General features: G+C 35.4%; 4 protein-coding genes and 1 long non-coding RNA gene across 5 annotated transcripts; 3 read left to right on the top strand and 2 right to left on the bottom strand.

Moving 5' to 3' along the window:
* Window positions 1-15,778: 15,778 nt before the first annotated feature.
* LOC126056697 (GTP-binding protein REM 1) lies at window positions 15,779-176,511 on the bottom strand. The gene is given in 6 exon segments (XM_064036926.1): window positions 15,779-18,392; window positions 18,394-18,532; window positions 23,942-24,131; window positions 24,786-24,871; window positions 47,138-47,353; window positions 176,055-176,511. Coding segments are annotated over 6 exon segments (1,194 nt in total). The 5' UTR covers window positions 176,482-176,511; the 3' UTR covers window positions 15,779-18,256.
* LOC135117509 (uncharacterized) lies at window positions 59,610-61,846 on the top strand. Its single transcript, XM_064036892.1, has 9 exons — window positions 59,610-60,180; window positions 60,297-60,501; window positions 60,599-60,784; window positions 60,875-60,941; window positions 61,020-61,055; window positions 61,165-61,257; window positions 61,335-61,409; window positions 61,503-61,594; window positions 61,687-61,846. Exons 1-9 carry the CDS (start codon window positions 60,119-60,121, stop codon window positions 61,837-61,839), a joined length of 969 nt encoding a protein of 322 aa, XP_063892962.1. The 5' UTR covers window positions 59,610-60,118; the 3' UTR covers window positions 61,840-61,846.
* LOC135117510 (putative nuclease HARBI1) lies at window positions 61,837-62,764 on the bottom strand. Its single transcript, XM_064036893.1, has 4 exons — window positions 62,660-62,764; window positions 62,438-62,582; window positions 62,028-62,354; window positions 61,837-61,952 (listed from the first exon to the last, which is right to left on the bottom strand). The coding sequence occupies exons 2-4, from the start codon at window positions 62,481-62,483 to the stop codon at window positions 61,891-61,893; spliced, it is 435 nt and encodes a 144-aa protein (XP_063892963.1). The 5' UTR covers window positions 62,484-62,582; window positions 62,660-62,764; the 3' UTR covers window positions 61,837-61,890.
* On the top strand, window positions 74,916-78,407 carry LOC126056405 (uncharacterized). The gene is made up of 2 exons (XR_010276965.1): window positions 74,916-75,888; window positions 76,498-78,407. It is a non-coding gene; the product is annotated as an uncharacterized LOC126056405 (long non-coding RNA).
* Window positions 176,512-191,916: 15,405 nt separating the features above from the next.
* On the top strand, window positions 191,917-203,581 carry LOC126056717 (beta-1,3-glucan-binding protein). The gene is made up of 8 exons (XM_049850484.2): window positions 191,917-192,109; window positions 198,545-198,769; window positions 199,287-199,552; window positions 199,950-200,083; window positions 201,221-201,387; window positions 201,912-202,136; window positions 202,742-202,884; window positions 203,325-203,581. Exons 1-8 carry the CDS (start codon window positions 191,983-191,985, stop codon window positions 203,508-203,510), a joined length of 1,473 nt encoding a protein of 490 aa, XP_049706441.2. The 5' UTR covers window positions 191,917-191,982; the 3' UTR covers window positions 203,511-203,581.
* The last annotated feature ends 408 nt before the right edge of the window (window positions 203,582-203,989 follow it).

The following is a 203,989-nucleotide window of genomic DNA, read 5'->3' as shown; positions in this document are numbered from 1 at the left end:
AGGAGTGGGTCTCATGGAGAAGAACCAACGGTGGGTTTTGGTCAGTTAAGGGTGGTAAGTGTGGCACTCCGTTCCACTGTAACCTCAATGAAAGGGCTATTTTACTGGTTTATCGCTTAAAAAAAAAAATAGGTAAATACAAAGACTGTATGCCAAGAAGAAAAGTTTTACGCTGCTGATGCGCTGAAGCAAGATAAGCTTCTTAAACTTTTATTAACTCTTAATATCTTTTGCGACGCGGAGATCCGAACGAAAGAGTAAGTACTACGTTTTTTATCTGGCAACACATACAGTCTTTTGTACAGGCCAAAGATATGATTATACTTATTGTTGACACCAAACTTATAAATCGATTAAAATAATGGAAAGGCAGGTTTATTTATTTATTGTTTGGTGATAAAGATACACATAGCTCATAGTTTCATTTTTATTCTTAATATATTGAAGCAAAAAAAGTACTAAAGTTACTATAAAAGGTACTCAGTTATTCTTCCATCTTAACTTTTCCCGTTTCATCTTTTTATAACAACAATATTACGACGAAGAATACTATACACTTATTTCTCGATTTAACAATAAAGGAGTTAAGCCTAGCCAATTCGCAATAATCCGGCTCAATAACATGCCTTTTCCTTTTAAAACTTCTGAAGGAAAATCTTACTATGAATTTCTTTTGTAACTTTTGTGTTTCAGTATTTTTCCGCACCTTTGCTTTTTAAAAGTCAATTTTAATTTTCACAGAATCGTTCTTAATTGATTTTGCATGGGATTTGTGAAAGCGAATTATTTTTTATTTTAACTCACTGTTCCCGCGGTTCCACCACCCGCGTCCTGAGTTAACTGATCCCATACCTTACCATGGGTTAAAAGTAGCCCATGTCCTTTCGCAGACTCCAGAATATCTGTGAACTAAATTTCATTATAATTTGTTTGTAGGACATTTTGTGCTCCTTAGATGGCAAGCGAAACCGAATTTTGGTTTGGAGATCCGCCTTCACGAGTAATCACGAGGCACAAAATAGCTGGCCAGCAGAATTAACTGTGCAGTTGTAGGACGTAACTTAGCCACGAGCTCCTCAATTACTTACTGGAAACTAGCTACATATAAACATATGTATAAATAAAATTAGTGGCTATTCAGTCTGAAGCTGAAGTCAACTCGGTATAAAGGCACAATTCTGAATGAAACAAGCTCGGCATGCGGGTTTACTTTAGAGCTCTCATGACGTTTGTACTATTATTCGTGTCGACTTCAATGTGAAATAACTATGGTGAGAAGGTTTACAGAGGGTGAAGTCTGTAATGCTTTCTAAAATAGTTTTTTGTTTTGTAGAAATTGCGGCAAAATTCGTGATACTCATGAGAACTCTTGGCACGATTCAAAAATATATTTCAGTGTTAAATAGGTAGCCATTTATCGGGCAAGGCTTCTTTATAGGAAGTAGTTTCCCCGTGGACGCTGGTTGAACCAGTAAGAACAGCTTTTTTCTATTTAATCCTAAAACTACTGCAGGCATTTTAATGCGGGTTTCAGTAATAGAGTGAATTCATTAGGAATGATAAGTTTTACACTTAAGTTATACTTACCACGAGCGCAGATAGCTAGTCTTAAATAAAAATAATAAATCTGTTACCAAACTATATACTTGTAGTTGACTTTCTGCATAAATATTTTGTACTGCGTTAATCGCAGAAGTTTTAAAAGTTGGTAAGCGATGCAAAGAGGGGTATTTGCGCATGGCCGGTCTCTTGAAATGGCTTTACTTAATACCAACGCCAAGCAGTGTAAAGTATCTTAGCTTTATAAATATAGTTACTTATTTAATCTTTGATACTAAGAAAAACAAGAACTATACAGCTCTCGGAAAATGCACAGAATTTGAGAATTCTGTTGCTAAAGTCAATTTATTTATGGAGAAAATTTCCGACGTCATTATATGTATTATCCTTTTTCTGAAAGATCGAAAGAGATCTTGAATAAGCTCTGGAATACTGTTACAGCCTTTTTATAGTCCCACTGCTGGGCACAGGCCTCCTCTCACATGGAGAAGAATTGAGCGTTAATCATTATGTGGATTATGGAATAATAATAACTTGAAGTTAGAATCACATTACAATGTCAGGCACAATAATCGAAAAGTTTTCCTGCGTACCGGTCTTGATATTTCACCTCTGACCCACTTTTTCACATTTTTCCTACCTATATCTAAAAAATGCGGATGATATGTGGGCGCGAGCAAAGGTGCACATAGAGCGAGTAATCTATGTAGAGGTATAATTATACTACTCAATAAATAATATGAGGTATCAATTTTGTTTGTTTGCACCCTAATCTACTGAAACTATTTGAAAAATTCACTGTAGGAAAGCTACATTATCCCGGAGCAACATAGACAATTTTTTTTCCTGCAATAATTCCCCCGGGATGCGGATGAAACCGCTGAAAAGCACCTAGTATTATTATATAAAACCCATATCTATACATAATATTCACGGTTGAGTGTTTTTGTCCGAACTTGTAACAATGGCTATTGACTGAAGCCTCCGATAAGAGAATGGCTCTTGAACAATTGACTACCTATCGACGCACGCCGCGACACATCGTGTTCGAAAATCATTTTTGGTTGAAATTATTTACAGTTCGCTGCGTCAATGTGGGAAAATTAACGTGCTTATATTGTTTAACATTTTTTTGTACTTTTATTGATGAAGTTTACTTTTGAAATGACCTCGTTAATAGCTTCCAAAAATACAAGAACCGTAGAGCTCTTAGAAAATGCACGGAAATAAGATTTTAAAGTTTTAGGAGAAAATGTCTGAATTTGATTTATTTATTTAGCTTTAGAGACGCCAGCACATCAGGCTACTACAATCGGTATTTCTAATATATTTAACTTTGTGTCCAAATAAGGTTTACCGTTTAATATTGATTGCAAAAAAATTACAAATTATAGCAGCTTGTTGTGCTAGCCAACATATTTGAGAATTTTTGTCATCTCCATACCACATTAGATCAAAATCACCCATTTATCATGAAAGCATACGAGTATAACTACATAATTCACATTCTCATTTAGATATAATAAGTATATTGGAATAGGTTATGTAAACAGCTGTTATGTGACAGATATGAACGCTAATGTTTACTTGTGTACATAACATTAAATAAATATTACTTAAAATAATAAACGGAGGCATATTTATGTTTGTAATGTTACGTAAATATTTTATGATTACACTTATATGTACAACTTCGCCGAGTGTGTGCCTATTAATTATTCTCATATAAGTAGGTACTTACATTATGTGCGAGTGTACAGTTAGGTTCAAAAGTAGCTGAATGAAGGGTCATAATTTCTTAACAATATTACAAAAATCTACTTAATTAACATCCTAAACTTAAAAAAACTGAAATAAATTTTCAAAAACAGCTTAACACCGTGTCGTCTATAACTTACCAGAGTACCTTTTCATCAACTTTTTTGAAGTTTAGGATGTTTAGTTGTCATTTGTATTGTCAAGAAATTACGACCCTTTACGTTGTCATTCACTTTTGAAAGTGTTGATTTGTTCAGCTACTTTTGACGCTAACTGTACGTAAGTAGGTACAGTATACGTGAAACCTTTGAATATTCAATGAATTGTATCGTTTTAAATGCTTACAGAATTTTAAATTACATTTTATATTGCCACTTACCGTTTTCTGCGGTTTTGCTCGCGTCCTGGTGGGATTGCTTTCTGTATACGGATAAAAAGTAGTCTATCTCCGTTTACGGAGTATCATAAACCTCTGTGACAAGTTTCATCTCACCTCAATCGGTTGAGCCGTTTTTGTGTAAAAGCGAAACAAAGAAAATCCCTCTTTGCTTGCATATTTATAGAAACTTACTTAACTAAAGTTTCACCTCATTTGGTCTAGCAGTTTTAGCTTGAAAGCACAACAACGAGAATCCCACCTTGCATTTGGATATTTATAGAAACTACCTCTACTAACTAAAAGTAAAGTTAAATATAACATTTCACATAAAAATATCTACCCATACTTACCCAACATAAGTTCGTTTCCTCAGCAATAAATCTTTGGAAGCACTTTCCAGTACAAATGTAATTTAGGGAGTCGTGACTCTTCAGATTGACCTTATCACTTCGCCGAGTGTTCTCGATCAATTTATTAGATCGTTTTCACACTATGAGCCAAGTTATAGAATAGAATAGAAGGTTAATTTCGAACGTTATCAATAATATTGCAAAGAAAGATTGTGCACCTATTACCTCAATCACGCATGCTGCTTGCATAAACACGTAAATCAGATTGTTCTTCTTTTACCCGATTGTGGGAAGTGTTTTGGACGGACGCATGTCTTTCCACAAAAATTTGCCCACGTTTTCTTCCCGATGCCATTCCGTTTATTGGATAACTGATAACTTTTATTTTTATCGACAGAGGACACGATTTTGGAAGCTAAATAATGATGGCGTTAGGAGATTCACATACAACAGAGGTGTCGTTCAGACAGCAATTTTGTAGTTACAGTACCATATCGGAGCTTTTAGTCTTACTAACCCCACAAAATTACTATCAAAACTGCGACATTTAACTCAAAAAGGTTCATATAAACCTTCTGAAAAACATTTATATAGCCCCATTCTTGTTAGAGTTCCCTTGGGAGAGCACTATACAAGCGTACAAGGGCAGGCGCGTATCGGAACTTAGAACTACGTCACAAGTTTCTTGAACTACTTTCATTACTAGTTTAGTTTTATCTCTTAGGATCTGTAGTTACTTTGAATGGTTAGGTGTGAGTTCGATTCGGTATTTAGGTACTTAATAATGTGTCCAAGTAGCTATTTCGGGTACCTGAGTATAATATCTACCTACAGTGTGACAATGTTTAGTTATTGGTCCAGTAGTTCTTGAATTTATTTGTTACATGCGGGCAATTTTTTCTTCTTTAGAAAACAAGATCTTTTGACTAAAGGCCGATTTTTCAGTCGTAAATTAATATATCTATCTGAGGAATAAATATAGCGGTTTAACATATTTTTATACAAAAGCTGTCAAAAGTCCAACATATTCGCCAGATATAAGTTATCTACTAAGGCGACTCAAAATCGTCCTTAAATAAAACATACAACATATGATACGAACATAATTATTTTTATATTTTTATAAAGTACCTACTTAAAAGCTGCTATTTCTCTGCAAAAGGATTACATATAAGTAATGCTTTTCCTAGAATGTTTTGAAACATGAAAAATACACGGATTCACAAGCAACAACATACTGATTTCAGTTGCAGGATAAGAAGATTTAATTTTCACGAAAAAAGATAAAAATGCCGTATAAACGGTTCTGAAGTAATTTACATAAAATGTAAGGGGCTTCGTAAATTATTGCGGGTTTTCTTGTTAGAGGTTTCTACCCTCCTTTTTACCGCATTGCTGTGCGTGGCAGTATACAAATTAGTGTCTTTGCTTCTTTATGTTGCTTAGAAACCAATATTATAAAGGAGGATGTAAGTTTTCTCTAAAACTGCAATTGAAAAATCCATTTGTTGCATTGTAAGAATGAAAATGAAATGAATGAATTAGGTAGGTACTAGGGAAAAACGCTTGTAGTGATTGGCGCTTTATAAAGATTGATAGCAGTTTCGTTATTTACTATAGGTCTCATTCTAACTGATAGTTAGGTTAAACACAGAGGACACAAGTGTTAAGTAAAATCGAAGGAAATTTTATCATCTTCATCATTATTTTTCCAACAATTTCATATGTAGGTGTATCACTATCATCCAGACATAAGTTTCCACCAACGCGCAACATACCAACCAAAACTTATGAGACGAATACAACTCCTACCCAAATTCTACTGAACTTACCAAAGGCGATGACACATCATACCCAGAAAACCCTAAATCAAAATATAAATGGCTAATCCAACGACAAAACAGCAAACTGAACATGAATTTGGCACACAAACGACAATATCAAAGCAATGAGTCTCATTAAGTGTGCCGTTGGCAACCCTGATCCGCCATGTTTGTGCCAACACCGTTTCCGCTTCCGTTCCAATTTTAAAAAGGCTCAGCATTTTTCTGAGTGTTTGAAATTGGAAGGCGGTTATGGCCGTTGAGATGCTTACTTGATATTTCAATGTTATTTAATTTTGTTTTGTTATAAAGTTACTTATTTAGAATAATGACAGTAGAACTGAAAAGAGCCTTTTGATATATTATGTGATTTAGGTCTAAAATACAAATAAAACATGCATATCCAGTATGAAAATATTTCTTAATATTTTGCTGTAGGTATCACAATTTTCTTTTTTCTCATTAAAATTTCAAAAGTAAAACGTGAAACATTTTAGATTTTTTAAGCTCTGAGTATTAAAGTTGTAGTTTATTCTTGATTAAAAGTTGACAAACTTTTCTAACCATTTTCACAGGTTCTTTTCAAGGATTGGGATGTCACACTTTTATTAATTTTATACCATCAAATCACCATGATCATTATAGAACTGGATAATTCCCACATCGCGAAACAGCCAAAGAATTGAAACCAGAAAAGCTCTCAAGATTATCTTAGATTAAACAAGAGAGACAAAAATAGCGTTATCTCGTGAGTGCGAGAGGGACGCAATCAATTGTCCATTAACCACAGTTCAGTTAAGGGTGTTGTACCATCAAACATTATAACAGCCTTTAACTGAATCATTCATGCAAAAATAAACCTTGTATATAGGACATACAGATCAGATTCATTTGACAGTCTTGACTGATTTCACAGGCTTCTATAGGTCCAAAATGTTAATCATTCGAAATTGAACATTATGTACTTGTAATGGAGTTGTAATTACAATGATTGGGCATTGGTGAATGAGGTGTGTAGAGTAGATTCTGCTTGCAAAATTGTCGATGAGTGACCCAAAGATACGAGAGTAATCAGTATGGTTATATTTTTACGGTTGATCGATTATTTAATTGTTTGTTGTTAATCCTCTATATATCTATGGATAGATTATAGAAATAAGTATGGATAGTTTTACAAACTTGATAAGTCTTCTTAGTTTGGGTATGTGAGTGAATGATACAATATAATTATGTAGTGATCATGAAAAAGAACGAAACTTCAGAGTACCATGTAATGATGCACTAGCAACTGGCAGCGGTTTCCCTTGCTTCCATACCATAGAAACTACGTGGATCCGAATAAAAAGTAGCCTAATAAATAAGCTTCCTCGATAAATGGGCTATCTAGCACTGAAAGGGTTTTTCAAATTCGACTAGTTATATCTGTGATTAGAGCGCACAAGCAAAAAATTCTGCAGCTTTATAAGATGAACGAAAAATTAAGCAATCAAAAATAACTTGAATTTAAAAGATATGTTAATCTGGAAGAAAATAATGGATTTAATACGCGTCTTAATTGGGCATACAAAAAAGGAAGCAAATTGGCCAGCGAAATTCTTTCAAGACAATGGCCTGACCAGCCTCTGTAAGTGGATTAAAAATATTAGAGGTTGTTACAAATTTAATGGGCCAAATAAATTTTGGGAGCTTTTTTATGACTGGCTTGTGTTAAAAAAATGTTGCACTGATGCAAGAGACAAAATCTGACTTGCCTTAAATTATTAAGTTTACGTTAATCGCAAGTTAAATCATATCTATTTATAGAAAAGTATTTTTTATCTATACTAAAAGCTTCATTTGTTTATTGGCTCTAACGCGCTAATCTCAAAGACTATTGGGCTAATAAAAAAAAGTATTTTAGTGTTAGTTACATAATCTATTTACTGATTAGGTAGTCATCGGCTAATGTGTGTATCTTGCATACAGTAGGTAAATATACCTACAGATAGTATATAGATATACTGAAGTCTTAATAATAGAAAAAAAAACCTGTTTATGGATCAATCAAAATTGTCAATGACGAGACAAAATTGTAATTCTCTTTGAACTTTCGTATAAATTAAATGAGCCAATATCCGAAGCCATAAAAATGAAATAAATTATTTATCACAAACGCAGTACAGTCGTGATTCTGCTACGATGATGATTAATTATTTTCAGTGTACTGTGACCAGGCTTTTGGGAAAATACGGATGCCGTTTTTAGAAGATATTTTTTATAATTTAATATGTTTGCACTGTCAAAGGTTTCATGAAATAAATGTCCAGAAAAGGTTGACTACAAAGAGATATCGAACCAAAAAGGCATCTGTATGTACTTGATACATTGTACGTAGTACATATTATATCGATGACTTCATATAATTTGACACAGTTCCAAGTTGAAAAATACAAAAATTGTGTGAAGACTCTGTTACTTATGAAAGGATGTCAAAATGTCTGAATTTTGGTTACTTTGAAGGTTAACATGATTTTGGATAAAAGCTATTTACACTGGTTTTACCGTACCAGAACAGCCAGTAATAAGAGGTATGTTTCCAGGCACTCTTAGATTTTATTGGCTTTTTACATGTACAGTTTCCTCAAAGGGAATACATTAACCCGATACAAATGTGGAATTACCTCTATGTTTATATCTTTTGTAACATTCAGACAATTTGGTTGTTGACGCCGTATATATTTTGAATCTAATTGGAACTTATGATCAGTCGCTTCTTGTAAAACATTGGTACTCAGCTGCATACGATTAGACTGGAAGCCGACCCCAAATAGTTGGCTAGGCAGATGTTATACAAAAAAAACTAGCCGTTTTCCCATGGTTTCACCCGCGTCCCGTGGGAGCTACTACCCGCACCGGGATAAAATATAGCCTATGTTTCTCGCAGATAATATAGCTTTCTAATGGTGAAAGAATGTTTAAAATCGGTATAGTAGATATTGAGTTTATCCATTACAACCCAACAAACAAAGTTTTCCTCTTTATAATATTAGTATAGATAGTCAAAAGTAAAGGATTGTTTCTCTATAACAGAAAGTATGGCTAACAAAGAAAATCAAGGGTGAACAGTATTCGGCAATCAATCTCTGCCCTAAAGGGCTTCACATTTGTTCGCACCGAGTTAATATCGCTGGGCAATTTCCGTTGCGACAATGATTATGTGTGTGCCGACCTTAATTAGTTTGGGGTCTATTGTTTTGTAATGGCGGACGGATCACTCTATCATGAAGTTAGGTGATTATTTTCACTTGTCTATGGGCAATGGAATTTGACATTAGGTAGATATATAGGTGATATATCTACCTAATTTTTGCTCGGATCTTAAGGGCCACAAGTTTTATATATATTCTTTCAATATTTCAAATGTCTTCCTATTGCTATTATCAATATCGGGCCAAATTGAGAAAAAAACGTTTGTTGTAAGGGATCTAGAATTTTCTGAAAATATTGCAGTGTTTACGAAAAATCCAAGTATAGACAGCGAATAAAGCCACCTTGCCCCTCTCTAATACGGAACTCTTAAAAGTACATTGAATCGTTGAATGTCAAATTAAAAATGAAATTGAATCTATTCATTAGTCTAAGTAATATTAAAATCTAACCAAATAAAACCTAATTAAAAAGATGAAAAGAAATAATTTGTGTTTCAATTCGACGTAATTTGTTCAAGATATATTAATATTTGGATTAGGATCGGAGAGATAAATTAATAGCAATATGTTGGCTGGAATTACACTGGCTAGCAATTAATTTGGGTCATTCACATAATAACCTTCTCACTATTGCCAGACAGTTATTTAGTTGTTAATACAAATAGAGTTTGAGATAATATGTTGCTTTTTGTTTTGGTCACATAAAGTGAGTATTTAGAAGCATTGCATTGTTATTTTTGTACATATACCTACATAGGTATTTCATTTAAAATGTGTCTACATTTTAAAGCCTGCTGCAGATTAAGGCTATTAGGGACACAGAATAAACCACAGATTATGAAATAGTTACTATAAACTGTCAGCCGATAAATGGTTCAATGGTTGGTTAAAAGTTTTTTGGGAGGCTAATATGAATATTTTTAGTTGATCTAGTCTTGATATGATACTTGGTCGTTTTAAGTGTTACTCTGATTGCCCTGAACAATGGCAAAAACTAAACTGACTAAGATCTCCATCCTCGAAATTCTCTACGCTGACGATGTGTGTCTTATGTCTGACAACCTGACATATTTGCAAAAATACGTCGATGCATTACATCAGTCCTGCATAAGATTTGGCTTAGTCATAAGCATCGCTAAGACACAGATCCTCAAACAACCGTCACGTGGACACGAACTAGACAAGGAGACTGTAAAAGTGGATGGCAAGCCACTAGAGGAAGTAACTCATTTTAAATACCTTGGAAGCAATATCAGAAATGATAACACCCTAGCTTCAGAGATACCTCTACGCATCGCAAACGCGGCTGCAACATTTGGACGACTCAATGACCGTGTCTGGAGATCCCATGACATAAAGCTGCAAACTAAAATCAACGTTTACAAAGCACTAGTGTTGCCTCTGCTTATGTATGGCGCGGAGACGTGGTGCCTATATAAGTCAGATGTAAAAAAACTCGACACATTCCATCTTAGGTGTCTGAGGTCGATCTTAAGAATAAAGTGGCAAGATCGCGTTTCCAACACGGAGGTTCTCCGACGGTCTAATATGTATGGAATGGAGGCGTTGTTAATGCAACGACAACTCAGGTGGTGTGGACACGTCATTCGCATGGACAACCACCGTCTACCTAAAGCGATCTTCTATACCGAGATGGCAGAAGGTAAACGCAAGCAAGGAGGACAATATCTTCGCTACAAGGACGTTTTCAAAAGACATCTGAAAGCGTGCGGTATCCACCCTACAGATTGGGAGAAGCTTGCCTTAAATAGGTCATCTTGGCGCAAAACGATCTATGAAAACGTCAAGTTATTCGAAGAAAAAAGACTCGAGGCTTTAGACGAAAAGCGCCAGTTACGAAAAGAGAGACCTAAGCCTTCATACAACTATACTCTCAATAGTGCGGGTCAGTTATTCTGCAGCACTTGCGACCGGGTCTTTAAATGCAAACTCGGTTTCGCCAGTCACATCAGGGCTCATGCTAGGAGGTGAACTTGCCATAGGTCGCCGTTATCGAAAACGATAAGGAGGACTATATATACTATACTCTGATTCATCTCATACAGATTTATGAAACCGTACAAAGTATTAGTCGACTTAAAGTTTGCAGTTGAACTTAGAATTTGCTCACGTCTGGTCTTTCATCTATACTTACTAATATTACAAAGCTGAAGTGTTCGTTTATTTTCTGAATGTTGAGAAATCCATGTGTTTAGGTATTCCATACCAGCTAGGTATTACCTAGAATAGACGGTAGAATAATCAAGTTTAGACTAGACACATATAATATAGCGCAAGCACGTCGGTTAGCCTAAATACGGGCGGTTACCAATTCTGGTACGATCTAACTAGGTTCTGATGTAACCGCAGTTAGCTATTAAGGTTTGGTAAGATAACTGTATGTAATGTTCTAATAAGTCGGCATGGCTTTGCAGTGGTCAATTATTTGGTAAGACATATTTTTAATGTACCTCATCATTTGCCTAGCCTTTTCCCAACTGTGTAGGGTCGGCTTCCAGTCTAACGAGATGCAGCTGAGTATCAGTGTTTTAAAAGGATTTAAAAGGACTAGCTATCACACCTCCTCAACTCAGTTACCCGGGTAACCCAAAACTCCTAGGTAAAACTAGTTGTCAGACTTACTGGCTTCTGAATACCCGTAACTGCTGACTGCCAAAGATGTTCAATGATAGCCGGGACCTATAGTTTTAATGTATTTATCTATTTAAATATTTTATGTGTTCATCAGCCATTTTGTTTGTTGATCTTCTTCTTATTGTGGAAATTGCAGATTTAGTCACCTCACAAGTTTGGAGTTTTCTTAAATCTGCCTGACGGGCTCTGATGTGGAATTGTAACAAAGACTGCTAAGAGTATTGGGTAGCATTTGGGGACGCCGGTTTTACGTGCCCTTCCAGGTATGGGTGTACTTTTTAATTTACTATTATTACTAATATGTATGTTAGTCTTTAAGGTATACAGTCATCTATAAGGCCAATGTAGCCTGAAAATAAAGGTACATATTTAGACTTGATTAGATCACACCCCTATCCAGAAATTGAACCTAGGACCATCAGTAGTACTTGCGACCAACGGGAGTTTTTAATTATTTTCACTTCCCCTTTACTTTTGCAGACTTAAAATATATTAGCAAAACCTTCCAAAAGTTTAATTCTTAATCCAGGATTAGCAATTTCACGGCGCTGTCTAATTATATTAACGTTTTACAAAATGCTCGTGTTTTCTAATTGTTTGCTACTTTCATTGTTTCAGCTAATTTCATTGTTCTGCCTTTATTTGATAACTTAATTTTATATTCGGATAGACAACCTAATATTGTAATTGGTTTTATTTTCGATGGTAAGATAATATTGTATTGTATATGTATTTTAATATTAAAAAACAAAAAATCTTGGTAAGTATGTCTATTCGCCATGAACTCAAAAACCGGCCAAGTGCGAGTTGGACTCGCGTACGTAGGGTTCCGTAACATCCAAACTAATATCCTATATATTTATGGATGTCGAGCAAAAATGAACGAAAAAATCACGTTTGTTGTATGGAAGCCCTCCGAAATATTTATTCTATTCTAGTTTTCAGTATTTGTTGTTATAGCGGCAACAGAAATACATCATCTGTGAAAATTTCAACTCTCTAACTATCACGGTTCATGAGATACAGCCTGGTGACAGACGGACGGACGGACGGTCGGACAGAAAGAATAGGGTCCCGTTTTACCCTTTGGGTACGGAACCCTAAAACGGAAGCACAGATTTTCAGAAGCAGGTAGAATAATTCAAGAAGAAGATAAATTAATAAGTTAATCTGTTCTAATGTAACGTCAAATCAAATCTATGTGGAGATTTAAACATAAAGACTAATTGAAATATTTCTCCTGTAACATTTTCCAAACTATATCCACGACATCTAAGCATTAGATTTGTAACTCTATGCAGTACACAACAAGACTGAACTTCCAATAACAAGCTGCGTTGCAAGCGTTGTCCGAATATAAGCTGGTTCATTACTCACGTGAACGCCATTAAGCCTGCTCTAACAATGCTGGATTAGTAACGTAACCAGTTTGTTTTAACCTATCCGGCTATTCCATGCATGTTTCTAGTTTATTCCATCTGTGTTCCGATTATAAGAAGAGTTCGTGGCTAAGTCAAAGCCAGATCGATCATAAGATTGAGCAACGCTTGGCACGGTCGGTCTGTGGATAGTTGGCTATTTTGTCATAGCGAGTTGTTCCGTGTTTTGGATGGCACGATAAGCTGTAGGTCCCAGCTATCTGGGACGAGCTAGCAGCTAGAAGTAGGTATCAGCTAGCTGGGACCTACATAGACCTTAATCTATTCTATACTAATAAGTTTAATGAATAGTTTTTTTTTTGTAACCTAAAGGCTCCAAAACTGCTTAATCGATTTGAAAAAATCTTTCAGTGTTGAAAAGCTTCACTCTTCCCGAGTAATTTATCCCGGTACGGGCAGTAGTTCCTACAAATGCGGGAAAACGGCTAGTGTAATATACTGGTACTCAACTATATGCTTTAAGTGTAACTGTAGGTAGGTTTCAGTCCAGTTTGGCTTTCAGTCTATATTATTGGAAAAAGATAGAGAGACATTTTAGCATGAGATGAAGAAGTGATCAACACTTATTTACCACAGACAAACAAACATTAGATTTAAGTCTTTGTTTCCCAATAAAGATGTTAATCTAAAGGAATTATGGTAATGCGTGGTTAAGTATGTAAATTGCCGATTATAAAGTCAGGGGTGCCGATTATGGTAAGGAAGTTATATTCCCGCCTTACAACTGAGGAATTGGAACAATTATATTTGACTGACGTCTTTATTATATCCGTGAATGAAGTTATGAGAAACAGTGGGTTTAGATTTAGAAAAAAGCTAATTTATTTAATGAGTTACACACTTTCTTATACATATATTTTTTATGTGTGTAATTTTAGCCTGTTATATTCATGATATGGTCGAAAGAAAAATAAATTATTTAACTTACAGGGCCCATTTAGCTACTCTACTTTATAAATCCTATCCCCATATAACATTTAGCTAGAATGCTAATAAATAATTGAGTACCTGTTATGAAAAGATTAGCCTTTATTTTTGGAAAATTTCAGAGGATTGTCAAGAATCATATAGATTGGCAGAAATGATATTTTCAATGTCTTTTTTTAAATTGACCTACCTATCTACTATAATTTCTTCATAAACATTATATTTTTCTTAATGATTTTAATTTTATCCAACGGTTGCAAGTGGTCTCAGCAGTAAACAGACCCACCACTAAAGGACAGTACAATTCTACGTAACTTATGTATAACTTACCAACTTTATACTTGCCCTTTCTTAATTTCGTGCGTCACAGTACTGCCACGTTCACAGGATGCGGTGGAAAGTCAGTATTTCATGCGAAACAATAGTCATCTGACCACGGAGCGAAGAAACATCCTTAATTAAGTTTACCAACTGTTCTTGTTCTAAATAAGCACATTTTGTTCTAATTTTAGCTTGTTTTGTAGGTATTTTTTAACTTAGCTTCCAAAAAGTGCCATCAGAAGATGTATTTTGTAAAAAGTAACAATAAAAATGCAATTTAAATTTAATGTCTAATATTCGCGTAAGTGTCAGAAATCAACATGCTAATTTAAGTATTTTTTAACTACTAGCTCTCGCCCGCGGTAGCACCCGCGTCCCGAGATACCTGCTTCCCGTATCCGGATTGCGACAAAAGGATGAAACCAAAGGATATAGGGATTCATTTTTATAAATATAGATTATCATTAACTTAGCTATTCCTCTTCATTTCCTGCCAATATAAAAATGCCTACCAATATTACGTCATTTCCAAATGCGTTCAGAAATCGAATCCGCAACGCAGTCAAGCGTTCGACCAATCGTGATCTCTAAAAATACCATCGTTAGTACACGTCATGTGTATCGAGACCACAGAGGAAGGAAGGATAGCGGAGATGCCATAGGTAGGTCAGGCGCCTTCTTGTAGGTCAAGGAACGTACGTAGGAGGCGGGACCAAACGATCAGTTGTGACACATGTGACTTACGAGGTATTAGGGTTCCTTGGGACACCTGTTTAAAAATGGTCTTGATTAATTAGTAATTTTATTTTGAAAAAAAAGTCGTGTTCCAAAGATGAGTTGATGAGTCTGTCAATCTGTCAAAGGTTAATCTTGATTGATTTTTGATATGGTTTAAATAAAATGGGCGGGTGCCAAAGAAAGTGTAAAAGGATGGAGACAGTAACGTTTCTCGTCCCCCGAACACCCACATTTTAGCGCGCTACTTTCTTAGGAGATTTTGCGTTATGACATCTCCGCTAGTCATTTTGTTCTCTATGATGGAAACCCATCGAGTTTGATTGGAGTAGTGACGTCATCGCGGTGACGTTACACCTGAGTGATATAGATTTCGGCTTGACCCAATATTTTTTAATGATCATAGGATGTTGTTTTTTTATATCAAGGTTTTTGAAAGAGTCTTTCATGTTGTACGATATTTTTTTTGTGTAAATTAATCTGGAGCTAAATAGAATGATATTTATGCTTTTGTCGTTATAATATACTAATTTCGTTTTGGGTAATACAGAGGACATCTAGGCTTAGTTTATTTCAATGTTGGAGTTTGAGTAAAATACCATCAAATACATTTAAGAACGAGACAAAGAAAGGAATTTACCACTTAAAGTAATCAAATTTATTGTCAATCAGTTTATTTACAATAAACACTAGCTACGTATGTTACAATAATGATAATTCTTAAAGGCCTACACACATTACCGCTGGTTTATTTCGTAGATTACCCGGACAAAGTAGATAGGGGAAAAAATACGTTACAAGTTATATAGACATGTAATTATAGGTATGTTTCAAACGTAAATTAATTGCTACATATTTTTATTTAGTCTTCATTTATTAATTTAGCTCTTTTTTTTCAATTATGTCTCAAATAATATACCAAATAAACAACGTCTGTCTAGGCCCACTAAATACAATTGAAAGCTCATACATTTTGCAAAATGCACATAATAATACTAGTAACATGTATTTACAAAATTAACACCACTATTTTTATTTTTTAACCAGCCACGTAAAGGGCAAAGTTAATCATACATACATTGTTGATAGTAACTGGTTATTTCTGAAAATAGCCAGTTAATACCAGCTATGTCTATGACGTATTAAGCAACATTTTATACGAATCAGTGTATTTTAATACAATCTGACAATAGGAAAGTATAACAACTACTAGGGTAAGTAATTTTATATATTTTTTTTCACAAATTATCAGTAAAAATAGCACATAAGGTATTATAATACGTTTTTTTTAACAATAAAAAGGCACTGTTTTGAATCGTAATCCAAAAGACGTAAGATATTAAATAGGAGTAATAAAATGGTTTTGGTGTTCAGTCATGGCGTTTTAGGATTTTAGTTATCATTTTTAACTATAGTAAATTGGGCGTTTTCTACTACTGTGGACAATGTTGATAATTTTAATGAGGTGATTATAAAGAATGACGAAATTCTGACAGGACATTTTTTTTTCTGAAAATTACTGTGATTGAGTAAAATTTACAATCACCTCATAAAATTAATATAGATTACAAACAGTTAATATGAGTATAAGGATAACTATAGTACATGAACATGTATAAATGTTTCACTAAAGTTATTTATAATATTAAATACAACATCAAATCCTTAAGTGCATTCGCATTGATTATATACATTTATATAATATCTAAATATTACATTTATATAAACAAAAAGTTTGAAAAATTACTGAAACAATTTTTTAATGAACTTTCAGATAGCTGCCTTTGGGCTATTTTTTCAATTTTACAACTTTAACCGCATTGGAATACGGACAAAGTGAATAATTACCTATTTGTTTAATAAATGCATAGTGAATGGCATTTAGTGCCAATGATGAACAGTTTTTTAAAAACTTTAACCAAATAGTTGTAATGTTTAATTGAATTTCTACCTTAATCAAAGGTCGATAGAAGTTATTTTGATAATTTTGCTACGATAAATGAGTTGGTTTTTGGCATGAATGGAAGGAATAACATGGACCCTGGATCATTCGAATTTGAACATAAAATTGTACAAATACCAGAACGCAAGTTAATGTTATACTTCTTGTGAAAAAGTGTTGAAATCCTAATGTAAATATAATTGTCAGTTTTATTATAATTCTTTGTGTATTTAGGGGAAAATTGTGATTTTACTCACCCCTGAGGTGACTTAGAACTTTTCATAATGGTAATTTCGTGAAATTACCAAACATTATGTGAAATTGCAACACCGTTTTTGATACTCAAAAATATTTTTGTTACCATTCCAATTACATTAGGAATTCATGAAATGTGGGTACACACAGACAAAATTATAACTAAGTATGCCATAGTTCCATAATATAGTAACACATACTGATTAACTACACAAATAGGTATATTGGTGTATTATTATATAGGTACTATATATTCTATAAAATTACGACAATATTGTTATGAGTTATTAATAATTATGTAAGTACGCATGGTCCAATAACATTAGCATTTATTATACAATATATAATTATATATATCTACATGATATAATATATCACTTATAGTTATATATTGCTGATACGTCATTTTAATGATATATTAAAAGTATTCGGGAAAATACTGCACGTCTCACTTGTACCTTACTTAAATATTTAAATATAAACTTATCTAGATTTATTAAATTCTCTCAAAATTGGCACATAACGACTAGTAATACCAATTTTATATTTTGGCATTTTATTTTTTTGGTTGGCAACACGGCTGGTTACGTCATCTGATCGGAACTTATATGAGAATTAATATTAAAAAGCACTTTATTTACATCGACTCCCAACTTGTACAGGAAATTGAAATGTCTGAACAGTAATTAATTTTTCAGGGAACATTTTTTGTCTCTGCATACTTTAATAACTTTTAAGCCGGATACACATGTTACAACACCAAAAGTATTACAAACAAAATATTCTAAAAAATACACGACACAGAATCTAGCTGCCACAACCAGCCGCATCATTTTAACATTTAAATATAAACAAACAATACAAACTAGCTTACACTTGAACAGAAGTCCCACTTTAGACGAACACCGGTCCGTCACTCTCCACTCACAGGACGTGGAGATTCTCACAGTTTTTGAACTTAGAGTCTTCTTTCCCGAAGATCCAGGTGAACATTTGTCTGGCCTTCATACTTGCTCGGACAACTCCTCGGGATTTGTACCAGTGGGCTGGTGAGGATTCCCCCTCCTTCGGCGGTGTACTGCTGTCGTTTTAGCCGGATCTGGTTGAGAATGCCAACTAGAAGTTCGTCTACGTTGTGGTTTATCCCGACTGAGACTTCTATGAATTTCGCTTTGTAGGTGCAGGCTAGGCATTTGCCGTCTGTGGGAGAAAAGGTGGTATTAGTTTTATGTTATGTAAAAAAGTAGCACGGTATTTTCAAAGTTCATTAGACAGTTAAATATCTGTATTTGTTAGTTAGTGAATTTTTTAGTTCTGAAACACTTGAAGGTAATGGGAGCTTTTGTTACTAAAATCAGCGGAAACAATAATCTTTCTATCTGTATGAAGTATCTAATCGACAATTTTAAGCATCGTCTCTTAAAACAAAAAATACAATTTTAAAGCGTATTTCGACATTTATTTATTCATTGAAAAATAAACGTATTCAGTTTTTCATTACAAACTTTCCGGACGAAAATAAACTCGGACACCCAGAAGGCGCAATAAAAAAATATACAAAAAAAGCCAAATAAACTTCGTAACGTCAATGTTTAGTTAATAAGATAATAGGAATAAGGGAATCATAAGCCCTGGAGCCTATCCCTGAGGAAATCAGCTCGCCTATAAAACATAATTATGTGGAAACTGTCCTTAATAAAAATATATATTGGATACACAATATTCCGTGTTTGGTCGTACTAAGTTTGGTAATCTTATTATAGGGCAGAGACACAAATCCAAACTAATATTATAAATGCGAAAGTAACTCTGTCTGTCTGTCTTTTCTTCGCACCTAAACTACTGAACCGATTTGTCTGAAATTTGGCACAGACATTTTAGTTTGGAACTTGAAAAAGGCCATAGGATAGTTTTTATTCCAAAAAAATTAATTTATTCTGGACATACAGCATCATCTATCGGTCAAACCAAAAATCTGCCGGAAGTCACTATTCCACGCGAACGAATTCGCGGGCAAAAGCTAGTCTTCTATACAGGGTGTTTGGCGCATGGACCGACACAATTTTTTGGGGGATTCGTGAGGCCATGTACTAGTTTTCACTCATAGACCCAATGTCCTATATGTCACTGTATTCGAGATACGATTTTTTTTGTTTGTTTTTAAAAATTACCGGAACTATCACCTTTAAAACGCTATAACTTTTCAGTCTGTTGTCGAATTTACACCAAATCACTTTCATTGCGTTCTCTGATGTATTATTATTCCAAATAAAACATAAATTCATAGCACTAGATGGAAAAAAATACTTGTTGAGCTTCCAAAGTCTTAAAATGAAAAACGTATGAAAAATGTCAAATTCAAAATTAATTATAAAAAAGTAAAAGCTTTTATGAACTTCATTTAATAAAAAAATGCCTACTTAATACCCTTTCCAACGATATGCCACATGGGTGTGAAATCATTAATAATGTCGTCACAAACCTAAAGGTACACATTAACCAGTGCCAGGGTAATGAAAACACAAAATGTTTTAAAATGTTTTAATTAAATTTAAGTTATAAATTATGTTCAAAATGACTGCCTCTGTTGCGAATGCATGCACGGCATCTTTTCTAATTTCTACAGTCGTCGTCCTCAGTCGCATTTCTGCTTTCATAATTTCAAAGGCGCAATTTATTCTTTCGATTAAAATTTCTCTTGTGGGTACTTCAGTCGCATACACAATTTCTTTTGCACGGCCCCAGACATAAAAATCCAAGGGCGTCAGGTCTGGTGAACGTGCAGGCCAAGGAATTGGGCCGCCTCTTCCGATCCATGAATTTGGAAAACAGTTGTCCAAATGTTCTCGCACGTCTCGCTGGTAATGTGCTGGACAGCCATCATTTTGGAAAATAATTGGTTCTCCATCTAATACTGGTAATACCAATTCAGGTAAATCTTCGAGTAAAAATTCAAATAATTTTCTCCGGTCAGGCGCTCTGGTAAGAAATGTGGACCGATCAGGTGTCTTCCAATAACCCCGCCCAAACGTTTACACTAAACTTAGTTTGAAAGGAACTTTGTCTTTTCTTGCGGGGATTTTGTCTTTTTTGCGCCCAATGGTGAAGGTTGTGGAGATTCACAATTCCCTCGTGATTAAAATTGGATTCATCAGTCCACAAAATTCTTTTAAAAATTTGTATCATCTACGTCCGTATGCATCATAAATCGGCAAAATCGAGCCGTCTCCTGTGATCATCATCTATGAGACCTAGAACAATCCATTAAAGACTGGTAAAAATTCACTTTTGAATGGCAAAACTAACATAAATTTAAAAGATAAAATTAGAAAAATAAAAGTTACTAGGTATTTATTTGAAAAACGAACCAGTAAAGCTACAAGGATATTTGTAAACGTTTAAAATAAGTGTATGGTTAAAACCATTTTAAAATACAAGTTTTTTGGGTGCAAAATTTCAGCACAATAAGGTCGAAGATAACTGGTTCAAAATTTAGTTTTACGATTTCGCCTGATAAAATAAATAAAGTACTTAACGTACCTTGAACAGAAGTGTAGTGATACGCATGCTTTCCATTTTCCCGAAGAACTGACCAAACTTTCCAAACCGACAAGTGAAGTCTTTCAGCTACAACTCGAATACTTGTCGTTGGATCCTCATCAAAAGCTTGCAAAATGCTTTCATCAATTACAACATTATGTTGCCTCACATTAACGCGAGGCTCTTGGAAATTTATGTTTCCAGTCTCCCTCAGACGTCGATAGGTTGTAGCAAACGTCTCGTGGTGTGGTATACGCCGGTTAGGATAACGCTGCTGGTAAATTCTACGCGCTTCACGAGCGTTACAATTAGCGCTGCCATATGCCAACAACATGTCAGCATACTCTTCGTTGCTGAAGTTAGGCATTGTAACAAGCACGGTGAATACACCAACAGTTTAACAGAAAAGTTCAACAAACAAAACTTAACAAAAACAAACTTTAACAAAAAACAACGAAATAGGAAAACGTGAAATACACGGACACTTCCGATAGCAGAGATAGTCAAATCTCGACTAAACAAGGATCACATAACAAACTCCAACCCAATGATAGACAAAGACAAGAGATATTTTTCATGCGTAAGAAAGAGACAGGCAGTTTACCTGCCAATTACCTGCTTACCATTGTTCTATCAAACGGGTTCGTTGTTAGAGACGTTAGAGTGCGTGTTCGTTCCTGCTCTGATTTTGACGACATTATTAATGATTTCACACCCATGTGGCATATCGTTGGAAAGGGTATTAAGTAGGCAATTTTTTTATTAAACGAAGTTCATAAAAGCTTTTACTTTTTTATAATTAATTTTGAATTTGACATTTTTCATACGTTTTTCATTTTAAGAGTTTGGAAGCTCAACAAGTATTTTTTTCCATCTAGTGCTATGAATTTATGTTTTATTTGGAATAATAATACATCAGAGAACGCAATGAAAGTGATTTGGTGTAAATTCGACAACAGACTGAAAAGTTATAGCGTTTTAAAGGTGATAGTTCCGGTAATTTTTAAAAACAAACAAAAAAAATCGTATCTCGAATACAGTGACATATAGGACATTGGGTCTATGAGTGAAAACTAGTACATGGCCTCACGAATCCCCCAAAAATTTTTGTCGGTCCATGCGCCAAACACCCTGTATATTGGGTTCCAGCAAAAACATGGTGGGTTTTAGTCAGTAGGAGTCTGTCACTCCCTTCCACTGCACCCAAAGTACGTCATTTGATTATTTACTCACTCTTAAATAAAGCATTTCTAAACTTGTAGTAGGTACCGTTAGAAGGGGCGTAATTATGAAAATCACCCATCTATCTATAACCAAGATCATTACAAAAGACTGTTACTTAGCTTACTTAAACAATACTAGAAATTCAGAACATATACAGGAATTTCTAGCTAGTAAATCATGTAGGTATAAAGTTAGTAAAATGTACAAGTAAATGTAATAACGTTGGTGAAATTGTACTCTCGTAACAGCGTGGTACCGTACGTGTAATACGTGGTTATAAGGCTGTGTCTACATTGCTTATAATAGTTGCTAGTCTGACTAGTAGGAGGCCGCCTTATAAGTGGTGTACTTTGTGAAATAAGCACATATTCTGATAGAGTTTCTAGGCATTCCCGATCATCGATATTTAATACACTTTTGCAAGTTTTCAACCCAGTTTTTAAAATATGAGTTGAGTAACTCTAAGAGCACTGTAGGTACATTATATTTGCCAAAACTGCTACACGTTCGACCTATATGGCCAGTATCGTATTAAAGTTTCCAGAAAAGATGCAATGATTTATTTTTTCTATGTTTTAATTTTACTGAAAGGACTAACCAGAAAATGATGACCTTAATCATGACAGTTATTTAATCATTAAACGTCTTCATAAATTACGTTGTCACGTTCTCCGTTATTGTGTAACAGCCCTTATAGTATCTTTTTCTAATCTAGTTATCAGAAAGTCATTTGCGAAGATATGCGACATTATTATCTTTTAGATTAACCGTCTTTTCAAGCTATTGTAAGAATAAATCTGTCATAGGAAAATATAGGTACAAGTACCTACATATATTGTGTCTACGAGATAGAATATTATAAGTAGACCATAGTCATAAGTAGAGTGATGGCTTTTTTTTTTGGATCAGCAAAATTAGTTTGATTTTCAGAATACTAGGAAAACTAAAGTATTATTAAAAAGTATATGGTATAGTTCATTTTCAGATGTGAACCTTAATCATTTATTCGATTATAATTAGATCTCTTGCTACTCCTTCGGCAACGAAGATTCGAAAAATCTAGAATTGGTGCCCGTGTCACGCCACACAAAAATAACGTCAACTTTGACATTGAAGAAGAATCAATAAGAATTGAATTTGTACTTAACAATTGGCGTTTCGTTCAAGACACCTTCAAAAGGTATTCCATTCACCTTTTATTTTTAGGACGAGAAAAAATAATCGAATGATACCTTCTGTGGGGAAACGATAGACCCGTATTGACAAAATCTCACCAGTGTTCCTAAAATTAGGGATAAGAATAAGAATTGACCTTTCAAAGGTCACATTTATCGAATAAGCCCGCAATCCTGGACCAAGAATGTCTTTGTTTCTTTTATTTTCTTAAAAGTTAGTTAGTTGTGTGGGATGTTCGTAAGTAGTCAATTTAGCCCTTTCAAGTGGTCTCTTCTCAAATAGGCTTGTGTCTGGAGTGAAATCATGACAATAATGCAATGGGTGAGGATCGAACTTATGGTGGATCTACACGTTATCAAATTCACAGACTTTCATAGAATTTCGTCTGCACAACTAATCGGTGCATACAAAAGTCTGTATGATGGAAAGTCAAGTCTGAGCCAATGACAAGTCTGCACAAATACCTTTTCATCATATTTTCACTCAGACTTCAGATCTTTACACATATTTTACAGACTTTTTCTCAGACTTTAATTTCGTACAGATATTTGTAAAAACTAGTCTGTATCGTGTGGATTCACCATCATTACTATTCGGCCACCAAACAGTTGGTAATGTTAAAATTTTTTTTTGAACACTAACAGAGAAGAATTGCCTTTATGTCCTCACCTTGTGTAGAAACAGCTCGACTCCTAGCCAGGTCGATTTTGTTGGCCACCAAGATAGCCGGCCGTGCCCTCAGCATGTCACAGTCCAGTAGCCTGGCCAGTTCCTGTTCAGCCTTCTGGAACGAGGCCTTGTCCACCACGGAGTAGATCACCACGAAGGCATCAGGGGGCTCCGAGCGTTCTATCTCCTCCTGCAACATTGGCTGAATTATTTTACACACTTTTGAGGGATTGTTAGTGAGTGTGAGTGAAGATTTAGATTGACATGTAAGAGAATTAATATTGAACATGTTTGTCCATCGTCTTTAAAATGTCGATTGGTTAATTATTAGTTACTAATGCAGGTAGACTCATGAAATTTGGCGTGTCAAGTTAATTAATTAATTTATTTATGAAAGGTAACTACATGACTGTCATAATTTCAGTACATCCTTTTCCTCGGGTATATCATTCATTTTACCCAGACCATTACATATATCATTTTAGTGAATAGAGTTTATTTTCATCCATAATTTGACATAGCACAACTTTGAGCCATATGATGCTCAATGCAAAACGATTGAAAACTAAAAAGATCACACCCACGACCCACAACCTATTATACACCCAGCTATAAAAAGATCGAACTAAAGAACGAAAGAATGAACGATTTGCATAAAACAAATCGGTCGCCTAGGACTTGTAAGTTCAGGCATTAAAGTCTTCACAAAACTTAAGTAAAATTTTATTCTTCTAAATTAGCAGAATGTCTCGAAAAGCGAGCGGAGCACAAATTAATTTGCTACAAGTTCAGTTCGTTTGAGCTTCTCATTAATTATGAAAAGTTTCATTTGGAGAATATTTACCTTTGTCGTAGTACAGTTAACGAAGTATAATTCTGATTCTTCTCCGTTCAGCATTATTGATACTTTCTGTTCTGAACCATCCGCGTCTGAAAAGAGGATTTTGATTTTAGTGTTTAGAAACTAAACTAGGTTAACCATATTTTTTCTTTGATGGTCTTATGTAAAATACAGTTTTGGAATTAGGTATTATAGGTATTGTTTTTTTTTTCAAAAGAGGGTAATTATAATTAACATTTAGTGTTTGTTTTAATTTACAATAAAAAAAAAAACTTTTATTTAAAAATTATCACAACACAAAACATTGTACCTATTAAGACATTCCGAATAACAAAAACGAGGCAAATCCCTCTTCGTTTTTACTTTGATAAAAGAGCGTTGGAGTGAAATTGCATTTAAAAACAAAATAAAGCTGTTTTGAAAGGATCTAAATCTCTTGTATCGGACAATATTCCCTCAAGATATTCCATGAAAATCCTCAATTTATTTTAAAATTATTTTCAAGTGGGATCCATTCAGCTTGTATCTCAGGTGAGATCTAGAGTTTTCTCTTCAAAATTCTTTTATAAAATGAAGGAAAATAGAAGGGATACTAAGATTTTAGTCGTGTCTTCGTTATGGTTTTTGCGTCTAGGCGTCTAGATAAGTGCTTTCAATCGACACTGCGATACTTGGACTAGAATATCTCATCCTACAGAGCAAAACATTTTACACAAAGATTATTTCTATGTTTTTAGGGTTCCGTACCTCGAAAGGAAAAAACGGAACCCTTATAGGATCACTTTGTTGTCCGTCTGTCTGTCTGTCTGTCTGTCTGTCAAGACCCTTTATCTTAAGAACGCGTGGACGTATCAAGCTGAAATTCACATGAAATACTCGAGTCTATTGCCCCTTCAAGATGTGAAAATATCAAACTTCTAAGCCAAGCCAATCAAAAGATACAACCGATTATGTCGATATTTTCAACAAATTTTCGACACTCGCAAAGGAATCAAAACCTACAGGGTACTTCCCGTAAACTCAGAATCTTGAAATTTGGCATGAAGCATTGTTATATAATGCAAATATAGGAAAAATTGCGAAAATCACATTTTTTTAGTTATATAATATAATAAAAATATTTTAATAAAATGAAACTTACTACCTTATTTCTCACGAACGAATAAAGGTACCAAATTGAAATTTATACCAAATACCTAGGTCTATTGTCCCTTTAAGCAATGAAAAAATCAAACTTCTAAGTTAAAGCGATCAAAAGATACAGCAGTTTTACCGACACCTTAGACGAATTTCCGTCAACGCTAGGGAATCAAAACCTACAAGGTACTTCCCGTGAACTCAGAATCTTAAAATTTTGCACGAAGCAACGTTATATAGTATAGATGAAGGAAAAATTGCGAAAATGATAAATTTGAAGTTACATAAAATATTAAAATATTATTTTTGCTTACATGACATAAAATATTTTTTTTATAATTATAAACTTACTATCTACCCTTTTTCACATGAACGCGTAGAGATATTGAAGTTTTGAATAAAAAGTGAAATTCATATCAAACACGTCTTAAATACATATAATTGCCTCTAAACTGTGAAAATTTTAAATCATTCAAAGGTCATTGGGCACCTTAGTATGAAAACCATACCCACCCACGGCGGATACGAACGAAATATAACACAGTATAATGATAAAGGCTCTGATTTACTATGGCATTAGTCGCATCAATATGAACCATGGGAATCTGGAGCAAATCTGGTGTAAACATCAAATATTTTCCTCATTTCAATGGGGAATTTAAACGACCACGTTTGACGGATTTGAGAAATCATTTCTTTGTAGTGAAAGAGTATAGTCACCGTTTATTTTCATTGTCATCAGGTCAGGATCTGATGATGGAAATCCTGAGAAATCGAGGGCAACTATCAGAAATTGTAGGCATGCATAGGATTAAAACTTGATTCTCAGATGTATGTCTGGTGATACTATCAAACATTGAAGGTTTAGAGCTTACCTGATGATGGAGACGTGAGAAAGTTGAGAGAACTCCTTAACGGTATGTTTTAGTTACGTCGTGTTTGGGCTTATATTATTCGTATTGACGAGAACTTTTCACAAAAGTTAAAAATAAAAACTTTTTACAAAAAAAAACAACTTCTAAAAACAACAAGAAAACTGTTTATATGCATCGGTCTAGATCTCGGTGGTTAAATAAATATAGATGCATCCTCTGGACACCGACTTCTAGACCGATGCACCTAACATATTTTTAATTTCTTTCTTGCTTTTCTTGTTGCTTTTGTATATGTTTGAAGTTGGACTTGTGAGTAAAATGCTACAAAATAAAATAAAGCCCACTTTATAAAACAAAGAAAGGGACAGAATTACACTTTTGTCAAGGCTCTAGAAACGTAAAGCCAGCAGCCCCGAATCCTACTATCTATCTCTACCGAATCCTCTAGAAGTCGTTGTTACAATTCGACAGCTACAAGTCGTCAGGCGGTTTCGAAAAACACCTGAAACTGGGGCTCGTTAGGTGATTAATTCCTCAAAAATAAAAGATCCCATTCCTGCAATGGCTGCTTTAACCCAAGTTAGAAGTGAATTCTCATCACCTAAAATAAAATAAACTCCAACACAAGGTTACGTTATAAATTGTAAAGGAGTTCCAATAACTATATCTGATCTTTGCTATCGATCCCACAATGACAGTCAAACCTATCTATGTGGAAAGTCTTCGCCAATACGAATAAAATAAGCCCAAGCACGTGGTAGTTGCAACATACCGTCCAGGAGTTCCCTCGACTCTCTGTAGTCTCCATAATCAAATCAGCTCCAAACCTTCACTGTTTACCAGTACCCTCAAAAATACACTCACATGTCTGGTTATGACTCGATGCGTGCCTACAATATTCAAGAGTTGCCCTCGATTTCTCAGGGTTTCCAGATTCTCATCAGATCCTGGTCATCCGAATTGGCATCTTCCTTCTTTATGAAAAGTCTTTAACAATAAAATAACTAGCATTGCAACCTGTACAATCCTCTGAAACTGCTTGTCTTTTATATTTTTCAAACGATCCTGAACATTCGTCTCCATGGAATTTTAATAAAATATTTATATTCAAAGAAACGTCATACCATTCTCCACGATTTAAAACTACTTTGATTCATGTCCGTCACTTTTTACAAAGCGGGTCAGATATGCCCAATGACCTTTAAGACATAATTAGTGATTTTCAATCAGATTCCTGAATGATGGCTATAAAATGTTGTATATAAATAACTTTAATAAAATAACTTTTACAAGGTACTGGCCTACTATTTTAGTTATATTAGAAAATAAAAAATATTAACTATTTTGACTCTCACGAAATTACCATAACTATGATTGTTCTAAACTGAACGGTTGGCGCGAGACTCACTTTTTATCTATACAGGATTTGTACGGAACCCTCGGTGCGCGAGTCCGACTCGCACTTGGCCGGTTTATTTTGACTATAATAAGTCAACTCGCTTGATATAATTAATCATCCACGCTAGTTCGGTATTGCTAGGTTAAAATAAATTTAAATTTGTGATCATCTACTAGATGGTTGTGGCTTTAGGCAAAGATGAATAATAATTTTATTTAATTAAGACCCTGAAAGCTATTATTACATTATGATAGGTTGATAGGTCTATTGATACTGATTGTCATTGAATGAAAAGTCATCTATATTTTAGTGCCAAAAGTGGATATGTATAATGGGATGACGAGAAACAACAATTAGATCAATTACTCAAACGTGGCTGACACTCATCTCAACTCACACCCTTTCTTTAATTCTGTTCGATAACAAACCTATACCGAGAAGCAATACCCATTAAGCGCTTCATAATTAACTCCCACAAACATAAATAAATAAACATTCGATCATTTAGAAGTCAGGATTTTGATTCATGACCACCATTAGTATTGTCAACTCTTCGATATGCCATCAATCATGACTAACGTCCCGAAATAGGACAATGACGCGATGACGTCACATCTGATGGGGCACAACCAAATTACTGAACGAGTAAATAATTCTAATGGGTAAGTGTTAAGTGAGTTTTCAGTGTGGCTATGAAGGGAGCGAGTTGGGCGCCAGTTTTATGACATGAAATGGGCGAAAATGTATCGAAACTTGATCTGTCTTTTAAGCAACAGGTATTGTCAACATTGCTTAAGTATTGAGATCACAAAGAATATGAAATATTTTACAAAAAAATTGCTTATTTGTGACATCCACCATCATAACTAAACTTTTGGAGAACCGGAGAAACTAGGGCTCAAGTTATCAATTTGTGACAAACCCCATTACCCCTTCATTGTATAAACCCTGCCTTGGTCCATTTTAAAATTAACGTTAAGAGTATAAAGCCCGAGCTCTACTGGGCGGTTTCATAAGCAGAACAACCTCACATTCATTGGCCCCACTTGCACATGAATAGTGTATAATTCCAGGGCTCCACGTAATTGGGACGGCTACGTGACTCCTGACGTCACGCTGTCCTCGGGAGACAGTTCCACTGAACTCTGATTGAATTCCCTATGTTTTGGAATTATATGGAATATTTTGCTGATGTTCCGTTGGAAGTTGTCTCCTGTGTATTTGTAGGTGGTAACTAGATTGACGCGGAAGTTAAGTGTGAATTTTCAGGTTGTGATCAACGTGTGGATTCCAGAGAACCTCGGAGATTCTAGAATCGAATATCATACTATTTTTGAAATTTATCTCGGTGGTGTCATGTACATATGTGGCATAGGAGTCATTTAAAAAGGCATGATTATGTCTGTGAAGATTTTTTGAAAAACAAGTTATAGGGGCTCAAAAATGGCGTGACAGGTGATCATGCAACTTATTTCTTAACACAGAATCTTTATTTGCAGAGACATGGTGTTTAGTGCTTATATGCTTACTAAACACGTTGTAAACCACACAGATATATGTGACCTGCCAAACACTACAAATGTATTACTAACTTCCATGTCACATAGACAAATACTTGGCACCCCACAACTATTTTAATGAATCTCCTCATCAATGAGACCACATGCCTTTCTGCCAACACAATAGACTTTCCTAGAATAATAGACATATCATTATTGGCAATGTTTGTCGTGAACATAGAGAACCAAATAACTATCGAAGATGTCATAATGCAAAATCTCCTAAGAAAGTAGCGCGCCAAAATGCGGGTGTTCGGGGGGCGAGGAACGGTACAAGCTCCGCTCTTACATGGCTTCTATGGAAATCGCCTTTATTTTCAAAATAAAATCACTATTCATTAATTGACCAATCTTTGACAGGCTGGTTTTGACTTGACAAGACACCCGAACGTCTCATTAGTTCTTGAAACTGATCACGCCTACCGGACATTGCTTGACCCAAAGAAGGTGCCTGACCTACCTTCTTTCTTTGAGGCATCTCCGCTATCTTTCTTCCCTCCGTGGCCGAGAAAGTATTTCTCTTTATTGCCAAGAAAAATGTTCAAATACATTGTTGGAAGGTTCTTTCAACAGTTCGGCATGAAATGCAGTAACGATAGCGTTTGGCGTAGTGCCTGAACAATTGACTGATGTGGCGTGTCAGGGGTTCTATGCCCGCATGGTACAGTAAATAGTTTACTAGTTTGTTGCGCTATTATATAAAAAAAATATACTTATATTGAAACTTAGTTGCTAAATGTGGCCTTGTAAAGAGTTTGAAATACCTGACAATTAAAAGTGGTGATAGTACTTAAACACCATCAAATATTTTTAAAAGTTCAAAGACGCTTTCGCTAAGTAGTACAGTCAACTTCAGGTCAGTGGTAACAGTTTTATAGGAAAATCGTACTTATTACTATTGAGTTAAGGTGCATGACAGTTACCACTGACGTGCAGTCTACCGTACCTAAAGAGTTTGCCGTTTTTAGGCGACTACTTGCAGTATCCTGATCAACCAAAAAAGAAGAAGGGGTTGCAATTGTTTTTTTTTTGTAGGTATTTTTGTATTTGTATGGGTCATTCAAGCCATAGTTCTTCTAGAAAGTCCTATGTAGAATGTACACATATGTACAGTTTCTTACACGTGACATGATATAGCCTTGTGTAACGCTATATCAGGCACATGTCCTCCTCCTCTCCTAATCCTGCAGCAGGAACAATCAAATCAGAACTAATCCTCGCTCCTGCCGTGATTAATCCCTCACACCGTAATTAATCCTTTATAATTATGTCGTTCAATAATGATTTACTACGAGGGTGATGCATTTTGTATATTTTTTATTTGCTGGGTAGGAACCCTTCTTTAACCTCCCCACTCAGAGACATTTCATGATTACTTAAGTCACTCCTTAGTGACGGAATGTCATACAAATCCTTTACTAAGGAATGGTTTAAGTAACCATTAAATGTCTCTGAGTGGGGACGTAAGTCTAAGAATTTTTGGTATTAATTCATGAAAAATAACCTTTTTAGCGCTTCCTGAATGTGTGAATGTGTGTGTCGTTGGCTATAGATTTAAAATACATAATAAAAAAAAAACAATTTATTTCAGGTAAAGTATTAACCCATAGAAAATTAACAAGTTGTTATATTATTTTTTTAAAAAAAGCTCATGTTGATCATTTGTTTACCGGCCATGTATATATTTTCTCTTCAAGCAAAATCCACGCTTATTATTTACCATGTTTTTTACTCGCAGAACAGATAGCGATTTCCCATAACACCAATAACCCCATACAGATAATACATAATTTAATATACCCTATTACCCAGTCTTGCTTCGCATCACAAGATAATGCCGACCTATTTCCTAACGGATCCCCTTTAGCTTAATACCATGGATTCTGCTGTTCTGTAATTGGTTTCTGCATTATGTGTGTGTGTGTGTGTGTTATGGAGAACAAAATGACTAGCGGAGGTGCCATGGCCTAAGAAAGTAGCGTCGCCAATGCGGGTGAGCGGTGACGAGGAATGTTTCTGTTTTCGCCTTTCTTTGGATCCGATCATCTATAGATACTAATATTATAAAGCTGAAGAGTTTGTTTGTTTGTTTACTTGAACGCACTAATCTCAGGAACTACTAGTCCGATTTGAAAAATTATTTCAGTGTTAGATAGGCCATTTATCGAGGAAGGCTATAGGCTACTTTTATCCATGCAGCGGTTCCCACGGGATGCGGGTGAAACCGCTGGCAGAAACTAGTTTTTTATAATACCAAAAATCGTTGTTGATGTCTCTAAGAACCCTAACGTCTCGTTAGTTCACTCGTAACTGATTGTTTTGGTCTTGCCTACGGTACGAATTTGGCCTAGAAGAACGCGCCTGACCTACATGCATTATGGTATCTCCTCTCATCTTTCTTTACTCCGTGATCTGTATGTGTTCTAGTAGCTTCCATGCCAAATTAGTATGTAATTATTGTTCTATTTGCTTTGTAGGATTATGAAGATTGTGAATGCAATGTTGGTGTTTAGTGTTTGATTGTACTAAAGGGAGGTTAATTTCAATAATATTTATTTGGGGCTTGTGTGAAAGACGATATGGCTTGAAATTATGTTAGTATGTTAGTAGTGAGATCATCATCCACCGAGCCTTTTTCCCAACTATGTTGGGGTCGGCTTCCAGTCTAACCGGATTCAGCTGAGTACCAGTGCTTTGCAAGAAGCGACTGCCTATCTGACCTCCTCAACCCAGTTACCCGGCAACCCAATACCCCTTGGTTAGACTGGTGACAGACTTACTGGCTTCTGAATTATGTTAGTAATGAGATGATGTCAAATAAAAGAGTGTGGAAGAAGAAGAAAGGACAATATGATTGACAGACAAATAAGCAAGGGTCCACCAACGAGGTGGACAGACGACCTTATAAAGGTCGCCGGAAGACGCTGGATGCAGGTCGCTTCCAACAGGTATCTGTGGAGATCAAAAGGGGAGGCCTATGTTCAGCAGTGGACGTCCTATGGCTGAGATGATGATGATGAAGCAAGGGTGATGATATTGACACATTTGTAATTTCTTATTAATATATCGATATCGTGATATGCATGGCAAATGAAAGTAGTAAATATTAGGAACCTATTAATTTGAAGAATTTATTTTCAGTTTCATGAAGGTTATTTGACTTATTTCTAGCACCCTTCACGTTGTACAACTTATTTAAGAGCTTAGGTAACAGTTTGATTAAGTTTAATGGAAAAATAAGCTTAATTTATGTAGGTACTTTTGTTATGGCGCGATGTTGCGTGTATTTAGATTCGTGCTATAAATATTTATCAGATCTTCAAAAAAATATGGCCGATATCGTTAAAAATAATTTAGTTGCGTAAAAATATGTATAATGGTCTTAGTAGCTAACTGAAAGAGGGAAACATATTGCGCCGGTACCGAATAGAATTGAGAACAGAGCAGGAAAAAGAAGATGGCAAACGAACAGACGGATCACCTACTGGAGAACATGCCTATAGACACTCGCATCATCAGAGGAGTAGCAACCATGTTATGGGGTCTTTTCTTAAATGTGCATTGTTTTGTTTCATGAGATAGACCGCAAGTGGCACAAAGCTGTATTAAAGTTAAAGCTTCATTAAATCTATTACTGTCACTTTTTATCTTGTTGACAAAGAAAGAGTCAGCAATAGATTTAAAGAAGCTTTAACTTTAATGGAGCTTTGTGCAACTGACGGAGAGAGAAACAAAAACCAAAACGAATTCATTGCCTTTCATAAAAATGTGTAATACACTTTTAATATAAAGCATCATAAAAAACAGTCATTCAGTTGCTTTTAACACACCCCATATTTACAGACAGATTTCAAAGCCACTTCGCATACAGTTTCATATTTCACACGAAATCAAATTGGAACATGCCTCTTTCCTGTTCCCAGTAATATTTAACTGCACCAAATATTTCCATAATTGAACGAGTGAAAGCATCAAATATCAACGCCACAAACAACGGTGACACGAATCCGACCGGGCCCAATTTTATCCGGGTCCCAATGTCGTCCGGGCGAAATTTCACCAGGGCCCAATTTCGTCCGGGCGAACTTTCACCAGAGCCCAATTTCGGTCGGCCAATATCCGGGGAGGTGTTCTTCGACAAATGACATGAAAATTGATAGCTTTAACGATCCCCAGTTGTATAGGGTAGAGTTGGTTTGTTTTGGCAGAAAAATCGAAATGATGTTAACTGATCGGCGAGTGATAAGCGTGGGTTATGAATTCATTTTACGGCGTAAAAACAAAGCACATATACATATAATTAAACTAAACATCAGCAAACAAGTAAACAGTGAGCCGCAAGTATAAGTCTCAATATTTCACACATTAAAATACTCTCATCTACTCCTAAAATCCAATTACATTTGAATATAGAATCTGAGAGACGCGCCTCGCATAGTGATGTACCACAATAGTTCTCGGTCGGCCGTCAATCGTGCAGTCAACTGCGGCCGACGCACTACCCTATTATCGGACGCGGATATCCTCTGATTGGCCTACATTGTGCGGGCTACTAGTGGTAGTGGAACTCGATAATTTACTGGATTTGAGCGATTACGCTTTTAGAACATAGGAACTTTTGTGAAATTAATTTTCTAAAGCAGACAAGTGCACTTTCTTATCTTTCACTTCCGGTGATAATACCTTTTATATAACATATTCGGTAAACTAAAGAGTCAATATCTCATACTGTTGTGGTAAGACAACTATCGGAGGATATGAAATAGTCTTTTTTAATCTTAAAACCATTGCCAATTATCCAAAACATAAGTAATATGGTGTTTGATTAAAGCCCGGAAGATGCTACGAATATTAAACTTAATAAATAAACAATAAAATAAGTGATAACCTTCCATGTGTCCCGATTATCGACATCGCCGCAATATGTCGCCCCGCCATTTTGATTCATCGCTGTCGGCTTTCGGCTGTCGATATGAACGAACAATAGACTATCGACTGTCGGTTATTTATCTAGGGCTTGTGTTTAAACACCACCCAAAAAAGTACCTATTTTACTACCAAAATGGATAAATGGTCACCAAATAACGTTTCCAAAAATATTATTAGATAAAACCATTTTTTCGTATTATTGACTACTCAAAAAATATATGGACGCCTTTAAAATACACTTTAGACCAAATATTATATATTGTCACTACGTAGATGTTACCAATTATGTAATACCATGACTCTAATTTGGTCATTTTGGGTGAATTTCAACAGGTCCAATAAAATCTTCATTTCCGTGGATTTTTATACTTCAACTTTAGAACAAGAAAAAATAGTGTTTACTAAAGTTTTTGATAAGATATGTATTCTTACTTAATATCTAGTAGATAGCTTAAAAAACTAACGAGATATACAAGACTAAAATTTTCATGCCACGGCGGTGAAACTTGCATGCACGGCAATGAAACATGCGTCCATGGCAATGAAAACTATTCCTGCAGCCATCGTTTTGACATATCTTTCTCTTTCTTTTCTTAAATACTCCCCTAGTAAAACAACCTAAGTGAACCTGAACCTGAAGTGGTGTGTGTGTAAGTTTATCATTTTGTGAGGTGAACGTGGAAATATCTTTTTGTAGTTGCCTATATAGTACAAATTGTTTTTTTCTTAATCATGCCGTGGCGATGAAAACATAAGTCACGGTAATGAAACATGCGGTCACGGCAATGAAACGAAATTGTTTTACAAGGCATGGCAATGAAAATTTTTTCATTGCTGTGTATTTTTCTTCATTTCCATAGCAAATTTTGACCACGGAAACCACGGCAATGAGAGCACGGCAATGAATATCAAGGCAAAAACATCAAAAAACTAAAAATCTGTTAATAATTCACAGTAATTAATACGTCACAAATAAACATAAGATAGATGGCATTGTAACGAATGATCAATTAAGAGGACAAACTTATTCAAACAGAAGTAAGACCTATCCACGGCGATGAAAGAAAAAATGTCCAGTGATAAAAAAATTGCATACTTGCATTTATGGCGCGAAAACGCAGGCACGTGCACACGTCATTCCACGTCGAACACTTGACGACCACTAATATGCAACATTTAGCGCACAGCGGGAGGGACGCAAACCGTTATAAAAAGCAATATTCTCAAATATGTTTAGGACATGGCGATGAATGGTAGTTCTGGGACAAACTATTTTTTATTTACCATTTGTTGTATTGTTCAAATATTTGAACAAATGTAGTCCGTAACAATACTTTAACTATTCACGAATCAAATAAAAGTAGGTTTTAATATAAATAACTAATACATTTTTGTCAAGAAGGTCTAGTACACATCAAGGTGACGTGTGGACAAACACGGCAATGAAAGATTTTGAGGTTTAATTTTTTTTTTTGGAGAACCTATTAATCCTATTAACAAAATATTTAGTGCTACACATAGATTACTATTTCACCTACTTAGAAAAAAATATTAGAATATTATAACAATGATTTTTAGTACCGATTTCATCGATGCCACGCAATTTTTGGTCTCGGGAAATTCACCCTTTTGTTAGACTAAAAAAGCTAAAGATCGCTAGAATATTTCCCAAATACCAATTAATATACTAGGGTTCCCAAACGTACGTCACTTATTTATTGTTATATGAATTTGTGTGTAACTCAGTGCATTTAAAATGCAAGCACGCAACATGCAGCAAGCATGGCTTCTGTCACGGCTCCGGCGCTGCAGGGCTCCGGCGGTCCCATGCGAGCTTATCGTCGCAGATGGTTTTCACGCTCACCACCGCAGCTTCGGCTTGTTGGCCGGCTCCGCCGGCCAGCCTCACCCGCGGCGGCGAGCCTTAAAACTACCTGCGCCTCAGCTCGCAGGCCGCCTCGCCCCTCCGCGCCTACGCGGTTTTGAATTGCACTCTAGGGGTAGGGCAGACAAGACGTGGAGTCGGTTTTGCAGCGATTCGTTTTCGTCACTAACTTTAATTTTTGGTAGTAATATTAATCTTTTAGTTGGATAGAATTTGGTGACCATTAATCCATTTTGGTAACCAAAAATAATATGTGTGCGAGATTTGCGATTTTTCTGATGTTATTTTATTTTTTTTGGATCATAATATTATATACTTTAGTGCCCTTTTAATAAAGTCAATTTATTTTTTTTGGAGTTGTTTATTTTATTTGGTGCCTCAGCTTAAAGTCTTAAAAATATTTTTGGTGACCGCCTAAATTATATCCTTTATCTAGTAGCAGTACTATTTGTTTGTTAATCGTGTGTTTAACTAATTGTGTATTTTTTAGGCTAGATTAATCTATATTAATGATACATATAATGCTGTACAAAAATATGTACAAAGTGAAGTAATAAACGATTTATTTATTTAAAGAAAAATAGTTTTTTTTGTTTGAACTCACTAATCTCAGAGAATCCGATTTGAAATATTAATTCAGTGCTGGATATCCCATGTAGCAAGGAAGGCTAAGGTTTTTGATCCGTGTGCGGGAAGTTGTTCCTACTTGACACGGGTAGAACCGCAGATTATTATACCTTGCTTTAGATGGCATTTTTCATGGCAGTGTGCTTGATTCATCCGGGAGCAGTCGGTTACAATCCCAAGTAATTTAATCATGAAATAAATCTGACATTCATAAAACGACTGGATTGATTTAAATGTAAATTGGTATGGAGGTGGATTGGAAAATGTAAGCAGTCGGATTTCCAAGGATATTGCGCCTTTCGACTAAAATACATTTTTCCAACATGAAACTTGTTCTTTACTTTCATTTGGTAAAACAATTTTTTTCCAATCCAGCAATACATACTCCTTTAAGTGCACTTTACACAATACGCCTGTATGGGTCTTATTACGAAGGACTTCAACTTTACCTCTGCAAAGTTTCAAATACAAGAAACTGACTTCAGAACCGTGTTGTAGTTTTCACTTGTTTTCAATTAAAAACTTTATTCCATTACGAATAAAGTTCGACTTTCAAAAACTTGCTTGCAGTTTAGAATGAGGCGCTAGAACTTTTTGATAAGTTACGACAATAATATGAAAATGAACAAGCTACAGTATTTCTCCATTTAAGCAATATACCTTACTAGCTGTTCCTTCCAGTTTCACTTGCATCCCAAAGGTTTGTCTGCGTCAGGATCGCTGTCACAACTCACCGATCCACTCAAAATACATATAGAGAGTTGCTACCTAATTGCTACCAGCTACCGTTAGTTGATACCAGCTGCTACCCTCATGGTTACGATGATATTCAGCATCTAAAGGTGACAGCCATTCTGACAAAGGATCTACTTTCCACACCCTCTTTTAGCTTTATATTTGTATTTTCTTTGTATTATGCTTCTTATTTTCCTCAGCTTTATAATACTAGTAAAGGTAAATATCTGATTAAATATTTAATATCATTAATTTATGGAAAAAATAAATTAATATGCAGGATTGTATGGCTTAGCATTTTAATTTGCTGTGAATGTTAAACGGAGTCCATGGCTCGTCAATGTAGGTCGTATCTGCGGGTAGTTGATTGAATTTTCCGCTGTCAACGACACGGGAATTTGTTCTGTGGCCAGGAAAAAGGCGGGATTAAGTGAGGCAAATTTTTTCAAAGTAAAAATTGCACCCTCTGTAAAAGTATTAGCAGTAGACTCGCGCCATAGCGTTACCATTTTCTTGGAATCCCACTATTAAAAAAAACATTAACCGTCGCACCTAAAAATCTTTTAAACGTGTCTGTTGTTCACTACTGTCTAAAAAAAATCCGATTATGACGTTGAAATGAGGTCCGTTTAGCAGCCACACTTTTTTGGACAAGTGTTCAACAGATGTTTAAGTTTTGTAGTAAGGCTGTGAGTATTTCATTGAACCTAACAACAAGATATGAATATCACAATGTTGATACGTAAAAATGTATGAAATAGATTTTTTTATACGATATTTGATAGAAATTACGAAGGTGACCTGTTATCTAGCATACTAAGTACATAATATTATGTGTACAGTGCTACCTTCAAACAGCATGATCAATATAGTCCCGGTATTACTAAAAGCCCTAATCTGTCACTGTCATGAAACCGATCTATTTCTGAAGATATATTATTCAGTGTTAAATCGGCGATCCGACGATAAATCATAATTGAGCTCCTCTGATGTTCCCTGTTTACTTATTTATATTACATACTAAAACCCGAAATGTAGAAGTGAAAAGTTATTTCAAATATGCGCCTACCTTCACTCACTCACAATGGGATGGAAATCCGACACGACCGGAGAGAGATCAGGTGCAGGAGTGACATTAATGTGCTCTCCGATGCACAAGTGTATCAATCACCAACTTCCAGACTCCGGGCTGGTACAGTCAACTTCAGGTCAGTGGTAACAGTTTTATAGGAAAATCGTACTTATTAGAGTACTATTGAGTTAAGGTGCATGACAGTTACCACTGATGTGCAGTCTACTGTACCTATATAAAGTTATTTAAAACCCACAAAGCCATTTCTATCCGACCTGGGAATCAAAGCCAAGATCCCGAGCATAGTAGTCACTTGATCACTACACCAAAGAGGCAGTTGATTTGACATGGAAGCACAACAAAAAAACAAATGACTGCCGAAAATGTTTCTACATACATAGTTACGTATGTATGTATGTATCGTTGCGGGTCTTATCACACATTCATTCGGTCTAAATAACCCAATGAACATCAATAGCAATTCTCCAAGGCTGGGTACTCTATAACAATTACAAGCGCTCCTGCGTTCTCGCGTGTTTTATGGCCCCAATATCTGAGCTCTCACTTGACAGTGGTCTTGATAGTAAAGCCTTTTTATTCTCTGTGTTGTGCTGTGAGATCTAGAATTTTTTGTTCTTAGTTTTATGGTAAGTTAGGATCTTTATTCTAGTTTGTTTTTGCTGCAGTAGATATGCATTGCTTAGGTCTTTGAGGTATGTGCACCAGTTTTACCTAGTTATTGCATTTGGACCAACGGTTTTGATATTACAGACGTTAGTTTTAGTTTATAGCTATTGACTAAGAGTACCTGCGATATACGAAGGATTGCAGATACCTACATTACACGATAAAGACCTAGGTTAAAAACAGTATATAAAAGAAATGAAATAAGTTCCATAAACATTAAAGATTAAAATTAATACTTTTGCAAAAATTGGTATCACACAACACAAGTGTGAATGGAATGTGTGTGTGGAATTCCCTTCCACATTCGATACGCGAAAGCCCATCGTTGGGTGCATTCAAGAGACGAGTAAAGGAATACTATTTATCGACATGAATGACATTTATATTTGTATGTATATATATATATATATTTTATATGTATTATGTTTATGTATTGTGTAGTTTTACTACATATATATGTTTAGTATATTGTTATTTGATATTTTTGCTTAGTTTTCAATGTTTGTTGTGCACTTTTTAATCTACCCTACCACTATCAAATCTCTCCATGGCTTTAAGGTTGGCTGTAAGAGAACCCAATTCTGGGTTAAGCTCGCCATTGTACATAAACTGTCTTTATTATTTTTATTATGTATTGTTAAGTGTGCAATAAAGAATAAGAATAAGAATAAGTGTGTTTTTACCATTCTAGCAAACCAGGATAGATATGTATGATCAAAAAAGAGGAACCACAATTCAATTATAATATCAAATAAACTATAGCCATTCTTTGAAGCCGAGTTGGAAAAATATCTGTGGAAAAGATAAAAGCTTTGTACCAAAATAATATTCGAGAATTTCCTAGTATCACAAACGGCAAAAACGATATGAATTTTAATATAGGTATAATATTTTGCAAACAGAAATTCTAAAAGTAAACTGCAGACTAAACAGTCGGCCGATAGTTGGCCTGATGGTAGGTTTTTTTTTTAATATTGTTAATTCAATTAAAGTTTGTTGTCGGTCTGATACCGGCCAAATACCTGATCGTTGTAATGTACGTACTACCATTCATCTTCGTACTCATTTATGAGCCCGAACAAACGGACGACTAAAAGTTTGCAGTGTGCAGCATTCTAATTCAATAAACAAAATTGTTGACTTGAAAACGATTTTTGCTTTGACTGAACCTTTTTAATTAAAAAGACAGAATCGAGATGAAAGAAGAAAGAATTGTACAATTATTACGCTTCAGAGATTTCACAATTTGTTAGTAATTAAAGACTCTTTAAGTTCCAAAGAACTGTCGTGGACAAGAAACATTTCTTTTTGTAACTTTTGTCATCGCCTGCGGTACTCATATTGAGAGAGAATAATGTTTTTTATAAGTATTTTATGTTTTTGTTAATAGTATTTGTCCGATAACACGATTTTATTTATCTTCTAAAATAAATTACTTATTAAAAAAACCCGATTATCGCAAAAAAAATAAGCTTTTTAATATTTCCTACACGTTTGCAACCTTACTACATATTTAATTTTGTATCTACTTATTAATTATTAATTTTGATCACTTAATTTTTAAACCAATGACGATAAAAAGAGCTAAAAAAAATAAACAACAACAAAAGTATCAATTAAGCAAATGTTTATCATATCAAAGCAAAAGATAGGTAAACAGTTTCCCAAAATACCTCGAAATACGTAAAAAATACTGCCTACTGAAGGGACAATTTAAAACCAGTTGCTTTGATATAAAATCCCCTTGTTTACCCATACTGAACACCATGCACCCCGCATGGTGTTCCCCGTTGGACACTGTAGACTGTAATCAAATTATGTTGAACAAGCGGGTTTTTATTTCATGGTTTTTTAACCAAAATGGGAGGAAAATATCCTGGTGTCCTTTTGGAGAATTCGGTTTGTAAATAAATGATTTTAGGTGAATTAGTAGGTACACGGAAGCTTTATGTATAAAATGTAAACTTGTAAGAAAAAATACTTGAGAAGAAAAGTACGAAAAATATTGTTTAAAAAAAATGTTCGCATTTTTTGTGTCATAAATATTTCTTACTAAAAACTACTAATTAATTAAAAAAAACCGGCCAAGTGCGAGTCGGACTCGTGCACGAAGGGTTCCGTAAATTACAGTTAAATCAACCTATCTCAAAAACTATAAGAGATACTTTGATCAAACCAAAAATCGTTGAAAGAGTTAATTAGCATGCATCACCTCTATTTTTTTTAGAATTTTATACCCCGTAGTTATAAAAATAGAGGGGGGGGGACATACTTTTTACGACTTTGAGAGCTGATATCTCAAAAACCGTTCACTTTAAGAAAAATGTTTTTTAGAAAACTTTATATCATTTTAAAAGACCTTTCCATTGATACCCCACACGGGTATGTACATCGAAAAAAAAAATTTCATCCCTCAGTTACATGTATGGGGGGCCCCACCCCCAATTCTTTTTTTTACTATTTAGTGTCATATTTTTGTAGCGGTTCATACAACACATATTCCCATCAAATTTCATCACTGTAGTACTTATAGTTTCCGAGTAAATCGGCTGTGACAGACGGACAGACGGACAGACGGACAGACGGACATGACGAAACTATAAGGGTTCCGTTTTTGCCATTTTGGCTACGGAACCCTAAAAATACTAATATATTTCTTACTAATTCTTCTAAGAAACACATTTAAAAATACATAATATGTACACATGTTTTTTGTTTTACTAGGATAGTTTTTTAACATTATTGTAAACTTGTAAATATCTATGTAAATAAATATCAACTTTTTGAATTATATAATACTTTTATGATATTGTCACGTAGAAAACAACAACCAAAAAACTTCATAATCGAGTTTGTTATAAACACCAACATAATTCCAACGTCACCTGTACCAAAATTAAAAAATACAAGCGCGCTGAATTTTTTAACAGGGCAAGGAGAAACACAAGCATAATAAATGGCAACCCTCAAAGATCACGAGTGGTCGTCGACCGAATCTACGACTTCTTCATAATTTATGAGCCCCTAGTACCTCGAGCTGTTATCTCACATTCTACCCCAAAGGGATTGTTATCTCTGTAATCAAATGTTTTTTTTTTGGAATCTTTATCGTTTGTTAGCTTTATCGTTTGTGTTTTGTTATTTTTATTAGCAAAATGACAGATGTTGTGGTTTTGATTCCTTTGAGATAAAGTCGTAACATCAATTTCTTATTCTGAAACTTCCATTCAAACAGTTTATGTAACTATTCTAAAGTAAAATATATAGTATCGCAGGCAGATCCGAAATATTTATCCCGATACGATTTTTGATTATAATAGACCTATTGAAAGCTAGGCTATTATTTTTACCACAAAATATTTTACAACAACGTATTTCTAAAACAAACAACCTTCGATTTTTAATTACAAAGAACCGACAAGATGAGAGAGCAAAAAAAATCTGTATCAAACATTTATTTTTGGGATTACGCGCCGCTTAGTTCAGACAATAGACCGCATTGAAAAGCCATACACAGCTCACGGTTTTACCAGCGAACGAAAGTTCACAGAGTAAGGAAAGATAGCGGAGATGCTAGAAAGGTAGGTCAGGCGCTTCCTTGTAGGTCAAGCAACAATAGTCGTGATCAGTTACTAGAACTAACAAGAGGTTCAGGGTTGTCAGATCAAAACCAGTCTGTCAAATATTGATCTTGATTGATTAGTGATTTATATTATTCCAGAGAAGGTGCGTAAAGGCAGAGTTGGTAACGTTCCTCGTTCCCTAAACTATGCGTGCTATGTTCTTAGAAGATTTTGCATTATGACATCTCCGCTAGTCATTTCGTTATCCATGGTTGTGTTACATTTTAAATTGTACACGTTATATCCCTTTATATCCCTGAATCCATTGTCGGTAGTACAATAAAACAATTGAACGCTATATATGTTTCACGAGAGGTTCAAGAAAAACGAGTACGGATTTAATTATTTATTAACGTGAAGAGCTAGAATGGTTTGAGGACAGTTTTATAGAGAGCTAAGAGAGAATAAAACTGTCATTGAACATCCTTGGCAGTCGTTACGGGTAGTCGGAAGCCAGTAAGTCTGACACCAGTCTAACCAAGGGGTATCGGGTTGCCCGGGTAACTGGGTTGAGGAGGTCAGATAGGCGGTCGCTTCTTGTAAAGCGCTGGTACTCGGCTGAATCCGGTTAGACTGGAAGCCGACCCCAACATGATTGGGAAAAAGGCTCGGAGGATGAAGAGAGAATAAAAACATTGTACCTAAACACTTCAACAATAAATTGTTTTAATGCTATGGAGATGTTAAATAAAAAAATAAAGCTATTTCAATTTCTAGGTACGTACAACAATCAGAAGCAAAAGATAGGTAACCTAAAAATGTATATGAAAGAGGTGCAGCATATCGGAAACTGATTGCCAATTATTGGAATCAGGCTATCGATGTTTCATGAGCATTGTTTTCGAAAAAGTACATGCAATGAAATATGAACCTTTTAGAAAGTATTTCGAAAACATAACGCAAAATGAATGAAAGAATATCTCACAAAGCGCTCAGATACTTGAAGTTGGACTAAACAGTAATAATTTCTAAAAAAACAGCAACAAACTGATAGACATGCAAAAATGTAATAGTAGAATAGTTTCAAAAACGAACCTGCCGGGATAATTGCAAAGTTAAATGAATTTCTCTCGACGAGCGAAGCAATGTCACAATATAGACGGATTAACAGAAGAAACACTCACTCTAGCGTAGTAAAATTATCAACATCGGAATTGGATGTGAAAACCATAATTGCATATATCAGATGTCTGTTTTTGCATGTTCCTGCTATTGTTTTAAACTGGATGTAGCTGACTGTTATGTTTTACATAAAGCAATTGCCTATTCTATCTCCTCAACCCAGTTACCAGCAGGACATTTTGACCCAGCAACACATGTCTGTCTGTAGGTTAGTCGTATTTTCATTATACATAGATCTATTTTTATACACCTTTTAAAAATGATATATTTTATCATCATGAAAAAGAGTGGAACTTCTGTATCAATCTACTATTAAAGTTTGTTCCAGTAAAATGAACAATAAAAACTAGGAGAGCTGCTGTCCTTTATTTCTTCGTTTGGCGTGAACTTCACAGCATTGTCGTTTCATAAACGGTTAGTGTTTTTATATTGCGTTCTATCCAGTTGGTAATGAAAGAAGAAATATTTTTATAGCCTGCACTTTCTTTGAGGTAAACGGACTGAAACAATTTCTTATGCTTTCTATACTTAAGAAATGCTGTAATGAACAAACGCAATGAATGTAAGAACACGAATGATAAAAGACTCCTGTGTCCTCAGGGAGAAGGTACAAAAATAAACCATAGAAGGAATTTTATGGGGAATTAATTAGTAATCCGATTATGAAAGCGAAAATATCTCGGTCTGTCTGGCTGTGTGTTTGAGAAAGGACATAAACTATATTTTTCCCGATTGTGGAAAGTGGTTCTCTCGTGACCCGAGTGGGACTGTAGTGAGAAGCTAGCTAGTTCTCTTACAGGGCTTTACACATTATCAAGACGTATCTAACCACATCATCTGGATCTCACACAGCTTTACCATTGGTCAAAATCCATTTGACGTCACGCAACGTCAATATAACAAGCCCTGATTGGTCGAAACGCCACTTCACTAGTTTGCCGGCTTCATTTCATTAAGTTGCTGCTTGAATGTGACACTTCTAGTGTTCGGTGCCAAGTTGGCACTATTGTGCAAGTTTGTGGTACTTGTGCGAAACTTCAACTTGTCATGCTGTATTTATGTAGTGGTTGTGTAGAATATGAAGTGTTGTTGGGGAAATTTATTTACTGACTTTATAGATTTTTTTTGGGACTTTTTATTTGTAAGAAGTCGTGGTGCCCTAGTGTTTAAGGCACCTGTTTCTCAAGTACCTATAAATGAAGTGATGAATGATTAGATTTCAGAACAGGCAAGGACCAATGGAACTTTTCTATGTTATTGGTACCCTAGTGTATTATGGAAACCGATGTTATAATAAAGGTGATCTTTACAGACAGTTTGATAACATTCAATGAAGTTGACAGAATTGATGAATAATCAGGCCACTTTTGACGATCAGTGTCTGAAAAACCTATTTATTTTGTTTCTTAAAACTTAGATGAATTAATAAATAAGTTTGAAACAATGTTTATCGTGTTCAAAATATAACATTACGTTTTCAATTTGAGCACAATGTAATTGTATCAAAGAAAACAATATGATACGGTCGAACGATCAGCAAACTGATTTTATTTCGATCAGATCTCGTAATCTGGTCATCGGTTTATTTTAGAATAATCTTGTTTAACAAAACAATGGGTATTGTGAGATCATACGATTTTGTGGAAATATAATAACTATTATGTTAGCTTTTTATTTGGAGCAAAGTTTTTGAACAAATAAATGTGGTTGCATGCTCATTTTCACGCACAAAAAAGTGCCTTTTAACCGACTTCAAACGAGGAAGACTTTCTTAATTCTTCGTTTTTACACAGATAAATTATTTTTAATTAATAATTCGTTGTTTATTTTTGTATATAGGTACGTAAAGTTATTTTAAGGATTATGCCACAAAAAATAATATATGATAAAAAAATAATATATTCTTTTTTGAGCAGAAAAAATCCTGTAATATTTTAATTCATTACGTAGATATGAAATAAAGTTTGTTAGACACTTTTGTTCGTGTCTAATATTTACTAAAAACATCAAAATATTAAAGCGGAGTTTTTTGAACCATAACGAAGCGTATTCAATTAGCAACTAGTTTCGGGGATAACTAATTTGCTAGTCAAAATTAATTTAAATTTGTTAATTAGAAAACTCAGTCCGTAGCGACGACCCAGCTAAATAAATATAATATTATGCAAAATGCATTTATAATTTTTGAGTTCCGTCGACGCTTGTTGTTGAATGAAATTAAATAATTGAAGTTGGTTACTGTCGTTTCTTGAGAAATTAAAATTAATTTAAAATTGAAGGAAAGAAAGATGATTTCATTGCGAAAAAGTAAAGGAAATACATGAATTGGGAAAATATTCACGCAAGAAATATATATGTAATTTACATGGAATGACCGTCTATTTACATTTACTCACCCATAGAAATTATTAAGTCTTTTAATTTTCGGCATAGGTACTTTACTTCGTGATTGTTCCGACATATACATACATATATACCCTTGAAATTAGTACAAAAGCCTGCAACTGAGCTTCGATTTATTTTCTCGCGTTATGTACTGTACTCTATATATTTTCCCTAACATTTTAAATCATGGATTTCCGCAAAGTAACGCCTGTTTCCATAATTCATCTTATTTAAAATTATACTTGGAGAGGCCTATCGCAGTCCAGCAGTGGACTGCGATAGGCTGCTGATGAAGATGAATTAAAATTATTAAAACTCACCTCTCTGTCGATCATAAGCATTAATACACTCGCTGGTCTGAAACTGGCTGATCAGGGCAGTCTTCCCGACGCCCGGAGCGCCCACCATGGCGACCCGGTGACACGCCACAGGCCTCCTCTCTTGAGATTCGGGCGCCGATTGCGCGGGCGACGATGGCGCGAGGCTGCCGGACCGAGATCTTCGGCGACGGAAGGAGTCTCCACGGTTTACTATTCCTGGAAAGAAATTGGCGATCGTTAGTTTTTGCCCAAAACGCAAAGAAATAAGATAGTTTGTAAGGTAGGTTGCCAAAGTGAGTAAAATAAAGTGAATGGGAAATGATTATTGACCTGAAAAATATACTGCCAGTATAACAACATTATTTTTTTTTGGTTTTTCTTGATATTTTTTGCAGTAAAGTTCTTAACAGTGTTTTCAAATTTATTTAACCTTTAACCTTAGCTGCAAATCAGCACTTTTTGAACATCAAGATTTACAAAAAACAGCCCCCAAAACGCTTCTGTCACCATTTTATATGTGTTTTTCTGCGTGTTAAAATTGTTGCACAATAAGCTAAAATCGAGCATTCATTTAATAAACCTAGATCCACAGTTATTTAAGAAACAGTTGGTAATAAGTACACAATTCATTACAAATCAAAGCACACCCCACCAGTCATCATTATACCCATGTTACCCAACCAAACATTACTTAGAATTTCTCCCTTCAATTCGGTACAGCACGGAAATACGCGTATTTTATAGGTAGGTACTTTAGTATTTGGCGCTGTACGAGTACTCATTTTACGGTCTGACGTCAGACCATCGGGTATGACCACAATAAACTGTGTATCGCGTCAGCTGAGCTAAATTTGGGTAACGTGCACTCATTTTGATGGTAAGGCCCTTTGGTTACGCCGATTTGATTGGCCTGTCTGGGAGTTATTTTAGAGTTTGTGAGTAATGTAGGTATATAATTTTGATTTTGAGGGGTGTGGTTTTTGAGTGGGAGTATTTATTTACCTATACCAATGTTATACAGCTGAAGCATATTGAGGGATATTTAAAAGTCTCTTTCAGTATTAGGTAGCATATATATCGAACGCCTTAGACTGCTTGTTTCCAGGTACGCGGAATAGATCCCACAGGACATAAAATTAGAAGACTAGAATAACTATATTGGGTAATAAGAATGGTGGTCAAAGTGTACGTACTTTGAAGACATTTTAATATAGGTATTACCGCAGGAAATAAACAACCCTTTCAGCGTTTAGTAGATTTAAAAAATATTTTTTATTTCGTAGATTCCTAACATACGAGCATTTAGCATACATTTTGCAATTCATCTGTTAGCTTCACGGAGGTCTGACATTAACGGGTGTAAAAAGGAATTAGTACATATCTATGGCTTGACGTTTACGATTCTACTCTATGGCATGCAGCTGCAAAGTTTATTATTTCTTTCATTCACAAGTAAGATTTAGATTCATTTAGATTAATGGGATAGCCTATAAATCTAACACAAATATGTGTGCTTAGAATAGGAGCCTGTTTAAAATTAGGTTGTAAAACGAATTTATACTAGGCGTGAATTACCGTTGTGTATCTAGGATTCTGAATATTTATATCTGCTGCATAGAGTAGTACTCTATATTTATTCGGCTGCTAGACTTGTCCTTAGGTTCTCGTATCAAAATAATTTTTATTCAACAGAAAATGTGTATAAGAACCTCGGAATGTTCCAGGCAAGATCTACGGATTTTGATGAAACTTTATATATCTACTAGTTACCTAAGATATATTTGTGTAGTTTAGTAGTGTATACAGTTTGTTAATATGCCATCACAGTAACAAAACCCTGAGCCATATACATAAACTTTTTTTTCCAAAAACGGGAAGTTCTCCGGACGCAAGTAAATTCTTAGTGAAACCGCTAGTCGGTCATAATAATTTTTAAATAGCTAACCAACACCACATTACTTCCACCCGAGGCTTAGTACCCACCATTTAATGAGTAATTCGGTCTACTTTCAATGTAACGCCTCGTGTTGGAATGACGTCAATCCGCCATATTTACAAACAGACTCAAGCCCTTTTGTGTTTATACCGCTAAATCCGTCCAATGGTGGTTTTCTTAATTTTAGAACGTTTCCTTTTCAGAGGTAGGTATAGTGGGTGTTCAAATTGTTACTTATATAAGTACTACTACTAATTAAAATATTTGATTGCCAGTGCCTTTTATTTGATTTATGAAAAAATATCTTCCAATCTATAAGACACAATTTCACCTACAACATAAACGTCAAACTAAATGGTACTTCAACAACGCTTTTTGAATTTAAACCCTGTTAATTTTACTGTAACTAGAATTTAACCCTAACCTTGACGTAACTAAGCTTCGAACAACCGGGCCTTACTGAAAAAAAAACTTTATAAAAATTTGCTGACTTCAACACACAAGGTAATCCGCTAGCTATGCGCATAACAAACATATTTAGTAGTTAATTAGCAATTCCCTAACAAGGTGGTGAGCTCTTAATCAAAGTTCGGTTGTTCGCCAATTCCAAACATTTGGCTTCGGAACAATTCCTGAGTTTAGAGTCAACCGCGCGTTTATAATACTGCAGAGACCAGTTTATTGAGCCCAAGTTACGAGTTTAGTTACAAGTTAAACTGTTGAAATTTTTATGTGACAATATACTTATTTTTAGAGGAGAAAGAAAAGCACTGTAAACCCTTGTAAAACACTAGTACTCATCTCCATCAGGTTAGACTGGAAGCCGACCTCAACATAGTTGGGAAAAGGCTCGGAAGATTTGTACAAGTCGTTAATTCATTGTGTCATGTCTTTTTATCGCCCCACCGCTGGGCATAGGCCTTCTCTCACACAGAGAAGGATTGAGCGTGAATCGCCATGTGTCACTTGCTCAATGTGGGTACGAACGAACTTTAATACTTATTACAAATTCACCATGTAAAGTTGGGGTATTTCAAATTAGTTCCTACATGGTTCGTTCAAGTGGGGTAGTTTTTGATTAGCTCTTAAAACGATATCGTATAAAGTTAGTAGTTGCATCCCACAAAGTGTAGTGTGTAATTTCATGCAACGTTCGGAGATTTTCGGTATGTGAAGGGATGAATTTTTATAAAAAGTGCCTTTGAAATAATGGAATGTAGTTTTTCGCCGGAGTTATAGAGTTATAGATACATATAGGACTTATAGATTGTGAATTACGGTAACGTGACTTAATTTTAAGAGCTGCTGACATATCATTTACTTAGTTATGTAAATTGCTTGGACCGAGAGACTTTACAATTAACAGAAAGACTTAAAGTTAAGTAAAGTTTGAGTATTTCGATGTTAGACTACTTTTCATACACTGCACTTTACATTGCGTTATTACCATACCAAACTATTATAAAAAAATGTTATTTACCCAAAAACCAACGAAAAAGTGAACCTAAAAATACCATCCGTATGTGCCTAAAAAAGCACGCTAGAATGACACCAGAGGTTTTTGCTAGCCTTTCATACTCGCTAAGAAAAACACTACGAGCAGACGAAAAATTTACATTTCAATAGAAAACTGCGCTTTGGAAATACTGTAATGTATTCCTGAAAAAAAAAAGAATTGTGTCAAAGGGAATGCTGCTCTTGTCTATGGCAGCACGTGTGTTTTATGACGTTTATGGTTTTATTGCTTCAAAGGTGGTTGTTATTAGAAAAAAGGCAGGTAATGTTTTGCTAGGACTGCGGGATCGATCAAAACCTTTATCCGTATGCAGGAAGTTGTTCCCTGGAGCCACAAACAACAAAATGTTCATTTGGTACAATCACTATTCCATAACTTTGTGGTTTGTGATATAGGTAACCATAAAATTACTAATCTTGCAAAGAAAACTAGACTCCCGCAAGGTCTAAGTACCTTCCCATTATTTGTCTTTTGGCTTTCGTCAGAAATATGCCTCAACTTTTACCTGAACATAAACTTACCTACCATTAAGGTACGTTTTAAAAGCTAGCTGCCGACTGCAATTGCCGACCGCACGTCCCGCGACTGCATGAAATCGGCCGCAGCTGCGCTTCTGGTTTGTATGTATTTATTAACCCCCGACGCAAAAACGACGGGGTGTTATAAGTTTGACGTGTCTGTGTGTGTGTGTGTGTGTGTGTGTGTGTGTGTGTGTATGTGGCATCGTAGCTCCCAAACGGATGATCCGATTGTAATGCGGTTTTTTTTGTTTAAAAGGTATGTCAGTCGGGAGTGTTCTTAGCTATGTTTGGTGGAAATCGGTTCAGGTCTTCAAGGTCATCAGCTCGTTTGCTAGATGTGATAGGAATGTTACACGCTCTGTTTACTTGCAAGTGTATGTGGGATCTGAAATTTGAAACACTAATGTCTTTTGGAACCACTGAGCTGGTCTGCTGTTAGGGCACGAAGGTAGGAGACGTAACCCTGAACTGCCTTTTAGTAAACCCATCGAGTTTGGGCTCGTTGAATTTGTCTTGACGAGTTCTCTTCATGTTTCTGATTGACGAGAACCTAATGCTGGAAATGGGATGTGGCGGATGAAACCCTGAAATGCCGAAATGAAACGGATAAACCGATTTATATTTTTGCTGAAAATCTAGAATGTCCAAAGGTTAATCTTTATTGTTTTCAGTTTGTGCAATTCTCCCAGAGCCAGTTGTCATGAGGATTGTTAAACAGCTTCCTTTGGCCGAGATCGCATATAGCGACCCCATCTTAAGATAAAATAAATTAAATGAAAGAAGGAAAAATTAAGGAGCTCCTTTAAAAAGCATGAAATAAAATTAAATTATAAATTTAAAAAAACCCCCGACCCAAAAAAAGTATGCAATAATTATGACAAAAGGTTAAAACGCTAAACCCTATAAAAGCAAAAATAACTTTTAACACTACGTAAACTAAATTTTGACGTGTCGGGGGACCGCTTTTTACCTTCATAAATACTTACATAAATAAAATGATATTACAACATTCGTTTAAAAAAAAAACGCGTATCTAAAGTAATGAATTAGAGCGGTCCCCCGACACGACAAAATTTAGTTTACGTAGTGTTAAAAGTTATTTTTTGCTTTTTATAGGGTTTAGCGTTTTTAACCTTTTGTCATAATTATTGCATACTTTTTTTGGGTCGGGGGTTTTTTTATGAAACCGTCTTGCAGCGAAGTGGCAGTAGCACGTAGCCATAGATATCATCGGCATTTGCAGTCGGCAACAAGCATTCAAAACGTACCTCTACTCTAACGTCAAATCTATACTAATATTATAAAAAGGAAAACTTTGTTTGTTTGTTTAGTTGTAATGGATAAACTCAAAAACTACTGGATCGATTTTAAATATTATTTCATCATTAGAAAGCTATATTATCTGCGAGTAACATAGGCTATATTTTATCACGGTGCGCAGTAGCTCCCACGGAACGCGGGTGAAACCGCTAGTAGTATATATGTAAGTATATAGTACAATTACAGCAATAACCGTGGTGGCGCGTGACGTCACAGCAGAATGTATTGTTAGCTGCCAGTAGTTACAAAGAGGGCAGCAGAGACGAGCGACCATAGACACCTCGCCATTCAGCCGTGCATCTATGCTTGGAAGATTCTTTTTTCGAACGTCATTGTGACAAGACATGTTATCGTTTGACAGAATAAGATTTTGCCGCGTTCTTGACTAATCTTAGTTGATTTTCATGTTATTATAAAACTATTTCTTGTAATTTCCTCGTTAAACAAACCTGCTTCTGGTTTTTAAGATCAGAAGTGGGATAGTCTCACTCCCACTATAAAGTTTTTGATTTCAGTTTCAGATTCATTGGCACTTTTACCAAGTACAACGCGGTGTAAGGATATCCGCCATTACTGAAGTTTTTGCCGTTCTATTTTATTTTGTAATGGATTGCAGTGCGTTGCAATCTATGCAACGGTACATTCAAGATGCAGGCAGCTCGAGAATTGCTCGAGCTTAGTACACTGATGCTGCTCTCGTGTGTTTTGGGTGGAATGAGTTTCTGCCTATGTATTGCTGTGGTATCCGTGAACAACATGCCTTGCTCCTACTATGCTCCAGATTTTATGGGAAGAATTCTGTAATGTACCTACCTGTATGTGAATGGTGAGATCAATCCGATTTTATTTAGTCTTTATGTAATACATGTCTTGTAATCCATCTTGGTGGTTTATTGGTTAAAGACATACTGAATGTGTATGAGAACTTGATTTAGATAACTAACAGGCTTACTGTGTAAATGAGCCCAATAATATTTATTTGTAATCTTTCTGCTCATGAGAGTTTCAACAAGTACCTACACAGAAATATAAGTTTACTGCTTTTGTGATATATGTAAATGCACACTGATTTGATTGACTTACTCAAATTGTTTTCATTGAAATGGAATAGTTAAAATTGTGCATCAGGCTCTAGATTTTTGGTGCCATTTTACAATTTACAAATTGAAAGTCTGTTTTCAGACCTTAGTTTGTATTTTCTTTTACTGATTATGTAATTCGGTTGCATTAATTTTTGATGTTAACTAATGTTCAAATCTGTAACATGACAATGCTTGAGAGTCTGTCAATTGAACGTTCGGTTACCTTAGCCAGATGCTTGCTTGCTTGTCTTTTGACTACAGGTATTGAGGATAAGCCTAATATGTGTGAGGTGATGGTGTAAGCGCTCCAGGTGCTGTGTCGTTTGACATAGTAAGAGTGCTGTGACACTTCATGCTCTCCGGTGCTGTGCTGCTGCACAAGCTTTGGATGCTGTACGGCGTGCTGACGGCCAGTATCTCATTTGGCATACTCCGGTAATGAAAGCCAGTGGATAGCAGACCTGGCATATCATGCTTTGAGGTCAGGTGATCTGTTCTATTGTTTTGATTACACATCTGAAGTAATTATGCTCTTAGCTGGATTAAGTGAAAAAAATGTGTAATAATGTACCAACCATGGTATTGTCACCTATGAGTATTCTATGTAGCAAAAGCTGAAGTGAAGTTAACTACACGTAACTTATCAAACCGTAATGGTAGTTGTGTTTTCAGCGTTTCTGATACATGATTACTAATAATGATATTTCTGAGACATAGTTTCAAAGTTATGCCTTGAATTTATTTCTTTGAGAGCGAAAAGCTTTCCAGATTTTGATGGTCAGAAGTGGCCGAACGAAATGTATGTCGTAAGTGCTTGTTCGCAGACTTATACACGAGAATGTGTAACGGCCGTGTCCTGGCCCAAGCGCTTCTGTCCTGGTGCTGCTGATTGCAGCACGAGTGCTGCTCTGCCGGTGCTCCTGGTCGCGGCACAAGCGTTGCTTGCCGGTGCTCTTGATCCTGGCACAAGCGCTGCTCTGCCGGTGCTGCTCTTGATTGCGGCACGAGCGCTGCTCTGCCGGTGCTGCTCTTGATTGCGGCACGAGCGCTGCTGTGCTCTTGCTCCTGCTGGTTATATTGGCTTATGCCTTCCGAATAGTCTGAGCCTCTGGCTTATGGCTTCCGTATAGTCTGAGCCTCTGGCTTATGGCTTCCGTATAGTCTGAGCCTCTGGCTTATGGCTTCCGTATAGTCTGAGCCTCTGGCTTATGGCTTCCGTATAGTCTGAGCCTCTGGCTTATGGCTTCCGAATAGTCTGAGCCTCTGGCTTATGGCTTCCGAATAGTCTGAGCCTCTGGCTTATGGCTTCCGTATAGTCTGAGCCTCTGGCTTATGGCTTCCGTATAGTCTGAACAACTGGCTTGACTATGACTTGCCTTGACCATGATTTCCGTATATTTTGAGCCCCTGGCTTGACTATGACTTGATTTGACTATGACTTCCGTATAGTTCGAGTATTTGTTCTTGATAACATATTTCTTGCGCTTGAGTGCACGCTTGCACCCACGGTATAACTAATAGGTAGAAGTAATCATATTTCTTCTTACAACTAATATATGTTTCAGCCTTACACTCCAAACCAGGTTAATAATTTACATGATTTCTTTGTATGTTGTGTGTTTATATGTGTACAACTAATATGTGTTTCAGCCTTACACTCGACACACTTACACTGGGTGGTATGCCAGTGTTCTGTTATTAATTTTGTACCTGTTATTTGATTTAAAGTTGACGTTATTTATTTTCGAGTCACTGGGTGGTATACCAGTGTTCTGTTATTAATTTTGTACCTGTTATTTGATTTAAAGTTGACGTTATTTATTTTCGAGTCACTGGGTGGTATACCAGTGTTCTGTTATTAATTTTGTACCTGTTATTTGATTTAAAGTTGATGTTATTTATTTGCGAGTCACTGATTGGTATACCAGTGTTCTGTTATTAATTTTGTACCTCTTATTTGATTTAAACTTGATGTTATTTATTTTTCTTTGTTTAAATGGATCAGTACTTTGTTTGAGGTTTGTAAAACCTCCAATAATTTTTATTCCGAAAGTGTCATGTGCTCAAAAAACCGATGTTGACCACGAAAACCAATCAAGATTTAAATATGACGAAATTGAGCCAGATCCAACTCGCTTATTGAATGTGCAGGTGTTCCGAGACTCAACCAGGCTCACCCAGATCCTGCCGAGGACGTCAGGGTGTCAGGAGAGGCCGTGTTAGCTGCCAGTAGTTACAAAGAGGGCAGCAGAGACGAGCGACCATAGACACCTCGCCATTCAGCCGTGCATCTATGCTTGGAAGATTCTTTTTTCGAACGTCATTGTGACAAGACATGTTATCGTTTGACAGAATAAGATTTTGCCGCGTTCTTGACTAATCTTAGTTGATTTTCATGTTATTATAAAACTATTTCTTGTAATTTCCTCGTTAAACAAACCTGCTTCTGGTTTTTAAGAGTATTATTACGAGCTACCTACCCCACTACGTGCGCCTTCTTGCAGCGCTACGGGGAATTTAAATTATTTGTTTATTTAAAGTTTTGCCGTTCAATATTATGGGAAGGAATAGTAAAATGCCAACTAGCTTTTATTTTCAGTTATTTCAGTACGGTAAACTTATTTTCTAAACATCATACAGGTAATATGCCAGCAGGGTTTTATGAAGGACTGACCAAATCAAATAGACTTATCACAATAATGAACATTACAGTAAAGCACAGCCCATACAGCCATTTTTGGTCGCAGATATGATAAAGATGTAACAAGTCGCAACAGTTTCGTAACAGGTACGACACAACGTGACTGTGTAGGGATTAGCTTTTATGTGTTGTAACGGTTCAGTAAAAATGTGACGGAAACTAGATTCAGTAACTTTGTGTGGTCGCTGTTTCGATACTTTACAGCTTAAGTTGTAACCACACATTTTAGAAACTTTGCGTTTGGTTTGTAACCAGTGTGCAATGTTGACACAATTGTGTTGTAACGGGGTAGTAACATGGTGTAGTCGATGTTCCAGAACACTTTAACACTAACTTGCATATATAAAAACATGACGACAGCCAGTTATTCTCAAACTGTCTATGTTTAAAAAAATTTAAATGAGTAAACAACCAAAAACCTTACGTAAATTCCGATGGACTTCAACTTTTTACAGAAGAGTTAAAGAAATAAGTACGTCCCAAAATATCTCAAGTACCTAATTGTGCTCGTTCACAAGTTTTTTTTTATAATAATAATATTTTTTTCATGATGTTGCATTGTTGGTAGGGCAAATTGACGGATACCCATTTTATTGAACTTAAAACTTATTCTTTTCTAGGCTATTTACAGGAAAACAGTACGGAATTTCGCACCGAGGAGCTTAGTGGTATCGTCCCTAGTGCCAACGTTTCAACTTTCGAGCTCCAAATCGCAGTTTTTTCTTTTTCTCGGCCAAAACAAGACGTCTTCGTCTTTAACCCAAGTCTTTAACTCGGCACAAGCGATATTAATTCTGATGAACAATGCAAAAAGGCATCTTGACTTGATAAAAACTTTGGAAAACACTGTAACCAAATATTAAGAGAAACCATCTTAAAAATCTAGTAATTTTGTAACAAGTTACCGGAACATGTCGACACGTGTCGACACATTATCGTAACTTTGTGACTAGTTGCGATGAGCATATTTTTCATAACAAATATCAAAAATGTTTTTTCATAGTTCATTATTTATCAATTTTATGAGTAAATCTTGCTAAAATAATTTGTATTAGGATTTAAATATTTGATATTGTATTTAAATGGAAGCTATTGAGCACTCGATGTGCATCATTTTATGTTTTTATTTTATTTAACAAAAGTTTTTCTTTCGCCAGAATTATTAAAACATGATATTACGGTGGCGCGTTGGAAATATCAACATATTCAAAGAAATTACACAGTAAACTTTTTTTCCCAATAAGATTTGAGCAATATAAACCATATTAATTAATGAAAACTAAAACTTTGTTTACTTACTTTGAGTTCATCAACTCAAGGTAAGTAAAAATTCATTATGGGATTTCTTGTATTTTGTATTATTTCGTCATGTCAGTCGCGCACGAGCCAACGAAATTGATCGAACGATTGAATGATTAGTGCGAACTCTGGTTAAAATATGGTAACAATGTTACGATACGGCGACGTAAATTAGAAACCAAATGTTACTTGTTTATTGTGTCGAGATCTTCCCCATTTTTAGTTGCAGCGACGGCGCTAACACGGAACGTCGACGAGATTATGTTTCGAGATAGATCAGTGTCGACGCTAAGTGTCGAAACGGTTACGTTATGTTCGCAAAAATGGTTATATGGGAGTATCTATTGCAATAAGAAAATTAGAACTTTGCGTAAGGAAAATGAAAAGTTGCATTCCAGTACGATATTGCTACCTAAACTGGTTCTGCGTTAAACTACGCTGGACAGAAAACATACGATCACGTTGCGTTGCGCGCGGAAAAAACGCTCGGAAAATCCTGTAGTGTGAAAGCTCTAAGCGTATCACGGTTTTAAAAATACCTAAATAGTGATTACGTCAAAACAAGCTTATAGTAAATGTCTGGAGTTCGTCTGTCCGTCAATAAGTGGCTATTACGAGCGTCCATCAACTACCCTTCATACTGTGTTGCCATGTGCGAATAATAACACTATTCATTTAGAATTATATCAAAGTGTGTAGAATATTAAACATTCTTCGCGTGGGTTTTGAATATATACAAAAGTTGTTAATATATATATTTACCTATTAGCTGGGGTACCTTAGGGAGTTCGAGAGATTATCTTCTTTAATTGGTGTAGCTCGCAGAACTTACGGCTTTTACAAGGCCATTATTTTTGAACTTGTAAGAACGTGTACAAGATAAGGACTTTTATGTGGTACCTAATCAAGACTATTTGAACAAGAGAATATATTTTGATATCTATTTACAAAAAAAAGAGTCGACTGAATACATGATTTACAAGGAAAAAATATAAGCATTTTATGCGTAGATATTTAATAACATTTCGTTGGCCAACCGATCACACCATTTATTTCCAAGAATTAACAGTTTTAAATGACTAATTTACAATTAACGTGAATCTCCTTTCACAAATGAGTGTTTCTTTTCTCAGAAAACCATAAAGTTTGCCAAGAGTTTTCAGCCAAATAACGTCTAATGCCTAATAATGTTGAATATTTTCTATGATACATCTAGTATGGCGACACTTTCTTTTTGTTTGTCTAGTCATGTTTCTGATGTTGGCAGTACGCCAAAACTGCAGAATGCAGGAACTGCAATGTCAATATTTTTACGTTTGGCAGCTATTTGGTTGGGCGAATTTTTGTCCACAATGTATTTGTTTGTAGTTTTAAGAGTGTATAAATGTAAGTAATGGGAGATAAATCTTTTTAGGATTTTAGTATGACAGCTTGCAGTTTTGATTGTGGTTTTTGAACATAAGTGATGGGTGTAACCTCATAGGGATATTTTTGGGGTTAGCAAACTTACCTAAATGTTCTTTCTTTGTTACATAACTGTGAAAACTTTGATAACGTTACACATACAACATATCAGAAATTTGAATAAGGACTGGAGGAGGATGATGATGATGAAATCAGATATTTTGACGTTGATATCCTGCAGCTTCGTCAAGTAAGGCAGGTAGGTCCAATTTAGGGTAGCTAGATACAAGAAGGCACAAAGTAACTTTATTATTAAAATATCTATAATGATAAAAAATAAAGACAGCCATAACTCAGCTTTATTACTCTAGACTACAGGCGGCGATAGTCTGTGAATTTGTGAACTTTATAACCCTACCATTTAGCTTTACCGCATCCAAGGCCTGGTTAAATTCGAGGTTCTTTTTATTTATTTAATATTTGTTGAGCGTGTGCCGAACTAATTTGGCATAAATAACGATTTTCTAGATGGTGCGGAGTCACGGAACGTCTGGAAACTTAGCCTTTAAAATTTTAGGCAGGCGGACTATTTTTGAATTAGGATACTCACGGGTGTTTTACGGGTGATCTTTAAATTAAAATGTAGATACAGCAAAAATTATTTCGTAATTCAGAGTTCAGGGCCTGCAGTCTCGACATAAGATAGCGATTCGATCGCAAACTGACAGTCGCTAAATATTAACGAAAATATTCGCTTGCCATAACGACAGTAACGATAAACGCAAGTCTCGACAGCCGAGATAGCGGGCAACATCGCTAATTATCATGACATATTCGTGTCGGTACGATAGCGAAAACCGTATTCATAGTGCGGTGAATTTGTATTAAAATGTTGCATGTAAAAAAAATCCTTGTATTATAGGGAGAAATGGTAGACAAGATTTGCACAACCAATTTTGTTTCCTTTGACAATTATAAAGAAAATAGATGAACCTTATCATATTAAAACTTTTTGCATCGAACCGTGTAAGTAAAACATACCGTTTTTTAAGAAAACACATATTAAAGATCTTAATAGTTTGCGTACTTGCAATACAGACATAGAACATAAACAAACTGTCAATGTCAAGTTTGTTTGTGCACTTGAACATTGGTTTGATTTATAATAATAATAAAGGAGAACGGTGTATTCATTACTATTCATGGACGGTGAAGTCATTGAAACAGGCGCAGGCCTGCCGGGTGCCAGCAGCTTGAGCGTCAGGTAAGTACATCTACAACGAGAATTTTTTATTCCTATTCTTGGTACTTACTAAATTGAATACTTTGTATACATCCGAAGTATTCTGTGTTTACATAATGACTACTTTAATGTTTCAGGCGTAAGCGTCTGCGTAGCCCTCGTGTTACACCCGCTCAAATTGATGCACTACTATCAATATTAGAAGCGCGTCCATATTTGCACACGCGGAAATTTACCGGCTTGCAGGGCCGGGAAAATTTCGAAACGGGCTGGAGGGAGGTTGCCGAGGAGCTCAATAATCTCCCTAACGGGTCTAGAAAGACACCAGAGCAGTGGATGACGGTAAGTCTTTTCAAAGATTGAATTGGTTTTAATTATAAGCATGTACATGCCACGTCAGTTTTTTATTATTTACTTGAGTTAATTATTCTAATTGTAGGTTTGGAGAGACTTAAAAAGCCGCGCTTGCAGTAAGGCGGCAAAATTAAAAAAAGAACAAAAACGTACCGGCAACCGAGGCGTCAGCACTGCTCCCCTGACCGAGGCCGAGAGCCGGATAATTTCAATAGTTGGGGCAGATTATTCCTTTGGGACAGACTGCCCGGACGCTATGCCAGAGGAAGATGTAAGTTGTGATTATTGTATTCAATACAATTTAATATTCTCAATCTTTGAATGTTGATAACACTAAAAATACTTTTATTGTTATTTACAGTTATTACAACATGAGATGGAGGCTGGGGTGGTAATCTCTGAGGTTCTCACCTTACCTCATTCTCAGGGTAAGTTTTTAAATTAATAGGTACTCAATTCAAAATATAATTATTTTAATTTTAATGTTACTATTTATTTTATTACAGCTAGAGATTTTGTGGAATTGTTACCGACTGAAACAAGTAAGTTGGAGTTTTTAGTAACTAGTTGGTTACTGCTATAATATATTTTATTATGTGTATACATCTGTACACTAATGTTACCAAAATATTAATTAACAAAATATTTTAGCAATCAATGACAGCAGAGCAACGGCTGGTTCTTCACCACCACCCATCCAAGAACAAGTGCAAGATGCCCCTCAGTCGCCAGTACTACAAATGAGTAAGTTGCAGTTATTTTGCTCACCTATGTTTATTTTCATTGATTTTTATTTAATGTGTTATAATTGATAATTCCAGCAGTACGTGGCAGAAGGACAGAAACTGTTGCATCATCAACACCACCACTGCGACAGAGACCCAGAAGAAAGAGGAGTAAGCTTAAATTTTATTTATAATAAAAACATTAGTTCTGCAGGTGGGTCAGCCAATAATTCCTACAATACCAATAATTTTGGGTATTTTCAGATCTGAATCCTCGCCAAAGTGTTTCTGAGCAATATAGTGCAGCTCGACGAGAATTTCTAGCAGTTGCAGAAGCAAATGCTGCTACAATGAAGGTGTGTTATAGTGTAAATTTCCTCTTAATTATTATACACACTAGCATGCTAGAGAACATTAAGACACATTCAGTAAATCCAACGTTTTTTAGATGCTGGCAACTGCTGCTCAAGCGCAAGCAGATGCTGCCAAGATGCAGGCTGAGGCAGCCAAGGTACAAGCCGAGGCGACGCTGCAATTGGTAAAAGTCGGAAACAAAATAGCTGACGCAATAAATAATTACATAAATAAAAATAATAAATGATATAAAATGTTTTTTATTTGAAACAGTACATAAATGAAAAAAGTATAATAATTATGTGAAACTAGTGTTAATTAGCCTTCTTCTTATGCGCTCTGCAACAGCTCGCCCAGAACCTGCATAACAAAAATAAAATGTATTGGTGTTAGGTATACATACATAGTAAAATAAAAAATCAGTTCATAAGTTACCTGTAACTTCTAACATATCATCATGGAATCTACTATTATCCACCAGCTGCATGGATGTGGTGGACTCTGGTTCCGGTAATTTATATGTTATCCGCATATTGTGGAGCACTGCACATGCGTTAATTATTAGGCCAGCCATATAGGGTTCGTACATTAACTGGCGTTGGTGTGATAGACATCTAAACACAGATTTTAGCACACCGAAGCATCTTTCTATGATGTTCCTAGCTGAGCAGTGTGCTTCGGTATATTTATATTCCGGTGTGCCAGGCTGTTGATGTTTTATGGGAGTCATTAACCACGGTTCCAGAGGATATCCATCATCACCTAAAAGATTAAAAATACAAAGTAATTTCAGAAGTCGAATGGGCAACCTCTTCGAGGCAGATTTATAATGTTCATTTATTTACCAAGCAGCCAAGCACGGCGGTCCCCATTTTCAAAATGTCGCTTCATTGTTGAGCGCACCGGTGAATTTGCCCATATGTGAGCATCATGTCTCGCTCCTGGCCATCGAGCATTAATATTTAAAATAATAAGATCAGGGTCACACACCTGTAATATATTAAATATGTAAGTACATATTTTTCAAACAATATTTTTAGATATTATAGAACTGAAGGTCAACTTACAGCTTGCACATTTAATGAATGGCCCTCATGGTGACCACTCACATAAGACTCCTCATTGGTCTTAGGAGCTAAAATTTTTATATGGGTGCAATCAATGGCTCCAATTACCCTGGGAATGGCTGTGGGGCATTTCTAAATTTCTGTTTTGCCGCATGGCGTTCTCCTTGAGTCATTGGAAATTTAATATATTTTCTTAAAAGTTTTCATTTATTGCCGAAGTTACAGCCCGGATGACTCGGCTAACAGATTTTGGCTCATGCTACAACCCCACTGCAAGCCAACAGGTTGTTGGTAGCACCCACATGCGTAAAATCGGAGTGCCGTCAGTATCTAATAAGAAGAAAATTTAAAAAGTTCAACCTTAGTTATAAGAAAAATATATTATAGAAATATTATTTATGCACGGTAGGTCGCAAAGACACTTACTTGGGACTCCACAGAAAGTCCGTAAGGCCGTCGTCTTTGGAGAGATGGACGCAGTTCACTTAGTAGCCTGTGAAACATTTCCTTTGAAATTCTATACATTTGAAGAAATTGGCCATCCTCCAAATCCAAGGGATTTTCATCGTTTCGCTTGTTTCGTGCTATTTGTCGACCCATAAGCACATCGCGTCTGTGCTCGAGCACAACTAAGTCCCATGCTAAATATTCAGAAGCCATTATTTATTAAATTACTATTTATTTAATATTTTCTGACGTAAAATAAACAAATATAGGAACGATATCGATAGTAGCTATCACTTAGCGGGCTGTCAAAAACTGTCGCAAGGAAATTCTATGACATAACGATAAATCGTTATCTTACCGAAAATATTCGGTAACTTTGCGATGACACTCGATAGTTTTGGCAGTAGAGACTACCAAAAATCGTTACGATCGGATCGTTAGGACTTATCGACCGAATTTTGTCGTTAAGCGATCGCTATCTTTGTCGAGACTGCAGGCCCAGTTTCAATTTCTATGACATCAATATCCGGTAATTATAAGACAATAGAAAATCAATTGTGTCTCGCGCCTATCTGCGCTCACGTGCTTATCTATTCAACGAGTTAATTACTTAATTAACTAAGTGTGTTCACTGAGTTTACGTATATATGTGTAATGTACTTATACATATTATTACAACATTGCCATAGCATTACTACAACTCGGCTTGAACTTATCAAATTAAAAGAAACGACCTCGAAAATTGTCGCACCACCAAACTAAAAATATTTAATGTCCTAATGGAACAGTACACCTACCGAATAACAAATTCGATTACTCCTTATCAGTATTCAGAATCGGTATGACGTAGAACAATAAAACCTCCTTTGATGTACTAACACATTTGTTTTACTCGATACGTTTACGAGTCGGCGATGTTCAATCGATTCTGATGCGCCTTTGTTTCCATTCGATTCTTAGAATCGGCATTTCGTAAAGTTTGCGCGAAAATTGAAAATTCGTTTTGCGAACTGTACAGCCAATTGTTTGAAAATTTTCATTAAGTAATTTAATTTCGGAAAGTTTTTGGTTGTTTGAGAAATTCTTGTTTAAACATACGTATACTGATGTAACATAAATGGATGTAGCAGTACCGTGTTTAGGCACATGCATATTTAATACAGCTTAAGTTGCTTAAACCTGAGACGGAGATCTTAGAAGCCTAGCTTTATTACCAAAAAGGTTTGCCAGCCTTGAGAAGTTAAATACCAGGAAGTTAATACTGGCAAGTACATAGAACATGGATACGATGCAAATAAGTGTTTTTGGTTCTGAATAGTTTCTGTGAAATACGTGCATGACATTACGGATTAAATACATGATCACACATACATGGTCGGATAAAAGTTGTCTTAGCTAGCATTTATCAAATGCAAAAAGATTTTTCCAAAGACAAAACTAGTTTTAGATATGTACGTATATTAACTACGAGACGAGTTATATATTAGTAGTAGATAGATATATAACAAAATGAGAACCCTATATTGTATCTATCTGCACACCTTCATAAAGTAAACAGTTAGACAAATAGTAGTGATGAAACTTCGGCAACGTTCGTTGTTTACGGAAATACCCGAAGTCCTTCACCGTTCAGGAACGCAATTATTCTTAGTGCCGATTACACTACAAAGATTTATCGCTATTTTAAGGCGAGGAAGTGGTCAACAATAATTCCATAACCGGCACGCGCATCTAAGGCGCCAAAAGGGGTCGGAGCGTCTGAGCGGGGCGAGGATAACAATACGCGCGCTAGCTTATAACTAAAAGTCGTAAGCGACAAAATGGTTTTGTAATTTTAATATTTAGAAATGACAATTTAATAAAAATTCCTACTACCATTTTAAAGAGTATGTATATACTCAACTACTAAAAAAGTTAAGAGGCTTAAATCGGTCCCGTTTGCCCATAATATGTGAATCTCTTTTTAAAAAGAGGTATGTTTGATATATTTTTCTCTGTTATAAAAGTTACCTAATCATGTTTCTACAACTAACAAAATAAGGCTTATATCATGAACTTTCAGGTAACCAAGTTGTATTTTGATCCGTTTTGTATTTACTGAGAAAAATTGACATCCTTGGCGCCAAAAATTCAAATTCGTCCTCTTAAGCCTAAGCTCAGATAAACTGTGCTCTATTATAAACAGGTTAACAATTCGTCAAAATACACTTGGCTTTAAATATCTTTACATACATACATGAAGTATTATCTAGTATTTAGTTTCAAAGTGAAGGTGAAAGAAAAATAAATAATTGACATAAAGTGCATTGTAAATTAAACGTATAAGAATAAGAAGATAACAGAATGAGAACCACGCTTGATTACAATTCAATAATTTTATAATATTAGCTGTAAACACCTTACCATTATGTAATGAAAACCGTGTAAAAAATGACATTTGATATCAACTATTTGAGGTAAACTTAGTTACGCTTAAACTCCTGTTTTAAATTTAACAGTACAATCGACCTTTTTGTATACCTTTACCAATACCTTCTCATACATATAAATATATACTCATATAACCGATATTTAGCATAGTACACATCAGTATAATGTTAGAAGATGTCTGACGCATTCTGAGTATCTGAGTCAATCTTAAGAGCTTTACGATGCTGCCAAATGTTTAATTGATTCCACTATCTTGTTGTGTTTAATTCGTAATGGGTAAATTAATACTAAATCTATCTATATAATAAGTACTTCTTTGCTAATATTATAGTGTAGAAGAGATAGTTTGTTTGCTTGTACGAGGGAGAACTCAGAAAAAATTGAGCTGGTTTGAAAAAATCTTTCAGTGTTAGCTAGCCCATCATAATACCTACATACGTCTATCACAAAGAATTCAATATTGTAACGCAAACTCTGTTAAGAAATAAAATAAATAAATGAATGTGTAATATTAGACCCGGAACTAAGAATATGCGAAGGTAGACTGGTAGAGGTGGCAAGAAGTGTTAAATAAAACCTTTTTATATCTGAAAACGTTATAATCAGCTATCATAACGCTTTCAGAATTTCACGCGGTGACCACCGCTTTTACACTCGCAGTGCTACAAAAGGGTACAATAGCAGTATTGCTAAACTGACTACGGACCCATCTCCGTCAGGGGAGGGGCGAGGGGGGAGGAGGGGTGGGAGGTACAAAGCGACCGACACCTTTGATCTGCCCGCCTGATAAGCGAACGCGACAGGTGCTCGCTCGAATGCGAGTTCGCTTCATTACCCATCACTTATTCCGCTTTTCAACAGTTTATCGTGAATATATTTTAATGTTAAGATTATGGTTAGAATGCTGATGTATTTTTCTGGAAAAATAAAAAACATTTTTGCTTTAAGCGGTCAAAAGTTTTAAGTGATATGAAGCTTAGAAAAGCGGTTGTTTGCGGTGCTTGTTTGAAAATTGTGTCACTTTAAAAAAAAACTTGTAAAGTATGTTACAGTATAACATTGAATATTCATATAATTTTTATGTATAAATGTGTAGGTGTGCAATTATTGCAAATTGCAATGCGGTTGTGAGTCGGAAAATCACGTTTAAGTACCTACGTATGGAAATATTAAATTAAGCCCTGTGGTTTATCTGAACTGTCACCAATGTATCTGAGTTAAAAATTATCTCTGGAATATTGCAGCTTTGTAATAGTGATTAACGTTTTTAATCCGAACAAAATTAGCTCCGGAGATTACCCTTGCATAAGCGCACATTCCAGATAAGCATAGATTTTATAATTACTCAGACTATGAAGATAATAGGATAATACATGTAGGGTAAAATAAAGAATAATTTTGTATGTTATTTCGAAGCTTAAACTGATGCACATTTTGAATCACCCGTTCATTTACTAACTGTGAGCAATCACAGCTTACCGGAGCACCCATAAACAAATTCTAACTCTACACACTAAAACCTCAAAACTAAATTATAAATTCAGCCATCACACTGGCATAACAGAAAACTGAAAGCCATTAAAAAAACGTTCCAACTTCTAAATTCAAATTCGAATTGGAAAACGCCATATTGCGTTCTGAACGAACTGGCCTATCGTGTTGCGTGCATCAAGTGAATAAGGATTGAACGGCTTTTTAAATATAGAACGGTTATAATTGGCGCCAAAATGTGTCATTTAGTCAAAACACGCTTCCTGATGTGCATAGAAAATTAAAAAGTGTTGCCATTTGTCATTTTAATTTTATTGAATTGTAAAAGTTGTGTCCTGTAGAAGTTGCATGAGCTTCGACATAACACAAAACTAGTTAAAAATGTGTAAAGTTAAACTTATCTTGTTGCAGTAAGTTCTTTGTATAAAATTAGACACGTCGCTTAGGTAGGTACTATTCAATATTCTATTGATTAAGTAGACAATCAATTCAAGAAGTTACATTCACAAAAGATAACAGAACCATACAACTTTAAGTTTCGCCCAGTGTCCTATAATACAGTTCCTATATTTCGAACTCACTATTTCCTTATTACAAGTGCCACAGCCTAAAAATATAGCGTCGTAAATCGTCCACAAACAGCCAGTGTCACAAACGTAAGATAGAAGTACCAACTACAACCGAAAGTGGGGTCTTTTAGTATTTTTATGGGCAATTGGAGGCCGCGATGTATAGTGGTTAGCGGCCACAGATTAGGGGCGAACTTGGAGCGTTTTATAAACCGGACACGAAATCACAGCTGAACGTTATAATTGTATGTGCTTAGGAATGTTGTCGTGCCTTGTGTGTGTGCGTAAATATGTGATCGAAAATGCTTGTATTAGCTCATCATCATCATCATCTCAGCCATAGGACGTCCACTGCTGAACATAGGCCTCCCCCTTTGATCTCCACAGATACCTGCTGGAAGCGACCTGCATCCAGCGTCTTCCGGCGACCTTTATAAGGTCGTCTGTCCACACAGGATGTATTAGCTGCCACTACTTAATTGTTACGTTATCAGACTATTTTGTAGAGACATTTGTGCTGTCCAGTACGTTCAATGTTCTAAGCAGGCAAAGACTCACTCATTATAATGTTGAGACATTATTTAGTTATCTTTTTACTCTGTGGTTAGTTGTCTATTAGCATTCAGCCATTTTACTAGCAGAGAAATAAGAGCAATTTCGCTTCATTTGGGCTTGTATGAATATTTTAGTGTCCAATTTTGTCGCTTCATAAGACCCAGGTAGATTTTATGTCACTACGAAAAATAAACGCAAAATGTTTACGTAGACAGATAGGTACCAAAAATTTACTATCATAAACGACACTAATCTGCCTAAGCTTCTCTCAAACTACATAGTACGTTGAGATTGGCTACCGTCTAAAAGGATAAATTGAATACCTACCAGTATTTTACATGAAACAACTGCCTATCTGACCTCTTCAACATAGTTACCCGGGCAACCCAACATCCTTTGGTACTACCAGTATTTTACATGAAACAACTGCTTATCTGACCTCTTCAACATAGTTACCCGGGCAACCCAACATCCTCTGGTAAGACTAGTGGTCAGACTTTATGGTTTCTGACAACCAGTAACTTCCTCATAACCACACCACAAGCCCACACACTCCCACTTTTCCTAATAAAACTTTCTACCGTTTTATAAAACCACATCTATTTCGATTGCAACCAGTTTATCGGCAATATTATTGATATTAGCAATACTACGTGCACTTTATATCTTGGCAAAGAACCAAAAGTAACAATTTTGCGCAAAATCGCAAGTGTTTACAAATTTAAACATGATGCTAAATTTAGAAGGGCTTTGCTTAAATGTGTTACATAGTTCTAATTGCTGGTTGTGGCCTTGGTTAAGGTTTTCATGTAGGTAACTGTTGTGATATAAAAAAGATATCTCTTCTTCTTCAATAGTTGTGAAAAACTAGCTGGTATTCAGCTGCTTCTGGTTATACTGGAAGCCGAACCCAGTATAGTTGGGAAAAAGTTAGGATCACTATTTGCTATCTCAGATTTTACCTTAAAAATGTATATATGCGTTTATGTACCCATGTACGAAGGTCTAATGTAACACCGAAACGGCGTTTAAAAGATACAATTCAAAACAAAACCTACTTATTGACTTATTTTGAAAAACCTAACATTGTAACACATGCACAAACAAACTAAACGTCAAAATAAAATCGTTTTTCTTCTATTTTCGTAGCCCAATTCCTCTTACATTCTAAACTACACCACACTCCAACACTTATTACATTACACGTTAGGGCGCCATTTGCCCGACTCTATTATATTACATCGAAGTTGCCGTCGTGAGCGCGGTTACTTCACGTCTAGCTAGACAGACAGACGAGTGATATCGCTGTAATACCACTAGTGGTCCTGGCATTTTGATATGCAGACATATGTTCCTATCATAAGTACAGCCTTTACAGCCTTTTTATCGTCCCACTGTTGGGCACAGGCCTCCTCTCACACGGAGAAGGATTGAGCTTAAATCACCACGCTTGCTCAACGTGGAAACCGCTTATCAAAGGACCAATTTCAAAACACATCATCAAGACAATTTGACTTCGCAAGGATTTTTGGTATTACAAGAAATGGTTGGATCCAAAGCAGGCGTATAACTTGCGGCAAGACTAACGTTCATCGTCTTCTGCACACCCGCATTTTGGCGACGCTACTTTCTTAGGAGATTTTTCGTTATGGCGCCTCCGCTAGTCATTTTGTTCTCTATGATTATATTACATCGAAGTTGCCGTCGTGAGCGCGGTTACTTCACGTCTAGCGAGACAGACAGACGTGTGACATCGCTGTAATGCCACCAGTGGTCGTGGCAGTTTGATATGCAGACATACAGATAGATATACATGTAGATATATTCCTATTGCAAGTACTTGTGTGATAGTATTCAAAGTTATGAACGTTAAAGTTTGCTGGGAGGTAAAAGGTTAGGTTAGGTTTGGTAAGGAGGTTTAAGGTTAGTGTTACGCAAAACAACTGAATGAACGGGTTTTGAAAATATTTTGCAGTTATACAGGTTCTATATAAAAATAGCGTACTGGTTACATTTATTTGGGTGCAGATAGTTTTTCAAAATCGTGCCATAATTGCATTTTATAGTACACTTACACTAAAAATAAAGAAAAGAAAAGAGAGAGATAAAGTTGGTGTTTTCGATGGGCTCCTTATGGCCTGTCGGGAATTGTTCAAATGAGTTACCCTGGTCTTAGTACACAAAGGGTTCTAGAAAGAACATGGTGGGTTTTAGTCAGTAAAAGTATGTCACTTCCCACTGCACCCGCAGTAGAAGGAGCCGTTTGACGATTTTCCACATCAAATTGAAATGTTGCCCAAATTAACTATTTGCAGACGAAGTTGCCAGTAGGATATTCTATACAAATACAGTCCTTTGATATCTGCCATGCCTTTTAATATGAATTTCAGCGTCCGTGATTTTCGTTTTCGGGCGCAATGTTTATGCAAGGCTGTGTATAATTAGCTCGTGTATTTTCGAAATGTTACGTTTGCATTTTGGCGGTTTGGAAGTCTGATTTTTCAGTAGAAATGATTAATTAATGAAACAAACTTAGGATGCAAATGAAAACCACCCTTAAATAAACTGCAAAATTGATTTAGTTTTTACACTGAGCACAAGTTATTTTTTGTATTTAGACGAGCTTGTAAGTGTAAGTAGTATGTGACTTCAGTAATTCTATGCGTATAAAAAGACATTGTTTATTTTTTACTAAATATGTTTTTACTGCGATATCAGGAAAATTATCAGAATTAATAAATTAATATAAAAATACATAGCACATTCAATGACGCAATACATTAGTTTATATTACAATAACCGCTGGTAACACTTCCAATTCGTCCCAGGTGGTCTATACAACGCCATCTAGCGCAAAAAATACGCATAAAATGTGTGACGTCACATTATGGTCGTTTACTCACGTGACGTAAAGGTGTATGGGGAAGGATTTGTTTATATGATCATGTGATGTCATGGCAGTAAAATTATATTGTTATGGTGTAAACGTGGCGGGGTAGTCGGTTGTACGGGTAAGGGTTGGACTACATCTGGCAGCACGGAATCACCTTTTTCCGTCGCCCTTCTCTTTCCATCGCTTAGAACTGCCATTTGCTAGACCGAGACAGAAAGCATAATGCGATAGCACGCGGCGGAATCCTCGAGGCGATCGGCATCACGGACAAAGTGCCCTCCGGAACGCTGAAGCGCGCGATAGCATGCTAACGCATCCTTTCACCAGTTCACAGTATTAGTTTCACCAATTCGCAGTATGCTGCCGAGTGCGTTCGCAGCGGTAGCATACTGCAGCAACTGGTAGCATATGGAACAAATGCGATTCCGTGCTGCCACATGTGGTCCAACCCTAACTGCGTCGAGGAGTTCAGGTAGGCTGTCGCTTCATTGGCACACTGGCGGAAGTTTAATCTTGTCGAAGACTGTCTTTTGACTCGTATGTTAAGGGAAACGTAATCAAATTGATTAAGGATTTGTAATCTTTAATACCTCTTGAACAAGACTACATAATATGTGTTAGTGGTTCATGCCTTTTTATGTAATGATGCCTTTTCCCAGCTATGTATAAACAGAAGAAGATGTAGGCATATGTATACAGGAAAATACATAGGCTGATGATGAAACACAAGCGCGCTGATTTCTTTTCAATGTATTCATGAATTCAAGTAAAGAGGTATTGAAGAAACGATAGACTAAGCTAAACTGAACTCAAGATAAGGGGCCAAAGCATCTACAAATTCCAAAATAATGATGATTATACCAATCCAATTGCAGATGAACGCATTTCGTGTAACAGACTAACATACAGATTGCTAAATAACGATGTCTTGGCTTCGTTCCTGCTTTGCGAATGTGAATAGTTTAGTTTAGCTGTAACTAACGTGACTAGATCGTGTGTTGATAATGTTGCAGTTATCTTATGTGCCAAGTCTTGGTTGGTTTAGAATCTTTAGAAGGATGGTGGTACTGTTGGAGTTTTGAACTGAACTCAGGTGCCTTAACATTTGTACCTATATACTGGCAGCTAAATAAGTTTACGATGAAATGGTAAAGTATTTTTATATGAATGGTTTTTTGAGTGGCAATATTTTATGCATATACCCGGCGGCCATGCCTCCTCAAAGAGTACTTTTACCCTAGATCAATTTGTTTCGGTTTGCCTTAACTGCAGTATAAAAAAGTTTTGCACATACTCGCCTTTATTTAGGAGTCGACACCCGAATGTTTAGTTTGTCGCGGAAAACTGAACGAAGTTTATAAGAGCTTTTACCATAACTATTATCTGTGCTTTTACCTCCAAAACAGTTGAAGACCGCAAAAAAATGCCATAGCATCCCTTTCACATCAGCGAATTTTCCGCTCAGTTTATTTACGCGCAGTATAGTCCACGACAAAATACTTGTCACACGATTACACGTAACTATCATTATTTGAACCACTAGTTGTCAATTGTTTGCAAGTATACGATGATTACGCCTGAACGATTTGCTCGGAAAAGTTCGAGTAGAAAATCCACTAGTGTGAAAGTGCTGTAACTTTTACTAGCAAACTGGTTATCTCAATCAATTGCTATGCGTAGGTTTAAACAGATATAAAACTGTTAAGTAATTTATTGCTGTTATTTCTTTAGATAGCGCGATAAAATTATACGATCTGCTATTTAATTGTAATAACAAATTGAAGCGTGTATCAGGGAATCACCATCTCTATGTAAGACTTTCTTATATCTCAAGGTCAGGTTATTTTTAATTTTATTTTAGGGGTCTACAATTATTTCACAAAGAGTAGTTTTGTATCTACTTTTGCAGGCACTCTATGTTTTTTAAGGTTCACCGTGTTAGGTTATTATACCCAGAATGTGGTGATCATTATTTCACATTATAAGTTCTGCAAATTGGTTTTTGAAGGGCGGTGAAAATACCAATAAAAATACAACAGAAAAAGCATTACTATAAATTGAATTACCCAATTAGCACACTCAAACTAACCTCAAAAGGATAAACAAAGCACTGGAATGGAATTCTTTAGCGCTTTGTATAATGTTACGAATTCACTTTCTAAGAGCATATCCAAATGGTGTTTATCCAAGTGAGGTATACGTTTGTCGGTTTGTTTGTCGATGTTAATTCATTATATTTTGTACTGTTCAGATTTTCATTATAAATGTTTCTAAAGCCAATTAGGTAATAGCTGTTTAACAATGAATAGAGATAAATTAATCGGTACTTTTTGAATCATTATTAAATCGGTTCTTAGTGAAAGCTGAATAGTTTTGTGTGTTTGTTTGAACGCGCTAATCTAAGGAATAATTCAGTCAATTGTAAGTTTCTTTTAGTGTTAGATAGCCCATTTATCGAGGACAAAGTTAACCGCATGTTCGAAGTAGTTCCTACAGGTAATGAGTGGAGCCGCTGGCGGAAGCAAGTTTTCGATAGTCAAGGACTTTTTTCCAATAAGTTTGGTTTTAGAAATTATTTTATACAAATCCGACGTCACAGTAAAAAGCTAGTCTGAAAATAAAACGGAAAACTATTGGTATCGCTCGTAAATATGTCGAGAGATAATGGTTTGTATTGAATACATGAATATAGACAATTTCCATGTGGCCGTTATACTAAAATAATAGCCATTTTTTTTTGGGATAACCATTTTTTGCTGGTAGGTATTATTTTTAGCGGGACAGATCTTTCTTATTGAAAAACGTTTTCGTTAGTAATGTTACGTTTTCTTTGCTGTTTTCATACTTTAGTTTGCATACCAACAGTTGCTTTCGATATTCGTACATGCGCAGTTCATGCTTTCATCAAAACGAAGAATTTTATCACCTGCCTAGCCTTTCCCCATGTATTTTAGGGTTTTCAGTCACACCTGATCCAGTTCAGTACCACTGTTTTATTTGCTGTTACTTAGTCACAAGAGGATAAAAAAGTCGATTCGTGAAAAGACTGATATATAAAGAGCATTTTTACTTATACACCTGAACACAAAAAAGAAGTAACTATCCACGACATTATTAAAAAAAATACAATTTTAATACTTACCTAAAAGTCTAATACAGCCTAAGTCTAAACAGAAAACGTCTCAAAAAAGGCAATAAAAATATCTCGTAGTACCCAAATATTATTCCCTTAAGACACACTGGTGATATTTTCTTGTACTTACAACTTTGTCTTAGATTTTATCTTGGTTTCACAATTCTCGTATTATTTAACTTTCAGATTATTCCCGAAGGCTTTGACGAAAATTATGTTTTCTTTCCGTTGTTATTTAATGCGTGTTTTTATGAAAACTGTAGCATGTATTGGTAAGGAAATAAAATTTGGGATAGGATTGTATTTAGTGGTACTTACGTTTTTTTTTGTTTCAGGTAATTTTTTTAACGTAGGTTTGTTTATCATTTTTGTTTTCTACCATTAAACAATCATCAGCAATGTTTCTTTGGACAAAAAAAAAATAAAAGCTTGTAATCACGTTGTAATATTTAAACTGAATATAAACTTAGTAGACTGCCACATAAAATCGATTACTTTTTCACTTACGTAATTTAATCACGTAGGTACTTACCTGTACAGATTTTACTAATTTTTATAAATGTGCTTGGTAGAGATTCCAACCATATTTTTGAAAAACTACGATAGGTAGGTAAGTATCTTTATTCTGTTAATGTATTATGACTTTTTTTCATAAATACATTTCCACACTTTACATAAGTCATAATCGGTCGCTTTTTCCCTGCGGCCAAGCATGAACGTATTAAATGCAAATATGCATCATTAGCAGTGGTCGGAATAGGTAGAGCTATTTGGGGTGAATGACCGCAAACATTGATATTAACATGGACATGCCTCTGAAATCCCGGGATTTTGAAATTGTCGATTGATTTAAGTGAGTTAATATGGGTAAGTGGGCAGTTATGAGCAGGTAGTAGGTGAGCACCCAAACAGTATATACTTACTTATAAACACACACAGGGATCCTGGAACGTTGTTAGAGGTAGCTTCGTGAAATATGAATTAATTAAGTAAAACTGTTAGAAACGATACTAAATATACTTTACTGCACAAGGAAATATTAAATGCCTACACAATACAGAATAGAAAAAGATAATATCGCTGCCACCGGCTGGAGGTACGCGACGGCTGAGGGGGAGCGCGAGGAGTGCTAGCGCCGGGTTTACGCGGGCAGCGGGAGGGGCGCGGGATCGGCGGGCACGAGCGCTCGCCTGCGCCGCTGCGAGCGAGACGGCGCTTCTCATTTTACCACGGCGGTGACGCCGCATTTTGTTATTTCGTATTTATTGTAATTAATGTAATACACAATTGTCAAATCAGTCTACGAGTTTTCCTGACCAGCTCCTGCTACACTAAGTTATCGATACATCAAGAACAAACCAATTTATCTCTCTTTTATTATTATATGTTTATGCTCCATGTTGCCAACCCGTCGTAAGCGCTGTTTTCGTCGCTTATTTTTTGTCTCTTTCTATCTTAAAACGTCTAAAGTATTAGCTGTCTCACTTATACAAATACAGGTACAGCGGGCTTCACTCACTCTTTTGTTTCGGCTTGTAGAGTGCGCACGTGTGATTTATTGTGTTCCTTATTTTATTTGACGTTGGCTTGTTAACTGGTTTCTGGAATCTTACTAACACGAATACTTTGGCTTGGATTTACGAATTTTGATTTGTTTTTTGCGGACTGGATACATTTGAAACTGTTTATTTGATTTACCTACCACATTTGGGTAAGTGTTTTTTATTTTTATAATATCTACAAAGGACATTTAGTGAAAAGTAAAGTAATTGTCCTCTGCTAAATACATATTTTTCAGGCTTCCGAAGTTCCAAAGGAAGCTTTATAGTTTTGCCTTGTCCGTCTGTTTGTCACAGCCAATTTTGATATACAAAAGTTTGAAGTGGAATTTTTCGTTAGTGACCTGAGTAGTAGGGAACTTGTTTACGTAAATTGTGCTCTTCCGCTACCCTACACCTTGTAGGTGATCCGACACGCACCTGACCGCTTTTTTCTAATATAATCTTGTGTTAAAAGCTAAGTCAATTACAATACAAGGTGGACTAAGTCCTCCCCTCGCACACCCTTCAAGTACCGCGTTTTCCCACAATAACCATTTTCATTGGCTATTGACTGCTCTTACCTAAATATTTTCGGACATGAGCTTGACAGTGTTCTATCTGATTGTCTTAATCGGCTAACAAAATGCATTTGAATTATGTATCTCATACTTACTGTGCAATTGTGCAACTGTGTGTGGAACAATTTTTCGTGAATTTTTCACACCGTTTTTATTTCGACTATTTATTGGAAAGATTTTAACTGTTTACTATTGTTTTAGGGCGATAAACAAGAAAAGCCAAAAATGCCAAATATCAAGGAAGAAACAGTACAAAAGTGGATATCCGAATATCCAGAGCTGTTATACGACCACGCTAGTCGTTCAATATATTGCTCGAAGTGCGAGAGCCATATAACGGCGAAAAATGTAACATCAATAGACATGTCGAAGGAGCCGTGCACAAGGGAACGTTTAAACGGCCTCCGGAGGAATTTTATTCCGACCTGATCAAGTTTCTGGTTCTGTGCAATATTCCCTGGTCGCAGATGAAAAATCCAGCATTCAAGGAGTTTTTTCAGAAATATATCTGTACTGTTTGTTGTTGTACTTGTACTAGTCGTAAAGTACCCGATGAGTCGCTGTTACGAAAAGTATATTTAGATAAAGTTTTACTAACAAAATCAAAACAATTTATGAAAAAAATCAAACTGAAAAATTGTGGATATCATTAGACGAGACAACAGATTTTTTAGGTAGAAATATTGTACATTTTTTGATAAAACCATTGCATGAGAATATCTCAAATCGGCCATATTTAATTGCCTGCAAGATGTTAGAGGTGGTTAATGGACAAACCATTGCCAACTTTGTAATACAGTGTCTTGAAAATCTATGGCAAAACTCGTTTGAAGAAAAAGTTGATAATATTTTAATACTATGTACTGATAGTGTAGCATATATGATATCTGCAGGGCAAAATTGAAATGCTATTTACCACAATTAAAACATGTAACATGTTTTGCTCACGCACTTCATCGTGTTTCTGAGCAAATTCGAATGGAATATAATGATGTGGATATTTTGATATCAAATGTAAAAAAAATATTTCTAAAAGCGCCAAGCCGTGTTCGCATTTTTAAAAGAAAATACCCTGACTTACCACTACCTCCACAACCAATTATTACAAGGTGGGGTACTTGGTTGGAGGCAGCATCATACTACGCAAAACATTTTGATGCAATAAAAGATGTTTTGTCTCATTTATGCAGCTCTGATGCAATAGCTATCCGAAACGCGAAAAACATATTACAAAAAGAAAACATACAAAACGAGTTACAATATATAGATGAATATTTTTCAGTTATACCGTTTGCTTTAAAAGAATTACAAAAGCACCACTTGACGCTAAGTGATTCATTTTTAATATTAGATACAGTCAGAACTTGTATAAATGAGTGTGCATCAGAAAATATTAAAAATAAAATTGAAAAAGTTATAGAAAGAAATCCGGATATAGATATATTACGAGAATGGAGTGAAAAAATTGTAAGAAATGAAACAGATGACCAAATTTTATTGAAATGCAAATTTGCTCCAATGACCTCAACAGATGTCGAACGTTCATTTTCCATATATAAATGGATTATGGATGTAAAAAGAAATACATTAAAAATGGATAATATAGAAAAACTGATGGTCATTTATTTCAATTCCGTAGATGGTGATGGGTTTTTCAGCGAAGAATTGGTAGACGATGAAACATCATCGTCTACCGGTTTAGAATAATTTAATAAAAAGATTAAATTAATAAAAAAATAGTTAATTATTTTCATCACGCGCAGTAGCGTGAAGTCTTTCATTTACGAGCATGTCAAGAGCTTCTAGGAATAGAAAGTGTATCGTAAAGTTTTGTTACTAATCGTTAAAGATTAACATAAGGAAACGGCTTCACGTCACTGCGAGTCGTGAAAATACCTACTCTCTATCAATGTTTTCAATACGACGGCGTTATTAATGCTGAAAATGTCATAATTACATTTTTACGAATGATATAGTACAAAGTTCTTTATGCATATTTTTGTAATTTATTTGCTACTTACTACTTTAGTTAAGTATATTTATATATCGTTGTAGACAGACCAACCAGTAATGTCAACTGTTTTGAAAATTAAATAATATATCTAACTCGATCATCGCATTTTATTTATATTCCATGTCTCCTATTTACTATAGTAAACTAATAAAAGTGGATTATCCATTTAAATATAATGTTCTAATTAAGCACTGACAAAAGAAAGTACTTAGTTGTTTTTTTTTTAATTTCGATAATTCCCGGAATTTTTGGAAATATTTGGCATATCTATGTTATGTCCGCATGTAGCAAATAACAAAAATACTTCTACTTATTCCTATAAAAACTACTTGAACAATGTTTTTTTAATTCCAAGAATTCCCGGGATTCCGGGAAATATTTGGCATATCCATGTTATGTCCTCATGTCGCAAGTAGCCAAAATAGCTCTACCTATTCCGACCACTGATCATTAGTGTAAGTGACTTTCAATTGAAAACACACCGTTTCACACCTAGCTTTTACTCAAATGGCAGGTCTTTTTAGTTTATTTGTGGATTATATTGATGGCTTTATAAAATGGAAGAAGTTTTAAATACTTAATTGATTAATTGTTTTTTTGTTTTGTTATTTGAAAGAAAACAGTTTCTACGTATTTCTACGATCAACTAGCTTCCGCGAATTCACCCGCAAGACGTGGAAACTACTTCACACTATATGAATCACATAGATATTTCTTTAATCGATAAAGTTTATGGAATGTACATTGTTTTATTTCACCCTCATTTCTAAATGTTCGAATATGTTTATCATATACAAACCTACCCTTTCTTTCGTACGTTAATATTTATTTCATATCACTGTCTGACCATCACATTATGTAAAGCTGGTAATCATTAAAAACAAAACAAGCCTGAATATTTCATCGACCCACTCGCTACTCCGTCAATTAGGGGCAGAAACATGGAGAACAAAATGACTAACGGAGATGTCATAACGCTGTCTCCTAAGACCATAGCGCGCCAAAATGCGGGTGTTCGGGGGATCAGGAGGTTACTAGCTCCGCCCTTATGGTGGGTCCACATGATACCAACTTCACATAGACTTTCATACAATTTTGTCTGGCAACAAATCGTGCATACAAAAGTCTGAGCCAGTGATAAGTATTCACAAACATCTTGCCATCATATTTCCACTCAGACTAGATTTTTACTCAAACTTTAAGTTTGTACAGATATTTAAAACTTAAAGCTTGTATCGTGTGGACCTACTATTTCACGCTTTGCTATTAATCAGCCCGTTATTTTTTAAATAAAATTAATAATAAAACCAATTAATCAAAGCAAGCTTCCTTCTAGTAACTGATCGCGCCTACCGTATGTTACATTGACCTACAAGAAAGCCTGACCTACCTTCATTATGGCATCTCTGCTATCTTTCCTTCCTCTGTGGGCAGGATACATTGCGTGTTCCTAACAAATTGGTGAAGCTTGCATACTTGCCTTTATAGTAGTGCTTCGCCAAATATGCTCGTTAACGTTCCGAGTTACGCAGCGTTTGTAGGTGTAGGCAGAATGTTGAAGGTGAGTTAATTTGTGTGTTAATTACGCTGAGAAATTGTTTAAAGTTAATTATTGTGAACTGAATTTATGGAAGGAAATAATTGAAGGAAAACCTCGAATTATTCGTGATATTAAAAATATGGTTTTGAACTGCCAAAGATGTTCAAATGATAGCCGGGACCTAATAATTTAACGTGCCTTCTGAAACTGAGGAACCCACAAATTCATGTACCTACCGCTCCAAGTATTGCTTAACCTTCTGATCAATCGACGATTGCAGATTACTTAGATATGAGCTGGATATGCTACGATCTCACAAAACATAAGATACAGTTCTCAACTTAAACCGCCAACTTGCAATACACAGTCAACTTTATCATCAAACGAGCTATTTGAAAAACCAAAATCAGTATTGGAATGAATCCAATTCTGACCGATAGAGCCATCGAACACAATCGTTCTCGAAACTACCGAACGCGATGCGCTTCAGACCGTTACCGAATAGGGGTGACAATCTAGTAAAATAATTTTTTATACATAGTTTAGTTCAAAAAAGGGATTTACTAAATACATACAATACATAGTTCGTAAGTTATTATAATAAATTATTTTGAAGGTATGAAAATCCAAATCATTTAGGGGTTTGGTAAGGTGGTAAATACCTATCTACAGGCCGTACCTACATCTTCATCGGTACAGACATTTATAATGTTAGGGAGAGCAGGAAGAAGAAGAAGTGAAATTGCACGCATTTTTTAGTTTTTGAGTTTGTTGCGAGAGACAAGTATTTTTCTGGCACGAGATTCCAAAACATATAACTTAATAGCCGAAAACATATGAAACGGCATGTAACCGTAACGATATATCCGATACACCCCTTTTAGGGCTGATTGTTTTATCATCAGTCAACATGGCGGTTTGACATATTTTCTATACAAAAGCTGTCGAAACTTCTAACTTATTCTTCAGATAAAAGTTAAGTACTTATCTGGTGATTGAAAAATCTGCCTTTAAAGCAATAAGTATAAGTTGACAGCCCTAACAGCAAACCCTACAAAACCAGTAGGCACTCGAGACAGTGCAACGCAATTTAAACTTAGTTCAAGTTAGCTAACCGACGGTTCTAGTTAAGCTCAAGTAAGGCTTTTGTCTGCAATAGGCTCAGGCTTTATTTGTCATGCCCTATGATTACAATGGGACTGTAGTAGCCTATTGTGGTATTATACCAACATGCTGTTTCAAGTGAAATAGTGGTACTTGGCTGCATCTGGTTAGACTGGTTAGACTTGAAAGCCGACCCCAATAAAGTTGGGAAACTGTTGCGTAGATGATGATACCAACAACTGTATATACAGTGATATTAGCTCATCATTTTTCACCAGCAGTCAACTTCTCAACTTTTTGGGCATGTTCCCAGTCGACAGCGATGAGATGAGGATAAAATTTTCTGACGCTTATTACTCAGTTAATAGTGTCATTGGAAAAACTTTTATGATTGTAAAGATTTATGTCAATACACTTACTGGTTTTCAAGTACTCTATAGAGCCATGTGGAGCTTTATATCGAATTTAAACTTAGAATCATTCCGATACAAAAAAAAATATGGCACGCCCATCCTTCTATAAGTTCCAAAAATAAAACTAACATCTACCATCTTCTAGCTACTCAAACAAGCAAACAATAAGGTTTTCACGGCATCCCAGAAATGCTGACATTCTATAATAAAGCGAGTGGCTCGGTTAACAAAAAAACATCCGACATTTCCTCCGTGCGACGACTTCCATTCAGCCTGTCTGGGAATCTAGATATTAAAATAGTTCTCTCAATACTAGAAAAAAATATATTGAATATTATTTCTAAGACTGTTCTTGGTATTCATTTGTAATTCTTAGCATTTTTAGTTTTGTTTCTTGAGTCTTTTTTTTTTGTCAATGTTAGCTTCATTATAATTCCAAAAGATTGCCATTTTTAACCGATTTCAAAAACAAGGAGGTTCTCGGTTTGACCTGTATGTATGTATGTATGTTTGTCCGCGATTATCTCGCGTTTGGCTGAAGCAATTTGGATGCGGTTTTCAGAAAAGTATTGGTACTTGTGGTTATTAATTTATTGCCGTGTTTTATTGAGTAAGCGATATGTTAAGGGAGTAGAGCTGTATTAAAACCACTCACTAGATGTTTTGCAAAACAGCTGTGTCTCGTGAAATATTATCGCGTATATCGAAATTGGAATAAGTTGTGGAAAATTCTCACGTGCGGTTTTTTATTAATAGTCGATATTTTTGTTCTCCTTTTATAAGATCTGTAAAGGTGTCTATTTTTTTTTAAAGAACGTGCTTATTGAAAAATATTCAGCAAAAAAACTTATACAATATTAGTGTAGGGACACTCACGTACACACCTATGTAAATGCATGTGCATGGCTGTGTGCGTAGGGCGTCGTATCATATTGCTATTCCCTCCTTAAATTAGAATATAAGCCAGTCTTCGTATAACGGTGTGCCGGGCCGGAACTTTTGTAAAACCTAAACTTTTGTATAATCATTTTGTGTGTCTTGCTTGGAACAATATAATTTACCGGTGGAGTTCTGAACTTTTATTTATCTCTGATATTCATATAGACTCAACCCAAAAGTCGGCTATGATTCCCATTTGCATATTTAAAGGAACCGAGATAGTTTCTTCATGGAGAATATTATAATATTATGCAGTTGTAACTGTATGGAAAATTGTCTTTACTACGGCTTTACTATTATCTTTTTTGACAGGCTTTTGTTTGGCCGAATTGAGTACCTCCTCCTTTTTGGGAAGTCGGTAAAAATAATAACAAATGCAGTTTTAGAGAAGTAGACCTTTCGTCTTCTGTATATTTTTCTGTGTTGAATTTCTAAGAGATTTCGCTAATTTAATTTAATTTGCGGGGTGTAAAAATGTTACCATATTTAAACTTCGTCGTAAAAGAGTTTTATGTGAAAAAGTTTGCACATATCTCTTCAAGTTTTGATACGCTTATTTTGGGTTTTTTTCGAGGTGTCATATTTTTGTGTGGCAAAGTTTTTCTTGTTAAATATTGTTAGGGAAACTATAGATTTTATTATCATATGCTTTTTGCTCCAGTGTATAGGATATCCTTTTTATTTTATTATTATAATTTATTTCATATACAAATCAGTATTAACTTAGGCATGTACAAATGTAAATACATACACAGTCATATATCAAATAACAACAGACAGAATAATGTTTTATTGCATTTCAGATACAGCAAAAATAGATACCGCAAAAAGAAATTAAGTCAGGTACAATTCACATTAAAGATAAAAGGAACAACAGCGGTCTTATCACTGAGACCGATTTCTACCAAACCCGCATAAATATACAGATACAAAATAACGTATACCTATTCAGAAATCAACCCTTCAGATTCAGCCAGCTCGCAATTTATACAATACACGATCTTCAGATCTCAAAATCCGAATAATAAATCAAATAACAAAGACATTGCGGTCTTTCTTAACAATTTCGCAACTGAGGAATATTCTAGAATTGGAAGTCCTATCAAAACAGTCCTTTGTCAACATAAAATCAAAGTGTCGGTACGTCTGTGTCAGTAATTATGTTAAATAGTCAGAAATGTGGGTGGAATAGTAATAGGAACTGTCGGAAGGGAAGACAAACAAGTGTAGTTGTCGTCAAACTTTTTTTCGTCCGTTGTACAGAGAAACAAATGACGGAGGTTGGGAGTACCCCTGTGGGGCCCAAAAGGGCTGAAGCCTGCCGGGGCTGCGGGAATGTTCGAAAGAGTTACCGTAGCCCTGGTACATAAATGGCTTAAGAAGGAACATGGTGGGCTTTAGTCAGTAAGAGTCTGACACTCCCTCAGGCTGCACCCACAGCGGGAGGGGTCATTTGATGGATGGGGAGTGGGCCACTTGCGCTAAGGTACTTGTATTCTGAATGTAGTTCCAAACCGCCATTGAGTTTTGCGTGAACAGTACAAAGTTTTATTACTTTTATACAAAGATAAAACTAGTTTTGTATTAAATTGTTTATCTCATTGATTTCTCAGAGGGTTAGGAATCAATTTACGTGATTCTTTTACTTATTGATTGTGGTGGAAATGACATTTAATTAATAGAGCAAACGTCTCTTCAAGAAAACTGGACTTGAGTCTTGATTTTCAAACACCTAAGATGTATAAGCATCCTTGTACCGAAAATAACATTGAGAAGCCAAATATCGAAGATAAACAATTGAAGATAACCAGCGAAAGCCAACCATTTAACGATATTAAAACAACTCAAATAAACACAGAGTGTGAAACGGCGAAACATAACACGCGTATTTCACAAGCTAAACCAGAAACTTGAAATATAATACTGTTATCTGATAATCAAGGCGAAGGCATCGTTGATTTATTAATACGTAACAAATCTAAACTTATCCTTAAGGATTATAAAATCTCAGGGTTCAGAAAACCTGATGCCCCCACTGAGGAAGTCTTATCCAGTTGTAATTTGTTAGCCAAAGAATTAACGGCAAATGACAGTGTTGTTATCATGACCGGAAGTAATGACTCTAATCCTTTTAAGTTTCTTATGGAAATGTCCCTAGCTCTCAAAGCACTGAATAAGTGCCATGTATATGTAGTTAACGTACTGTACAATGCATTTCTAAACGAAGGTAAACTAAACTACAATCTTAAACTTTTAGCACAAAATTTCAATAACTTTTCATTCATCGAAGCTAAAAATAATTTCAGTATTGTCAAACAAATAATACACAAAATAAATATAGACCAATATAATAAAAGCTTCTTATCTTTCAACAAAAAACCTACCAAAGTTGCTCCAATTGTTAAAAAGTCATACACTGTCAAGGATACACCCTATTTCTTTCAAAAATCTCATAACACTAATCAGAAAACGCAATGTACACAGCAACCACGCAGAGGCACAATCCCCTATTACTTTCAAGTGATTGACAAAACTAACAAGCCACCTTCGCATGTTCCGGATATCGATAGCGGCAAGAATAATTTATTTCGTGACTAATGATATCTATACGAATACTTTTTCCATACTCCACCAAAACATCGCTGGAGCATTAAATAAAATTCATGATTTAGAACTTGCTATTCAAGATATGTGTGAGTTAGGAACATATGTTGATGTGATATGTCTAAGTGAACACTTTATAAAGAGAGGTTATGATAATTATATGGTCTTAAACAATTATCGAATGTGTGCTATTTATTCACGTCTAGATAAAAGTCGAGGTGGAACTTGTATTCTTTGTAAAGACACATTTCAATGTACTGAACTAAAAGAAGTTAAAGACATGAGCATCGAAAAGCATTTTGAGGTATGTGGTACAGAAATAAAACAATTACGTCTCATTGTCCTTTGTGTGTATAGGACACCAAATTCGAATATAAATATTTTCTTCGAAAACTTCGATAAACTGCTACAAAAGGTTGAACTCAAAAAGTGCCGAATCGTAATAGCCGGTGATTTTAATATAAACTTTAATCTAAAAGATAGCAATGCTATAACATTTGATGAACTTATCTCTAACTATGGTCTACAACGCCATATTCATACTTCTACTAGGTTAAATACTTGCATTGATAATATTCTAAGTAATATTCCTGACGCAGTTGGCATAACACACAATCTTTGCCTATCGGATCATAACACAGCTCAAGTTATCGAATTTAAGTATCTAAAAAAGAACTTTACTAGTCATTACTTCGTTAATAAACATGATCTTAGCAAAGAAAACATTAATAAATTTATTGACTCTATAGGCAGCATATCCTTCTCCGAAGTCTATGACTCCCCGCTTGCTAACGATGCTTTTAATAGTTTCCATGACTTATTGACATTATTCTACAAGTTATGCTTTCCAGTCATAAAAATTAAGGTAAATCGTAAAACGTCTAAGCTGAAATGGATCACGAAAGGACTTAAGATAAGTTCTAAAACAAAAAGGTTGTTAAGATACAAGTATTACAACAACAGAACAGATGAAAATAAAGAAAGCTTTAAAAAATACTCAAATATTCTAAAAAAGTGTATTAATAATTTACAGTCTTCGTGTAATCAAAAACATATTACTAACTCTAACAATAAAGGTAAAGCGACGTGGGATGTAGTAAAACGCACTATGGGTAACGAAACTTCAAAGGAATACATTGAAGGGCTTACTGACGACAATAATATTCTAAGTACGTCTGGCTCGGATATTGCTAACATATTTAATAATTTCTTTATAGACACTGTTGAAAATAATATTACCTCGAAACATAATGATACGCAGAATATTAACGCTAATGATCGAAGCATTTTTCTTGAACCAACTAATGCCATAGAAATTAACAGTACAATAAAATCTTTGAAAAATACAAAATCTTCAGGTTACGACAATATTACTACAGAGCTTATTAAACTAATATCACACTTCATAGCACATCCTTTATCTCATATTATTAACCTGTCATTAGAACAGGGTTGTTTTCCGGAAAAACTTAAGCTTTCCATAATTAAACCTCTGCATAAGAAAAATGCAAAAACAGATAAAAATAACTACCGACCTATCGCCCTAATCCCTATTTTGTCAAAAATTTTCGAAAAAATCATTTATAAGAGGCTAATAAATTTTCTAAATAAGACCGATGTACTTGCCAAAGAACAATTTGGATTCAGAAAAGGTAAATCTACCCAGTTGGCAACATTTAATCTGATAAATTCTATAATAAACAGCATAAATCATAAAATTTCTCCTAGCGTTCTCTTTCTAGACTTAAGTAAGGCATTTGATGTCGTTGATCATACTAGACTCATAAGCAAATTAGAAAAATATGGTGTGAGAGGTATAGCGTTAGATTGGTTTAAATCGTACCTAACTGGCAGAACACAAATAACTCGTGTAACTAAATTCAATAGCAAAACCAATACTCTCGAAAATTTCGATTCCAATCCCAGATTTAACCATTTTGGAGTACCACAAGGAAGCATTTTAGGTCCTTTATTATTCCTCATCTACGTTAATGATTTTCCCCAGGTGGTCTACAACCACGAATGTGTTTTATTTGCGGATGATACCTCAGTAATTATACGGTGTGATAATGAAAAAAACTATAAAGAGGAAATACATAAACTACTAAAAGAGATTACTGAATGGCTCGATATAAATGCATTAAAAATAAACTTAGATAAAACGAAAATAATTAATTTTAGGTCACATAAAAGCAAATCGAAACAATTAAACATCACTTGCAATAATACACCCATCGAACAGGTCAAAAACATTAAGTTTCTTGGGATTACAGTAGACGAACACCTTATATGGAAAGATCATATCGATAACATCTGTAAAAAAATTAATAAATCTGTTTTTGCTGTAAAAAGAATCAAAGATTCTTCTTCGAAACACACATCTTTAATGGTGTACCATGCCTACGTGTGCTCCATTATACGATATGGCATAGTGATATGGGGATATACAGCAGATCTTATGCGTGTTTTTATTGCACAGAAGAAATGTATTCGCGCTATCTTTAATGCTAAATGGTCAGACTCTTGCAGGCCCATTTTCAAACAAGAAAAAATATTAACTGTCCCTAGCATGTACATTTATGAAGTGGCCAAATTCGTTAAATCCAATATTGAATTGTTTGAACGTAAAAATAATACAAACAAGCGCAAAGTCACTCATTCTTATTTAAAAATGCCAATTCCACGGCTGGAAATGTGCAGACGAAGTTGCGTGTACATGGCGCCGCTTATCTTTAACTCTCTGCCTCAGAAGATAATCGAATTGCCATATGAGAAATTCTGTAGGTCTCTACGAACGTGGCTAATAGAAGAGAGCTTCTATTCTGTAGAGGAGTTTATAAGAAAGTTTTCGACTCAATCCTATCATTTTAGAAATGCATTGTAACTACTCTTATCATATTTTAAGTACTGTGTTTCTTTTGTGTGAGTGTTACAACTGATAGGTTTAGTCTGTGTTTTTCTTTATTCTCTCTCAATATTTGCATGCTGTTTTATAACTGCGGAATGTGTCTAGCACTTTAATTAAATTTTTACCAACTTCTGTACCACATTTTATGCAAATAAATGAAATTATTATTATTATAAATGTATGTCTCTTCCAGACCTCGGGACTATAGAGTCCCGGATTTTTGGGAGGCGAACGTGGGGCCGAAGCCAACACGCTGAAGCCTTTTTGAGACAACTTTAATGAAATGGTGACACAAAACCGACGATTATCCCTGTATACACTATAGAAATGTACCCAAGGACAATCCCCGGTTCTGTGCTAAACTATTGCTAACTATGGATGAAAACTACTTGGGCTATTGTGATGGGATGCTAATGGACTAGGAATGGGGAAACTACGGGAACTATGGCACCTGCCGATGACAATGTATTAAATACATGTTAAAATGGCAGGTGGAGACTCGCCAACTCACTTACTGGGCCCCCGGGAATCAGTCGCTGAAAAGCAACAAGAGGGCAACAGGTACATGAGCGGCTGAGAAGGGTGAGGATACCTCGGCGGACTTTAAACGCAGATCACGCGCTCCCTGTGGGTCCAGCATCACCGGCCCACTCGCCACTTACCACGAGGCACCTACCCTCCGAGCGGGACGAACCTTGCTCTAGCGACTCCACTCTGACCGGCCGGTGAAGGCAAGCCAAGAGGCGGGAGACTATTATTATTATTTCTTATGTTATTTCGTTTTCTTCTCTTTAGAGAGAGTATAAAACCTTACATGCGGGCCGGAGCCAAGCGTGTAAGGGATGATTATATAGAAAATGTAGATGATAGTGTGGATGATGTAAGAAATTTACGTGTAATGCGGCAGGTGTTAAGTATGGTGGCTTTTTGAAGCATGTGTAGTGTATGAGCAGGCATGTGTAGTATGTTGAGACTTTGTAAAAGAGATTTGGGTATAATACCGGTAGATGACAGGACTATGGGGACGATGTGAACAGTTTGCGCTTTCCACTGGGTTTTTATTTCAATCGCAAGATCCTGATATTTACTCAGTTTCTCCGAAATGGTGGTTTGGATGTTGTGTGAATTAGGTATTGCAATGTCTATTAAGTAAACTGTTTTAGTATTTTTATCGTGTACTGTTATATCCGGTCTATTGTAATGAATAGTTTTATCTGTTACTATTGTGCGGTCCCAGTAGATTTTATGACCCCTGCCTTCTAAAATTGTCTCAGGCTTGTATTTATAATATGGTACTATCTTATCTATGAGTTTGTATCTGTAAGCTAGGTGTTGGTGTATGATTGCTGCAACCTGGTCGTGCCGGTGTTTATAGTCGGTCTGTGCAAGGGATTTACACGCCCCTGTAATATGTTGTATAGTTTCAGACGCAGTGTTGCAGTGTCTACATAGGTCAGTCGGCTGTGTTTGGTCTTTTATAATATACTTTCTATAGTTCCTAGTAACTATAATCTGGTCTTGTATAGCAAGCATGAACCCTTCGGTCTCTGGAAACAACTCGCCTCTCCTGAGCCATTCGTTCGACTTAAGTTTATCGACGTGTGGCTGGCACAGGAAGGCTCGGTGTCTTCCATGTAAGGCTTTGGTGGACCATGCTGCTATTTTTTGTTGTGTGTTTGTTATTGTTTCGTTAGTTTGTGTGTTTCGGTCGTGTAGGTTGAGTGGTGTTAGTTGTATGTCGGTGTTCGTGATGTGTCTGTGTAGTGGTGAGTGTTCAGATTTGTTGTGGAAATATGTTCTGAGTGTCGATATTTGTTTGTTATGTAGGTTGTGCATGTCTATCAATCCTCTTCCTCCTTCTTGTCTTGGTAGTGTGAGACGTTGTGTGCATGATTTGGGGTGGTGTTTTCTGTGTTTAGTGAATGAAGTGTTAATAGTGCGTTGTAGATTTTGAATGTCGGTATTAGACCACTGTATGATTCCGAAAGAGTATGTGAGGATGGGTATTGCGAATGTGTTTATAGCTTTAATTGTATTTCTGGAGTTAAGGTTGGTTTTTAAGATGAGGTTGACGCGGTGTGCAAATTTTTTACGTAGTTCTTGTTTTGTGATCTTTTGCTGTATTTGCCTGGACTGTTTGAACCCTAAGTATTTGTATGTACTGTCTTGATCGACTGGTTGTACTGTTTCACCAGAGTCAAGTGTGTAAGTGTTATTTTGTACTTTACCTTTGACTATTGACAAGATTTTGCACTTGTCTACGCCAAATTGCATGTATATGTCATTGGAAAACTGTTGAGTAGTGTCGGCTAATTTAAATAGGTCGTTTGTGTCTGCTGCGTACAATTTAATATCGTCCATATACATGAGGTGTGTCAGTGTGTATTGTGTGTTGTTGTTAGATAGTGTGTATCCTGTGTTAGTTTGATCGAGTAACTGAGATAGTGGGTTTAGAGCCATACAAAACCACAATGGACTTAGAGCATCTCCCTGGAAAATTCCGCGTTTTATAGATATTGGTTCGGTAGATACAGATGAAGGCCCTTGATTGATTTTAAGAGTAGTTTGCCAGTTTTGCATGGCAGATTGTAAGAAAAGTTTAAGTGTCGGGTGGATTTTATAAAGGTCTAAGACATGTAGTAACCAACTGTGAGGAACGGAATCAAAGGCCTTTTGATAATCTATAAACATCGCATGAATCTCCTTTTTGCCTTTAACTGCGCTGTTTGTAGTGACCGCGTCGATTATAAGTTGCTCTTTGCAACCCTGGCTGTTCTTTCGACATCCCTTCTGTTGTTCAGCCAGTATGTTGTGTGTAGTTAGGTGGGTGTATATTACTTCACTTATACAGGCGGTGAGTATTTTGTATAGGGTTTGTAGACAGGTGATTGGTCTGTATTTGGCTGGATTGACGGTGTCGTTTGTATCCTTTGGTATCATATACGTGACTCCATGTGTGATGTATGTTGGAAGTAGGTGAGGTGAATTAATGAATGTGTTCAGATGATTGTGTATGAATGGGTGTATGCGAGTGAATTTTTTGTACCAATAGTTGTGTATATTGTCTGTGCCTGGTGCTTTCCAGCTGTGTGTACGTTTGAGGACATCTATGAATGTGTCTATTGGTATAAATTCATAGTTCATTTCGCTGATTTCAGATGAAATTTGGTTTAACCATTCAGCGTTGTTGTTATGCTCTACTGGGTTTTCCCATATATTTGCCCAGAACTCCCTCAGGGTTTCGGGGGTAGGTGTTTCAAGAGTTTGTTGATTTGTGTTGCTGTTAGATGTAAGGTTTCGGTAAAAGACTTTCTCATTATTGGTGAATTTTGTATTCTGTGATTTACGCTCTGTACATGTTATGTATCGTCTGAGTCTACTGGCTGCAGCATTAAGTTTTTGTTTTAGTGTATCTAAGAAGTGTTCTATTTGTGTGTTTGAATCCTCGTATTGTGCGTGTACTTGGTACGTTGATTTTATTGTTTCTACTGCTGCTATTACTTTGCAGCTCCTATTGCCCCTAGAGTATTGTGTTAGCCTACCGATGTTTGCTCTTAATTTGTCAATTTTCTTTTGGAGCCTAATTTGCCATTTTGGTTTTCTCTGTATGTTTCGCCGATTTTGATGAAGTATTTGATCTGATATTTTAGCTCCGTTGCATTTTGCTGCCGTCCATGCAGCGCAATATATGATAGACTGTAGAGAGTTGAAATTTGTATCTGTGTTTACGTTTTTAGGCAGAATTACAGTATCTATATAATTCACTATAGCTGAAAACTTTTTGGATGTTTTCTGTTTGGGGATGTATGGTCTGTTGGTAGGGTGTGTGTTCAAGAAATATAGTTTTGCTTGTGTAAATATGTCTTCTATTTCGGGATTCAATTCTGAGGCGGGGATATTATTTTGGGATGATATAAAAGCTTCAGTATCTATATTATTAATTAAATCGTCCTGACCTATGTCAAAAGTAATATGATGTGGGCCGTCAGTTATTCTATTGGTCGAGAGATTATCTTCCGATGAGGTATTCTGTGTATTTGTGTAATCAGTGTTAAGTGTATGATAGCGTTCGTCATCGACTTGGGTATTGCTGTTTTGCAACTGTTCGGAAACCTGTCTTTTAATTTCTTCTAATCGACTACCTTTAATATATTTATTGTTGATGATGGCTCTTTGTTGGTCGGATAGTCTTTGTTCTGTAATATGTGATAACTGTGGATATTGGTTTATGAATTCTTCGTGTAAATGTTTTCTATATGATGTTTTATTTGTTTCAAGTTCTGTAATTGTATAGTATATTCTCATGATTGATTCATTTAAATCGTTACCCCATTTCATTCGTTGTCCAGTGTTTGTGTAGGGTGTGGTGTTTTGTGTGGAGTGTGGTTCAGTTTGAGTGGGCAGAACCTGTAGTTGGACCCTGGCCTCTTCATAGATACGGTCTATTGTAACTTGGGGTAATAGTTTTTTATTAACTATGGCTCTGCGTTGGTCTCCCACTCTCTGTCGGCTTACCTGCATGTGTGGAAATTGTGAAAGAAATTGTGTGTGTAATGGTTGTAGATATGTTTTGGTATCGGTTTCCATGATAGTATATATATAGATAGATGAAGATAAGTACGTAGGATGAATTCGTTCATTTCTTTAGTCCATTTCCTACGTATTGGTGCAGTGCTAGTGTTGGGTACAGGCTCATTGACAAAATTTGTCTCCTGTACAACATCCACCGACTGTATACTAGCTGATGATAATGATGGTGATGGTGAGACGCAAAATGATTGTGATGATGATTGGATTGATGAAAAAAGTGAAGAACATGATGACTCATCGTCATGTGACACTGCAGCAGTTTGGGACTGAGCAGTTGGCTGCGATACGGTGCCCCCCCCAGAATACGAAGGGCAGCCCAGGCTGGAAGCCATGGGGCGGGATTCTCCATCGCGGTTAGCTCTGGTACCCGCCTGGGGTAATACTCTATTACGTAGTCGCATTACATAGGAATAAGTTAACTTAATAGGTTTAAAACCTATAGGAAGATCGTTAGAGACAGGAAAAAAGAAATAAATTATATTGGGATAGAGTTTTAGGTATCTAAGTTGTGCTGATAAATGAAGGGTAAAGGTTTTAAGCTTCAGTTTTCTTGGGAGTTGGAGAGTATAGATAAGGATAGAGGAAGGGACAGGTTAGGAAGTTGGGACCGTTAGTTGGAAAGGGTAGTGTCAAGGTGTAAAGACAATTTAATTTAGTTTAGTACCTCCTGATTACCTGATGGTACAGGGTTGTCATGATCGTAGTGACAATTTTACTGTTCATGCCTTCCCACAAGCCCCCCCACCACGTCAAGGTGGCCCCTTGGGGGGGTTATTATTATTATTATTATGTTTTAATTACTTTTAGACGCTTCGGGACTTTGGTATCGCCTTTTCCCTTTTCTTGAATGTTTTTTCTGCTATTCAGAGTGAAAAATCCAATAAACTAGAAGATATTAAAACGTAATTTATAAAATCTAGTTTTCTTTTCATATCCGTAGTAGAGTTAAGAAACTTTATTTTATAACAAGTCTTACACAGCAACTACTGAAAACGAACACTTCATAAATATCCAATGATATTTCCGTTTACTTTGTTCATAGTTTACTGACGTACACAAACATACGAACTCATTTCACTTCTATTATGTATACCAGTCATAATGTCAGCAGTAAAACTGATTTATTATGATGAACTTAGCAACTGGTTGGTAAAAATGACTAACTCTGACAGTTAGGCCCTGGCCTAAAAAAGATAGACGATAAAATCAACAATGAGCTTTCCTGATTGGAGGAAATTACATTTGGAACAATAAGACAGCTGTCAGATTACGGCACGATGTTCGAATTTCAAAATTTTGTATTCGAATATTAAAATGGAATAAGAATGATGATTGGTTTGATTTATGAAAGGTTGTGACAGTGTGCCATTTGATGGCCAAAATATAGATACCTACATAAAATTAGATACATAGTTATGTATCAATATAGAAAAGTCATCCTGTTAAGTAAATATTGGTATCTCAACTTCTCACATAGGAAATGGTGGAATGAGCGTTTTGGGGACTGTCTTTTGTAAATTTTTTTTGACGTTCAAAAACTGCTGTTTTGCAGCCAAGTTTGAATGAATAATTTTGAATTGAATTTAATAAAATACTTTGTACAACAAAAAAGCTTTTGCATTCAGAAACAAAAGAGATAAAAATAATAAGATAAATCGCTTGTATAAAATTGGCAAGCTCTCAATCCGTCTACTGAATGGGAATACTCGGAACACGCATGAACAGCAAAAGTGTGCGCTTACGCAACTCTGCAGTTCGCTTCCCACTTCGACGTTTCACAATATCGTAGGGAGACCATGATTTTTTCACTTTTTTGTAAGACTTTTTTTTTGACAATTTAGCGTACCTACGTATACTTTTATTTGAAGTGTAAGAAATCAAATATTTTTTATTCATTAAATAGGAGCGTTTTAAATTGAATAGTTTCAAATACGAAAATATGAATTTTTGAGCATTTTTGGCAGAAATTGCTTCAGAATTTTTTTATATTACATACACAGCTTTCAACAATACTTTGCTTGAATTTAAAAACAACCTGCATAGATATCAAAATTTCGACCACGACACCAATGAAACAGTATATTAAATATTATTGATACGCTGTAGTATTTTATTCACATTAATATTAATAATAGGTATACCTACACCTAATAATGCAATGTTTATAGCAATCATTCATTAGAAGAAATATCATTTGGACCGGATTCAAAACCACTCAATTATAATATACAACACATTATGACGGGTAGATTTAACATGAATTAATATATCTGTTATATTAATAGGCTCAGAAAAGGTGTGCATACAATAAAAATAAAATTTGATGTCTTGTGTTTTTTCATTGGTAGGTATAAAAGTACATACTGTTTTAATTTTGAATTATGTTTTATTATGAGAAAACGGTACCAAGTTTATTTTTCTTTATTTCACACAAGCAATGGGTAGCACTGAAATCTATTAACCAAGATTATTGGTTTATTTAACTGAATTTTGATTGCCAAGTAATTTGAGCCTAATATAATAATTAATTAAAACAGAAGAATTTGATAGTGTTCTATAATAGGATAATAATAAACTAGACCGATTTTACCAAAGTTTTCAGACATCTGACCTTTATTTTGAGAGTTCAGTTCAGAAAATATTTTAACATTTTGACGTGAAAATCTAAATTGAACCATTTTCGTGATAATATCGAAATAATTTTCTCAAGTCCACTTTAATTTTAGTCTAAGCTTGTTATAAAGAATGTGGCTATTAATAAACTTGATTAGTTTAATAATTAAAATCTTGGGCAAGTTTAATTCTTAAAACAAAATACCTTAACGGAATCCTTAATGACCTATTTACATCTAAGTGATAAAATAAGTTTTGTGTGCACTGTAGAGAAAAAACAAGAAAGCGGTTAGGAAAAACCTCTTTTTTATATATTTTTCATAAATAGGACTATCCACTTTTTTACCAACGTGTGTACATATCAGCAATCTAACTTTAGAACTTAGATATTTCTGAAATAGGGTCAAGAATTACGTCGGCAGTGCGATGCCGTGCGTTCGGCTATTTTCGTACCGAGTCGGGCGCGTTCGGCTATTTTCGGCAGTCCGTTCGGGTCGGTTGTTTTAAAATTGGGAATGCGTACTCTTTGATGTAAAACAAATTTTGTTTTCGTTTACAACGAATCCGAATGTAATTACTTATGTTAGAGTAAATTAGTTAAGTGAACCGAAATAAAAGTGATTTGTTTTTTAAATAGAAATGTATCCCTTTCCTTCATGATCAAAGGGAACTTCTAATAAATTATGGATATTCTTTCTAAGAAAATCTATCACTTTGAAGTATCATTAGCTAGAAAACGTGCTTAATAAACTTTAGTGTCAAAAGAGAGCCAAATACAATTTATTTTAAGAAGTATCTTGTCACCTAGTAATTGGGTTGTGGAGGTCTGATTAGATTAGACTGGAAGCTGAATCTAAAAGGTTAGGAAAGCTGAGATGTTTTTATATTATTTCTAGTATTATTCTTTGCGCGTAACGATTATAAGCACGTTTTGTTTCTATTTCTCTCAAAATTTTTGTGTTTTTTAAAAGAATTCTCTTTATTTATTGAACCTTCTAGGAAATATTTTAAACTGTGTTTCTGAAGACACGATAAACTGTAGGTCCCGGCAATCATTGGAACATCTTCTGCGCCTGATTAGACTGGAAACCGACCCCAACATAGTTGGGAAAAAGCTGGGCAGAAATCTTCAATACCTACTTTAAGTGAAAGTAAAATGTATGGGAGATGAAGATTCCTTAGCCTATATTGTAGTTATGAATATAGACATACTTACATGACATGTAATAGGAAATGAAACCACCGGTACTACGGGGATTAGTTCCCATTCTATCAGGAGTACGTCACTACCGGGTTCATTCAGTTATTGCCTAAGATAGTTCTAGAAACTTTAGTAGATAGATGTGATAAAGAAGCGCTCCTGTATTAAGTACCTTGACTAATGCTACGAAATGGTCAATTGCTAGAGCAATAAAATAATTTAAAAAAGCGGAAAATTCTGATTATAAAACTACTTTGAAAATTTTCTTTTATTTTGAGATCTGTATGAAACCAGCCATTTGTAATTAATCTTGTTAACCACTGTGCCATCTAAGGTTAAATAAAAAATTGTAGCAACACATTTCGTTTAAATTGGAGTGAAATTCACAATCAATTTAAAATAAAAATCGTTCAATCAAACTTAAAAACGACACAAAATATTGCCACATTCAATTCGCAGTGACATTAAAACGACGCATATTTTATAAAACGGCCAGTTAAAATACACCTTTTGACCGAAACACGACTGAAACGATTTTGTTCCGGAATTTATTTATTCACAAAACATTGTGTATCTTTTATATGTAATACAGTGTAAATGTTTTCTTAATATACCACGTTAGGGTGACAGTTATAGTTGTTTAATGTCCCAGTTTACTTTCGGGAGACGTAGAAAGGTCCAATAATGGAAAGCCATAAACTAGTCTGGGTTGTCCGCTTGAAATGTGCTTTGAGTCTCTCTTCTGCTTATTTTATGTGTTATGTGATGTGATTTAGAAAAATACTAGCTTTTGCCCGCAACTTCGTTAGCGTGGAATAGTGACTACCAGCAGATTTTTGATTTGACCAATAGATGGCGCTATATGTCCGGAATATTTTTTTTTTTTTTTGTAATAGAAACTATCCTATGTCCTTTCTCAAGTTTCAAACTATGTCTGTACCAAATTTCACACAAATCGGTTCAGTAGTTTAGGCGTGAAGAAAAGACAGACAGACAGACAGACAGAAAGACAGACAGACAGACAGACAGACAGAGTTACTTTCGCATTTATAATATTAGTTTGGATTGACACATATGGACCTTTATATGTCTATAAAATAACTGTCACAAGTTTGTGACAAAAAATGTTTTTGTTACCATTTTTTTACCAAACTTTCCGAGAACGCGCTGAAATTATGGTCACCCTATTTTTTTCTACAAAATTTTGCATATCACCGATTTCGTATTCCCATGTCTTTGACAGCGATTCATACGCATATATATTTACAAAAAAAAAACACGAAAATCTAGACAAACCACATACACTGCATTGCACGAAAAACGTACCACGTTCACAATCTGTCGTACTACCTACAAAGTTCCATATTTCTAGCCCAATGGCTCGGAGTTTGTATACCGCCTACTAAATGGAGTGTGAACATTCCCCGTGCCTCTATCAAGATGAAATTTCGCGAATAATATCGTTTTATGAAATATTTCAGCTACCTGAAACATGTGACGCTTTGGGTCAAGGTTTTCAAGAATTAAATACAACCTTTTTTGTACCTCATTAATTTTCCCTCCGAGTTTTTCAAGTCTGGTGACATTATTACCTGAAACAAATGAAAAAGGATTATCAGTATTGCTGAAAATATAGTATTACAAAGTAAAGTATTCTATCTGTAGTTAGCTAATTAATAGATAGATAAGATATTGGTATTGGCCGTTAGACATAGATATTATCTTTCGATCACTATATTTACTTACATCTAAACTACTGGAAAGATTTGGAAAATTCTTTCAGTGTTAGATAATCCATAATCCATTTATCGAAGAAGAATCTACTTTATCCTGGTGCACAGAGTAGCTTCCACGGGATGCGGGTGAAGCCTTAGTATTTAATATGATAAGGTACGTAAACCGTTATTGAATATTTTATCTTCACTCTCCATACGAAGGTTGTCTGGTAGAAATCGCTCTAAGCGATAAGCCTCCATTGTAATCGTAGGTACGCTTTATTTAATACGAGTGTTACAATTTGTATTATAATAGAATTCAATTTAATAGTATACCTACTCAATTTTTTATGTCTCTTTTTTACAATCTAATATTGCCAATCTTAGTATCCTTTATACATTTCAAGTAGACATAGGTAATTTACGTATTCATTATTTATTTACATTTACGATTTCAAGGTATGGGTGAAACAATTGAGATGGATAAGGAGACAAGTTAAAGTTTTGTATTCAGCTGCGGAAATTAGCTTTCCAAGGATAGTTAAAGCGGGTGAAACCGCGAGAAAGAGTTAGTTATAAATAGCACAGCAAATGAAAAAAAACATCATTTTCATTAACTTATAAATACATAAAAATCAAGTCACATTTTAATTGAATTAGTCATGCAAATTATTTCGATAATTAGTTGAATTGTTTGCGAATACCGCTCCAATGGATAATGTTTAAGGGATTAAATATTTGGATCAAATTTTTGACCTTTCAGATTTAATTAATTGGAAACCTTTTTGTTCAGGACACAAATTATTGTCGTGTTTTAACTAACTGGATAAGATTTGTTACATTTTCCCTTTAGGCATTATAAATATTTGTTATATTAAGTACTTTAATTTTTATTTTAATAAGTAGTGATGATAATCGATTTGTTTGACTGGTTTTTACGTCTTTCAATTTACATATGAACATCTAAAAAATAAAATTGAATTTCTATGTAGTCTTTACTAATATAATAAGAGCTCCGAAAGTACGAGAAAAATATTTTCTCAAATATTTTTTTAATTATAATTATTTATTTCAGATCTTTTTACCTACCTTTTTGATACCTGTAATGACTTAATGAATCATGAATGACCTACACAGACGCAATCCTTCAACATTTTCAAAAAACACACAGGCACAGAGTATCAAGGGGAGCTTTTAACAAAATTTGCCTTTGCCTCAGCTGTATAGCAACCCAGTCTTAATCAATGAGAGAGCAATTTACCTGAACATTTGGGGTCCAACCTACTTGTTGACTCTTTAGGGCTGCTCAGGGTTAGAAGGGTGCAGAATTGTATGAGAAACCGTATAAGAGATGGATTGTGTATTTTTTTAATTGGTGGGGTAAAAGTGCGTTGAAACCTGGTCACTGCTAGAAATTGTTGAATTAAAAATTATAAATGTCAAACGGCATGTAATGGGACTTGTAAGTACGATAAGTTTCACTTTTCTATACTAAATATAGAAGTAATTGTGAATTTATTTAAAATGTTGGTTTTTGTTAATGGCTAGAAAACTGAGTCTATTCAAATATTCAAACTGGTACAATCAACAGTTAGATGCCTATTTTTGATCAGGCTATAATTTTCTCGGTATGCAGATAAAAACATGGTTATTATGATACCAAATCTGCCAAATCAAAAATCGTATCTATTTACCACAAAAATATTTAAAGAAATACAAAAGCCTGTACCTGGCAACCCTAGCAATACAACAACACGTCTGACACACAAGCCGTCCCAGCTGAACCCACCGGTTTTGCCACGTTATTTGCCAAAGCGGTTTTTAGCGCAATGAGCTGTTTGATCAATAAGTCTGTCTGTCTGTCTGTCTGTTCAGGCTTGTATCTGTTTTGATGAATAACAGGTTAATTGATTGGCTAAGTTAATGTGGAAGGATTTAAAGTCGGTTTTAGACTGTTTTGGTAGCTTTTTGAAGGTGTTACTGTACTATGTATTGTCATCTGAATAGCCGTTTCTCTATTTTTCGGGTCGGCTTCCAGTTTAACTGGATGCAGTGATAAATGATGACTAGCTATTATATTGCCACCAATTGGTGTAATCGGAAATTTGACAGTACATTTATATTTGACTTATGACTATTATGAAAAGCTATTGGTTTGGTTTATCGCTATACCTAATTATCTACCCTAAACCTCTTGAAAATACGGTGCAACAAAAAATTCTAGTTTCCTAACACATCTTCCACCTATTCTAAAGAACATAAAAGTCAGCTAATTAAACCCAACCTACACAACTTAAGTTTAATTAAAGTTAATTACTGTCTACTTAAGTTGCGTTGACACAAAGCGTGCTAAGCTTCAAGTGATTAAGTTAGTTGGCTAGATGGTGCTAAACGGAGCAATGTGATTAAACGCCCAGCGATTGACTTTGTAGTGGGAGGGCGTGAACCTAGGTCAGCGTGGTGGACAGGTAACTTACGAGGTACTTTGGACGTAGTTTGTGTACGTTTTAAAGGAGTTTTAGGTAAGGAGAAGAGAGGAAAGACGTTTATTTGAATCAATAGGTGATGCGTTAAAATACGAGAGAGGATAAAAAGAAAATTAAGAAATAAAAGACGAATATTTTATTGCATGATAAAACATTTTTCAAAAATACTACGAAGGCTACATAAAGGTTATAAAACAGTCAGTCATTTGTTTTAATTAGACTATTTCAGCTCGGTTTGGCGTTGTCGGATTTGACGACAAATTCACAACTCAAAAAAAGTGGGATCATTAATCTCAATTAGACCAATTTTTACATTACCTACATTCGAATCGTCAAATTAAGATAAAGCGTTGGCTAGATAAAATATTTGACAACAAATTTATAACTGAGCGAAAAAAATCAAGGTCCTGCTGTATGATATACCGACGGTTTTAAAACTATGTATGATCATCTGATATAGTATGATTATAAAAAAGAATGGATGAATGCATGAATGTAAAGGAGAGTTTTCCGTTCAGCAGTTGATAGTAATAGGCTGATGTCATGACGACGGTGGAAAAAAAATCGACACAATGTTTAAGGTAAGAATGTTTTTAAACAAAACGCTTGGGTCATCTCAAAGAAGATTAGTGTACAAGACGTATTTAAGTGCAGACGTGTATGCGGACTCAGGTGCACTCTACTCTTCTCGTGTAATCCTAGGAGACAGCAATCCGACACGAGCGGATAAAGCGACGCTTTTCAGCATGGAGCATGGTAGGTTGAAAATTTGATGGGCTACATCTTGTTATCAAATAAAGAGGTAAAGGGTTTTTTGAGATACTCAAAAAACAGGGTTCGAATTCCAAATAAGAGTTATGATTTGAATTTAAGCATATGACGCCTCACACGTAAACATGTTTTATAATGTATTTTTTATTGACGATAGTCAACAGTAGCCAATTCTGAACCAGCAAAGCTTTACGCTTTGCAACTGTACTGAAATATCTGTACGAAGAAATATGCTAGGTATGAGCCAAATGGCTAACTACTTATTGATTTTCAAAGTTATTTATACTTTATTTGCACAATTTATTCTTGTAAAAGTCTTTTGTAGTCCTCTTTTGAAATACCTTCAGTTAACTTCCAAGGTCACACTTCTGTATAATGACATTTATTAGTGCTAATGGACCGCGCGTGAATGTGGTTGTCGCTCATTATTTAGCTCCTCCATTGTAATGCTGTAATGTGACACTTAGCCGACAATAGTATCATTTTATAAAAGTTTATATATAGGTATAGTTTATACATTTATTCGGCAATAGTATCCCTCGCGATTCCACTCACATGCCGGGCGCGTTTCGAGGTAATTTCTCATTCCAGCCGCATAAAAAGTAGGCTTTTCTCCGTTCATAGGCTAACGCGCTAATCTTTGAGGCTGCTGGACCAATTTGAAAAATCTTGCAGTGTTGCTTAGCCCCATATATCCAGAAAGGTTTATCCAAGTACAACCGTTAGTGGAAACTAATGATTATTATAATTACATACGAAGTCTTGCTCGGGCATGTTTTGTTTAACAAAGAAAATGTTACTAGTTTCATTTCAGAAAACAACAAAAACTTGTTACATTATAGGTACTTAAAAACTCATTTTCCTCTTTGCACTATACACCCTTATTTATATACAACAGAACATTATACTATTTCCTACTAAAACACCTGTATATCAGAATATAAACATTTCACCTCCTTCATACAATGCTCAACTTTGAAACATTACTAAAAGCTTTAGAAAAACGAATTTTAAATACCTGAGCCTTATGTAGTTTTCCCAGTTTTTCGGCAAAAGCAACGTATAACCCCGTTGACAGGGATAAAACGAAATATACAAGTTTTGCCGTCGACATGTCCCGGGCGAAATGGATTGGAAACTACCAAACACAATTGTCCTGCAAAGTGAGATCGAAAATCTGGGAACTGGGGACTGGGAATTGGGGCTTTGGGGACTCGTTATGGTGTCGCAAATATGTATCTAGCGTAGTAACTGTAAACGTTTGTTTGTGTGTCACGTCTTTTCCCATGGGATTTACAGAAACTATGGACTGTCCAATATTAAGGTGAGCTTCCACTGTTGCGTGGCACTGTAATGTACGCAAATGTTTATTTTGGTTTTCACGCTCTTGCGAACAGTAACAAATGGCGTGCAAACATTTTTAAATTTGTTTTTTTGTTCGAGATCAATTTTTGTGGAATTATAATGGCGTACTTTCCTACCTATATATACACATTTTCAACGTTGAAGCTATCGCTCACGCTATTACTAGGAACTTTTTAATTTCAAACTATTTCGTTGTTCCAAAGCTTTTAAATTATGCAGCATAACGGAGTATTTAGTAGCCTGTAGTTACGCGAATCAGGTATATTATTTACACCCATGTAACAATTTACCTCTATTCATTATATGCCAGAAAGACTGGCACTAATAAAACACAAAATAAAACATATTTCAACTAGTTTCCTTCCCAAATCAATGGCAAAATCAGACCTTAAAATAAATGTCACCACGTGATATTAATGGCGGCCATTTTAATAAATCTGAGACATAACTTGGAACGGTCGCCCCTAGCGCCATCTGGCGTGTTCCCATCGAGATAGCCGAAGCTTACCCATGTGGAACCGTTTGTGGCTATATCATGGGTCTGTGCCGTCGTGTCGGATTATGGGATATTTTGTATGATCATATAAATTAGTAGGGGGATTTCGAAATTGGGGATTGGAAGGTGGGTTGAAGATATAGGTATATCTAGTTACTTTTTGTCGTTTAAAATATTATTGGTGTTAATAAACAACGGGTAAATAGTTATGCTTTTTGGAAGGTGTGTTGTTGCTTTATGCACTTTTATGAGTTTTAGGCAAATACATGATTGTTATTTCAAGTTATCGTTGGGTTTCGTGTATTTGAACTAGTTGGAGAATAATCTACGATTTTTATTCTTCATGATGAAATGGCGATTTCCGACATCGGTTAATTTTATCTTGGTAACTCTTGGTGGCAAGCCACGGGAAAGAGCTACCTAACCATTATTACAAATTCAAAGAGAAATAGAGCTCTCTCTGTAAGAACTCTTGCGTGAAAGTGGAACCAGCGGTTCCCCGCGTAACGTATTTTACCGAGTGTCCCTATATTACAATTTGGAGGTGCGTTTAATTTTGTGAACGTGCCTCGCCGAAACCACGAAAAAACCACAACGTACGTCGGAAATCTAAGGTATATTTTGATAAAAGACTAATTTACTTATAGAATAAAAAAAACACTTCATTTATACAAATAGTCAGCCCAATTGAAACCTCTTATATTCCTACGGAATAAATAAAATTATATGGTATGTCCTGACTTATATTAATGGATATTTCCTTTAATCCAATCACTAAAAATATGTACCTACCACCCACTGAAACCTTTTTCATAATAAACACCAACAGAGTGCCTAACATTAACTACACAAAAGAAAAAAAATCTCGATAAACTTCCATTTCATCAACACAATAAACAATTTGTACAAGAAGTACACAAAGAAAATCCAACCTTTTTACAAAATTACAATCATTCACCGTGTGTTCTCAAATCAGAGAAAGCCGAATCAATCGGATCCATTAAATCTACATCTTGTAAAAAGAAGAAATATTTTTCTCGGGGTAACCAAAACATTGCGTTTATTTTACCCCATCTAGGTTTTTCTCAGTTTTTACCCCCATGACGAGGTCTACTTTGACACATCGAAAGAATATCCGCTCAACATTTCGAAAGTTTTCACTATTCAGTCACCATGTTTGAGTGTTTTCGCGAATAAAAACTTTCACTTTTCATTGAAAAAAGCTTGGGCTTTTAAATAGAAATTATTATTGGCGACAGCTTCGTTCACACTATCTAAATATTTCATAGGTAACTTGTAATTACCCGGATTTCGATCGCGTCCGAAAATTACCTATCCAGAGTGGGGTCACTTAATCTAATTTTCGATTATTCCCAAATTCCTTCGTTGAGTCAGAGTAGACCCCATAACATCTGGTAATTTTCTTCAACAAGGTTTTATTTGGTAAACAAGGCTACCAATATATCGGATTAAAAAGGCCTAACGTTTATTGAATTTGGTTTCTTACGAAATAAATACGGATATGTACAGAAGGTTGTTAGTTGCTGATCGAATTTAATTTATTAGAAAGGTTGATGGTGTTAGATTTATTCATTATTTGGGTTAACTGTTACCTTTGGTTCTATTTTCATCATCATGGAACTAATTTACGCCTTACCCACTTTATATAACCGAACAAATATATTTGTGTATGCTGAGCCTCTATAGCATTTTTATAAGCTATTTTCATATTTTAAACATAAATGAATACACGCAAGAACTAGCAAGCCGAAGAAATAATCTTCTTTCTCCTGCCCTGTTCCCAATTTTGCTTGGGGTCGGCGCAATATGTCATTCTCTTCCATTTCCCCGGTCACTCGTCATACTGACACTCACTCCCTTCCTATTCATGTCATCTTTCAGGCAATCCATCCATCTTTTCTTAGGTCTTCCTCTTCCTCTCCATCCATCTACATTCATACTTAGCACACGAAAGCCGAAGAAATAATGCGGTGTAAAAAACAAAAACAATCTAAAACTTTAATCAAGTCTTGTCTTACAACCATAACATAAAATTGTTCTAGAACAAATATAAAACAAAATAGGAGCGTTTTAAAAACACCATCTTCCGCGTTTTACGTCACAATGCCTGTGTAAATCCGCATTCGATCACAAAACACGCAGTATACTGATAAACATTTTAATAGAAGTTTTCTATGGAGAACAAAATGACTAACAGAGGTGTTAAAACGCAAAATCTCCTAAGAAAGTAGTGCGGCGAATCACGGTTACTCGGGGGACAACTAGCTACAAGACCAATATATTGGTCTTGATTTGATAAGGCACTCGAACGCCTCGTTAGTTCCATTAACTGATCACGGCTACCGTACGTTACTTAAATTAACCTACAAGCAGACTTCTGATCTACCTGCCTTATACCATCTCCGCTTATACATATTTTCTTCCTCCGTGAACTTTTCCAATCCCTTCCTACATTACCTTGTAAGACGTTATTCAAACAAACTTTGTCATCGTCACTTTAATTTTTTTATGAAAAAAATATGCCAAAAATTCGTCGTTTACAAGCCGCACTTTACGTTAATACAGTTCACTGAGCTGGAAGTATCAGGTGCGGCTTACCTGCGCCGAATTGTAGCAAAAAGGGCCTAAATGTCAAGGCATAGGTTGGCTTATGTAACTTCTTTTTATTCTGTGAAGAAGTGAGCGGTGCTTTATCATGGCATTTTAAATGGAAATTTACGTGAATCCGTTTGAAAAGGATTTTCTTGGATGTATGGGATAGCTGATAGTATGGGGAATACTTTTTATTCAGTGCTGGTATTTCAATTTGTAGTTTGATTTGCAAGTTGTTGTACTATATAAATGTTAGTTTTTAGGGTAACGTACCTACAGTGTGTTTCGAAGATTTCAATGTCGGTCACCAGGCAGGTACATATGTCGCAAACCGTGAAAATACATCATCCTCCGAGCCTTTTTCCCAAACTATGTTGGGGACGGCTTCCAGTCTAACCGGATGTAGCTGAGTTAACTTCATATTTTTTTGTTTTTTTTTTCCTCAAATATTCGTATATTTAATGTACAAAGATAAAAATAAAAATATGATGATTTATAAGATATAAATTTTTCAATTTATTCTCGACTCTCAGTACAAGCTAACCAGCAAATAAGAGAAACGGCTTTCCATCAATATGGACAGTTTGGAAACCTAAACCGGATTATGCCGTTTCTCATTACATCCGAGTTTACTAATCCGGATATCCGGCTGCACACGTAACTATATCGGACCATAGATGTATCTGTGACATTATCATCTGCCTAGCCTTTTCCCAACTATGTTGGGGTCGCCTTCCAGTCTAACCAGATTCAGCTGAGTAGTGCTTTACAAGGAGCGACTGTCTATCTGACCTCCTCAACCCGGGCAACCCAACGTATCTGTGACTTGCCGTTTGTAAATCGAATATATTATTTAATTCCGAATATTTTCTTATTCATTTGTAAATATTTAGATTTAATATGTAATCTTATATCTAAAGAAAGTCGTGTTAGTTACACATTTTATAACTCAAGAATGGCTGAACCGTTCAAGCTGAACATTTTAGGGGAGCTTAGACCCGGGAGATGGACATAGGTTTTGCCACCATCCGGGACGCGGGTGAAACCGCGGGAAAGCTAGTAAAATATAATTATTGTCTTATTTAAATATCTATGTGAATAAAAAATAAAGGGAAAAATTAGTATTCAGAATAGAATTTTGGCTTCTTTAGCTAGAAACAATTTTATAACGAAATTATCTTCTTTAAATAGGTTAAAACTCTGGTGATGTTGATTTAACTAACGAACGTTCATAATGTCTAGGTTTCATTTGCTATCTTTTAAATAAGATTTATTTATGTAACGAATATGTAAATTATGTTACGAAAAAACTTTTTCTAACGCAAGACCCATAAGTTAAAGTGTAATAACATGTAAGATCAATCAAGGTTAGAGATAAAATAGAAAATGCAAATAAAAGAGAAAATAATTATTACAACTTCTAAATTCATAGTTTACAATTTCAGATACACTACAACTTAACTCTATTATTTAATTTAATAAATTCATTAAGCTTGTTAACTTATCAATTATTTTTTTAATTTATACCTTAAAGTTTTTCAATTTAATTTAAAATATTGTCTTACCTCAGGTTGAAACTAAATATTAATAAGGTTGCCTGCAAAGTTTGCTGTAAAGACATCGTAAAGCAACCTTGTCACGTTGGTAGAACTGAAATTTTCAGATTCATATTTTGTAGGAGAAATGTACAGTCAGAAAGTTAGACTTTGAAATATTATAGCTGTTTGTTAGGACAAAGAATTTAACAATTCGTTTGGCGATTGGTACCTAATTATGTATTTGTTAAGGGAGTAAAAGATTGATTATTGAAATTAAGATTACCTGATTGATAGTAATATACTTGTTTCGTTATTGTAACATGAAAAAAAAACTGTCCTTGGCTATGGATAAATGAAAAATGAATCATTCATATAAAAACTTTTCACTGAGCCTCCAGAGTATTACACCCAACATTACTTATTTTAACAACGCTTAAAGTAAATACCAATATCAAGATTTTAACAACTGCCCCAAATTAATTGGCCCCGAGTGTACGCAATATTTCATATTGCTGCCAACCGTACATTCGAAAGCCATGCTTATCCGACCGAATAAAGTCAGTCTGTACCACGGAGTAAAGAAAGATGAGCAGAGATGCCATAATGCAAGTAGGCCGGCGCCTTCTTCTAGGTCAAATACATACGCTGGGCATGACCAAAATAATCAGTTGCGTGTGAACCAACAAGGCGTTTGGGTTCTTTGACACATCTGTCAACGATTTTTGGTATTACAACAAATGATTGGGTCCAAAGAAGTCGAATAAAGGCGAAGACAGTAACGTTAGGTATAATTATCGGCACGAATCTTGAGCTCTGACCTTCACCTGCGCGAAAGTAATTTATTGGGTCCCTTTTGTGGTATGAAGTGAGGTGCAGGGGCGGGCTAAAGTGGTGATTGGCCCGCAGTGTATCGCGTCATAACCGTCACTCGGGATTGGTTCTTTGCTAATAAATCACTTCTGCGCAGATGTAGGTCAGAGCTCAAGATTCGTGCCGATAACTATAAGTACTCGTCCCCCGAACACCCGCATTTTGGCGCGCTGTCTTCAAGAGATTTTACGGTATGACATCTCCACTAGTCATTTAGTTCTCCATCGTATAAAGTCAGTCTGAACATAACGTGTTCCCGTAACTTGCACCTGACGTGTAACGTCGGGCTAGCGTCACATGCTTAGAATTTCATATGAAACCCGTTTGTTTGAAAGTTTGTTTTCTTAAAGATGATGAATTTGCACGTTTGACTGTTTGGGTGTAATTAATTAGACATTTTTGTTTTCTGTTCATACAATGTATATAAAGGGGATTTTTGTTTGTAACCTAAAGGTTCCGAAGCTACTGAAGTAATTAAAAAAGATATTACACAGTCTAGAAGCTACAATATTCCCGGGTGAGATAGGCTGTATTTTATCCGGGCACGGAAAGCATCACGGGGTGCGAGTCTTAACTTTCGCGGAAGCTATTTACCTAAAAAAGACACCTAAAAAAGAAAACGCAAGCTAGAACAATTCTTTATAATTGATAGACTACAAAAAACGTAGAATTACCCTTCAACGGGAAGCGCTGAATCACTTCAATTAGCTCATGAAAAAGTGATTCAATTAACCAATGAAGAAGTGCAAGCAATTTTTCTCGTGCACCCAGATGGGTCGCTGTCTGCATTTCTTGTTCTGTACTGTCCGGATAGAAAATGTGTACTGTAAAAACGTTAGGATTTGTTTAAAAGCGTTTTTGTAAACATAGTTTATAATAAGATTTAGTAGATGGCTGTATTTGTACTTTTATTTTATGGGAAATCATCAAAAATATCGCGCTAGCTGTAACTTACAACCTTTTGCAGTGTGATATATTTTACTTTTTAAATAAGTGATATTGCAAAGAAATATGAGAAAAGGGTACATATATTCCTGTTTTTAAATTTAGTTTTTTAAATACTTTCAGTTGGCTAATAAAATTCCTTCCAATATTTAAATGTTTTTCTGCACCTTCTTAGCAGTCGAGTAAAATTCCCACAGCATTAAAATCCATTAGTAAAACAGCTGTTTCTCCAACATTTCACAATAAAAACCAAATCAATCTCCGTATCCTGTCTCAAAGTATCAAAGATATCAAGTGATCGCCGAGCAATCTGTCGGATAATATATCGTTAACGTGCAAACGTGATTGCAAGCTGACTCTCTATATGGTATTATATGTTACCGGTATATCACATAGTTGGGTAACCTTTATTGCTTAGCTTTATTTGGATAGTAAACTTTATTGCTTGACTCCGATTTTTATACGGTTTCACTTCAGTTCTACAAGAAATAGTCGCGTAATAGCAATCTGGGCATTTGCATGATAACTCTGTAATAATGGAATGTATGTAGCTCTGAATGTCTTTTTGTCTACCTGTTTGTCTCTTTCTGTCGCTTTCACGCGGGTTTTCAGATAGTCTACAGCATGAGAAAGAAAATATTTAAAGGGAAACTTGGGTGCTAGTGCCCAGAAATACTCAACCACCCCCATCTTAAAACTGTCACAGCGCGCCCGCTAAATTAGTCAAGTTATCTAAATGTTTGGTATGTAGACAAATAGCCTAGAACATGCGGAAGAGAAGCTACTTTTACCTAGCTTTACCCAGCCAGAAGAAAGAACAAACATCGTGGAATTATCAAGATATTGCCCTAAAGGTAAAAGTTACTAAATAAGTATTGATCCCCACCCATACAAAGTTTGTATATTAATTGTATTCCACAGTTAATTATTATGAAAATGCCGATAATTTACAGTTTAAAACTTCGCGTGTAAGCCGCGTGACGTCACAGATAACGTAGGTAATTTGCATGTACAGTCGACAACGGTGGTGTTTAAACATAATAAGGCCTTTTTAAAAATAATGTATTTTAGAGTGTAAATAGAACTTTGTTTTAAGTATTGTGTAAGTGGTCTTACATTACTGGTGAGCGTTCAGTTCTGGTAAAAAAAATTAAGTAGCGAAGTAGTTTAATTCTGTTTCTTGTATTCTGTTTGTCTGCGAAAGTGTCAATAGTTGAAGATTTCTACATAGTTGTTGTTTATTTTTATTAGTATTTTTAAAATTTCATTTCACAATAATGTTCAAATACATCTACGATGAACAAAAAAATAACCACTGATGTTTTGTAATGCCAATAACAATATAGTAACACTTTTGTCGCTGACTGTACGTGTAATACATCGTTTACGTGCAAATTGTATGATTGAGAGCCTCTCAATGACACCCTCGATCAAATTAAATCGAAAATGAGAATATGCAGGTGTGTTCACAACCTAGAAACTTTATGAATAAGTTGAATAAGTTTGCTTGGGCTTCTCCATTTACTTTTTTAGATACTAGGCGTTTTCCTGCGGTAGAAACTGCTGCCCATACCGGAATAAAAAAACCGGCCAAGTGCGAGTCGGACTCGTGCACGAAGGGTTCCGTAAATTACAGTTAAATCAACCTATCTCAAAAACTATAAGAGATACTTTGATCAAACCAAAAATCGTTGAAAGAGTTAATTAGCATGCATCACCTCTATTTTTTTTAGAATTTTATACCCCGTAGTTATAAAAATAGAGGGGGGGGGGACATACTTTTTACGACTTTGAGAGCTGATATCTCAAAAACCGTTCACTTTAAGAAAAATGTTTTTTAGAAAACTTTATATCATTTTAAAAGACCTTTCCATTGATACCCCACACGGGTATGTACATCGAAAAAAAAAATTTCATCCCTCAGTTACATGTATGGGGGGCCCCACCCCCAATTCTTTTTTTTACTATTTAGTGTCATATTTTTGTAGCGGTTCATACAACACATATTCCCATCAAATTTCATCACTGTAGTACTTATAGTTTCCGAGTAAATCGGCTGTGACAGACGGACAGACGGACAGACGGACAGACGGACAGACGGACAGACGGACATGACGAAACTATAAGGGTTCCGTTTTTGCCATTTTGGCTACGGAACCCTAAAAAGCCTATGTTATTTGCAGATAATGTAGCTTTGTAATGGTGAAAGAATTTTTAAAATCTTTTGAGTTTATTTATTATAAACAAACAAAGTTTTCCTCTTTATATTAGTATAGACTACAGTAAAATAATATACAGACTTAAATGGAACGAAACTGCGAATAACAAAAAATATTTAATAAATAATAATGTTTGTTTTAACAAGGATTGCTTAAAATATTACGAAATTATGTGTCATGGAGCATTAAATTACTGCGATACCGTAAAATTATTCAGAATTCTACTAATTAATACGTTTCTGATAAATTCGGCATGCATTCATTTTATTGTTGAATTTATATGATAATTATTGAGAGAGGTATCATACTTCAGTAATTTTATTGACACGAAATATTTGTTTATCGTATTTGTATTGTATTTTGTTGGTAACAAATATCTAGACTACCTCTTCAGTTATTGTAAAGGCCCTCTGGGGAGTTTGTTCTAAAACTTCTTCTTCCTAGCAAAAACATATAGGAAGTGATGAAGGGCGGGCGTTTTGCGGGCTGTCTTTTGTAAACTGACGTTCGAAAAGTGCTGTTTTGCAACCAAGTTTGAATAAATGACTTTTGGTTTTTCCTACTGAATTTTAGTTTTGATTATTTTATCGAGTAAAATAATGCCACATTTATTACCATGGCTTATCTAAGATTAGCTTTTCCCGCGATTTTATCCGCATCCCGTAGAAACTTCTTCCCATAACCGGATAAAATATGGCCAATATCACCCGGGGATAGTGTAGCTTACGAACAGTGAAATAATTTTTGAAGTCGTTTCAGTATTTTTGGACAGACAAATTAAAAAAAATCTTATTATTGTATTAGTATCTAGATAACAGAGTAGTGCGTTATAATCCTATACAAAATAAATTGTAACTTACTTTAAGTCTTTGCACCCAACAAAATTTAGTTTCCTACCTTCAAATGACATAAATCATCATTTGCCTAGCCTTTTCCTAACTATATTGGGGTCAGTTTCCAGTCTAACGGGATGCAGCTGAGTACCAGTGTTTTCAATAACTTCAAATAAAAGATCCCGACGAATTGAGAACCTCCTCCTTTTTGGGAAATCGGTTAAAAATAAACTCCATTACATAATTGTGCTCTTCAAATATTTTCTTTACTAAAACTATTTTCTTAGCGAGATATAGTTTAGGTGCAGTAAGAAAGCTTTCTATCCTAAGATTGGCTTGTCGATAACTATTGGAACGGAAAGTGCATCTACCTGCACTTTAGTGCACTTGAGCAATATTATCGATATTAATCGAAGATAAATCGAGTATGCGATGGTTCCGACGACGGGTTAAGTGGAGTCGATGGATGGTCTACTTGAAGATAGAAGTGGGAAGTGTCTTGTGGATCATTTTTATTTTAAACTAGTTATTTTAGTGGAGTTCTGAGGGTATCGGATGCTTGATGATGAAGACAAAGTATCTTATTAGTCTTGTAACTTTTTCAATTGTTTGACCATATTCTAGAGAATGAAAAATTATTTGCTCACTTATTATTATCCATCGGGTTTAATATAAAAATGTGTGTGTCTTTTATGACGTGGTTTTCGTTTACAGCTATGGCCAATCGAATTCTTCGATGCTAAAATCATTAATAGCTTGGCATATCTAAGCTTTATTCTGTACCCTAAACTTACAAAAAACCTAAATCAACTATAACAAATCACTCAAACGTAAAAGTTAATAAAGTAAAACCATAGACAACGCCTATAAATCTGTACCGTTTCATCAAGCGGTTACGTGTCACATGTCTGTTTTGTTACCCTATTTCCCTCTTGTCCCCCGTTCCCTCTTGTTCCCTTTCCCCCGGGCTCCCATGTCCTCCTGTCCGTCAAAGTAATAGCCACACGTATGTTGTGTGTTATATACATCTTCATGTAATGAGGATTACAAAGACTGTCTCGTGGCAATTTGTTTCTTCGTTGTGTTGTTTTGAAAGTGAACCATGGTCTTTATTTTTACGTGGGTAATATTGAGAAGGCACCAAATTAACACACGATGAGTCTAAGTGAAAACAATATATTGTTATAATATTAATGCGACTTTAACTAACCGACCCGAGATCCCATACACAGGCATCGAACTGCACCAATTTTAGACATATGACAATTAAGTCCACCAATCACAATTCACAAACAATGTAACTAAAGCAAAATAAACTTTATTTAGCGTCTATTTCAGTGCTCTAAAAACCTATAAATCCAGTCATTAGTGCTTTGCACACTGTATTTAGGTTATTTAACAACGAACACTGTCAGAGTACCCGCATATTGCAAGCTAAACAGTCGACTAACTGTTGTCCCGATGGTTAGAAAAAACAAATATTTTAAAAGAAAATCACGAAAGTTTTTAATCGTTCTGTTTCTGGTTAAATACTCGATCTTTGTAATATGCGTACTAGCTTTCATGTTCTTACAAAATGAGCCCTGACTAGTCTTACCAAGGGGTATGGGGTTGCCCAGGTAACTGGGTTGAAGAGGTCAGGTAGGCAGTCGCTCCTTGTAAAACTCTATTACTCAGCTTCATCCTGTTAGACTAGTAGCCGACCCGAACATAGTTGGGGAGGCTTGGCAGATGATTTACGGTATATGATGCGTACTACCATTCATCTTTATACTGATTCGTACTCACAATTAATTCCATACTAATTTCAAAGCTTAAACAAACTATCGGCCGACTAAAAGTTGACAGTCTGCTATAGTACTGTTACATTGTAGCCTATAAACCTGGATGTTACGCTTAAAACTAGCGGTGATGATATTTTACGTGCGGTTCGGGGCGACGCGGAAATTTTACATTGCTCTTAGCGGTTTGTGGCATGGAATAATGGAAGTGGTATATGGGAAGGCTTATGTGTTTAAAATTGTATGTACGTAATAGTAGCTTTTTAGCACTGTTTTATCTGGGTTCTGATTGCTGATTGCTTATGACACTCATAAACCGCATTCCGAATAGAGAATTTAAGAATTTCTTTGAAATAAAGAATTAGTTATTTATGTACTAAAAACGTCAGTTTAATCATGTGCTTTTTGCAAATGCTGTCTTATAATGTTACGTAACTTAACATTCATCTGTGACTACAAACAGTAACAAACAAAATATACATGGTTAACTTGAACTCAAACTATTCCCAAGTTACTGCCACGACAAAATGGGTGTGACAAGAGGGTTTCTAATCGGAATAAATGACGACCACCAACCGCCGTCAATTTACGTCAAAATGCTTCGAACACCACACCCTACGTTCAAATGCTTAGAATAGCACACTGCAAACTTTTAGTCGGCCGATAGTTTGTTTGAGCTCATAAATCAGTATGAAGATGAATAGCAGTACGCATGTTACAAAGATTAGGTGTTATTTAGCCGGTGTCAGACCAACAAAAAATAATAAATTAAATTAATTTCATCTAAATGCAATGCTTCTAGCTTCTAGCTATCTATGTGGTGATTGCATATTATACACTACAATATACATAAAACATTTTTGAAAGGTTTTTCTAACCTACATACAGACATGTGTTGCTGGGGACTTTGTTGCGCCACTTCTTCTTCCCAGCAAAAACACATAGGAAGACGGGCGTTTGGGGGCTGCCTTTTGTAAATTTCTGACGTTCGAAAAATGATGATTTGCAGCCAAGTTTAAACAAACGATTTTTGATTTGATTTGAATTGGAATGAAGATTTTCTCAAAAAGATTGCCAATCATCGGTCAACTCTCAGCCGACTATTTAGTCTCCAGTCTGCATGTACTCTTACCGATATGCATCAGATTAAAGGTGGGTAGGCACATAATTTATTTATGAGTGCTAACGAGGAAGTTTTTGGTGAATAATTAAGTAGGTCTCTAATGGAATTTGTTATGTTAATGTTCAATTATTTGTTTTCGTATTGTTTGTAATCTTACAAAGGGAAATAAGTGTTTCTAACTGCTGCCATTAAAGTATTTTTTTTAAGTTTGAGAAATATAACTAGATTTTATCGGCGCAATTTTTGACACTGAATTGACCAAATGTAACTTTAACACACCTACATATAAAACAAGCAAAACAAAACATTGATAAAACAATCGTATTTCACCTTCATTGAAAAACAATACATTTCACCACAGAATTGTGACAAAATAGAACCTCACACAACCATATCCTACCTACAGTCACTTAGTGACATTATCAGTTGAATGGGCCCGCCTGACGTAGGCGTCGTAGCCTTCGTAGCGAGGCCTACGCCGTAGCGCTACGTCACCCGTCGAACAGTATTATGCGTCATGCATTACGTCACTGTTATTTCATTCTTTTTTTAAATCCGTGCACATGATTGGCTCGCTTTGAAGTTTGACATTTTCGTGTCTCGTGTAAAATTCCATTGATAAGTTTTTTTTTGGATTTTACGTCAGGCTCAGACAGCTCATAGGATGCTGAAAAAAATACGTTAAATCGATCTATGTCAATGGGTACGTTAAAATAGCTCATTTTTCTGCAATCTACATTCAAGTCCAATGTATTGGAAATCTAAAAAAAACTTCTAGGTAAACTGTCACTTTAGAAAATGAGCTCTTGACAATATCATTGATACAAAGACATACACATACAATATAAAACTATTTCAACAACCGATCTCTCCCATAAAAACTACAATTAGCCTTATTGTACTGTTTTAGTACTTAATTGACGTTTACGATCGTATCTCACTGGACTCACGTGTAACGTCAATAAATGTCCGATACGTCAAACGTCACCTTAAACCCTAAGGACTTTAGTGACGATTTATTGAAAGTGCTGGTAAGTTTTAGTTAATTAGCAATTGAAGTTAAGTTAGAAGAGAAATTCAATTAAACTAGAGCGTAATATGAATTAAATTTAAATACCTAATTTAGGTAAAGTCAGGTAAAAAATAGTAAATGGATATCTGAAAAGTCAATATTAACCTTCTTTACTGACAAATATATTTAAGTATAAATTACAATGAAAATACAGTGTAGGTAACCAAAGCGTTAAATTGCCTAAAACTCTAAATAACGATATTTCATACACAAAACAAACGTAAGTCCCCTTTTTTTCGCAAGTCGGTTAAAAATCACGAGCACAAAATCTTGAAAATGACCTGTTACCGGTAAAATGTCTTCACAAATACCTTCATAAAAGTTCACCTTATCGACCTTTGTAACATTTTTGAAAAGATCCCGGTGAAGCCTGTATTGTCTTTTATTAAATTTATCGAGGGACGAAAGTGGCTCCGTGAGGATTGAGAATATTGAGATTTATAATACAATTCAGGATTTATTTTGGGATTAACATAATTTATGTAGGTGTGTAACTGAGTGGGAATAAAGTATGATGGATTCATGTTTTCATTCATTTACTTTGTTAACTACTATTGCCGATTTGATAGTAAATAATCATTTGTAAAATGGGAGGAACAAAGGGAATTTCTTCCAGTGTTAAAAAGCTCATTTATTGAGTAAAACTGTAGGGTAGTTTTTATCCGGTTGCGTGAAATAAGTCCCACAGGATATGGGTGAAACCACTATGTGCGGCTATAATATTATTAAAAAAACAATTCTGTCAAAAGACATGGAACAGCAGAAATTACCAAAAAATAAATTAACCGAATTAAATAAATAAAAAAGAATTTACAAAAATGAAAGTACATATAATACCAGTACAGTTCCAATAAACGCACAGAACAAACAATGATTAATTAATGGCCCTAATAACTACATTAATGCATGGCTATAGAGTCAATTAGCAAACTTATTAATGAGCTGCGTAAATACTTATAATATTGGCCGTCCATACGGCCGGTAATTAAGCCCAAACATAATATTAATATTGTTATAAGTTAATTAGGAATGTTGTTGCTGTGTTAATGTTATTAGTATTTAGTTAACCTATAAGCTTAGTTGATTAAGGTATCTAATAGGCTTTAGGTAGTATTAGGAATCTTTTATTATCTGCGTTAATATTATATTATATACTAATATTATTATATAAACTGAAGATGTTTGTTTTCTTTGTCATAGATAAATATTTAAATGATGGAGTCACTTACATTTTATCCAGGTGGTATTCCCTATGGGAAGCGAGTGAAATCGCTGGCCTAAAGTACCAATTGCATAACCCTAGACAAATATATCAACATTTTTACACAGTATTACACAAACGCTTAAAATAAAACCCCAAATATAACAGCCGGACTATACACGGTAAAACACGAACAAAACTCAACACAATGCAACAGAAATTGTATTTGAAAGGCCTAAAAACTGCAAGCGCCAATGTAAAAATTGTAACCATTCATTCATTCACTCTCATTGTCGGCCCATTGAACAATAAGCCAGTGAGTGAATGAGTGAACCATCCCAGTAATAGCCGCATAAAATTGTTCGTTCAAAATCTTTGTTCCGGATTTTTTCGTTGGCTATTTGAAATGGTTTCTTGTGAAAAATGGGCTATTTGAATAATGTAGAACTTGGATGTAGATTTTTTTGGTGTTTGTGTAGATTTCATGCAAATTATGTCCAATGATTTTGAGCACTTCAGCACAATCTTGTTTTAAATTCTTACACGTAGAAATAATAACATAACGATTTGTGTGAATTTTGGTACAGACATAGTTTGGAACTTGAGAAAGGACATAGGATAGTTTTTATTAAGTACAAAAAATTAACTATCGGTCAAACCAAAAATCTGCCGGAAGTCACTATTCCACGCGAACGAAGTCGCTGGCAAAAGCTACTAAATCTATAATTTTATTATAAAGCTGAAGACTTTATTTGTTTGCTTGGTTCAACGACTCAGGAATTAATGAACCAATTAGAAAGTGTTAGACATACTTTCAGTGTTACATAGCCCATTTGTCAAGGAAGACTATAGATTTTTTTTTACTTTTTATAGCTAGCAGAAATTATGTTAAAACTAGCTGTTGCCCGCAACTTCGTCTGCGTGGGCAATATAGAATAGTCAAAATACTACTTATCCCGTAGGTGCATTCTTTCACGTGACAGTATAATTAGGATTAGCACTTAGCAGTCGCATAGATTCATTGATCAAGGTTGTGTTGTGGATGTGACCATTTATCTAAACAAAAGAAGTAAAGTTTGTGACGTTGTGAATATCTCTGGATCTAGTCAGCCAATTTGGAAAATTATTACCTATGGTGCGTAAGTAATTTTCACAGGAAACAGTTATAATCTATGTCTATATGCTTTGATCTCAGTGGCGTGCACTTGGAGAGGCCTATGTCCAGCAGTGGACTGCGATAGGCTGATGATGATGATGATGATATGCTTTGAGTCTGACAAAGCTGTCATTTGTACATTTTCTGCAGCTGCTGCGACTAATCAGAAGCCAGAAAGTCTGTCAGTCTTACCATGGATATCGGCTTGTGTAGTTGACTGGATTGAAGATAGGTAGATAGGTAGTCGCTCCAAGCAAAATATTGGTAATCAAACAGATTCGGTGACTGGAAGCCAACACCAACATAGTTGGGGAATAGCCGGATGGATGATAAAATGAGTCATCATCATCAGCAGGCGCATGGGGTAGGATAGTTTCACTACTGGGGAGAAACACTTGTATGACGGGGATTTTCTGTGCACTTACTCACTATGGTAAGGCTGACCCCACATTAGGCGTGCGCGATCCCCGGGCGTGTGAGTAGCGCGGGTGTCGCGAGCACGCTGCATGAACGTCGCGTTTTGCTGCCCTGCGGCATGTGTGAAGAGTGCAAGCGACGCGGCGCTCGAGTTGCGTTCTTACCCCTTCGCCTGCTATCCCCGCCACCCGCTAAACGCCTTAGCAGTTAAACGTCAAGGAGAACGGCGCGTGCGCGCCGCGACCTCGCTGTAGGTAAATGCCGCAGGGCAGCAAAACGCGACGTTCATGCAGCGTGCTCGCGACGCCCGCGCTACTCACACGCCCGAGGATCGCGCACGCCTAATGTGGGGGAGGCCTAAGCCGGGACTCCACCGAAATGTTTGCATTAGTTCACGAATAGGCAAAATGTACGTATCTGTGAGAGTCCACTTCATGTGTTCGTACTTGAAACCTGCAGTTTTGCCAAGATTTTCAAAATGTACGCTCTCAATTTGTACGCTCTCAATTTGTCATTTCTTGGTGGAGCCAGCAAATCAAAAGAAGCAGAAGTGTTGTATACTGGGCGTCACTACCGCACACCAGGAAAATTTCGTTTATATACCATATTTTGTGTCACACGTAAACAGGACGACAGTAAGTAAAAAAAGTCCACCGAAAAACTTTCAAAGATCTGATGAACGAACAAATCAGACCTGACTTGGTCACCTGGGGCCAATCAGAGCTCTATGAAGCGATCATATGCTTTGGCTCCTACTGTTATTGTGGTTTCTGAAAATGTATTCACCTCATTCAACGATGAATGTAATTCTGATGGTACTATTAAGAACACTTGCTTAGCGCAGAAGCTGACGTTGGCAGGTCGACTCTTTTGACTTCTCGAATAGGATACCATTGGTTTTTGTGCAATGCACACCTGCAATGCATGCTGGATTAGGATAGGATACAGGTGGATAGGATTTGTAACAGAAAACAATTCTGTCTTTGTGATTGAATGACATCAAACGTAGTTTTATATAAAGGTGTTTTTAGACTTGGCTCGGGTCTTACTGAGACTGTTCGTAATCGTGACCAGTGTATTTGCGATCAGAAGTTGAAAGTAAGCATGTCTCTGGTATGCGACGCGCAATTTGTACGTTTTCAGACGCATAAAGCATTTTACGTGTGTATGGTATTAAATCGAGAAAGCTCCCATTTCTTATCTGCACTTTGTATCTGGGCTTGTTCTTAAAGCTACAGAATCCTACATTACCTACCTACCTCACGCTTAGCAGCACTTGCGAGAGACAGATCCTCCTTTCTTCTAGGATTAAGTTTACATACTTTGCATCAGAAAAAATAATGAAGGTCTACTTAATACTATTCACGCAAAGTAATTTGTTTTAAGGCCACCACATTAGTGGAAGAGAAGCTAAACTATGTTTATGAAAAAATCCTGATATAAACTCCATCCGTAACTTTAAATGATAATTAATTGTTATACTAAAGTCATCATTTTGACATAATATTCAAAAATAATTTAGATGGCACCGTTTTAAATTTGGCTGAGAACTATTATTTTCCTTTCATCAAGGTAATAATTATAATTGGATTTTGATGTGGCACGGCAAACTGACAAACACTATTGAAATGTCTATCGAAAAATTACACTACGTGTTAAAATATGGTGAATTACGGAAAATACACAACTCCATCTGTTGAAATAATAATCCTCTATAAAGAATGTATGGTAATTTATTGTCATTTACCACCTCGCTCCTTTGACAAATTTTATGTATTTTATTTAACACAGATTACCACAGATGGAGCTACTTTAACCTTGGCTAACACAATTTTCATTTTTTTTTTCTTCCGAAGTTACTTATGAAGGTGTGATTTTCTGTGTAAAGGTTAATGATAGGCCGATCAACTAATGTAAGTACAACATTCAAATGTAAAGTTTTGACAAACAGATTGCGTGTCGTAATATTTTACATCTTGAATTCACAAAATTAATCATATCTTTTGATAGAGTGAATCGATTTCGATGAAACAAAAACTAAGTAATACCCCAAGTTACGTAGAATTTTTGTATATAAGCATTGTCTGCATTGAATTCGTAGATTTTACGTGAATCCCGAACGAACAAACAGATAAACAGACAAACAGACAAACAGACAAAAATGACAAAAATGATGGAAATGGGTTCTGTTAGTTATCCTTTAACATGCTGGCTATTTTTTTTGCCAATTTCTTCAATGTACAAAAATTACTTTTCTACAGATTTATTATATGTATAGATAAGTCGTAAGTATGTTATCAGGAACTATATAGTACTACGGTATATAAATACAGTTTCCAATAGAACAACGTGACGTCATCGTGACCGCGGTAAGTGTCGATAATAAGTTAGAGTGCAGTAATGCACTTTACTTGATGTATTATGAGGTGCTAACCCATCTGTTATCTATTCAATAGGTTTGCAGGTTCTTTATACGAGTGGTTTCATGACTGTATAGTACTAAGGTAAAATGCTATAGAAAATTTATTTGTACCTACATACATAGGTACAAACAAACAAACTGATGTTTTGGCTTCTGGATACATTTAAATATCAGCCAGTAAAATGATAGACACGAAAAAGCACTTTTTGATAAAATCTCACATAGCTTTCAGATAGTATTACACAAGTAAATCTATACATATAATAAATCTGTAGAAAAGTAATTTTTGTACATTGAAGAAATTGGCAAAAAAAATAGCCAGCATGTTAAAGGATAACTAACAGAACCCATTTCCATCATTTTTGTCATTTTTGTCTGTTTGTCTGTTTGTCTGTTTGTCTGTTTATCTGTTTGTTCGTTCGGGATTCACGTAAAATCTACGAATTCAATGCAGACAATGCTTATATACAAAAATTCTACGTAACTTGGGGTATTACTTAGTTTTTGTTTCATCGAAATCGATTCACTCTATCAAAAGATATGATTAATTTTGTGAATTCAAGATGTAAAATATTACGACACGCAATCTGTTTGTCAAAACTTTACATTTGAATGTTGTACTTACATTAGTTGATCGGCCTATCATTAACCTTTACACAGAAAATCACACCTTCATAAGTAACTTCGGAAGAAAAAAAAAATGAAAATTGTGTTAGCCAAGGTTAAAGTAGCTCCATCTGTGGTAATCTGTGTTAAATAAAATACATAAAATTTGTCAAAGGAGCGAGGTGGTAAATGACAATAAATTACCATACATTCTTTATAGAGGATTATTATTTCAACAGATGGAGTTGTGTATTTTCCGTAATTCACCATATTTTAACACGTAGTGTAATTTTTCGATAGACATTTCAATAGTGTTTGTCAGTTTGCCGTGCCACATCAAAATCCAATTATAATTATTACCTTGATGAAAGGAAAATAATAGTTCTCAGCCAAATTTAAAACGGTGCCATCTAAATTATTTTTTGAATATTATGTCAAAAATGATGACTTTAGTATAACAATTAATTATCATTTAAAGTTACGGATGGAGTTTATATCAGGATTTTTTCATAAACATAGTTTAGCTTCTCTTCCACTAATGTGGTGGCCTTAAAACAAATTACTTTGCGTGAATAGTATTAAGTAGACCTTCATTATTTTTTCTGATGCAAAGTATGTAAACTTAATCCTAGAAGAAAGGAGGATCTGTCTCTCGCAAGTGCTGCTAAGCGTGAGGTAGGTAGGTAATGTAGGATTCTGTAGCTTTAAGAACAAGCCCAGATACAAAGTGCAGATAAGAAATGGGAGCTTTCTCGATTTAATACCATACACACGTAAAATGCTTTATGCGTCTGAAAACGTACAAATTGCGCGTCGCATACCAGAGACATGCTTACTTTCAACTTCTGATCGCAAATACACTGGTCACGATTACGAACAGTCTCAGTAAGACCCGAGCCAAGTCTAAAAAACACCTTTTATATAAAACTACGTTTGATGTCATTCAATCACAAAGACAGAATTGTTTTCTGTTACAAATCCTATCCACCTGTATCCTATCCTAATCCAGCATGCATTGCAGGTGTGCATTGCACAAAAACCAATGGTATCCTATTCGAGAAGTCAAAAGAGTCGACCTGCCAACGTCAGCTTCTGCGCTAAGCAAGTGTTCTTAATAGTACCATCAGAATTACATTCATCGTTGAATGAGGTGAATACATTTTCAGAAACCACAATAACAGTAGGAGCCAAAGCATATGATCGCTTCATAGAGCTCTGATTGGCCCCAGGTGACCAAGTCAGGTCTGATTTGTTCGTTCATCAGATCTTTGAAAGTTTTTCGGTGGACTTTTTTTACTTACTGTCGTCCTGTTTACGTGTGACACAAAATATGGTATATAAACGAAATTTTCCTGGTGTGCGGTAGTGACGCCCAGTATACAACACTTCTGCTTCTTTTGATTTGCTGGCTCCACCAAGAAATGACAAATTGAGAGCGTACAAATTGAGAGCGTACATTTTGAAAATCTTGGCAAAACTGCAGGTTTCAAGTACGAACACATGAAGTGGACTCTCACAGATACGTACATTTTGCCTATTCGTGAACTAATGCAAACATTTCGGTGGAGTCCCGGCTTAGGCCTCCCCCACATTAGGCGTGCGCGATCCTCGGGCGTGTGAGTAGCGCGGGCGTCGCGAGCACGCTGCATGAACGTCGCGTTTTGCTGCCCTGCGGCATTTACCTACAGCGAGGTCGCGGCGCGCACGCGCCGCTCTCCTGACGTTTAACTGCTAAGGCGTTTAGCGGGTGGCGGGGATAGCAGGCGAAGGGGTAAGAACGCAACTCGAGCGCCGCGTCGCTTGCACTCTTCACACATGCCGCAGGGCAGCAAAACGCGACGTTCATGCAGCGTGCTCGCGACACCCGCGCTACTCACACGCCCGGGGATCGCGCACGCCTAATGTGGGGTCAGCCTTACCATAGTGAGTAAGTGCACAGAAAATCCCCGTCATACAAGTGTTTCTCCCCAGTAGTGAAACTATCCTACCCCATGCGCCTGCTGATGATGATGACTCATTTTATCATCCATCCGGCTATTCCCCAACTATGTTGGTGTTGGCTTCCAGTCACCGAATCTGTTTGATTACCAATATTTTGCTTGGAGCGACTATACCTATCTACCTATCTTCAATCCAGTCAACTACACAAGCCGATATCCATGGTAAGACTGACAGACTTTCTGGCTTCTGATTAGTCGCAGCAGCTGCAGAAAATGTACAAATGACAGTTTTGTCAGACTCAAAGCATATCATCATCATCATCATCAGCCTATCGCAGTCCACTGCTGGACATAGGCCTCTCCAAGTGCACGCCACTGAGATCAAAGCATATAGACATAGATTATAACTGTTTCCTGTGAAAATTACTTACGCACCATAGGTAATAATTTTCCAAATTGGCTGACTAGATCCAGAGATATTCACAACGTCACAAACTTTACTTCTTTTGTTTAGATAAATGGTCACATCCACAACACAACCTTGATCAATGAATCTATGCGACTGCTAAGTGCTAATCCTAATTATACTGTCACGTGAAAGAATGCACCTACGGGATAAGTAGTATTTTGACTATTCTATATTGCCCACGCAGACGAAGTTGCGGGCAACAGCTAGTATGTATAATAAAACAAAAGCTATAACAAAACTGAGTAATACCCGTTGGTTATTTAAAACAAAAAACAAAAGCGAGCCGACTGCACTCGTAATCCAAATTATTCATATTCTGATCCCGGCAACCATAAGTGGGGTTCCGTATAAAATAAAATAACATTCGATTCGACGAAGTTTTTTGCCATGGAAAACAAAATGACTAGCGGAGATGTCATAAAGCAAAATCTCATAAGAAGGTAGCGCGCCAAAATGCGAGTATTCGGGGGACGAAGAACTATATAGCTCTGCCTTTACACGCCTATTATTTTAAAAATAAAATCACCAATCAATCAAGACCAATCTTTGATAGCTTGGTTTTGATTTGACAGGGAACCCGAACGCCTCGTTAGTTCTAGGAACTGATCACGTATATCGGTACCTTACTTGACCTACAAGAAAGCGCCTGAGCTTCATTTCTTATGTCATCTCCGCTATCATTCCTTATGGCATCTCCGCTATTTTTCCTTCCGCCATGTTTTTCACCGAACTTGTTGAAATATATTTTCATTTGGGTACTCTTTAAAAATTCTCTGTGATACGAGGATTCGAGTATTTCGTGGTGGTTTCAATGAAAAATTGTTTTGTTTGATTTTTATTTTATGGATTTCGAATCGGATTCTCTTTTCTGTAATTTTATGTTTTCCATTGTTTTTGTACAAGTTAATCCTTTCTGATTTTAATTTGTGTTAAAGGATTTTCTGCTTTCAGGCTAAAAATAGTCAGTTAATAGTTAATATCGCGATGTTTTGATTTATATCTTTTGGTTTACATGATAATTTATTTATTTATTTAAAATACTTTATGCACATTGTACATCGATAATATTTCGACTCTTTATTAATACTCATGTATAGTTGAAAGGAATTATTAAGTAAATGTGTTATTAAAAACACAGTCAACACACCGCACACATAAAAACCGAGTGCCTATAATTTTTATATAAAAAAAGTATCGTGTTTCAAATAGCAGGGTGATTAAAAGTGCATTAAAACGCCCGTTGCATTAATATCACTCCTCACATACACGCCCTGCAGTGTATGCGATAAAATAAAAATCATATAAATCTTTATATTATTTCCTCGGTCATATAATACAAAGTATTTGAATAAAAAAATCTACTGCAACAGACTTATATAACAAATGTTTTCAGATACTTTATGAAAGCTATTCTGATTAAAATGAAAACCTTTTTGGCTTCGTGAAACATATCGTGAGAATCTGTAAAAATACGTTTTCTTTGCAAAAGGATTTAAATATATTATATTTTATCGCCATACTTAGTCGAACGTGACTGAAAAACGCTTTTGGCAAGATTGCTTAGGCATATGAAAATCGAAAAAGGTTTAAGAATATGTACTTTTTATTTTTGCCTTGATTAATGCTCAATCCTTCTCCGTGTGAGAGGAGGCCTGTGCCCAGCAGTGGGATGACAAAAAGGCTGTACTTAACTTTTTATTTGGCTACACCTAAAGCGAATCCTTCAAAAAGCTATTAAAAATAAAGACATTATTTATAGCACACACTTATAAACGAATAATTAAAGGCTCAGTTTCAGAAGCATCGGAAATATGAGATGAAAGGATACTGGGTTCAGTGTGCCGGGCGAATCGGGTCACTGACCCCAACCCTTTGCTGAATACCGCTAGTTTTATATAGGAGTATGTAGATTCGGTTTTGATGTTATATATCTTTGTTAATTGGGGATGGTATGGGTTCATTAAGTTATCTTTGGTTAGGATTTATTTAGCTTTTAAGTCATGTTAAAATGCATGTTTGTCTGGTTGCATCAAAATTATAATCATTCAGTTAATTTAATGTAGATAAGTAGTTGATTTTATTCTCTTATTCCCTTTATTTCTGTGACTGCTATGTACGGGGAGTAACTCCGGGTCCTTAGGAGTCCCATCGGACTATGAGAGTGAGGAAATAAGAGAAAGTTTATGACAACCCAAATTGTCTGATATCTTCTGTCGTAAAGTTTGTTTGAGTGATTGGTTGATTTATTATTAATTCCATAGTGTCATGGGTCGAGTAACAAGTGTAATGCCATCACCATGATCTAGCTAGCCCCATGGTAGTAAAGCTACACACACTGCAGACTAAACTGTCGAGCGACAGTTGCCTCACGTTAGGAAAAACTTTTTATTTTTTAATCCTGAATTTAAAAATTAGTTTTTCTGATACTGGCCAAATAACCGTCCGTTGCTATTTGCACTACTAGTCATCTTTATACTGATTTATGAGCCCGAACAAACTGTCGGCCTACTAAAAAATTGCACCCTGCAATCTTAGGTCTGGCACTAAACAAGCCAAGCGTAGTTCCGTGAAACTTACAATATATTCTCTCGAAGAAATATTTCTTGAAATAATACTGCAACGTTACATAGTAGTAGACTTTAGCACTATTTCCCGTTATAAACACTGCACTTAATTTGATCGTATAAAAACTTTGGCACGTGTGTTTTGCTTTGTAGAATATTACTACATTGTTAGAAGTTTACTTTGTAGTTTTGTGGGTATATTTTTAAGAATATCCTTTTTTGGCTTAGGTACACGTAGCTTTTTATATGAGAAGAAAAGTCTTTTTTTTGAGATTTTAAAATGGTAAGTTCAGTCTGAAAAATATTGGAAATACTATGATCGATTTGCATAATTTAAATCTTACCCAAATTGTGAAGAGTTTTTTATGAAGTCGTTTAAAAACAGCAACATACCTGAAACAAAGCAATAGTCATTAAAACGTGCTCATTTGGCACAATTTCATTTTTCAGTACTGTAGGTATTTTATGTTGGGTTTCTCGTGGTTTTACCTGCGTGAAAACTACTTCCACTAGATAAAGTATAGCCTATATATTATCCAGGAATAGTGTAGCTTCCCAAAAGTGAAATTTTGTTTTTTATTCAGTAGTTTTGAAGCATTTGTACCTATCTAATCTAATCTTTATAGGGTACAAGTGCTTGTATTGTTGTATAAACAAACAAAAAAACAATAGTATAGAAAATATTACAAGTTTTTAGTTCTTACTAGCTTCTGCCCGCGACTTCGTACGCGGATCCTGTCCCTTATGCCAGCGACTACGGGGTCAGCAAAATCAAAGATCTGAATCCTCTGATATTGAATTCAGTCGCTCCTTGTAAAACACTGGTACTCAGTTGCATCGTGACTGGAAGTCGACCCTAACATAATTGGGACAAAGGCTCTTGAGATAATAACGACGACAATAATAATGAGATATAAGCACCGCAGGACATCTGAGCCTGATGACGGGGAGTAGCGACCCCGCGGGGCTATATACAAGCTGTTGATTTGCATCCGTGCCATAGTCAAGGAGGTTAAAATTAAATACGTAAATAATCGATTTGAATTACGGTAGGTGGGAAAAAGCTAATATGCGCTGCTTTTTTTGATGTTGTAATTTCATGGTATTTCAGAATTTAGCCCACGGTTAAACACAAATCATAACAGAATTCCCCCGCGGCCACAGTGTGTGCGTGATGGCAGCTATGTGTGCGTAGACAGAGAAAACTAATGTCTACGTGTGTGCGTGAGTGTCGATGTGTGAGTGTCTTATCTACGACATGACAGCGCGAGCGCGCGAGCGAGCGAGACCGAGTGATACGCGATAGCAATCATTTTACCTAAAGTTTCGAAAATCACCTTCATTATTGTCATTAACTTCGTGTTACTTTACTTACTAATTTTTGAGCATAAATTTAACACAGATATCTTATTAACTACAGTAATAAGCAATACTAGTGCGCGAAAGAAAGTTCACTAACATGTTAACAGCTGATTGATAAAATGTTCGTTTTGCTTTATCTTTCAGCATAAAGTTTTCGCAGTGATTTAGTTTTTATTTTTGAATTAAATTGGTTAATAATTAGAAATTTTGCTTCCTTCTTAACGGTCTTAGGACCTTGGAACACGGAAATCTTATTAATGACGTAATACTAGTGCGCTAAAGGAAAGTTCACTGACCTGTTAACAGCTGATTGATAACATTTTCGGTTTGCTTTAACATTCAGCGTAAAGATTTCGTAGTAATTTTGTTTTTACTTTTCGATTAAATTGGTGAAAGATGTGTTAGTTAAGTGTAGGCACGAGGTGATTCTTTCGGCTCGTAGGTATTATTGGCGTGGTTAAGAAATCAACTTATTTACACTAATAAAATTGATTAAGCTGACTACGTATTTACAAAATGTACAAATAAATAAATTACCTAGTTTAGTTACCCGGAGGTACTGTTCAAAGCTGTCACCTTCACACTCTTGGCACAATCGAGCACGACGAAGTAGCTGGTTGTCCTTCAGCTAACATAACACTATCACATTCGTTTTTAATGTGTCGAAAGCACTAAGTTAACGGTCCTAGCACATAAGTCTGTCACATGACCAGCATGACCCTCCGTGATGAGGGTTCCCGGTCGGTAAACATTTCCCGGAACATAGGTATGTACGGCTGTCATTGCACATCCTTGGCAGTCGTAACGGGTAGTCAGAAGCCAGTAAGTGACACCAGTCTAACCAAGGGGTATTGGGTTGCCCGGGTAACTGGGTTGAGGAGGTCAGATAGGCAGTCGCTTCTTGTAAAGCACTGGTACTCAGCTGAATCCGGTTAGACTGGAAGCCGACCCCAACATGATTGGGAAAAGGCTCGGAGGATGGATGGCTGTTAGTACACTGTTGTCACTGATGGCATACAGGCGGACCATCGCCACCAACTCGTGTTCGTGTAGTTTTCCGTCATCTCGCACTTTGTACCTACACGTCGCGGAATTCAAAGCGCACGTACGCAGCAGCGGCGGCGACATCAAACACACTGCTTGCCGTCGGTCGGCGCTTGTTTGTTCCGGGGAGCGGCGAGGCGAGTGTGTGGGAGTACTCGCACTGTGATTGGGTGAATTTGGGTAGGCTGGATGATCTACGATTTTTATTGAACGATCGTTGCGTATGCTTTGTGCATGTATCGTTTGCGTTTGTGTGAGTGCGCAGCGCGGTAGTAAGGCTAGTAACACACGCGCCGAATTAAAGTACGGCTGGGTTACACTGACGGATATACGTAAATAAGAAAAAAACATGAAAAAATTACCTACCCATTTTTTCGTTGATTTGGGTCGAGAATCATTAGCATATTTACGTCCTTGACTATGGCACGGATGCAAATCAACAGCTTGTATACTGAGTTCTCCAGGGAGAGTATACTGTCCCCAATCTCTGGCCGGTCGGAGTGAACCATGACGGGGGTAGGTCTCACGCCTCTGGCTTGGCTTGGCCGTCCAGAGTGGAGTCGCTGGAGCAGGGTTAGTAGCCCTGCTCGGAGGATAGGTGCCTCGTGGTAAGTGACCCACAGGGAGCGCGTAATCTGCGTTTAAAATCCGCCTAGGTATCCTCACACTTCAGCCGCTCATGTGACTGATTCCCGGGGGCCCAGTAAATGAGCTGGCGAGTCTCCACCTGCCATTTTTACATGTATCTTACACATTTTTACATGTATCTTATACATTGTCATCGGCAGGTGCCATAGTTCGCGTAGTTTCCCCATTCCTAGTCCATTAGCATCCCATCACAATAGCCCAAGTAGTTTTCATCCATAGTTAGCAATAGTTTAGCACTGAACCGGGGATAGTCCTTGGGTACATTCCTATAGTGTATAAAGGGATAATCGTCGGTTTTGTGTCATCATTTCATTGTCTCAAAAGGGCTTCAGCGTGTTGGCTTCGGCCCCACATTTGCCTCCCAAAAATTCGGAACTCTGTAGTCCCGAGGTCTGGAAGAGACATACAAAATAACAATGATATATAACGCAACAAATTCGGAGAGTGGGGGCTCGTGACACCACGTCTAGGTATGTAAAATTTGTACTAAGCAGTGACTTAACACAAAATTCAAGCGTGTTAATCTTCGTTATTATTTGTTTGTGAGAAGGAGAAAAGAAAAAATACGTGTCCATTATTTTAGGGTTACCTAAAAGAAGGTCTAATTACTTTTTTTGATTCACCATACCTATTTCATAACATTCATTTCTACAATGTGTCCCGGGGATAAGTGACCGCCCGAAATTTTTTGAATATTTGTACAAAATTAAGGATAATTTCTTTTATATTTTTGAAAAAAATCATTAAAAAAAATTATTGTCAGGCCTGTTAATAACAGGAGTTACCGAGTAGGAGTCAAATTTCAACTGACTGTATTTTTGCATTTGTTTGAAATAGCAGCAAACATTGTTCTGAGCTATTGTAGGAAATATCATGTAGTTTATTAATAAATTAAAAGAAAGTGATATTAAGGGGGCATTTATTGGACTTATTTTGGAAAAACTGAAAAAAAGGCGTTATTTTCTTTGAATTTTTATTTTCTTTTTTTTTTCTAATAAATGTTTTATTACATTTTTGTTATGTTTGATAATTTTAATTGATAAACTATGATGTCGGCTAGTCAATAAAGAAAAAAGAATTTAAAAAGATGTAAAAACTTAGGAAATATCTTATAAACTGCAGCACGTCACAGTATTTACTAAAAAAATCATTAAAAAAAACCAAAGGCGGTAAGTCCCAAATATAAAGGAAATTATCCTTAATTTTGTACAAATATTCAAAAAATTTCGGGCGGTCACTTATCCCCGGGACACATTGTATACATTTCAAGACAATGTAGTATTGCTCTTGAAGTTCCACATCAGGTGTTCCAGATCTTCGATGTTTTTTTGTCAATAGAGAGTGCTTATCAGATTGAACCAGTTTTGCTAAAACGTCATAGCTTTATATGCTATAGTCTAGCTGGGCTCCTAGGGTTCCACATCAGGGGTTTTACATCTTCAATTTTAATAAGTCAACAGAGAGTGCTTATCAGATTGAACAACTTTTGCTAAAACGTCATACCTCTATATGCTATAGTCTAGCTGGGCCCCTGGAGTTCCACATCAGGTGTTTTAGATCTTCAATTTGTATAAGTCAATAGAAAGTGCTTATCAAATTGAACAACTTTTGCTAAAACGTCATACCTGTATATGGTACAGAGAAGCTGGGCTCTTGGGGTTCCACATCAGGTGTTCCAGATCTTAAAATTTGTATAAGTCAATAGAGAGTGCTTATCAAATTGAACAACTTTTGCTAAAACGTCATACCTGTATATGGTACAGAGAAGCTGGGCTCTTGGGGTTCCACATCAGGTGTTCCAGATCTTAAAATTTATTATCTCAGCTGAAAATGCTCATCATATGAAACAATTTTTGCCATGGCACCATTTTTGTATCTCTTATAGTTTTATTGGTCTGTTGGTGTTCCGCATCAGATCTTCAAGTTTCGAAGATAAATTATAGCCTATATGTTGACCAGGCTTAATACTGATACAACAAAGAAAAAATCATTGAAATCCGTTCAGTAGTTCGGAAGATTAGCGTGTACAAACAAACAGACATACAGACATACAGACATGCAGACATACAGACATACAGACAGAATTTTTTTTTTGGATTTGTGCTCCATTCCTGTTTCTAAACCCCACCCAATTATTTTTTTTTTAATATATTCAATGTACAGACACACTTTTTTTACAGATTTATTATATGTATAGATTACAGTTTGAACAAGATATCCTGTGACGAGAAAGAAAAGTAGTTACCTATTTGTCTGGTCACAAATACACCAAATTGTATATAACGGACAAATAATACACTGCCGTCTCTTAATCCACTTTTACGAGTCCCGGAGGCGAGCCGCGGGTTTTTCAATCTTTGGCCGAAAACAACTCACAACACGTATTTATACTACAATATTGTTGAGAATGACTATATTCCCTGAAGGATAGCCTGTGTTTTGGTAACGTTAGAAATGGGAAGTTTTTGTCAAGAGATAAGTTAAGGAATTGTAATGACAAAGACTTATTTTATGTTTACTTAACGATTTTGTTAAAACTTCTGTTGTAGGAAGGAAGTTATATTTATTATCTACCAGATTGTTTTTGTCAATCCAATTTGTCCAATTAAGGGAAAAAAAAATATTTGGATATTTTTTTTCTAAAACTTTAATAAGAGATACACATGTACATAAAGGTTTACATTAACACACTTAAAATGCATTTTAAAAATAATTATACACGAATTCAATTCTAAATTTAATTTAATTTAAATAGTAAGTATTTTTTCAATTAACCCAAAACTGAGGATCTTAAAGATGTCTGTAAAGTGGCCTACCTAGAAATAAATGATTAAAATCTCCCTGCATTCCATAAGCTACAATTTTCCTTTACCTTCAATAGAATTTCTAAATAAAGAGCAACTGTAGTAAAACCCCCGCGGCTATCAAATGGTTTCATAAAATTAAAGGCAGTTCCAACGGCCATTGAAAGGCGCTCCAATCATTCTTACACTTCGAATAGTAGCGCTAGAAGATGGAATTGCGTTTTCATATTGAAATAACTACTGTTCAATTAAAGATACTGGTTTTATCACGGATTAATGAAACGTGAGCGGAGATGCCATAACTTGCAGGTAGGTCAGACGCCTTCTTCCAGGTCAAATTCGTACGGTGGGCATGACCACAACGATCACTTACGAGTGAACTAAAGAAGCATAAGGTTTCTTTGAGTCTGTGAACGATTGTTGGTATAACAAAAAAATATCGGGTCCAAAAAAGGCGTATAAAGGAGAAGACAGTAACGTTCCTCGTCTTACTTTCTTAGATTTTAAGATATGACACCTCCGCTAGTCATTTCTTCTCCATGGGTTTCGTATAAGGATATATAGACTTTCATGAGGTAGCAGAATAAATTGGCTTACCAGATGTCGCTATTTGTAACTACAATTTATTGTGGCTTCTAAAGTTTTCATTACTGTACCCAACTTTAGCCGCGGAAACTTCTGCAATAGTTAATTTGGTAGCGTTTACACAAATATGTTCATTCTAAAATTTTGAACTATTTATGTAGTTTTAGAAGTGAGAAAATGCAGCAATATGCTGTCTTCATCTTCTAAGATTTTCAACTATGTACACTTTTTAGGGTTTCGTACCCAAAGGGTAAAACGAGACCTTATTATTTTCGCTCCTCTGTCCGTCCGTCCGTCCGTCCGTGCGTCTCATGAATCGTGATAGTTGCTGAAATTTTCACAGATGATGTATTTTTGTTGCCGCTATAACAAAAAATACTGAAAACAAGAATTAAGTAAATACGCGCTCCCATACAACAAACTTGATTTTTTTGTCCGTTTTACAAATAATGGTACGGAACCCTTCGTGCGCGAGTCTGACTCGCAGTTGCCTGGGATTTTTTTCTATCATATTTACCTTCCTAATCTAATCTAGCTGGTGGAATATAATATTTATTTAATTGAAAACTTTTAAGCGTCCAACTGTCTGGGATCGGCAAATATGTAAATATTGCAACGCGCTATATGTAGGAATGTTCAAATGGGGTACGAAGGAGTTTCGATAAGAAATGAGTTCCAATTACCGACTTAATAATTACTAACCTTGATCTTTATACCGTTGCTAAGCAACGAACTCCTCAACATCTTAACACAGGGAAGTAATTTAATATTCACCCAAACCTTTCCTTAACCCTTAGCAAATACAGATTATAAATTTCGCCACAGCCAACCCTCAAATCGTCAAACACTTGAAATGGGAACTTAATGGGATATCGAACAGACTTGTTAACCCTTCCGATGCAAATTGGACATATTCGGAGAACCCTAGGGTTGGGACAAAATGGACCGAAAAAGGAAAATTTTGGCGACAGCGGTGATTTTCGTAATTCAGTTTCGATAATGGTGGTTGGTTTCGAAACTTGTGGGAAAGGTATCCTGGTTTTTGAGATGTATTTATTGGGGTAGATAATAAGTAGCTAATGCCAATTAAATTGGTGGGATTTCTCGAAATATGTTACAAATAGGATATTGATTTCTTAATTTTATTGTAGCTGATAGAAAATGTTCAATATTTTCTTTCTACAGCTACATTTTTTTATTTTATGTTGGTCACAGGTTACATGTTTTTATCATTATCCAAAACTTGAGTATTTCATTTGTTGTTTGATTTTAAATGAATTTTGTATTTTATCTTTTGCGTCATCATCATTAACCAGTATGATATTGATCCCTTATCACTTTTGCTTCTTCCATCTTCCGTTAGACGTTATTTCGTTAAAAGTACTTTGGTTAAGGCTCTCAGATTTTACAATTCCCAAAACTAACAGTGCTTTACAATCAGGTTTATAACCCCTTACACAAACATGTTTGAACACATACACTAACACAAACAAACAACATAACGTAACATGTTACACATACATATTGACATGTTAGAACTACTCGTTGTTCGTAAACAGGAGGCTTTTGTACTAATAACATTTTTCGAAGAAGTAAAGTCGTGTTGTGGGGTGTAGTCTTGTAAATATTTATTTGTTGTAGGTATTAGATTTATTTTTGGTTTCTGATAGAGTTTTTCATGCACATATATATTTTCCCCAGGGTTAAAAACAAGAAAAGTTGTAGATACGGGTTTCTGCGTCGGTCTACGGAATTTTTAACTTCATTTATCATCATTATCTGTCTAGTCTTTTCCCAACTATGTTGGGGTCGGCTTACAATCTAACTAGGTGTAGCTTAGTACCAGCATAACTTCATTGTATTTATAATTCACAATTTTCTGATTTACGGTTATATTATTTAAAAAAAAAGAAATCTTTCTCTAAATCGACCTATACTCATAAAACAATAAGTTACATACACCACAAAAAATCCTTTCTTTGAAGTTCCACCGTCAGTAATTAGCCAAAGGCCTCCAAAGCTAAACCACTACAGGCCCCGTTGACATTGAAGGACCACTTGACCTCCGAAGGGTTGGCCTCAAGCCCTTCACACTATTGAGAACACCCACGTACCTTCAAACGGTAACCAGAAAGGGCCTAACCCATTAAATTTCAATTTCAGGAGAGTTAGAAAATCTCCCTGAAATTAAAACAATTATGAGGGACTTAAACTTTGTGAAGCGGCATTTTATTGCCAAATTTTCGGTAGCTTATTTTTGAAAAAAAGAAAATGGTTTACGAAATCGGTGTAAGAAATAATTCTTTTGACAAGTTCATGAAATATTACCCCAATTAAGCCAACAAAAATTTACATATCTTAAAACTGCTTAGAAAGCAATAACCCATTTATAATAATATTAATTCAAAATCTTGCAAAAAAGGGTTCTTCATAATTTAATCGGGTTAACCCTTTCGCTGTCGTAAGTAACCCGAGCTAAAATTAATCATTTTACTCCCTTAAGCTTCCCTTCAGTTTTCAGTATACGGAACCCTAAGGTTAAGCCAAAAAGGGTTCAGTGGATCTTATAAAGCAGGCCGTATTTTAAATCATGCAAATGCGAAGACCCGATTCTTGTTCCTTATTACTGTGCGGTTAAAGCGGTCTGTTGACTCTGCGACAAAATGGAATATTTCAATTACATTCAAGGGAAAATAAGGAAGAAATATCAATAAAATAAGATTTATATTAATATTACAAAGCTGAAAACTTTGTTCGAAGCTAGTTAACCAATATAGATAAAATTACTACAATCAATCGTAAGTATGTAATACGCGTGATAGGCTTCTTCTTATCAGCTTTCATCTTTGGATAATAACGGGCTCCAGGTAAACATAATAATAGATAGGTAAAGCTATGCTATGATATTAAAACCAGCGGGATATAATAAAGCCTTTTTTGATAAAGAGGGAAGTCTATACGACATACATATCTAGCTGCATACAGGTATTTTCGATATTTCTTTATACTATCAAAAACCCATTGATATATAATTCACGTTTAAGTGCCGATAGCAGTCGCAGAATAAAGCCTTTCAATCACTACACGACTTTTATCCAAACACTTAGGTACTTCAACGTTACAACTAGCCAACAGATTAAATCAGTCTCACAGTGAACAGGCGGCTCACAGTCTGTATTATTTAAAGAAGACCGACCTTTACACGCGTCTATTTTTGTCGAAGTACAGCAGAATGCGGAGTGATCTGCGTGGCAACAGGAGTCAAGGGGGTCGGCCTGTGAATGGCAATCTTATGCTATGGGGTAACCTTTATTTGATAGATGTGCAATAAAGAAAGGGTTTTGGTGTTGTTTTCTTTAATATGATGTTTGAATGTCGGTTGTAAGAAGACAGATGAAAAAAATATGTGGGAAATTAAGATGAGTGGTTTTCAATAAATAAATATGGTATCAGTAGATATTACTAATATCATGAAAGTAACTCTGTATGCTTCAGTTTCGCCAAAATTAACCAATCAATTGAAATGAAAGATACACAGATAGTTCAGAACCAGAAAAAGGCCATAGAGTAGTTCTTTCCTGGGTGCAAGATTCACCTAGTAGTAGACAGGATGAGGGCGATACCACGGGTAACATGTAAAGTAATAAGAATATAAATAAAAATAAATAAAGAAAGAAGGCCTTAATTTCCTTCAAATTAAATAAATATTAATATTATCAAAACCAAGTTACAAGCTATTCAAATTCTAGAACAACAATAACTATTTAGTAATCTGTGACAATATTCAGAATAACTCAAATAATTAGCTGGTGTCCGCTTAACCGCAAATTGGCGTCGTGATTGCTCCCAAAGGTTTGTTTGTGTAACCACAGTTAACTAACCAACGTTATTATTGGTTACGGTCAAGATCAAAGTTTATTCGACCTTTGACAAGAGAAATATCAATTAGGATAAGATCTAGACTTACGTCCCCAGTCAGAGACATTTTATGGTTACTCAAGCCATTCCTTAGTGAAGGATTTGTATGACATTCCGTCACTAAGGAATGACTTAAGTAATCATTAAGTGTCTCTGAGTGGGGAGGTCAGAGTAAGTACATAGATATGTGAAACTTTTATCTACATTTGCTACTATTCTTCAATTAACTAAGGTGTGGTTAAATCATCTGAAAATCAGATGATCGAAGCCACACAAGTTCGATTCTTGGTAAGGCAATTACCAATATAGCAGTTCTTAGTTATACATGTACTTTCTAAGTGCATTTTAAACATAAATGCCTGATTAAAAGTGAATCAAATCATTCTTACTCAAAAGTTTGAAATCTTCAATCCACCTTGAGCAAGCACGGTAATCTACACTTATTCCTTCTCTGTATGAGAAGAGGCCTTTGTGAAAAGTCTGCAAGAGAAGAGTCAGTATAAAGTAAGAGTAAGATAAAATAGTCTCAGTAACTGTACACAGTGTTAGATAATAAAATAAAACCCTCAACCATAATAATATTTGCTACTTATTCAAATTCCCAACTTTTGTTTCAACAATATGACGCATAATATAATAATATCAAAAAGAAAATATGTACACAAATCCATTATGTATGTACATATTTCAATAAAAACAATTTTCGAGAACAAACAAATTACCAAGTTGTTCCAAAGAATTTTCTTTTATGTTGCCTCATTGGCTTAAAGGTATAAGTTTTATTTACATTACAAGTTCAAAGATATGTTAAGTTTTATTTATATACCAAGTTTTAATATAGTATATGTGGAGGCACTTTCTCAACTCAACTTTTTAAACATATGTTATGAGATTATAAACATTATGATAACTTTTAGATTGATATTGGCCCAACTTTGATCAAAAACGTTTATTGGAACTAAGCTAATGGTATTTTTCAACTCGCATTTGTATTACAACACCCATAAAACCCCCTTTCACAGCACAATAATTACCTGAATTAAGCTCTCGATTATCATAAATGTACATCTACTTATCAACCTTTTTTTATGGGTAATCATCAAATGACTCCTCTCGTTGTGAGTTAGCAGCGTGAGGGAGTGTCAGACTCTTACTGACTAAAGCCTGTACCAGGGTTGAGGTAACTCTTTCAAACAATCCCGCAGCCCCGGCAGGCCTTGGCCCTGGTGGGCCCCACTATTACCGTTCAACATTAAATAAAAATTACATGCAACCATAAACAATTCGTAACAAAGCTATGATCTGAAATTCTCCCGGAACAAAATAAGAAATTTTCGAAGTAAAATACCATACAAAACAAGCTTATAACATCAAAATTGAAGTAAATAAACAACAATAGGAGCAGGCCTTTGACGCGAACAATTGAGTTGAGGGATTGTGCCTTTCAGTACCCTATAGTTATGTTGAAACGACTTTATTTGTACACACATATTATATTGTGTAAGCCACTATTATGACGAAAATGTTGGCAATCAAACAATTGTATGAATACTATTGCAATATGTCTTTTTCCTGAATGAGCAATCCTAAATCGAAATTGTCAACATAATTGATGTATCGCTCACATTGATAATCACAAATACTTAATAATATCTAAATCTATACAAAGCCAATTGGAAACATACCAACCAAAAAAAATTGGAAGTGCACACCTTTTCCGAAGAAATAAGAACAAAAACAAATATGCGATAATTACTCACAAGACGACGTTGAATCAGGAAACAGCATAACTTCAATTCTAAACAAACAATATACTTAAACTAAGAAAATGCAACTGCAACACTGCAGCTTTAAAAGCATTACGCCTGCATTTCTGGCCACTCCGAACTGCGATAAGCGTTCAAACAAACAGTCTCTCTTAGAGAACACGCAGACTACAAACTTTTAGTCGGCTGATAGTTTGTTTAGGCTCATAAATCAGTATGAAGATGAATGATAGTAAGTACATTACAAAGATCAGGTAACCTGTACCGGACGGAGTTAGACTCAAGTTCAAAGGCAACATAAACGTCCGTTTCTTAAAACAAATGTTTAGTTGGAGACTTAAACGTGAAAATTCAAAGTAAACAGTTGTTTTTAAAGAAAAACGAATGTTTAAAGCCCTGGCCTTAAAGCTTTGATTGGAGTCATGATTTTGTTTAATAAAAAATTACCATCGGGTCAACTGTCGGCCAACTGTTTAGTCGGCAGTTTGCAGCTACTTTAGCTGTAACAAGCGTTCAAACAAACAGTCTCTCTTAGCCGACAACCACGAAAGTTAGGAAACTTAATTGTTTACAAACTCGCCCCTAACTCCATGTGAGAACTAAGTTAAACGAAATTTCTAACGAAGCAAGGTTCGGAGTAACTTATTTTGTCATAACTTTATTGGGGACTAAGCTAACACAATTGGGGTACAATTTTTGTAAAGTGTAACCTAAATTAAATTTTATAGTATGAGCTGATATCTAAGTTAAGCATACTTATTAGTATAATTACTCGTAGTTTATTTATAGAATACTTTTTACATACAGAAATTCAGCAGTTTTGGATAAAATTCCGCCCTGACAGATAGAAAAATGCAATGCTCTTTTAATACGTGCAAATATGTGTGGTGGAACATCGACTTCTTGATACTACATTACAAACAAATTAAATTATTCCATTTTATCTTCTAAAACTTCGGAAGTAACATGTGCAGCTACATTAAAACCACTTAAAAAGGCTAAGCAAAGTTGCAATGAGTCGGATCAGCATAATTTGGCACAAGTTACCCAGAATTACTTGTTTTAAACTTAACCGGGTACGTATAACCGGCAGTTACCCGCCGCTAAAAGCCTCTGAAACTCGAAAACTTAATTGCTTAGTAACTCGCTGGCTTAACTGAGGGATAACAATTAGTCAAAATATTGGTTTCACATATTATACTAACGTGTTATGCTTGTGGGTGTGTGAAAACTTCAGTCATTTATCACAATGGTAGTTTCTGCCAACGGTTTTACCCATACGTCCCGTAGGAATTCCACCGCGCACCAGGTTAAAAGTATAAAAGTAGCCCATGACTTATGAACTTTCTCAATAATTGAGCTATTTAAGGCTGAAAGAATTAATCAGTCCAACAGATTCTGAGATAAGAGCAGTTAAACAAACAAACTCTTTAAGTTTATAATATTATATAACATAATAGTAATCAGGATTAGTAAAGATAAATAGATCAATAGGAGCCATTTACACATTTAAGTACAAGCTGAATCACTATTTACTATATAAAGTTTTCTACTACATATTAGTTATCCTTGCATTCCAGTAAAAATGTCTTTTAAACCGACCACTGAATTCTACACACAATCTAAACACGAAACCTCAACCCATATAGCTTCAAATTCAGCGCACGCGCAAGCTCTACTCAAAGAAAACAAAACTATAAATACACTCGCCGCCATATTGTGAAACAATGAACGCTTTGAGTTAAACCGTGTCGTTAACTGCTTTGTCGGCAATTAATAGAGTTAATACCTAGTGTTAAGAGTAACTGTGATTGTTGAGACGGAAAGGGTTTGGAGAAGATAATAAAATTAGCACAAAGTATGAGCTTCCATGCAGATTTTTTGTGCGAATTAAATGCTCACAAGTTCGTACTGATCATCATCATCTCAGCCATAGGACGTCCACTGCTGAACATAGGCCTCCCCCTTTGATACCTGTTTGGAAGCGATCTGCATCCAGCGTCTTCCAGCAACCTTTATAAGGTTGTCTGTCCACCTTGTTGGTGGTCGTCCTACGCTGCGCTTGCTAGTCCGTGGTCTCCACTCCAGCACTTTTCGACCCCATCGACCATCTGCTCTGCGAGCAATATGGCCTGCCCAAATTCGTACTTTTTTCTGCAAAAAGTAGCCTATGTTTTATTTCAGGCTACAGACTGTGTAACAAAGTTTCTTTCGTTTTTCCACAAGATTCTTCATAGTAACTGTAGTACTCCTACATTATACTTTGTGTGTATCAATTTAATAAAATTCAAATAACACTTTTTTCAACGGGTTTCCCAAATATATTTTTTAATAAAAATTAAACATGAACAAGAAACATGGAAAAGCTTTCACAATCTTGTTTTTGAGCATTATGAGTGGGCGTCATTTTAAAGAAAACAGCTGAAAATCATGTTTTATTTTTTACATGACTACTGCAAAATGTTGGTTTACATTTATGATAAAAAATAAAAAAAACTTTGTCTGAGTTTAATTAGCTTTTAACCAAAAGGAAAATTACTATAATTATCGAGAGAGTATAAATATTTAAGAACACCGCGATAATAAAATTGGCGAAATTCGCAATCTATTATACATATTTATATTGTACAAAATATATAACTTCTTACAAACCTAAATTTTCCTGTTATATATAAATTTAACTTGCGCGTAATTTATGATAAAAATGACAAGTTTATAGCGTCTTCTTGGATATCAATATACATATATATTTTACACGAAATAAATTGTGCGAAACAATATATTCACGGAATATTTTGACCAGTTTCACGCACACAGACAGACTTGAAAGTTAATACGATGTCACACTGAGGAGCCATGGGCGTTCATCACCAAGGTTAGTTTTGGTATCTCCCTCATCTAAACAAAAATAAAACTTTCTAGTATACTTAGGACTAGCTGTTTTTGCGGTTTCATGTGGGCCATGTACCATGGCGGTGCTGCCCGGAGATAGTGTACCTTTCACTAATCCCCCTATATAAGGCCTTGGAGTTTTTCAAAGCGTTTCAGTAATTTCGGCTTTTAGAGTTTAAAAAGTCTGACTGTTGACTCTTGATAAGTTCCTTTTACATAGGATACCATATGTCAAAGGTATACATATGTTTACTATATTTATTCCGCACCTCCTACATATTAATATGTATTTTGTCTTCTACCAATCATGCTTTTAAAGCAGCTTCTATCAATCAATCAATCAAAACATTTATTTGTTAACCATAAGTATCTTTATCGTCAAACGGAAAAAGATGTATGTAACTGTGTAAATAAACTGTTAAATAAATAAATTCAAATCCTCATAGAACTGTAATTTTAAAATATAATCTATAGGTATAAAAATCCATTTGTCTGTCATCACTTCAACATACACGATATGGAAGTAGGTATATCCACATTTTTAACAATTTCATGGAAAAGTTTGCAAGTGATTTCCCAAAACTTTTCATAGTCATACAAGAATGATGACGCAAATTGTGTTGGGTTTTTGACGGCTATTCCTACGCAATTTGATGACGATTAATAATATTTATAGTAAAAAGTGATTTAATAAATATATTTCTCATTCTAAAGAGTTGTCATAGGAAATGAATCTATGCCATTACATTTACGAATCCATAGATTTAAACTTACTTCATGTGATTTTAATTAAATACCCAAAAATGCATAGACATTTTATTCACCTCCGTAAAAAAACGCTGGAAAACTCATAATGAGATCACAAAAAAGTTTTAAGCTCACGTCTAAAAGCTTGTAACTGCTTACATACAAATTTTCCAAAAAATATTAAGTAGCCAAAGTACAGGTTATCTTTTAACCTTTTTTTGGCTTATACATATCGTTCTAGCTTGATTAGGTATTGCAAAGAATGTTTTTGGTAAGATTTATATCTTATGTTATATCAGAAAAAGCTCCCTATATTAGCTAGGTGACATATGAATAACAAGATAACGAGCCTCTAATGAGTTCTAGGTATTATATTACTAATTAGACGTTTATGTCAGAAAAATGAAATATAAATAAATACTAGACTTATGTATATATTTCTCATATACCTAAGTTACACAGTTAGGTACATCGTAAAAAACATAACTATTATTCTGACCTTTTGTGAAATAGGCGTTATCATAGACATACCTATTTATTTCGATTGTACTGGTTGTACCCCGCAGTGCCACCCACATTGCGAAGGATCTACTTCATGCACCTAGACTAAAAGCCCTGTCTTTTCCAGGCTATAGAACACCTATTCCATTCAATGCTGCCAGCCTCTTGAGTACACTCCCGGTGGCCGATGAGGAGTTTTTTGATGCCATTTTATAGTTGTTTTTAGTTGTATATATGTACAAATAAGTTTATTTTTTCGTCATTTAAATATGTTCTAATAAACAAGTTATCATTCCATTCAAAACCTATCAGTAATTTTAGCGTGAACGCGCAACAGATAGACAAAGGTGAGTTTCACATTTATAATGTTAAAGAGATTGTCTTCGTATTTTTTAACGATTCTACATAATTTCTTTTATTGCTTTCTGAACTGACCGTAGTAGGTCCTTATTGCTTAATTCTAACACCAGACCATAGTATTAAGCTTGTCACAAACGAGATAGGAATTGACAGTGACCGGTCATGCATGTCCCAGTGAGTGACTATGTAATACATTGCGCTGGCTAAATGGCTGCAATTTAGTGTGCAGCCAGCTTTAAAGCGCTTTTGTTAAGTTTAAAGCGGATTCAAATTGTAGCGGTTCTTTGTTACAGTTAGGAGTTATTTTCAAATTTATATGGAAACTTGAAATACTATCTATTAGTGGTGACTAATTACTTATGATCAGTTGCAAACAGTAGGTGACAAGGAACATGGACCTAGGTATACCTACCTACTAAAATATAATATTTTGTGTGAAAATACCTTATATTCTGTTCATGATTTATATTGAAATTTTAATTAAAAATAAACATATCTCATCTTTGCGGGGTTCGTACAAACAAAATAGATTTGCAGAGTAAAAATATGAATTTTATCAAGACCCTTAAATAAAAATATAAAGCCGTTAAAAAGCATCTCCTTTACTCACGCAACAAAGGCTCTAAATACTCGTATATGTAACAACATATAACAATCTTATACCTATTCTACAATTACACGACAAAAAACCATTCTAGTACATTCGCAACAAAATAGTACACAAACATTCTATTCTTACAATGCACACAAAAACAATTGCCAGCCACTAAACAAAGACGTAAAATGCCAGCGAAATATTAAGTGCCAGTTATATGGCAACCCAGGTCGTAAGCAGCGTTAAGTGTGGCAACACTGGCATAATGCTGCCACCGTAAACAAAAAGCAATTAAAAAGATTAAGGTTCTATTCACATTGGAGAAGCGAGGCTAGGCTATATTTGTTTTTGTTTACAATTTATAGTGGTTTGTTTTTAAACTTCAAGCAGGATAGAAACTAAGTGTTAAATAATACGGGATTACGGGTTTTAATTTCAAAAATATAAAAACACTAGCTGACTTCACTCTCCATGGAAAGTACTATTTCGCGCATGAAAAGTAAATTGCCTTTTAGTAAATCCAAAGCTGTAGGAATAACCATGAATCGATCGCTCGAATGAAAGTTTTAGTAAAATAAACGCAAATAAACGTGAAAACGTATGCAGCAATGAACCCGCCAAAATTGACAATGCGATCCAATATGGCGACCATGCAAATGTCAAAGTCATATAACAACTTACGAATAGACTCAAATAGAGCCACTACAAAGTTTCTTCCATTCTTTTTTTAAATAACAACAAATGCGTTTGTATATTACATCATAGACACGCAATATACCCATAAAAGTAATACGTCAGCTAATAGTTTGTATTCTGCATGTCAATAACCTTTTCTACTACTCTCTACGTGTCATTGTCATGGCGACACGCCATTTTGTTTATTGGTTTGTGTCACGATTAGGGAACTGGGGGTTTGGTTTTTGATATAGCTTTTCTGTTGTGTATGGATGTATGATAAAGAGTAAGTCCTTTTAAACATCAACTGTAAATATTTATCACTTTAAAAAGGAGTCTAGACTTACCTAAATTGCATCTATATATCAGCTATATATCCGTTGCTATATTTTAGTTTCACTCACACAATTTATTTATGTTTCTTGGACAATTTGTAGCTTTTAGAAGTCGTTTCACATATTGTATCTCTTCATTCATTAAGTAAAAAAGGCATTAACGTGTGTTTTTTATTTAGATACAATAAAAAGGAACAATATTAAATAAATTCTAGAAAACTGGGTACATGAAAACGATCCAGCACTTTGTTAATTGACGCAGTAGATTTCGATATCCTCTAGAAAATGGAGTCATTTCAATAAATCATTAGTTCATGACAAGTTGCAAGTAATTGATTGAAAACGTTAAACAAAGACACTTCATTCATTATTCAGTGATTTATTACTGTATGCCAAAATATTGGGCGATATACTCATCAATTTAAAAACTCATTAAAGAAAGACCTGTGGAAAATACGCACCTATTCAGATAAGTATTGTTTGTGATAAATAAATAAATGCAAAAGTCTTTCTGTCTGATTTTCGAAAATCCTTTGTGACAAATCTATTGAACCTATTTAAATGGGTAGGTACACGAATAGTCTGACGCCGGAGAAAGACCATAGATTTTTTTTTATCCGGGTGCGGAATGTAGAACCTATGGGACGCCCTGATACAGCTGCTTATGAATGGGCTAATATTGAAATCATTTTCCAAATTGGTACTATAGTTTCTCAGATTACAGCTTACAAACCAACAAAGAAATAAGCGCATTCAAACAAACTCTTCAATCGTTTTATCTGGGTGCGGAAAAAGGTTTCCTTGGGACATGGGTAAAATGTTTGATAAATGCCAACATTGATATGATTTCTCAAATCGGTCCAGTAGATCTTCAAATAATTAACAATTCAATTAATTTTTTATGAGTATGGAATAAACCGTTCTTATTCCATACTCTTATATCTGCCTTCAGAATGTTCGTATAAAAACTAAAGATACGAATAATACAAATTCATCACAATAGATAAAGCTATCAACTAAAGTGCAAAGTTCTTATTCAACAGTAGATACATTTTCACACAATATAATTTATGAATGTTCAAGTTATTGTGTGCAAACCGTATAATTGTGATAAATAGCCGTATAAACCTGTAAACTGAACTAAATGGACTTTAATTAATTCTATTAAGAAGTTGGACTGAAAGATTAATGTGTAGTGTTGTTCCTATGAATAAGTCTTCTTTATTGGTTGTGCAATTATTTTAAACTAAGTAATAATATTTACAACACAAAAAAAGAAAAACTATCCTAGTAAAACAATTAAAAATATATATATACATATATACACTATATCTAAAAGGCGTCAAAAAATTCATCCCCATCGCTGTCAACTGGGAGCGTGCCCAAGAGGCTGGCAGCCTCTATGAATTGGATTCTAGTGGTATATTATAGTACTAGTTTCAGTTTGGGTAAATTATATGAAATTTAAACTACAACTAGTTTGTCTGTGCTTTTTAAACAGACATAAATAATAATTTATAATTTTGTTATGGGAGAAAACTACCAATACAAGTAATAAGGAACAGATTCAATGTCTGAAATTAGTCTTATTTTTTTAATTGATAATATAATTTATACAAATATAGAACTTCGGTTCCTGTTACATTAGTACTAATCAAAATTAAATCTATTTTAGTACGAGCGTCAGTGACTTTGAGATATTTACTGAAAACGTTCAAATCCACGAGTACAAACTCATAGTATTTCTAATGTATTTTCATTTACGAAAAGTCTTGGCTATATTCAAAATTTATTTTGATATAAGAAAGGGCTTGTTTGGTTTCTAGAACACGCTAACTCCAGGAACTACAAGTACGCTTTGAAAAAAACTTTCGATCTGTTTTTTATTGAGACGTGTGTGAAAAAGCTGGCGTAAGCCATAAATAGAACCTACAAAATATATGTTTTGATATTCTGTCACATTGAGGCTATAAATCTTACTAATGAAGACAGTAAAACACAGTTCTAAATTTTGAGGTAAATGTAAGAAATAAAACAAGCCTAATAGGTTGTGAAACAAAACATATTTAGAGTTACCTGCCCTTACGCCTAAGCAATAAGTTGCAGGTTCAAACATAAAAAGGGTTCGCAAATGGGAACAAACCATGGAGAACAAAATAAGTAGCGGAGGTGACATAACGCTAAGAAAGCTGAGCGCAAAAATGCGGGATACGAGGTACATTACTGCCTTCGACCTTTACACCTTCTTTGGACCTTATAATTTTTTGTAATACCAAATATTGTTGACAGATGTGTCAAAGAACCCGAACGCCTCGTTAGTTTACTCGTAAGTGATTGTTTTGATCGTGCCTACCGTACTTATTTGACCTAGAAGGTGCCTGACCTACTTGCATTAGGGAATCTCCGTTCATTTTTATTTACTCTGTGGAACGCACAATAATTTTCATGAAAAACTGATTTCCTGAACTGCCCACAAATGTTAGTGACATTTTTATTTCTACGAAAAATAAAGCCTTTTAGGCCTAACTGTGTTTGATTGGTATTTAAATTTATGGTCGGTTTTTTCTCGTTAAATACTGTCATAACAATGCCGGTTAATATTTTTGGCGAGCATTTGAGTTTCAGCTAAAGTTTGTTGGTAAAGTTTTAAATTATCGGATTGAGTATTTAAATCTTTGGGTAATTTAAATAATACCTTCCTATAACTGTTGGATACAACAGTTTGTTTACTACAAAGTTGGAACAAGGAGTTTTGAATATTTTGTCCAGAGACATATTTTAGTGGTACTTTTTGAACTCAGAATTGAGTGCACATCTCAACACACTCAGATAAATATAAAGGTGGCTACGATAAAAGTACTGAAAGTCAAATTCAAATGTGTTTTCAAATAGGCTTTTGGATTCTCCTATGAAACGTCACATTAGTTGCACGGTTCCAAACTGCTTCTGTACATCTTTGACTCCTTTTGCAAAGTTAACGGAACTGTACTTATAGTTCTATCTTTAGACTTTCTGCATCAAAATTATTATTTATTCCATATGTTACTAAAAATATTTAAAAAGTTAGAATATAAACTCCTTTTAGGTTTCACGCAAAATAAATGGTACTAATGAAAGAGTGACTAATGGACCGCCAACGACTTCTGTCTTAACTAATTAACTTCAACTACTTGAGGAGAATTGCTAATTAACTACTATTTAAACGTAACTAACAATTGTTTATTGATGTAACCGAAGGTTCAGGCCCGAAGAAAATCGTGTCAACCGTAGGTAAATAAAGCCCAAGTTCACTGACAACATAAAAATCAATTTTCTTATACAACTGTTTAATATTTTTCAAGTTCAATTTTCAAAATAAACAGTTGTTTTAAGAAAAACAGACGTTTATATTGTCGGTGGACTCAGATCTTAGAAGGTTTGTTTGATTGGTGATTAGGAAAAAAAGTAATATTTTTTTTAAATCCTAGTTATAAAAATATTTAGGTATTTATTTAAATGGAACAATATTGTGGCGAAATTCTAGAAACAAAACCATGTCTTGTACGCAGATTATCATTTTACTTTAAAAGAACAAAATATAAAATTTATATTTTTGTCAAATTAAACGCTAACATGATGTATGAAGATGAACCACATGTAGTAAATAATGAAGACCAAATAGATTATGTATGTGGGGCACGACATGGTACCTATATTTTGACATAGTTACTATCTATTTTATTAATTTCGTACTCCGTACACAGTCCCTCAGACAATTTTAAGCTAGCTAAGTCTTTCAAAAATAATATACCTACTTATTACCGTACATAATTCCAGTACCCTTGGGGTCTGTTACATTCATTATGAAACACTAAGGTACTAAGCTTCGTGTAATCCTAGAATTTAAAATGGCTGACGGCCCTTTGAAGTTCTTTATAGGTTTAGTGAGCTTTAGTTAGTAAATACTGAGCTACTTGGAATTTTAGTAACATGAATTTGATGATAATATGTATGACTTTGATTTTATATGTACTTACATTGAATATAGGTTAAATAAATATTTGTTTGTGTGTCTGTGGGTAAATAGGTTTTATTTCTCAGAAACTGCTTGCTGCGGCTCACATACTGAATACATATTAGTAGCTCCAGGCACAATGGTTGGACCATTGTGTCTTTCTATTGGCTATGTGCAAAGCGAGTAGCGGCGGACAATAACGACCGCAGCGCACAACATGGCAGAAATTGGAAACAAGTGCGGATGTTTCAAACCCGGTTTTTATCATTACATTCATTTTACAGTAAAACTATTGAATAAATTGCACTTAAATAATGTCAACAACACTATTTTAATCTTTGGTTTTATTTATATTCGCAAAGAAAATTATAATGTTTACATGGTTATTATTTGACAGCTTCCGCAAATGTTGTAAACGCTACGCGTCGCCACCGTCGCGCACATAGCCAATGGGAGAAATCGTTTATGAAACGTTAAAACATTATTATGAAGCTCAACAAAAAAGAAACATAAAACAAATATAGGTATAAACAAAACTCAATTTTCCTCTGTTAAGTTTGTACAAGAATATAATATCACTGTGGTTATTTCAAAGGCTTAAAACACTTAGTTCCACTACGCTTTTATCAAAATTGCGGATAAAAGCAATTAATTCTATAATTATGATCGTCTATGGTAAAGGTCTATTAGTAACCCAACCTCTAATTGAAAACCTCCTCCAAAGCTTTTACGTTCCATTTTCAAAAACCAATAATAATTTTAATTCTCTACGCAATGTCCGTTTCCCTGATTTCGAGTCGGCTTTTACCATATTAAATTGAATTTCGAATTGAATTATTCTCCTCAAATGTTTCATATTTAAATCAAATGTCTGCGATTTATATAAGGCCAGTGTTAATGCAAGGTAAGTTCATAATTTGAAATTCCATTTGAGTTCAGTATTGTTTTATTTGAATTTCGAAGATTGACTGATTTTTTTTAAGAATTTCTTTTTTTAGATGCAAAATTATTGTTGCCTTAATAGTGAAGGAAAGTATTTTGTATCAGAAATAATATTGTAAGTAAGAACTATTTTTTATCTTTTTTATGAGAAAGCAACTTTTGTAATTATGATCAACATATTTTACCGCCATTGTCGCGCTAAAATGACCAATTTACTTTTTGGACGCTAAAGAAAATAACAAAAGCCTTCTTTCTAAGAAAAGTTTGTTAATTTTCACTTGTTCACAATTTCTATTTTTAACTTTAACTTTCCTTCCCTTTTTGGAGCCCTTTTCAAATAAAATGAACAATATTTTTTTACATTTTTACAATTTGACATGAATAATAATTATTTAAAGGCCATCCACAGAACATCAAATAATCTTGGCAAGACTGGTTATCAGACTTTCTAGCTTTCAACTAACAAAGCAGTCAAATAACAGCCGGGACCCAGCAATATTGAGAGTACCTTTCGAAACGTTGAAGATGAAGCAGTTATGACAAAATGGTGGTGGTCACCCATCCACGAACCGACCGAGCCAAGCGTTGCTTAACCTTATGAATTACGAAACCATGAGCTCCAATTCTGTACCTACTACAACTATCTAAATACAAATTAAGAGTAAAAACTACAAACATCTTGTATGTCATCTTTAAATGTATTGTCTTACCCTCAAGTGCACATACACAATGTATAGGTATCTACATATATGTACAGTACACTAAACAATCTTACAGGCTGAGTGAAGGGTTGAGGTCAATGACCCAATTTCTTCTCCACTGAACTTCCCCTTTTATCTGGATATATCCGGCTCTTTAAGATGTATGGCGTGAAATCCTTTATTAATGTTCGCTTTTATTGCGAAATATTTTTTTGGAAATAATATTTTTTCCCGAAGTCTTATCTACAGGGAAAAATGCAGTCGAATATTTTTTCAAGCGGAATTGAGTAAACTTATGACATGAAATAAAAAATAAAAATAAAATAATAATTGTATGTTATGATTTTTCCTACATAAAAAATACCTTCAAATATCTTAGAAACAACCATTATGATTAAATTCATTGAAATAATTTGTTCTACAAAAATAAAAATCGGTAAAAAGCCCAAATATAATATAGCTTGCGATAAAGGCAAAAATATACTTTTAAAAGATAACCTTTATCTTATTTCATAAAACATGAAAGGCACCTGAAGGTTTTACTTGACAGTCAAAGCGTAACTTGACATTATCAAAACTTCAGAAAATATATATTTTTATTGGAAAAAGAAACAAAACAATAGAACCTCGTTTGTTTATGAATTGAAAATCGAAGTAGCTTTTGCAAATATTTTTTGGAATATCTACAAAAATAATGTTATATTTACCTATTCTTGTGAAAAAAAAAATGTTTTGTATTATCATATTATAAATTTAGTTCTACCCTCCTATCTTCGGTTAGAATTAGGTCTACATAAAGACTATGCTTTATCACAGATCGGACAAAATTAGGCGTAGCTTCACAGTCTACACACTCGTGGCTATTTTATCTAAAATCGCAACCAACCCCACAGACAGACATTAGTCTTTTCAACATTTTAGTATCTTCCAAAGACAATCGTATTTACGCCACAATCATTCCTCAGTCTGCATGAGCACTCTATTGATTTCCCTCTGTTTATTGAATATAATAAAAGATAATAAAAGCGAATCTTCTGTGTAATAAGAGGGAAAACAATGTACCCTGAGAAGGTCGTAAAAATGTTATGTGTCCCGCCCTCAGGGCAATGACCTCTCTATTAAGACGTGTGTTGTTTTAGTCTGTGGGATGTTCCTTTTGTTGTTATAGATACTCTATGGTTTGCCATTTTTTTGGGGCATTTGACAACTCTGTCGGTATTAAAAAATGCTATCATGCCTTTAAAACTGACAGCTGTCAACTGAAAAAAAAAATCGATAGGGGTATAATTGTTCTTTATTTTATAATTATATAAAATTAAATAATTTCAAAGATTTTTTTGTAATAAAATTAATTCCAAATTAAATTGAATGAATAAGTAGGTGTTGTAAAGAAATTGAAACAGAATGCCCAAATAAAAGCTTAGCCTTTCTTGCTTAATCTATTTCACAATAATGCTTATTTAAAAGGTAATGCGTTTGAAGGATAAATAGAAGAGAATTACAAAAAGATTTTAAATGTCAGGTGTTGAGCCTTTCTGTCCTTTATAAAGGTCAGTCAGCTGCGTGAAACCTGCACTGAATGAGGTTCCAATAAAAAAAGGCTGAATACGCATTTATTTTTTATACTTTACGAGATTTTAATAATTCCCAATTTTTGAGGTTGTAATATGAATTTATGGGCTGAATTCTGAACATTAAAAATCAAAAAAACTGTTTAACAGTTTAATTACGAAATCGTTTTATAATCTTTTGTTGTATGAAGTAATATTTTTTTATTTTGTTTAGTTATAGGTTAGGGACCCAAAACAGTTACCTACATAATAAGACTATCACTTACGACATAAAACCTTAAATCTATGTTAACAACCCATACCATTGTACACATATTAACAAAAAATAAACGAAAGTTTGTTGTATTATTTAGTTATTTGTCAACTTGCATGTTTTCTTTTACTTTAGCAATATAACTTGATAACGTGGAATATTTTCAGATACTCCTGTTCAATCAATTTATAAAAGGAGATAGGTGCTTTCCATTTTACTACAGATACTATCGTACAATGTTTTGACGAGGTTTTACGAGACGCTCACGAAAGGATTTCCATAATACATCTCTTTATTATCATTGTTTACTCAGAATACATTTACTTGTTTTCTCTTTTAGTAATTTCAAGGTTATTCAGCTACTAAAGTAATACTGCCCCATAAATTTTGAAATGAAGTGTATTCTATTGTCTATGGGATTGAATAACTAATCGAGTAAGTGGCTTTGTTGGGCAATAAGAAGAAAATTATAGTAATGGAAAAATAAAGTAGTGAATAACTTAAATGCTAATAACTAATGTTATGTATTTGTTTCAAATAATGAGGTTATTTTATATTTATAGTCGTTTCTATTCATTTATATTGTTATTCGTCTTGCATTTTACTATAGAAACTAAACAATATTCATTGTAAAGTAAAGTATACAAGGTTCATTTTGAAAGTTCACAAAAACATATTACGATAAATATATTTTTTTAATGAAAATCAATCTATCACAATCACGACATTAACAAACGATACAATCTTCCTTTTATCCCTACAAATTTTCCTAATTTGGGAATAACCTTAATTTAGGTAGTCATAGGAAGAAAAACTAACCGCAAACAGTATTTATACCTACTAAAATTTCACATAATCTCCGTCTCAATGCCCCCTTCTGTAAACAAGAAGAGGTCTTTGCTCCACTGTCACGTGTTTCTCTATCTACCTACATTTACAGTCGCGTGCAGAAAAATCGCCCGCGACAAAAATACGCTGAGAGCAATGACATTCAACGTAAGTCGCAGCTAGACGTATTCTAATCTGTCAACAAGACTTATGTGAAAAAGAAATCATTTTTAACGTTGTTAATCTTAGATGAAAAGTCTGTTATTTTAAAGACGCAATTTTTAGGGGATTTTGTAGACGTATTGTAGATATTCGTGGTGCTGCATGCTTTGTGAAAGTTTCTAAAACCCACAAAGTGTGTAAATGGGTACGTCAGGGCTTTATGTCTTTGATAAAAGATTCTAAATAAAATAAGAAGAAGAAAAACACCAGATCGAACCCGAAACCTTGTCCACAGAAGTTGCACTTTCTATGCACATAGATTATTAGACCAACGATTCAATTATTGGTAAGAGAATAAGAATTCATGAATTTATGAAACTTATGTTTTCTCTTTTTATCTAGTAAAAAAGACCCTTAAAACAGTGAAGGCACTTATTTTTTTTAAGAGTAAGATTTCCCATTGATTACTTTGGCTGATAAACACCAAAATTTACTGAAAATACCCGTAGAAATACTAACATTGTATGGAAAAATACGCCACATTAAAAACTTGGCAGTAGATGTGCGATTGTTTACGTCTAAACAATGTACCTGTGCCAGTTATTGTCGAAAATACCAAATTAACGCCTATTTGTAAACAATGCATGATTTTTGAAGCAGAATTTTATTTTTGAAAAAAATCACGAGTTTTGGAAACTTTTTTGTAGTAACATTTCAAAGTAGAAGATGAAGTCATAACATAAAAAAATAGGTAGAGAGATCAACCAATACATAGTGGATTTCTAAAACCTAACTATCAATAGATTCGAGATTGGATTCAGAAATGAATACAATAAATATAAAACATAAAATGCTCTATGTAAATCATGTCAATCTTGAATCGCAAAACAACGGATAGTTTGTCAACAGAAATCCACAGATAGACTTTAAGCGAAAATGAAAAATAAAATAATTTGAAACTGCTTATTCCATTCACGATTACAGTTCATGAAAGCACCACACCAATATTACTACAGCAAAAAGATACTCTATTCACAATCAAATTAAAACAGAAACTTTTCATAGAACTGTAACAACTTTTCACAAAATAAAACTATAAATAGAGTACTATGAAACTATCTTTACTGACGCTGTCCTTCAAAAAGGTCAGTCGTAGTACGCGTAAATGTACCGCGCATGCGTAGACCTATGTATGAATGTACCGGCTTAAAAGGTCAGAACTCGTGACTTCTAAGTTAGGAGTAACCTTTGTTTAGCTTTGTTTAGTAGGATTTATAGTTATTTGGTTTATTAAATAAATATTTACAAATCTTTAAATCTATTTTTTTTGTGTACAGGTAAACAGGTGCACAGTGTGATATAAAGAATAGGGTGCTAATTAAACAGGCTTCTTTTTAATATCATTATTCGCCCCCAAAAATGTATGTTGCCTTCTAAATTACTAAGTCAGCCACAATTAATAAAGCGTCGAGCATCTAAATAATACTATCTTAGCCACGAGTTATCTTCCACTCTAAATACAACTCAGCATGATGGTTATTTTTTTGCATCTTTTGTAGCATGCATTCAAACAGTAAACTTCTTAAATACTATTAAGTGACATCATAAAAATATTTATTTAGCTTCTAATTTTTTAACTCGTACCTACTGCGTTTTTTGTTTAAAATATAACACATCCCATATTAATTGACCCAGCATGGAAGTAAGCATGCAACATGCAGCTCCGGCGGCGGTGCGGGGCTCCGGCGGTCCCATGCATGATTATCGTCGCAGATGGTTTTCACGCTCACCAAGCGCTGAAACTACCTGCGCCTCAGCTCGCAGGCCGCCTCGCCCCTCCGCGCCTACTCGGTTTTGAATTGCACTCTTGGGGTAGGGCAGACAAGACTACGTGGAGTCGGTTTTGCAGCAATTCGTTTTCGTCACTAACTTAAATTTTTAATACAATGTTTTTTAATTGAAGGTTATAAATGGCAATATGCTTAATAAAATGAATCCAAATTAAATTCTAGCCAAGAAAAACGTTGATCTCGTTTTTCTTGGCTCGTTTTTGTAAAAATGAGGCCGAGTTAGTAAATTAGATGACAATGTATAAATAAGAAGAACAAGTTACAATAATTGATGATCTTTTATTAAAGCTTTCTAGTAGATGGCGTTGTAAAAAAGACGAATTAGTATATTAGAGGCTATGTCATATGGCATAGTATATATCATTTCCTCGTTGCTTAGTTATAAAATTAGAAGTTTAATGATGTGTCCAATAAATAATTTTGTGGCTACACTTATTATTTCCCTAAAGAATATAGCAAACTTTTAGTCGACTGATAGTCTGTTTGGGCTCATAAATAAGTTTTAAGATGAATGGTAGTACGCACATTACAAACATCAGGTATTTAGCCGGTATCAAGCCGACTGGCAACTGTGATTGTAATAAAAAAATTCTCAACAAGATTGCTTAACTGTCGGCCAACTGTTTAGTCTGAATTGTGTGGTGATCTGAAAGGTCAGAATGTGACTTCGAAGCTAACCTTTCTTTGGTTTTGTTTAGTGAAATTTATAGTAATTTGTTTAATTAAATAAATATTTACAAAAGATAAAGTCGATTATTTGTATACGGGTAAAAGCTGAGCAAAACGTCATTCGTATTTGAAGTCTGAAAGTTGGTGAATGATACACCGGTGCATTAGAGAGCATGTTAATGTCGGCCCTGCGCCTTATCTCGCTCCGGCCGTGTCGGTTTTCCGTCTCATCAGGCTATGAGAGTGAAGGAATAGTGAGCTCACTTGTGTCTGTGCAAATGCTTGTGCACTATGATATGCCCTTCGTAGCTGACTGATCTCCTTATATGAGTACAGCCGCCGTGGTCGACAATTGGCTAGGAAGACATCACATCATATAATAGAACACCGCTGCCTTGGTCTGTCTGTATGTTTGCAATATACTTTAAATCTACACACACGAATTTTCACGGAAAGCTATTGTATATTGTACAAGCCTTAATTCATGTTACAATCAAAAAACCACGTTCATTGTTTTGGAACCATAGTTTTTTTATTCGCATCGCGTGCCAAATTACTTTAGCAATAAAATAACAATATGTTTTATATTCGGTCTGCCTAGTCGTTAGTTGGAACAATGAATGTAACAAATAGTTTTTTTGGTTTAGTTGGTGAAATAAAAACATTTATCTCTATCTTCATTCACTGTTCCACTGCTGGGTCACACTCTTCACAATACATATAGAAAAGGAATGAGCGTTAATCACCATACTTGCTCAAGGTGGATTGGTGATTTCTGACTTTAAAGTCCAGAGTTCAGATTTCCTCGAGATGTTTTCCTATACCTTCACTCGGTCTTTAGTTTCCAAGATTTACGTCGTAAGTACCAAATAACTTAGAAAAGTTTCATTGATACCTGAATGACCTAATATCGAACCCGCACACTCATACTTGAGAGGAGGCTTTAACTACTAGGCCACTAGATCTAAAAACAAAACATGCAGCTATCCCAATGCAAGATAAACTCACAAAGATTTATGACGTCATAACTCAAAACATACATATACAGACATCAAAACAATCCAAACCTCTTACAGCGCACACTTCATTGTACCAAGAAAACCATATTTCTACTCACTGTACACACTCTTGACAAGTCATTATCCCATATCTCAGGAGATGTACGCTTCAGGCCATTTATTTCTAAAGTTTGAGGTCCAAGAACAGTCTCAGAGGACCTCTAATTAATGCTTTTGAAACTACACGAATTTCGTCTATCTGGTCTTTGATCGTGCCCAAATTACACAGGCTTGCGTGGTGATGTAGAAAGATATATTCATTTAGGCTTAAAGTACTCACACTACACTGCAGATGAAAATGTTGGCCGACAATTGACCCTATGGTTGACAAAAGAAAATCTTGATTCCAATCAAAGTTTTCAGTCGGACTGATACTGGTTAAATACCTGATCTGCTACCATGCATCTTCATACTGATTTATGAGCCCAAAAAAGTTTGCAGGTAGTCCTATTGATCTACTTAAATATTTCCTTCATTTGTTTATAAGTTTCTAAGCACTCCTCAGTGACGTTATATTTTTGCGTGTGAAAATTATCGCTCAAAAAAGCAGACAAACTTTTCCTCTTTATTATATTAATGTTTGCTAGAAAGAACAAAGTATAATAAAGTGAGACATTTTTAACTTTCGAACATAGATCTCAATTCAAAAAAGTGCTTAATAGAGCATTCTACGAAAAAATGGCTTACATTGCATTACTGGCTAGAATTTTCTTGTAATTAAAACTAGCATTCCACCTTGACTTCTCTTGGTACATGCAGGTAATATTCCTAGAACTTTCTCGCGAATTTATAGTTTAGCAAGCTATTTACCGCGACTTCGCCCGTGTCAAGTTCGGTTAAAACGCGTTTCCAAGAGAACATCAAAGGACCGGGATAAAAACTATCCTATGTTCTTTCTCAAGGTCAACTCTATCTCTGTATCAAATATTTTTTTTAAATCAGTTCAGTGGTTTAGACGTGAAAGCGTAACAGACAGACAGACAGACATAGTTACTTTCACATTTATAATATTAGTAGGTAAGTAGGGATTTTCAGAAATATAGAAGGTCACCAGACCATTTCAACGATGTCGCCAAGTCACATAGACCGCTTTACAAGTCAATTACAAAGCGTTTTCACTTAATCAAACCGCACTTGGTTAGCTTTATGTGTGAGCATTTGTACAAGGCCTTTGTCCCCACAATTATAATTGTTGTACACTTGTACTTTGTGTAGGTTTGTATGGTACCAATTATGTATGTACTGTTGTGGTTATATTGATCCTCCTTTCACAGCAATGTTAAGCCAATATTGATCAATGACTTTCGCCAGCGTTTTTACTCTTGACCCGGGAGGATACGAATTACTTCGTATACTTGGTTAAAAAGCCTTTCTCGATACATGGGATATAAACCATAGAAATATTTTTTCAAATCGTTCCAATGATTTCTAAGATAAGTGGCTCCAATTAAACACATAACCTCATATATCATAAACCATAAATCATCTTTAAACTTAGCTACGAAAGAAAACTTTGGTCCCGTAGCAAATTGCAAAAGAAATTAAGCTCTAGAGAATACTTTTCAGTAAAAGCGAGAGAGAAAATTTGCAAAAAATCTGCTAGACACTTAATGAAAATTTTAAATTCAACAGAATTATGCAAATCTGTCAGTCTTCAAAATTTTTCAGTTTTCATAAGCGTTTATTATTTTAATGCTTCACTGATAACTAATGATGTGCTATTTGTTCACGTCAAGGTAAAAAATCATAGCTCGTTTTTCATAGAAAAATTAAACAGTTTTTGGCTTGACACTTTGTAATTGTTATCACGAAACACACATGATATAAAATATAAAGATTGAAATATCTTTATATTATTGTTTTCTCAGTTTTTTTTTAGAAAGACAGCGTTTTCAGGCCGAACTTTTTTTGTTACTCTTTTGTTTCTTTCGATCTCGAAAAAACACGGGTTTTTTAAACCAACGAGCAAAGTATTGTGTAAAATAATTTCACTTCCTCGTATCAAAAACATTAATCAGCCAAACAAAAGACGGATATTAATTAATATTTCTCCGCTAGAATTTATTTTACGGTCAGCAAAGTAATTGCTTCAGAAATAAATTAACATTTACCATTCTTTTACTAATTAACGTATTTTTTTCTTTCACTTACGTAATTAACTGTGCAATGTAGGTTTCGAACATACCTGTAACAAATAATAAAAAAATATTAATAATAGGAATTTGCGAAAAATAATAGAAATTTAAATATATACATTTTCAAAAACTCAAAATAGTTGCTCCGTTTTCAGCTTTGTTATGACTTTCAGGCCTAAGCAACCGAACAAAACAAAAAGCAAAAAATATAATTTTATATGTATATCAAGTATATACTTTCTTTCTCTTAAAGCTTCATGTTTCAAGGAAGTGTGTTTTAATTATTTCAGCTCCAAAAATCTTGGCAACGTGATACAAACTTTTTGTGACATCGTACGGAAATTCAATCAACTTTCATTGAAGAATTTTTATAAAGATATTTTTTTGCAAACTGCTCTTTTAGAAGAATTTTTGCGGAAAATAAATATGAGTATTTATAAAGGTTTTTAATAACAGACTTGTGAACAAAAGCGGTGTGTTTGTGACGTTGCTTTTATAGGTTTTGCTTAACCTATTGTGATGGAAAAACTTAATTGATTCCATTGTTTGGTAAAGTGGACATAATATACAATATTAGTTCCTATTTCAAAGTTGATTTTATTTTGTGCCATTGGTTAGCGTGCACAACCCAGTACATAATAGGGATATTATTTATTTTTGTATTGATTGTAATGCCTACTTTTGTGATTCTTTCTTAAAATACATCCTAAGGTATATTTATCGAGGAAGGTAGAGTACGCGGTGTAGAGTGTTAATAAAGGAAGTTATTAGCACCTTTGCCCCTCAAAAATCAAACATCTGACAGCAATTCATTTTCAGTTCATACTCTCCTACAAAACACAATTTTATCGCATTAAAACATCACTTAAAACAAAAAAGACTTACCAAAACTGTTAACAACTGACCCATTTCATACTTTATTTCTAAAATTCACGCCGCAACACCAGAGGCGACTCGTTACTAACTTCACTTTTATATTCGAAACACGTAGTTCGCAAGGCGAGAACCTTTTATTTGACAGCTCCAATTTACTTAGAATGTTTGAACTTCTCACAGGAATATCTATGACGTATTTTGTGAGGGATGAAGTTTTTTGGTACTTACTTTTGACTTTGAGAAATTCTGACAAACGTTTGTTCTTGCTGTTATTTAAGAGTATTTCAGACTTTAAAAACCAGGTTCTTTAAAATTACAAAACATCAAACGACACTCCATTTTTAGTCTCAAAATTAACAAAACGGGCATTTTAACAGCATCACGTTATAATTTGAGCGCAATGCAGGGCCAATCTAAAGGGGATCAGCAGAGGTCACGGCTGGCTGCACCCGACTCACAGCTTGGATAGCTTCACTGTAATGAAGCCTATTTATTACGGGAATTCAATTACGAATGTGAATTTTATTAAACTTTGTGCTGAAAATATTGTGATGGCCTTTAGCGTTTAAAGAACCGACTTCCAAGTATGAGTGTGCGGGTTTTTATATGTAACTTTAAATATGAAAATGATCTTCATAGGTATGTCTCGGATAACAAATATTTAATTTGTTGTTGTTATTTATTTGTTGAAATAATTTACTGGCTTTTGGTCGAGTAAAGTTCTAAAGTAAACTAACAAGTATTTAAAAAATGCCCATATGAGAAATGGATACTCTTTAAAGCAATTCTGTTTAAATGTTTTTATTTTAAAAAGACTTTTGGATCTTATTTTTGTATTTTGAACTCGTTTTTTAAGTAGTAGGTATTTTGAAAAACTAGTTCCATCACTTGCTTTGACAAAACCATTACTATCTACTCAGAATGAACGAAACAGGATAAATAATGTCACATTCGGTAAGTTTATCGCGAGCCTAACTTGGTTCGACAAGTGAATGAGCTGTCATTGGCTCGCTTGCCGCACTTAGTTAAGCTCAGCCAAATGAACCGTGAACAACTGAATATATCTTGTGAAACTTCCGCAATTTCTTTTTAGTTTATTATAAATATTTAGATATTGTTGTTGTTTATATAACTTGTTTATGTTTTATAAATGTCTATACATTAGAGCATAAACACATATGGCTCTAACCTACCTAATCTTAGCACCTCATGTTTAACAATACCTGTGTTTTGTAAACATATACCTACCCATGTTTTAACAAAAATAAATTATCTTTTATAATGGTAAAAGTTTTTCAGTAAGCCAAAAAGTAAAACACGGATATAAACATTGCATACAATATTATTTTAGGGAACCAGAATTTGAATGATTAAAATATTACTGAAAAATCTTACGTCTATAACAAATCTATGCTCTTTCGTAGTTAAAAAAAAATGCTATAGTTCACCGACAACTTAAATGTCCTTAAAACTTAAAACACCTTTTTACTTTGAAAGTAAAAATTCGTAGTATCTAGACAGTTATTGACGTTTATATTGTAGGTGAACTTGGGCCTTGCAAAACTAAATCCATAAAAAGATTCTAACAGAACTCTTCAAACTATTCGTAAACTATACCTTTCATCCGAAAGGCCCAAAAGAACCAAAAAAATTTTCGGAACACAAAAAAAGAACATAAAATTTCTAAACTATGAAATCTTATTCGCCGCCAGCCTTCCCGTTTATGATCATAATATCCATATGGAAGGTCCAAGGAAAAAGAAACCCTAAGAGAACACACGGAAAACTTTTAGTCGGCCCATCGTATTATTTGTTTATTTATTTAAAGGGTTTACCAACAGCTTCTCAAAATAGTTACTTTTTAATGATGTTACTTGGCAAGTTTTCATACACCTTGTTATAAACCTACTAAACGCAATGAATCAAGTATTTAATTTTCTATTAAAACTTGCCAAGTAATCATCATTAAAAAGTAACTATTTTTAACTGAGGTATGTGTATGGAACTTGGTACTTATTCAGATCTCACTTCTTTTATAGGCGAAGCATTCCCATATTATCGAACTTGGCAGTCTTTCACATTTTTGTTTTGGGTGGGATTTCATTTATTTTTGTAAGGTTGTTTATTTTATTTTTTCTTATGATGAAGTTAGTTAAAGAAATGTCTCATTTATACTATCTTTTAGATTTTTTTAATATGCACTATGTTTCTTACAAAGAAATGAACTAGATTAACTATGACTAGATTTACCAACTGACTGACATGACATGTTATCATATATTATGTTCGTGGATCAAAGTTACACATTCGTTATTTTCGAAAGTGATTCACACTTGGCCGTTTTCAGATTTTTACTTTACTTTGACTAAATACAAACCTTTGTACCATTCGAAGATATATTTATAAATATAGATAAATTTAGTTCGTTTTAGTTCCTTAGGGGTATAAATTTACACCGGGTATAAAACACCTTCATTATTTTGAAACCGACTCACACTTGGCCATTTTCAGATTTTTTCCTTTACCTTGACATAAAGACCTACCTCCATGCCAAATTTCAAGTCAATACGACCATTGGAAGTGGTCTAGGTTTTTGATGAGTGAGTCAGTGAATCAGTGAATCAGTGAATCAGTGAATCAGTGAATAAGTGAATCAGTGTATAGTAAAAATAGCGATTTTCTGACGTCAGTATCTCAAGACCTACAATAGGTATATTAATGAAATTTTGTATTTTTGATAAGTGAGGGGGTCTCAACAGATACTAGAAATTTGATATGCGTAAATAAAATAGATTTTGAGTTACAGGGGGGTCGAATTTGGCCCGAAATGGTTCGTGTAATATAACCCACGGCCGGTGTGTCGCCTTTTTTGCTCGAACTTGGCGGACACACTGCCGTGTGTCTAGATTTTCTTAAAAAATTGTTTTCCTACTATCAGGCCAAAAGGCTGACTTAAAGTTAATTAAGATGATATTTAGACCATTGATACCATAAGCCTTTCCAAATATTTCAACAACTGGTCAACTGTCGACCGACTGCTTAGTCTGCAGTTTGGTAGATACTCTAAATGTTCCCAGGCTGTTTTCAGAGATTTTGCCCAAGATTACCCTCGTACGACAGAACTTATAATGAGTTTCAGACTTCATGTTAAGCAATACAAACGTTTTATTACGGAAAAATGCCCGATTATGTCAGAAATGGAGTTTTGTGTTGTGTGTGAATGTTATCTTTTATCAATATAAGAAATTGTGTGATTGTTAATATTATAATATCACGCATGGGTAAATTGAGGAAGTAAGCAGAGGTACCAATAACACCATTAAGTACTTCTTATAAATGTGAAAGTAAAAAAAGTCTAAGAAAAACTTTGTACATCTGAATGTTACAATTTTACTGAAAAGCAGCCAAACTTATAAGTGAAAAACTTAGTAAATAAATATATAAGCAAATGTAGACAACGATTTTTTTACGTAGGTGTTCGAGGTAATTGCTTCAGTGCACGAAAAAGGCTGGGGAAACCCGCTAATCTTAGATCTACCTCGTTTGCTACTTGTTTGAAAGGAGCCGTGAAAAATATCAATAACTATACTAATATAAAATGATGTTTGTTTGTCTGTTTGTAAAGGCTTCGCAACTACTGAACCGATTTAAAAATTCATTCATTGCTGGAAAGCTACACTCTTCCCGAGTAACATAACTAACTTATAATAAACTAACTAATAACTATTTTTATCCCCACGGTACACGGGTGAAACCGCGAGAAAACGGCTAGTAAACAATATCAATGTTAAACTCTTATTAACTGTAACTCATAAAACAGACCCTTACTATTAAAATCACATAGAAACTCGCCCTCTTCAAACAAATCGCATTAAAGAGCTTCGTTTAACCATCTGACATATGAAGGCCATTGCCTACGTCAAACCAACAGAAAGAGAGTATTATTAATATGAATCATACTATAACACTATATTATTATTTATTATAATATTTTTTGGCAGTGTGTATCTTATTTTTTTTTGTAGGCAAGTATATTTTACTGGAAGTGTTAGCACGCGTTCTATGGTATATGTTACATGCCAGTTTATTACCCCCTGTTTCGTTTGAGTCCTTATTTAAGACATCAATTGCTAAAATATGTAAAAGTTTAATATCCATGTACTTTTGTATATGATTTCCTTGTTTTGATGAGTTTTTATTACAGTAGGTATTACCCATAAACATAGAGGTAGATACTTTTTTGGAGAACATTCTTCGAGTCTATTATGACAAAATGTTTATTTGTTGTAGCTAAGTAAATGGCTATTATTTCAGCTTCGCTATGTGAAACGCTCTATATAGAAACACGTACCTATTATATGATTTACAATGATATCTTACTAGAACAATTATTTTAATACCTGGTTATAAAGTTTCTGTAGCTTACAAGAAACGACATGACAATGAAACGACATTCAATTAAAAGTTTGTCCTTCGGTCCGGCTAGATGGGAGTTTAAAGTAATTTATGTGTATTTAAAATGAAGAAAAATATTCATTTTACATAAAGTTTTAATAGTTTAAAATTCTGCACCGTGAAAGAGTCCAGTTTAACTGGGTACCACTCTAAGTAACTACCAGAGTTCTATTTACATGGAGAGACCGCCTATCTGATCCCCTCAACCCAGTTGTAACAGGGTAACCGCTTACTCCTTGTCAAAATTGGTTGTCAGACTTTCTGGCTATTGACTACCCGTAACGACTGTCATGACTGGGATGGTTGGCGTTCCTTGAAGGAGGCTTAAGTTTGGCAATTGAATGATAAGATGATGATAATGATGAACGACTGCCAAAGATATTCATTTGTCCTCCGGGACTCCACCAATTTAACTTACCTTCCGAAACACGGACGAACCCTTCATGTCATCCATAGATCACAAGCAACATTATAACAGTTTAACACAAAATATTAAGCCCCTATTAATTCCAGCGCAGTCACGTTTATACAGGGAGGTAAGTAGGTAACTTTAGGCTCTGGCTTGACATTCTGACCGACCCTCCTGACGCGGGTCGTGTCAGTTAAAAAAACGAGGTGTCATCTGCACACGTCAGGTGTTTCATAATTTATCAAAATTTTTGTTTCATTTTAACGTGAAAAAAACTGCAGGAAATTAAAAAGGGCCACATATTTATAAAGTTAATTTCATACTTTACATGATTACGTACTGGATTATGCATCACACCATTTCTCGCGGTTCCATTTGGGCCCCGTGAGAACTACTGAAAGTACCGGGATAAATATGGCCGATGATACTCAGGAAAAGTGTAGCTTTCCAACAGTGAAGGAATTTTTCAAATCGGTTCAATAGTTTCGGAACCATAAAAAAATGTTTCCGCTATATTATATCAAACTTTCAAGAATAAGTGTAGTTGGTATCTGGAGTTATTTTTTCCTCACTCATTAGACAAAACCCAAAGTCCGCTTCAGATCTTGATAATTTCAACAGAAGACGCTCCATAAAAACTTATGTTCAAGTCTAGAGGGATCTGATAAGACAGCTTAATGTGAAAAAACCTAAAAGTTGACTTTATTATCGACCTAAACCTAGATATTATCTAAAAAGTTCTTCACATAATAAGAAAAAAGTCTCCCGGCTTATACGAAGTGCCTAGTTTTTTATTTCACATAAATTTTTCTTTGACTCGTGTTTGTTTAGTCTAGAGTTATTAATATCACTGTAATTAAACGTTACATACATACAAACAAACATTGTGCAGTAATGAATAGTGAAGGACGTATATCAAAGAAAAAAGCTTTTGAAATATGATTTTTTAAATATACGTTTTCGTAAAACTGGGTTTCGATTACCATTCCCTAATTCCGTAGTCCAGAACCCAGACAAAAAGTAGCTTCACTTGTCATTAAGATATCATTTAAGTATATTGTTTTAGCTTGAAAATGTAACAAGCAAAACAAACCTTACCTATACATTTATAATATTAATAAAGGATTCTTTCGTTAAAAAAACTAAACCACTTTTGGATACATTGCCTGATTAAACACTGTCAAATGTTATTGCCCTACTATCCCACCTTATAACTTTTTCTATTCCATTATTTAACTTCTTAGTTATCGCAGTATTGAGGTATAGTTAGTTAACTATGTATATTCGAAAGCTTCGTAAGAACACATACCTACAAGAAAAAATAACAACCCAGCTTTTTATTGAGTTATAATATTTCAAAGCTTGCACCTTTAAAAATAGGCTCAAAGAGCCATTCAATCGCCGCTGACGATACAAATTTCTGCTTTGAAAATACTTCAGAGGATTTTTTCTTCAAGAGCATGTACTTCAAGTAAGCAAAAAAGCCTTAAAGCAACAATACGAGACAGGTAACAAAAGAAACTCCTCTTTTTGTGTTGAGTAAGCACATTCATTTATCTTAATCGGGGGCGAATCGATTTACTTTTTCACCTCCTTCCCTGCTGGTTCCATTTTGTAATTACCATGGAGAACAAAATGGCCAGCGGAGATGTCAACGCAAAATCTCCTAAGAAAGCGCGCCAAAAGACGGGTGTTCGGGGGACGAGGAACTTTATTAGCGCTACCTTAATACACCTTCTACGGAAATAAAAGCACCAATCAATCGAGACTAATCATTGAAAGACTGTTTTTAACTTGACAAGAAACCTGAACGTCTCGTTACGTACGCTGCTTGAACTACAAGAAGGCACCTGACCTACCTTCCCTATGGCATCTCCGCTATCTTTCCTTGATCCGTGGTAATTACCAAATGGATTCGGCCTTTACAAGAAATGATGACGCGATTCGTATTGTGAACGCCTCAACATCTTTCGAATTCTCGATTAATTTGCTATCGGAATTGGAACGTGATTGAAAAAATCGAAAACGGTTTATACGGCTATAACGGCTGCAGGGATTTTTTGCGTTTGGTTTGTTAATTAAAATTTAAACTGGTTCATCATTATCATCATCATCAGCCTATCGCAGTCCACTGCTGGACATAGGCCTCTCCAAGTGCACGCCACTGAGATCGATTTTCGGCTGCTCGCATCCAGCTCCTGCCAGCCGTCTTGCGCAAGTCATCACTCCACCGGTTACTTAAACTGGTTATTTAACAGCATTTTTACATTGGCTGATTTTCCGCTCGATTTTTCCGCGCGTAGCAAGACGCCACAATTTCGGGCAGCAAAAGTCTGTCGTTCGGTCTTGAATAGTAGTTAGCCGTCAATTGTTTGCTCCCGTACATCACCTGCAGGAATCAAGCAGTGCGGCTTGGAAAAACCTGTACCAGTAAACTCATCTGTGTTTAACATCTACTAAATCTGGGTGTATTTGGTTACCCGTCTTTCGTTACGGAAAACAATTTTGCTCGTGCTCTTATAATCCCTAATTCTCGCCCTTCTTACGACAAAAACGTGAGCCTTTTCTTCATAAACACATAAATATTATAGCAGGCTTATTAATCCGTAATTACGGTCGTGCCCAAGTAAGAAAAGCCATTAATTTTATGGTCCAACCTCTGAAAGGGTTGCTGAGATGCGTAAGTATAGCATATAAGTATCTACTTATGTACCGGGATAATACGTGTACGGTAATAAATTGTGCATTATTTTTCAATTAGGAGATAATGTACAAGGGTAGGTTTATTAAATTAAATTTTTGTGTGCTCATTAGTAATTTTTTTTTTTTATGTTATCTGTACCTATTACGTGTAAAAATGTTAGCTTATAAATACTTTGAGATGAGACCTATTTTGTTAAATTATGGCTTACAAAATCTTATGTTTCTGAAAACGATAAACGTTATGATGATATGAACACGTATTATTGCAATTGACTGTACACGTACGTTTCATCAAGAAACGTAATAAAATATGAATAAAAATCTAATCAAGAACAAAATTAATATCCCAGCAATAAAAAAGACACAAACGTTAACATCCTACAAAGAGACACGTTGATTTTTATAATGAAGTCCCGAATAAATAACATGACAGTACAAAAGGACCAGCTTTTCCTTATACCTGGTCCTTTGTTCCGCGAACGAAATTTCTTCCCTACTAAAAATAAAAATCGCCAAGTACGAGTCGGACTGGGATACGAAAGGTTCCATAACATTATTTTTATTTTTTTATAATTTTTGTACACACGTTACAAAACAACGTACAAAGGCGAACTTAATGCTTTATGCGTTCTCTACCAGTCAAGTTTTAGATGGAGGGGAAAAAGTAGTAGTAGGTGCTTAAGTTAATACCTAAAATAGAAAAACAATATCAAAATATTAAATTGTAAAATAATAACATAAGAACATTTTCTATCAAACGAATTAAAAAAATACACGTTTATTGCTGTCTAGTTTTCATGATTTGTTGTTGCAGCGGCGACAGAAATATGAGATACAGCCCCGTGTCAGACAGACGAATGGTTAGCGAAGCCAGTAACAGGATCGTACGGAACCCTAAAACCGTATTATCTGTAAAAGATAGAGTTTCGGTAGCGGCGTTTCCTTTGAAGGCGGTCGGAATTGTCACAGATGTTACATTAACGACGTGAGTAAAAGTTTAACTGTTTTAACTGGTTACTACTTATTAGGCGTTTAATGTGTTAGAGATATGCCGTGTTGGGAGTTTACGTTATAATTGATCGTGTCTATGGATTATATTTGTAATAATTGATGATTTTGCACATTTATGAAGACGCTAAGTATTTTGTTAATCATGTCTTTCATATTAAATGTTTGCTAGTCAAGGCATCGAATACTTAGGTATTTTTATTAAAATGTTGACCTTCCAAGATTATCTAATTTTATTTCCATTCGGAAATCGCGTCTCCCATTGGGGGTGTGGTATTTCCATTTTACTTCTTCAGTTGATCAAAGCTACCACAAATCATACCTATGTTTATCTACACAGTACTACCTATGTTTCTATTTTCAGTAACTGATTTTACTTGATCTTTTGATCTTAATTCACAATGTGTAACAAACACCACGCTAGGAGTTTCACGTTAGGTTATATTCTATTTAGGCTCTGGTTTCTTACGATAACAAGTAAATAGAAGTACCATATTATCATCTTGTTAGGCCCGAAGTACCACTAAATACGGACCTCGTAAAACCGAGAACAATCTCGAATGATCATCATTATTAACGCTTGGTGTACACACACTATGATGAGTAAGTACTTATGTATATGTAGTACCTAATAAATAAAAATTAAACCTTAGATTTCATACAAAAAATAAATTTAAATAAATTAAGAGAAACCAAAAGTAATATTTATACCTAAATGCCCTGTTTCTAGAACCAAGAAACGATCAGATTTGCTTACGGACTACCATTCGTAGGCAGAACGAATCGTTTTTTTTTTTTTTAATAACATAAAATACACTACAAACTATTTCTGTCTTAAAATAAATTGGTGCTAACTATTACTAAGAGTTCTTCCTTTCAAAATTAAAGGATTCACAGGTAAGTGTATTAAAAGCTTTAGTTTACCAGACCCCTTTGGTACAAAGACTGCTAGAGACGCAGAATTGTTCAAAACAGTTATCATGATCAATAACCAAGATATCTGTATTCCTGGGATCACATAGGGTTTTATAAACAACATAGTCGGAGAAGCTTTTAATAAGTCCCCACCGACCAAAAAAAAGGTTGAATGTATCGTATTCACAAATTGTACAGTATGTGAATTCTCTCATTCGTTTAGCTTACCCGGGTACAGAGAGTCGACCAATCCTTCCACCCGGATATGGCGTATATCCGTGTTGACGCCTATATTTGCTCTGACCTCCATCACTGGTAACCGAATATCCGAAAATGTTTCCGACTATAAAGTGTATGTTTTGTGGTAACATGTTCATAAATTATAGCTTTGTGTAATGACAGAATTTGGGTGAAAATGCTTATATGTTTTGGGTAAAAAAAATACAGTTTATTCAAGGGTAATGAACCTACCTTATTTATTGTCAATGTTTATAATGTAAAGCTGAATCGATTGCTTGTTTCAATAAACACGTACATCCTAGGTACAACTAGTTGGATTTCATAGATTCTTTCATTGTTAGATAGCCTTTTTACTGAGGTAGGTTTATGACTCTTTATCTGGGACAAAGTAATTCACATAGATCACGGTTTACAAATAATAAAAATAAGAGATTTACCAAAAATAAGAGTTGATCAAAAATAAGATGAATAGGTACCACTTTTAACGATTAGATACTTAAAAATATTGTTACAAAATGTTTTAGTTTTTAAGTCTCATCTGTGATTCAAAATGCTTTTCAGATGCAACGAACCTTTATGATTGTCCTTTTTCTTTTCCAATTACGATCTCAATCCGTTTAAATTGGAAAATATAAACGTTGGACGTGACCAGAATGTCTTTTACTTATCATTTTTCACAGGTACTATTTATTTTTTATGCTGTGGACACATCTGGATGAAAACTCGAATGAAACTTAGTATATACTTAGGTATATAAAGTTTGAAGAATTTACTGCGCAACGATTGGTGATGATTCCGAACAAGTGCACTATTAACGCGAATCCGATATATTATGTATAAGCTTATTTAGATAAGATCGTTTTCTACATACGTACGTACTGTTTTTACTGGGCATAATAATTATTAAGATTTCTCATTTCATCCAGACTCAAACACAGGCTAACATGAGAATAAAATGTAATAAGATCAGCCACAAAAGTACACGTGATCTCGTAATCTAGCCATTTTATGTCAAACCCGTATGATTTTACGTCGATCCCTGAACAAAATACTTAATAATGGTGTCCAAACCGACTGTCCATAGTCGATTATCGAACCCGCGACCTTGTGCTCAGTAGTCCAACAAGACAGTAATAAAATACACAGCTACAAGGCTACCTAACTTCGGCTAAAAATCTTTTGAATCTTTACAACTCCTAGTATAACAATTTTCTTCAAAACAAAACAAATAGTTAATAACTTTGCTATTATGAATCCCAGGAGAATTTTCTCCGCCCACCAAGTAAACGTTCATGTACTAATATTTCTTCAGTAATAATAAATAAGGTGCCTTAAAAGTTCTGTCAAGTTCTTCCTAAATGGGTCTGTGTAAAGTTTGTAACAGTTTGGGTAAAAAGTTCTGCAACTGTCTGTGGGTCCTTTTATCCGCAAGCTTTGTGTGAAATGACCACTTTTTTGTGCAATGCAGTGTAATACGGTATTTTTTTGTTATTGTGATCTACGTACAAATATGTAGATAGAATGTGTCAGATTGTGCGTTTTTAGTAGCCAAGTACAACAAGGAAATATCAATTTATCTATTACTTGTATTGTAAAACTGAAGAGATTTTTGTTCGTTTGCTTAGTTTAGGAAATACTGGTTTAATTTGAGAATTCTTTCCGTGTTAGATAGCCTATTAATTCTGGGTGGCCATAGATTACATTTGATCTGGGTTGTGTGAAGTAGTGCCCTAAGAGTGCGGCTAAAACTGCTAGCAAAAGTAAGCAGTTGCTAACTTTACTCTGATACACACGTATCTATATGAACGTAGGACGTAAGATTAAGGTGTCTGTCAGTCAAGATCCGTCTAAATAGATAAGACGTAATGCTTTCGTTACTGTTGTTTAAAGCCTGTCTTAGAATATAGTAACCTACCTACAAAGACTTCACCGATTTTCTGAAATGTGTTAGTGTATAATTGGGTTGGTAACATTAATGAAAAAATAACAGACGTTTTACAAGTTCAAAACTCATGGCCAATCGTAATTCAATTTCTGAGGGTTTTATATTGAAAGAAAACAATTCAATTTAAATTAACTAAAATTAATAAGTATTTTCACGTGGGTTATAGCCACACAAATTGTTAACAATTACTAAGCCACATCCTTGTACCTAGGTAACTGAGCTGAGTAGGTCAGATAGGCACTCACTCCATGAAAAACACCGATATTCAGCCGACCCAACATAGTTTAGGAAAAGGCTAGGTAAATTATGGATATAAAGTACTTTGAAGACACCGATATTTCATACTAAAGCCCCAAAAACTAACAACCATTCATACCTTTATGCAAATGTATCTTACATACATAAAAACCCACTATCCTATTTTACATTCACTACGATATAATATACTTCTACCTTGTAACTTTTACTTTCACTTAGAATTTTCTTCAAATACAGTATGGAGAACAAAATGACTAGCGGAGGTGTCATAATGGAAAATCGCCTAAGAAATTACCGCGCTGTAAAATGCGGGTGTTCGGGGAACGAGGAACGTTACTGTCTTCGCCCTTATACGCCTCCTTTGGACCCCCGTCAATTTCTTGTACAAAAATCGTTGACAGATATTTCAAAGAACGCAAACGCTTCGTTAGTTAACTAGTAAATTTTCGTTTTGGTCATGCCCACTATACGAATTTGACCTAGAAGAAGACGCCTAACCTACCTGCATTATGGTATCTCCGTTCATTTTTCCTTGCTCTGTGATATACCCTGATGCGTTGCCATAAAGTCAATTACCCGTCCCGACCGTGAAATATCTTCCTCATAAGAAAATGTTTTCGGATACATAGCATGTAACTTTGCTCTTTTGCTACAAGTTTTGTTAATATAACGTGTTTCTTTGTAATAATAAGTTCACTATTTATGCCTGTTCAAGAATTTTGACCCTGTTTTCATAAAATATCTTCTAAACGAACTATAACTATATAAATTATTATACCTTATATTTTTTTGCCCGAATCCACTGTTGAATAAAATTACAAGTATAATAAGATCTTGTTTTAAATTTAAAGATCTCAGTAGATAGTGTTACCTAGAAAACAAAACTTTTAACTCCCACTTTCACCTATATCTACTTTTCTACCTTAAACTAACCCTAAATTCAAATATCAGAGTGCCAAAATTTTTTACATCAAAACTATATCCAAAGCGTAAAACCTTTGATTTCTTTTATTCATAGCAGATATAATTCAGAATTTATTTCACCGACAAAATGGTCCTTTGATGTTATTTTATTCATCCGTGACATACATATAACTACGTATATATTTTTAGCAATATTTTCTTGACCTTCGCAACTGAGTGTACTTTACAACCCTTTTCTACACATGAGTATAATATACGATAGATATTCGATTACAACCAAGAAAAGAGATGTAGGCGTTGCTAAAAACAGTAGCCACTTAGTTTTATTTTGAAAACTACGAAGCCACATAATGTTTAGTGCTTGTAGGTTTGTTTTTTTATTGACACTCATTCCCTTATGTATGAGATGAATGAGCTGTGTATCATTATCATCTTAAACCTTGCTGATGATGACACACTAAACAAAATATATCATGTAGAATAATATAGGTAACCTTACTGCTCTGATAAAAGGGAAAAATATAACATCATTTTTATACATCGGAAAATAATTTCACCTGCCATCCTAACACTTAAAACGTTCACATCCAATGCCGACCTTCCCTTTATAATTACAACATTTTCAACTAATCGTAGTTTGTCAACGAAGCTTAACTACCCCCTTGGCATAGTTCCCTCATCAAATTGATCCCATAATTTCCCCTTTATCCCATTAAATTGGATCGGGAACTTCACCAATTTCGTACTATAGCGAATTAAATTAAAATTTTCAGAAGTTTTTGGGGATACCATTGAAAGTTGTTTGTGATGAAATTTTGTGTGACGAGTAAGCTATTTCGGTCAATTATACGCTCTTAAGAAGTTTCTTTGAAGGTTTGTTACAACTTAGAGGATTATGTTGGAGATCCATTTTCTGTTTTAACGTGAAGCTTATGAAATTGAACAAAATTTTTAATGTTTTGAGCAATCTCAATTTGTAAAAGTAGCCTCTTTTTCGCCGACTGTGACCATGACGTATATATATTTCGAGATTTTTTTCACTAATGGTTATTTTACTCGGTTTTTAATGTGAGTAAAAACTCACATTAAAAAGCGTTACAAAAAATACTGCTCTAGTTATTATTTATTCTAGATCTAACTACGTTAGTACTTGCAAAAGTTTTGAATATTTGTAACATAATCTACAAATACCTTAAACAGCTCTCGATAATCCACATTCATTCACCTCACACATTTTAGATAGAAATAAATAAAAAACATTTAAGTACATTTACATAAAAAACATCTCAGTCCTTCGTTTCGCAATGAGCTACAAATGTAGGCCGCAAATGTCCAATTAAGATGAAAACATTTTCTTATTCGCATTTCTAAGGGTTCTGTAAAAAACGTTTCAGTATTTTTAGCTCATTAATTTTCTAAGAGAGTATTAAGGCTACTAAAGATTCCGTTATTTTTATTGTTACCTATTACTTTCTCTGTAAATTTTATTAGTGGTTGGTTTAATTTTGTAAGTAGCTAATAAATACTGTTACAGCCTTTTTATCGTCCCACTGCTGGGCACAGGCCTCCTCTCACACGGAGAAGGATTGAGCATTAATCACCATGCTTGCTCAATGCGGCTTGGTGATTTCTAAGTATATCAAAGACACCAATGGCTGATAAAAAAGGTGAAGCTAATGAATAAATAATATTTATATAAATGGTGTTCTGTGCTGATTCTCCCTTGAGAACGGCTAGACTGTTTTGATTATTTTTACGATATTTGAAAAAGTCTGATAGAAAATTGTAAATTTAGCAACACTTTTTTGAAAATAGGTAAGCTTTATACATGGTGCTTAATAGTCAAGTTATTGTTTTAATTTGGAGTGTATGCCTGTCTCTGTTGCCAGCTTACTTAATTTGAACCCAAATTAAAGTTTAGTAATGAATGATCGAAGTAAAAGTGCTCAACTAGGCGAAATTCTATTACACAGTGGACGGGTTAATCTGGAGCTCGGTTATTTTGTAATATGAATTAGTTATATGGTCTGGTTAGGTTCCTTAGATACATTGGTTTCATATACCACATAAAAAACAATAACTGCAATGTGTAACTGTTCTCTTACGACGTAGTCAACGAATCACATGAAAGTATATAATATGAATTCAAACCGCAAAGTTACACCAACCTTTAGTCTCAAAGTAAAAACTTTTACTAAAGTAACTACGAACTTCGAATAGTTTTCTTTATTAGAAGGTTTCAGACGTTGAATTGGTATTCAAGACGTGCTTTTGAAATAAGTAGTAATGCTAAGAGCAGTTTCCAAACAATTCATATCGATCAAACGTTCATTCTTTACCAGAGCAAGGGAAAAATCCAATGTATTTTATTAATAAAAGCTTCCTACGAAGTTCACGTTTGATCTGAACAACAGACTTCTATCTAATGGGTAATAATATCTGCCAACTGTTGTTTTATCTATGCAGACAGAGACGATGAACAGACATTGTCCCCCGGCGGTGCCTATTCAATATGCATTATGCTAAACAGTTGCGACGTTCCTTTGTTTACGGAAACGCGCCATTTTGATAAATAAGCTCGTACTGTTGGAAGCCACCGGCGACCGATCTCACGCTGACGTCCGTCTCAAGTCTGTTCAGCGGCAGATACGCGGCGGATACCCTTTGTACTGACTCAAACACTGCGGATACCACGCTCCGCTGTGCAACCGTTTCAAACTTTAACGTCGATAGAGTGTGTTCACTTCGTGCGTCTCGATTTATTTATACCTCAAAAGTAAACTCAAACGTTCTTGTATCGTGATTTATAGTGGCCTCGTAAACGCTGCTCAACATGATTCACGATGACACAAAAATATTTTAACGATGGCTTTTTTAACCCAGTTTTATCCCGAACACGGCGCGACTCTCAGACTCCACCATCTTCCGCGTTGGTCTTACGCAAAATTTTCTCCAACAACGCACTTAAAAGTCAATGCGAAAAGCCGAGCCGGCCGCCTGCCAAGTTTTCCGTTTCGAAGTCGAATTAAAAAAAGACGTTACACTAACTTTTGCGTGTGTAAATATAGTTGAGGGTGAACGAACGTGTCGGCTAGCACTGACCTCCTTTCTGCGTGATGTTGAACGTGCGGAGCCGGTACGAGTCCTCGTCGGGCTCCTCCTCGGGCTGGTGCTGCGGGGCCCGCGGCACGTCCAGGAAGGCGTTGGAGCGCCGGGGCTGGTTGTGCTGGCCGGGCGGCGGGCGACGCCGGGCGGAGGCCTGCCGGCGGACCTGCGGCGGCGTCTCCGCCTCAGCCAGCCGAGGTTCCGAGCTGTAGCGCGTCCTGGTCTCCCGGTCCAGTTGCTGCTGCTGCTGCTGCCGCCGGTGGCGCACGGAGCGGCCGCCGGTGATGCGAGCGGACTGCGAGCGCGCCGCCGGCCTGCGCCGGGGCGCCGGCGTGGTCTCCATGGGCGCCGCGAGGGCTTCCATACTCGCGGAGGCGGGAGCGCATATCGACTGCGAGCGCTTCGTACGTCCGTCCGTAGCCATGGTCGCGACGATACTGAAGTACGCGCCGCCGGCACCCCGCGCCGCTGGGCGGGCGGTTACTTGTTGCATCCACGATTATGAGATTAGTACTCTTATAAATGTCACTAATTGTGTGGATTTTTATGAACAATTCTGCGACTATTCTCTTTATGAATGTTACTAAAAGTTTTGTAATTTTGTTTGTGGTTGTTCGCTCAATATGTTTTCACGTACAAAGTTTATTCAGTGAATAGGCAACTTTCTGGATCAGTGGGCTGAGCTCGTTAGGCCATTAGATACCTACTAACGTTTATTGATTTACACCTTTGTTTAGTTACGGTTTTCTTCAAAGTTGAAAGAACATTCCTATCGGTTGTAAAGTTTATAACATCTGTGCATAAACTGAGAGTTAAAGGCAGCTCGTGGATTCTCTCAAGTTTTTCAGTTGCATATTAATTGATTTGAATTTAATATTAGTACAGATGCCCAGCGTCCATAGAAAATTGCCCATTGTAATTTTTGAATTTTTATAACTCCGAAACAGTGGCACGTAAGAAAAAAAAGTAAAGTATTCGTTCATAGATCATTTTATAATCTACAATGTTTTTGATATTATTCTGATAAAACTTACCGTTTTGCTGAAAATCACAAAAAAAACATAAAACTTTTGACCTTGATTTTTTTTCATACAGGGGAAAGATGGGGAACTTTGATTTTTTTTTGTTTCAATAAGTACTAGGTACCTATAGGTAAACCCCATATATCTTGGTGTCTAATTTCGTACAAAAATAGCTGAAATCAAACACGGAAGGTAAAGTCCTACGTGAACCAGTAAAAGCGATGTAATTGCGTAAGACAATAGTTAGTATGTCCCTCACGTAGGACAGGCGTCGGGAATTTTGTGCTGTTACGTATAAATCGTGCTATCGGAACGACTGGAATAAGCCTAATATCCTGTATATTGGGATAAGAAGTTAGAACATAAACCGCAAAATATACATAAACAAATGTGTGAAAACTTTACTACAAAAACTTATACATGTGTCAAACACTTGTCTAAAAACAGTGTGGCTGCAAAATGGACCTTATTTCAACGACATAATTTGTCAGTTTTTAGACAAGTGCTAAACTGACGTTTAAAAATTTTGTGGTAAGACGGTCTGTGTCCCTTCACTTGATGTAAATCGGTTCAGTAGTTTTAGCATGAAACCACAACGGGTATTCAATATCATCAAGCCTTTTCCCAACTATGTTGGGGTCGGCTTCCAGTCTAACGGGATGCAGGGACCAGTGTTTTACAAGGAGCGACTGCCTATCTTACCTCGACAGACATTCAACACACATCGATTTTATATTAAAGTAGGGATGGTGATGATCCCTATTATCCCTACTAATATTATAAATAACAGACAGAAAGTAACTCTTTCTGTCTGTTACGCTTTCACGTCTAAACAGCTGAACTGATTATAAAATTTGGTACAGAGATAGAGTTGACCTTGAGAAAGAACATATGATAGTACTAGCTGTTGCCCGCAACTTCGTCTGCGTGGGCAATATAGAATAGTCAAAATACTACTTATCCCGTAGGTGCATTCTTTCACGTGACAGTATAATTAGGATTAGCACTTAGCAGTCGCATAGATTCATTGATCAAGGTTGTGTTGTGGATGTGACCATTTATCTAAACAAAAGAAGTAAAGTTTGTGACGTTGTGAATATCTCTGGATCTAGTCAGCCAATTTGGAAAATTATTACGTATGGTGCGTAAGTAATTTTCACAGGAAACAGTTATAATCTATGTATTGAGTCTATATGCTTTGAGTCTGACAAAGCTGTCATTTGTACATTTTCTGCAGCTGCTGCGACTAATCAGAAGCCAGAAAGTCTGTCAGTCTTACCATGGATATCGGCGCGATCCTCGGGTGTGTGAGTAGCGCGGGCGCCGCGCGTGCGTCGCGAGCACGCTGCATGAACGTCGCGTTTTGCTGCCCTGCGGCATGTGTGAAGAGTGCAAGCGACGCGCTCGCGGCGAGCACGCGGCGCTCGAGTTGCGTTCTTACCCCTTCGCCCGCTATCCCCGCCGCCCGCTAAACGCCTTAGCAGTTAAACGTCAAGGAGAGCGGCGCGGGCGCGCCGCGAGCGCGCTGTAGGTAAATGCCGCAGGGCAGCAAAACGCGACGCTCACGCAGCGCGCTCGCGACGCACGCGCGGCGCCCGCGCTACTCACACACCCGAGGATCGCGCACGCCTAATGTGGGGGAGGCCTAAGCCGGGACTCCACCGAAATGTTTGCATTAGTTCACGAATAGGCAAAATGTACGTATCTGTGAGAGTCCACTTCATGTGTTCGTACTTGAAACCTGCAGTTTTGCCAAGATTTTCAAAATGTACGCTTGCGATTTGTCATTTCTTGGTGGAACCAGCAAATCGAAAGAAACATAAGTGTTGTATACTGTGCGTCACTACCGCACACCGGGAAAATACTATTGTGCCCGACAGGGTCCATAATTGTGACTAATATCTATAACCTACCAACAACCTGTAATACATTATGGTATGCAATAAAGAATTGAGAATTGAGAAAAAAAATTCGCTCTTGCGGAGGACGTTTATATACCATATTTTGTGTCACACAGGACGACAGTAAGTATCCACCGAAACACTTTCAAAGATCTGATGAACGAACAAATCAGACCTGACTTGGTCACCTGGGGCCAATCAGAGCTCTATGAAGCGATCATATGCTTTGGCTCCTACTGTTATTGTGGTTTCTGAAAATGTATTCACCTCATTCAACGATGAATGTAATTCTGATGGTACTATTAAGAACACTTGCTTAGCGCAGAAGCTGACGTTGGCAGGTCGACTCTTTTGACTTCTCGAATAGGATACCATTGGTTTTTGTGCAATGCACACCTGCAATGCATGCTGGATTAGGATAGGATACAGGTGGATAGGATTTGCAACAGAAAACAATTCTGTCTTTGTGATTGAATGACATCAAACGTAGTTTTATATAAAAGGTGTTTTTTTAGACTTGGCTCGGGTCTTACTGAGACTGTTCGTAATCGTGACCAGTGTATTTGCGATCAGAAGTTGAAAGTAAGTATGTCTCTGGTATGCGACGCGCAATTTGTACGTTTTCAGACGCATAAAGCATTTTACGTGTGTATGGTATTAAATCGAGAAAGCTCCCATTACTTATCTGCACTTTGTATCTGGGCTTGTTTTTAAAGCTACAGAATCCTACATTACCTACCTACCTCACGCTTAGCAGCGCTTGCGAGAGACAGGTCCTCCTTTCTTCTAGGATTAAGTTTACATATTTTGCATCAGAAAAAATAATTAAGGTCTACTTAATACTACTCACTCAAAGTAATTTGTTTTAAGGCCACCACATTAGTGGAAGATAAGCTAAACTATGTTTATGAAAAAATCCTCATATGAACTCCATCTGTAACTTTAAATGATAATTAATTGTTATACTAAAGTCATCATTTTTGACATAATGTTCAAAAAATAATTTAGATAACACCGTTTTAAATTTGGCTGAGAACTATTAATTTTCCTTTCATCAAGGTAATAATTATAATTGGATTTTGATGTGGCACGGCAAACTGACAAACACTATTGAAATGTCTATCGAAAAATTACACTACGTGTTAAAATATGGTGAATTACGGAAAATACACAACTCCATCTGTTGAAATAATAATCCTCTATAAAGAATGTATGGTAATTTATTGTCATTTACCACCTCGCTCCTTTGACAAATTTTATGTATTTTATTTAACACAGATTACCACAGATGGAGCTACTTTAACCTTGGCTAAACAAAATTTTCATATTTTTTTTTCTTCCGAAGTTACTTATGAAGGTGTGATTTTCTGTGTAAAGGTTAATAATAGGCCGATCAACTAAATATAAGTACAACATTCAAATGTACAGTTTTGACAAACAGATTGCGTGTCGTAATATTTTAAAACTTGAATTCACAAAATTAATCATATCTTTTAATAGAGTGAATCGATTTCGATGAAACAAAAGCTAAGTAATACCCCAAGTTACGTAGAATTTTTGTATATAAGCATTGTCTGCATTAAATTCGTAGATTTTACGTGAATCCCGAACAAACAAACAGATAAACAGACAAACAGACAAAAATGACAAAAATGATGGAAATGGGTTCTGTTAGTTATCCCTTACTATGCTGGCTATTTTTTTTGTCAATTTCTTCAATGTACAAAAATTACTTTTCTACAGATTTATTATATGTATAGATTTATCCCGGACTTTTGAAGAATTCACTTGGAAACGCGATATAACCGAACTCTACGCGGGCGGAAGCTAGTTACCATATTAAATTTCAATACCATAAATATATACCAATGAAATCAAATGGTACAAACATAACGTCTGATCGGATGATGTATAAAATAACATGAATTCTAACATATCTTTACTGAAAAGTCTTTTGTAATTCTGTCGCTTTGATATCTCATTCATTCGGCGTGTTCGCTTCATTTCACTACATAGAACTTAGATTACTGAAACAACTGGAAACGCCATTGCTGTGTTTTCGTTTTTGAGAGTTTGCTACACCTGTCTTTCTTTCTTCCCATCAGAAACAGAGAGGAAGTGGTGAAGGGTGGGCGTTTTTAAGTGCTGTCTTTTATAGTGTTTTTATCTGTATGCTTCAAATAAATGCCAGTTATTTTGTATGCATGTAACAATGTGTCCGAAAAGGCATAAGTGACCTATCACTATTTGTTGCTTTGCCTAGCTCCTCGCGCATTTTCGTCTCTTTTTTTACTTTTTCGCCCAGAGATTTGTACCTGCCAATGGCGGTTCCGGGTGGTTATGTGCTCTTAGATATAGAGGGATATTAATCTTACTTTCCTTTCATACTTTATTATAATCTCGGTAGGTACTTACTATGAATGAGGTGTGTACCTATTTATATGAACATTTTGAAGAGTTGGATAAAAGTTACCTAGAGTAAAAGTAGAATAAAGGCAGTTAGGCTTTTAGGTGTAGAAGTTAAATGTTTTTCCACTTAAATAGGCAAGACGGTAGCAGCTAAAATCATGAAAGACATATAATATTTTTATTTGAAGTAGTTAGAAATAGTATTTGAACTTTTTAACTAGTGAACGATTTTTTTAAGTAATTCCTGGTTATTCCCAGCAATATTTTATACAGCAGCCTTTAAGACGCTTAGTACTCATAGTACATTATAGCCATGGTTACTTCATAACTTAGACCTGCATCAAAGAAATCAGAACCTTACTAAATTAAACTTTACCATAACACGTAAACCCTCCAACACCCAAACAATATTGTTTATAAAAAACAAAAACAAAAGTTCGCTAACGACCGTGCCGGTAACAGCATACAAAACAATTGGATCAAATTGTTTTAGCCACAGTTGACTTTTCAGTAAAAATTTTTATTCGCTCTATTTCATTGAATATAGTGTTTTCAATCAGGAAATGTGAAATACTTTAATTTAGTAGTTTACTGTAGAAGTACCTACATAAAAAAAATGGTTTGGGACTGGAACATTCTTCATGAAATTTAAGAAAATATGTAATTTTCACTTTAGGTTATTAACCTCTACTTATTATTTTCAAATTAATTTTCCTTTTCGTCTGTTGTTTTCTTTCCTTCCGTGTACCTTGTTACCAGATATGTTTGTTTCTTATAGTAAGTCATAATTTATTTTAACATGGTCATCATATTAAACAGACACATCACGCCACTAGGACCCTTTTCACATGCACAGTTTTCAGGTCCATGTGAATAATGTGTGTCCTTTTCAGGGCATATATCATAACTGACAATAACACTTGAAAAGAAAACATATAAGAAATAAAAAGTATTTCATATAATCTTAAATCTACATCAATTCAAAATGAGGCAGCCTATTTATCTAATCCCTCCATCTCTTGTGCAATTCCCAGAGGAACGCTCCATTTTTTCTTCAGTCTAAATATTTTACGAAGATTTTTCACTGCTGAAGTGTCCCCGCACTTGGCTTGCTATTAAAAACTTTAAGCTGTTATAAAGAAACTTTCGCCTATAAAGTGGCTGGATCTTAATAAAGCTTGATATAAGAAATACGTTACTTTACTATGTAGAAAAATAGACGCAATTTCTTCTGCATATTTAGGAACGGTCATTGTGGTCTAGTGAGTAAGTTGCCTCTCGAGTAGAAGTGTGCCAGTTCGATTCCAGGTCAGACAATTGCCAGTACAACTTATCTTGGACACCAATGACTGTGTCTCGGAGGGCACGTTATACTGCAGGTCCTGGCTGTCATTGAACAACATTAGCAGTCGCCACGGGTAGTCAGAAGCCACTAAGTCTGACACCAGTAACCATGGTAACGGGTAAACTTTTCTGATGCAACTATTCTGAGTTTGTTTATACTCTCTAACAGCTAGTTTCTTCATCAAAAGTAAAAGCCAAAGTAATGTCATAAAGTAAAAGTAACGGTCAAATTCGTTTTTTTCAAGTAACTAAAGTAACACCAAAACTAAAGATAAAACGAATTTGACCGTTACTTTTACTTTATGACATTACTTTGGCTTTTACTTTTGACGAAGAAACTGGCTGTAAGTATATATATCTTACTTACCAATGATTGAGTAAATGCATAGATGTAAAGGAAAACATTTTGTGGAAACTGTTACCTTAAAGTCTGAATTCGGTTTCCTTCTCAATATGAGAAGATGTCAGTGCCTAGTAGTTAGTTCACATCAGTTCAGTCCCAAATTGCGGCAGGGAATGGATACCCACAAAGATAATTGGGCCTTTGTCCACCGGAGACTGGTTGAGACCTAACCAGATTCTTGGATAGGGTGACCAGACTATTGCGATGGAAATTCAGGACATTCTAAAAAATAAAAACAGGAATTGCTTTGGATTTTTGGCGGTTTTTATGATAGTCTCAGCCATGTCTACTGGGCATGAAAAAGTGTTCAAGTTTCAAAGTTAAGCAAACTGAATGCCTGATTAAAAGCAAAAATCAAATAAACATAATAGCAGGGAAAATTAGGGTTATTATAATCAAAGCTCAGGTGAAAAATACGAATTTTTAATAAAATTGTTAGGTACATGAAAGAAAATTAATAAAGTTTTTCTTCTTCAAAGTTATTCGAGCAGAAAATCCCCCAATCCTTTTTTTGTTTCGGAAAGACAAACTGACTAAGGATGTCAGTTTGTCTTTCCGACTTCCTTTTTTATATTATTATTTAACAAAGGCTACTAACTGATCAGCCTTTGTAATAAGTAACGATACAGCTTGATATTTTCTACGTTTTGGCGAAATCTTTCGTCAAAACTTTAAGTAGAAGGGTTAAAAAATGTCGGTGGACGAAGAGTGCAACACTTAAAAGTACAAAAACACTTAAAATGTCAACAGGACTATCCACATTAAACTAAAATAGACGGTCACCCACCCCGATCGTCTTGAGTACACTAAACTTGATCTTTGCCTGAGTGCAATACCTGCAAATGTACAGAATTGTTCCAGGAACCTGCTAATATCCATTACAATGGTGCAATAGCTTGCCTTCTGGCGTTGCTTGTGTTTTTGTAACGTGTTCATAATTAAAGCAACCAAACCTTGATTCTAAAAAAAGTTACATGAAAGTAAAATATTTTTCAAATTATTTTAGGGTCGGAAATACAAATTGAAATCCTTACCTTTTTTAAATACCTATATTATTTTACAAGGCCTTTTATATAGCGTAATCGACAGTTGAAGTCTGTAAAAAGGTCTAGGAGGGCAATATTTTATACTGTTACAGGCTAAATATAATATGTATGTATCCGGGACTATCCTATAACAACATAGTAGGTACATGGTCACCCACACGGGTCGTCTTGAGTACAGTAAACTTGACGTTTGTCTGAGTGCAAGTGAAGCGGCGAGTCGAGCTAGTATAGCGCAATACCATACACTGTTCTGAAGTGTTCTGATATCTATTACAATGGAACACTAGCTTGCCTTCTGGCGTTGCTTGTGTTTCTGTAAGTTGTTCATATAGCCGGCAAACAAGATATGAAAGGGTGATTTTTTTTGATGGTTTTACTAGCGTCCTGTGAAAACTATTACATGTATCTGGATATAAAGTATCCTGAAACCGTCTGAAAGGCTTATGGTATCCCCACACTAAATATCATTGTAATTGGCCCAGCTGTTTAATCATGAAAGCGTAATTATGAAGAAGGTACATTATTTTAAGTAATCCTTCTTCCAAACATGTCAAAAATATACAAAAAACCTGTATATATTTTTAATAGGTCATTCCATTTACTATTCCATTGTATTGAGGAAAACCCTCTTTTTAAAAAAAACATGAAACACTCAGAAAAACAAATGACAACACTTCTTGTGCATACAAATTCCACATAATATTATAGTTGTGGAGAAAAGCTTTAAAAAGAAAGTAGGTATACGAGTAAATAACATCATATAGATTTTAGTAAGTTATGAAAAAAAAACCTTTAAAAACAAACAAATAAAGTTCAAAATCGAAATAAAAAAAGCACACACTAATTTTAAAACTTCCATACGATATTCTGGGATCGTATCACTTCCTAGTAAGTCTTATGTATGTGATTTGTCATGGCGTGACCAGAAGTCATTAGTCCATGGTTCCATACGATTTGTGACACGAATAGCATGCCGAAGCTTGGAAAACCCATCATGTGATGGAGGGTAATTTTACACTTTTCTGAAAAACTCTTTGAGTGAAGGAAAAGGAGTAAAATGTTGGTTTAAAAGTTTTATGACATTTGCCTAGCCTTTTCACAACAATTATTGCCGGGACCCACAAAAACGTGCCTTGCAAAACAGGGAGAAACTCGTTATGACCACAAATATCTAATAAGATTCATAACACTGTAAAGATGTTTTATCTCAAGAAAGCTGGTGAGCCACGTTTTGTATGTGCAAATGAACATTCTTTTTGATTTCGTATGCGTAAGCTCTAGAAAGCTCAATAGGTGGTTGCAGAGTCGTCGCATACAAACAAAGACAATGTGCAATGTAAGTTGTTCCCTTCTTGGCAGTCGGGTAAACGAAAACCTCAGATATACGTACTTTACCAATACATCCCTTCTACAATAAACAAACGAACATCAGCTATTCTGAATGAACCCTTGCCATATTTGCAGAGACTTTCATTACGGTAGACCAAATGTATGAAACAGAGCAAATAATACGTTAGACCTAATACATATTTATGGCATGGTTACGAATTTAATTAGTAGACATTATGGAAACTAGCTTTTGCCTGTGACTTCGTTGAAACACTAGTCTAACTTTCCATATTTATCGCTTCAAGTTATTAAACAAACTTCAAAACCGTATTTATTCGTTCATATGTTCAAGACAAACTCAGAAATGTATCCATAGATTTGCATGCGATTTTTACAAATGACAACACATTACGAGCAAAGCTAGGATGAATCGCTAGTATATCTGACTAGTACATACCCTGCAGTTATATTCAATGAGTATTTATTTTTGTTTTTTAAGAAAGTTTACAGACAAATAACATTATTAAAAGGGTAAAAATTGCTAACTACAAGCTTCCACATGTATGTATGAAAAAGTTTGTAACATTTTTACAGGTGCAGAAAGTACTTCGAATGCAATAGAAACCTAGATAACAGCCTATGTATAATATATTCTCTCCATCATCTTAATAAATTGTCTGATATCGTCATAAGTTCAAGGATTACTATTTAATCCTACTAATAATTGGTGAAATGTTATCACCCGCCGCGGTAATCGGTCAACCGCTGAGATATACGCATAACCGATCAATATTAACTTGTTAACCTTCGGTTGTTGTTTATACGCTACTGGTTTTAGAAGGTTACATTTTCTGACATGATAACGGGAAACTGACCAATTTAAAATGGGATGCCACTGAAAAATCTCTTGTAGATGTATTTTTTTTTTGGTTTGCGATTAATGTAAAAAAAAGATTACCTCCCGGTCCCACGTGCAAGTTCTTGAAAAACAATATCCCGTACCCAGTCTTTTTACACCGTTTACTTCTACATTCTACTATTTCCGAATTATGCACTTTTTAGACAGTGTTAAAAATGGGTCAAAGTGACATAAATACAGAAATTGGATTAATCTTTCTTTATTCTTAAGAATTATACAGACACAGAATGACTTTAGTCCTTAACATGCAATTGTAATTTTTATTACATAAACAAATAATTTGCAGCACGCACCTAATCCTCAAATTCAAACAAAATGACTTTCCGACATTACAAAACTCTTTTCAAGCCACCCAACTTTTAATTACAAGTTCATAAAATACCTAGGTAATAAAGCTAGGCCATTGACTGTAGTCAGCAGTCTAGTCTAGAATTCCCGTTAGTCCTACATGCTAGTCTAGACATCTTCAAGTGTTCTAGTGGATTGTTGCCTTTGCTATCGTTTACGACTGCAGAAATTAAAACGGTGGAACGGATGGCCAAATATTTGGAAAGGGTTCAGAATTGCAGTGGGAATTTTGTTGAATTTTGGATCTGAAGCTATTAAGAAATATCTACTCGTATTTCATTCAATTATATACAATTTTATATAAAATGTTTCGTGTTATTCGTCATTTATACTTATTATATAAGGTTGAAAAAGCTCTTTTTTTCTACAATTAATTCAAAACTTTGTTAGTGTCACAGACACGTGTTTTGACACTTGTATGGGATTTTTTTTAAGCACCATGACAAACGTAAGTTTAACATTTTGTAACACTGTTTGTTTTTATGACACCAGGGAAAACAGGAAAATAAAATAATAAATAAAATAAATATAATAATTTGAAAACGGTGTGACAGTGTAGGTTTTATAATCATATCAGCAATCAGTACTAAAATCTATGCTAGGCCATCTGTTTTTTTACTAAGTTTAGTGGTAATTTTAGGTAGATTTGGCTTACCAGTCGTTATCGCCAAAGGGCGTTATATCTGTAAGCACTACAGGATACCTAAGTACTAAAGATAAAAAATTAGGTTATCTATCAATAAGTTGGAGATAAAATAATCAATATTAAACGAAGTATAGTAGTATGCAGTTTTAAACAATTTCACAGTAAAATAAAAACCAGAAACTTTTGTAGACTGCCTTACCTATTAAGTTTACTTTTTATGCTTAATCAGGTAACTAGCTGGTTCAGAGCACTGATAAAACTACGGGAGACAAATAAATAAATACTGTTGTTACTGTTACAGCCTTTTTATCGTCCCACTGCTGAGCACAGGCCTCCTATCGCACGGGGAAGGATTGAGCATTAATCACCACGCTTGCTCAATGCGGGTCGGTGATTTCAGACTTTATAGTCCAGGTTTCCTCAAGATGTTTTCCTTCACCTTTTTTATAAGCCATTGGCGTCCAAGATATACTTAGAAAGTACGTACAAACTTAGACAAGTTGCATTGGTACTTGCTTGACCTGGAATCGAACCGACACCCTCATACTTGAGAGGTTGGTTCTTTAACCACTAGGCTACCACGACTTTTTAAATATAAATATTTTAATAAAAATATTAACGTTGGCTATATCATTAATAATATAAAAATAGAAGGAAATAGGGCCGGATATCCGCCTGCCAATGGGTGATACAAAATATGAAGGCACAAAATGTCTGAAACGTGACATTTTCATGAAGCATATTTAATTTTATATGTATTAAGAAAACGTGCTTTCGTTTCGTTCTTATCTTATTTATACCTATTGAATATGTATGATATTTTTTTAAAGTTCAAAAAATATATGTGATCTTAAGATATCGATGGTAATTTTTTTTAAACGATTTTGTGTATACGTATACCTTATTTTATCTTCCTAACTTTTATCCTAGAAGTTACATGCAGCGCCATCTATCGCAATGAGAATGAACTAAACCTCACGTAAGTTGCACTGGCCAGCTAGTTTTTAAATTAACTTCAAAACTGTGATATCTTGTAGATGGTGTTAGGTATGCGTGCAGCGGAAGAATTGAAATGCTGCGGCTGTCACTCCACTTCTCCCCAGGCAAAGGAAGTCCATAAGGATTCCTCCCCGGTAAAAAAAATATCACCTACTTACTGAACACTCGTTAAATAAAACCAGTTAATCAAATAACAAATCAAATTAAATTAACTACATAATCAATAAGTCTAATAGAAAATGAATTGAGTTTTAATTGTCCACTTATATGATTAAGTGTGATCAGACTATAATACCAAATAATATGTTTTATATATTTGGGCAGGCACATTAAATTGGTGAGGCTGTCATTTAAACATGAATGTTTGACAGTCGTTACAGGTAGTCTGATGAACTAGTCTTACCAAAAGGTATCGGGTTGCCGACCCCAATATAGTTGGAAAAAGGCTGGACATTATGATGATGATGATATTTTTCTCATAAGTTTTTGTTAGTTTGAATAATAAAGAAGTTGGAAAAAAAACTGTTGTTTATTTGTGGCCAGACGCTAGTAAGATAAATGTAGGTACATAAATTAAGTAGATACTTAATTGTGACGTCATTTTATAAGTAAAGACAGACGAATAAGTATATACATATATTATAATATACTCTGAAGTGACGACGCACCGCACCGGTTCAACCAGGTGCTCATTATCGCGCACTTGATGCCATAGACCTTGTAACGACTAGACTGCACCAACTTAGTATGTAAAAGATAATTGAAGTAGGAAGTTTGTTAAAAGAAAAATATCATCATCTACTTAGCCTTTTCTCAACTATGTTGGGGTCAGCTTCCAGTCTAACCCCAGCGGGGCCCAGCAGGGCCAAGGCCTGCCGGGGCGGGTTGTTCGAAAGAAATACCGCGGCCCTGGTATATAAAAGGCCTATGACGGAACACGACGGTTTTTAGTCAGTAAGGGTCTGACACTCCCTCACCGCTGCTAACCCACAGCGGGAGGGGTCATTTGATGATTTTTGACGTCGTTAAAAAAAAAAGCTTCCAGTCTAACCAGTGCTTTACAAGTACCAACTGCCTGTCTGAACTCCTCAACCCAGTTTCCCGGGTAACCCAATAACCCTAGGTAAGATTGGTTGTCAAACTTACTGGCTTCTGACTACCAGTAACGACTGCTAAATCTTATACCTATACCCTGCCTGGATCAATGGGCTATGCAACTCTAAAGTAAGTTTTGAAATCGGACCAGTAGTTCCTGAGATCGAGCTTGGCATTTTGAACAAAATTAAAAACAATTTCTTAAACAAACCACAGCAGAGTCTAAATTAATTTTTATCGACCTACTTTACAAACTTTTTTATACCGGAGTAATCCTACACCTCATTAAAATAGAAGTTTAATTTAATATCTGTGAGTAAACTCGAGCAGGCGGGGAGTCTTGTCGATCCAAAGTTTTCAATTAATTGAACAAACTGGAAGCAAATACTTCCTTAACTTACCTTCAAAAGGGTTATTGTAAACTCAGTTAGCCACCTTAGAAAACATTGTGTATAGTCAAACGTATCAGTTTACTTTATCAATCCTATATGTCCTACATAGTTCAACATATTTCGCAGACTTAAAGAAGAATCTTGTTTAAAATAATTATGTGCAAATTACACAACAAATCGGATCGGTGTTTTTTTCAAAAGTTTGAAAAATAAGTATAAGTGGGCTTGTTTATTGGTGCACGCACAGAATTCCTTTTAATTTCTATATAAACCACAGTCATCGTAAATGATCTGATAGTTTTAATTTTATGAGTTAAGTGTTCCCTCAGCGCCGGAAGACGCTGGATGCAGGTCGCCTTCAACAGGTATCTGTGGAGATCTAAGGGGGAGGCCTTTTTTTTTAACGACGTAAAAAATCATCAAATGACCCCTCCCGCTGTGGGTTAGCAGCGGTGAGGGAGTGTCAGACTCTTACTGACTAAAAGCCGTCGTGTTCCGTCGTAGGCCTTATGTGCTAGGGCCGCGGTACCTCTTTCGAACAACCCGCAGCCCCGGCAGGCCTTGGCCCTGCTGGGCCCCTCTGGGGTTGCTGACATCTCTTTGAGGAGCGCGTGGAACAACGCGCGCCGCCGACACGGGTCTGTTGTCTAAAAACAGACATGAGCGATGAGCCACCCGAACTCACCGCCCACAGACCCACGCCTACGGTGGCCGGGAGTCGTCTCGCGACACCCGGCGCCCGTGGTGTCTACCTGCTCCAGCGCGGCGGCCGGGATGAGAGGTGCGAACTCTCTGACGTTCCGCCGCCTCCTTCTCGAGCATGACTGCTTCGCAGAAGGAGGCGACGGCATCCCATTCCCTTTCGCCCCGGACCATGGCTTGAACCAGGGCCGGACGCGAGAGGTCGCCGCCGCCCACAGCCTCGACGAGGACCCGGCGGTGCCCTTCCCACGCAGGGCACTCCTGGACTGTGTGGTCCACCGTGTCCTCGGGGCTATCCGCACAGTGGTGACACCCGGGCGCCTCCTCACGACCGATTCGATGCAGATACCTCCCGAAACAACCGTGTCCGGTGAGGACCTGCGTCATGCGGTACGTGAGGGCGCCGTGACTCCTCCCGAGCCACTCCTCAAAGAGGGGACTTACCGCCACTATGGTGGCGTGCCCTAAGGGGGAGGCCTATGTTCAGCAGTGGACGTCCTATGGCTGAGATGATGATGATGATGATGATGATGAGTGTTCCCTCATAATGTACCCTATAAACACCGAAAAGACTGACAACCAGTCTTATTAAGGAGTATCAGGTGATCCAGGTCGGTGGGTTGAGGAGATCAGATAAGCAGTCGCTCCTTGTAAAACACTGTTACTCAGCTGCATCTGATGAGACTGAAGCCGACCCCATTGTTGGAAAAGGCTAGATAGATGATGATGATGATATGACCCAATCCTACATTAGCAGAATGTAATTAAGCATAGTTTATATATCAGTCGATTTACTATCCAAATAATTACAGTAACGATGTCGCCTACCATTTGTGTGAGCCAAACAAAATGCCTTCAATTTGTTAGGTTTAGGCTCAACTCGGCTTATTTGCCACCTGTGGCCAAACCGCCGAATATTTCATACCTATCGGCTGTATGTAACTTATGTATCTTTAAGCTTTTCAAGTGTAAGTGATTTGTATTTGGATTACGAAACTTCATTATCTTGTAGACATTCCCATATTTTCGTTAACTGTTTTAATAACAGTGTTTGAGTATTTAAAAAAACCTTTTGATGTATAACGAATAGCTGACTAGGTAGATATTTATGTTAAAAGTTTTTTAATTTTTATATTTAAATATCTTATCTTCTTATTTAAATAAAATCACCGTTATCCGCTATCTAAGCTACTATTCATCATTATCATTTTTTCCTGTTAAAAAAATACTTAAGCCTTTAAATATTTTCCACTACAACACTTATTTGCCACATCTAACACACAATCGTTCTACACTTACAGATGCGCGGGCGCATAACCCCGTAACGACAAACGTCAGTCTACTGCCATTCGTTGTCGAGTGCGGACGTCATGGCACGCACAACATTATGTTTATTCGCGTTCATCGCGATATACGCCGTGAAAACATCTGCTTATACAGTACCACCGGCTAAGTTAGAAGCCATATACCCTAAGGGTCTGAGGGTAACGGTACCAGGTATGTTCTTTTTCAATTTTATTTATTTTTCAATGTGTATTTTGACCTCAGTTGTTTGTTGTTGATTTTGTACTTATGTGAGGTAGTATTTTTATGATACGTGATCGAAATGGTATAAGACCTGTGTCGCGTTTTCCTGAATGGGAGAAGGTATTTGGAGGTAGATAAAGAAAACTGTTGTTCCCACTTGTTAAATATGTATGATAAGTGTTCTATAAAAAGAGACCTGTGCTCTACAGCAGGACAATGACGAGGCTAATGATGACGCTAAAAGAAATTTGCTAAGAAAATATCATTTTCGAAAAAGATCTGGCCAAGGATTTGCTCGAAAGAGTGACCGCGGCCCTTGAACACGAAGTTCTCTAGAAGGAATATGGGTGGGTTTCAGTCAGTAAATCTGATACACCCTCCTGATTCATACTTTGAGGGTAAAAAAATATTCCTAATATCAATATAGTACTTTAGACGACGTTATGCCTGTTATACCTTAACAAGAAATTAATCTTGAAGTTCGTTTGAGTTCAAGATATTGCTTTGAATACTTATACTTATGTGACTCAAGTGAATAGTAACAGGAAAAGTTTCGTTTGAATAAAAAAACTTGCCAGTTAGGTATTTATAGATCTAATACTTTTAGCTGTCAGATATTTTTTTGTGACTTTTTTAGGCTAGTTATATGTAATATAAAGTTTGGAATAATATAAGGAAAAGTTAAGGTAAGAATAAAAGTAACATTAAACAAATTATAATCCTTAGTCAAAATTATAAAACAATATCTGTCCGGCTTTCTAGTCTAATATGAAGTTGATTATGAAAATATGAATTTTGTAGTATATGTAGATTGGTACAAAAATATCGATGAATATAATATTAAAAAAGATACAACATAATATTAATGCTAAAGATAATCCTCTTTTTTGGAAAAACAGACACTTAAAAAGCGGATTCCATTAAAATGCAAAAACACGAATTTCTTGTTAATAAGTTATTGTCAACTTATTTTAAACAATGATCACAACACACAATAAAAAAAGAAGTTGAATCATCAATCGTTTGTCTCATAAGTTAAGTATTTTTCTTAATTTTTCCTCATAATAAACTAAGATCTTTGCTTCATACTTTACTAACCTAACGTAACCTAACCATCTTCTGGTGGGAACTACAGCCCGTACCGGGATAAAATATAGCCTATGTTACTCAGGAAGAGTGTAGCTTTCCATTAGTAAAAGAACTTTTAACCTGCGTGAGATTTATTGTAGAAGTTTTTAAGTTGCTGAATAAAGATTTATTTATTTATTATTATTTCCAATCGGTTCAGTAGTTTCGGAGCCTTTGGGCACAAACCAACAAAAAAATATTTCCTCTTTACTATAGGTACCTATTAGAATCTTATCTATTGTATATGTTATTATTATATGTTATCTAAATATTAGACGGGGGATACCCTTAATTATTTAAAAACAAGCTTGACGAACAAAGTTTAGGTAAAATTGAACGTCAAAGTGTGTTCTTAGAAAACCCAACATTATTATGATAATTTTTATGAGATGACTATTTTTTGCACTTTACAAAAAAATCATGTTTTTAAAAATACCAACTAGCCGTTTCCCGCGGTTTGGTCCCTTCCTGCAATTGGATAGAAAGTAACCTTATTGGAGAGAATTTAGCTTCCCAACAGTGAATCAATTTTACAAATTTGGCCAGCAATACCTAAGATAAGAGCAGTAAGGAAACGAATTAACATAGGTACTCTTTATTTTTAAAAGTCACCCACCGGGGCCCAGCAGGGTCAAGTACGTAAAAGGCCTATGACGGAACACGACGGTTTTTAGTCAGTAAGAGTCTGACACTCTCTCACCGCTGATGATTTTTAGCGTCGTTAAAAAAGCTTTAAAAGTACTTATAGAAGATATTAATTTTAAGGTCCCGTGCGTAAGTGTAAAATGGGACCCTACTACTAAGACTTCGTCTATCACTCATCCGTTTATTAATTGTATATAAAAAGGTAAATAGAAGCTTAGATAGTGGAATGTAAATAAAATTATATAAAAACAAAGTCAGACATTGAGGTAAATAACACAATTATTGGCTAACAGTTATCCATATAATTAGTAAACAAAGCGATAAAATGAACGTGGGAAATACCTATTCATATGTTCGAATCAACTATAACTTATCTAAACAAATAATAATAGGATTCCATGTTTTATAATTTTTATGATGTCTGAAAATGAAAAAAAAAAATATATTTGTTTCAAACAAATAAATGGAGTTTGTACCCTAAATGCTCCGAAACTACTGAACCAATTTGAAAAAATATTTTTTATCCGGGTACGGAAAGAATGTATCCCTGGACGCGGGTGAAACCACCGAAAACAAAAATTGTAGAATGTGAATAATTAAAATAATGATATATTATGTGAATACATATTTAACTCGTTCACAATAGAATGGAAATCTCATTGTTATTTCTTTAACAATTTTGTTACCAACCTACTTCTGAACTTTAATCTGTGTTTACTATGAGCACAAGTGTGTTGGTTTTCATAATTTCCCGACTACATAATACAAGGAAAACTGTTGAGAAAATTATATCAATGATAAGTTCTTTGTTTAATATATTTCTTAACATCCTAGTAGCTGTTTTACCCGCTTCCGGAAGGAACTACTTCCCGCAAAAGGATAAAAAAACCTGCCAAGTGCGAGTCGGACTCGCGCACGAAGGGTTCTGTACCATTATTTATAAAATCGCATCTAGATATCGAAGAAAAATGAGCAAAAAAATCGCAGAGAGGAGCCCAAAATATTTATTTTATTCTAGTTTTCAGTACTAATAATTTAAGTTTGGAAATTACGACTTAGCAGATTAATTTCCCCTAAAAATTAATTTATATTTTATGGCGGTACTTCCCAAATATTTTATTACTAAGCTGCTTCTTATCCTCATTGATCAAATGATTCTAGAAAAAGTTTTTGAAATCGAAATTCCAAAATCAATCTATTTGCATAATTGCTCATTTTATATAAGTACCTAATAGTTGTTCGTTTTCCTTATTAAAAGTGAATGACCTGAAATAACCAATTTATCTTAAAACGATCATAAATTAACACGAGATAAGTAGTTATCTTTTAAAGTACAAGCACACTGCAAACTTTTTAGTCGGTTGATAGTTTGATAAGTGAGGAAATGTATAGGAGTGCGAACATTACATACAACAATCAAAGATTTATTCGGCATCAGACTGACTGAAAACTTTGATTGGATTACCTAAACTTAGGTTTTCTTTAAAAAAATCGTCAACCATCGGGCCGACTGTTAAATCAAATAATTTACATCCAACGCCAAGGATATTTCCCTACGCCTGGTTGACACTTCCCGGGACCCAAAGGCTGGCTTTTATTTCGCACGGAGGTTGAGCATTGCCATCCAACGTGGCAATGCTGCCAGCCTTTTAGGTACATTACCCAGGGACAGCGACGAGGAGCAATTTTTTGATGCATTATAATATTAGTGTAAATATTTTATTACCCGACTGCCAAAGAAGGAGGGTAATGTTTTTCGAGTGTATGTATGTATGTATGTATGTATGTATGTATGTATGTCTGTTCCTTTGTGACCTCCTGTAGCCTAAACGGCTTGATGGATTTTGATGTATGAGGTATCGTTAGATTTGTCTTGATTACGGGAGTGTCATAGGATACATTTTATCCTAAAAGTCCCACGGGATATTTTTTCTTTTCCCTTTAAAAAAATATGTATGCGGTATCATTAGATTCATTTCAATCACGGGAGTAATAATTAATATAGGATACGTTTTTTCTCAAAATTCCCACGGGAACATGTTAATTCTGCGTCAACGCAAAGCAACTCATGCGTTAGCAAGCAAAAGATAGGGCGTGGCCTGGCATGCGCGCGGCGCGGTGCGGAGGGGGATATGCTCGAGTATACAGCCCGAATGCGGGCACACGCATAAGGGCACACGTCGTTGACGGTCTTCAGCAGTAATGACTCACCTAATTCTTTTTCTTCTTCACTACCAACAGTCCAGATTGGCGGTAAATTTATGTTGCGGAGTAACATCACTCGTAATCTAAAGCCAAATGTCGTCGAAATAATTTAAAATGGTACTTACATATACATAGTCTTCTACATCTACAACATTTTCGTTAAATAAAAACAGCTAAAAAGTTATAAATAAAAGAATTATTATTAAAAAAACAAAATACCCGACTGCACACTAAAAAAAGAGTAAAACAAGCCCCACAATAATATTTAATTTATAAATATTGATGGAAAGCATCGCAGGCGGGGACCACCTTGACCGCCACCAACGAAAATTCTGCTAAATGGTGCACAACCGAAATGACTATAAATAAGCCTCTGTTGGTCCCCGCCTGCGATGCTTTCCATCAATATTTATAAATTAAATATTATTGTGGGGCTTGTTTTACTCTTTTTTTTTTAATAAAAGTCAATAATTTATTTATAACACTTTCGCGGTCAAAATAACCTTGTAATAAGACATAGGCTAAGAAGTTTGCTCATGGGTAAAACCTCGACAAACAATAACTATGCACTGACATAAGAACTAAAATGCTGATATAATAATATACCTAGTAATTTGTGAAGTATTAGGTCATGTGGAAGATTTATTTACTCACTAATTGTTCAAGGGTTTATCCCATCGTAAATAGCCACAAAGGAAATACAAATACCTACTAGTTGAATAAATACTGAATTAGTAATAAGATTTATTTGTCATCTCTTTCTGTTCCCAATTATTTCTACCCATAAAGTGTGAAAAGGACAAGGACCATCCACCTCTTTACTAATATAATAAAGAAAACAGTTAGTAAGAATACTAAAGGCTCTGAAACTACTGAACGTTGGAAAGCTACACTCTTCCCGAGTGATATAGGCTGTATTCTATCCCGGTACAGACAGTTAATCTCACGGGACGCGGGTAAAACCGCGGGGAAACAGCTAGTTATGAATATCTCAGAATCAAGAAAACTTCATTCAATTTATAAAAATAACAAAAGTGAACTGAAAACGAACCGACCTGAGAAACGCAAAAAAAAAAACTGTTGTCAAAAGAATGTTCGAAAAATAAATAAAAAACACAAAAAGGCCACATTCCCGTCGAAATAATAAAATTACCATAACTTGTTATATTTTGTTCGCGCAATATTTATTTAGATACCTCGACATTTGAGGGCAAGGGACGGTTTCTCACAAATATAATAATACAAATCTAACACACATTTTATATGATTCCACTAAATCCCTAAAGGATTTCTTAAGTCTCACTTTATTTCTTTATATTACGAATACCTTTCTATTTCATACTTAAGCTTCCAGGAATTGATATTCTTTTATGAAGGTTTAACAATAAGCTGTACTAATATTATAAAGAAAAATCTTTCAGTTTTAGATAGCCCATTTACCAAGGAAGGTCTTATAGGACCTTTTTATACGGATGCGTGGAGTTGTTCTTCGGGTTATTCTGGTTGATCTGGTTAGACTGGAAGCCAACCCCAACATTGTTGGGAAAAAGGCTCGGACGATAATGATGCTTGTTGTTCTTACGGACTGCTGGCATAAGCTCTTAATACATCAAAAGTCACTAGAATTAATTTGTCAAAATTGACATCAAGACCAATTAAATAAAAACCTAAAGACTTCATTAAATAAACCTACTAATTCGCAGTTAAGTCCATCGTTTGTTTTCTCCAGCAACCTTCAAAATCATGTCTAAGTCGGTATATAATTTCATAAAATATTACATGTATCCAAACAAACTAGTTAGCTTGTTAAAATTTTTCGCAAGTAATACGCAAGTAAGTTCTACACACTAACTGTACCTCAAAAAGTATCTACATTGAGTCTCCAAAAAAATTGTCACAAAAAATATCTCATTATACTGTGGACCTCCATAAGGTTTTTGTTGGCAAACCTGTTATACAATGTTTCTAATTACTTTATATGTATGTACACCTGTCTGTATGGAAGTTCGTTGGCATCAGAGCTTCATAAGCCTCTAAGGTCCAAGGGTTATTGACCAGAGAAGTAAAATGGTGACTCTTGTGGAGGCAGATTTTTTTATAGCTGGCGTATTTTTTTGGCGACATCAAAACCACGGTACTAAGTGTTAACCATTCGTTTTAAAGTGTAGACTTTCTAAGCGTAGAAACAAACAAGCTTTAGTCTTGCAAGAAAAATGCTCTAACTACAGTCCAACAGTCACAGATAATCGGCTTCAAATAATCATCTTTATATCGGAATCTACCGTTCGTCACAATTTTTAAGTCTAGTAACATTAACAAAGAAAGTGCAAAGACACCTCATACTCATAGTATGAGTATTTATCTTCTTACTCTAAGCATCACCACATGAAAGAGTCCACCACTTAAGTCAGTATTTTTCAATTCCAGACGATGGTTTCTCCCTCTTCGCCTTCCACGGGAACCTGAACGTGGAAATGGAAGGCCTGGAAGCCGGCCAATGGGCTCGTGACATCACTAAAGTCAAGGATGGGAAGTGGATCTTCAGGGACAGAAATGCTGAACTGAAACTTGGAGACAAGATTTATTTCTGGACGTATGTTATCAAGAATGGTTTGGGGTATAGGCAGGATAACGGGGAATGGACTGTTGAAGGTAGGGAATAAACAATGTGCAAATAATATAATCTTTATTATCACAATACTAACAAATTGTGCAACAAAAAATTTTCTGCTCAGAATTTTGTGATTAGCTTTTATATAATAACTATTCAGTATTTTTGCCGTTTCCCTGATAATATTATCTTGACTTCTTTTCTAATTAATTTTAAGACATAAGAAAATTAGTTTAAATATGTTTTTTACGGCCAGTTTCTTCATCAAAAGTTAAAGTTAAAGTTATGGCTAAAGTAATGTCTAAAGTAAAAGTAACGGTCAAATTCAATTTTTCTATTAGTTTTGCTGTCACTTTAGCCTTGAAAAAACGAATTTGACCGTTACTTTTACTTTAGACATTACTTTAACTTTAACTTTTTATGAAGAAACTGGCCGTTAGTCTTTCATGCTAACGCTGCTCAACTGATTTAAATTAAATGTGTCATCGAGATAGGTCAGTCTATTTATCCGCCTGCAGGATGTTCCTTTGTAATGGACGAACTATTTCTAAATTCCAGAATTCGTCAACGAGGACGGATCACCAGTAGACCCCTCAAATGTCCCACAACCACGACCAACCCCTCCTCCCACCCAACCCACTTATAGGCCTACCATCCCCACTCAACGCCCCACTCAGCCCCCCAAATGCCAGACATCAGCCACCGTGGTCGCTGGACGTAGCCCCGTCTGTAGGGGGTCCTTGGTCTTCAGCGAAGACTTTGAAAGGACTAGTCTTAGAGACCTGAACAGCTGGACGGCGGAGACCAAGTTTCCTGAAGAACCAGTAAGTTGACATTATATATTTGAACTCGAAACAAACGTTGTGATAAATGTAAGAGAACATGTCTAGAGAATAGGATGAGGAGGAAATAAGCAATATTTTATTCACTTATAAATAACTTGTTATTAACTTTATTGCTATCCACTAGATGGACAGACGAAGTCAAAGTCAGTTCATTTATTTCATTTAGGCCTCTACAAGCACATATGAAGGTCAATCATTTGGTGCCCATTCCAAAAGAAGCTTCCAATGAAAAAGAACGGGCATGAAATTCAGGAATCCCTTATCCGGCAGTAGATTCTATATTTTTTGGCTGACACAATCCTTAAAAATAGCAAAGATGCCTTAGATATTCCAAATTTCTTTCACTGTGTTTAATTTTGTATTTTACAAATTCCAGGACTATCCATTCAACGTTTACATCCCAGATAACACGATTAGCTTTGATGACGGTGCTCTGGTCATCACTCCCATCCTCACGGAGTCGGTACATCATGAGGGATTCCTTACTGAGTCTTTGGATCTTAGCAACAGGTTGGTGCATACTTTCAGGTTAAGGGTTTGGCTAAGGGCTGACTTTTCAGTCATCAGTTAACTCCTGTCTAAGACATAGATATGGCGGTTTGACATATGCACTTTACAAAAGCTGTTAAAACGTCAAAAATAATCTTCCGATAGAAGTTATCTGGTGATTGAAAAGTCGGCCCTAATTTAACTTAATTAGAAATTGCGTTGTGAGAGTTGTGGAACGCTCAGCACTGCTAAATCGATTTAAATGTGATATTAAGATGGATGACTGGGTTTTCTTAACCTTTTAACTTGTATTCAATTACGATTGTTCCCAATATTCTACTTTCCATTGTTTTGCTTACTAAATTCTATCTCTAGTAGGCAAATCAACTGACAGAGACAATATTGGAAACGTTGGTAAGAGATATTTCAAGTCCCGTGTGAAACAGTTCATGATTATTCCCAATTAATTAAGCAACTGTTCTAAGCCACGTTTAAATCAACAATTTCTGTCAAAGCATTTAGCGGATGAAGTAAACATCAAAGAACTTTTGAGTCAATTATAATTTCGACAGCCATTTCCCTTTAACACTGAAACACCGAAATTTAATAGATGAATTATTAATTTAGCTGATGAAATTCAAATATGTAACTCAATTAAAATATTGATTTTATTACATCGACTTTTTATTAGAGACTTTGACTGATACCAATATAATAAAGAGGTTACATTATGTACGAAACTAATGTACCAATTTGAAAAATTATTTCACTGTTAGAAAGCTACACTCTTCCCGAGTAACATAGGCTATATTATATCCCGGTACGGGCAGAAGTTCCCATGGGACACAAGTAAAACCGCTGGTAAACAGCTACTGTAAGATACATCTCCAGATATTCGAAATCCTGAGGCATCCTAAATCCGGGTCAAAATCAATCAAATCGAAATCAAAACTCATTTATTCAAACTTGGCTGCAAAACAGCACTTTTCGAACGTCAAAAAAAATTACATAAGACAGCCCCCAAAACGCCCACCCTTCACCACTTCCTATGTGTTTTTGCTGGGAAGAAGAAGTGGCGCAACAACTCCCCAGCAAGTTGGTGGAGTAGGTGTGGGAAGTTAGTGTCAAATAAAACCAAAGAACCTTTGATACTTACAGATGCACAGGACAGTTGAGTACGACGGAGTGCAGACGCGAGGCCTCAGGTGCCCAGATTCTACCACCAGTGATTTCAGGGAAGATCACCACCAAACATAGATTCGGCTTCAAATATGGCAAAGTCGAAGTCAGGGCGAAGCTTCCTGCGGGTAGCTGGATTATTCCCGGTAAGCTTTAATCCACCTATATTCCAAATTTTAGGGTTTCATATATAAGGTAGGTACTATATTCATATTATAATGTAAAGTAAGTAATTTTTTTTTAAATCCGAAACACAGTCATTGGTGTCCAAGATATACTTAGATAGTACATACAAACTTAGAAAAGTTGCATTGGTACTTTCCTGACCTTTGATCGAACCCACGCACTTATACTTGAGAGGTTGATTCTTTATCCACTAGGCCACCGTGACTTCGTGACACCGTGACTTACGAACAAAAATTAAATCGTTATATCAACTCTAAGGGTGCTTACATAAAGAAACAGGTTTCCGGTACAGACAAACCTGTACGGGTAGGTACCGATCAGTGCAGGTATAATATTTCAATACAATCCTATTCACTCACTTATAAAGAAACAGGTTGTTTACCTGTTTCAACTTACCTGTACCGGAAACCTGTTTCTTTATGTAACCACCCTTACCTATTACTTATTTTTCCTCTAAAACGTTAAACTTCAAAACATTTTACAGAAATCAACTTGGAGCCAACGGAAAACGTCTACGGGTCCCTTCGATATGAATCTGGCATGATGCGAGTGGCCTTTGCCCGCGGAAACCCAAGTCTTGCCAAGAAACTCTACGGAGGACCAGTCCTGTCTGACTCCGATCCTTTCCGATCTATGATGATGAAAGAAAAAATCGGAATCGACAACTGGAATAAAGACTACCATAACTATACTTTGGTTTGGAAGCCTGGTAAGATTTTTAAGTTTTAACATACTTACACCCTTTCTTGAATAATTAACATATGATGGTTGGATTAAATGGTCAATAGAATAATGTCTTCCTAGATTACATTGCAAGTAGCAACTACAGAATTTTAATGACCTTTTCCTGGCATTCTGGTTTAATAACATTTTTTTTTATTAGACTATGCTGTCCCACTGCTGGGCAAAGGCCTCCCCCATAGCCTTCCATTTTCTCCGTCCATCGCTGAACACCTAACATAAAATACATGACAAACTTAAAATATGGGTAATACGCTTCATAGTTTCAATGGATGTTACTCCTTCACGAATAACAATCAAATGGATTTACAACATAATATTAAATAGGCTGCTCTTTGGCTAACCCCTATTTTTTTTTTGGAAATCATCAAATGACCCGTCCCGCTGGGACAGCGTGAGGGAGTATCAGACTCTGACAGAGTGAGTGACCGAGCACTGACAAAAACCCACCATATTCCTTCCTAAGCCCTTTATGTACCAGGGCTGCGGTAACTCTTTCGAACAATCCCGTAGCCCTCACAGCTGACTCCCCATTTGACAACAAGATTGATAGAGAAATACATGTTCTTCCAGATGGTCTGCAGTTGTTGGTGGATGGCGAACAATATGGAAACATCAACCCTGGCGAGGGCTTCTTCTCATCAGCTAGAGAGCACGCGGTTCCTCACGCTTCCAACTGGCTGAGGGGAACTGTCATGGCTCCTCTTGATGAAACAGTAATTAAACTTACTACTTATTATCATAATGCTTCAAAAATTATTTGCATTAAATCTTAGGAAAAATATTTAATGCTGATTCCGCGAGACAGTAAATCAAGTCTTGGATGCAGGATGTAGTATTTTTAACTTTTGATAATCATCTGCCTACCCCATTTCCAACTATGTTGTACCAGTGTTTTACATGCAGCGACTGGTTGTCAGGTTTCGACTATTAATTTCTGATCTTATAGTCGAGAACATTTTCCTTCATTACTTAGTATTGGAGAGACTAAACAAAGTACCTAATCTACAATCGTATTTAGGGTCTCATAGATCTATAACCACTCGTATGGTCTCAATCTATTCAGCCCTTTTAACATTTTAATACATAAGTTAGAACTGTCTCTAACAACGTAGTAGTTTTGATCCAAATATAAATTTGCTCCATCATTTTCCAGTTCTACTTATCCCTCGGTCTTCGCGTGGGAGGTGTCCATGACTTTGCCGACGATATCCCTGACAAGCCCTGGAGGAACCGCGCCAGCAAAGCCATGTTAGACTTCTGGAAGCACAAGAACTCCTGGTTTCCAACCTGGTACAATACCGACTTGAGAGTCGACTACATCAGAGTGTACGCCTTATAGACTTAAGATATCATCTGTGATGCTCCTGAGATTATATTTTTTAAGATTTTCTAGTAAAATGATTAAAATTGTTTTGTTTTTTTTTTTCGGAACAACCAAGAAACCCAATGGCGGATTAGAGTTTTCTGTAATTAAGCATTGCTTGATTTTGCATACTTTGCCAAAAAACTGACAATCGGCTGGATGCCATGAAGGTGCGTACGGATAGCGCGTTCCTGTGTTACGCGTAGTTGGGAAAAACTGTCCACGCGTACATTGGATACGCGTACAGCTCCTGTACGGACCGCCGCGAACCTGTACGCGAGGTCAATCGATCCAGAGCGCTCCGCGAGCCCTAGTCATGCTCCTTTCTTTTCTATTAGTTGCTAATAAAGTTGTCATCTTTTTTTTTAATTCACCTATTGGAATGTTCAGTTCATTTGAAATTGCCTTCCATGCATCTTGGCGTAAATCGTTATTTCGATAATCAGTTAGTGTGC

The sequence above is a fragment of the Helicoverpa armigera genome, chromosome 11 (assembly GCF_030705265.1).
Source record: "Helicoverpa armigera isolate CAAS_96S chromosome 11, ASM3070526v1, whole genome shotgun sequence".
Taxonomy (NCBI): domain Eukaryota; kingdom Metazoa; phylum Arthropoda; class Insecta; order Lepidoptera; family Noctuidae; genus Helicoverpa; species Helicoverpa armigera.
This window is presented reverse-complemented; position numbering and strand designations above follow the sequence as displayed.

Coding starts and splice junctions, on each gene's coding strand:
- LOC135117509 (XM_064036892.1), top strand. CDS start 60,119: ATGGACGGTGAAGTCATTGAAACAGGCGCAGGCCTGCCGGGTGCCAGC. Junction 60,181..60,296: donor GCCAGCAGCTTGAGCGTCAG/GTAAGTACATCT, acceptor TTAATGTTTCAG/GCGTAAGCGTCTGCGTAGCC. Junction 61,410..61,502: donor GAGACCCAGAAGAAAGAGGA/GTAAGCTTAAAT, acceptor GGGTATTTTCAG/ATCTGAATCCTCGCCAAAGT.
- LOC135117510 (XM_064036893.1), bottom strand. CDS start 62,483: ATGAAGCGACATTTTGAAAATGGGGACCGCCGTGCTTGGCTGCTTG. Junction 62,355..62,437: donor CCGCCGTGCTTGGCTGCTTG/GTAAATAAATGA, acceptor TTAATCTTTTAG/GTGATGATGGATATCCTCTG. Junction 61,953..62,027: donor TGATATGTTAGAAGTTACAG/GTAACTTATGAA, acceptor TTTGTTATGCAG/GTTCTGGGCGAGCTGTTGCA.
- LOC126056717 (XM_049850484.2), top strand. CDS start 191,983: ATGGCACGCACAACATTATGTTTATTCGCGTTCATCGCGATATACGCC. Junction 201,388..201,911: donor GGGTAGCTGGATTATTCCCG/GTAAGCTTTAAT, acceptor AACATTTTACAG/AAATCAACTTGGAGCCAACG. Junction 202,885..203,324: donor TGGCTCCTCTTGATGAAACA/GTAATTAAACTT, acceptor ATCATTTTCCAG/TTCTACTTATCCCTCGGTCT.